At 37.1% G+C, this 288358-nt stretch overlaps 15 protein-coding genes and 3 long non-coding RNA genes across 29 annotated transcripts; 13 read left to right on the forward strand and 5 right to left on the reverse strand.

Annotated features, from left to right (window-relative positions):
• The first annotated feature begins 11198 nt into the window (after window positions 1–11198).
• LOC126368668 (uncharacterized) lies at window positions 11199–22274 on the forward strand. Of its 4 annotated transcripts, XM_050012772.1 has the most exons (6): window positions 11372–11526; window positions 11944–12061; window positions 13070–13175; window positions 19112–19272; window positions 20991–21230; window positions 21740–22274. In XM_050012772.1, the coding sequence occupies exons 3-6, from the start codon at window positions 13070–13072 to the stop codon at window positions 21896–21898; spliced, it is 666 nt and encodes a 221-aa protein (XP_049868729.1). In that variant the 5' UTR covers window positions 11372–11526; window positions 11944–12061; the 3' UTR covers window positions 21899–22274. The 4 variants fall into 4 exon arrangements, with proteins under 4 accessions (XP_049868747.1, XP_049868721.1, XP_049868729.1 ...); XM_050012790.1 differs by lacking the exons at window positions 11372–11526; window positions 11944–12061 and adding an exon at window positions 11199–11332 and having other exon boundaries at window positions 13045–13175; XM_050012764.1 differs by lacking the exons at window positions 11372–11526; window positions 11944–12061 and adding an exon at window positions 11251–11361.
• On the reverse strand, window positions 22263–32483 carry LOC126367204 (polycomb group protein Psc-like). Its single transcript, XM_050010631.1, has 9 exons — window positions 28962–32483; window positions 28391–28418; window positions 28133–28310; window positions 27896–27977; window positions 27631–27802; window positions 27220–27386; window positions 26546–26841; window positions 25848–26166; window positions 22263–25581 (listed from the first exon to the last, which is right to left on the reverse strand). Exons 1-9 carry the CDS (start codon window positions 32252–32254, stop codon window positions 25359–25361), a joined length of 4758 nt encoding a protein of 1585 aa, XP_049866588.1. The 5' UTR covers window positions 32255–32483; the 3' UTR covers window positions 22263–25358.
• A 1153-nt stretch (window positions 32484–33636) lies between these two features.
• LOC126368691 (uncharacterized) lies at window positions 33637–35465 on the forward strand. Its single transcript, XR_007566626.1, has 3 exons — window positions 33637–33796; window positions 33901–33970; window positions 35385–35465. It is a non-coding gene; the product is annotated as an uncharacterized LOC126368691 (long non-coding RNA).
• Window positions 35466–40032: 4567 nt separating this feature from the next.
• On the forward strand, window positions 40033–44565 carry LOC126367807 (uncharacterized). Its single transcript, XM_050011600.1, has 3 exons — window positions 40033–40260; window positions 43511–43710; window positions 44360–44565. The coding sequence occupies exons 1-3, from the start codon at window positions 40150–40152 to the stop codon at window positions 44469–44471; spliced, it is 423 nt and encodes a 140-aa protein (XP_049867557.1). The 5' UTR covers window positions 40033–40149; the 3' UTR covers window positions 44472–44565.
• LOC126367892 (uncharacterized) lies at window positions 40285–42390 on the forward strand. Its single transcript, XR_007566520.1, has 2 exons — window positions 40285–40732; window positions 42229–42390. It is a non-coding gene; the product is annotated as an uncharacterized LOC126367892 (long non-coding RNA).
• Window positions 44566–45268: 703 nt separating the features above from the next.
• LOC126368561 (dnaJ homolog subfamily C member 7) lies at window positions 45269–60742 on the reverse strand. Of its 3 annotated transcripts, none has more exons than XM_050012618.1 (8): window positions 60620–60742; window positions 57989–58239; window positions 56019–56217; window positions 54484–54622; window positions 49493–49610; window positions 48532–48949; window positions 47379–47557; window positions 45269–46804 (listed from the first exon to the last, which is right to left on the reverse strand). In XM_050012618.1, the coding sequence occupies exons 2-8, from the start codon at window positions 58167–58169 to the stop codon at window positions 46692–46694; spliced, it is 1347 nt and encodes a 448-aa protein (XP_049868575.1). In that variant the 5' UTR covers window positions 58170–58239; window positions 60620–60742; the 3' UTR covers window positions 45269–46691. The 3 variants fall into 3 exon arrangements, with proteins under 3 accessions (XP_049868575.1, XP_049868567.1, XP_049868558.1); XM_050012610.1 differs by lacking the exon at window positions 60620–60742 and adding an exon at window positions 59234–59252; XM_050012601.1 differs by lacking the exon at window positions 60620–60742 and adding an exon at window positions 58744–58909.
• On the forward strand, window positions 59284–63275 carry LOC126368592 (dolichyldiphosphatase 1-like). The gene is made up of 5 exons (XM_050012662.1): window positions 59284–59513; window positions 59661–59761; window positions 59854–60032; window positions 60260–60487; window positions 60622–63275. The coding sequence occupies exons 1-5, from the start codon at window positions 59420–59422 to the stop codon at window positions 60752–60754; spliced, it is 735 nt and encodes a 244-aa protein (XP_049868619.1). The 5' UTR covers window positions 59284–59419; the 3' UTR covers window positions 60755–63275.
• Window positions 63276–63481: 206 nt separating this feature from the next.
• Window positions 63482–66812, reverse strand: LOC126368575 (uncharacterized). 3 transcript variants are annotated; one of them, XM_050012642.1, is made up of 7 exons: window positions 66304–66812; window positions 65753–65908; window positions 65337–65537; window positions 65055–65124; window positions 64338–64480; window positions 63698–63728; window positions 63482–63626 (listed from the first exon to the last, which is right to left on the reverse strand). In XM_050012642.1, the coding sequence occupies exons 1-7, from the start codon at window positions 66376–66378 to the stop codon at window positions 63547–63549; spliced, it is 756 nt and encodes a 251-aa protein (XP_049868599.1). In that variant the 5' UTR covers window positions 66379–66812; the 3' UTR covers window positions 63482–63546. The 3 variants fall into 3 exon arrangements, with proteins under 3 accessions (XP_049868599.1, XP_049868607.1, XP_049868590.1); XM_050012650.1 differs by having other exon boundaries at window positions 63482–63611; window positions 65741–65908; XM_050012633.1 differs by having other exon boundaries at window positions 65741–65908.
• Window positions 66813–68137: 1325 nt separating this feature from the next.
• LOC126368288 (protein Dr1) lies at window positions 68138–69723 on the reverse strand. The gene is made up of 3 exons (XM_050012187.1): window positions 69373–69723; window positions 68917–69080; window positions 68138–68725 (listed from the first exon to the last, which is right to left on the reverse strand). The coding sequence occupies exons 1-3, from the start codon at window positions 69611–69613 to the stop codon at window positions 68579–68581; spliced, it is 552 nt and encodes a 183-aa protein (XP_049868144.1). The 5' UTR covers window positions 69614–69723; the 3' UTR covers window positions 68138–68578.
• Window positions 69724–69914: 191 nt separating this feature from the next.
• Window positions 69915–70929, forward strand: LOC126368279 (coiled-coil domain-containing protein 25). The gene is made up of 4 exons (XM_050012178.1): window positions 69915–70120; window positions 70193–70284; window positions 70359–70505; window positions 70587–70929. The coding sequence occupies exons 1-4, from the start codon at window positions 70048–70050 to the stop codon at window positions 70896–70898; spliced, it is 624 nt and encodes a 207-aa protein (XP_049868135.1). The 5' UTR covers window positions 69915–70047; the 3' UTR covers window positions 70899–70929.
• A 30-nt stretch (window positions 70930–70959) lies between these two features.
• On the reverse strand, window positions 70960–73535 carry LOC126368254 (queuine tRNA-ribosyltransferase catalytic subunit). Of its 2 annotated transcripts, none has more exons than XM_050012152.1 (7): window positions 73358–73535; window positions 73127–73270; window positions 72728–73025; window positions 72394–72637; window positions 72138–72306; window positions 71564–71758; window positions 70960–71130 (listed from the first exon to the last, which is right to left on the reverse strand). In XM_050012152.1, exons 2-7 carry the CDS (start codon window positions 73256–73258, stop codon window positions 70975–70977), a joined length of 1194 nt encoding a protein of 397 aa, XP_049868109.1. In that variant the 5' UTR covers window positions 73259–73270; window positions 73358–73535; the 3' UTR covers window positions 70960–70974. The 2 variants fall into 2 exon arrangements, with proteins under 2 accessions (XP_049868109.1, XP_049868115.1); XM_050012158.1 differs by having other exon boundaries at window positions 73409–73527.
• Window positions 73536–73944: 409 nt separating this feature from the next.
• Window positions 73945–99314, forward strand: LOC126368224 (uncharacterized). Of its 3 annotated transcripts, none has more exons than XM_050012139.1 (32): window positions 73945–74167; window positions 77233–77469; window positions 77583–80269; window positions 80388–80576; window positions 80856–80978; window positions 81052–81192; window positions 81273–81389; window positions 81477–81617; window positions 81707–81898; window positions 81998–82210; window positions 82293–82433; window positions 82532–82753; window positions 83003–83140; window positions 83309–83509; window positions 83598–83741; window positions 84621–84779; window positions 85411–85594; window positions 86016–86125; window positions 86888–87034; window positions 87849–88045; window positions 88788–88830; window positions 88908–89121; window positions 89444–89525; window positions 90022–90197; window positions 90476–90671; window positions 91069–91269; window positions 91364–91463; window positions 91543–91699; window positions 92090–92278; window positions 93166–93329; window positions 95253–95387; window positions 97323–99314. In XM_050012139.1, exons 2-32 carry the CDS (start codon window positions 77292–77294, stop codon window positions 97476–97478), a joined length of 7437 nt encoding a protein of 2478 aa, XP_049868096.1. In that variant the 5' UTR covers window positions 73945–74167; window positions 77233–77291; the 3' UTR covers window positions 97479–99314. The 3 variants fall into 3 exon arrangements, with proteins under 3 accessions (XP_049868096.1, XP_049868102.1, XP_049868088.1); XM_050012131.1 differs by having other exon boundaries at window positions 73946–74167; window positions 77255–77469; XM_050012145.1 differs by lacking the exons at window positions 81477–81617; window positions 81707–81898; window positions 81998–82210 and having other exon boundaries at window positions 77255–77469.
• On the forward strand, window positions 74372–76802 carry LOC126368248 (uncharacterized). Its single transcript, XM_050012147.1, has 2 exons — window positions 74372–74663; window positions 75401–76802. Exons 1-2 carry the CDS (start codon window positions 74477–74479, stop codon window positions 76672–76674), a joined length of 1461 nt encoding a protein of 486 aa, XP_049868104.1. The 5' UTR covers window positions 74372–74476; the 3' UTR covers window positions 76675–76802.
• A 1358-nt stretch (window positions 99315–100672) lies between the features above and the next one.
• Window positions 100673–139280, forward strand: LOC126368268 (cAMP-dependent protein kinase catalytic subunit 3). The gene is made up of 7 exons (XM_050012167.1): window positions 100673–101112; window positions 120508–120676; window positions 122157–122266; window positions 128066–128311; window positions 130277–130458; window positions 136471–136548; window positions 137102–139280. Exons 1-7 carry the CDS (start codon window positions 100935–100937, stop codon window positions 137225–137227), a joined length of 1089 nt encoding a protein of 362 aa, XP_049868124.1. The 5' UTR covers window positions 100673–100934; the 3' UTR covers window positions 137228–139280.
• Window positions 102008–103321, forward strand: LOC126368297 (uncharacterized). The gene is made up of 2 exons (XR_007566575.1): window positions 102008–102611; window positions 102757–103321. It is a non-coding gene; the product is annotated as an uncharacterized LOC126368297 (long non-coding RNA).
• Window positions 139281–141494: 2214 nt separating the features above from the next.
• Window positions 141495–150067, forward strand: LOC126371312 (uncharacterized). Its single transcript, XM_050016620.1, has 14 exons — window positions 141495–141704; window positions 142189–142345; window positions 142873–142999; window positions 143258–143389; window positions 143658–143768; window positions 144067–144172; window positions 145492–145633; window positions 147053–147195; window positions 147442–147598; window positions 147880–148009; window positions 148482–148613; window positions 149046–149156; window positions 149414–149519; window positions 149884–150067. Exons 1-14 carry the CDS (start codon window positions 141563–141565, stop codon window positions 150033–150035), a joined length of 1848 nt encoding a protein of 615 aa, XP_049872577.1. The 5' UTR covers window positions 141495–141562; the 3' UTR covers window positions 150036–150067.
• A 612-nt stretch (window positions 150068–150679) lies between these two features.
• On the forward strand, window positions 150680–169161 carry LOC126367214 (uncharacterized). The gene is made up of 15 exons (XM_050010643.1): window positions 150680–150852; window positions 151799–151941; window positions 153090–153249; window positions 154290–154416; window positions 156382–156513; window positions 156865–156975; window positions 157372–157474; window positions 159698–159854; window positions 162182–162198; window positions 164991–165164; window positions 165537–165696; window positions 166628–166799; window positions 167584–167784; window positions 168391–168496; window positions 168824–169161. The coding sequence occupies exons 1-15, from the start codon at window positions 150788–150790 to the stop codon at window positions 168973–168975; spliced, it is 1980 nt and encodes a 659-aa protein (XP_049866600.1). The 5' UTR covers window positions 150680–150787; the 3' UTR covers window positions 168976–169161.
• A 153-nt stretch (window positions 169162–169314) lies between these two features.
• LOC126368898 (FYVE, RhoGEF and PH domain-containing protein 3-like) lies at window positions 169315–203598 on the forward strand. 2 transcript variants are annotated; one of them, XM_050013133.1, is made up of 9 exons: window positions 169315–170607; window positions 180573–180822; window positions 182685–182771; window positions 183961–184278; window positions 185196–185336; window positions 191653–191866; window positions 201124–201210; window positions 202601–202653; window positions 202977–203598. In XM_050013133.1, exons 1-8 carry the CDS (start codon window positions 169487–169489, stop codon window positions 202639–202641), a joined length of 2259 nt encoding a protein of 752 aa, XP_049869090.1. In that variant the 5' UTR covers window positions 169315–169486; the 3' UTR covers window positions 202642–202653; window positions 202977–203598. The 2 variants fall into 2 exon arrangements, with proteins under 2 accessions (XP_049869090.1, XP_049869081.1); XM_050013124.1 differs by lacking the exon at window positions 202601–202653 and having other exon boundaries at window positions 169318–170607.
• The last annotated feature ends 84760 nt before the right edge of the window (window positions 203599–288358 follow it).

Below are 288358 nucleotides of genomic sequence, written 5' to 3' on the forward strand. Positions count from 1 at the left end.
GTTGACACTCGGAACTTGAAATTGGTTTATTAATACGGGCCTTAGTTATATCCACTTTTATCCTTTGATATCCCAATTATACCTTTGCCTGCTCCTTCTTGGGGCAAATTTAACAAAAATAAACGTGTTTGAAAACCTACTTGATGGTGCATGCCGCGCAGCGCTCAGATTAAATTTTCCGCCTCTCTGGCATCGTATCCAGTGAGGTGCCGTTCCCGGGACTGTTCCCACTTTGGGAATGTTCCCGGCAGTAAAATGACGCAAAAGTTTGTGCAAAAAGAGCCTCACTAACTTAGGCAGATAAGACCAAAATACAAGAAAGCTCAATTTGAATAAGAAGCCAGTGTCCTTACGATAACGGCACATCACTGATCGTATTTTGGCAATATGTACCGCCTGGGCGCCCTCATAAATGAATGAGTTATTATTTTACCTATAGCTGTACAACCCATTAATTGATTGTAGTAGTACTCCGTTATAATACTTATTACCAAGGTGGTGCCTCGGTAATTTACAAGGAAATGTAGTTATAATTAAGAAAACCATAGTCTTCAACAACAGCCGTTTTAAACCGAAATAAATGATTGATTTCGGTTTTAAACGTTCTTTTTTTCGTTTAAATGGTTTTAAACCGGCATTACATCTATATACTAGACATATTTGAACCCCTCGAAAATGATATTTGATTTGAACAAAGAACAAACACCAAGTGAACTACAACGTTACGATAGGGTTGTAATGTTGTGAATACTTTTGATTACTCGCTAACTTTCTAAGTACATAGATACTTATTCAACGACTTGCCGTTGTTATTATTATTTTTAGTAACCAGTATTCGTTTATCTTACTTATATTGTAGCGTAGGTAGCTATCCCAATACGGAGGTCCTTGATCGATTCCCGAATATAAAATAATTTTATATTTCGGAATTAACATTAAGCTGATAGTCCCGGGCAGTCCCGGCTACTAATTACTTGTTGATGGTTCAATAATAATCCTGATTTTTGAGTTCTTCGACCCTACAGCCCACACGAAAGAGCAAGCTGGTAAATGGTGGAAGGTTCTTTTTTCTCCAAAAAGATAATGGTATGCTCGCTACATTAAACTTGATCATCATGTTATTATTATTTCTTGCTTGAATTTATGCGAAAGAATTGGCGAAGGAATCTATTCCATTGTTACTTGTGTGAGTTTTCACACGAAACACGGTTGCAACACTACTTAAATGGAAGGTTGCAAATGGCATGGCAAATCTTCATACATAATTTTGCTTTGCACTTATCCTCTCTCACAAGACGCTGCGAAATTATTAGGTAGATAGGTCAGTGAGATTTGATTTTAGTCAACAGTATAAGTAATCAAATATGGTATCAATTTATCAGGACAACTTGCACACTGGATTACAGCCAAGATTGGTTATTGTGGCCCTGCTCACCCCATTAAAGATTACAGCTTTACAGGTGTTAGTTTAAAAGTACTTAGGTGGCGCAAAGGTTCTTACCTACAACCTGCATAATACAAGGGCTGTATTGATTACCAAATAGCAGTGCAATGTGAACCTTGTAAAGTTCCCGCGCTTAGCGATGTCATCACGATTCGACCCCCTATAAGCCATCGGCAACGGGTCATTATATTTTGTGACTATGGCCTCACTTTTTTTTGGTTTTTGGCACTCACCTGGTACAAAATTTAAGACAACAGGCATGACCGTGCCAAATTGGGCGCGAAGCTCAGCTCAGAGTAGATTGTCGTCAACGCTGCCGGGTCGGTCCTGAAATGTTTGTTGTCGCGAGCTGATTGGCCGCCTCTATGGCTAGACTTTAAAGTACCTATTCGGGTCGTCAGGATCGTATATTCCTTCAGGCGCCAATAATTTTCCGAATCGTCCAACGGTTGGGAGACGTAGATCAATGTGCAGATTTTTATTGCGAAGGGATCATCGTTTTCGCATGAAACAAATATGGCGTCAACGGGAAATGTCTCGTGGTCCACATCTTCTACAAAACAAACGTAATACTTTTGAAGTACCTACCAAAACCAATACTACCGTTTGTTACACAACTTCCTATTCAGTCTTAACCACACCTTGCGAATTTCTTCGGTCACGGATCTTTGTACTCAAACATTTGCTATGTCGTATACGGCGCATTTAACGTCCGGCCGCGGCGTCGCAGAGTGAATATTTATGACAGGTGTGTGTGAAAGTTTGCCCCGAGCGTCTCGCGAGTCGCAGCCAGCGCTACAATCGAGTACCACGCATCGCGAACCTCCTTCTTCTTGTATGGATTTTTCGACATCTTTGCAATCAACATTTTCGGACTTTCCGCCGGCACCATAACATTATTTGCGCGACTCGAAAGCGATAGTCGTTATGAAAGTGTTTGTTCTACACGTAATTTATACAGGTACAACAATAAAGTTGACCTACAATAAAACGTTATCTAACATATTCATGACCTCAAAGGTTACTGTAGGATTCAGTCGATGGGTATTTGATGCTTATCCCACTAAGGGGTTCTACGTTGACGGTTCGAAAGGAGAATGGTAAAGCTCACTAGATCTACCCTTTCACTTATCGCAGTAATTGCCTAGATTAAGTATATTCCTTATACCTATCCTTAGTCTAGTGTTCCGTCGAGTAGTTCCTACTTATGTACGATATCCAATACAAAATAAAGCAATGACTTCACATACCTTTATAGGCAAGTATAGGCAATAACAATAAGTAACTAATAACATATTATAACTGAACCGCTTTAGAGTCTTAAGATTCATATCACGAAAATTTAAAATATTTCTTACATAATAATGAAAGTAAGTTACTTTCATGCATGATGGTTATTGCGATTTATGATTCTATATCTCGAAGTCGTCTGTCGGTACGATGAAGATGGGGGCCTACTAGTTCTTGCTTACCTATTACTGACTGCTGTTTGTCTTTTCATATTATGATATTACACTCTAAATAATGCATTTGTTGTGCAAAAACTTTTTGAAATTTCAAAAACATGACGTAAACCGTAACAAGTAGGTACCTAGTAATTTAATCACTAACGTAAGTATTTTTTTTTTATTAGGTATAATGAATATTTTAATTTGCTGTGGGATGGCTTATGACTTTATCAATTAGTATTCATAGCGTTGTGAAACAAGTTGCACAAAAGATTTTGAGTCCATGTTTATGCGTTTTTAGATGCAGCTATGCAGCTTTTGCAAAACTTTGGCATACTTAATGCAGTGAACGTCACCTCGCGGTGCCGGGGGTCAAGTTATGGAATACTCGTTCCTTTTTATTCGAATTGTAAGTTGCTTGTGTAACCAACAACTGCCATTCGAAATGGTTCTTTTTTGAAAAATCTTCGACTATTCGTCTTGATATTTATTGGTGTAACTTTAGGCACGAAGGCAAATAAAAATAAAAATATGACCGTGCCCCTGATTGTGCTTTGTTATGAACTAGGTAGGTACAATATTAGCATCTATTAGTTTCGTAACTTTTAAGCTGAAGTCTATAGCAGTGAACCCAACGGAGTGCAACCAGTGAAGTTATTGTAGTTTTTTATCTTTCCCTGGGTGTCAAAGGGTCTACGACACTTCCTTCTATCTAAGTAGATGTATGTAACTGTTGAAGAATTCACTTATAATGCATCCCTTTCTAATTAGTTTTATATGACAGGTATAGAGATATGCGACTGGACAAAAAATATTTGAAACTATTAGTATCTATCGATTATAATTCCAAATAGAAAATTAGGTAAATCGATAAAATCTGACTCGGTTGCGATGTGACCCCGCAGATCTTCTCAAGTCGAGACGAGCGTGCATTACACCATCGCACCGGGTCCTCCTGGAATGTATATCGTCATTATGCCGACGCGGATTACAATTTCATTGAATATTTTTATGAATATGCGGTTTAATTGTGGCGCATTTCGTATAAACATAAATATTAAAAAGTCGTTTAATGCGAAATCATGGTTTGGTGCAATAGGCAAAGTGTTGGTATACTTGGTATGCGTCTCATTTAGGCGAGGGGTCGGTAGTTCGGTACCATCTAATAACCTCCATAAACGAAGATTGAGCAAGAGTCACCGACGAGCGACGCCAACCTCGATGTATCTACACTTCTAGTAGAGACCGCAGACCCTCTCGATAATAACATTGCAATTATATTCAAATAACTCGTAAACCTCTCACATCTCACACAACGTGTATATTTTGGTGTTGCGAAACCGATGCGTTACATCTTTTACACTTTATTCTAGACTGTTCCATCTAGTTTCAAGGTCTGTAGTTATAGTTATAATAAATAACTGAGATATGTGGGTTTACGATGTCTGTTGTGGATTGTCCCGCAATACCTAGGTATCAACCAACGCTGAAAAGATCCGCTCAGTTAGGCTGGTTGGTCGCGCACAAAAGGTCGCGGGTTCACCTCTCGGCTTCTCTGTTTAGTTAGCTACCTTCAGGCATGTCTGTTGCTTGGGTATGACACAGGGAAACCTAACGTAGCTAAATTGTACGTAGCGCATTCGTGTAAGCTGTCTCTCCATACATGTTACATACTTAGACTGTAGGTACAAGTAACTAACGTCTGGTTGTTTAATATTTATCCTCTAGATGGGTTCTCATATATCCTTTGGAATTTGACTTGTTATTATAATAACAAGAATAGTCAATCTATTACGTGTCGTGCTATCTAAACTATCTTGCACCTATTTATTATCCAGGGGATGTTGCGTGAAGTCGATAGGGATAACATTTGATTGTCTAATGTGTCTAATTCCGGCGTCGGTTTAATGACGATACATAGATCGAAAGAATTCGCATGAAGAGGAGGACCCGGTGGTGTAATAAATAGTTAACACGCTCGTCCTGGCTTGACAAGAGCTGCGGGTTGAATTGTTTTCGATTTAATTGTCTCTTTGTGAACATTGTCTAAATTAAAAATATCCCAAGTAGCAAACAAGAATTGTGATTAAGTCATATATGTCTAAACTTTAGCTAAAGTGAGATTTATCCAAATCAAATAGGACTTATTAGGACTTCATAAATTCTTTTCCTTCTTTAATACTATATAGTTTTCAACAAATCCTACTTTAGATAATTTAGAATACACAAAACCAAGTTAAGTATTCTCAAAACTATTTAGTCTTATCTCAGCCTACTGTTAAGTCTAAAAGTATATTTTTACTTTACTCAGATTATTTGAAGGCTCACTTAATACTAAATTGATTTACTGAAGTATCAGTTTAGTCTTGTAAAGTAAAAAATGAATTGCCTAGATATACTTAAGGCAATTTTAATACTAAGCTTTGAGATTAGATTAGTTAAGATTATTTGTTGCTCTTATACAAGACTGTTTTATTCGTTTTTGACTACAATAAGTAAAACATAAGAAAAGTCTATTCACTGGACGATAAAATCGAAATAGAAGCAAGCAGAAAGATGGACGAAGTTCAAAAAATAAAAAGATTTGGTGGTTTTCGAATGCAGAAAATTAAATACAGAAAATTAACCTGTGATAATGCACATCCTACTGTTTTTGTAAGCGATGCGATATCTTCTTCATTGCTATCAATTTTTTCTATCGATTAGTATAACACAATCATTTAATTTTGGCAAAAAAATCGTAAGTTCCTGTTTTTCAATTCCGAACCAGCGTGTGGCGGCCCAGGTACCTACGTCTCGCACAAATCTTCTCAAAAATGATTAAACTAGTCTAACCTAGTCTAAGCGCACGGCAACACTACACCATGAAAAATCGAGTTTTATATTAAAAACCTGCTAAGTTCAAATTTAAAAGTAGGTACCTATTAGTCTAATAATAAATAAATACTTTTCTTTCTTCTTTCATTCTTTCTTTTAATAATTTTAAAAATGTACCTATTTTTAACAAAGTTTCATTGAAATCATAAACATATCTATTTTAAGTTTTGTATATGGTAAAATGCATTTAAAGTGGGCATTAGATTCGCTTCCAATATTTTTTTAGCTTGATAAAGTCATCGGGAACTTGGTCGCCATTTTTAACAATAATGTTTTTGGTGGAATTAGAAACTACCGTGCACACGCACGTCGTTAATCAAATTGCAAGGGTTCTTCGTGTATACAATATTCAACGGATACTCGTTAATTTTTACAAAAATCACATTGTATCCGTTGGCAATTAGAAGCGCGGTGATGGTACCAACTTTGCGTCAGCGAACCATGTACCTATGAGAATGTATGCGCGGTGACTCGTTAGCAAATTGAGTTTGTTTGTAACTAAAAAACTTTGCTAACGATAATATTGAACTTGGCTCTCATTTCACATTTATGTTTTTGATTGGATATCATTACTTTTTGTAGGTAAGTACATATCCTCGTAACGCGTGGGTCCTTTTAAAAGGACAAATTCAAAACTAAAAGTCGACTTTATAAAAATAAAACATTTGAATACCTATTAAACTTGTTTAAGATTCACGTTAAGTTAAAAAAAATATATGCCAGTAAAATGGCTGAGAATTGTGTTGTATCATGGGCGAAAAGCTGACAACCTATCACCGCTAAACACATGTTCCAACTTGCTTACCTACCCTCATAGTACTTGTCGAATGTGGCATCAAGTGGTTCCATGATCACTTAGTGCTCTGCCTACCCCGATAGGGCATATAGGCGTGATATGTTATGTTAAGTTAATCTACATACCTACCACAAAAAGACCGGCTGTCATGAGTTTTGATTACTTACTGATTCTTACATCTATAGTTAGGTACAGGCACTAATTAGGTATTTATGTTAAGCGTTCATAATAGAATCTAATTATTTAAAAGTTGCTAGTTTTTTTTTCCTTTGTATTCATCTAATTACCTATCTGCATACCAAATTTTAACTTTCTAGGTCATCTGCAACTGGGTTAGAGTTTTGATCTATAGGTCAGTCAGTCAATGATAAAAATGAGGATTTTTGGATATTAATATCTAAATAACCGTTTGAGATAAGCTTATGAAATTTAGAACACATATGTATGTTGCAAGTCTCAATATATGAGCCAAATTTGATACGTTTATGTGATATAGTTTTTGATTTATGAGGGGGTCAAAAGTGGCTCCAGATGGTTCGTGTAATATTACACACGGTGCGGCTCGCCAGCCAGTTCTATTTCTTGAACTTGGCTTGACACGCTACCGCGTGTCTAGATACTTTTCTTTCTTCTTTCATTTCATTATTTCTTTTAATAATTTTAAAAATGTACCTATTTTTAACTAAGCTTTATTCACAATCATAAATATATTTTAAGTTTTGTGTATGGTTAAATGCATTTAAAGTGAGCATTAGATTCGATTCCAATATGTTTTTAGCTTGATAAAAGTCATCGGGAATTTGGCCGCCTTTATTAACAATAATGTTTTTGGTGGGATTAGAAACTACCGCGCACACACACGACGTTAATCAAATTGCAAGGGTTCTTCGTATATACAATATTCAACGGACACTCGTAAATTTTTACAATAATCACATTGTTTCCGTTGGCAATTAGAAGCGCGGTGATCGTACCTACTTTGCGTCAGCGAACCATGTAGGTAACCTATGAGAATGTATGCGCGGAGACTCATTAGCAAATTGAGTTTATGTTTGTTAGTTCCATTTCTGATAAATATTAAACAATTAAGTAAATCACATTCCTATCCAAGTAAGAACTTAGCATAACAATATTGTTTATCTTCCACGAGTCGAAAAACTTACCTCTTAAACAAACATACTTTCCATACGTTTTAAAAGCTCGTTCGATTTTAATTGTTACTTGTTACATAGCTAATTCTGGCACAAAATAAACAAACATGATTTTACGACATTACTTCACTAAATCAAAATAGAGGATAACTTTAGATATAAGAGTTTTAAGTAGGAATTCACTAAATACTTTTTGTCTTAAGTGGGTATACTCCTAGACAATTGAAGTAAAATTTATCTTAACTAGTACTTGATGAAGTGCAACTTGACTTTACTTTTACTAAACTGATTCTTACGAAATCAATTGTTTCTAAAGTCTTACTTCATTTAGAAAAATATTACTTAACGCCATTTTGCACTTACGGGACGAAAACAAGTAATTTTTTTGACAATATTATCGTCAAAAACTGAAGTAAATTAATATAATATTTCTGTTGTAGTAACAATTACTGCGTTCAGCTGTCACATATTAATAGAAAATGAATTTATCTGTACCATATGTCACCATTTTTTTTATTTGCTGAATAATCAATACAAATTTTATTATTATTTTTCTGGTATATTCAAGGCCCTTCTGTTTTTTAACACTTTCTATCGATTTTACACGAGAAACAATCATGCGTTTATAATTTCCTGTATGTGAAACGGCGGAATAACCTTTTGTTAAAATAACAACTAGTATTTTAGTAGCCATTTTCTTACAGACTTCATTTCTTGTGTTAATGTAAATGTTCGCCATTATATTCTAAAATAAAGACGCGTGAAGTAAAAATCGTTTTAAGTATGACCTGAAGTTTTACTTCGTTAAGTTACAATTGACTCAGTGCAATTCAATCCTATAGTCTTAACTAAGTATTGTAGATATCTTCAAGTATACATTCTTGGTATTAAGTGATACTACAGGAATTCTAAGTTTAGAATACGCAAGAACATTGTCTAAAGTAGGGTTTAAGTCTGACTTAGCGTTGTCTTAAGTCTGTCTTGTATAAGAGTTAAAGTATGTGCCCACTTTTACTAAACTGTATCTTCAAGATATCTTGAGGGATATCTTGGAGACATATAAGACTTATCCAAGACAAGGGCTTGATTTAGTCTACTTGCCTTCAAGATATCTACAATTCTCTTTTAAGACAATCGGTTGCTACTTGGGATGTATTTATTTATTTGCTCATGAACCCGAAAGATATTAAAATTTGAGTATACTAGTATACAAGCTCGAAAGCTCAGTGAGTTGTGGGTACTTTGTTCTTCTTACGACGGATGTACCTCTGCCTACCCCATTGGGATATAGTCGTGAGCTTATGTAGTATACAATAATCTCATATTTTGCCACAGTTACCCATAATTATTAATTACTTAATCTACTAAGTATTCAAAGTTTATATTAATCCTTGTCTGGTCAACAAAACAAAAAATCTTACTTACGTAGTGTATAGTAAGTGAAGATTTATATGCTGGATATTAACAGTAAAACAGCATCTGTTTCTATCATAAGAAATTCATTTTGTTTTGTGTTTCAAACTGAACCTACACATCATAAACCTACTTACACCGATGAAATGTATCATACCTTCTTGCTTTTTTCATTTTCTAAGATGACTGATGTACTTACTGCTTACTGAAACTGTCTCTCTCTCTATTTAAGAGCTGCTCTCTTGTCGGTGGGGTAACCGCCATTCCTCTCTTCTTCCCGCCAAAACCTTCACCTCCCGATACGACACGACCTGCACCTTCTCTTTTATTTGTTTTTGTTTATTTGTTACTGAAACTGTACCTACGTAAATTGACCATTTCACTTTCCACCATAATTCACTGTGTCGTATGGTGAAAATGTTGGCGTTGACTCTTTACTACTCCTACTTTTCTACATGTTATGTCGTCTTCTAATTACCTAACGCAATGGAATGTTAACGTAATTGAATACCCGTCCGAAAATAAGATATCTACTTAAGCTTAATTTAAAATAAATAACGAATACACTTTCACCTGTGTCCACGGTTATCCATGAAGGAAAAGGTTATGAATTTACGATAAAATAAGACCTGGACTTGTTACATAGAGATGTTTTGTAGGCTGGTGTACAGTAAAAGTTATGGAGGTACCAGACCCGTACTTTAGACGTTGCGTCAATCTCCGTAAACAACAGCCAGGATACTATAGATTTCGATCAGGATCGAATATTATAGAAGTTTTGTCTGGGCAAGTAGTTAATGCCATCTAAGGCAAACCTACAATAAGTCACGCAAAAACATAAGTATTGAGCCACCTAATGATTTTGCGACTAACAGGTAGATAATAAAAGACACAAATCAAATTTTACCGTTCAACATTTAGTATTAGGTATAACCAAGATTTGGACAGATCTACTAATTCAGATTGCCGGGCAAAACCAAATTATTCAAATCAAATATGTATATTGTAATGAATGCTGTAAAAATATATCGTAACATGCAACGAACGTAGGTATTACCACCCGCGTCCTTACATTCACAGTCAGTGCGAAATTGAACTCTGCATCCGTCCGAGATCACTGCATCCTCGGTTTCAAAATATAAATAATTTCTAAGGTCAAATTATGAAACTGTTGCTAAATTCATAAATTGTTTGTTATTTGTGTTACGCTCAATCAACACAAAGCGACATTGACCACTGAAAGATATTACGACGTTTTTCCAATGAAAAGTGTGCAATTGTATAGTATGAGTATACATCGCAATTGCTTTTATCTACTGTGTCTCATTGGTAAACTACAAATAGATTACTTATAATTGAGACTATTTTATCGTTATGCTGCTGGTTCTTCAGCTCTATCACACCACACATTATTATTAAGTACTCATTTTAAGTTCAATAAGGTAGTTAGCGATACGTTAATTTACTGATGATGATCCGTGCTTCGGAAGGCAAGTTAAGCTGTTGGTCCCGGTTACTACTTACTGATGGAAGTGAGTAGTCGTTACGAGCCATGTCAGGGGCCTTTGGCGGTCCAATAGTGACTCTGATGGACCCTGACACCAGTGTTGATGGGGTTGGTAATCCACCTCACAATCCACACGATAGAAGAATTTACTAGAACATGTTCATTATAGTAATACAGATTATTTACAAGTATAAATGTATAAGGAAAAATGACAGAAATAGTAACAAACAGTATTAGTTGTATATTGATTGTATCTGTTATCTTATGACAGCCATAACGATTACATTTATTACGTATATTTGCAATTATGTACTTTAGTAACCTATGTATTAAATACACAAAACCGATGACTTGTACTTTCGAAAACAAGTAGATATTATATCATAAACTATCAACAATAGGCGGCACGAATTTAATTACAGAATTATTATTTAATAAAAATCGTGATTGATTGATTGTACAGGGTGTTACGTAAGCTCATATTTTGTGTCCGGCGCGACCTCTGAAGGTCTCAGGGTACCGGTGAAGAGGAGCGGCGCAGCGGGCGGGTCTTCTCTGGTATTGGAAGTGAAAGTGAATGAATGGCGGAGGCTTAATTAGAGAGGAGGCCTGGGCCTGTGCCAGTCCCTCCGTCGCCGTCGCGCTCCACACCCGCGCCCGCGCACATCGCATCACGCGCAACTCTCGCACGCAAGCGTATCACCGACTCCCGCCAACACACAGAGGTACGCGCTGCACTCACTGATGCACCTCACACACATAAGTGAATTGCGGACAAATAAATAACAAAAGTTCGGGAAAAAAGAGTGCAATTTTATTTATTTATTCAACAAGCTTTTTCATTGCCCATAAAAGGTTTTCGTGATCTCGTGTTGGAATTAATAGTTAAGGTACTAGTATCTAAAAAAATACTGATTGTGAAGTGCCCATTCAGGTATTAAAATATTAGACAGATTAGAGAATTAATTACCAAAGTTTGTTAACTTTTCGAACACTTGCTTATAAAATAAGCATCTCCATATAACGGTGCCAGTGACGATATCCGCTAAGTTTTTATACCGGTCTCATTAAGACCTACTGGCGATTATTCTTGCTATGGTTTAGTTAGTGGTCGTTGCGTTCAAGCAAGCATCGTGACGAACGACGCAGCTTTCTGTTACCATAAAATGCGTCCCAAATCGACGATTTCTCGCGTTGAGCACCTTTTCACGCAAACATTTAAACTCGCAACAAGGAGGTCAGCGAGGCAGGTTTTGCTTTCACAAATACAACAAAATAAATTCATCTCACGTATCGATTGTCCTCAGGCACTCGTGGTCTGCATAAATAAAAGAAAGCGAACTTGATACGGACACCTGCCCAGGCGATACTGACTTTCGTCAGAATCTACGTCGCCAAAGCACAAATAGTGGACTTTCATTCGCGGTATGGTAGAAATGTCTTAATTCCCTTTAACAATAATCCGGTTTCACGTCCGGCAAAGTGGTAGGTACCTACATAGTTCGAATTCTCATAGCTATGGGAAACACGGATGACGTCAGATTTGAAACGACGACCATCCTCGCTCTCTCCGAGCCACACCTTTGAGATGCGACTTTACTTTATTTGTTTAAAATAACGAAATAGTAACGAACGAATTCAAAGACATTATGAAACCAATATAATAATATGACATAAGTAATATATATTTAAGTCATGTCTCATTCACACTTTCTGAAATGATTTTGTGATAGGTAAGTAGTTAGGAAAATCTATCGAAGACGAATAGGTACTGGAAAATGAAAATCGAATGACGAAATTGTTTATATAACATATAGTTTAATTCTAGATATATCAATGTAGAGAGTTTAAGTGTAGATAGGTTTTTTCCGGAGATGAAACAGATAATGAATGTTCAACCTTTAACCTTAGTTGTTTAGAGTCTTGTTTTGTTTATGGTAAACCGCAATATCAAACTAAGCTTGCTATGTTATTTATCATTAAATATGTCGACAAGAAAATAACACCTCCTGGGCGTACCTAATCCTTGATTTGCGGTCCTATATAATATTAATAAAAGATAAACAGACACAACTTACCCTAAAGTTAACAGAAGATAACTTGCAGCTACTCTACATATTGAAGTCGTATAAGATGAATATGACAGGTAATTTTGCCGGTCTATCGCCCAGTACCTATAATCAGGCGACCATTTTGGACAGGATATAATATTTTCATAAAATCGGATCAAAACAATAACAAAATTAAATAACGTGTACGAATAAACCATAAAAATTCTTCCTAAATATTGACCCAGACCAGATTTCTGTCTTTCAAAAAGAGAACACGAGTGGCCACCAAGAAAAAAACTCGACAGAGGAAGCAGAATAAAAAAGCCTTTATCGTCCATGCAGATTACGTATTGTAAGTTTGACTATTGTATTTTCCGTGCAGATGAGCCGGCATACCTGCCTGGCAGCTGCGGCCTTGCTCGCCGTGCTGTGCGTGGTAGACGCCCAGCGCCGTCTCGCCCTTCCCGACCCCAGGAGTTGCGCTAACAGTACGTATTTTATTAATAACTAACGGCCCATCCCGGCTTCGCACGAGTGGATATTTATTTTTTAACAGTAAATTTTAGTAGGGTAAATCTGCCCTATCTTTTTCTAGTAATAAATATAGCCTATGTTACTCACGCATAATGTAGCATTGTAAAGGTCAAATCATTTTTGATATCGGTCCAGTAGTTTTTGAGTTTATTCCATACAAACAAAAATACAAATCTTCCCTCTGTGTGATATTAGTATCGACAATAATAAAAAGATTTATTTCGGACATAATCCATAAAGATTAGTAACACAAGTTAACGACTATATTCCCATTGGGAGATTCCAAGGTACATCCATCGCAAGATGAACAAGTACCCACGTTTCATCGGGCTTTCTGTTAGATCAACATGATAGGTTAGTAACAAAAGTTTTAAATCTAGTGTTAGTAGGTACAATAGATAACCTACCAAAACTAATTACTCTACTTAAGTGTTTTTCAAAGTGTTGGTCGCCGCTGAGGAGGGATCGCAAGGCCTCTATAGAGGTCACTGGGGTTCCGCAGACTCAGTAAAAAATAAAACGACAAACATGTCAATAAAGGGACATCTCTAAATTAACACAAATCAACACGAATAAAATAAACATTTAGATAGAGTCACATTCCCATTAATGTTAAGTTAAGTTTACGCCTGTTTTCCGCACATTAAATAACGTCTCGTACCTATCGATCACAGAAATAAGAATTATTTATTTAATTTAATTATCATAGATAAACTAGCTGGTCGCGTCTTCGATCATGAATATCATGATCGAAGGGTCGCGTCAAAAAAAAAGTTGAAAAACGGTAGTCTACTTCATACCATGGGTAAAGGTTTACTTTACTTTACTTTACTTTACTTTACCTACATGCTATATTAACATAATTATCTATACTATACATCAATTCCTACATACGCCTATCTGTGCGCACGAAAGTTCAGAAGCCGAATTATCTTCTTACGAATATGAAACAATAAATGTACGTTAACGTAAACGGAAGAAAAAAAGTTCTATTCAAAAAAGTTTAATGTTCGCTGTAGCAGTAACATACTTAGAGTCCGCGCAACGCGATATATGTATTAAGAGTACTTACTTATTGTTTTAATTATCGCGATGATGCATGCTACGACTAGTTATTTCCCAATTACGTCAATTGTTCAGGAATCAAGGCACCAGTAATAAATACAATTCTAATGTGTGAGAAGTTCACAGGCCGCGGTACGTTGGAATAAGTAAACATCTGAACTTATGAATTGATTTAGATACGCTAACGAAATAAGTTTGCAGCATCAAAATTAATCTCCACAGTGATTTTAACCGGCTTCAAAAAAGAAGGAGGTTATTAACATAATATTTTTGTCTCTCTCTCCTTGGCATTTATTATTCCCATCTGATGGTGGGGTCTGCCTTCTTCGTACTTCTCTTCCACTTCGCTCTATCGGACGTGTCGTTCTCGGAGACATTGCACATACACAGGTCCTTTTTGACCACATCCGCCCATCTTGTTTTTGGCCGTCCTCTTGGTCTAAGCCCTGGTATGTTTAGATTGGCTGTAACGTTACCCACATAATCTGGAGGTCTTCTTTTTACGTGCCCAAACCAACGGAGCCTGCTCTCTTGTAGCTTTTCGGAGATGTCGCGTACGCCGAGACTGCCGCGCACGTATTCGTTACGGATTTTGTCGAGCATCGTCACTCCGCACATCCACCTAAGCATTTTCATCTCAGCGACTTGAATGGTCTGGACTTGGCGCTGCGTTACTGCCCACGTTTCACTACCAAACGTCAAGACTGGCCTGATCATGCTCTTGTACACTAAGCCTTTGAGCTTAACGGGCATACGTTTGTCACAGGTTACACCAGTTACTTCCCGCCATTTAAGCCAGGCTGCCGCTATCCGATGCTGTATGTTTGTGTCCAGGTTGCCAGACGAGTGTAACATGGTGCCCAAGTATTTATATTCGTCACACCTGGTGACTTGTTGTTCGTCAATAATGAGAGGGTTGTTGATGGAAGATGGGTCATTATACACCATGTACTGGGTTTTTGAAACACTCAGTAATAGGCCACCTGTCTGCAACTGGCGTTTCCATTCTCCTAAAGCATGGTCAATTTCGCCTCGGGATGTCGCACATATCGCTACATCATCAGCATAGATGAATGTCCAAGGTACCAGAGACTGTGCATTCTCAGTAAGAGCATCCATCACCAAGCAAAATAGGTATGGGCTCAGAACAGAGCCTTGGTGTACTCCTTCTGTGACTGCTATCGGTTTAGTCTGACCAACTGTTGTCCTGATCACTGAAGTAACGTCCCTGTACATGTCGGCTATAATATCAACGTACCTTTCTGGGATATTCTTTTTGCGAAGACTCCACCAGATTGTCTGTCGAGGAACGCGATCAAATGCCTTTTCCATATCAAGGAACGCAACGTATAGCGGCTTATTCTTAGCTCTAAACTCCTGGACAATCATAACATAATATTTTTGTAATTATACAAAAAATATACAAAATTTATTTATTAATTAATTATACAAAGGAAAAAAGCACTGGTCTCCGCACTTGAAAATATTTACAAAATTGCAATTTGGTTAAAAAAAAACAATGACTAGATTTCTTTTTTAAATTTAATGTCATTTTAGGTAGCTTTGGCCAGTACTTCAACTTAGTTAGGTATCTACTATAAAATAAAACCTCTTTGTATATAAGTGACTGACTGACTTATTCATTCTACCATATAATATTAAAAGTAAGTTATCTGGGACGTGCTAACGTAGTGAATTATATTCTCCTAGGATGTGGTAATAAAAATTTGATATAAGATGCGTTTGAAATGAAACGCAATAGAGCAATCAGGTAACTAAATGGTACCGTATGTAAAAGTTCAACAGTTGGGGTCACAAATTAAGAAACTGGTATGCAATCAACTAACCGTAAAAGTCTGTAATTTTCGTAATAATAAATAATACCGACTTAGGTCATAGGTCGCATTAGATGCCGGTATGAGGCAAGCAACGAATCTTAATACTTCTGGATACTTCAGTCACATGACTGGGTAACTAGTGGCTCACCTTGTCGACTAATAGCCTCAATCACATGACCTGATGACCCTAAGCTTTATACAGTCTCAAGTAAATCGAGCCATCTTCGTTGAACCGGCATGTTTGGAGGTTAAAACGAGGACGCATGACTAATATTAGATACTATTTCCAGAAATATCGATCAAACATTATAGCTATCGGTATGTCGCAGTATTGGTAAGACGAGACATTTTACAATAAGGTCGTTTTACAAATCGCCGTTATTATGTTTATACTGTAATTGAACGGCGTTACAAAATATCTGATATGTAACACCGGTTTTGTAGTCTAGACGGCAGATTGCAATGTAATAACATTCACCGGATGTGTCTAGTAAATGTTCGTAGTTTGTAGTAGTATGGTATTAGAAAGATGTTTAAGTAAAGTAACTATGGCTGCTAATTATTACTTAGCTAAACCCAACAGCGATAGCCGCCATGTAATGTATTTTAATTCCGTGTATTGTTACAAATTTTCGTACCACTTTAAAAACTTATCGTCAGAAAACCCTTAAACGTAGGTTGGTGTGTATAGGTAGAGGTCTCATACTTTAGTTAGAGTACACAAACAAAAAACGGTCCTAGTTTACGCAGTGTTACCGAACCTTCCGCATCATATTTTTACGATAACCTGGGAAATAGGTAATCTGAATTGAATGCTTTCGCAATAACCCGTATACTAGGCGTGCCATGCGATGTCACGTATCATGTGGGAGCGTTGCCGAACACAATCAATCCACATTCAACCAAGGTACTCGACACAAAGCAAACAAAAAGATTCTTTGTTGCAAAAACCTACTCCACTGAATAATTCCGTCTGTTGCTCCAAAACGGATCCGACTCCTACATAACAATTTAGGCGAAATATTGAAATAGAAATTACCTAGTTCACTATGTCACATCTGCTGCAGCAAAAGCGGACAGGTGTAAAAGTCACAATTAATAAAAAAATGTAGTAGGTAAGTCAACAATGCTAACGAGGAAACACTGGGGCGGGGTTTTTGTGTGATTTTGTCTACATTGTTATGTATACTCCACAACTTTCTCTTGAGAATTGAGATGTTTACGACGTTCCCGGCTCTTTAGTTTTCCTATCAATGCCGCAAAGGTACCGCGGTACCGATACAACGTCACATCACTTATGCAATTTATGCCGCACTTACATAGATAACCTACCTACCATGTCTATTCAAAAAAATAAGAATTATTCGATTCACGATCGCTCAGTCACTATTACGTAAAGTGACATTTTTAAACTTAACGGAAGATTAGCCAATGTTTCCGGTAGGTAATGGTTTTTGAAAGATGTGCAAATAGCCAAATGCGTCATGCGATACGGTGGAGATGAGTCGGAGAGAGGTTTACAACAGGCGCTTTCTATAGACAGTTACGAAAGACGCTCCATTGAACAACCTGACGATAGGCCGTTTTGATTGCACGCCATTTCACGGACGATAATGTCCCGTATTAGAGCGAGAGCTTTATTACCGCGTGATTGAACCATTGTATGTGAGCTCATTGATTGAATAATTTGCTAGGGCGTTTAATCAATGCTAAATACGTAACTTCACGACTCTTTTTTTCAAAGACATCGCCACGAGCGATTAACCCCGAGAATAGAATCTGTATCTTTCAATACTGACCTACAATTACCGCACTAGACATTCAATCGCTAACTTCAAACCACACACACTTTATCCTACAATATTTAAAATTAGCTTCATTAAAACGACAGCAAGACAGACTCGGTTCTATATTGCAATTCCTAAAATGTATGTGTGTGTTCTTATTTTTTTATTATCAGAATGTTTTTAGATCTGAGTATAGATTGTCTTAAAGATTCTTTACTCTAATTTAATTACTCTTTACTTATTACTTTAGTCTAAAGTCTTCCATCCTAACTATCGCACGTTTGCAGTCCTAATTTGCCATAAGTACATAACATGACATAATCTCAAAACTATATCTCAATTGGGGAAGTCAGAGGTACATCTATCGCAAGATTGACTACCCACCCTCATACCATAAGTACCTACCTATTCCTATTTTTTATTCCTAATGTTTTAATTATGATAGTAAATATGAAAACTAAATAAATTCAGGTTTACCCAAAGCTATGCTATCTATCAGCATTCGCGCCATTTTTAATAGGGTACAAAATAGTGTAAGATTGTAAAAAATTTGTAGCCAATTTTGATAATTACTGATCTTCCTAATGCTCGTGAGAATTAGCACAAATGTGTGTGAAAACTGTGACAAGGCGTTCAGATAAACACTATTTCGAAATATGACTACCTAAGTCTGTCGTCACCGGGTTTCAATATGCTTTTGTACAAAGTGCTTAGCGGTTTGTACTTTACACGAGCGATGTCGCAACGAATCCTCCATACGTGTTGTTCTTCCACCGCTTCTCCCACAAGTAGATACTAAACAACACGTAAATAAGTCGCAACATCCTCTTTGCAAATGCGACGAGTGGGCTAGACCACTCTATCAACATACGGTAATACATAATTTGTCAACAAGTGTCAATAATGAAAGTAAGCGTTACATAATATTGATTGCTTTAACAAGTCAAACGTAACTACAATAAACAAGTTTCACTTCACATTCCTATCAACATAAATATTGGTACGTACGAAAGTGTTTATGGTTTCCATACGGGTTATAGTGAAAGAACACGACGCTACGACGTGATATTGGCAAGATAATTGGAACTGAACAACTTTTTGTACTTTTAGTCATCAAACAAACGATAAAATCTTCGACAACAGCAATGATAGATAATTGTATCTTATATTGTTCTTAAAGGGTTAATTATTTTTGTGCAGGAGTCCGTCATTCGACGTACCGCGACGCCCGAGGAGTTCTTCACTCGTACTTCTTCAGTTGGGAGCATGCGCCTACTCGTAACCTGGAGGTGGATTGGCTTGACGCGAGGAACATCTGCCGACGACACTGTATGGACGCCGTTTCCTTGGAGACGCCTCAGGTGAGCTTATTTGCTGATTCAAGTTATACGTACATCTTGTACCATTGATATGTTACAATACATGTAGATTTCATTGTATTACACGAATTTAATATCCTCATGTGCAACTCCTATTGTATTGCGCTCCTTTGACCGTGAACGTACAAAAACATTGCTTCTAAGATTTGTAACTTCGATAGAGACGCTTGGTAGGTACCTATGAATCTGTAACAGCATCTCCGTAACGGCAAACCTTGAAAATGTAGTGATTAATATTGTACTAGACTAGATAAACATACACTCATGAACGCAATCTTGTCGAAGATTTATCACGCAACAGGGTCAATCGTGATGATGCGTTCACTTTCAGTATCGTAGATATACCTATAAGTAACGACCAGTGTAGCAATTTTGAGTTTACATTTTGCAACATCTTGTAAGGACAAATTGGATTGCTGTAAAAAAGATGTGCTTCATTCAACAGTGTCTAGAGGAACAATAAACCATTCCATTATAACTTGATGATCATCTCACGAATATTAAACCAGTCTTTGATTATTGTTGGCTATTGGGAAAACCACGTTAAGTACCTACACTCCGGATTTAACCAACTCTTCATTGGACGGAACGCAAGAACAAAATCATGTTTTTTGTGAACTACAAATGAACGTTCTAGAAATCCTTAATGGCAAAGTCGTCAGTAGCGTTACATCTTTATAATTGTCTGTCATAACTATTGTTAGTTCACGTCCGGGTAAACAACTTAGGGAAATAAGCAAGTTTTCTATAAATGCTTCCTAGCGTCGCGGTCGCGGAATGTCAACGAACGCAGCTCTTCTATTGTTACTGTGAACTGCTACTCGCAGAAGCACTGCGTTATATCCGGGATCGCGTGATGATCGATGCAAATAGCATTCACCGAGTGGAATTATTAGACGTACATCAATTATGCATTAGGATAGAAGATTGTTTCGGTTTGTAGAGCATTGAAGTCGCGTGAAAGGGGTGCAATGGCCGACGGTGCTATGTGGCTGCATGGGGCCGGGCCAGTGGCGCGTGGCACACATTCCTCCGTGTTGCCCACTTCTTGCCGGACGCACGCCGGAGGTGCACTTCCCGTCAATCGCTGACAACCTAACACTACCATACTAGTTATGGAGTTTTTATAAGCCCTAATTGTACGCACCGTAGGAAATACCTAGATAAACATCCAAACAAGTACCACAGAAATATCGAGACTGTTTGAAATAACGGAAACGATACACCTATATTTCATTTTAATGTTATTCATTTATGGACAGTTTGCATAGAAGGAAAATTTATGGTGTGGCTATTTAGCTTAAGTACCTACTTACTAATAAAAATACCTGCTATTCTAGGAGTTGATGTTATTCTTAAAGATCATGTTGTGTAGTAGGCGTTTATAAAATGTGTCTGAGTCGACGACCGCGACCATGACACTGATATTTCCTTGTACGGTAGGCCGGCGACGCGTATCTTCACGGTATAGCGGGACACCAGATCAGCATTACGATAGCACACATAACGTTACGCTTGCAACGCTTGACCGCTTTTGTTACCTACTTAAGTAAGTTACGCACGGAAAGATCATTTGAAAACTCGACAAAAAGACAACTAATGCCAAAAAATGAACTACTTAAATCAATTTATTTTTGCGTTCGAATTCCCACTCTTCCGTAAATTATTTGTTTTTAGTTAAAAATTATGTGTATTTGTAGGAAAACGAGTTCATAAAGCAGAGGATAGCTCGCGGAAACGTGCGCTACATCTGGACGTCGGGCCGCAAGTGCAACTTCGCGGGCTGCGACCGTCCGGACCTGCAGCCGCCGAACGTCAACGGCTGGTTCTGGTCAGGCTCCGGCGCCAAGATCGGACCCACCACGCAGCGCAACACCGGCGACTGGTCCTACACCGGCGGCTACGGACAACCCCAGCCTGACAACCGTGAAGCCGCTCAGGTAATACTCGTAATCTTCATTATACTAGTACACAAGTTGTATACATAAGTTGGTAGGTACATTAACTGCATGGTGACAGAATGGTCACCTATAACAACAGTCAAGAGAAATGTAATCCCTCTGTCGTCGGTTTTTGCGACATTTGAAGCAGTAACGTTACTTTCTAGCTCATGCAATATTTCATTCTTTATGCATTAGCAAAAACATTCCAAAATATATTTGATTTACATAACGCCATGTTATTCAATTCTAATTATTTTGGCAACTTTCTTGCAAATTATTTTTGAATAATTATTTCAATTTACGTCATCACAATTAAAATTATTCAAAAACTTTTTTGTATATTTTATGTACCATAACTTGTAATTTCCAAACAATTTGCATAATATAGTAATGCCATAGACATTGAAAGTTGTCCCTCGCGGAAAATTGCAGTAATCAAGTTCAACGACTCTCGTGGGAATCAAGAGGAAATTGCGGTGTTATTTGAATATAATTTTGGTTGCCAGGGCAACGACGAGTCGTGCCTGTCCATCCTGAACAACTTCTACAACGACGGCATCAAGTGGCACGACGTGGCGTGTCACCACGTGAAGCCGTTCGTGTGCGAGGACAGCGACGAGCTGCTCAACTTCGTGCGCTCGCGCAACCCCGGCCTGCGCCTATGAGCCCTCTCCGCGCCTCACCCCGCACACTCGCCTTCTAGTTGTTTAGATGGCTGGCATTGTACAAAACCAAGTGGCTATCTATTTAAGTTATTTATTAATGTAACAAATTATTATTATCCACTTTTGGTACTTAGAATTTCTCTATTTAATTTCTATTCGCGAAAATGTAACGTGAAGTATTATTAACTTTATCTTGTAGAATAAATTAATCCTGAAGCGTCACTACTGTAAATTACTGTAAACAACAATTATCAAAAATTTAAGGTCAGTCATCCTTTCAATCACTGAACTGAGTATTTTTTTTGTAAAAAGCCTTGTTTGCACAGAATAGGATTAACTTATAAGTATTAGAATAATAAAAAAATACATTTATAAAGTGTTTTTGATTTTAATGTGAATTGTAAAACGAAGTCTTAACTATGTTTTCTGCTTAAATTATAGTTACGACTTTCTCGAGTCGTTTACTTGTTACAAAACAAAACACAAAAACCCACAATTGAAGGTTCGTTCTTACACAATTTACAAAAAAGATATAAACAGTCAAACAATAAAAAGTAATCCCAAAACATGAAAATGAACTTTCTCAAATATACAATTCTAAAATAGTCATAAATAGTTATAAATCCATAATAATGACTACTAACGTACTACGTTACGTTATTCTAAATTAAAATAACGTAACTCACTCATTAGTGAGCCTCTCAACTACTCATAAACGCAAAGTATAGGTCAATTACAAGGATTATTCAATTTATTACATTACATAATATAATAAACTTACTTCACGACTTATTACAGTTAATAACATACAAATTTAAATATCCTACTACTTGTGAGTCGGTAAGACCGGCTGAGTTTAATAAATTGATACAAAAGGTCAGGGCGAAAATACTTACGCAATCGATTTTTAAGGTATTTATTTAGTTGTGACTCTCGGTGCCGCGCTGACGCAAACATCACATTCATAAACATCCTAGTCTCACAACAGTCTCAAGCAGAAGAGAAAAGGAGCATTCTATTTCCGCAACTTCCTACATCGTTAAGTATTTTCTTCATAGTCAAGAATGTGAATTGTGATATATAACAAATCGATCGATCCAATTATAGAGGATAACGGCCCCGATTCCTGAAACACCTCCTAATTTTAAGTTATACCCGTCATTTTCTTATCCGCCGGAAAGGAAAGGGATGGATGATTGACAACTGTTCATTTTAAAGTGAATTAATAACCCGGGTGAATAAAATAGTCATCTCGCTGATATGCATCCCGTTTGACGTGTGCTGTCATCTTAATTCCAAAATAAAATTTTGGACGGGATTTTTAAAGGACCATGACCGTCACTGTTTGAGACACGTCCCCCCTTCCAACAAATACTTTATGTGGTTTTATTAGTATTTGTAAAAAGATAACCAATAAGATAAGATATTGAACTTCAAATTCTATGCGGTTAAGAAATAAAAAAAAGATTTATCGAAAATCGAAATTGGTTTAAATAATGATGTACCAGGCGGTTTCCAAAATCGTGCTTAATTAAAAACCCGAATACCGGCTAAAACCCGCGTATTTCGAGAAAGTCGCCATAAAACAAAAATATTAACTCGCTAAGACGCTTCGAATATGTCAGGAATCTCTTGATTGAAGGGGACGTTTTGACTCATCGTCCTTTCTGCCTAAAATTGACGTGTGTTCCATAAATTGTATGCCTGTCGAATACCTGTCCCTTTCCTTTTTGGCGGATAGGAAAATGACAGGTACAAACTAAAATAGGTAGAATTAGTGTAACGTTTATCGATTATAACAATTTTATCGATTTAAATCGCTTCACCGCGCCCCATAGATGTGCGCTGACCCTAGAATTACGGTGAATGGGAGAAAGTAAAAAACGATTAATAATTGATTTAAACGCCGCCTGCCATAACGTCGATTAGTTTTATAGAGGACGCTTATAATCGTTTAAAAGTTCAGGCTATATTAGGCTCAAACTATTTTATTTCCTTAATTAGCTACGATTATAATGTTAAATATTTATAGTTAATTATCAGTCTTAATAACAGTCATATAATACTTCAACAACTTCCAGATATACATAATACAATGATTGTAATAGTCTAACATGTTAGTTCACACATACATGTATACTGAAGATACATACCATTTCCAGTATCTATAGGCAAACTTTATAAGACTAATAAGTAGATAAAAACTTGTTTATTCTTACACTACACTTACATATAACAACAGTTCATCACTAAAACATTAACACAATATCGAAAAACGAAACCAACACATTATTTAAGCTAAACTAACTTTGGCTTTTGCCTCAAAATTGTTAAAAACTGGCTAATAATTAGAAATATTCACTACTTAAATGTAAAAGCACAACAAATAAGGCAATATTTACTAGAAAGCATATCGAATTCCCACTTTTTGAAAGAAAATGTAGTGATTGTTAACATTGTAAAGTCCAGATTTCCAGACATAATAATTAAACAATGTGGTTTGGATAATAAAAAGACACTGGGCCTTAAGACTTTACTAAATAAAATGTTAATAGAAACACATTGCTGCATCCCAAGACTGCGTCATAGGGGTTAAAAAAAATCTGGCTACCTTATAACTTCGAGTGACTATATGTTAACGCTTAAAATCTTGAGTCGAAAATATGAATTAATTTAGGCGAAGCAGGCTATTTGTACAGACCTTCTTAATTACTATTTGTACTCTACTGTTAAAGTGGGAGAAACATCATCAATTACTATTAATACTAACTACGATAAGGGATCCACAATATAGACACATGCTTTAACCTGAACAAAGAGTGATTGAGTGTATATTTATTTGCCACCCACTACAATTAGAGCCATGAAATCAGGCGATTCTGTTATCTAGATGGATATCTGGATTCTGGTGTCTCGATTAGCCACATACGAGTAATGTGCGCAGTCTCATTTTTGGTCATATTCATATCTATCACCGTCGCCGACGTTTCTACAATAAAATTCCACGACAGAGGCCGTACCGTGAGCGTTGCGGGTCAGGAGCGCTAATTTGTACGAAAATAGCGCCGCGAAGACTCTTAAGTGAAGTTTTGAACGTGTCTATAGAAATTCGAACGTTAAATATATTTCCGTTCCCGGTACCGCCTCTGTGTGCATTAAGCTGAAGCGGACTATCCCACGGCGGCGTAATCCGATTTTAGGGTAAGGTTGCCAGTATTAGACCACTTGTAAAAAATATTTATAACGTCATAATTAATTATTCACAACACATTTTGACGTATTGTAATAAGTACATATAGACTGTTATTTTGTATTCTGTACTCGAATCATCAATACGTCAAATTGGGTCGATACCGCACGAGTTAAGTCGCATAGACGTCGAAAATTAAATTTATGACTTAACACCTCTGTGAATCCCTCAAACGAGACGTTACTTAGCTGCTTTTAAGTGGGTTACCTTCTAGGAGTTTCCAAGACAGCGCACGTCGGCGAGTATAGAGGAGAGCAGCGGTTTATCAGTGAGCGCGGCGGCCAGCTCGGCCTCGTCCCACTGCAGGCGCAGGCGCCGGCCGCGCGCGCCGCCGCTGCCGCCGCAGCGCACGGCGCCGCGCGCCTCCAGCAACGAGCAAGCGCTCGCCATCTCGCCCAAGTCCAGCGGCGCTATATTACGCGCTAGAGCCACTCTGTAAACAATCAAAATTATACTTGACATAAAGATCTTAGTAACATAAGCTTAAGTTTGTTTCCTCTTGCTGATATAGGCTTCGACAAAGTGATCAGTGATAATTAAGAAAATAATACTAGGCTAGTATTTTACTTTGTAAATTGTGGAAGTATGATACGATATTATAAGATGCAAAAGACTACATAATTACGACTAGATCACTCTATTTTTTTCTTGTATAATTTGCATTAAAGAATACTAGTATTTATTGAATTAGTTAATCACCTTTTATAAACGTCATGAAGTTTCCCTAAAACAATATCTTTGTTCTTCCCTTTAGTGAGCATTAACATTACGGTACAGAGTATCAGTTTCTGTTGCATCGGAAACCCTTCATCGACATCGGTCTCGATCTTGCTCGAGCCACCATACACGTCATTCAGTACTTCTAACACCTGCTTCAGTTCCACGGTGACAGTAGAGTCTTTCATAATAGAGTCCACGGATTGATTCTCAGCAAACTTGCTTCGTTTAGCCAGCTCTATCACGCGCCGTCCGATGTCTAGAGCGCGCCGCATGTCACCGGAGACGGCTGCTATTTTCGCTGTAAAATTATAATTTATTAAACATTGATTTTCGAAGTGTAAATGCTGTCTTTATAAATCTGGCGCCACTTGGTACATGTATGTATGATACGATTAAAAACTGGAGCGTTAAAAAAGCCACATCGAAGCAAATCATCTAAAAAAGTCATATTGCTTTTTAACATTTGTTGGCATTGCGCACTTTTGTATGCGCAAATGTTCTATCGCAATATTGCTTTTAAGATGAATTGCTCCAATGTGCCCTCTGAACTGTACAGCGATAGGTGGGCAAGCTCTCGTCTAAAATACATTAATCTTGTTAGAAACAATGCAATCCTATAATCGAAACTTCGACAAAAAATCATACAATAAACTACGTCAAGAGGATACGAGACGTACCTGCAAGCATCTGCAAAGCGATCGGCGAAAACACGTTGGTCTTATCTTCAGAAGCCAGCACCCTTGTGAAAATGTTGATGATCTGCTCTTTTGTATAGGGCGCGAAGTGTAATGTCTGAGGTCGGAGGGAGCAACGCGCTTGAAGTCTCGGCAAAGTCCTCTCTGTGAGGTCTAGGGCATTAGCCACTCCAATGAGGACGACGCGGGACCCCGTTAGTGCGGGCCACTCGAATATCGAGTAGAGGACCGACTGCCTCTTACTGTCTAACTGGTCGATTTCATCTAGTACCAGCAAACTGCAAAGTAGGTATAGCTATAATCATTTGGAATTATTATTTTGACGTTTGGTTTGAATATGGGTGGGGTTAATGTGTAACAAACACACTTTGAAAATGTCTATGTCTCTGTAAAGAAACCGCTTCGATTCAATTCAATACAAAATCTCTTTATTACACTTAATCATATTAAAAATACATTAGGTATTATAGATTCATCTCCTGGAATGACTCCTCTTCAGAACAATCACTTTAGTAACATACATATTGAATTTAATCATACCCATTAAAACATTCAATTAACTTTTACATGGTCAACTAGGTAATTTATAGCTAATATCGTAGATACTACAAAATGAGTTAGAAAGTCGAGTGAAAGGCAATGTGGATAATACTCACATCATTTTATGTTTCTTATTTAAATGCTTTTCGATCGCGCTAAGGCACGCTTTTTCCGTGCTTCCTGATGTTTGCAGTTGCAACTCTTTACAAATCCTGTTGTAAATGCTGGCCGCCGATTTCATCATAGTGCAATTCACGTACACTTGTTTGTAGCCTTCTTGGAACTGGAATAGATGAAATAACACAATCAAATATCAAATCAAATATTAAGATTTAAGCGCAAGATAGTGCGCAAGACTAGTTCTTGAATTAGGACGCAGGCACACCACACGTTTTACACAAACAATTGCAAGCCATACGATGTGTGTACGATATGTGTCTGACATGTGATACACATACATAAATGGGCTTATAGGGGGGTCAAATGTTATTACATTACGGGTGTTATGTATATGTATAAATCTTTACCTTAGGTAACTGCAGTATATAGGATAAACTTGCAGTTTTTCCTGTTCCTGGCTGACCAGAAATGTACAATGATGCAGATTCTTCTTTCTCAAGATGTTCAGTCAAAAAATTCTCCAACCATTCGATTTCCTTTTCTCTGCTTGTCAGAGGCTTCGGACTGTTACTTGATTCACTGTAATATAGATTTACGCAGTTCTCGATATAAATCGATATAAAATAAGTTACTTAAGAAATGTACTTATGTAAAAAGTTAAGAAAATCTTACCATTTTTCAGTTTTTTCTTCTTTTGATACACTATCGGTATCCCTTTTTAGTTTCCTTGATATTTTCGGTGTAGAACACGTATCTGTAATTAATGATTGGAAAAGGGCTATTAGATAGTTTCCCTTGGCAAACTAGGAATTTTGAATAACCGCCACTAATAACTCTTCAGTGACAATCTCTGATAAGTAGGCAAGCTTATAAATATGAAGCATTATGTCCGAATTTATTTCTGCTTACCATCGTCAAATATCTGCTTATCTTTGCCTTCATTTATGGGCCTCTTTAGTTTGTTTGTCTTCGAGAGCCCTCCAATATTCAGAATATCATGATTTTCAATATCTAATTTACACTGTTTAGTATTCAAATAAGTCTTCTTCCGAGATTTGAAAGGAATTGTCCCCTGAACTGCAGACATCTGTAATAAAAAGTTATATTTAAATGATAAACAGTATAAATTTGAAACAATGGAATTCGGTAGTAAAAATGTATAGGTACCTGTATCGCAGTTAGGCTTGTATTCATACTGTTTAGGTATCAAAAGGAAAACATTATCATAGGAGGCAATCCAAGTATATTCAAAAATTACACACTATTTATACATGTACTCATCACTCTCGACTTAACATTATAAAACCAAATACAATGAGATTAAAATACTTATACAATTTACACATATGAAATAGGTTTACTCAAAATTCATGAATAATTAACAGGTATTTTTAAAACTTATAACTTAATTATAGAATTAGGTAAGTAATAAGATTCTTATAATCATAACATAATATTAATACCAGCAAGACAAACAAAAATGTAATAAGCACATCAAAATAAAATAGTAGTTAGGTACTTCAAAGTACAACCAATAGTTAGACCATCCTTGTGATACAAAAATATCCTTTCAGCTAAAACTTCTATATTTACTTCTATTATTTATGTACAATCTCAGCAACTTATACAATAAAAAAACACATTATAATAATGATTGAGAGTGCATTTTACAAGCTTTTCAGATTTTGTTTCCCCATTAACAATTATTTTTATAATCAAATCATGATAACACTAAAGCTATTGCTTATCCTTATTGAAATCGTTTTGAGCTTGATGAGCTATATTAGACATTGTCATAAATTGTCTCTGTGCTTTTATCCAAGCACTCATTTCCATTTGCCTCAGCAATGCATGATGAGTATTCATAAGTTGAAAATCAGCAAGAGTAGGGTTCGGTTTTATTGTGGGCGTTATAGGTTGACGTATTCCAGTTATTTTGTTTGCTTGCGGTATTGGTTTCATGGGTTTAAGTCCAGATTTTGATGGGCCCGGGGAAGCTTTAGGTGACTCGCTTTTAGGTGCAACATTAGGAAGTTGGGTACTTGATATTTGACTCGATTGATTTGCATTACTTTCTTGATTATTTGTATGCTTTTCTTCTGCAATAACTAACTTTGGAGAAGAGCTTGGTGAACGCGTTTGTGACCTGGGTGCAGGCTGTGCTGTGGTTGGAGAGCTGTGAGAAGGCATTTGATAACTTGGCGATAATATTTGTGGATTAGGATTAGTTGACGTTTTCATTTGGTTAGCTTTGTTCGACAATTCCTGTCTTAAGCTACTAGCTATCATTCCAATTGTATTAACTTTATCCTGTTTCAAATGTGCTATGTTGGCCATAGAAGGAAGTCGCATAGGAGTACTAGTAGGTATTGGTCTGTTAGATATACTAGAAAATGATTGAGACATGGCTGGTGGCAATCCTTTCGATGGTAAATTTTGCTTTTTAGCCAAATTAGCTATGGATTGCATTGTTTCAAAAGCTTTAGTTTGATGTGGTGTTAACTGACTTTGAATATTAGTTGGAGTAGATAAATCTAGAGCTGTACTAGGTTTATTTTCCAAAGTGGGTATAATGCCACTTGAAGGTTTGTTGTTAGGACTATTAAGCTTAGTTGCAGCATTAAATGTTTTTGGATTAGCTGGCACCAGTTTAGGGACCTGTGCCTTATTCTTAGGTAATTTTGATTTTTTATCAGACTGCATTGATTGCAATTGTTGCTCAAAAGTTTGTTGAAAAGTGATTGGTGATGAATAGTTACCACTTTGTTTTCCTAATTTAGTGTCAGCAATTGGTTTCAGATTTGGAATAGGTCCTTTTGCAGAAGATTCAGATGTTTTGTTAGGTGGCTTGCTTTGAGAAGTAGTATCAGTTTTATTACAAGTGTTAGATTTAGTCTCAGAACTTCCCTCAGGTTTACTGTTTTGTTTTTTAGCTTCAGCATCTGGCAATTTTAAGATTTCTATATAATTATGAACAGGTGGACTTGGCACTTTATGGGCAGAAGCATTATTAGCACCAGCTAGATTTTTGTTAACTGCATTCTTTTTGGGGTCAGTAGAAATCTCACCAGGATTTCGAGGATCCTGCTTTTGATCAGTCAGTGTGATGGATAGAGAAGAAGGTATATTGATTTTACATGAATCAAATAATGATTTTAAAGGATCACCCGTAGTTGGAACTGGGCTACTAACTCCACCAAGAGAAGTTTTCACTTGAGATAATATTTTACTCCTATCTATTGTTGGATCACTATTATTAGCTAAAAGGTCCATCCTTACTTTGTTTATTGGCTGACCTTTACTTAGGGCAGGTTGAGGAAGGGGAATACTTGGTTTTAAGTCAGGTATTTTTTTAGGTACAGGTTTTGGCACATCCACAGCTCTTGGAATAGATGGATGTGCTTCAGGTTTAGGTAATTGAAGTTTCAGTGGAGAAACTGTCTTAGGTGTTGTTGGTGGTTGCATAATATGTGCATCAGTATTAATTTTACGCTTTGGTGATGAAATGGTTTGAGGTACTGTAGGTTTCTTGGCCCCTGGGCTTTCTGGTAATGGAGATTGTTTTAGGTTTGTTGGATGCTGCTTAACTTCTTTATTTGAACCTGATGAACCAGAAGAACTCTTATTATTAGAAGGTGCATGTAGGCTTTTTGACGAGTTATCAGATTCTTTTACTTTTCCTTGACTTTCCATACTTTTGCTTGATTGATTACAAAGAGACATATTTCCAGTAGTATATGAATCAGGCAATTTAGTTTTTTCTAGTTCAATTTTTAACTTTTTCATTTCAGGAACATTAGATGGTGTAGGACCTTTTCTTTTTAAGGTGTCATCTATTTTTGGAGAATGAGTTTGATTTTTAGATGAAGTCTCAGGAGCGGTAGGCACACTTTCAGTTTTAGTTGGTGAAGTTTTTGAAGGTGTGGAATTGCTTTTAGCCGTTAGTTCAAAAGAATTTAAAAATTGAGATTTTTCAACTTCATCATCATTCTTTTTTGGTGATGGACAGTTTCTGTTTAGGGTGCTGGTATCTTGCGAGTTTAATAATTTGCTTTGCTGTACAGATTTTTCACTTTTCTTTGATGAATCACTGATTTGTTTCGAACTATTATCTTCAGGCATTGGACTATCTGTTCCAGATGAAGCTTCAGATCCTTGGTCATTCAAATTTGGTGCAGGACTGCTGACGTTTGTATCTTCTGTTGAAGCTGGGCTAGATTTTCTGTCTCTAAAATGGGAACCTTTCCTATTTATATCAAATAGTCTATTACGAATAGCTATGTAATCAATTATTTGATAGAAAAATCGCATTGGTTCATTTCTCTTCCAGTTATAAATGTAGGCAATATCCATCAAAGTATAATAATCTGGCAGTGGTACTCTCTTGTATAGTATATCAATTGCAAACTGACTGCTGTCAATATCGAATTTCATACTAAGAAATTTCTTCAAATGACTGATATTAACAACTGCAGGACATTGCAAAAACCTTCTAGTGGTTGTTGAAGCTGGTTGTGGTTCATTACTGTCAGAAGATTTACTAGAAATACTATCTGTATCTGTAGCATCTGCATATTCCAAAGAAAATGAAATAACATCCTCAGGACTGAAAATAATTCTCTCAGTATCTTCACCCCTTTGTTCTGGGGTGGCAGAAGCAGCTGGCCCAGGCCTGGATGCATAAAATGTCTGGCGTCGTTCCATTTCTTTTTGGAAAAGCCCAGGTACAAGTTTATAAACAATGTCCTGAAGAGCTTTGTCCAATTTAATATTAGGTTTGGCAGAATTTATCATCATTTCACAAACCGGACAGTAACTCTTGACCTGCAAATGCTTGATAATGCAACTTCTGCAGAAAGAATGTAAACATTCTACGATTGTTGTCGCATCTATGTAGTATCCATGACACAAAAAGCAAGTGATGTGTTCATTAACTTCTCCCAACAATGTTCTTTGCGGCACTACGGCACTATTGTTCTGTTCTGCCATTTTCACGACTTTCTTATCCGATAATTTATTAGACGTAACCATTTTTGTAGCAGCATGCCCAGCGTCACTGAAAACTGTATGTGATGGCTGGCACCAGCATCACGATTGTAGCATTGCACATGTTTTTTGACACGAACTATTGAACTTTAATGAGATACATAATAATACTTGCCGAATAACGAAAGTTTTAAATTAAAACACAAACAATCAATAATATTGCGATGTTTTACCGCAACAAAAGATGACGGTCGTCGACGTGAAGAGATTTTACATTTACCATGTTGGTAACACTGCGATCACTTGATGATTTGATTGAAATTATGTATTAATTTGAGTACAATTAATAAAGAATCACGAAATACAATAATGTACGGATATTGACTTACCTTTCAGTAACAATTTCAACAGATAGCGATTAAAAAACACACGTTACTAAATAAAATATCACTATATTACACAAAAATTTTGGCGCCAAGTCGGGAAAGTGTTGACAGCCTTTTTTTTAACTCTACATATTATAGTGATGTGATGCTTTAGTTACATTTAAACGGTTTTTGTTTATTGAAAAAATTACGCCAACCAGTGTCATACAAAACACGCCACTAAAAAAGATCGTCACGACGATTATAAACACGTTAGATAACGATTTCCACAAGGGATCAATTTCAAATATTTATTTATAAATCTCAACAGGCACCGTGCATTACTACTATATATTTTACTACTACATGATATTGATTGTAATGATACGATAGTTCCGACCGATACGATGCTTAACACGTTCGTCGTCTGCGCTACTTTTTGTTAGAGTAGTAATTTGAAGCATGTGATAATTTAATATTAATGCAGGCCTAATCTAATTTAATTTAATCTACACTTAATTAAAAGTAATGCTTTATCTACGACTTAACGACTAACCCAAATGGTAGCATACGGCATCTGCTGTCCGTTAATACGATTTTAAATTTCGCACTATTCCGATCCGAGTCCGTCAAATGATAGATCCAAAGAGGCCGTAGAACTATTTGTATGGTAGCTTCCGCTAGTTTGCGCACTACAACTATCATATTCATCCGGTGTCTCATATTCTACTGTACTCTACTGTCCGTCATTATCGGAATCGGATCGGATAAGAATCCGGTGTTGTGCGAAAAAAAAACGCCCCTAAGGATAATGAATTGTAAAATTCATCCAGCCCTATCATTATCAAGGTCATTATGTTATCGTTATGTTGTTGAACCTGAAAAGTGTTACCAATATTTGGCATACTATTAAAAAGTAATACAAATTTTAAGAGTACCACAACACCGCTCTTTCAAGCATAATAGTAATGCTGAAGCTTTTGAATGGTGGTCTTGTATATTTTTTTTATATTAGCTGATGGCAACATTTTATTTTATTTTTTTTAGACTATGTTCATTTGACAAATACGATTTGTCAATAATTTCTTTCTTTTGGACGAGGACTTGCAAGGCAGTCCAGTCCGCCGCATTCTATCGTGGAATTATAAATTAATCCTGCGTGATAATACTCCTTTCGAAGTAGATTATTTAATTCTTCTACTTCTTCAACATGAGAGCTAAGGTATTTCTTGTTCAGCATTAATCTTTTCAAAATTTTCGGTGTTTGTGATCTGCAATCCGAAATGTGCCGCATTTCGCTATTCTAAATTATGGTGTTTGTTACAGTGGCGTAAGAAGCGCATGCGAAGGCTAAAGCGTAAAAGGAGGAAGATGCGTGCGAGGTCCAAATAAAATGGTAAGCATAAACTCAACTTTTGTCTTGGCGGCGGCATGGGTTTTATACTGGGTGCTTACTGCCACTTGTGATCAAACTGTTCCAAACAAGTAAAATTATGTATGTGCCTTCAGTGATAGGAATTAGGAAGTTTGCATTGTGTAAATCCTAACCTCAAAAACGTGTGCTATATAGTAGGTAAGCCCGAAAAATATAGATTCAAATGCATTAATTATTGGCATAATATTATAACTTCGTATATAGGTATGTATATACTTATGTTAGTGTAAACATTAACATGGATAGATTTTTCAAAGTTGTGTAAAATCATCTAAGTAATGTGAATTTTAATAGCCAGAGTCAAATGTGCATGTACAACATTGATCCACTTCATATATAAGTCAATCATAATAGGTACACATGTGGACTTTTTGTTAGGATTTCTACTTCAATTGGTATTGCGACCTTGTTTATTGGTTAATGAATGACAGTTCATTAGTAAAGACCATCAAATTTGGCCCCAGGTCGGTGTTCCTTCCTAAGCAAATTGTGTTTCTGAAGGACCATGTGGAATTTGCATGGTGTAATGTACCCCATGCCTCTATAACCTAGCTGCACTGACAGCGTTTGTGTTAAAATGAAATTGTAGGTCAGAATAGTTCCCTCTGAGGCAGTCGTTTATCTCCACATGAGATTAATGTAAAGAATTGGAGGGAAGATAAAAGAGCTATCTCCACCCTGAAGATGTTCTTCATACATCCTAAGGACTAAAAATAGCTAACATACCTATTTATTATTAACAATTTTGATTTACTAAGATAAACCTAATTGATATTCAGTTACTACCCTAGGATTCATTAGCTTCCTGGGGCCTGTTTAATAAAACTTACAATTGTAAATTACAATGACAATTTGATGTACATTGCGGAGTGTGTGATCACAAATATTTTGCAGTTTCATATTAGCTACGTAATGAACACCAAATTGTCATTGTAATTCACAATTGTAAGTTTTATCAAACAGGCCCCTGGTGATACTTGCTGCCAGTATTTTGTGTATATTAGAATGGCAGGGTAATCAGCATTAAACACCTAATAATGGATCTAATCCACCTTACTCTACTTATAAAGTAATTTTACCTCTTTGAATTCAGAGATATTGCAAAAAGAAAGTGAGCAGCCATACAAACTGGGGGTTTAACAGGCCACATCAAATCAATTCATCTGAAAAAGCAATTTTGCTATTTGACGTGTTTGCCTTGTGCGCTTACCACATGCGCAAATGTCCAATACAATGTTACTTTTTAGATGAATTTATTTAGTTTTTTTTTTTTATTTAGTCTGCTAACATGTAATCAGTCCCTCGACAATAAGCAGTTACACATGTTGTTTTGCCAATGGTTTTATAGTTATTAACGAAACATTTGTCTTTACAGGTACACCTTCGGAGTAGAAGAATATTATAATATTTTAAGCTTCTGACTGGTGTGCCCAATAAAAAAAAATAAAAAATCCAATTTTGTTTTATTGAAAACCTTAATTTAACGGTGAAATAATACTAATCCGTGTGATGCTTCGTCGCCACGCCACGCGCGCAATTTTAGAATAAATAATACACAAAATATGTTCGTAAATTGTTCGTTATTTGTTCTATATTGAAAAAAAATGTACTATAGTAGATTAAGAAATAATACATAAAATATGTGGCGTTGCGACGAAGCCTACTTTCTGCCCACGCCACACTTAATGAGATTTAATAAGGTCTTCTATGGTTCCAAATACATCATTAAATAAATGTACTGTTATTGTTCGTTGCATTAAACTTATAATTCTAGGAAATAAATAGACAGAACAAGAAATAATTAAAAATTAGGAGTGGTAACTTTCGATGTATAAGTTCACTAGCAATACGCACAATGAACGTTTGCATTGAGAGAAACATCAGGCGTTATTGGTCAGATTCCATATAAATTAAATAAATTAATGTACTGTTATTGTTAGTTTTATTAAACATACAGTTTCAAGAAATATAGAGAAATAATTAAAAATAAGGAAAGGATAAAAAAAGGGCGTTTATCTATTTATATAGTAAATCATATTTTGTTCTCTGCACATCACACAAACAATTAAATTATGTGTACATCCTTTGATCTTAAGGCTAACCAAAGTAACGAGTAAAAGTAAATAATTCTGAAGATTTTTTACACATAGGGAATTAAACCTATAAAAAATTAACAATTTTTATTTTTATTTACGTATTATTAGTAAAAAATTAGTATAATAAAAAAATTATAGTAAAATTAGTAGTAGTAATTAGTAGAAAATAGTTTGTGACGGAAACTAACTGAATAAACGCCTGATGTTTCTCTCAATGCAAACGTTCATTGTGCGTATTGCTAGTGAACTTATACATCGAAAGTTACCACTCCTTATTTTTATTTTTTAATTATTTCTTGTTCTGTCTATTTATTTCCTAGAATTATAAGTTTAATGCAACGAACAATAACAGTACATTTATTTAATGATGTATTTGGAACCATAGAAGACCTTATTAAATCTCATTAAGTGTGGCGTGGGCAGAAAGTAGGCTTCGTCGCAACGCCACATATTTTATTTATTATTTCTTAATCTACTATAGTACATTTTTTTTCAATATAGAACAAATAACGAACAATTTACGAACATATTTTGTGTATTATTTATTCTAAAATTGCGCGCGTGGCGTGGCGACGAAGCATCACATACTAATCCGGCATATCGCCTGTTTACTCAAGTCGGCGTGTGAAGCGGCCGCCGCACCTCTTGCTGTACAGCTACGATTATTATTATGCTCATTTCATAGTAACAAGCCCTAGTTGTGATTGCGCGATACCAAAGAAGCAATGAATGACGTGGGACGTTTCATAATATTGATCGTTTTCCAGTATAATATACCTATTTCCCACAGAGGCCCTCTGATGAGGGTCCGAGGTATGATGTAAAAAACAAAAATGTGCCCACCCACCCGGCGCGACGTCGAAGGAATCGCCAGTAACAAAAAGCCGGACAACAATCCTAACACATAGTTTTTAGTATTATTTGTTTTTTTTATTAATTTAGCTGGTAACGTGTGGGTGTCACGTTTATACACCTCTTGCCTATACTTTCGGGATGCACACGTGATACTGAAGGCTAGCACACGCATTTTGTGTGGGAACCACCACTAGTCGGTTCAACGCCTCTTCTAATATGTACTACTGCAAACAGATAAGTATAAGAATTATAATAAAATCAAAAAGGTAAAAATATTCAGTTGTTTTATTTCTCTACAAATTACAGTAGTACAATTTAACAGCTTGACTATATTAATATTAACTAAAAGTATTTTTAGTGTAATATTCTGCAGTATACGAGGCCTCCCCCGCCGACCACCGACTTGGTACAATATTGATCAGTGTATATTTTATGCACATACCTAGTGTTAGTTTAGAGGTAACTGAACAAAATTAAAAGTACCTAATATTATAAATCAGCCGTTGGTCCCGGCTATTAGCCGTAAAAACACATCCACCAACCCGCAGTGGAGCAGCATACTTGGTTGATTGAGAATTTGAAAAAAAAAATCGGATTCTCGGATAAGGCATTAAAAGTATTTTGGCCAAAATATGAAAATAATAATATAATCTACCTTCGCTTAGTAGCGCCTGAGCATATTGCTGTAGCAATTTCGAGTGTACATATTTTAGCTCGTTTCATCCTAAGGCTAAAAGGACAATTGATCGATACTTTACTTCCATGATATCTTGAGGTGCGGAGTTTTAAAAACTTGACGGAACAAATCGGGCACTAATTTTTGGCCGATGGATATTTCGCACTTATGATTATATCGACGAGACATCAGGATCGCTGGTCACCCTTATATGTTATATTTCTTCTAAAATAAGATAGAACTAATTGACTACTTATGGGAACTAAAAGGAAGCAATTGGGCAGCAATTATTGGTCATAATTTCAACGATAAATATGTCTAGTGACCGGCCATTCTGACGCTGACTGGATATTTTATGTTATTTCAGACCATTCCCATAAAAAAAAGTTAAATTACACAACCAATACAATTACCAGAACAAGACACGTACAAACACAAGATAATTTAAAAGGTAGGTATACAATATGTAGAAATGTAATATGAATACAATTTCAATAACAGGGAGCGGAGTTACCGAGTTAGATAAGTGCAGTGTGAACACACCGTAAGCGAGACGGCCGCGCAGTACCTAATTGTATCGAGATTCGAGATTGTAAGGATCGGCGCCGTGGCGCGTCGGCCGGTCCGTCGATGCATTGTATGAACGCACTACGCGTTACCGGTGCGCACATTCGTGTGGACAGCGCATGGACAGCGCGACACAGTTGGCGTGTTGGTAGCACATTCGTTGGTACAACTTTCGTGATAGGTTCGCGTGTGCATAGCGCACGCCTCGAGGTTCCAAATGCTCATATTTGTCATATGGGTCTAGCAGCTAATGTGTTAAGATATTGCATACAAAAGTATTTTTTGACAAATAGCCGATCATACTAAGGCTTTTTTAGCTTTCCTGTGATAATGAGGGATCTCCTTCATTGATAGTTGATATTTGTATTTTATTCCTGCAGTTTATATTATGCACAAGACGACCTTTTTAATATACTAACGCGGAGTTCCGTGCGTCGTTAAGTTTGCGGACGAGTGGAGCGTAATGTATAAACTATTTGCTCATACTCGTATGGCGCGTGTTTCGTGCTGACTTGGCCATTCCAACTTCTTTCTTCTGTTCCGTGGTTGTTGACGATCAACTAGTGGTACCTTAACTAGTGGTAACTAATGGTAACGACCTCCGTGGTCCAGTGGTTGAGCGCTGGGTTCACGATCCGGAGGTCCCGGGTTCGATTCCCGGTGGGGACATATTACAAAAAACACTTTGTGGTCCCTAGTTTGGTTAGGACATTACTGGCTGATCACCACATTGTCCGAAAGTAAGATGATCCGTGCTTCGGAAGGCACGTTAAGCCGTTGGTCCCGGTTACTACTTACTGATGTAAGTAAGTAGTCGTTACATGAGCCATGTCGGGGCCTTTGGCGGCTCAATAGTAACCCTGACACCAGGGTTGATGAGGGTGATACTCCACCTCACAACCCACACGATAGAAGAAGAACTAGTGGTACAGTGACACACAAAATGCGTACGTTCGCCTCATATTGGCTCGATCCCCGGTACGAAACTTTAACTTGCACCAATGAGTTATTCACTAACGCAGTTGGTTCGACTATTACAGGCGGTACACTGACAATAAATACCGTACGGGTTGCGGTAAACATAACCGTTTAAAAACTGCTACTTAACAAAAAAGCTCGGTGGAGCACGGTGACTTAGTTCATCTTAATGCCACGGATCTGCCTCTGACTGCCCCAATGAGGGATTTTCCAGGCTACGTTCCTCAAAGGCAATATAGATGGCGCTGTACAATACAATATACATATAACGTAATCCAAATATAGGTAAGTAACAATTATTTTATTACTTATGCTTATTCTAGAAAGAAAGAAAGAAACGTTTATTATAACCACACCACACCACCACACCACAGTAACTAAGTTTCGCAACAACTCATAAGCGAATTTTAAACCAATGAGGTCGTTCTCGCAGCGGAGTGTTGCTGGAATGAACATTATTTGCACGAAATCTGTAGGAGAAATTATTTTGCCGCGTCGCCATATGTGATATTAAAATTCATACAAACGCGTGCAAAAACGCTTTTCGGTGAACGCTCAGTACATTGTCATACGTTTGTTGGTGGCCCGCTTTGACGCCCCGAAAGCGGCCTTAAGCGCATGTTTCGATCGGACGCCTTCGACGAAAATTGTGAAAGAAAAGGTTTAATCTAGGGACTGAGTTTCAAAACTTTTCTTTCACAACTTTGCAAACAAAACCTTTGAAGCATAGAGCAACACGGACTTCATTGCTTTGAAGTGATGGATGAGCGATGTCACAGTTTGAAGTGAGCGTGACCAACTTTTTAAATGATGCAGCCATAAACTTTAAAAAGTGCAGTGACTAAGTTCTATTTTCAAAATCGATTTGTTGTCATTTTAAATTGCTTACAAAATGTTTATAATTTTTTTACTCAAATAATATCCCCCGGTAAATAGTTGGGATTCTGTGAAATTTAATTAGTAAAAATATGGGTCGCATGACGGGTATAAAATGGGATAAAGCGCAGTTATGTCGACCGAATCATAATATAATTTCGTCAGACTTTCCTAAGTATAATCCGCAACCGTGGAAATTTATGGTAAGTGGGTGCCCATTGGTATAATATAGTGCTGCAAAGGACTTTAGGCTTTTAGCCCTAAATTTCAGCCTACCGAGTCCTTTTTGGGACTAGACCAGTAAAATAGGGCTTTAAAAGCTTCGTCATTTTAAAAAACTTTTAGCCATTTTTAAAGTAGTAGGCTTTAAAAAAGCCTATAGCCTTTTTAATGTAGTAGGCTTTTAAAAAGCCTATAGCTTTTTTTAAAGTAGTAGGCTTTTTGGGACTGGAGTCTTTATTATCATTTTTTAGTAAAAGCCTTTTTACCGATTTCAAAAAAGGGAGTTATCAATTCGATACGTATGTATATAATATTATTGGAGCTACATAAAATTCACACATGATATTGGCCTTAAAAATCGGTTGTTTTCGCCACGTTTTACAAATATTGAGGGACTGTCTGAAATTGTGTATCACTGGTAGTAGTCCCTTAGTAAAAAATATTAAATAAAAAGTAATTAAATATAAACTTCTAAAAACCACTTAAAATTTTGAAATAATATATTATTTTACTTCAATATTAATACTTATGTACTCATAAAAAGAAATCAAAATTGGTTAGGGGCCTAGAATTTTTTTTGAGGTCGGAGCCAGCAAAAAGCATTACCTATGATTAAATTATCTATAATTACTTTTTATTTAAGCCTCTTACTCAGTCATTTAATTTTTTAATGCAGTCACTTATGTCTGTCTGTGTGCGCGATTTTTCGTGCGCTTATTTCTTCTGAACCACTGAACGAATTTTAATGCGGTTTTCACTGTCATTTAGGAAATATGATATGTTTGTATTTATTAAAGAAAATAAAGAAAAATAGAAAAAACTAATACAGTTTTTTTTTAATGAAACAACAAACTTGTTAAAATTACTAGTATTTATTTTAATAGGTTGAGTAAAAAAAAACAACTGAAATGGTCGTGAGCATCAGAATGACTGCCCAAAATGACTGATCAGCTTTAAAATATTACTAACATCCAATACCTTTTAGCTACTATTTAATACCTTTGTATAGATATTTTCTACCTAATTAATAAATAAGAAAATTTATTTAAAAAATGGCCAGTCATTCTGATGTCTGAATGACCACCCACATTTAGAATCTCCACAAAAAGGCTCCGAAATGTAATTTCACCTATACACAAATTTAGTACCTATTCAGTACCTACCTAAACAAATATTTTTTTTAGATTTTTAAAACTAGAAATAAAAAAATATGAGCAAAAAATGTTTTAACGAAAATGTTAATTGTTTATTGTTTACAACTCAATTATGTACATAATACAAATTATAAAAAAGGAACAAATGCAATAAAAGATTAATATGTTCCTTTTTTATAATTTGTATTATGTGCATAATTGAGTTGTAAACAATAAACAATTAACATTTTCGTTAAAACATTTTTTGCTCATATTTTTTTATTTCTTGTTTTAAAAATCTAAAATAAATATTTGTTTAGGTAGGTACTGAATAGGTACTAAATTTGTGTATAGGCGAAATTACATTTCGGAGCCTTTTTGTGGAGATTCTAAATGTGGGTGGTCATTCAGACATCAGAATGACTGGCCATTTTTTAAATAAATTTTCTTATTTATTAATTAGGTAGAAAATATCTATACAAAGGTATTAAATAGTAGCTAAAAGGTATTGGATGTTAGTAATATTTTAAAGCTGATCAGTCATTTTGGGCAGTCATTCTGATGCTCACGAAATGGTCTAAAATAATACGTATATTTTAATTATGCTGGGAGAAGACAAAAGAATCGAATGTTTCGCACAACTTCTTGTTGAAGAGTATAAGTATGTCACTCCATGTATGCGTACTCGGTCTTTCGTCAAAATTTTGAATTTTTTGAACACCTTAAAAACTTGCCATACTGAAGAAATAGAAGTGTCAGAAACCGAGAAAATCTAACCTGTCGATAGTACCTACATTAAACGGCGGTAAATGGAAGAAATTATCATTAATCTAACGAGAATTTATGATTATTGTGATTTATAATACCCGAATTAATCCTAACTAAAAGAATACAATTAAGTACCTTAGTAAGTTTAGAACTTAGTTGATTTTAATCTATCATTATCAATGTAAAATAAAAACTAATTGTTATGATCAAGTATATTTTCATTTAAGTACCTAATATACCTAATAGTCTATTACTATACTGTTACCACAGAGTACTATATAATACTGGCGTAAGTAATTTGTATGGGGCTGACGGGACGTGCTGTTACGTATTACTATAATTATTAGACTATTTCCATACTAATTGATAGTAAGAAGTTATTTTCAATATTCATAGTTAGTTAGCTAGTTGTGCATCTAACAATAAATCAATTTTTCACAGTGTTTGTGTAGGTATATATGTTTTTAAAGTTTGTTGTACCCACCCACACTTTTACTTTTTTTTACTTGAGAAAGGGACTGTATTGTATAGCCTAAATAACCTTAAGGTCTAAGAGCTTCATAGGCTTTTTGAGCGTCTTATTTTATTAAATTAGTCTTAAACAAGGTTAGGCCTTTTTAAGGCCTTTAGGTTTATAACCAATAGGCTTGAATAGGCTTAACCCTAGCCTAGCCGAAAGTACTAAATGGCTTTATAGGTTTTTAGCCTACTAAGCTTTTTATTTAACAGTCTAGTCTTAAAATAAGGGCTAAAAGCCTAAAGTTCTTTGCAGCACTAGTATAATATCTAGTTGTATATCAATGCAACTACCAGTTATTGTTACTTCGTCGATGCCCGAGATGAAAAGCAGCTTAACAAATCCCTAACAGAGATTATGGAACAGCGTGGACTTAGGTTATATCACGCACCAACTTTTATCCCTGGAAAGTATTACGGTAGGCAGCTAGCTTTCAAAATATCCTACGTAACAGCCATTAGCACTACGTACTCGCTTTCGCTAGCGAAACATACAAAACATAATAGTACGTAGTGCTAATGTACATAAGTACCTATAGCCTATGTATGAGCTACATTATTGTAGTTTCATTAAAATCTATTCAGTACTATTTGCGTTAATTAGTAACAAACATTCACTCAATCTCCACAAACATTTGCGTTTAAAATATTGGTAGGATTTTATGAAGGTAAGGATTATCCATATTTTCACAACATAATATAAGCTCATGACTATATCCCAATTGGGGTAGTCAGGTACATTCATCGCAAGATGAACTAAGTACTCAAACCTCACCAAGCTTTCTGTTAGACCAATGTGATCCATATTTTACAGGAAGGTAAAGCACGAATAGAACACGTATTATCTTACGAGTACCAGAGAATGTGGTTGGAAGAACGGGAATTATGGAAAAAACGCATGTATCCTGAAAACACAATTGTAAACGTGGATGTTGTCAAACGATACGTTCTCACTTTTAAAACTAACCACCAACCGCCGAAACCAGAAAAAAAGAAACCATTTAAAATGAAGAAGTAAGTTATTTGTATATCATAGGAAAAACGCCCGTAATCCCTATAGGGAATATAGTTGAGATCGCGATTCGCAACGTGGTTTCTGCGTGAAGATTGCTGCCTGTACCACAGATTACGTAAATAATTATTACGTGATTTATACTCGCAACGATCACCAACGGATCCTTTTTTATTATAAACCAAAATTAAAAATCGGTACCGATTGGGGGACACCTCCTAAGGCGAATGTCTAGCGTTTCGCAACTTTACACACAGTGTCGAGCGCGCTTAGGAATGAGAGTTAATCATCATCTCCCTAGCATTATCCCGTTTTCACAGGGTCCGCTTACCTAACCTGAAGATTTGACAGGTCCGGTTTTTTACAGAAGCGACTGCCTGTCTGACTTTCGAACCCACGAAGGGAAAACCAGCCCAATACAGGTTAGGTGACATACTTCAGAAAATACATTGCTCGAGAATGTGAGGAATCACGATGTTTTCCTTCACCGTTGGGCACATGACGATAATCATTTATGATCCAAACATGAATTCTAAAACAAATTCGACAATCATTGGTTTAGGCCTGTGCTGGGCTCAAAGTGAGAGGCAAGCGTTCTACCAACTGGGCTACCACGGCTCGGAATGAGAGTTAATATTCATTTTATTTCAGGTTTCAGGGAATAGAAAGTAGGACCAAAAACAGACGACCTACAGGTGACAAAGCCATGGGATTTTTAAAAAAGGAAAAGGATGGTAAAGCGCAAAAACAAAAAACCGCATAATACTCCAAAGTAGCAACATATCACGTAATTGTACGATCTTTTGTCTAAATATTTACTATAATAATTATTATAATACAGATATACATTATAATCAGTTTTATTTTCATTTCATTTACTTCCTTATTAAATCCTTCCGTGTAATTAATTTAAACCAGGGCCGAAAATAATAAAATTTGTATAATTCACTGTCGAAGTACTAGATGGATAAAAATGTATAGTATTTTCACATACTTCAGGCTCTGTTTAATTTTGGCGTTTTTGGATTTCTAGTTTATCCCCAAATCCCCTGGTAGTTGCGGCTTCCGAGTACATTCCGCTTAGGGACGGTACTGAAAAGTATCGGCGTCCGAAGGACGTAATATACGATCCCGACGACCCGATTACTCTAGCCATAGAGGCAGCCAATCAGCTCGCGACACCAAACACTTCAGGTCCCCGATACCGACCCCGCCGGCGTGGTCGACGATTTCCCTCATTCAGCGCTTATCGCTATCGACCCACTAGGGTCGATTAATTCTTTCAATTATTTTTCCTCTCAGACGACGCCCTGAGCCGAGGTTCGCGCCCAACTGGGCACCCTCAGGCCTGTTGTCTTAAATGTTGTACCGGGTGAGAGCCTTCAGCGCTCCCCATTTGTCCGGCCAAGTAGTTAATGCCATCTGCGGCAAATCTACAATAAGTCACAAAAAAGAAAAAAAAAGGATTTCTAGTTCGATGATCGAACTAATGAATCGAACTAGTGAGAACAAAGGCGATTAACCTGGCATACAACAATAAGGTAAATTGAAAGACTTCGATATTGTGGAAGTTTTATTCTAAATTAAGTTTAACCAAACAGCAACATGATGATTAATTACACTATTGTTATTTAGTTGGCAATTGTTGGATTCTTTAGTTTCAGTTCTTATTGTAAAGTTAATGGCTCCCCGACGCGGCCACCAGGAGTATTATTTAGTAGAACTTGTGTATTACATACACTGTTCTTTGGTGACTTGTATGAAAGCCATTGCAGTGTTGCAAAGTTATGAAGATACCTCACGTATACCCCTCCCTGCACGTGTACACTGTTCTCAGTGGAAACAATAAAGAGGTGGATAGCCGACAAGACGAAATAATCCTATTTCCACTGTTTCTTATAGAAAGAATCGTTGAGTTCTTCACGTTCCCCGTAGCGGCAGTTTTAGCGAGTCCTAAGATGATATTAATAAACTAATCTCAGCTTCGAGATCACCCTAAGTCGCTGTTTTTATATAAGAACTGTCACTTTGACTGATCTTAAGGGCAGTGTCGAAGCTGAGATTAGTTTATTAATACCACCCTTAAATGTGTGTTGCCTGTCTTCTCTCTGGCTTACACATACAACAACGCTTAATTAGAATAAAGTACGCTTAATGGCCCCGTAAACAAAATGTGTTAATATCTGGCAGGTATACAATCATAATATATGTTAAGGTATAAATATATTCGTATTAATCAGTGTACATAACACAGATTGTTCTATTGTTCTCAACTGACTCAATTATTAATATGAGGTATGCCTCACAATATTCTCCAGCCCTCAAATATTATGCTATAATTTCTAGCTGTTAGTAATACTTTGTACAAATATTACGGTGCTTACTTACAATATTTGTTGATGTTCAGGCAGTTTCAATTATCTTAGCTTTGCAACTTATTTGTGTCCCTAATATAAAATACAAGCATGTATAAGGAGTTGCATATCAGTAACAATATAATTATTTATAATATACACAAATAATCTAAACAATACATTAAAAACTCCGTAAGAGAAGTGTAGAGGAATAATGTGAAAAAAAAAGTTACTTAACCAAATCAGTCAACATTAATCACAAAAATATGTTTTATATGAAAACATTACCTGAATAGCGGCTCGGCAATATTTATACGACGCGTCAGAAACGTTAGCGCGACTTCGTAGTCACTGTGTGGTCGACGTCATTGTTTTTAACAGCATTATAATATAATAAACTTTCCAATTATGTAATACGTTTTCAGATATATTTCATCTTAAATATTTTTAAGGACGTGGTCACAAAACAATATCGAAGGGATTTACGGTTGTTTAAGCTGTCACAAACCTATTCAAAATATTTTTGGAATGAATTTTTTGTTTCTTTAGACAACACTACGTTCTAATTTTTGTATAAGTATGTTTTATAATTTTCGATAAACCGAGTGTAGAACATGTTAGTGGGGTCATTAACCGAACTGGAAGCTGAACGCTGTCCCGGGGAATCCGCCGCCGGAATGGAAATCGAAGTGCTGGCCGCCGCGATTGAAGAAGGTCTGGAACACCACGTTCGGGTCGATGTCTGCGAATAATAAGTACGTACTTATTAACACACATACAAACTTAAAGTCGGTTGCGGGCTCAAGGCTACTATTTACTTAAGTATGTATCCGTTACATGAGCCATGTTAGGGGCCTTTGGTGGCTCAACAGGAACCCTGACACTAGGGTTGATGAGGTCAATCCACTCGCGTGTAGGCCTATCTACTTCGATCTGTTAGTCGCATTATTTGTACTCGTGGTTTCGCTTTCCCCCCTCCCCAAGAATGTGTGTCAAGAGATGTGCAGGAATTGACCAATCACAGCGACGGAGAGAGCGAGTGTACCGGCTTTGGGGCTTTATTTTTGATTCGATCGCCTTTAACTCACGTGCGGGAATATAGTATACCCATCTCATTGCAAATGACAAGTTGTGATATGCTAATGGGTATATTACAACATTCCAATCGCGCGCCTTCATCTCACGTTTTGAAAATATATATTTTCGCGCGCGATTCAAAAATAAGGCTCATGTTCTGTACCGCTCTGCTTGAATGGAAACCCTCGCCGTTCGCCGTCAGCCTACATGCAGGATATATCACAGTCGCGGGCACTAACCAGCCATGCCAGAGCCGTCGTCGTCGAGGTCCTGGCCGTGGTCATACCGCGCCCGCTTCTTAGGGTCGCTGAGCACGCCGTAGGCCTCCCCGACTTCCTTGAAGCGGCGCTCCTGCTCGCGCCGCTCGCTGTCCGGCGCGCCCGCGTGCCGGTCCGGGTGGTGCACCAGCGCGCGCTTCCTGCAACACACATATTATGCTCATGCTAGCTGTCCGCCCGCAACTTCATCCGCGAAATTTCATGAGTCAGTCACCTTTCGCTTTGATATAATATAGATTATAAAAAAGCACACGACTATTTTAAGTAGCCTAACAGAGGTAGAGCACGGACCATCGGATTATTTCTATAATTCCGATAATTCGATTTAAAAATATCGGAAATGCGATATTTTTTTGCATAAAAATATCACATCGCAACGCAGAAATCTAAAAAAGTGAAATTTATATCAAAGGAATCAGGATGAATTACTTTATCATTTTCAAAACATGCTTGAATGCAGGACGCCCTTATCTGGTTATGATAAAATGTTTATTTGCTTTGGTTCTAACCTCTGTTCTGAAGGTCGTTTTAAATATATAATGGCCCCGATTCCTGCAGACACCTCTTAATTTTATTTTCAGTTATACCTATCACTTTCTTATCCGCCGAAAAGGAAAGGGACAGATGATTGTCTACATGTTAATTTTAAAACGAGTGAATAACCCAGGCGAATAAAATAGGCATCTCGCTGGTATGCAATCCGTTTGACGTGCTGTCTACTTAACCCTGTCGAGTTATTAGCCGATGTAAAATTATTAGACGGTTGTTTTAGATTACTGCTTAAAATTGACGTGTGTTGCGTAAATTTTATGCCTGTCGATTACCTGTCCCTTTCTTTTTTAGCGGATAAGAAAATGACTGTCATTCTGCTGGAATTAGCACCAATTTCTACTACCTAATTAATTATGGCTACTGTTTACATAACCAAGATACATTTAGCCATGTCAGGGGGCTTTCCCTAGTTCCATACTCGCAATTTGCGAGGATCTTTCCCAACAAGATTGGGTCGCTGTAGTCGAAACCGGCTGGACCATATCACTATCATCACTATAATAACCCCGACACAAGCGTCGTGAGCTAACCGCTACCCACATGACAGAATCACAGTACAAACCTGTAAGCTTTCTTAATATCATCTTCAGACGCAGTTTTTTCGATTCCCAGAATCTTATAGTAGTCTTTGCGTTTGGATTTCTTAAGGGCTATTTTGGCTTCGTGCAGTAATTGCTTGTTTTCTTTGCTTTTGTCGATCTTGTATAGTCTTTCGTAGTCTTTGACGGCCTCTTCGTGCTCTCCGAGTTCGGCGTAACACCTGGCGCGTCTGAGGAGGGCCTTGACGTAGTTCTCGTCGAGTTCTAAGGCGGCAGAGCATGCTTCTGCGGCTTCTTTGATCTGATTGAGCTTGGAGCAGACGGTAGCCTTATTGAAGTAGAGTTTAGCGTTGACAGCCTTGTTGCCTTTGTCGATGGTCAGAGCCTCGTTGTAGAGGTTCAGAGCTTGCTGCCACCGGCCCATTTTGAATGCCTCATTCCCTGTCAACAAGATTGTAGGTCAGTTTAACCACATGTGAATTGTTATTTTGTTGGTGAATGAGTTAGTAGAATACTAACAGACAATTTAAATTGTGCCAAGTTTCTTGCGTAATTTCTTCTCAATGCCATAAAACCATTTATCATTAATTAATTTAGATTTCTGTATTTATAAAGTATTTTTTCTCAACATTTTAGTATTATTGTAAATAAACTGAATTTAGTATTTTATATATTTATAAAAAGAACTAAACTAAACATAGCTTTATTATAAATTTTCTATTGGTATATATAGCTAAGCTATATCTGTAGGTATCATATTTCTGGCGCTTGGCACAGGCCTCCCGTTATCAACTGAAGGAATTTATTACAGCGTACTGTCATTCTACATCCCATCGCGGGCTGGTGGCAGTAATACCATAGAATAAAGAACAATACTACATATAGAACAGTAACTCTCCGCCCTACACCAATTCGTATCGAGCACCTACCTCACCCCCTCTGAGTCTTACTTTAGTCAGTAGTGTGGTAATACGTGAATCTCACCTTCTTCCTTCTTCTGTTTGAGTAGTTTCGCTCTTTTGTATGTCTCCATCGCTTTTTTGTGGTCTGGGGCGAGACGTAGCACTTGTTGGAAGTGTTTGAAAGCCTGTTCATCTTTATCCTGGAACCAAAATAATAACGGTAACAGTTCTTCTATGTTGGTCTGGTTGCGAACAAAAACAGACTGCGTTCAGGTGCGGGCATGTTGTAAAATCGGAAAAATAATTTCTAAAAGATATTATTCGGGTGACTATATCTGTCTTTGTATAAAACGTGATTAAAAGTTGTCTTCTGATTACTTGTAGCTTTGCCCAACCCATTATGCTTGTTTTGTATATTATGTTTTATTTAAACACTAACTTGTAGAAGCTATTCTTTCATGTAGAAGTTATTCTGTCAAAACCTTGTACATACTTGGATGGCGCTCCGCGTCAATAAGAGTTTTCTAGAGTAAAAGTGTATAACCTCACGAGATTTTGTGTATAAAGTGTAGAACTAATCGAAGTGCAAGTGTACTAGTGTTATCCCAGTGTTACGCGTGCGAAATTCGATAAAATCTCAAAATCTGCGCAGTGCTCAGCTAAACTTTTAATTAACTACCCACAAAAATATTCATTATTATTTCTATTCCTTTCCACCCACCCTCTTTTCTCTGAACCTATCATTGTCACTATGACAAACGTCAGTCAAGTGACACCTCCTGTGTTGCCATAATAACCAAATTCCTACCAAAAGGATAAAAATGAGTGAAACATCGGCAAATAGCGAAGGAAACTGTCAAAAAGTTTACACACAACAAATTTTTCATCCTAGTTTCTTTGAAAAGAAAACAAATCCTCAGCTACTAGATAATCTTCCAACCGAGACAAACGCCAGTCAGTTAGCCTCGAACGATGTTGTAATAAGTAGCGACGATGAAGAAAAGCAACCACCTCCATGGCAACGACCACTCAGTAAGAAACGCAAAATGGGAGCAAACTCTTCTCCAGTCTCACCGTCTACTCAACCGAATGTGACTCAAACGTCTAATCGCTTTGATGGGCTACTCCTGGATCAAGATGAAAACACCCTGCTAAAACCCACTAGCAAACCTCCTCCAATTATTCTATACGGTATTGAAGACGTCAATGAACTGTCTAAGTGCCTAGAAACAGTCACAGACAAGAATAGCTTCAAGCTAAGGATCGTGAATAAAAATCTTCTTCGAATTCTTATAAATTCCACTGAGGAATACAAAAAAGTTATCTGCCTGATCAGAGAGAAAGGCCTTATTGGACACACCTTCACGAGAAAGGATTCTAAATGCTATAGAATAGTAATTAAAAACCTTCACTACACTACCCCACACTCAGCTATCATAGAAGAGATTGAAGCTTCAGGCAACAAAGTACGTGGCGAGGTAATAAACGCCCGTTACGGACCCAATAAAACTCCCACTTCCACGTTCTTCGTCAACCTAGAACCTAGCACAAATAACAAGGCAGTAAAGAATATAAAATACATATTTCACCAAGCAATTAAAATCGAAGACGCTCATAAGTCTAGGACAATAGTTCAATGTCAACGTTGTCAACAATATGGTCACTCAAAAAATAATTGCATGAGACCATATAGGTGTGTTAAGTGCGGTGAAGAACACAAAACTTCTGATTGTGCCAAGAAGGATCGGAACACCCCTGCAAAATGCGCTCTCTGTGGCTGTGACCACCCGGCTAACTACAAGGGCTGCGAAGTGTACAAACAAATCACCAATAGAAAGTCTATCAGTCGCTCTCAACAAAGGAATAACCCTACTGCTAGTGCAAAACTTAATACCTACTCTGAGACCCAAGATCTCATTAACAAAAATAAAAACAACAACAATTTGCAAATCAACCAAAACGAACCTCCTAAGAAACTGAATAAGTCCTATTCTGACGCACTCTCAGGCAAACAAGAACCTCCGAACGACAACCAAAACCAATCCCAACAGAAATTAAATATTACCAACTTGCAAGATGTCCTCATACAACAAAGTCAAAAAATAGACCTCTTAATCCAACAAATAGGTACCCTTTTGGGACTTATAACAACTCTCGTCAGTAAACTAGTAAAATGACTACTCTACGTATTGCTGCGTGGAACATCAACGGACTTACCCCCAATATACTGGAACTTGAATCAGTTATAATTAACAACAATTTGGACATTGTACTTATATCAGAATCACATGTTACCAAGGCGAACTGCGTCCGTATCACTGGATTCTGTGTCTATCTCACTCCTCACCCAGATGGAACAGCGCATGCTGGCTCTGCAATAATAATCAAGAAAAACATTAAACATCATCTCTTGGAATCATACATAACTGATCACATCCAAGCTACAACAGTTAGAGTGGAGGAACGAGCCGCTGCTTTTAATGTCTCAGCTGTTTACTGCCCGCCAAAGCACAAAATAACTGAGTCTGCTTTCTCGGATTTCTTTGATACACTCGGCAACCGCTTCGTAGCAGGAGGCGACTGGAACGCGAAGAATACATACTGGGGATCACGTATCACTACAACAAGAGGCCGAGCTCTGAAATCTTGTATGGAAAAAAATCGTTTACTACCTATATCATCTGGCAGTCCCACCTACTGGCCAACAGATCCAGAAAGAAAACCAGATTTAGTCGACTTTTTTGTAACAAAACATATCTGCCACATGTACACGTCCATCGAGCCAAGCCTAGATGGCTCATCAGACCACACACCCGTCATCTTGTGCATTTCATCATCAATCATTTATCGTTCTCCCATTCGCGAGAGCTTATACAACAAAAGAACAGACTGGCCATCCTTTCGTGACTATCTCGACAAACATCTCAACCTAAACATTTCTCTAAAATCTGAGCCTGAAATAGATGACGCCTGCGTTTGCCTAACTAATCTTATTCAAATCGCATTGTGGACTAATACTCCAATATATAACGCATCTAACCCATCCAAATCCAATGTACCCTCAGAAGTTAGAAGAAAAATATCAGAAAAAAGAAGACTAAGAAGAAACTGGCAGCAAAGTCACCACCCTGACGACAAAACAGCTCTTAACCGCGCCATAAAGGAATTGAAGGAATTGCTTCAAGAAACCGCAAATGAAACAGCAAAAGCCCATATTAATCAGTTGTCACTGAACGGAAATGGCAAATATTCACTGTGGAAGGCCACAAAATCCGAAAAATGTCCACAGCAATCATTCCCTCCGCTTAAAGTTGGTTCAACCTATGCTAGAACTGACTCTGAAAAATCAGAGGCCTTTGCCACCCACCTGGCATCGGTCTTCAAGCCAAATGCAACTGAGGGCGATAACTCGGACGTTGAAATAGACGATGTGCTTGCTCAAGATCTTCAGCTATGTCTGCCCCTTAAACCAGTCTCACCAAAAGAGCTAGCTGGGATAATATCTGAAATGAAAACCAATAAGGCGCCAGGGTTCGACCTTATAACTCCCACGGTACTAAAAGAACTCTCCAGGAAATGTCTTGTTTTTATTGCTACTCTCCTCAATGCCACGCTTAGAGTGGGATACTACCCAGCGCTCTGGAAAGTATCGGAGATTATCATGATCCATAAAGATGGAAAACCAGTTCACGAAACTGCTTCATATCGGCCTATTAGTCTTACACCTGTACTATCAAAGCTGTGGGAAAAAGTGTTCGTGTTGAGACTGAAAGTACTCATGGAAGACTCTCCGATCATCCCAAACCACCAGTTTGGATTTAGGCAGCGGCATTCTACTATAGAACAGGTTCACCGTGTCTATCAGAAAATTCGACAATGCTTTGAGAAGAAAGAGTACTGCTCAGCTGCATTCCTGGATGTACAACAGGCTTTCGATCGTGTTTGGCACAAGGGTCTGTTGTACAAGATAAGGACTCTTTTACCTCATTCAGTGTTTCCCATATTGAAATCATATTTGATGAACCGCATATTTTATGTGAGACAGGGAGATGCAACATCACGACTCCATAAATGCCTCGCAGGGGTGCCCCAAGGATCAGTCCTAGGGCCTCTACTCTACAACATTTTCACATGTGACTTACCGCAGTCTCCTCGGGTAACCATTGCAACATTCGCCGACGACGCGGCATTTCTCTGCACCGACCCAGACAAAAGCACAGCTTCCTATTACCTCCAAAACCAACTGAATGCCACCGCCGCTTGGTTGAAAAAATGGAAAATTAAAGCTAGTGCTTCTAAGTCACACCACATAACATTCGCTCTCCGCAGAGGTGACTGTCCACTAGTGAAGTTAGGCCACGAACCACTCCCTCGGACAAACTGCGTAAAATACTTGGGATTCCACCTCGACCGACGGCTGACCTGGAGTGAACATATCACTCATAAAAGAAACACCATTAACAACCGTTTCCGGAACTTGCTTTGGCTGCTTGGCAGACAGTCAACCTTGTCGCTTCGCAACAAAGTCATGATTTACTGTGCTATCCTAAAACCTATCTGGTTGTACGGTATAGAAATTTGGTCAACTGCTAGCAAAAGCAACATTCAACGCATCCAACGTGTACAAAATAACATATTTAAAACAATTTGCAATTCACCCTGGTTCACCAGAATGGATGAATTGCACAGCTACCTAGAAATGCCTACTGTCGCTGAAGAAGCACAGCAGCGTAAAGCAGTACACAAGGAACACTTGGTCCACCATCCTAATCCTTTAGCCAACTCCCTCCTATCCTCCTGGGACATAAAAAGACTGAAACGTGCGAATGTACTTACAGACTAATGGACAATGCAGTGCTGGCTGTATAGTTCAAAACAGTGAAAATAACAGAACAAATCTGATAATAGTCTAGCGACTGATGGCAGATAACATGGGAAAAAAAAAAAAAAAAAAAAAAAAAAAAAAAAAAAAAAAAAAAAAAAACTTGTAGAAGCTAACAATCAAATACTTATTACACCGGAAAGTGTCTAAAATGTATCTGTTTGTGTGTATTGTCAAGTGTAAATACCAACCTCGAAATAAAGGCACAGGCCGCGCACGTAGATAGCTTCCGCATCGAAGCTGTCGAACCTCAACGAGTCGTTGGCTATTTCTTGAGCCTCCTGGCAACGACCGAGCATCGCGAGACATTCCGCCTTTGTCAGTTTCGCCCTGAAATAATTAATCACTGATAAATTGACACATCTCTCAAAGTAAAGAAAACATATAACTGCTTCTGTACATAATTCCGGCTTGCCACCGGTTGCGCACAAAGATGTTGCCAACATGGCCACGTGAGTGTGCCGGCATTTCAGTTTCTGCGGCACGCGCCGGCGGCACGTACTCCCGGCAAAGACCGACGGTCCGTGCCACCGGCGTGGTGTGTAGGAACTTTACTGGTAATGCGTGCTTATCTTCTTAGTATGTCGTAACTAAGCTATACTCTTCAACAAAGGATGAATTATGTCGGTATGAGCGAAAGGCTGGAAACTTGTCCCCATACTGTTTATCATATCGATATTAAAATTGTAATACTATGCGTGGCTGCAGGTAATCCTGCAGCGGCTTATGTTTCTACCTACGCCGATAGCTTATGTTTCTGCCGACACGTGAAGCGTGTTTGTCGGTCTGTCAAATTCGTCAACCATACAAATGCGGAAGGTCTAACCATGAACTCACAACAATAGGCAGTAACGTTATTTACGACTAGACAGAATTATCTGGGTCTATGTCAATTCTACTTGTACTAGCAGCTGTTTTGTCACAGACCACCCATACGGAACAAATAGCCGAATTGTCATGTGTTTAATAATGTCTATCAATAACGTCTATAATACATATTTAAAAACCATCGTATAGAGTCCCACAATGGTCTGAGAACAACTAGTCTGATATCATAGTAAAAAAAAACGAAATTAGGTATAAGAACGTTAGGAAAGACGTGATCCCTTAATTAATTTTAAAACAATGTTATATAATATTTACATAAGGGGATTTTTAAGATGTCTAATTCTTAGAAACTAAATTTTAATTTGCATTAGTGTAGGTAAGGTATGTATCTTAGGGCAGTATCCAAACGTAGTAAAATGGAGTATGTATAGATTATTTAATGCAAGGCAATTGTTGATGCAATGCATGTCATTCTATATAATTAACAATGGCATCTGAATACAATAAACACTATAAGAAACACTTGCAACTTTCATAATTGTAAATATAATTAACCAATACTATTCTTCTGATTGAAATTATTCAACCAAAAAATATTAAGTAAAAATGTTAGGATCTTTACAAAACCAATTTAAATTCACATTAGCAAATACTCCAATTTAAATAATTCAATTCAATCTAGTACATATTTATGACACAACTAGGCCGCTATGGCCTTGACTACAAAATAATGTAAATTGTGATTTTTACTTACTATTTTATACATCAAGTTCAGGGAATTAAATTATTATGCTCGCAGGATTTACGATCAAAAACATCCTTCAGGAAATTGTCTTCTACACTTTATTTAAATGCTTATGTTATTCATCCTTGTTTAGTAGTAATTTTGAATACTAACTTGGTACAAGAGGGGCTGTAGTCGAGGCAGCGGTCCATGCAGAAGACGACGCGGCGGTAGTCGCCGGCGTCCATGGCTCGCTGCGCGTCTTCGTGTAGTCGCCGTAGGGATTCAAGCGCGCGGCGCTCGCTCGCTGCGCACTCTGCGCCGCCCAGTTCGGCCGCGCGCCGCGCTGCCTGCTCCCCGCCCGACAGGTCGCCTGCAACACACGTACACATACTATATAGGATATACAAGCCACTTGATAGCCTTGTTACAGACTCATAATAGCATAGTTCTAAGACCGCGTATTGATCGACAGCGGGCAGCGAAGCGGTGGCGGCAGCGCCTATGATATGAGCGTGCGCGTAGTGGTGCGCGTGCTGCCGCAGCACCCTACGTGCCCGCTGTTACCCAGTGTAAGCCTAAGTCTACAAGCAGCTTCAAAATTAACAATTATCATCCACTTAGAAACCACCTATACAAAATTAATGAAGGCTTGCCATGACACAGCCTATTATAATTTATACAATTTTGTAATTTAACTTAACATCATACACCAAAATAATTACCTATCATAAAGTGCTAACCACAAGAGATAAGAGGCAGGTTGATTCATGTTCCTATGTGCAATACCTATATTGAGTTTCACAAAAGAATCAGTAATGTCTAAATAGCTCTTTAGACATACCTACTACTTATCTGAGTAAACCACTACTGTATACAAGTATGTATACAATACTCTTGCCAACAGAATGTTATGGAACATCAGTGTTGAGATCATGATAACTTAGGAATTACTCAGAATACAATTGAGTTACTTTTGCTGCATAAATTTTACAGAACCTTGAGTGCAAGTATGGTTAGGTATAAGTAAATGAAGTTGAATGTATAATAAAGTTCCACCTACACATCAATATCATCAATTTTACAACTTAGGTAGGTAGGTTCTTAACAAGTTTATAGAAGATAAGTACATAATATAATGTTGTTTTGCCAATAATCAATTAGGTTTGCTAGAGAAAAAAGTTAGAATACCTAGTTCTAAAACCATTTCTAGATTTCGTCTTAATTAGCTTAATTTCTCTATTTTTAGCTCTCAAATCAGCCAGATGGTGTTTATTTTAGCAATAATCGTGTATTTATTGGACCTTCATGTTACATCTAAAAGTAGTCTGTTTAACCAAATTGTTGTTGCCAAACTCTGTTTATAATAAAAAAAATATATAATCTGTGGTCATGTGGTAAGACTGGTAAGGTGTCCCATGAGTGCAGTTAATAAACTTAATGAAATAACTTAAATAGTAATGGAGATCACTAACCCTTATCTTGATTATTAAAAGCATAAACTATACAAAAATGTATGTAAATGTGGTGAAAAAATAACAAAATGTTATTGGTATCTATCTTATTGAGCCTGAGTAATCGTATATCTTAGGGACTGCCCGTAGTTTGGGCCCATTACCCTAATAAAATGTCAAAATGAAAATTTTATTATAAGTTGAAAAAATTAATAACTGAAAATGCATGAAAAGCAAAAATATTTAAGTTAGATTTATATAATAGCATATCATTTAAAAATATATAAAAAATACTTTCATAAATACCTTACATACCCAATTATGAAATATTGTTCATATTGGCTTAACATTATAAAAGATTAGGAAGTATTGGAGATAAGGGAAGTAAGGTCATAAGCTTAAGACCTACTATGACCTAGAGTCACATTTTAATCTTTCAAATTGATTAGATTCACTGCTGGACAAAGGCATCATCCATTTCTTCACTCCAATGCAGAATATAGAACTGTAAATACTTGAGTGACCAAATTTCTATAATTATACCCTTTCTCCATTTTAAAGCCAATTAATTTTATTTAAATTAGATTGTACATTAGAAAGTTACCATATTTGCATAACTGGATCTTCAAGTGCTAGTAATAAATGTTTACTAAATCTAGCCAATAGAGCAGGTAGTTTATAAACATTTACCTAAAGCAATGCAGCATTTCGCCATTCGGATGTATCCCTTAGTAAATGTGGGATCCAATGCCACAGATTTTTGAGCATCTTCTAAAGCTTTCTTGTACATGCCCAACATCATGTAGCAAGCAGACCTGTTTCCATAGTATGCAGCATTCTCAGGACATAGTTTGATAGCCTCATCATACATAGCCAATGCACCTTTATAATTTTTGAATTTGTACAAGTGATTGCCACTTTCCTTTTTCTCTTCAGCAAGTCTGAAAAAAGCACATGTTTTCATTATTTCATTATTGTATAGCCTTTGCATTATATAAATTGAGTTTATTTATATCTATGTTATGGACTGAAATAACAAAATAAAAAAATACCAACAGAGAAAATGTAGAGCATACATTTGTTTGGTTCCAAAGTTTATTCAGGTGCAAGGTGCTCATACCACAGTAATAACCATTATATCTAATATATGTAATTAGTACTTCACGCCTACGCACTGAACTGCATTGATTGCTACTAAATAAGTCACCGACTCCTACCCACTCTCTCACCATAATAATAGCAGTGTGGTTGTCGTACTCCAACTAGGTCAAATGTCAAGGTACTCTTTTTCTAAAGAGTTCTAAAATGTATCGCAATATTATTAGGTTATTTGATCAGAATCGTTTCCGTGGTCAAACAGCTTTTAAATTTTTATTCAGATTTCAATGAGTTTCGAAAAAAACAGATTATCGTGATCATATAAAATGAGACATAACTACTTTTACCTTTCAGGGCTTTTTGGTACTAGATCATCGATTGTTAGATCCAAATCCACCACGTCTGACTCTGCCATTTTTTGGTACTGTATTTAATCAGGAAATTTTTATTTTGTAATAAAATGTCCTCTATTTTGACGACGGATTCACAAAAGAACGATTACTACCAACCATAGAGCACACACATGCTGCTAGTGTCCGATCAAGGAACATAAAACCTATATTTTACCGAAAATAATATCATTTCAAATCGCATATCAAATCGATTATAACTCAAAATTATTGGTTACGTTCTATGGTTTAGAAATCGGATACATACATACAACACTATACTTTATGTTATGTGACACCATTGTTTGGCTGATATTTACAGCAATTGCAGTGATGTTTCTTTTTACTGTTTATTTTCATTGATATTTCGATATTATTATTGTACATTGACCTTTTATGTTGATTATTGTTTGACTTAAAATCATAAAGATTTTGCTTTCATACTTACCATGTATCCGAATCCAACTACGTGACGTCATTTGACATTAGACTGGTCATTTGTCAATTTTTTGTAGTCGTCGGCGGGGAGTTATTGCGATTTGTTTTAGACAAATAATGAATTAAAGAATAAAAAAATATCAGTTTTATTTGTAATGTGATAAAAATACGTAGTTTTTATTTAGATGAATTGAAAATGGAGGATTCAATTACTCCATTGAGCGAAGCTTTGGATGATAACGATGTCGAGTGGCAACCACTCGCTCTCACTTTGGTTGAGTACCCAAAAGGTATTTACTTTGCATAACATTTGTCCGTTTATTATTGGTTACAGCTATAAAATGGATATTTAACGCCTAGAACTAAGTTCTATACACTTTGAGATGATTATTATTATTATATTATTGGTATCAACAGAGCAATGTGTTTATTTTCAGGCGATTGGATTGGTAAATTTTTTGCATTTATAAGTTTATCGCCTTTTGGGATCGGCGCCGGATTTGTTGCGTTGATATTGTTTCGACGAGATTTGCATACTGTGAGTAATAACTATGTGTATCTGTTACCAAGTTTACAACATTTGTTTGCCAGTGACATTAACTTTAATGTTACTATGTTTTAATGTTTCAGATAGCATTTTTCTGCGGGACCCTAGTCAATGAGCTGTTGAACATAATATTGAAACATATTATTTGTGAAGCAAGGCCGCTTGCTAGAGGACATTTGTATAACGAGTATGGAATGCCATCGTCACATGCTCAATTTGTGTGGTTCTTTAGCTTTTATGTTTTGTATTTTGTACTTATTCGGTAAGTGAGCATGATTATTATATTTGCGTTTAAGAGACACTGTGACTAAGTGCACATATTTTATTTGTGATATAATATTAGTCATTATATTCTTTCCATCTAGATTCAAAATTTTATTTTAATGTATCATTATAGAACATTGAAAAGCTCTTAGTTCTATACAGTGCACCTGTCACTTACTTGTAAATAATTATAAATTATATAATAACTCTCCTTATAAATTGCAGGTTGCATCACATAAACAATAACAGTATCATATCACAAGTGTGGAGGATCATCATAGTTGGTGGTTGCATGCTCCTGGCACTACTAGTGAGCATTGGCAGGGTGTACCTACATTACCACACCACCTGGCAGGTTGTTGTGGGAGCCATTGTGGGCATTCTGTTTGCTACAGGATGGTTTGCAGTTGTCCATAGAGTTTTCACACCACTGTTCCCTCAGTTGGTCTCCATGTAAGTATAGAAGTGATTTCTAAATCCTCAAAGTTGATTATATCTTTAAACTAATGTAAGTGCACACTCATTGAATAGTACCGGTCAATTTTGATAACATTTTGTTACAGTAACATATTTATTTTGCATTACAGAAAATTATGTGAAATGCTGATGATAAGAGACACGACATTGATTCCAAATGTGCTGTGGTTCGAGTACACGACGTCGCGGCAGGAGGCTCGTGCTCGCGGGCGCAAGATGGCGGCGTGCAAGCCGGCGCAATGACGGTGCGCCTGCCTCGTGAGCCGCGACCCGCGACGCCGGCCGCGCGCGTGACGCTACGTTGCCGCCGCGGCCATCGCGCTGGTCGGCGGCCTACTGCTCACACAGTTCGGGGACGACTCGCTCCTCTCGTTCTGAGACTATTCCTATCTACACTATAAATCGCGACAATTTTCTCAGTGTTTCCTTGGTGACAGTTCCGTTCACGGTGTAAGCATTTATCAGAACCGATCGCCTCGTAAAGATTCGAGAAGTTGTCGTGAGCTATAATAGTCACGACCCATGTCGTGTATCACATTCTGTTGTATCTATCGCAATAATTATCTTTGTAAGCGACTCGATACTCTAATAGTATTAGCGTTGTTTTTATGGATTAATAGATTCTAGGAATGGAATTTTTAAAGATGTTTGTATGAGAAAACAACTAGAAATAAAGTTGAATTAAAAAACCATTGTGTCAAAGTAACTTTCATGGTTTCGGCGGTTGTGTTGTAACAAATTTATAGGGTATTAATGTGAAATGTATAAAGCAGATTGTTTGCTATGAAGCAGCAAAATATTAAACAGTTTCATTCTTACAAAGAGAAAGTTAAATTGAAAAAGTCTGACTGGGATGGGATTTTAACCCACTTATATAATGCATATTTTTGATTAAATCTTCATGTTTTTAAATGTTTGTATCAAGTATAAATTGTTAATTAAAACCATTCAACTTAATTTCGCTTCACATGTGATGGTTCTCTTATTTAAGATTTATTGTGATGATTATAGATAATTTAAAAGACAATGCTATTTTCTCCCAATGATATGCCTCAATGAAATTTCTATATATTGTAATGTTTTCAGTATCTAAAACTGAAATTTGATGTTAAATGTATGTGTATAGTGTAGCAGGTCGGCGTAATTTATTATGAATCAGATTTTGTATTATGCATGTTGTGCTTGTTTAGTGTGTAAAACTAGTTTCTCATCTCATAATCCTCTTCTGTGGTAAAGTTCGCAAACAATCGCGACACACGATTATTACAATGGAAAATTAAGGGTGCTGGCACACTAATAAACTATTGATATTTCGATTGATATTTATCGAAAGACATCAGGTGATGAGATTCAATTAGACCTTTCTTGGTGGCTTTTATAGGGCAGCTTCTATTCATACAGTACTAATAAAGTTTTATATAAATCATGTCATTGCACATATGCGATATTCATTTCACAGAACACACTTCACCTAGTAACCGCGTAAAATGATCGTCATTCTTATTTCTCATACGATAAGTATCTAATCACAGTGTGTGCTTCCAATTAAAGTATTTGCTAATTCTATCGATATTTCAATCATTATCATTACACACTATCGTAGCTAGTTCGATTAAATCTAGCTGTTTTTGTGCTCTAGTCAATATGACTGTGTACATCGCGCCCCGTATTTATGTAATTGAAAATATACTAGTTAATAAAAATAGTACACGCAATGCCTTTAAACATATGCCTCAAAACAAATCTGTACATAGCATCATGATCACTTACTTAGTTTTTAAAAGAGATATCGAATGATATTGGGACATTCAATATTCAAATGCTGCCGGACGGCTTTTGACGGATTTAGAACTGTAACAGGAGTGTGGTTTTTGGTAAATACCAGTAAGCATGTCGTTAAAGGAAAAGAAGGTTTGGTTCCAAATGTGGAAGCTTGAAATATAATAATTGAAATAAGGTTTGTTTAAGTGCACTTTACAATATTGTGCAATAATTCATGTGGTCATGATGCGATGTATAAGTGTGGGAATGTAAGTATGCTCACTAGTATCGGTATCATACATTAAGCAACATACCCACCTTGTTAACATTTGTAATTATCCGCTAAAGAGTTTAATAGTTCGATTCGCTAAATGTACATGTTGTGTCGTTAACTTATAAAAAAACTAATTAAAATTTATATTTTTACTTTTTTAGAAATTGAGACATTTTTTAATAGAGGAAGATATACCTATTTAGAAGATTTGATCGATATATACTTAGTTGATAAGTAATGTATTTGATAGATTTAGGTATCAAACAAAAAAATACATAAGGCATGTATTTTGTAAGCATAATAAGTCTTGTCGCGAGAAATAAGATTTGTGTATATTTCGTACTATTCAAAGGTATATGACCGATGTTTTATATTTTAGAACGTCGTAAAAAATATACGGGCAATAAAAATCCGACATAATATTTGTCGACTTTTATGAAATAGGCCCCAGATCAGTTAACAGACAGACTATAGTCGAATATGCAAATGACGATTTTCTATAGGTTTTAGAATTTAGTGCTCAATGATCCAGATATTCGTGTTTTTCCTAAACAACAAAAAATGCTTGATTTATTAAACTATTTATCTATCTTTGTTAACACGCACATGCAATAACCTCATGACATTGTGTATTGTTAAATTCTCAAAATGTAAATGTGCTGATCATATTATGATATTTTTCAGTCGAAGTCGAGAGTATTTTAAAGTATACCAAAAATTATCACAAAATGAGTTGTTTTTTTTATCTCACAAGTTACTTTTTCTCCTTGAATTTTCTAATCTGTGATATAGCCACATCATTCGAGATTAGCTCCTATGGGTCGAGACTTTTCCAGCTATACAACTCATCATACGCCTTACATCTTAACACAGACTGTGGATATTTTGTTGTAAATCTTACTGATTATATTGTAATTGAAAATATAACACAGATATAATGATGGAAATAATTTATTATAACAAACTTCATTATTTAAGATTTGCAAGATAATTTGCATCCTCAGTTTTTAGTTTTCCATGCTTTGATAGTGTCGACAGGTTTCTCCGAATTGAGATGTTTTTCGTCTAAAATATATAAATCTTTGTTTAATTAGATGTTACAATACAGTCGTAATATATGATAATAGGTAAGCATTAATGTATCAACTTACTCGTCGCAACTTGATTGCCATTATGTATTGCCTGAAAGGTAAAAAACAATTCAACATTTCTAGAAAAAAAATAAAAAGTTACACAACACTTATTACCATAAATTGCTTCTATGCTGGACTGGGAGTGCATAAATAACATAAAATTCTACATTTTGCGTTTTACATAGTCTCATCATCTTACTATACGATTCACGAATCGCTATCTTTGTATCAAAAGTAGCTTGGAGTTCCTTTCTGATTAGTTGTGGTTGTGCACATCTCAGGCGAATTACACGACTAAGATTACCGATTCGACTTCTTATCGTGTAGGTTGTGTGGTGGAAAACCAACCTCATCAACCCTGGTGTCAGGGTTATTATTGAGTCGCCATAGGCCCCTGACATGACTCATGTAACGACTACGTACTTACATCAGTAAGTAGTAACTGGGACCAACGGCTTAACGTGCCTTCCGAAGCACGGATCATCTTACTTTCGGAAAATCAGGTGATCACCCTGTAATGTCCTAGCCAAACTAGGGATCACAAGGTGATTTTTGTGACATTTCCCCACCGGGATTCGAACCCGGGACCTCCGGATCGTGAGCACAACGCTCAACCACTGGACCACGGAGGCCGTTACCGATTTTACGGTATACATACATTATGGGAAGAATTTTCTCTGGTAGTTGAAGAACCTTTGCCCAACGGTGGCTCGCGGGCTACGAACAGTTTTTTTCGTCTTCTTATCTTCCTTGCATCGTCCTCTACGTTTTCACCGTCAGCTGTGTAATCACTAGAAGAAGCTGTTCAAAATACGTATCAGTTGGTATCTTAAGTATTATACTTACTGGGTATTAATGATTAGTGAAAGTTTTGAGGGATGATTCAGACCATGATTCCAAGTTAATATCAAGTGGAATTTTCCGTCGCAAAAGTATGGAATATAAAATTATTTAAGAAAACGCTAAAATTAACACGATTTTTCCGACAGGAAATTTCACTTGATATCCACTCAGAATCATGGTCCGACTCATTCCCATGAGTGACTGAGAGGGTCTCTCAGTATTCGTTACAGTGTCATTAACACCCAATACGTACTTCTATGGCTTCCTGGCGTAGTGTAAGTGACATCGTAACGTAACGAATACTGAGGGGAATGATTGAGATCATTATCCCGAGTTAATAAAGAGGAGTGGAATTTTCCATCGCAAAAGTATAGAATTGAAAAAAAAATAGAAAGTCTTGAATTTTGCGACGGAAAATTCCGTCGGAATCATGGTCTGAATCATCCCCATAAGTATTCGTTACGATGTCACTAACGTTACAGTATATTTTACCTAGTAATATGTATGTATCATGTTATAATTATTTACGTACTGCTATCAAAGAAACTAGAATCAAGTGAGCAGTGTGAGTTGCTGGTTTCAGCTAGACTTTCCAACCATTGCTGTAAAAAAATATTCCATTGTCCATTATAACTATAAATTTACGTATTTGAGTATACAGGGTGTTAGTGACATCGTCACTTCATCATGAATTTTGCGGCGGAAAAATCAACTTGATATTAACTTAGAATCATCCCCCTCAGTACCTATTCGTTACGATATGTCACTAACACCCTGTATATTTGTAAACAAGTTCATATACTTAAAAGTGTACCTTGTCTCGAGGAATTAGCCTGTTAGCTCTTTTCATGAAAGTGAAATTTGCCTTTTCCCCTAAGTCTACTAAGTGCCGAGTTACTTCCGTAGTTGACATGGCCTTTGTCAGCATTCCTTCGAGTGTCTGTGGGTCCCTTTCTAGCAGGCCAGGGAACATGATAGCCAAGGGTTTCATTTGTGGTCCGTCTTCACATTCTACCTAAATGGGCAATGTAGTTATCACGGGGCATAGAAACTAGGGTATGTACTTGTAACAAAATGGAGTGACTACTTAGTGTAGAGTGTTGATGAACCGAACATTGCATTCGGAAGAACGTTACATACCTAAGCAAATATTCTAGATAACAGACCATTAGGATTTATAAAAGGAGATAGCTGTATATTTTTATAGAAATGTTTTACAAGTTGTAGAACCGCTTCGTCGTCGCCAACTACGTTCGAGCTCGATGGCGTCGGGGCGTCTGGGAATGGGCTTTGTAATATGTCTACCCACTCGGAGTCTTTGGCCTGCAGGGGGCAGACCTGCTCCGGACACTCACTCCTGCCATCATCTCTATGGTTTAGTGGTTTCTGCATAACAAACAACGCAATTTAGCAGAATGTGGTTCTTAATTTGCGCATCCACTTGTGCGGAATCGGAATGGATGCGCGAGCTTTAGTGATATTTTACTTTATAAAAGCATTTCAATATGTTTCATTCGGGGAAACGCGACTATCATTCCAGACATGTCGAAGACGTCGAATAGAGGATCTTATCCGGTATAGCACGTAAGTTATATACCTACTATTGCGATGGCCTGGAAATATGTCCCTATGGTGTAAATATCATGCTAAACTCATAGGACATCAATAACAAAAGTAGTTTCAAGTTCGTAAATTGCTGTGTAAGGCACTCTATTAGGGATTATAGGCGTGAGTTTATGAGCACTAATGTTTATTAATATTATGAAGTATATATAATTTACAGGCGGGTCCGGGTTCGTTGTCGCTTGGGTTTTCTGCTTAGGTCTTTTATATTTCTTGTGTGGGTTGTTGTTCATATTGCAAATAACATTTTGAAAGTCATTTTGATTACTATTAAAAATGATAAAATGGCATTATTAAATGCAATGTATGCACTATCTACATTGACAACGAAATGTCAAACACTATAATCATGGATTAGGCATTGCATTCACTTATATGGGTCAAATAAAAACTTCATACAGGCAGGTCTCGTGGTTATTTTTGACGCAAAATTTTAACTGCCATCTCTTAACAAGATCCAGAATTAATAACTCGAACTATGTATTATACATACCATGATTCTGACTTAATCACAAGTAGAATTTCCTGTCGGAAAATTCATAAAAATTTAAGTGTTTTTTTTTATTATTTTTCGTTCCATACTTTTGCGACGAAACATTCGACTTGAAATCAACTTAGAATCATGGTCTGATTCATCCCTCAAAGTTTTCGTTACGATGTCACTAACACCCTGTACCCTGTACTTACATGTATGTACGTATAAGTAATACAGGCTGTTAGTGACATCGTAACGAAAATTTTGGGGGATGATTCAGAGTTGATATGAAGTGGAATTTTCTGTCGCAAAAGTATGGTACGGAAAATAATTAAATATTCAGTAAATTTTTTTTTACAGGAAAATCCACTTTATAGTGTACCTATACTTACTATATACCGGGAAAAAACATGAAAATACATCTGCCATTTTGACTCTCAATATATCGATTGCGTTATAACTTTCCCCTAAAGGAGATACAGACTTAAAGCATAGGTACTGAATAGTACAGATTAGGTACAATTCTTTGGGATTTTACTAATTACTCAACAATGTGTGTATGTCGGAGAAAGAGCGAGAAAATGAAATACACCCGCCTATTTGACTGTCAAGATGGCGGGGGTACCTTGAATGTCTTATAACTTTCCTCGGAATGAGGTAGGTACTAATGTTTAAAGCATAGGTACTGAATAGTACAGTAGGTACAATAGGCTAGTTTCCAACTAGTCAAATCAGTTACTTTTTCCTAAACGTCAAAACACGAAATTACTATGGAATTTGTATGAAAACTGTGACGTCTACTACTGTGACGTCATAGAAAAACGTGATAAAATGTCGGACTTATTCTTACGTTTTTCTTGATTAAAATTCATAAAAAAGTTAAATAGAAAAAACGAAATGTTTTTCGTTAGTTTAAGATCTGTCTTTTTTTAGCAATGAGAATTTCATAATTTATCTTGAACCTAGTACACGACCCATTTCGATATAACCGCCATTTTGACTCATTCAAAATGTGTATGTGAAATCACAGACATTTCAATGTATGTGAGGTCATAGAGCAACTCTGTGTAAACTTTGATAGTGTATTTCAGGATTATTGAATGGTGTGGACAGAACTAGCTGGTCAATTAATTGCGTCCGCCACATCACTCCCCCCCCATCAGACCGGTTGCATTCAATGGTACAGCATTAATGATTCATATGGAATTTTATACAAAAATTATATAATATAATATCATCTATTTTATTAATTATAATTTACTAGCTTTTGCCCGCGACTTCGTTCGCGTGGAAGGATTTTTCCCGCTAATTCCCGTTCCCGTGGGAATTTCGGGAATTCCTTTCTTAGTGCACCTCTACGGTACCTAAGCTTCCCTTCCAAATTTCAAGTGCCTATGTTTAGCCGTTTAGCCTGTGCGTTGATATGTCAGTCAGTCAGTTTCTCCTTTTATATATTTAGAAGATAAACAGAACTAGTAGCTAGTAGTAGTAAGTAAAGAAAATACATTGTGTCATAATCACTTTGGTTTTTAAGTTTTATTGTGATATTTATATGTTGGTACATCATTTTACTGAGGAATATAGTTCCTTCAATTAATGGAAAAAATATGTTATTTACATGAATGATACTGCCAATCTTATACAGTTAGTAGATTTTATAGTTTATGTATTACTACATCATAGTTTGATGTCCATTGATTGCAAGTGGCAAATGTGTCCATAAATTATTCAGTTTAAAATATTTGAAACTTAAATATTTTCTTTGCTTAAAAATATGTCCACTACTAAACAGCAAACTGAGGAATTTTGAAGAAGTTTTCAGATCCTAAGGGCTACAGCACATCACACAATGCAATTTGTGAAAATTCAATAATTCTTTTTTTAATATAATAATTAAGATGCAAATTGAAGCTGCATCATGCTTGGTGTGCTTTAGCCTTTGTGGTTGGGTGTAAAATCTATGAGTAATCATCATCTTCTTCATCTTCAGTCTTAAGTCCCATGGTTGGTGGGACATATGGTTGTGGTGTTCCTTCAGCATTAAGTCCTTGCTGCTGAAGAAGTAACCATTGCTGTTGTTCTTGTTTCGCTTGCTCCTCACGAGCCTGAAAGTAGAAAATAAGATAATCAATTTATAGTTTAAGAACTATTTCCTTTCTTTCTTATATGAAGATGTTACATTCAAAACAAATAGATATGGATTTATTTAACTGTTTCATTAATTTTCATAAAGCCCCGGAGTTGGAATTAGGCTCAAAAAGCAAATTTTTGCAAAATCAAATGTATTGTATCTTACCTTGGCGAACAATTCTTGTTGTTGCCTTAACAGTTCTTCCTCTGGTATGCCAAGATTCTCAAGTCGTGTACTCTGCCTTCTTCTTTTAGCTGCTACTGCCTTGCAATCTTTGAGAACAGCCTCTGCTTCTATAGTGTAGTCACCAAATCCTAGTCTGACCAGAGCTGTATGAAAAGCATGTTATTTTGTAAGACTGAGATGACTAGGAGAAATTAATAGAAGCGGAACGCATGTTGAGAGCTAAGGGTAAGAGGGTAATATGTCGTTTATATTATATCACAATCTGATTTGAAGTTTACTTACACAAAACCAAAGTCTAGGTGTACAAATTGCACAACGAAAGATACGACGCATTTTGGCTTGCAATCTTGCATTGAGTAGATGCGATGCAACTGAGTTGCAAATTAAAATTAATAATTACTATTTAGATATATACGTTACACCCTGTATACTTACCAGTGAGGACGTGCTCAGCATTAATGGTCTTTTTGCAGCTCTGGTTGCACACTTCATTAGCTTCAGAACTGAGCAGGTGAATGAATTCCGTACAACAATTTAAGATTAACTCCCTGGATTCAAATGCGACGCGAACAGACGGTACCAATTCTTTTATCATTTTATTAATGCTGGCTCTCGGAAGAGTTAATTCATCTTCCTCTGAAGGCGGAGGGCACAGTTCTCTCTCTGGGCTTCCCATACTTATGAAATTTTTTAATTTATTTTTACAAAAATAAACAACACGATCACGATCGAGAAAATGAACGTACAGCGAGGTTGATTATATCAATTTGTCAGAAACAAAGGTCAGAAATGACAGACGTCACCGTCAGCTAAGCTGACTCAGCTTAGAACAGCAATAGACCAGCCTTATCCGTAGTTCTGGACGGTGAATGGGTGTCTTCCTTTATTTATCGATGTCTTCTGTATCGATGTCTCTACGGTATCGATATTAAAATCTGGCCCAAGGACTTGGTTCCAGGCCATAATCCTTTAAAAAAGAAAAAAAAAATGATTTGACGTTTCCATTTTTTAGGTTATAATTGGAGGATTTGAGAAAAACTTGGTAAAAAAGGCTATAATAAAACTACTTGGGACTCCAATATTTTAGGAACTAAGATTTAGTTATAAACAATGGTGTTCTACTTTACAAGCAATGTCGTCTCTCCACCTGTTACATTATTTATGGGAGCAGATAAACATGAGAGTGTGTAATTCACTTTAATTTTTTCAGTTAGTCTTTATTGAACTATTCGCATAAAAATAGTATTATTTACAGACGAAGACCTAATTAAATGGGGCTGGCCGGAGGATGTTTGGTTTCATGTTGACAAGGTTTCATCAGCTCACGTCTACTTACGTCTGGCACCCGTAAGTTTAATCTTCAACTTTTTAAATTATAAAGTTTACCTTCTGTTTCCTAACCGAATTGAATTATTTCACAGGGACAAACTATAGAAGATATACCTAATTCAGTTCTGGATGATGCATGCCAACTTGTAAAGGCCAACTCTATTATGGGCAATAAAATGAATGACATTGATATTGTTTACACTATGTGGGCAAATTTGAAAAAGACGCCAGCTATGGAGGTAAGCATTTAATTTTCTTTTATTTACAGAAATGTATGTTCTGTCAGTAACTGTTAAGACTAATCACATTGTTTTACTTAGGTTGGTCAAGTAGCATTCCACAAAGACAAAGATGTAAGAAAAGTGAGAGTAGCTAAAAGATGCAATGACATCATAAACAGGTTGAACAAAACCAAGAAAGAAGCATTTCCAGATCTGAGAATAGAAAGAGAAACACGGGATCGCCTAGAGCGAGAAGATAAAAAGAAGCTCTTAAGAGACAAGAAGGAAAAAGAAAAAGAAGAAGAAAAACGGAAGAAAGAGGAAGCAGAACTACGAAGCTATTCCACTCTAATGAAATCTGAGAACATGACTACCAATTATGATGGAAATGATTCTGATGACTTCATGTGAAAGGAACTTAATAAAGTTCCTTTAACAAATATGTTTGCTTTTTATTTTGCTAAGTTATTTATCAATAAAAAAAGAATCACTTTTTATATATGTTTATTCCAACTGAATTTAATGAATTTACAACCCAATTAGGGTAATTCCCATCAGGGTAGAGGTCGTTTACAAACTTGTGAACAAACTGAGGGAATGTTCCTTTTTCAATATTTTCTCTCATTGTCCTCATAAGGCGCATCTGTAATGAATAAAACACACATTTAATATTGTCAATAATGACTTGATATCATAACAAAACAAACAGCCTATATGTATGTTCCACTACTGGGCACAGGCCTAATTAACCTGAGGGGGGTTGGTAGGTGTTTTTTTATGGGTAATAGCCGGGACCAACAGTGTAACGTGTCTTCCAAAACATGGAATCATCTTACATTTTCGGACAATCAGGTGATTCAAGCTTGCAATATCCTTACCAAACAAAAGACAGTCTCCAAAGATGTCCCCATCGGGATCGAACCCAAACCTTCAGATCCATGAGCCGCAAGCTTGTTAACCATTAGACCACAAAGGCTGTCAATATTATGTCTATAAAAAGCAACAAATGAAAACTGGGTGCCATACAACCATAAAGTTGAAGTTGAACAAATGAAAGTGTGAAAGTCAAAACACACCTGGAAAGCAATGTTGTGGACAGATATCAAATGGCAAGCGACAGTCTCAACTGTCACAATGCAGTGTAAGTAAGATCTAGTGTAGTTTTTGCAGGTAGAACATGAACAGTCTCTGTCAATGGGATTCAAATCTGTTTCATATTTCTGTTGCTTCAAGTTTAGCTGACCTGTGTTGATTAATGCACATCCAAATCTCTGAAACAATTTATTTTATTATTGCACAAAGTTACTTTAGCTTCATATGGATATATTTGACAGTCTATCCAATTATTTAATAATTGGATTTAATTTACATAATTTTATAACACATTCACTGCTTCTTTATTTTTTATTGATTAAGCAAATACATATTATTATATATGCATTGATAAGGTCCCATTTTATTTTATTTTCTTCGGGTAACTTACAGCATTAATAATTATTAATAGTAACTGAATAATATATATCTTGCTGCATATATATATCTATTTGAGTTGTTAACTTATCCATTTATAAATTTATTTATAATCAAAGAATTAGAATGTTTTACTACTGGAATTTCCTTAATAATGTCACATTTTGTCATCATACATACAGCTGTTCTTGTGGGAAATACACAGTCAAACATGTCTACTCCCAGGGCAACACAAACAACTAAGTCAATGGCTAGTCCAACACCCATTAAGTATCTTGGTCTATTGTTGTCTAGGATTCCTGTGCCAAGTTTCACCATAGGCCAGAAGTCATCCTTTGCTTCTCCTCCACTGAAGAACAAAAAATAGATAAATTCAAATTTATTTTAGGCAGATTCAACCAAATTATTAAATTTATTTAAAAAATGACTATTTTACCTCAATCCTCCGATAGCAAATCCATTTACTTCTTTAGTCATGTGTTCTCTCGCACTCTGTGTTCTCAAATCTGAATTAAGCAAGCCTTGAACTATAGGAAAAATGCTTTGTTCTGTGGGTTTCCGGTGAGCCCTCAAACATCTGTCCAGCCACCGGCTAGTTCTTTCAGTTGCTTCTTTAATTCGGTCATAGTCTTGGAATGTAGTTTGTACTACATCATCTAATTGCATTATGATGTCTGCACCTAAAATATGTTTCACAACATAAATAGTAAAAATTGGATACAAAAACCTCTATTTTTATCAGAATTTACTTTTCATATTAAATTACATACCAATACAATTTTGAATCTCAATAGATTTTTCTGGAGTCAACATTATCTCTGAATCATCATAGGGAGATCTGAATTTGACACCTTCCTCAGTGATTTCTGCTAACTTCAATAAAGACACCATTTGGAAGCCACCAGAGTCTGTTAAGAGTGCTCGATTCCATCCCATGAACTTGTGGAGGCCCCCAGCCTTCTTCAGTACCTCAGTGCCAGGTCGGTTGCCTAAATGATATGTGTTCCCTAATATTATTTCACAGTCTAAACTTTCCAGCTGGTCTGGCAGCAGTCCTTTCATTGTACCCTGGCAAACAAATAGATTGGTACACAGGTAAGGGTAAAAATGGAAAACATTTGTAGAAAACTCGTTGAAAATATAACGTTTATAGAGAGACTGAAATTCACCTGCGTTCCTACCGGCATAAACACAGGGGTTCTAACCTCGTAATGAGGTAACTTCATTATCCCAGCCCGAGCCCTCGACGTTTTACATTCTGCTTGTACACTAAATGATAATGCTGCTGACTTAAATCCCATTGTCACTTTTGGCTGTAAAAATGCAAACGTTCATGATGTGAAAACTATATAAAATCTGAAAGAATAATGATGTACAATAAATACTATGACTGTACTAACTTTGTACCCAGCTACGGTTATATTTCAAAAAGTATTGTAATTTATGCTTAATTTTGTAATAATCTAAAAATACTTTTTTTTAATGCTAATATTTATTAATCAAATTCAATAATAATCAAATTACTAGGTAACTATAACTTTGAACTATAACTATCCAACCAAGATTTTCACGAATTTCTAACTAAAGCTGTCAAACTTTTTTTTTTAAGTATAGGTACATAAGTAGAGTTGCCGCACAATTCGGTTACATCGGTTTTTCTTATTTTTAGAACGGATTTTTTTTATTTCCGATTTGGCGTTTGGCGATATTTGAACAAAGGTCCTCGTATTTGAAGTATTCCGATCCGAATCATAAAATAAAAACAACGTGAAAACAAAAAAGTCAAAGACGGATACGGATAGGTTTCCGTTTGTTATTCTTTGTTCTCCTCTAGTAATTTAAGTAAAAAATTTGTAAAAAATAAATAAAATAATCGATCTGCCATGTAGGATGTAGAGCACATGGATAGGCAAAGTCAATAACAAATCTCGCCAGTCTTAAAAAAAAAATGCGGTTATTAGCAGCTAACTTCACTTCAATGCAATGTCAATTGATTTGATAACTTGATTGAGTGAAAATGTCTAACCTATAATTTTACTGTTGTGCTTCAAGAAATCTTAGAATTTGTGAAGATTACTTCAAAATCTCGGATTTATATTGTGCGGTTTGATGTTTATTTAGTTAGCTTCAACGCAACTTATGTACTTTCTTCGATTTTAATTTAGCTTACAACTCAGTTCGATGATGGCGCAATCATGAAATTAAAGCACGTAAGTATTTTGAGTTCTAAGATTCTTTTTGCTTGGTTTACACTAGAAATTTACTCAATTATATTTTTTTTTACAATATTTTCGTCAAGTTGTAAAAGGTATCAAAATTATAGACAATTGCGCGATGTCCGTTTTGGCTCGTTTGACTCGCACGCTATTGCTGTCTTTACTCACACACGGGCGTACCGTATACAAAAAAAAAAAATGAATCAGTCTGGTTTTGCTCTTCCGCTGCTACGACGCTCACGACGCTGTTTGTTTCCAAATTCCTAACCCAACTTTTAAGTGCCGTGTTGATACGTGGTCATTATGACGACTTCTGGAAAACGAGGCAAGGTTCTTCGAAGTGATGCACGTGATATTGTTTATAACGTCATCAAATACTTCCAAGAAGAAAAAAATTTGGAACGGTATCATCCGTTTCAATACGCAAACGCTCGCGCCGCCATGGCCACGGGTTTATCTGTTAGCACTATTGTGAAAATAAAAAAAGAAGGTATGTAATATATTTTTCGTATTTAACAAGGGTATGTCATTAGTAACCCGCGGCATGATTTTGTACACAAGTATAGACATTAAATAGTTTTTGTGAAGAAATCTATAATTTACGAGAAATAATAAAATAACCTCAATATTACACGATTGATGTTATTTTTTTTTAAATTCGTCCAGTTAGTGTGGAGCAGGCTAAGATCATACCTAATTCATAAAATAAGACCATGTTGCCTAGATTGAAACGAAAGAAGTCCCGCGGCATATTGTGGAACTAAATTTGACATTTCTTATTTCTTTGCAATAGAGTTCTTTTTCGTGTCTCAAGATGGCCGCCTTTGACGTGCAACGACCTCATCCACGGGACTTCTTTTGTGGCGCGGAGTTCTAGTTTATCGCTAGTTCTTTGTTTTTCTTTTTAAGTTATTTTCGCCTAGCTTTTAGCATGCAAAAGCTCATAGCCCATATAGGCTATCTTCTGTAAAAAACAACTAATGGGAAATATTTTCATTCCATTTTTGAACTAAATCTTTCTTTTGGAAACGAAAATTAAGTTTTAATCTTATAATAAGATTTATAAGTATGTATAATACAAATTATTTCTTTTATAAAAATAAGGAATAAAATATGCTTATAAATAGGTACTTCTTAGATATTCTCGATATGTTACGGCTAATATCCGATGATAACTGCAATGTTCAATGTTTTTATTAATGCTGAGAATTATTTTTGTTTTTTAAGGTCAACTTGCTGAGGAGAAGAAGACAAGAATTCGGACACCCAGCAAAGGGAGACGTGGTCTACATAATACTAGAGTCCCCATTGACAATTTTGATATCTGTGCCATCGGAAATATTGTTAATTCTATTTACGATGTGCGTAAAGAAGTACCCACGTTAAATAAAATATTGGCATCCGCAAAAAAAGACTTAAATTTCAAAGGATCTAAAACAACTTTGAGGCGGATTTTAAAAAATAAACTTGGCTATCGGTTCAAAAAATGCCGTCAAAACAGATCGATTCTTATAGAAAAAGACAATATTAAAGCTTGGCGAGCCCGCTATTTGCGACGCATTAGAGAAAATGATGCATTAGGACCCGATAAAAAACCTGTGATATATATGGATGAAACATGGATTCACGCCCACTATACAGTAAGCAAATGCTGGCAAAGTTCGAGGGATAAGGGTGTTCGAAAAAATGACAGCCCTGGCCAAAGGTGGGTAATAGTTCACGCAGGAAGTGAAAATGGTTTCGTGAGTGGTGCTGGCCTGGTTTTTAAAGCGAAATGTAAAACAGGTGACTACCACGACGAAATGGATGGCCAAAATTTTCTAAAATATTTGAATGAAAAATTAATTCCAAATCTGCCTCCATCATGTATTCTAGTACTAGACAATGCTTCGTATCATTCGATGCAATTGGACAAAGCACCAACAACGGCTACTCGAAAAGATGATGTAAAAAAATTTATGAAGGAACATAATATAACCTACAGAGAGGAATGGACAAAAGCAGAGCTCCTAACAGAGTTAAAGAAACAAATGCCAGAGAAAAAGTATGTAGTGGATGAATTATTAAAATCACACGGACACGAAGTCCTAAGATTGCCCCCATATAACTGTGATTTGAACCCGATTGAGCATATCTGGAATTTGTTAAAACAAAGGGTTGCTGACAAAAATGTGGAACAGCATGAAAACAAAATTGAACAACTAACAAAAGATGCCATCTCATCAATAACAGCTGAAGACTGGAAAAAACAAATCAACCATATTAAAAGAGTAGAAGAAACGTACTGGACACGTGACGTTACGAATGAAACGGAAATAGATGATTTCATTATACGAGTGGGTATGGATAGCAGCGACGATTCATCAAGTGAAACTGATACTTCGGCGGAAGAAAGGGACAGTGAGATGTCTGGGATTGAAGAGATTGATTACGATGACCCCGGTGAAGGGACATCAACGTCTACTAAAACCGGTGATAGGCCATCAACGTCTCAAAATTAATTTGTCTATTTTGATAAATAAATAATAATGTTTCGCTCAAAGCATTGTTTTATATTTACACCTATGTATTCTACATACTTATGTATCTCTTAACAAGCTTGAAACTAATGGGTTTTCGATCCCGGAATATTAATTACCACGTGTGGTTATAACTTTATCGAACATGGTTCGAATCTTCTCTGTGTATATTTGTTTTTTTTTTTCTAATATTTTCTTATTTTGTGTTTTGTATTGTTTTATGCGAAGTTTCGCGTATGCCGGATGCTATTACATGTAGTAACTAAAATTATAAGAAATTTCATTACTATTTACTGCTCGACCAAGTTATATTTTACTGTTGCAAGGTGGCGCTTTTTGCATACACGATATGTCAACGTGCTTACTTTATTTGTTAGTTCCTCACTTCACCACTTACTGTCACAAGTTTGTTTACAAGTCCAAGAATTTATATTTACTTCTTTAACTTTAAATGTTTAATTATTATAACTGTCATTGAGATTAATTAATTAATATTCACAAAAATGTGATAGAATTTTTAAGGTTCGATTTTTTTTTCAGTGTGTGTGAAAATTCCTTTCAGTGATTTAGGGAATTATTTTCAAAATAAACTGCTCCAAATGGATTCCAAAAAGTCAGCACGCAGAAAAAGGTCTAAAACTGGTTTGAAAACAAAAACAAAAGATGGGACTGCTGAGGTATTTGTCCTACCACCAGAACTGTTACAAAAGTTGGGCATTAACTTGGGAAAAATTGACAGTAGCCAAGATTGCCCAACTATCAACTCATCTGAAAGTGGTAAATTTATATAAATTTTTTGTAATGCACTATTCAATTATATTTCTAACAATATTAATTTACTTAGTTGACATATAGTACAGATCATTCTTAAATTATTATTTTTTTTCCAGATACATCTTTGAATATTACACCAGCCACCTCCATAAATAATGATCTGCCTGATTCAACATTTGTACAGAAGGAAACATCTCAGGATACAACAATTTTAGAAACTGCAAACTTGATGAAAAAGTCTGTATTCCTTAGTCCTACATTTGCTGTAAATGGAATAAATAGCAGTCCAAGTCAGTTGGAGATATCAAATGTTCTAGAAGGAGAAAGAGTTGAAATAGCTGATTCAATTGGCAAAGTTGATGAATTAAATGTCACAAATACACATCCAAAAAATGAAATTGATAATGTCTCCTATCAGAAGCTGGAGCTTTTGTCAGTGAATTCAGATGTCAGCAACAATATCTTTGCAAATAATGCATATAATCATCAAATGAATACTCCAGATATCAAAAATGTGGTGCCTCTTCCTAATCAGGATACTCTCCAGTTAACCAACCATACTGATGATGTTACAAATATTGTAGAGAAAAAAGATAGGTTGATTTCCACAGATGAGCATATTCATCTGATTGATGAAGCATATTCATCTGATTGTAGTAACAGTAACCTGGGACTCTCTGAAAATAATTACATTCCAGACATACATTCTATAAATGACGAAATTCCTCTACAATCTTCTAATAACATAAGCATAATATCTGAAGAAATACTAAGCTCGTCACAAATTAAAGAACTTAAGAGATTGCACTCACCGAAATTATCAGATTTAATACCACTTTCAATGAATTCCTTAATTACATCTAAAAAAATTGGTGAATGTGCTGATATTTTGATAGATCTCAATAAATATGAGAATCCCACTTGCAAACTTAATAACACATCTTATCCTGAAGCTTGCGAAAGTGTGGAAAATATTATTTTATTTGATGAAAAAGGCAATGTGATTGAAACAGATACTAATAATAAAACAAATAAAAGTGATATATTAATTGAAAATATTTCCGAAGCTTTAAACCAGGAATCATTAAATAAGATTGTAGATCTCTCAAAACAGACAAATGAAAACAACATTGGGGTTTCAATAGACTTCGTGGTAACAGATATAGATATGCATTTGAAAGAAAACGAGGATATCTTAGACAAATTCGTTAATGAGATAACCTCTAACGATAACGAAATATTGGCAAAAATAGAAAAAAGCGAAGAAGATTGTATAGATAAGGCAAATACTAGTGATACACACTTGGTCACAAATGATGGAAAATTAGTTGTGTTGAATGTTGTCGAAAGTGGATTAAGCCAGTTGTTAACTCATTGTCAGCATGAAACTGATAAAGTGTATGATTACTGGAGTACAGATAATTACAAAAGTCATAAAAATGATTTTATTAATGATGAAACAAAACATAATTGTAACAAAGGAAACAAACATACTGAGTTTGTAGAGGTAAATGTGGAAAGTGATATACAAACATCTGAAACCAAAGAATGTGAGAAGGAAAATGAAAAAAATAACACAAATAAAAAATCGGAATCCATACGTGATGATATTCAAGACTTTAAAAACACACAATTTATACAGGCCGAATCAGAACCCATAAAAAATACTAATAATATAGTAGAATGTATAGGGATTACCAATAACACAAATAAAAATGCCGAATTGATATACAATGAGAGAAATGTCGAAGAGAATAAAAGCATAAAATGTATTGAAGTAGATTCGGAACCTAATAAACATACTGGTAATAATGATTATAAGGAGGTATTTAAGCAGAATAATTCTGTACAAATTGGTATTATTGGTGATGTAGATACGACTACAGACTGTGTGTTACAGAAGCCAGTCGAAGGAAATCAGACAGATATTGTTGTTGACAAAGTAAAAGAAATTGCAATGTATTTGGCTCAAGCTGCTAAAAATCATTCGGCAGAAAGGAAATTAAGAAAGAAGTCTAACGAATGTCACAAAATTGTAAACAAACAAGTGAAACAGAATGTTATTAAACCAAAATTATTTAAACAAGGAGTAGAAAAACCCGGTGGTCTGAATGATGTAACAGAAAAAGATAGAACTCCTAAAGTTTCCAAAACATACATTAACCATAAGAAATCTATAATGAATTGTGTTGCTACTACAGTAACATATTCACCACACACACACCCAGCTTCTTCATATGTGCAGGAAGCCCAAAATACACAGTTGATGTATAAAGCTGATGAAAATAATGGATCTGTCATTGCAGAAAACGACATTCAGACACCAGAATTTTGTGTATGTGAGGATTTTGGTAATTTCGCTTTTTATGATGCAGATTGTGATTATGAACACATACACTTTTGGGAACGCAAGAATATCGACTGTAACCGTGAAATGATTTTTAGCATTTACAATGATATCGACGATTTTGAAACGAGGCACAATGATACATCATGTCTAGAGCAAATAATGAAAGCAAACTCTTCTGAAGACGTACATAGTATATGTTGGCACACTTTTATGAATAGCTATGAAGATAAAAAATTCCAAAGCAAAGAAACGTCCCGCGTAATTTTCGAACAAGAAAAGAATATTATTTCACTAGATAAGTCAAGTAAAAAACCTGAGACTGACTCTTTTAATAGAAAACCAAATGATATAGAGTGCAATGTAGAGACAAATAAGGAGAGTTCGGAAAGTATATCTGATGCTGTTATCATTGATCAAGAAGTCGAATCTAATAGTTTTGAATGCGACATTGGCGTAAGTATAGGCAGTGAGTTTAAGGATAAATGCATGGTTTTAATTGTAGATAGCAGATAAGTACATTCAGGCAAAGTCCTCAAATATTGTATAGCTTATAGCATTATTCACTTCACAGAACACAAGTACATCGGTAGAGGATGAAGCCAAGTTTGAGCAAGTGTCATCAGAAATAAATAATGCGAGCAACAGTAAACAGACAATGTTGAATAAAAAATGTACTGCCTTTGTATCTAAGAAGAACAAAGAGTGCTTTACTATGAGTGAAGTGCCTGAATCTTTAAATGTGACTATTATAAAGAAAAAGGTAAGCTTAAATAAAATTAAATGTGACTTAGTTATTTTTTTTTTTTTGTTATCATAGATACAATTTAATGCTACATTTTAAATAGTTAACATCGGAAAACCCTAAAAGGGTTTGTCCCGACATTAATCCCACATATTTTATTACCAGCAAAATAGATTGAGTATAGTAGGAGAAAAAGTGGTGATTGTCCACCGCGAAATAGTTGGCACTGTAAACAGAACAGCGTAGAAAAGACAATATATTATTGTGATCTTGCATAACATAATTCTGAATTTGCAGGAGTTGATTATTACAAGTGATGATGATATATTCAATTTAAAGAATGTCGATACTGATTCTAAAGACAGAAATGCTTCTAACCAACAGACAGAAACAGAAACTAGATGCAAATTTGACGCAAAGGTAATAAACTGAAAAATAAATATTTTATTTATGTTTGTCTGGTTTACTTATAATGCTATATATTTTGTTACAGAGTCCAATTATAGAAAATAATGTAGACAGTAGAAAAGCTACTGATAGCCAGTTAAACTCTGACCAAAGTAATAATGAATCAAGTAATTTGAATACACCTAAAGAAGACGAAGATGAACCTCTTTGCAATTTGAGAACAAAGGTACGATACTATTCGTAATTTAATATTTACCTTTGTCAATGTTAAATATTTGGTGGTAAATCTTGTATGTTTTGTTACAGAAACTAGAACAGTCAGTGCAGTGTGGTGTCTGCCAAGCCGTTTTGCTAGAAAAAGAATGGGAAGATCATATCTCCAATGAACATTGTTATATCGCTTGGAAATCAGGAAGTAGCATTGTATGTGGAGATTACAGTGATTACCTTTGTACGTATTTATTTTTGAACTTATGACAAAATTATGATAAAATTTCATTAAATTTTCAGGATTTGGATGATGCAGATTTGAGGACAAAATTACAAGCAAAATTGAAGGTCACCAATGTGTTAAAATGTCCGTTTTGCGATATTGAACGCAAGTATATTAAAAAGTTCCTATCCCATGTCAAAATATGCTTACAATCTAAGGTAAATATTGAAACTCTGTCTTTTAATACCTTACTGAGCTGACAGATTTTTTAGATACGTGAATCATGGAATGATTTTAATATTTTCAGAATGATACGGAATCTTCATCACATGATGCGACAATGGAACATAGCACCAGAAATGAAACAAATACTGAATCTTCGAATGATATGGTTGTAAAATGTGCAGTATGCCAGGAGGAACTTAAACAATCTGAATGGGAAGATCACAATGCAACCAGACATCGTTACAAAGCGTGGAAAGATGGCGAAGCTCCGTTGGTAAGCAAATGAAATATCTTGATAAAGGTGTTATTTAACGAATAACACAATAGTACACTGTTCAGCATGTAGATGTAATTATTGTATGTTTGCTTACAGAAAAGAAAACGGACGTCTTACCCCAATGAACATGTAGATGTAGATGATGATGATGATGATGATGATGATGACGACGATGTTGATAATGATGAACCGCCAAATAAAAAGTCGGTGCGGTGTGGTGTTTGCCAAGCCGTTTTATCAGAGAAAAAATGGGAAAAACATATATCCAAAAAGCACTGTTATATCGCGTGGAGATCAGGAAGTAGCATTGTATGTTGACATTGTATTCATGATCTTTTATATATTCTTTAACTTTAGACAAGGTTATTTTCACATATTCTTTAATTTTCAGGATTTTGATGATCCAAATTTAAAAACAAAATTGCAAGCAAAATTGAAAGACACAGATGTATTAAAATGCCCCTTTTGCGATACTGAGCGCAAATATATCAAAAAGTTCCTATCGCATGTTCAACAATGTTTGAAAGGCAAGGTATGAATGTTACATCCGTAGCTTTGCTGGATCATAATAAGTAAACATTATTGCATGTCATTTGACCTTACGTCAATTATGTTATTAACTAATTTCAGAACCTAACGGAGTCTTCATTGAATAATGCATCAAATGACGTAACAATGGATGAAAGCATAGAAGTAGCAGAAAGTGCAGTAGATACAAATAACACCGCATCTTTGGATGATCCGACTGTAAAATGTGCAGTTTGCCAATTAGAACTTAAGGATTCTGAATGGATAGATCACATTTCAGCAACACACAATTACGTTGCATGGAAAGATGGTGAAACTCGTTTGGTAAGCAAAAACATAACATTGGATGGAATCTAGATGAAGTTAAAAGAAATGTTTTTTTTTTAAATTTCTGTCATGTAGGTTGTGAGGTCAATGACTGACCTCATCAATCCTTGTGTCTGGGTTACAATTGAGCCGCCAAAGACATAGCTCATGTAACGACTTCGATGTTTTGAATTACGCAATAAATTTTAAATTTCCAAAAATATTGTGATGTAATTAATGAAAATTGCTGAATATATTTTATTGTAGATTGTGGATGACGAGGAAGAAGTACGACAACATTTGACCGCGATATCGAGGAAGTATGGAGAGCTGAAGTGCCAAAAATGTGGTCTTTGCCGGAAATATGCTAAGTTGTACATGCAACACGTACGACAGTGTAATAAGGTAAGATATATAACTTTGCAATATTGTTCCAGTTTCTTCAATTTCAGGAAATAGCAATCCGGTAGGGCGATGACAAATGTTCATACTATAGAAAATTTACAGTTTCTTGAACTGTAATCTTCATAATATCGTATTACTTCGTTGTTGAACCGTAACTTCTGATTCTAGGATGAAAGCATATCTGACGAAGCGAGACAGTCTGGTTCTGTAGATGAAATAAAAGAAATTAAAATTGAAGAATCTTCTGAAACAAAAACATCAGAAATTAAGTGCGGAGTTTGTGAAAAAATGATTAATGGTTGTTACTGGATCGACCATATAATGAAAGATCATGCATATTTGGCATGGAAAAGTGAAGACCCGCCTTTGGTAAGTCATTTATTACCTACATCTCTGTTTATAATCATTCTCTTTTAATATTTTCCATCATGAAAATAATTTTAATGAATAATTTTAGGATGTGGACGATGAAGATAAAGTAAAACAGCATTTGTATAACATACTCAAAAAACATGGTAAATTGATTTGCAACAAATGTGGGATCGCTCGTAGATACGTGAAGCCATATTTGACACACTTTCAAAAATGTACTGGGATCACGGTAAGTTTTTTTGCACATACTGAATCACCTGAATGTTGTGGTCCTCCATTTTGACAAGTTTTTGCTAATATCTCCTGCGGGGTCAGCAAGGTTATGTTTTCGCTAGACGAATATCTCGGGTTTTGGCCAATAGCCGAACGACGATTATCTACGTAGACAACATACGCTACGCGTCTATTGGTCGAAATCCGCAGTATTTATCGCGCTCTCCCTGGAGGTAAAAGATTGTCTTCAATAATGTAACGAGCTCGTTTATACAGGATAGGACAGGGCAGCGTTTCAGCGTTATGGACAATACCACTTGATATTAACTCGGAATAAAGAGCTGAATCACCCCTCTCAGTATTTGTTACGCTATCACTTGCACCACGTACAAGTATGTACATGTAGCCATACAAGTGCGTATGAGTGTTAATGACAACGTAACAAATACTGAGGGGAATGATTCAGAACATGATTCTGAGTTGCTATCCAGTGAAATTTTCCGTCGCAAAAATGTTAAAAAATCCAAAAATTTTAATTAGTTTTCCGACACGATATTCCACTTCATATCAACTCAGAATCATGGTCTGAATCATTCCCCTCAGTATTTGTTGTGTTGTCATTACAACTCATACGCACTTGTATGGCTACATGTACATACTTGTACGTGGTGCAAGTGATATCGTAACAAATACTGAGAGGGGTGATTCAGCTCTTTATTCTGAGTTAATATCAAGTGGTATTGTCCATCGCAATAGTAAAGAATTGAAAATAATTAAAAATACAAAAAAATTACGACGGAAAATTTCACTTCGTATTAACTCAGATTTATGGTCTGCATCATCCCCCTCAGTATTCGTTACGATGTCTCTAACACCTTGTGTATTTTGTTTCTAGAATGATATCGATAAGGATGCTGATAGTCTATTAGATGTCGAAGACAATTCCAATTTGGTGAAGTGTGGAGTGTGTCAAAAGGAGGTGCCGTCACGTTATTGGATACAGCACATTCATAAAGTCCACGGGTACATGGCGTGGATTGAAGGCGAAAGTTTAGTAAGTACATTTGGATACATACATACATAAACTCACGCCTATTTCCCACCGGGGTAAGCAGAGACTATAGAATTCCATTTGCTTCGATCCTGACACACTTCTCTTGCTTCCTCCACATTCATCAATCGCTTCATACACGCACGCCGGTTCAGAGTAGATCGTATTGAACATTTTCTAAGGACATCTCCAATTTGGTCATCGTAAGTCCTTCTCGGTCTTCCTCTGCCAGCCCTACCATCAACTTCCACATTTGGATTATACTTGTACATTTGGATTATAGTAAGTAAATAAATACACTATTACAGACACTATCTGGCAGATGGCTATCAACCAGTATATCAGGTCCCTAAAGTGATGACACAAATGTCTATCACGTCTATCGGTTTCAAAAGTGCTGTTCATATACGCCAATAAGTACCCGAATATGCGGATACTGTTCACTGCTTTTTACTTAACAATATAATGTTCATTTGTATTTTAAAGAAACTTAATAGGGAAATGTGTTAATGTATTTTGATTTTAAATCTGATATGATTTTGAAATAACGTGTTAGTTTCCACTGGTATCTCCAAACTTACGGTTTTGGACGCCAAACGGGTCAAAAGTCAAAGAATATTTTAACTGTTTTCAGGATTTAAATGATCAAATGCAAGTGGAAAAGCATTTAGATAGCATTGTAAACAAAGAAGGCAGTCTCATTTGTCCAAAGTGCAAGGTAGTGCGGAGATATGCCAGTAGCTACTTGCAACATTGGAAAAATTGTGAGATGTATTTTAACGCCGACAATGACGGACAATACGTACTTACCGAAGCAAGTAAGTATCTGGTTAAATTTAGTAAAGTAATAACTTAACCTTTAAATTCGTAGGGGAAATAGGCTAGTTTCCAACTAGTCAAATCAGTTACTTTTTACTAAACGACAAAACACAAATTTGTATGCACACTGTGACGTAGAAAAACGTGATAAAATGTCGGACTTATTAATACGTTTTTCTTGATTAAAATTCATAAATAAGTTAAATAGAAAAAAGAAAATGTTTTTCGTTAGTTCTAGATCTGTCTTTATTTAGTAACCAGAATTTCATAATTTTCTTGAACACACGACCCAATTCACTTCATTCCCATTCAGGCCGATATGAAATCTCGTAATTTCTAGAGCATTAGTTACGAGAATTTTGTTTGAGAATAATCAAATTAATCAAAGAGAAAATGACAATATTCTACTTTAAATTTTAGACGAGCTCGTTTGCGGTGTGTGCTCTGAACACATGGACCCTAAAGAATGGCATCACCACAAGATGAGCAAACACTACAACGTGGCATGGGCTGTTGGGAATCCACCAGTGGTGAGTTTTGGTACTTAACCCAGGCAGTGGTAGGATTTTGTTTTGGGGCTGATGTTTTGCCATAGAATAATAATACTAAGTGTAGAAGTGACACTGCCCCGTACCGATATAAGCTTGATCTTCTTCTTCTATCGTGTGGGTTGTGAGGTGAATTACCAACCTCATCAACCCTGGTGTCAGGGTTATTATTGAGCCGCCTAAGGCCCCTGACATGGCTCATGTATAACGACTACTTACTTACATCGGTAAGTAGTAACCGGGACCAACGGCTTAATGTGCCTTCCGAAGCACGGATCATCTTACTTTTTGGACAATCAGGTGATCAGCCTGTAATGTCCTAACCAAACTAGGGATTACAAAGTGATTTTTGTGATATGTCCCCAACGGGATTCGAACCCGGGACCTCCGGATCGTGAGCCCAACGCTCAACCACTGGACCACGGAGGCCGTGCTTGATTACTGTACGTCCGATTTGCGTACCCACTTCAGCCCGTAAGACGTAAGGAGTAAGGGAGCGCGCGCAGACTGTCTTTCTCGCTCGCACGCTTGGGCTTCGGCGGCGTGGACAAAAACTTCTGTAAGAACGAGATTTTTGTATGTAGTGTTCGAGGTGTGACAGTAATAAGAAAGTAAAACAATTTAACTTTCATTTATCAAAGATAGACCCAGATGCTTTTGCCCCTAAAGATCAATGAAAATAGATTTATTAATATACCTACTTACTGTTGAAGCTTGATAATCTCTGAACGTTTTGTATTTCAGAATTTCAGAGACCCTAACGTGGTTGATTTCTTGATAAAAGAATATATGGAATGGAGTAAGAAGTTAGTGTGCAAAACTTGCGGCGTCAGCAGAGTCAGCCGTATTGGGTTCTACGCACATATTATTGTCTGCGGGAAATCGGAAGAGGTAAACTTATTTCACATCACATTATAAAATATATTTATTATTTAATTCTGCCGACACTGTAGTCCTTCTCAAACCGGACTTGCACCACTGAGTTATTCATTTATCTCAAGTGCAATTTTCACACAAAGTTGGTTCGACGATTATGGATGGCAATACGGCTCACAATTTTATTTATCTCGTTGGTCTAACAGAAAGCTCGGTGATATCTGGGTACTTAATTCATCTTGCGGTGAATGTGCCTCTGTCTACCCGAATTGGGATATAGTCATGAGCTTATGTATGTACATATTATACAAATTATAAAAAAGCATCATCATCATCATCACCAGCCCATTAACGTCCCCACTGCTGGGGCACGGGCCTTCCCTATGGATGGATAGGGAGATCGGGCCTTAAACCACCACGCGGGCCCAGTGCGGATTGGTGGTTATTAACGACTGCTAATGCAGCCGGGACCAACGACTTAACGTGCCTTCCGAAGCACGGAGGAGCTCGAGATGAAAACTTTTTTTTTTGTTCTGTGGTCACCCATCCTATGACCGGCCTTTGCGAAAGTCGCCTAACTTCAACAATCGCAGACCGAGCGCGTTAACCGTTGCGCCACCGAGCTCCTCAAACAAAAAAAAAAGCATCAATTGCCCTTTAATGGGTTTAATTCTCAATAATCCCGAGGATAACAGAGACAAGTAATATTCCATATAATATACATCCCCATGTGTTTAAGTAAGTGCGCATGCTTCGTTAGGCAGCTTCAATTAAAAAAATCTTAATCTTTCCTGCCGACTTTTTCTAAATGTGAGATTGAAATCCCCAGGAGGTGGAACTCCACAAGAACGTTTGCAGAGTTTGCGGCAAGAAGTACCTTTACATATATGAGAGTCAGCATATGACGTGGCATAGGGAGCAGGAGAAGGCAGAGATGCGCAGGCAAAAGGCATTGGAAGAGGAACAAAAAGAAGATAAAGAAAAGGTCGAGGTGTCGTCATCAGGGCCCCGTCGAGCGGCGCAGAGGTGCGTTTCTGAAATCACTATATTCCGTTAAATATATGTTATATGCTTTCATGGACGGCCTCCGTGGTCTAGTGGTCGAGCGTTGACATCACATAATAACACAAAAATCGCTTTGTTATCCCTAGTTTGGTCATTGGTAATCATCATCATTAATTTAAGAGCCACGCTCTTGTCGGTGTAATATTCTCTATTCTTGTCTATCAAAGATCAATTCTTTCATTTCCTTATAAAACACGATTGCCTTCTCTTTAATTTGTTCCATGTAAGCTCTTCTTGGTCTTTCACTTCCTTTCTTTTCTCACCTGGGCATAATGTAGACTGCTGGGCCCAGCATCAACCGGAGGGGTTATGGAGCATGCTCCACCACGCTGTCCTAGCTTGATTAATTAGGTAGCAGGATAGAAAGACTGCACTAAACCTAGTTCGATAGAGACGTCAGGAATATGTATAGAAAATTAATTATGCGCTATTTAACGGGACATGATTAGAGTGAAATATCTTTCATCTCTTGCGTACTTTTCCAAAAATGTTAAATTGTCAACAAGTCTTTGTAAATTACATTGAATAAATGATTCTGATGAAGTTATGTACTTTTAGTGCGAAAGGGACATATCTCCCGTCTTGCTATTTAGCTCTGTCCTGCTCTCATTCTAATCATGTTACGTTAAATAAGGTGGGTATAGTGCTCGACTTTATAATGAACTGAATTATAGTTTATTCTTGTATTCACTTTTGTTTTCAGAGCCAGAAATGTGATACAAAAGTACAAAATTGAAATAAGTGACGTAAGTTCAGAAAATATTCATTGTAATATATATTTTGTGTCGTTTTTAATTAAATTATTGAAAATTAACATTTACAGAGTGCCTTTACTTGTACGACTTGCCATTTTGGTGCGGATACCAAAGAGGAGTTGGAAGGTCATACGTGTGTGACATCCGATATATATAATAGTGACACTGATGAGTCCGTGAATTTGGAAAACGTGGCTAATGACGAGAGTGAAGACAGTGAAGTGGACAGCGACATATCTGAGGAAGAGTCGGCATCGGCTAAGAAACGAAATAGGAAATCAGGTGAGTGCAAGGCCTTGGGGATTAAAGAGATTGAGACGATTTGACATTTGAATTGTATTGCTGTTTAGATGAATTGCTTCGATGTGGCCCTTTTAACCCCCTTGTGAAATAAAGTGGTGGACTAAAAATCAAAATGCCGAGTTATTTTCTAGGGCTGCAACAAAACTTTAGTCGTTTTTTTCAAAAGTCTATTTAAAAATCTCACAATTCGATCATTCAAATTATAACGACCAGAGAGTAGTACATAAGTACAGCTGCTACTTTTGTTATATTGTTAGTGCCTCTATAATAAATATTCTAACTACTGTAACATCTTTTTCAGTTCCGAGGTGCTCAAATGTATCTAGGTTTAGCACTGCGCTTCCAAATGTAAACTCTTATTTAGTCAAATGTGGGGTGGAATTGTAAGTATTTTAGCTTTTTTGACTTAAGTCTCTTCTTCAGTAAAGATACCGGTACGCACCTTGAGACTTACTGTGTATAAGTGACAAGGAAGTTCGTGCTCACTTAATCCACGCTAGCTGACTGACAGGCCAATCGGCTGCTTCTTCTCCCAACTCTGGTGTTATTATTATAATTAGTGCAGTGAAAGCAGCTCAACCTCACCATCTACACATACAGTCCACTAGCCCCAGCTGACAGGGTTACTATTGAGCCGCCAAAGGCCCCTGACATGACTCATGTAACGACTACTTACTTACATCAGTAACGGCTGCTTGAAATAATTGAATTATTCTCTATAATTGCGTGTACGATATGTGCCAAAAACAACATGGTGTTTGAGACGTACTGCGCCAAAGAGTGTTTACACTCAAGATCCATACTGGTTTTTATATAGTTTACAAAATTATTGGGCTTTTAAAAACGGCTTGGTTTTCTCAAATACTTTTTGTTTTTCAGCTCCGAATTCCATTTCACAAACGAAGATTTGTTTCCGGAGTGGCAAAATATTGTTTGTGAGCAATTACCTGAGGACAAGTTATCGGATTACATACCTTCTTTAGAAGAATCCTGTCAAGTGAATGTGTCTAATTCTTGGATGACTTTTAAGCGTTTCGAGGGACGTTTTATCACAGGTACGTATTATAATGTTGAGATTTTCGTGAGTTGCAACGATTGTTTTGATTTTGAAGTAAATCTAATAAATAACACCAATAGGTGCGCAGTGCACAGAGAGACGGCACTGAGAGATTTGCGAGGTGAAAAACGAGCATTTAATACGTAACCGCATTCCTGGATTTCTATATAAACAGGTGCATTCAACTCGAACGTTACAAAATTCTACGGCCCCTCACTGCCCCTCTGTACCTTCACCTGCATTGAAAGCATTTTATTGATTTTGTGTTTTCTTTAGGTGAAAAGCAAGGCTTGTTCGTGGGTGGAAGCATCCAGTCCATATCATGGGCTCCACCATGTGATAGAAAACATGCTGGAGATCAGTATTTGGCCGTGATTGCACACCGGGAGCCTGACGTCCCAAGAATTAACCACGAAGCGGTTGTGGCTGGACCCGGCATCATTCAGATTTGGAACTTTGTGCGATTTTCAGAGTGAGTGTTACGTTGTGCTTATTATTTTTATGCTCTTACGAAGGTTTGCGTAGGTAGGTATTTTCTACTACCGTGTGTGGGTGTTGAGATCGATGACTTGCTTTACTGATCTGATCTCAGGATTATTGATATACTTGAGACCCTCAGATATGGTGATCATTCATATATAGGTTATTAGTTGTATAAAATTGATGATTCCAGTTTTGTGCTCGCAATACGCCAAAAGTACTAGATTACTTTGAGTTTAATTTTGCAGTCCTATGCGTCAGACTCTTTGTCAACATTTATCAAAGGAATCATTGCGATATTTGGCATGGAGGTTAGCCGAGGAGTACGCGTTGTAGTAGCACTAGTAGTTAGGCAAGTGACCAAAGTAATAACGTTATTTTTTTTTCAGACCAGCAAAGTTCGCCCTTGGTTTAGCCCACGATTTCGGTACAGCATGGGCTATGACCTGGTGTCCATCAGGAGCCCGGACTATGTTGAACGAATCAGTTCAAGAAAATAGTCCTCTGAGATTGGGGTTACTTGCTGTAGCGTGTTCTAATGGATCCGCTTACATTTTCTCCGTCCCATATCCTACGACAATAGTGGAGAAGTATGTTTTTTATTGTATGCTTCGTGTATGACCTGGATTCTCCCCTCTAAATAAATAATATCGTTGTAATTACAATGCGTGTTTTTTTTTTCAGAGAGAAATTATTGTACAAATTGAAACCTGTGGCAGAATTAAGACTGACAATGAGCAACGATCGGAGAAGGTATCAAGCTACCTCTATAACTTGGTCGCAGGTAAAAACGAAAATCCAAATTCAAAATAAAATCCTTCTAAAATTAAACTTTTAAATAAAGAGTTCTTGTCTTGTTGCAGCAAAAAAAACACGATACAATAATAGTTGGCTATGCAAACGGTTCGACGGCCTATTTTGATTTGAAGACGGAGTCACCGTTTTTGAAAACCAAAGAGAATGATGTTACTATTTTGTACCCGTACCATGACGTCCGGCCACACAGCACCTGCGTTGTAGGTACGTAGATCCTTGTATTCTGCAGTACTACTTTATGTATGAAGAGTAGGGAAAAGAACCAGTTACCAGTTGTAAATTTTTGAATGTATTTTCAAATCGAAGACATTCTACTTCCACTCTAGGGAGTCCAAACTATCGGTACTTGGTTTCCATAGGAGGGACCCCGCAAAAGTTTTGAGATAAACACACAAAATGTAACCTAATAAACTTTAGTTTTTTTTTGCAAAATTCAATCCAATTATCAGACAATTCGACTGAACTTTGCTGTCAATTACTTAAACCCACGTTCATCCCTGGTTTATCGAACGGTGTGTTTTCTTTGTGTGTTCCTTGTGTATGTTTTATTGTGTACAAATAAATACACGGTGGTTTATGTTTTTTGTGGAACAGGTGTGGACATGTTCCCGTGCTCGTCGGGCGACACTGCGAGCGCGGTGTGTTCGGCGTCGACGACGGGCGCGGCGCTGGTGTCGCGGCCGAGCGTGCGGCCCGCGCGCCACCACACGCACATGCCCTGCGCCGACATACGCTTCGAGCCGCACTGGCCCTCCGCTGTCTTAGTTATAGACGACACTAGCAGTAAGTTCACGGTTTTTAATTTACAATTAGAATATATATGTACATAAACTCAAGCCCGTAATCCTTAATGGTGTGGACAGAGCCACAAGTAATCAAAGACAACTTGCTTTACTGTTGGTACGAAATTTTAAGACGGTCAAGTGTTCGTCATAGGCTTCTATTAGCATCAACTCTATAAAATTAAGGTTTTTTTCGTTTAAAAGTACGCTCCCAAGTACGTCCGAAAAACTCGAGGTTATACTTTCTCCTTCGATAGTTGAAGTCTAATATACAGGACCGTAAGACCCGACGAGGTCGTGAGTGTGCGGAGACTGATACATCCACCAATATATACCCTTCAGAGTGCTGCGAACTTGATTCCACATCATAGTGAAACTTCACGTATCAAGGTGCTATTGTTCATACCAGTCACGTGTCTTGTTGATTGGCACCAGGGGGGTTAGCCAAGTTGCAAGCAAATAAATAAGTTAAAAATAGAAAAAGAAAACGTTTTTTGTCACCTTTAGATCTGTTTTTATTAGTAATTAGAATTTCATAATTTATGTGAGACCTAGGAAACTACCCAATTTTGTCAATCGACAGTGATAAAAATATATGGGATTAGCATATCACCTTATGTCAATTCCGTAAATACATCTTGCAACTTGGCCTGTATTAACAGGGCGTTAGTGACACTGTAACAAAAACTTAGAGGGATGATTCAGACCGGAATTCTGAGTTGATATCAAGTGCAATTTTCCGTTGCAAAAGTAAACCGAAAATATTTAAAAAATTCACATCAGGAAATTCCCCTTGATATGAACTCAGAATCATGAGCTGAATCATCCCTCTCGGTGATCGGCACGATGTCGCTAACACCCTGTCTGTAATGACGTGTTTGGTGGCAGCGGCGTCCATAGTGAACCAGCTGGAGTGGTGCGGCGGCGGGCGGCGGCTGGGCGGGCCGCGCGCCGTGGCGGCGTGCGCCACGTGCGCGCGCCTGGCGCTGCACGCGCCGCCGCTGCTGCGCGTGCTGCGCCCGCACCCCGAATACCCCGACTTCAAGAGACATGTACGTAGCTTCTGTTACGCAGCTCTTCTATTGAACTTTACGCAGTCTACCTTACGTTGGCAATAGTCGAATGTATGCTGTACAGGGTGTCAGTGACACCGTACCGATTACTGAAGGGGATAATTCAGCTCATGATTCTGAGTGAATTTGCATAAAAATATTAGTGTCTTTTTTATAGTCGTAAGACCGAATGTTCTTTTTAAATCCTAACCTCATGTTTAACTATTGTGTCTGGAAATCTCGGTCGTAAGAGGATGTATTATTGTCAGTTTCATACTTCACTGACATCCTGTATGTACGATAAGGTGCACACGTCCAATGAGTTTCTTGCAAAGTAAAAAAATACTGGTTGCACTTAGACCTCCTGGTTACATGTCGTTTCTGTAATAGACCAAAAACTCATACAAAAACATAAATTTTATAATTATGACAATTGACAACTAATGGTTCATAATTTCACCATTGTTTACAAATTATGCGTTGGGCTCAGTGACTGCACTTTTGCTCTTTGATTGTACTTATTTGTGTATGTATTGTTCGATATTTTCACAATTTACTAGTGTCTCACTTCCGTGTTCGCCATTGGATCATTAAAAATCATTATTCAACGAAAGAGCCCAAAATCTTAAGGGTCATGAAGTTGTCTATTACTTGCACATACAATAGGCATTGGTGCTGATTACAGTACACACCATCTAATTTTATTTTAAGTTATACCTAATATTTTCTTATCTACTGAAATCGAAAGGGACGGGTAATCGACAGGCATAAAATTTATGGAACACATGTCAATTTTAAGCAATTTTTTTTTATATTGGCTAATAACCCGACAGAATTAAGTTGACAGCGCTGGTCAAACGGGTTGAAAGTCAGATAGATGCTTATTTTATTCGCCCGTCAATCAACCGTCCCTTTCCTTTTCGGCGGATATGAAGGTGACTGGTATAACTTAAAATGAAATTAGGATGTGTTTGCAGGCATTGGGGCTGATATCCATAGATAATAAGAGAGAAATAAGAGGCAGAATTAGTCTAAACCCTGTATTTGTAAATATAAGTTTGTTTGGGGCTAGTCGCTAATTTAAGCTCCATATTCACGTGTACATAACCAGCTGGTGATTGTAACCGCATAATGGTAAGGTCTCTAAGAATGTAAATGACGTACGAATACTAAATATAGTCTAGAGTATTTGAAATATTCCTTTGTATAAGAACTTAGGCCACAGTCCTTGTAAAGAGTATATGGACCTTTCCTGCCTTTGTATTCGGGCTCACATTTTTTACTGCTATACATTATGTTTTAAATGTTCGTAGTATACCAATAAGGTTTCGGAAATAATTACATTATTTTATCCATAGAGTGAGAAACAGTGTGATAAGAGAGAGGGTGTTAAAAATGGTATAGTGACTAAGAAGGAAATGTTAAGTTGGTTTGGAGACGTAGAGCGGATGAAGGATAAATATTATTACAAAAGCGGTATATAAGGCGAAGGTTGTTGGTAGGACTGGCAGAGGAAAGCCTAGAATAACAAATTGGAGTTGTCCTTAGAAAAGGTTTAGTTCAACCAGAGTTGATCGGTTCAGAAACCAGCGTGCATGTATGAAGCGATTGATGAATGCGGAGAAAGAGAAGTGTGAATGTGATGTATTTACTTTCTTTATTATATGCAGAGAATTAAAAAAAAAGTGTGTATAACTGTAATCAAATTCCATAGTCTCTGCTTACCCCGGTAGAAAATAGACGTGAGTTTACGCATGTATGTATGTATTTGGTGTGTTTAAGAGCAAAGTCTCCTGGATGCAAGTCCATCACCGGTCTACGACCTTCTAAAACTTTTCTGACATAACGTTAAAGGGACATTTTGGGAACGGGACATTATGGACCTCAACGAATATCCACTTACCAACATTCTATGTCCAACAGTCATTGGCGATTCTTCAAATGACTCCACTCGGAAAGAAACGGAAGCTTCAAAACGACGAACTGCAGACAAAGGTGGAACCAATAACATACGAAGATTCAATCAAGAAGTACGGGATCGAACTGAGTACAGATTCAGTAAGTACACTTAGTTTTATAACTTCACTCGTACAGTCATGAGCAATATAATGTATCCACTTTAGGACTCTGTCGCACTAACATATTTGACATTTAGTGAGACTTACAGTTCAATTTGTCACAAAAGTTAATGTGACATGGTGCCAAAGTGTATCATATTAATGCTCGTGACCGTACACAGACGGTCCATGGGTAATACATTTTGTGGCATCATAATCCATGCGATTTTGTAGTTGTAATCTGTAGCGAATGGCTTAGGCCTTGAGATTTATGATAGGGTAGGTTAACCTACTCATAAAAGATAAGCAGTCAGATTATACACGTGTCAAAATGTGTTTCTGCTCTCTGCAGAGCAGCAAGAAAGGAAAGTTACTCAACGGTTACCCACACAAAAAATAACCGCGCCGTAAGGTTACTTCACTTGACTTGAGGTGACTTCACTTTGTTGGTCATCACTCTCCATCTATGGATAATAATGTCGCTAGTAAATCATAAGATTGATTGGTTGTTAAAACCCATAACGACTAATGAATGGATTTTTGCATTTAATCTTATTACTTTTTGGAGGTTATCATCACAATCGTAGACAATTCAAGCAGTAGGCTGAATATTGAATTTCAAGCAGTCTATTTATTTTTGATTACGTAGATTCCCATGTTCGTACTATGTACCCCACAGTATGAAGATAAGATAACACATAAGTAAACAAAAGGTTACGTCACTACAAAATGATATGCAAATATTGTCTAAAAATAAATTATTTACGTAAGTCCTCAATCAAGTGCCGCGTATTTTCGTAAAACATACAGATCCATTAGATACGGAAGTTTAAAAATGTTCTTAACACATTTTCCTGTCAAATTTTTAATTATAACGTATTTATTTTTGGAAATTTTGATCCATTCATTTTAGAAAACAAAATGAGCATTTCAGAAATGAAAACCATCAAAGATTAAATAATTGAAATGGCGGATTTCACTTATGACTTTAGTTTATTAATTTTATAATTATTTCGTTACCAAACACAACCTCATCATCACTAATTTAAGAGCCACACGCTTGTCGGTGTACCTTCTCCATTCTTGTCTATCAAAGGCCAATTCTTTAACTTTGTTATAAAACACGACGTTCACCTTCTCTTTAATCTGTTCCATGTAAGCTCTTCTTGGTCTTCCCCTTCCTCTTTTTCCTTGTAGCCCTTCTATGATGTTTTTAATAAATTCGTCGTGTCCATAATCCTGTCAAAGCAATTGTTTACCAATTACCAGCCATAAGGTCACCTATTGTGCAGCACCTTTATTACCATTACGTTAGTCTTCATACCATTGTCCAGGTGCGCAAGACAGGGCATTGTATTGCGCTCGACCAAACCATTGCATAACATCCTTTGGGATGTTAAGAAAAAGTTCCATAGGACGTGACGTAACGTTAAAATTTGCGTCTTTCACCTGTATCGATGATACAACCTGTCGCTAATATTACAATGTCATGAAGATCGTATCACTGTTATGTATTATTGAAACGTGTGAACAATTCGCAAATTAATGTTTAACATTGATTATACATGGAAATTAGATGATTGAAAAAGTAAATCCTGTTTGGATCATTGTGTGTGAACTGTAAGATTTAGTAGTGGTAGTTTCCGCTCATAGTGTTGGGCGATCGACCTGCCATGAATAATCAACGCACTATTTCGAATTCAATTATATTAAAGAGTATATTTTGTAAAGATGCACTTTGTGAGGAAAGTAAAGATCAACAAGCATAAAATGTGAATATTAGGTGAGGTGAATGACGCATTAGACAGTTTAATAATGCAGCAGCAGGACTTATTAGAGAAATTTCTAATTAAAATTCCGCCAGAACATCTAGCGTTACCACATTAGAACTTGTCCTTGCGTCACATGTTACGTAATAGTTTCGTTTTTCTGACAGAAAACCATCAACGGAACGAGAAAGACTCGCGAGCAGTTTCCTGACAGATTCCCGTTGGCAGATGTAACCTCCATGGCGTTCTGCCCCGCGGCCGCTTATCATAACAGATTGGCAGTCGCCACACACGGCGGTATAATATTCTTACTAATTGTATGATATTGTCGTCTACTTCAAGTAACACTTGTACGTACATTACTGGATATTTTTTATAATATTCGTATATTCGAAAATTGTATTAACTTATAATATATCTAACGAACATTTGACTTCGTAAATGATGAAAATATATTCACTTATTAAAGTTTGATTTTAAAAGGCTGTATTTGTGGCGCAGTCAGTGTAATTATTATGTAAAACTGAAACTCGAATTTTGTGCAATATGAAATACATTATTTTAACCGTGTCAGGAATGTAATTCTGCTACGGTTACGAGACGTACTTGTGTACCGGAATGCAGTTTGCGTATATCAATGTTGTTGAAATTGTGAATAGATTTCTTTGTGTTTGTCTTGGTTATTAATTACCGTAGATACTTTTTCTTATTTGATGGAAAGAAAATAAGAGCTGTGAACACGCACATATCTAACAGGAGAGTGTATGTACATTTAGGCAGTCCGATCTCATGAAATATGACACTGCCTTCGAGGAAAGTACATTGATCTAATAAGAGTAGAAAGTGGTGAAAAAAGGTTTTTTTTTTATAGAGCTGGCTTTATTTATTTTAACCTATTTTAATGGCCAAGAAATATATTTTAAATCCACACAGATTTATATTTGTCCGAAATTTCCAATTTACTCCTCTTTATTTGCGTGGCATCGCTATAATTTGTAAAATATATAATTGATTAATATATTTTAAATGAGATTTGGTGAACATTTTTCAAATTTTCCTTTAATCACATTAGAAGGCTGTAACTTATTATATGAATAATAACATAATGTCTAAGGTTACCTAGGTGCAAAGTCGGTGTAAAAAGAGGCTATAACATGTTTTATTAAATCGTGAAAGTGAATATATATTTTATATGGATACACTATATATTCTATTTATCTATATGGAAAGTTTGATTGAATAGAACTATCTGCCTAAGTGCACTGAAGTAGCGTGTTTATTTAGTTTGTGATAAAACTAACAATGTTTTTCAAAAATCTTTCTGTCTCCATATCTACTTTCATTGCTTGTATTGTATCATATGCACCAGTGTGCCTCTTGTGTTCGAAACAAAAAAAAAAAACTGTGTACTACTATATTTCATTATATTATTGAATTTTCCGGTAGTTGTGCTAGTTAGGTATCAGTAATAGCTCCACCAATTTTCAAAGTTGATAATAAATGGGCTTGAATAGCTTGTTTACCGGAAGCAATGATATGCAATAAATCGGAGACGCCTTTTAAACAAATATTAATCATGCCTTAGCCTTATGGTTATCAATAATCGTATAAGCATATAGGGCGTCTTTACACTTTTATAAAAGGTAATAATTATGATGGATGAGTATATGAAAGTAAAGACGTATAAAAATGAGATACCTAGTATTGTGTAGTAGATATTTCTATTTATTGCAGAAAACCGAAAATCATGTGTACTTTCACACAATTTGTGTACATATTTTGTACAGTGTTATTTATTAGTTGTAGTTACTCTTTCCCACGTGTTTATTTTTAAATTCTTGCCATTTCTGTTATAAATAAGATTGTTTATATTGTCGAAGATTGTGTTAAGTGAAATGTTCTTAAGTTAAACGATGGTTACATTCAAAACTAATAACTTTTGCTTTGACTTAGAGATACTTAAAGAAAAGGTTATTATTTAGTTTTAAAACTACTATTTGTATATTATTGTATTATAGATTTATAGACCTAGTTGTCTCTTTTATTTATTTAAAGAACAGTATATCGGATTTCACAGTGATATTATATTATTTAACTTTCTTGTATATCTCGTTGATTGTGATAATAAGCTTGTTATCAAATACATTTTTTAAAGTGAACTGTTTAATTTATTTTTAAATCTTCTTTTTCTATCGTGTGGGTTGTGAGGTGGATTACCAACCCCATCATTAGCCCATTAACGTACCCACTGCTGGGGCACGGGCCTTCCCTATGGATGGAGGGAGATCGGGCCTTAAACCATCACGCGGGCCTAGTACGGATTGATGGTTATAAACGACTAGTAATGCAGTCGGGACAAACGGCTTAACGTGCCTTCCGAAGCACGAAGGAGCTCGAGATGAAAACTTTTTTTTGTGGTCACCCATCCTACGACCGGCCTTTGCGAAAGTTACATAACTTCAACAATCGCAGACCGAGTGCGTTTACCGCTGCGCCACCGAGCTCCTCGATTACCAAGCCCATCGACCCTGATATCAGGGTTTATTGAGCCGCCATAAGCCCCTGATATGATTTATGTAACGAATACGTACTTGCATCAGTAAGTAGTAACCGGGACCAACGGCTTAACGTGCCTTCCGAGGCACGGATTATCTTTCTTTCGAACAATCAGGTGATCAGCTTGTAATGTCCTAACCAAACTAGGGATCACAAAGTGATATTTGTGATTTGTCCCCACCGAGATTCGAAACCGGGACCTCCGGATCATGAGCACAACTTTCAACCACTGGACCACGGAGGCCGTTGTTTTTATTCCAAACCAGGGTTTCTTATTTTTATATATTTTTAAATAAGAAACCCCGGTGAGATTTCTGTTACAGATTAGAAGTAATTATTCTTGTCCCATTGTTGTGTCTGTGATTTTGTCATAGACTTTTCGGCTGTTTACGGATGATTTACACAGTATTCTATTTTGAGGCAACTGAAAATAATAGGTGTAAAGTTGACTTAGTGATTTACGGGTTGCACCGTGACCGTCAAGTGAAATAGTTCATAGAGAGGCTTTAGGGAACTTCATACTTTTATATCATTATACTTTCTAACTGAGGAGCTCGGTGGCACAGCGGTAAACGCGTTCGGTCTGCGATTGTTGAAGTTAAGCAACTTTCGCAAAAGCCGGTCATAGGATGGGTGACCACAAAAATGTTTTCATCTCGAGCTCCTTCGTGCTTCAGAAGGCACGTTAAGCAGTTGGTCCCGACTGCATTAGCAGTCGTTAATAACCATCAATCCGCACTGGGCCCTCATGATGATTTAAGGCCCGATCTCCCTATCTATCCGTAGGGAAGGCCCGTGCCTCGGCAGTGGGGACGTTTATGGGCTGATGATGATGACTTTCTAACTAAAAGTAAATCCCAATTTTTATAATATGGAGTTTATCACCGACGTATTCCTAGAGCGAGTATACAGTGAGTTTGGCATCTCCGTGGTAGCTCTATGGCGCGCTGTATTCGTCGTAGTGAGATTGAAACCGCGGCGAAGAGAGAACGCGTTGTCGATCTGTGCACCGCTCGCGCGATCACGCTCGAATATAATATAAATTCGATTTATTTAATAAAAAACTCATTATATTTCAAATAAAAATAATAAACAATCTTAAATAAAAAAAAATATTTGTAAGAATTATTATTATTTCAGTCTGTAAATTTCTTTTGCGAAATAAACATTTGAATTATGAACTCGAAAATTTTTGGTTAAGAATTATTTTTGTGGATTTTACGATGATGATGGCTAGTGCAAAGTTGGTGAGGGATTGCAGCTCGGAGCTGAGCTCAGACGTGAGGTCCCTGTCGGTGGCGTCTTCCACAGAGGAGCAGGAGTCTACCACCTCTGAGTCAGAGTACACTGAAGAAGAGAAAGAGTATGAATTGGACGACCTTCAAATCCTTAAAACTATTGGTAAGTCTTATTTATTTTTTCGTTATCAAGTTTTGCAATACCTGGAGACTAACATTATTTACGTTGTAAGGACTCTTATCGTTCGTTCACTGTTTCTTCGGGATATCGACTGCAATGATTCAAGAGCAATAAGATTGCATTACAAATCTACGTATGGCTTCAGAAAGTGTGAAGAATCGAGTTTTACTTTTTTCATAAGTAGCTATTATTTCTCTTGCAGCAACAGTTGGAAAATAGCTCAAAGCAATAAATCAAACAATCTAAACCGAATTCTGAATCATCTGTTAACGTGTTACTGGTATAGAAAAGTGGTGTTTTAAAACATATAAAAATATAATTTTGTCATCCCTGCCCACACGAGATCTGCGTTAGTACAAAAATTTTTCGTCATCCTGGACAGTTGATAATAAAAGACGTTACTACGGATTCATAGGAAAAACAATTTTATATGATAGTTTGAGTAGTAATTGTACTCAAGTGGGCCAAATAGAACGTCGTAGGTAAAAGAAGAGTTACTATTAGTTATGTAGAACTGATCAATCAAAATCTCCAGAAGACGTTATGTTTGTATTACTGCGCTGTGTTTCATTAAATGCGAATTACCACTTCTTTGAGTTAGAATTCATGTAAAACATAGTTGGCGAGAAATGGGTGTAAGTATATAATGTACGTATCCCTGATGCTATGTTATATTATTTCTCGTACCACTTCTTTGGTTTGGCTGTTATGGCACATATTATGAAATTACAGTTTTATTACATCGGGTACTTTTATAGGTACTTTTTGTATGAATTTTGTGTGATACTTTTTATTACTTTTTGCACAAAACAGAACAGTGTGCAATCTACTAGCACAAAAACTCATTAAGTATATTTCCTTCACGGCACATAAAATGTTAATCAAATGTCGGCACGTCGTGCAGCCGCTTTTCAATAAAGTCATAAATCTCTAAAGTTATCTCGGTGAAATGGCTAATGTTTATGGTCGCTATATTCGAGAAAGTAAGCCTGAGGACCCTTTTCATTCGGTGACCTCACACTGTCATCGGAAGCTCTTCGCCTAGGTAATCCACAATCTTGATAGACGTTGATGGATGGCGTCAAGTGTGGATATGCGAAGTAAGCGTCGAAAACTTCGATGAATTGTGAATTTTGATTGATTGCTAAGTGTGCGCAGCCTAGCAACAAGCTTATTCACGCTCTACACTACATACGTGGATACCTACACTCTCGTTTATAACCACCCTAAATCTCTATTGGGGTAGACAGAGCTGATGTAGGGGAGATGTAGGCAATGGGAGTCAGTAGGCAATGGTGATCACCTCAAAATAACAAAAACCGAACGCGACCGACCGATTCAAACATAAGTACACGCTAGCATGACGTCACACCCGTGCGCGAGCGGCGACTGGCTCAGCTCGGCCGACGCGTTGGCGAGTAATGGGTGTTTGAAGATTTCGTGCCATTTACATCTAATTTTTCGAGTTAAGAAATACGAAGGTAAGTTACAAAATAACAAATATTTATTTCTGTACTTGTAATGTGTAATAGTCGTAGCATTTTAGCATGCAATTCAACAGCCATATTGTTATTATTACCTATAATTTCTCGCCAATTTTTTTTTTTCGTTTTATTGCCTATGTAGGTAATCGGAGTCGGGTGATCCCAATTACCTATATGAAGACGCCCTAGTTGAAAAAGAAAATAAAAGAAAAGCCAAAGCTGTGAAAAACGAAGGAAAAAGAACAGGAAAGAAAATCAAGCCACAGAAGGGTAGTCGTGACAAGGTTAAGAAGAAAATTCTGTCGGACTCCAATGGTACTTCGACGTCAGACGTGAACACGGATGTGTTATGCCAGGAAAATGACGATGCAGAAGATGCAAGCAGCTTGTGTCTTGTATGTGGTGAATTCGGCCGCAACAATGAAACATGGTACCGGTGCACTTCTTGTGGGCTCTGGCCTCATGCCGACTGTTCTGGGTGGAATACTGCGCACAATTATGTTTGCGATATGTGTTGATCACCATTGCCCACATACTGATCACCATTGCCAACCCAAGTTGACAATCGGGATCAAAGTTATTTTTTTTTTAAAATGCTATTGTACCAAAACTAATAAACCAAAGTAATTAAAGTTGATCTCAATCGATAGTTAGTAGAGTAAAGTTTATAATAAAAACAGAGTAATAAATAGTTGATTCATAGATTAGCTTTTTTTTTCATTTTCGCTTAAGTGATCCCCATTACCTACATTTACCCTACCACAATACTAAAACTCATTGAGGACAAAAGAAGTTCCATAGGGGCATTATTGCTAAACAGATTTTAGGGTGAAAGAATCAAATGAAATATCCTTTATTGCACACAAACAAAACATACTTATAAACATTTATTAAACAGTACAAATGGGCGGCCTTGTTGCTCTGAAGCAATTTCTTCCAGACGTCCACTACCAGGAAACGGCCATAAAAATCTTGGACGCGGGACGGTGCAACAATAGCGGTTAATATAATAACTCCAGTTAATATTTATACAAATATTCTACACATAATAATACGTAATACGTACATAATAAGAAGCTGTAAGTAACTCAAAATAATCATCGGGAATCTTATAGGTTACCAATTCAAAAATGATCATAGATACCAAAAATGTTTTATCATGTTGCTTGAGATGATTAGCATCATCGTCATACTCAATTTAAGAGCCACGCTCTTGTCGGTGTAGCATTTTCCATTCTTGTCTATCAAAGGCCAGTTCTTTGATTTCTTTATAAGACACGACGTTTGCCTTCTCTTTAATCTCTTCCATGTAAGCTCTTCTTGGTCTTCCCCTTCCTTTCCTTCATGCTCTCTTCCCTTATAAGTATGATGTTTTTAATAAATTCGTCTTTTCCAATCATCTTGCCTTTTCAATCAATCAATCAATAATACTTTATTGCACAACAACGTATACAAAGGACATAAACATACGAATAAAACATAAGCATAATAGGCGGCCTTATTGCTAAACAGCAATTTCTGCCAGGCAACCTTAGGGTGAAAGAAGATTATTCATCATTCTCCTTTTCTATTCTAGGTAACAGTCTCATCTCCTTTTTCTAGCGCTTCCTCATTAGTAATCCTTTCGGTCCAACTTATTCTTCTCATCCTGATAATAGCAAGGTATATACAGGGTGTTAGTGACATCGTAACGAATACTTAGGGGGATGATTCAGACCATGATTCTGAGTTAATATCAGGTGGAATTTTTCGTCGCAAAATTCATGATTTTTTTTTTAGTTTTTTTAAATTATTTTCAATTCTATACTTTTGCGATGGAAAATTCCATTTGATATTCAGAATAATCAACTGAATCATCCCCCTCAGTATTCGTTACGATGTCACTTACACCCCGCACAAGTACATACGGTAGCCATACAAGTAGGTATAGGTGTTAGTGACACCGTAACGAATACTGAGGGGGATGGTTCAGACCATGATTCTGAGTTGATATCAAGTGGAATTTTCAGTCTGAATATTCATTTTTTAAATTATTTTCAGTTCCATACTTTTGCGATGGAAAATTCCACTTGATATCATCTCAGAATCATGGCCTCAATCACCCCTCAAAATTTTTGTTACGATGTCACTAACACCCTGTATTATATCAAATCTTGATTTTCCTCCCTGACCAATAAGATCATGCTTGGAACTTGCGAGGAATAGGTATGGTAGCAATCTGTAGAATCTGATGCTATCTTTCAAATTAATTCAGTTCTACATTGCGCTCTATTTTCAGCATTACGCGACGTTATTCTTGAAGGACGTGTAAAAACTCCAAACCAACAATGGGACGTAATCAAGGCCAGTAATATAGAATATCACATATTATGTTCAGTTGACGACAAAGTTGAACATGCGAACTTGTCAACGGGAATCTTGGTAGATATTTTGGGAACGGAGAAGTTTGGAGGTGACAGTTAGGTACAGGCATTGTTAATTTGGTATTTCGATATCGTTCAACAGGTGCCTGATATGATATCTCATTACGAAGGTTGTACGCGATGCAAGTATGATAGTCGCGGCCTCTCGACCCATTTTGCAGCGGGAAAATGGGCCAAGGGCGATCGAGCCATCGGTCTGACCTACTAGGAGCGAACAGGTCGCCCCGTGACATTTACTTCTTCACTCATTCTGGCTGAATTTGCATAACATCAAAATAATACTTAAAATATGAATTCCACTAAAGAACAACTTTTGAAACTTTGAATACTTAATCTTCATGTCACATGGAGTGTTAATTAAAAATAATTAATGGTTTGAATATGAAGTACGTAAACTGTAGGTACGTTTTTTTTTGAGTTTTCAAACTTGTGAAAGCGGAAAGTAAGATTAAGTAGGTACTTGTTTTTCATTACAAAGCTAATTAGTAATTAACTAGTACGTCTGTTAGGTTTAGCAAGCAATGTATATTTATAAATGAATTAATAAAAACGTTTTTATCTAATTTGAAAGGACATTGTAAGGTAAATATTGGCTGGTAAGCTAATAATTACTGATTTTCCATTAAAATTGGCTGGTAAGGGTAAGCTAATAATTTCGTATTTTCCATTAAATTACGATCATTAAGAGGCTGTTAAGTACCTACCGTTAATGCACAAGTTTTGTGTTCCTATTAAGTTTACGGATTTTTAATATAGACAGCCTTATAAGCAGAAAAACTTATTCGAATAGCAATAGTGGATTTTCATTTATCAAAAAAATGTTCTTATTTCAAACTTGTTATTAAAGAAGCCTTTAGAATTTAAAGGAACCGTGCATACTGTAATGTAGAATAACTCACGAGTGTGTTGGTGACAATAGCGTCGGTGAAACAGAGCACAAAATGTGTCGACTAAGTATGGGGATCTAGTTCGTTGGTTTCATCCTAGGCGCTCTACTTACAGCGCTAACGACCGCAGCTCGCCGCGTTCGGACCGCTCGAACTGGGCTAAGATATTGACTCCAAATAATGCTCGTGCACGAGTTCTCGCAGAAATTCAAACGTATCAATGAATGCCAAAGAAGTATTGGTGTTTACGCACGCGATCGTTTGTGTATTGTCACGCGCGATTACCGCAAGATATGTGGGTCAGTGTGTCGCGCGCACTTTGTAAATAGTAGAAGGTAATGAGTAGGACGTTATAATATTTTATCGCTATCGCGTGCTGTACTCCATTATGCTATTCTATTATCTGTTTTCCATATCGGCAAATTCGCGACGATGCGTGAGGCTGAATCTTGAAACATCGATAGAACGCAATGTCGCTGTGGGTTTCCTCTTTGCCGCGTAGTTGGAGGAAACGGGAAAAGTAAATAAAACAATATCCAAGCCTGTATTACCGATGGAAGACTATCTTATGTTATTGCCTGGGGGCAATGAAATGAAAGATATTACTTTGTAAGTTACGCCGACCAGAAGAATAGGTACAGTTGAGCGATTGCTAGTAGAGATATTTCGTAGACGAAGAAATTGTGTACAAATATCAGAAATCTAAAAGACGAGTCGTTAGGAGATAAAAGGGTAACTGTTCAGTTACCTTAGATGCTTACGAAATTTGAGAAGCGCGCGGTTCTCATAGTTCACGCACACATGAGAGAGGACAATGGAACTAGATAGGCAGAAATTAAGAATGGAAAGTTGAGGAGGAACAATGCGGTTGCCGGCGACTGGCACCCGGCGGCCGGGAACCGGTCGCACTCCGCACCACAGCGACAAAGTGTCGAAAACAGATCTTTTTACGAGCTTTTGTCTTCCGACAATACTCTTTATGTCACTGTAGAAAACATATTCCGTGGAGGTAGATACATATCTTTTGGCGCGTGATACGAGAACGATACATCATTCTGTGTGACATGCGTGATAGCTAAACAAAAGTACCGATTGTCTGCGATTTGTTTTTTTTTTCTATTAGTCACTTACGCTTCATTTGAAAGTAGGTAAAATGTAATGTTATCTACGAAGTTATACAGATTCCATAACAGACCCTCATGGCTACGTAGCGTTGCATCGCCCTTGGCCGTCTTCCACTTATTTACCTACCTGTCGTTATTATAACTAATATTAACTTCTTGCTTACCAATGCGGGCTCGAGGGTCGGATAAACACGGGTTTTCCACAAGATTTCAGTGTCATTTGAGACGTAATAATATCGACGCAGCGATAAGCGTTCCGTTTCATAACAAGAATTGAATTAAGCCTTGTAAAATTGTTTTTAACATTATTGTGATTCTTTATAGGGTCACGTTCGGAATATATATTGTAAAATATTTTAACGAGTTTATTTAATTAAATGTTGATCTTATTTTATTATAAAAGGTTTCAAGGGTTTAAACATATTGTAGACGGTATATGCATTGTTAGCACCTAGTCAACAGTCTGTGCTGGTGACGCGGATGGCTTTACGTAACGTCCTCAGCTGCGCCGGCGCACGCTTCCACGCGATTTACGAGATTCAATACTACTTTCTCTGACACAAGCGCAATACAGCCGTGACATTGTGTGGTACGGCTTATCGGCTATAGCATATACCTACTTATAAACAATTAACAAGTCCGCTATTGATTTATTAGGTTCTTTTTTATGGAAGATTTAAGATATGTGCTTACCTAATGCTTATTTGATCACAATATCACGTGGCTTGTTTTCAGCTGGATTATACTGTAGGCAAACGTTCCGTTTTCATGTTGCAAGTTCTATAATTCCATTATGTTTTCTTATTAGCGACGGTTCTGTTTGTCAATATACAATCAGAAGAGTACTTTTAAAAGTATCTCAATATCCTGTCCTACTTTTTGTTTGCAAAGACGTTTTCATTTCTGGGCTGGAACATAAACAAAGTTAGAAAGTAACACAATGTTTAGCTTTATTAAATAACTGTAATATCTGAGACTTAGGCAGGATTACCTAAAATAACTTAAGCGGAAAAAATAATACCTTGGAAAGGGGGCAACGTACACAGACAACATAATGACATAAAGACGTTGATTAAACCACCAATAGATATCTAGTAACTAATCATATTTATGTTTCATTGGTTGATCAAAGGAGCGAGACGTTTGTTTCGTTACGCAACGCGTCGTAATCGGTTGAAGAAGATTTTAGGTAGACTCAGGAAGTATCGATAGACGTGAAAAGTGAAATGTTGTGCGTCAACAAACTCGAAAGCAGAGATGCGTATGCGCAAGGCGAGACAAGTATTTATTGGCGGAAACTTGACTCGATGTGGACAGATTTCACAACAACGTATTCCTGTGACTGGCAACGTTTAACATGCCTCGCTGCTCTCCAACTGAGATCGTTACACGCATATCTAGAAACTGCTTGTATTGCACTTGCAAGGCAGTAAACATTTACATAAACAAACACGTAGAACAGGGATGAACGTTCCTTAACATTGTAATTTTTAAAACGACTTTACAGATATTTTCATAATAGATTCGAGCTATAAAATTATCCAATAATATGAGAATAACTTTTTTTACGAGAAATGCCCTAATATTCTATTTAACAAACGTAAATAAACAGAAATAATTGATACACATAATGTAAACGAAACGAAATTCGCTCTTCCGGCGAAGGCATGGCGAGTGGCGACCTACATAGCCGCGACGCGTCGCTCCCACGCTTCTGAGAAGCGCACTTTTTGTCAATTATTTTAAGCTTCGAATGCACCATAAAAAATCATAAAATGACTCGTCAATTTGCTCGTAAAATGTTATTTGGACTCTCGTTACCTACTCTGTAAATTATTTTGATCGCGTTAATTTCAATGAGTGTCTAGGCCTCGTGCGTGAGTCGTGCGTACGTTTGTATCGTTGTTTCAAAGATTATCCTGTCCATGATTATGTTTCATATTTACTTTTGTTCATTGATATAAATCTTGTTCCGTTTGACGTAACTACTGAAGCGTAATGGGTTTAAATGAGCTTATGTATTTATAAACATTAGACGTTTGAGCAAAATATAATGCGAGTATGATGAACATATCGACAGTTCGATGATGTTTTCCTTGGAGCGGCTTAGGCTGGAATTGACTTATGATCTTCCGCCCGCGCCGCGCCCGCGCCGCGCCCGCGCCTGTGATACGTCAATAGATCACGTCAATAGATGTTGAAGATAAAAAGCTTTGATAAGTCGACTGTGTAAATCTGCGAAAATAAATATCATGCCATCGTTCCAGCTCCAGCGAGATACGTCCGCGTCCGCGTTACAAACATCGGGTTAAATATTAAAATAAATAATTTTATTAATTTTTACAATTTTAAATTCAACAAACATTCTAAATTCAAAAATATTGTCAATTTCTTCATACTTTGTGTAATGTGGTGATATATTGTAAAATTAATGTTTGAAATTTTCAACCTGACGTTGCATTGTTGTTGCTGTATCGTGCTATCTATTAACTTCCTTATTAATAGACGTATACGTCATAGAGCCATTCGATAAGACGCAAAGTTGTCAATCGAGATTATCTAGGATAGGCGTGGATATAGATTGTTTGAGTGAGGGAACCGATATATTTAACTTTGTTATGAAAGATTAGACTATCGCCGTTGCCAACACGTGTATGTGGAGGATGGAAATAATACAATATCCAGAATTTTGCACCCTTATACCTACGTCAACCTTCCAATGGTGAACCACGTTATAAATAACGATCTACGTGAACTTTTTGCGGGTTTTTTAATCATAAAACTTTGTTGGGAGGCTAATTTGGGTTATTATAAGCCTAATTTAGGATGTGATTACGAACTTTTGAAGGCACCCCTTACATTTAGGTTTTCAGGCCGTCTGTATCAACTTTCCTACATTTCTGTGTGAAGGCACAGAAGGCACTTCCAGGAACATTTAAGCCTTGCCCCGCGCGAGATGTCCGAGAATGTATCCCACATGCAAATTTATCGCAGGGACTAGTGAGCAATGAATGTTTAATGAGGTTTGGCGGAAAATTAAGGTGCTTTGTATGCAAAGGGGAGCACTTTGTGATTTTCGATGGACTTTGATTGCGGTGTAATCGTTCATGTTCATGGTAGGTACGTGATACTGAGAAGCGAACGTTTTTTGTCTCGCTTGTCTCGCGCTCTCTCGGAAGCGTCTTGGAGGTAAACGCCGGAATCGGATGTACTTACCTCCTTCCTCCGACTTCGTTTGTACCTGTTGTAATGAACAAGCTGTTGTCTCATTACGGCATGCATCTATCCAAAAAGGAGTTCGTTTAAAATTACTCGTTTATGAGATTAATAAAAAACATCAAAGTCCACGTGTTAACAGTAAAAGATAAATAAATGATTTATCATGCTACCGAGTTTTATTGGCATAAATCTGATATATTATATATATACATAGTTGTTTTTTTCAATTTTCTTTATTGTAAACAGGAAGTAAGGACTGTATCGATTTAAAAAGACCGATAATATCACGTGCTTATTTCCTTGGCAGGTTGTAAAAAATGTTGTGACATATTGCACTTATAAAGCACCTATAGTCGTTGCACTATTGCACGCGATAGAAAACTTGCCTGAATTTCATAAACCTTCACCCCAGTCACGAACCAAGTTCATTTCCGTGTGAAAAACACTTTAAACACGTAAGAAAGCTTTTTAACGAGAATCTGATGTGGGTTTGTATAAATATTATGCAGTGACTCATGCTAAGATTGGAAGTTACCTCGAAGACTTTGACTTGGGAAATTGTTTTAGTTTTGTAAATAACGTAATAAGAACTACTTATTCACAGATCTCTCGTAATCAAGTAAAAGGAGCGTACTTCACGCTGCTTTTTTGCGGTGTCTTATCGGTCCATTGTTCAGAGGTTTTCCGTCGTCCGGCCGTCCAATGGCTAAGTTAATTCAGTCCAAGTTAATTTTCTATCGGCACGACGCAATACAATATGTGGTTGTGACTTGTAATTGTGTAAAGTATACACTATCTGTTATTCATTGTAGAACAAACAAGTGCGGAAGTTCACTAGAACTTCAGAACAATACTGTTTTTATAATGCTCATTGATACTTTACGCAATCGCTCCGATATTCGGGATTCTGATGCAACGCAAAGTTGACCAAGCAGCGACATTCAATTGTTTTATATAAACCGTAACTAAGTAGGTACAGAGTACTCCATTTAAACTGTTGTAGAGTTCAACATTCTTTACATAACTACCTACACAAACGCCTATAACTCGTTCTGATTCTAGTCGAATTCGCTCTAAGTATTCTAACGGGGAAATCCACAAACCTCAAGAATATAATTTGCGGGCAATTTTTTGCTTTCTATCGCAAGAGAAATGTTATTTATCATGCTATTATTTATAAGTTATCATCTCCCTTATCCCGTTCTCCACAGGGTTTGTGGAAAAGTTTTGAAGGTATGACAGGTCTGGCTTTTCACAGAAGCGACTGCCTGTCTGACCTGCCAATCCGAAGAGAAAACCAATCCATCTTCTTCTCTCGTGATGGTTGAGAGGTGGATTACCAACCTCATCAACCCTGGCGTCAGGGTTACAATTGAGCCGCCATAGGCCCCTGACATGACTCCTTACTTACATCAGTAAGTAGTAACCGGGACCAATGGCTTAACGTGCCTTGCGAAACACGGATCATCTTACTTTTGGTCAAAAAAGTGATCAGCCTGTAATGTCCTAACCAAACTAGGGACAACATATAACCATTGTACGTAAGTTATCAGATCGAAATAATATTAATTATTACGTCAGATAAAGTTGACTTTTATGTCGCCTGGAAACAACAAAATGATGTACAACTTGGAACGTTTAAATTCCAGCCAACCATTTCAATAAGTTCAGTTCAGAAGTTATATTCAATCAATTGTTCGGATATTCCGGATTCTTGCAACGCAAAGTCGACCAGGCGGCGACATTCAATTGTTTTACTTAAATCGTAACTATGTGGCACTCCATTTAAACTGCTGTAGAGTTCAATATTCTTTACATAACTATTACACAAATTGATAGATAGGGGAGTTGATGGCTCGTGTAATGCGTGTAACTTTTACAAAATATCTACAGACCTCATAAATCTGTTTTGTGTTCTCCACGTGTAAATAAACGGGTAAGTACAAAAAGCTATTAGCTTTAGACGAAAGCTTACAAATGTATGTTACAAGTCTCATAACACTGCAATTTTGCCATCTTCGTCATAATAATATTTTCTCGCTCGAAACCAGTAAACGGCATTTTAACAGCAGAATTATTTGCAATATTAAGACATCGTGATTGAAATGTTTTTTTTTTAAAGGCTTTATAAAGTAATATTAACCCGGTAAAGTATACTTACTTACTATGAAAACACTTCTAGGTTCATTGTGTTTTGATTGATCGATAAGTAATGCGTATTTGTGCCAGAGGCTTTTACCGTATGAGCCGAAAGTGATGGGATCTTATCTAATAATTTTTACTACAAGTACAGGTTATTGTGTTTACAGACCGGTTTATTAAGTAAGTGGGCCCGCAGGCGCAGCAAAGCACTACATTTGCGCCTGCGCCGCTATTATGTCATGCAATGGAAATTTAATTGCAACCAGTTTTATCAGATAGATTACAGTGTCCTTCGTCCACAGCATTGGTCAGTGTCGCAAGTTTTAATAGAACGCTTTGTTTACTGAACTGTTAACGGTATTAGAAAAACCTGTCCTCAGATCACCTCTAAAAGCAAAACCACTCAATCAATATGAGTCATTCTTAACACATGAATAGAAAAAGAAACTGTAATATTGACAAAAGTAATTTGTGTAAGTATGTTGGTTAACTTTGTTCAAGACTGCAAAGTGTAACAACTGTACAATATCTTAGTAGAGCACTTCAAATTCTACTTTACATAATCTAATAAAAAGTAGGAATATAGTTAGCAAAAGAAATGTAAATAGATTATGAAAGTTTTATTTAAAAATAAAAGAGGACTGAAAAAACAATCTTGTTGTATCTTATCTAATTTAGCTTGAACAACTTGTAGGTCAGCGAAGTCGAAGTTCTTTGTTTTGCTCACGGCTGCAGTGAGTGGCGCGGTGGAGGGTACTTGTAGCCTTGCAAGACACCACCGCTCTATTCTTTGCCAGTTCTGATTAAAACTCCACCAATTATGCCTAGCTTTGCACAACGCGATCAAGTGTGAAGAATCTTTTCCACAACATTGATTAGTTCGTTTTATTTTTGGCAGATAATTCATTGTGACGCGAGCACTTTGAAGACACTCCAGTCTTTTGTCCAAGTTCTTTGAAGGCTTCCCACGTAAAACTGACTGCGTCATATCGTAGACTCAGTGAATATTAGTGCTATAGATTTTTATGATGTTCGTAAGAATAATGTCTAGCCGGGAGTTCATTCATATTTCAAGCGGCTGTGCCGACGCGCTCTATTGGAATTGTTCCAAAGATCACAACTTTGAATCCCATCCTTGACTCGAGGAGGTCGGTTACATGCTGTGTTAACATTGGCTGTAACATTAGAAACATTTTAAGGAGTAACTCGAGTACATGTGTCAGACAATGAGTCCGTGAATAATGATAAAGTGATACAAGGGGCGGCCGAGTTGACAGACAGCTGACACGTATTAAAATTACAGCCGGTGCCCGCGTCGGTAACGAGTATTTGCACAACCATCCTGTTAGGGCAGTATTATCTGTTTACTTGTTTGCTCTGTATTGTATCCGACCACGCACTATACAAGTCGAAACAAAAGTGTCAGCAAGTATTTTGTGTTGTTGAAAATTTCAACAACGCAAAATTATCTATGTAAAAAGTATATCTACTAATCCGGTTTGATATTTCACGACTTCCGAAAGTTACGATTTTAAATAAATCACTGGCTCATGAAAAATCTTTTAATAAATTGCTCGCATTAATCTTGAACTTGGTTTTTATGTCGCGGCTTATATCACCTTCACTCGAAGGTTGTCATCGGATATTCACAGGATGTTGCGATGAATGCTTTATGTGATCCGAATGTGAAGATGAATATTGCTAAAAGCTTTTTAGCCTCAAAATAATTGTGTAAGTGTCAGTTTCTTGTCGGGTAGACGGCAGGGACAGCTGTGTTCTGACGTCATTCTGGAAAAAACACCTTGTTTTGTATTCAGATGATTTATTTGCTATTGGAAACGAGGGATAGGTATTTGAAAGACGTTATACTGCGTAGGGGTCATTCCTAATTAAAATACAGTTGTTAAGTCACCGTTTCTTGACTTCAGAAAGCATTAATAGCTTTCTCTATCCGTATTATTCAGCTCTATATTAGTAGGTGAGTATGGGAAATGTCCCGTACTCAAACGCCTACGTAATCTTACCATTCATATACATCAAACTTTGATTTCCGTGAAACAGAAATAGATTAAAATTACAAAACTGTAGCTTAAATAACATAATGGTAATTAGCATATACCTACAAAACGAATAAGAAAATAACATGTAAGTACTTATAAGTATCAGTTTAAATTTTTATTACGGACAACAATTATAATCTTGCAAAAATATGTTTATAGCAGTCAGTCAATCATTTCTTTACCAAAACAAGTGTCTGAGTGTTGTAGTAAGTATTGTCAAATTATTAGATACTTGATAATGTCGATTTTATTTCTTTTACTTGTCTTTCTATGTTACGTGTATCTTGTTGTATTTGCCACTTTTATATTAAGTACATCAATTATGAAATGTTGTTTTGAGTTAGATTGTTCTAAAATAATATTTTGTTTAAATTAACCCATATTACATCATCTCTCTTTAAGAAACAGAAAAGTACATAATCAGAGTGCAATTACTTTCTAATAAGTACACGATTATTGACTTTACTCGATTATTATTTATTGACTTTATTACCGACTTTAAAAAAGGAGGAGGTTCTCAATTCGACCATATATATATTTTTTTTATGTTTGTTCGGGGATAACTTCGTCGTGTATGAACCGATTTTGATAATTCTTTTTTTACTACCGGGTGAGAGCCTTCAGCGTTCCCCATTTGTCCGGCCAAGTAGTTAATGCCATCTGCGGCAAATCTACAATAAGTCACGTCAAAAAAAAATGACTTTACTCCTCCTAACATTTGACCTAACATTTGCTTATAATGGACTGTAATTTGAGTGAATATTAGCATAATTTGAGTTTATATATACGAGTTCGTGTGAACGGTGAGAGCGATTTGGCAATGTAGTAGTCGTTTGCTCTTGTTATGTAGGTTTACCTTTCGTTTATTTGGAGCAAGGATCTCTCAGAATACGCTTTATTGACAGTAAACCTGCCCAAGATTCGTGACCGACCAACAAACGACTTCTATATATATAATTCCCGTCTTGTAACAGTCAAGATGCGCTCATACTTCTTAATCGAACGCTACTAAACACGAATGTTGCGTACATTACACTGTACGAGTTTGAAATACGAGTGATAAAGAGCGTAAAATTAAAATAACACAACGAGACGTCGTATGTTTACGTCGTAATTTGTTTGATCTTCTCAGCTTGGCTTAAAAATATAGACTTTAGGGTTTTCCTTAATCGTTTTGCGTCAGCACTTTTCTTGTTGACCCAGTAAAATTAGTCTTAGCACCCTGTCAATGCCGGTGAGTGAACGTATCCAATTGTGCAGTTAGGTGCAGTGAATCATTCAATTACCTCTCTTGTATTATGTGTTATAATTAATGTCGGCGTTTATTATGCTGGATCGATTGTATGTTTTCAGTGTCAGTAAATAATGGAACAATTGTAATGTAATTCGGGCGTGATATTGATATAGCAGGGTGAGGTTATCGCGGCCGAATGCGCCCGCGCCGCGCGCCATCTGCGTGAACAAGGCCAAGCCTTTTTTACCGTCTAAAGTCTGTCTGTCTATCATCTGTGACTGCGTGATCAATTAATATTAATTTTGTTTACTTTTTTGTTACAAATTAATAAGTAATTAGGATTTAGGTACTTAATGCTCTCTAGTTGTATCTTTGTGCTGTATATATGTTTAATTATCCGTACATATTTCTTTTCTATTACATTGGTCTAAAAGTGACTTTAACTATATAGTGTTGTCGCGCTTCCGTTACTCGCACTATGGTGATGTCGAACCTATGTTGTAAGACCACTTTTTTGATATTATTTATATTTAGTGCCACCTGTTCGAATTGGCTCTTTAATTTGAGAAAATTGAGTTTATAATATGAAAACTAAATGTAATTTTCGGACACGAACATCATAGATGGGAGCAAGTTTTTTAATGAAAGTGCCTATTCATAAGTGTGAGTATGCATAATGACGATCAATTTGTTAATTAATATTTAAAAGTATATTTACTTTTAAACACTTTTACGCCACATTAACAGGTAGTTTGTTCTATGTGATACCGGATTAAGTAGTTCCGCTTTCGTTTTCTTGACTATTTGAACGAATCAACGAATAACGATGACTGTGGTTATTTTTATCTCGATGCAGTTGTTTATTGTGCCATTTATTTAGTTATTTTTCCATTGGATCGCTATCGGCCCGTCAGCGGAGCGTCCGCAAACAAGCATCTTTGGTATTTTTCCGGACTTTCTACGTTCTGTTTTAGTTAGGTACCTTATTTGACAATTTTGTCTATTTTTGTTCCTGTTTATGAGCATTTCGCATGATTATCATATAAATAACAAAAACTATAGGCTAAACTATACTATAGTTATAGATAGTAAATACAATAAAATATACGAGTCCGTGCTTCAGAAGACACGTCAAGCCGTTGATTTCGGTTACTACTTACTGATGTAAGTTGGTAGTCGTTACATGAGCCATGTCGCCTGTGGGGCCTTTGGCGGCTCAATAGTAACCCTGACATCAGGGCTGATGGGGTTAGTAATTCACCTCACAGCCCACACGATAGAATAAGAGAAGAATAGCATATATTTAGATACTTTAAATTATTATATCAATGATAGAGACTATGGTCAAGTCCACTTGATTCGATTTCATTCAATTACCTAGGTAAGAGATCTTTGTAAAAAATAGCGTCTCAAAAACATTTCTAAATTTAAATCCTCAAATAATGTTATATTAAATTCTAACTAAGTGCTGTAATTTGAAAACAGAAGGTAATAATATAATACGTTATTTTGTTCCATAATTTAAATAAACATGTATACTTACCTACCTATAAATATAATATTAATTAGTGGTGAAAAAATTATGAATATTCTGTAATAATAATACAACAAAAACGCGGTATAATTAACACAACATTAAATCGGCCAAGATATACAATTACTTACTGCTTTTTATTGGCAAAGATTGCATTTTTTTGATAAATAGTTTCGGTATATTATTCATCTAACGAATGAGGACTTTCTCATAATAAATGGAGCATAACGGAACATCAGCGATATTTTAAAGTCGCACACGTAATAACTGGATGGTAGTGATGACGTCAGGCTAGACGTAGACAAACACGTTGTGCGTTATTGCCGAGTGAAAGTGGACAAACTAGTGTTGGCTCTAGAACACACGCGCCCTTCACTAATCGGCGAACTTATAGGTGATCGCTGGACTTATATGTTTACGTAAACGACAATATTCATAAATTCAATAACTTATTGTATAACGTTTTCACACGCGTCATAGATGAGATGAAGATAGAGACGCAACAAATGAGCCATTGTGACCAAAGAAATGGTGTTGTTATTCGCAGCGCAGCGCGTAACAAAATTAGGAGCCGTGTTCGATATTTACGATGGGAAAGAAACACCTATTGTCGAAGAATAAAGACTAAAGTACCGAAAAATGTTCTCACGAGTAATTTGATTGAGGAAACTCACCGACGGACAAGTTGTGTACAAAACAGTAACAGTCACATTTTGCATACAATTGGAGTCAGGAAGGCTAATGTCGGTGCCTCTGAATACATTACAACAGGAACAATTGCTGCCAAGTTCCGACTTCGGCTAAAAGGGCTCATCAAAAATACAAATCGTTTTGTTTTAGGTTAGTTGTTCGTGCCCGAAAGCTAATTTTTCTTCCTCGAACTGACATTTCGCAATATCCACACGATAGTCACTACAAAATAAACGAAAATAAATCAATAGATAAGTACCTATATACAAATAAAATATTTTTAACTTTTTATGGATTGAATCATATTTTTAAATAGAATGTAGATAAGCCTACGATAATAATCAGAAAATGGTAAAACCTATTTTAAAAGCCATTTTTATTATAGCGAAAAATGACCAATCATGAGTGGGTATCTTTTTGCAGTCAGTGCCTCTTGTAGAGATTAGATATAAATTGTCTTTGGCAAAAATCATACATGCGTAAGCTATATTAAACCTGTTTACTTGTATTGGATTACTTTACTTTATATCCCACTGCAGCATCGAAAATATTTTTATAGTAAAGTATAAAGGAGTATAATATTGGAATTTGGGACAGCTCTGGCAATTCTCACTGATGTTCAGGCGTTTTTAAATAAACATGTCCTTTGAGCTGATGAAGTCTTAATAGAAAATGTTCACACCTGCTGGAATCTGGCTATCGGAGGCTTGCGCAAGAGATCACAAATAAAGCTTGAAACTTTTGCCTTGCGCAACCCTTCAGCCCTGAGAGTACGTCACGGACATCTCGAACTAACAAGTGTTACGTAAATTTTAAACTCGGCTAATATTAACGATATTAGGTCGGCTGGCCTTCTTGCCTAAATAGTTACATCGAAAATATCCACAATGAGGACGCTCCATTTTGTTGATCTAATTATACATATAATATATTACCATTCAATTGTTACGTGATCTTGTTTAAACCCACATCGAAGATACACGCGCCAAACAGGTTAAACGATTAGTTGATCTGAATCCGGGATCGTAAAAAATCCAATGCATAAGAACAAACAGATGGCAGAGGGATGATAGTTATATGTTGTGACTACAATGTGATGATTACAATCATATTGCGCCTATAGAGGGGTAGCCAGGAGACCGTGTGCAAAGGCGTTTCAAAGATAAATATCAAGGATTTTCTAAATTAGTGTTGAAAATAAAAATAAAGTTTGTGGAGACGGCGAGGAGTCGCTGTAGTGGTGACTCAGAGGTTTCAAGGTGGTGCTGATAAATCATTGCTACTCCCGCCTACGGCACGATCTACTCATCATCCTAAACTATTGAAAAATTATGACGCCAACAAAATAATATAGGAAATATAACGTACTTATGTAGTTTTTAAACATTTTAATTTAAATCAAACGATTTGTGGTTTTCGATCCGTTTCGCGGTTGGGTTTTTGTAACTCACCAACCCTCAAGAGTAGTGTTTTAGATTACTTAATCTATATCCTCTTTGACTGATGAGTTTTATACGTATGTACTCGTATGTAGGTTATTATTTGTATAACTGTTACTTTCCTAGAATTGAATTCATAAAAATATCAAATACTAAATCGAAATGAAAATAGGCTAATCGGACTTATGTCATAAAACTATCTAGGACCCGTTTTGTTGTCAGCAAATACATACTCCCATTATGTGTATTGATATTGTTGTGAATTACCATACATTGTCATTCAGTGCCTATAAAATCTAGACGGAATTTATTGTCCAATTTCTTTTCGGTACCAAGTATATAAAGTAGCAATGAATGGTTGGTACACAAGCGAGTGAGTCATTCGATATTGGAGATAGACAAAATCCGCGGATTCTCATTTGGAACTGTTTGCGTGTAAGCAATTTATTTTTTGCGTGTTTGCTTACATTTCGCCGTGTTTCGATCATCCAAGTTCACAGAATTAAGTTCATCGATAAATTTTGTTTTTAAATTATTGAGTTACGTTTTCCTTATATTTTTTTTTCTAAATTTTCTTTTCTTTAAAATTCACGCTCTTCGTCTTGCCTTTTTTCCAAACTAGAGCGCTTTAGGGTGTAATTTATACCCATAGTAATTACCGTTTAGGTTAATTTTGTAAATTGCCTACGATGACGCCACGGTTTAGTGCCACGTGCTATCGTTTTTATTTTCAAAGGTCGCGGATTGCTTTTTTAATTTTCCCGTGGGCATAATATTTCGCTTATTACTAATCGAATTAACATCCTATACATTAGGAAGTAATGTAAGAAATCTTGCGTGTTCGTTAAGCTTTTCCTTTCCATTAATACGTAGTACCGCAGCGTGGCGCAGTATGCCTCCAGGAGGCTCGCCTGTACCTCTTTATACGGTGTTTATTTTATGTAAATTGGTTACAGTTGCAAACGAATTTACCTTTAACACGTGCAGTGAATGAGGCAGAGTGCGTAGTATGTTTGAGTCGAGGCCTTTAAAAATGCAATCACAAGCCCCGAGTCGTCTAATAATAAAATGACACGTAGAGTTCGAGTGCCGACGAATGAAATGAATGAAAATGTGATTAATGTTATTCGATTTGTTTCAGGTACGGGAACATTCGGGCGGGTTTGTCTGTGTCGGGACAAAGCCGCTGACGAATACTTGGCGATGAAAATCCTCTCCATGGCCGACGTCATCCGTTTAAAACAAGTCGATCACGTCATGAACGAGAAGAATATTCTAGCCGAGATCAATCATCCCTTCATAGTTAATTTGTAAGTATTTCACTCAGTATTTTTTCACGCCGCTTTGATGATAGAGGCGTGAGCCAAAATTCTGCCTATATATTCACTCTCATAATTAAAGCTTTTACTAGGTAGAGGTGGTTCACCTCAGGTTACATCCTACCATTACACTAGAGAGAAGTCACCTAAACTCTTAACAGAGTGATATCACCAAACCATATAATTAACATAGTTGTAAGCCAGTGTATTAAAAATATTCATGGCACATGTAGAGGGCCTTATATTTCGCCCACCTGGGGTCCACCTATTTTCCAGCTTTGTAGAGGTCAAAAAACCAGAGTCCATAACTCCTGCGTGTAGGAGGATTAGTCACAGCTTTTAACTTACCTACGGATGGGCTCTGCCCAGTTGCATCTCTCGTCAAAACGACACTTGGTTTGAAATATATCTTCCAAAAAGTAATTAATTTTAGTGGCATCAAAACAACTATTTATATAGAAACAGTGTTGAGTGTTGACGTTTAATTAAAAGTGCAGGCGCATACGACAGACGTCAATTAGGAGAGATACTAAGTGGGCTTCGCGCCAAAATTATGCTGCGTTGCGTGGAAAGTACCTATGATATGGAATATGTCCTATTTCTATTTGTTTGCTACGATATTTCACTGTAAGAGATGATTTTCTAAATTATACACGAGTTACTTGAAGCATTTCAAAGTTAGCCCGTCGTTAAACTGGTACCAGCAATGTTTAGATTGGCAATCTTCGTAATAGATAATTTTACTCTATTTTGTGTGGTGACAGTAGTATCTGCTGCAACTTGAGGATAACCTTCAAATATTGTTTTCGTTTCTGATCCGCGACATCCGCGTGTTGCTAGAGGATGTCCTGCCAAAACCATTTCTTGGCGTTCTATCTCCTTTGCTTCCGTACCAGACGGTGTAGTACGTATCTTGGCGCCAGTGTGAGATACCCAACGTGGCGCGCATGGCTGCGCACTCGTCACCTGCGTTACACTTGGCAACTTGTCACTCACTGTCTCTTGTGGCGAATTATTGCCCATCACCATAATTATTCGCTTGTTCATAATTTATAGTACACGATACTTAATTAAGAGCCAAGTTTATTATTTACTGAACTATTAAAAACCCATTGTGCCTTCCACGTGATACAGCACATCAGCGTCATCAGCATATTATTATGCAGTTTCAGGAAACAGCTATACTTACAACACATTTTTAATTTTCCAGTGTTATTGGTAATTTTTCCGCACAACTATAAAACAATCTGCATGCGAATTTAGAATCACCTTGTCGGTCACCTTGCATAACTTTCTAACGAATGTGTTGCTGATAGCTTTTGTCAACACTAGGCATTTTTCACCTTCGGTAGAAACAAGTGAATATTGAATATAGATTTCTGTTAAGAAGCCTATTGCTACGTTTTCTGTCCGTGGATGTGACAGTTCTCTTGTTGTTTTCATGAATAATAAATGGCGTGTGTATTTCCAGACGGTGGTGGACGCATGACGACTCGTGTATCTACATGTTGTTCGACTACGTGTGCGGCGGGGAGCTGTTCTCCTACTTGAGGAATGCTGGCAGGTTCAGCAATAGCATTGGTAAGTGCACCATTTATTTTATTCCCACTAATTTCACTAACGAGATTCGACTATCGAAACTCGAGATTTTCTCTTCGAGATTCTTTCTTTTTTCGATTTTTCACTACTGTTAATTAATTAGAATCAGTTGTCGCGGTGCTTTGATACTCGTCCAGAAACATCTTAGACACTTAAGATGACAAGTAACTCCTATAAAAATGAGAAAGGGGAGAAATGAAAGATGATTGTATCGAATTTACTTTGGATGGAAGCACAAACTTTAGTATTTGTTTGAAGTAAATAAATAAAACTGAGTGTAATAAATAAATAAGCGCTGGAGTGTTGCCAGAGAGCATCACTGATCACGTTAGGTGGTGGCACGCGATCCGTGCGCAAGAGCAGCATCCAACGGCGGTCTCCAGTCCACTATTACATTTTTTGTCACGAAAAAATCTTCATCGCACGTGTATTGTTGAATGTTGATTGATAAAAGACTACGTTTAAGCTGTAGCTTCCAACATTTTTTTTCAAGTTTTCTGTTCGGTTAGCAAGCATGTAAAATAAAATCTGTAGTTGTAAATGCAGATAAAAGTGCCTAATGTTGTCTTTGGATATTGACATGGGCGTTTTTGTTAAGTAAGTAATATTTTTGTAGCATGATTCCATATGGTTTATGTCAGCTGGATTTTTCTTGGACGCTCCGATCCAATGTCGTGCCAATTTTAGTGCGACTTATCCCGAGATCTACTATCCACTTTAGATAAGACTAGGACATATTTGCCCACTTGGTGAGCCAAGCTACGGCTTTGGATTATAAATTAATTAACATCTACCTACTATCGTCGCTACGTAAACGGAGTCTAATTATATTATATTACATTACTATAAATATCGGGATAAGCTAATTTTAAAGGTGTTTAATATAATTTTGTAACAAATTACGCTTAAGCAAATATTTGGCTAGAGTAGCACACGTTAATTACTATTACCTATGCCATCATTAACAGCAGACATTGCAGACTTAATTAAGTGTTGCGGTTATGCAACGAGTCGTGGAACGAAATGAAACATGAAATGCGTGTAACATATGAGCTGTATGGAAAAATAAACATCATTAATCTGTACATGCGTACATATTTGTGGAGAAAGGACGAACTTATGTGCGCAGAAATAGGCGGCAGTGACGCGGGCGGGGCTCGGCTGTTAGCTGTAAGTACTTACATGTATGAGTGTGGATGTTGTGATTTCCACAAAACTCGGGATCGTGAAGTACGTCCCGGGTGGTTGTGGCTCGGGTGGTAATAAAACGCTCGTACGGTCCGCGTCGTTGCTCCCAGACAACATGACGCCCGCGATGCCGGTTCGAACGCTTCGTTTCGCGTATTGTCTACTCTATAATTACACCCGCACATGCTGCGTTTTATAATATAAACGTTTAAAACATTCTTTGAAATAAATAGGTACTTGCTATAGCAACCCATTTTCTTTTTTGCCTCATCAGTTGATGTGCACTTATATCTTGCAATCTTTGTTCATGTTTCTAATTTTGTTAATTATTATTATCATGTAGATTATTTCGCGTTTGTGTTTTATAGCTGTTGGCACAGAAGATATTTTCGGAGGTGACATAACCGTGTTTTTATTTAGAGTACAATTAGGTATTTATTTTTTAGTTAAGTGTGTAGTGTTCTTTATAATAATGTAGAGCAACGTCCTTATAAATTGTAACGTGTCTTGGTTTATTTGGATGTCCTTCTTAGGCATTGTCGTTAGGCCGATGATATCACTGGCTGAGAACCAGTCAGATTCGTTTCCGCGTGGCTTTTCGCCCACATACGCCATTGTTTATGTCTTCCTCGACTATAAACTTGATTTCTTCTCATTTTACATAAAGCCTAATTCTCACAGCTTTCTAATGACTTTCAGTGTTGATCGCATTAGATAAACTCTATGGTTATCTAATTCGTGGCAAGCAAATTAAAAAAAATAAGTAAAATTATATTAGTTATATTGGGACGGGGTCGTCCAGGCCCTCGTACTCGTATCACATTGTACACTGAGTCCTCACAGCGCTCATGCAGCACTCTCTTTCTGGAGTAGCGTTGTTTTTCGTCTTCTTGATTTCCTTTTTCTTTTGTTGTAACGTCCTGTCAACTATGACGTCTTTCTGTCGAATTCCTGATTTGAATTTGAAATCGACGCTTGGAATACTGTTTATGGCCACAGTAAAAATCTAAGTTTAATATTGACTGTGATGTAGCGCTGCTCTCTGACACATAATATAAAATAGTAGGTTGGTTATTGTAAAATATATAAATATTCCAAAGATTAAGACATTTCGGATTTATTTTTATTGCTATTTCATATTTGTTGACGGCTCCAATGATACAAAGTTACGAGGAGTCAACACGTAGTTGGCATCCGCATCGCACTAACAATGGGAAGGAAGCTAAATATGTCATTTGTGTGAAATCAGCTGGATTTTCTGGAAGAGCCGGATAAATCTGATATTTGGCAGTGTTAGACTGTCAAGGATTTACTGTGACGTAGGGGAAGAGTTTCCTCTGAACTCGTCAAACACTAATAATACCGCGAAGACACGTTCGTTCCCATCCAACGCCGGCAATTGGCATTGACTTTACGAACGCAAAAATAAACGTGGTTTCTTTCGCCCGTACTACACGGTTTGGTAGAGTATTTTCGTTCACATTTGAAAGGATTACGCAATGTATGTAAATCTTGCCGGTTAATATGCTTATTTGTGTTTCAGTCCACAGCTGTTGTCTTACAAACATAAGTTTGTCCCGCATTCGTACTAAAAGGAAGTACTTACCAGTACAAAGTAAGAGAACACTCGTAAAAAGGATTTGCTCCACCGCATTGAGTTTTGTCGAGTTACCGATGTTTACGACGTCGTATCAAAGACGGAACAGATATAGACTGGTCGTAAATTTCTAGTACCCATTACTTTCCATAGACTGTTTCTATTCAATTTCTGTTAATGTCAATATTAATACATACACTCATAAATAGCTAGAAATAAAAAAAAATACAAAGTAGTTTTCGTTGTTGTTGTTTGTCACCCTAGTTTGACGTGTTAATAAACGTGTTATCTAGGAGCTTCATGCATGGGTTGTTCTCCTCAGAGTAATCAGATTATAAATAAAATATAATCTCGACTTTGTGATAAAAAAATACAAATCTTTAAAAATATAGTTATTTTCACGTGGTTACCAGAATTTGTGCCCGGTCAATCCTCCAAGCCTCGCCTGTTACACAGGACTGCGACGCGTGGGTGTATATATTATACATCTCTGCCTACCCCTTCAGGGATACGGGCATGATGATGTGATGTGTTGTGTTATTTTCTTTCTTTTTTCAGATCCTATACTAATTAAATACCTACAGTTTACAAAACCATTTAAAATCAGTGACGTAGTTTGATCCAAAAACAGCCCTAAATTCGGAATGGTTACTTTTTTAAATTATTTAAATAGTTCGTGTGATCGTAATTCACTACAGTTATAACCCGACCAAGAGAAACTACCTAGACAGGATATCTAAGGATTAAAAACATGATATTTGCATAAATGCATATTCTCTTTGTCTCATAAATTCGGTTTGTCGCCTGTTAACTATAAAACTATCAAAGATTTTTACGCAAACGCATTCCTGGGAGCGCAACGTTCAGAGTTTTGATGATATAGGCATTTAGCACTCACGCATTATGAATACTTTACTGAAATATTATTTTCTAATATTGGTGTTATTGATTTTATCAATATCTTTGAAGGGGTAATCTTTTCTAAACGGCTCGGTTGTGTAATTCCTATAATAGTTAATGTAACTCTCGAACCTTGTAGGGGACACATTCTGTTCACTCCACTCAAAGCAGCAACTTCAACCCCAGAAGTTCACAATACACCACTGACATTAACAATATTACGTAGATATAAATAACACCGTGGTAGCTCAGTTGGTAGAACGCTTGCCTCTCACTTTGAGGTCGCAGTTTCCAATTCAGCACAGGCCTAAACCAATGATTGTCGAATTTGTTTTCGAATTCATGTTTGGATCATAAATTATTATCATGTGTTCAGCGGTGAAGGAAAACATCGGGAGGAAAACCACATTCCCGAGAAATGCATTCTCGGAGGTATGTGACGTAACCTGTATTGGGCTGGTTTTTCCATCGCGGGCTGGAAGGTCAGACAGGCAGTCGCTTCTGTAAAAAACCGGACCTGTCAAATCTTCAGGTTAGGTAAGCGAACCCTGTGAAAACGGGATAATGCTAGGGAGATGATGATGATGACGTAGATATAAATGTGTCGAGATGATATATGTAGTTAGGTAAGTAACCTCTTTTTTAAAGTCGGTTTTATATAAGTAAGGACATATTACCATCATGTAAATAATATACTATAAAAGAAAATGCGGTTCCTAGAAGGAACAGGCGTAGATCATCTCAGAATCAGAATCATTTATTCAACGTAATTATCATGGATAAACTTGTTGAAGGTCAATGTAACATTTTTGAATTTACGTCATTTCGCAAGGTATTATGGCTGAGGAGAAGAAATGACAAGAAACTGCAACAGCAACACATCTTTTAAAAACAAATGAGGATATACATTACAAGTTATTTAATAACTAGAGGAACACACAATACCAGACATTTTTATCATTTAGGTAGTCATTAATCTTTTAATAAGCTTTTTTACATAAAGTAAGCTTCACATGAGCTTTAAATTTATTTTCTGACAAATTTAAAATATTATCTGGTATTTTATTGTAAAAACGTATACATAACCCCAAAAAAGATGAATTTAATTTACTTAATCTAGAATTTTGAATAGCAATTTTATTTTTATTTCTTGTATTGTAAGTATGCCTTTCACAGTTTCTCGGAAGGAGAGATACATTTTTACGTACATACATAATGTTTTCATATATATATTGTACTCATTATACATGCATATAGGTTGTCGATGTTTATATAACGCCCTTGTTCTAATGTTGTCTATAATACAAACAAAGCTGTTTTATTTATTCATGAAGTATTAATTTATAGTGGATGAATTACGTAGGTATCTAATTTCATTTGCCAAGTGAAATATTTGTATATTAATGTTAGAAAAGAAAGCGCCTTGAGACGTGGTGGCTAGTAACATGATTTATAAATACACTTTAATAAGCTTTAGTCAGTCGAAATTTATATAAGTACGAATAAAAACTAGCAGCTGTTTTAAAAGAACTTGTTTTATCGGTGTCTAAAATATCGAACTGAACGTATTCTATAGCATAATAATTCGTTTTATACGTTTTCTTTCTCATTGGGGAAACATATTTCAAGATGTCTCATCATCATCCTGATTACCCATTCCTATTAAAATCGCTGTTATTATAATATGAAAAAGGTTAGGTTAGGTTAGGAGGCCTAGAAATTCCAGTATATGCATGGCCCAAATAATGTCTATTTATTGAATGATACGGTTCATATAAAATTCACAGTATAAGTTTTAAGCAACTAAAGCCCACTGCCGCCGCTGTTTAGGCAACCGACAGTATTTCTATTGTTATTTTAATTTGCCGTTAATATTGTGTTTTGTATATTTATATTGTTTAAGGTTTACGTGGTTATTATCATAATTAAAACACACAATTCCGTGTTCTTACCGCGTTAAAACCAGGGATACGAGACTCTCTATATTTCAACATTGTTGCAAGTGCCATGAGTCTCATTGCCCTGATTTTATCGCGGTAATTATGTGTTTTAATTATTTATATTGCATTTAAACTAAAGTTTTCATTTGTCCACAGGTAACTTCTATGCATCAGAAATAGTATCAGCTCTAGAATACCTTCATGCAAGAAACATAGTATACAGAGACTTGAAGCCAGAGAACCTTCTACTGGCGAAGGACGGACACCTGAAGATCACAGACTTTGGGTTCGCGAAGAAACTGACGGATCGAACCTGGACCCTCTGCGGGACCCCGGAGTACTTAGCCCCTGAAATTATCCAGAGCAAAGGACATAATAAAGCTGTCGATTGGTGGGCTTTAGGTAGGTGGAAAATGAACATTTTGTTCAAATCATTTTTGCTATTTAATATACTTGTAGCTTATGATTGAAATTCCTTTATTCAGCGCTTATCGCTATCGACCCGTTAGGGTCGATTCATTCTTTCAAATATTCTTCCTCTCAGACTTCGCCCTGAGCCGAGGTTCGCGCCCAACTGGCTTGTTGTCTTAAATTTTGTACCGGGTGAGAGCCCTCAGTGCTCCCCATTTATCCGGCCAAGTAGTTAATGCCAGCCGCGGCAAATCTACAAAAAGTCACATCAAAAAGAAAAAAAAATAGTTATTTCATTTATTTAAGATAATTAAATTGCCCATACAACACCTTGTGCACAGATTTTGTAAACAGGATAGGGTATGCTGGTATGCAACCCAATCATATCAGTAACCAGTTACCTATTTGATACTGCTAGGTTTTATCTTTATCAATATTCAAAACTATTCCGCAAAATGAGAAAGTAAATACATATTATAATTAAGTTAATTTAGCTGACGTTATAGCCATAGGAACTCTCATAAAAGTAGTCAACAGATTAGTATTCAATAGTATTCATTAGACTAGATTTCTAAGGCATAAATTCAAGATCTAGATTTTTTTTGAATTATTCATGCACTTTTGCATTAGATAATTTATTGACGTACCTAACGACTAGATAAGTATATGAAAGTATATTTTTTTAAGTGTAAAGGAATATCAGCGTAAAATATCGATATACGGCAAACAGGTATTTTGTTTGAATAAGTCACTTTCAACTTTAAATACTATAGCTGCTGCTACTCAGCTGAACAGGTTATCAGTCGCATAGTCATTCATTTTAATTTCACACTATTACTATTGGAGTTTAAAAATATGTTTAAATAAACATCGCGACTACCAGTGGAATGTATAATTAATGATTATTAAAGTGTAGGTAATAAAAAGAAAGTTCAGTTTAGTATCTTTGCCGATTTATTTCGCCTTTTTTTGTAAAATGGCTTGGCTTGACCAGAAAGCAATATTTCATTGGATCAAAGCGGACCTGTCGTACAGAATTTATTTGCTATTGTTTCGGACGCCAAGTCTTTATCGGCGGAAATAGATATTTAAGCATAAATTTCGTTAGGATTTATAGTCCAGACATAAAAGTCGATTGGACGTGGTCTGCCCGCTGACGGTTTAACTACACCGGGGCGGTTTGTTCGCCGTAAACGATGCATGTTTTCACTGTAAATACTGGTTTTATAGAGCATCGGAATATCTCTTTTGATACAATTTTAGGTTTTTATACGAACCTGTTTCCGTTCATCACTCGCTGTTATCACTCGGCATATTGTTTAAATTATGTTTATTAACATAGTAGGTATACCCGTCAGCGGCGTCTGCGACGCTTTAATGCCCTGTTTACATTTAAATTATTTAGTGTTCTGATGATATATTTTCCTGTCCTGTCTGGGAATGGCCACTCAGTGCCAATTTATATATAAGCCAGAATATAATTTGTGGCGTCGTGTTTGTGTCTATAATTTAATACCGCGTGCCCTTTTTTCAAATATAAAACAAACAATGTGCAACCATTTTTATAAACCGGGTTGGCTAAACTGAAAATTGTATTTTAAAAAGCAGCCGCGTTTCTGACATCTCCTCGTTTCCAAAGTAAACAAAGGATGAAAAGAAAAACAATGTAACACTTTTATCTGTAGTTTCATTTCACTTTGAAATTATCCATTAGTAAATATGACCCCGGTTGAAGAGATAAACTGTTCTTATTACAATATATTTAATACGTATACTTACGCCCGAGATCCCTGTTAGGTAAAACACATACGGTCACCATAACACATAACATAGAACTTTCTCTTATTTGAAGTCAGTTAATGGTGATCTGCTAGCTACCCGCCCTTTGCCTATGATGAGTCCATCACATTACAAAACTAGAATTTGACTTCACAATTCCATTCTATTGATTTTCAGGAGTGCTGATCTACGAGATGCTAGTGGGCTATCCCCCGTTCTATGATGACAACCCGTTTGGAATATACGAGAAGATCCTCAACGGGCGCGTGGAATGGCCACGACATCTGGACCCAGTGGCCAAAGACATCATCAAGAAACTTCTCGTCCAAGACAGGACCAAGCGACTGGGAAATATGAAGGTATGTTTAAAATATGTGTTTAATATATGCTCCACACCCCCTCCGGTTGATTGAGGGGAGGCCTGTGCCCAGCAGTGGGACGTAAATAGGCAGTTTATGTATGTATGTTTAAAATATATTTTTTTGCAGCATAAATGACCTTCAAAATATTACACGGGTTGACTGCAAGATAAAAAGTTACATCACATCACACTACTAATAAAATGCGGGTTTGGTAATACTGTCCTATCATTCAGCACGTTAACCAAACCCGAAAAAAATAGTGAATAGATAAACAGGAAAACAAAATAATTCTTGGAGATACTCAGAGGACAAACGTAATTAAGTTCAATATGGGGTCAACTCAATTAACGTGCTGCATTGCCTAACATATGTGCCTACATCACAAGAGCAGATTAAATTCATTTACTAAAGAGCAGTGGGATTTTCATGTCTCATTAAAACATGTGTTGTGTCTGTCCTGATGATGTTTAGGACAGATTGAATTTGACAAAATAAATAAATACCGTTCCATTCCCTACAAGAATATGAACGTAACCTAAAACCTAACCTTAATCTCGTAAGGCTTGGATTTTCAGACAATAGTTAAACAATGGGATTTAGGCCTTACGACTTTAAGAATTAATTGCACCTTTGTTTGTTTATTCTTTAATAAAAAAATAATATAAATCAAGTATGGTGTTAAAAGTATTGGGAGCATTTTGCAGTCGTTTGCGCTCGGCACTTTCCCTCAAGGAAAATTATATAAACCGTAATACTTATTTAAAAAAAAACCCGGTCAACGGACTTTATTTTTACAATATTTTCTCCAAAATGTCCAGATTTTTGTAAACAATATTGTAACTCACAATTACTAAAGCGCACGGCGAAGGATTGAAAGAAAGGTAGTTATCGTTAAATTGTCACTACTTCCATATAATCTCACTGAAGAATCGCTTTTCTACAAGCCCACAAGAAATATTGTTATTATTTCAGAGGAAATCACAAAATGATTGATATTATAAGTGGACGGAGTGATGCGTTTATTTATCTCATATTAACGCAGTCATCTTAAAATTGAGGTTCGTGTAAACGATACACGAGTGATGATGCAAACGCACACACTCACTTAATTCTTTTGATGTACGATATATCGCAATCATTACTTATGTTGTTAAAAGCATAAACCCATTTTATTTTGAGAGAAGTTTTGTTTAGGGCGATGTTAAAAGTGGAGTTTGTTTATTAAATAGTGCTGAAATAACCGAGCGGTTTCTAGTTGTGGAGACACGAGATGTTTACACTACAATGGGAAATACGCCAGCCTTGCGCTTGACCTGCCAGTTGGTACTAAATATGAGGTCATTTACAATTATGATTTGTTTCTGAAAAAATATAGTAAATTTCACAAAACTGAGGATTCGTAATCTTGTTGGTATGAAGCATGTGTTTTCTTTGCAAAAATGCTTACAGTGGGTAGTAGTGACGTGTATACTTGCATAATCGACAGTGTGTTTAACCATTACTTTTTGCCGGGGTGTCTTGAACGATTAAGTTAACAAAATACCTAGATTACTAGTCAGAAAACTTGCTATAATAGTACAAGAAAAACGTAAAATAAGCTTGGTTTTTGAGTTACACAAATATAAACGGATCCGGAACTGTGCATAAAGAATGCAGTTGCATTTTTTAAATTTATTAGAGAAAGCCGCTTAATTTTGCTTAAAACTCATAAATTCTACAATTTATACAGTAAGTATCTACTTTTTTCTAGACTGCTGAACTTTGACATATTATGTGCAACGTTAGAGTCGAGTGAAAGTAGCACCGATCTCATTTTAAGCGATCGACTTCTTAATATTTCTTGTAAGTTTCAACGTATAAAGCTTCTACCGAGACGAGTTTAATTCGAGTTTGGTACAAAAAACAAATTTATATCCCTCTTGATGTTGGCCGCTCTCCAGTCGTTTCCGTAAATAACTTCTAATCTAAAACTTGTCAACTTGTATGCAAGACTTTTAATTTAATTTACTCAGTGTAAACTACCGGGGAAACATTGTATAGTTTCCAAAGAAACATTTCATATGAGTTTATTTACCATGACAATGTTCAGCAACATTTTTGTAGCATTTTGATGCCTATGTTTTTATTGTATGTACTAAATTCAAGGATTCTCATTTTCACACTTGTTAGCGGACTAAAGAAAGCGTAAAACGTAATTTTTGAGGACTATTTCCATATCTTACACATTGTAAAATCTGTAAAGAAATGCGCACAAACGTAAGAGCAAGCAGGTGGCACATTATAAATAAATATGTATTCAAGATGTTGCATAACATGAGTTTGTCTGCACGTATAGGTAAATAATTGTCCCAGTTCTGGTCAGAGCATATAACGAACGATACAAAATATACTTTACGAGAAGCTGGCTACAATCCAGTCTCATAAAATGAAATATTGCGCTTAATGTCCAGAAATTATGTTCCACTGTTGACAATAACATATCACATGTGTATTGTACTTCTGTTTTCGAGAATTGTATATTGATATTATTCCGTAGTTCATTATCATTAACAGTTCGCCCATAAGATATAGCTTGCGTGATTATATGAGGTGTGTGTAAGAGTTACGATACGCGCCATGTATAACATTCTCCGCGGCTTGATTACGAAGTCAAACAAAAACAACATTAATCTCTGGCAATCATTTGGCTTCGTGTTATCGTGTCGCATATCTTTTTTTGGTCGAGCGTCAATTTTATTTATCCACTGTCTTCTTATTTGCGTTCTCGACATTGTTTCTTTATAAACCAGAAGTGCCATGTTAATTAGTTCAGAATATGGTTCGGTCTGGTTCATTAGAAATGCGAGAGGCCAAATACGGATAGCCTCTGTATGTTATATGGTAGTGTGGGAAAGAACTCGCGATTCTTGCACATTTCGCACGAGATGTATTTTTAAACGGCTGCAGTTTCCAGTCTGGTGTTTTCTCCGAGCTTTTTACTGTCGCGGAGATGTTTAGAAAGCTATCAGTCAGCGTCCAGCGGCGACATCAAACGTCTGTCCGCGGCTGACTAATGTCGCGCCGCAAATATCCGAAGTATACCCTGCTCCCACCTCCCGGCTCGCCGCAGCCGCCATGCCACCATCACCACCGACCAGAATAACTGGCCACTTAGAAAACTAGGTGCCGGTGAGACGCGGTGACTTGCACAACCAGACAACTCATTACCGATCGGACATGTTAATTTGTTCGCAGTACGATGTTGACACATTTCTCCCCGTAACTTTTCTCTGAGGCTGCTGTATAAGTTAAACATACTTTATTATTAATTTATTTTATGGATGAACGCACTTAAACTACTTAACATAATATTCCTCACCAGGATTATTCGCTAAAATGAATTAGAAAATGACACCGGGGTGCGGGCTGGCCTCCGAGTCATTACAGCCCTAGACGGTTACGCCGCGTATCCCCAAGGACCGGGATATGAAATTACAGTGCGGCTCCTAGGCGTCGCTGTGGAATAATAAATTAGGCCCCGAGCCGCCGCACATTGGGTCGAAAGTGCTATTACAGGGACTTACGATTCAACTTTCGTTTATCACATATTTGATTATGCCAATAGATAGAGCTAATCAAACACAATAAATGTTATGTTAGGTCATTTTTTCCTAAAGTGTATACTTTGGTCAGAAAAAAACATTTTCTGTTTTTTTTGTATGAAACGTATCAAAGACCGTTAAATTTCTGCCAAGTCCATACCGATCCAGCCGCGAGACCTTATTTTCTGTAATCTTTGTCTAGTTGACTACTCAAATGCAAAATCAGCATCTGCCTAAAGTTGCAATTCTTTGAAAGAAATGGGTCAGAAAAGGACAAAAAAATCAACATTTTAAAATTCCGTTTTATGTTTTATTAATTTATTATAAGCTTAGTTCTATGTTAAATACTATACAGAAATACATTACAACACAAGTGACAAAGTTAAAATGAACAAAAAATTATTTTGAAGGTACCTACCCAGAACATTATAATTAGTGAATAACCTTTACTAATGTTTTTTCGTTGTAAAATTTCTCAAAATTAATTAACTTCTATATATCACTATTGCTCGCTATAAATTGTGACAATACATTCTTACAACTCTTAATCATTGGTTACCTACATAAGTTTTAACAAAATAATAATATAATCTTAAGAGATAAACAAAAATATACTACTTAACTTGTAAAAGACAAAAGATATTAAATACAAAAAAGTTAGCCATTATTTTAAAATGCTATTCACTTCACTATCACTAGAACTATCTTCTAAATTACTTATGTCTATAATTCTATATCAGATTCAAGCGGATAATGCAGCAAAAGCTCTCTGGCTTCGGAAGAAAGAATCATTCCCTTTTGCTTTGTCATTCGAGGTCTAAGACTCGTTATCACTGGATCAGAAGACAATAGAAGATTATGCAAAATATCTTCATTTGTCGCTGTCCTACTTATTTTTCTGGAATGGTTCTCTCTGTATTTCCGGAAGTCTTTGTTACGAGCTTCTGCTGCTTCTTCAGATAGTTTTCCTATGGGCATAACACCAAAATGTTTAATTATATCTGCTCCATGGATCAATAGCTCGATGGCATGTAATACCATGGATAAAATTCCTCATACATCTTTGCAGTGTTTTTACAGTACTGAGAAAATTTTGAATTTTATCCATTTTTGGTGCTAGGTATAGGAAAACTATCTGAAGAAGCAGCAGAAGCTCGTAACAAAGACTTCCGGAAATACAGAGAGAACCATTCCAGAAAAATAAGTAGGACAGCGACAAATGAAGACATTTTGCATAATCTTCTATTGTCTTCTGATCCAGTGATAACGAGTCTTAGACCTCGAATGACAAAGCAAAAGGGAATGATTCTTTCTTCCGAAGCCAGAGAGCTTTTGCTGCATTATCCGCTTGAATCTGATATAGAATTATAGACATAAGTAATTTAGAAGATAGTTCTAGTGATAGTGAAGTGAATAGCATTTTAAAATAATGGCTAACTTTTTTGTATTTAATATCTTTTGTCTTTTACAAGTTAAGTAGTATATTTTTGTTTATCTCTTAAGATTATATTATTATTTTGTTAAAACTTATGTAGGTAACCAATGATTAAGAGTTGTAAGAATGTATTGTCACAATTTATGGCGAGCAATAGTGATATATAGAAGTTAATTAATTTTGAGAAATTTTATAACGAAAAAACATAAGTAAAGGTTATTCACTAATTATAATGTTCTGGGTAGGTACCTTCAAAATAATTTTTTGTTCATTTTAACTTTGTCACTTGTGTTGTAATGTATTTCTGTATAGTATTTAACATAGAACTAAGCTTATAATAAATTAATAAAACATAAAACGGAATTTTAAAATGTTGATTTTTTTGTCCTTTTCTGACCCATTTCTTTCAAAGAATTGCAACTTTAGGCAGATGCTGATTTTGCATTTGAGTAGTCAACTAGACAAAGATTACAGAAAATAAGGTCTCGCGGCTGGATCGGTATGGACTTGGCAGAAATTTAACGGTCTTTGATACGTTTCATACAAAAAAAACAGAAAATGTTTTTTTCTGACCAAAGTATACACTTTAGGAAAAAATGACCTAACATAACATTTATTGTGTTTGATTAGCTCTATCTATTGGCATAATCAAATATGTGATAAACGAAAGTTGAATCGTAAGTCCCTGCAATAGCACTTTCGACCCAATGTGCGCCGCTAAGTCTAAATCTAAGAATTTACGATGGACTATAGAAGAACGTCACGTAAGCCAATAATAACAATGTTGCTCTAATTTCGGCAACCCATTTACCGTTAGCTCTATGGCGAACTATTGTTTAAACTCCCGATATTGATGTTATGACGGATAAGATTTGCTCACGCTACACTTGGGAATTTCCATGATTTTAGTACAGATTATCGACCTTTTACGTATTATGCTTTTGTTCGTCATTTGCAAGTTTGTGTTTGAATGTTTTCATTTCTTTGTTGCAGTGCGGGTCGGAGGACGTGAAGAGGCACAGATGGTTCAAGCACATAGACTGGGCTGACGTCTTTATGAAAAAGTTGCAGGTTGGTCTCTATTTAAAAACATAATCTTGTAGTTTTAACCTATATTGACAGCACGTGCAAATTCAGAAAGAGGTTAACGACGTACATCTAGGCCTCAGATTTACGTACAAAAACTAGTCTGTTGTCGGTCCATGACATGACGCACGGTTTCGTTGACGGAACTGTGCGATTACATTTGTGGATTTCTTTTACCATGACATTTTATTGCACAAGAATTAAGAATTAATAATTATCTTACAAATTATAATGTGATCAATCTCTGTCGGCCATCTTGGAAGTGCTTCTGTCTTTTTAGATCTTCAGATTTATTTATTTCATATTTAGTTGAAAGGTTGAATTTAGTTAGAAAAAGGTAACATAAATGTGATCGTCAGTTTTAAAATACCAAAGCTAATTATTATTATTATAATAGAATGTCAATAATAGAACATAATGTCAATAAAAGAATCCGATTAAAATAATAATATTAGATACAATGTGTCAGAAATCAATAAAATGCCATAATACTCATAATTATTAATATATATATATATATATATTTTTACAATTTCAGCCGCCGATCATCCCGTCAGTGTCATACGAAGGGGACACGTCCAACTTCGACGAGTACCCGGAGACTGACTGGAAGTCTGTGCGGTCCCTCGACCCTGAGGAGCTCAAACTCTTCGCCAACTTCTGATCATCCTCGCACGACACCCGCGGACAACAGTAGATAACCAATTACATAGAGAATACCTTCAAACTTCAACTTTCTAAGTTACGACAAGAAAATTAATCAAATTCCTTAGTTGAAGTATAAATAATGAGTCTTATTCTTCATCATTTATCAATGAGATTAGTCGAGAGTTATTCTTTATTACTCTTTACTACGGATTTGATTGTCTAGCATCGTGATAAAGGTCATCTCTTGGGTTGGAAGTATCCGAATATAGTTCCGATTCTCGGAGAGGCTGATTAACAAGTTCTGTCAAATATGTCATGGGAAGGAACTAATAAATGGAATGTAAAACCGCAGTATTTAGGGCCCTATCTCACTAGGACACCATGGTGGCATGGTTGTTATCAAATATATGCCGATGTATATAGTAAAGAGTACCTCGACTGGTAGCGCATTCAATTTGTTGCCGGCAATAGAATCCCGAATAATTTCCCGTTGGCGGCGCAACCATAGTGTCCTTGTGAGACGGCGCTTAGAAAATATTAACATTATCACATATTGTTCAATATCACTAATAATATGTAACTTATTAGAAAAAAACTTATTAATAAACAATGTAACATATGTCAAATGAATTCCCGTAGCAGATGTAAAAACTCGGTTTATATTTAAAGATCTTTTGTCTGGCATAAATAAAAGTGCATTTACAGAAGTTAGTTGGAAAATTATATTTGTAAGAATATTATGGTTTGAAATGCCGTCAATATGAGGCTTTCTTAGAGGATTTGTAAATAAAATATTAATATTATATTAGGTATAATGCGCATTACAATTCCAATGCTTTCTAGTGCAAAGTGTAATATATAAGTTATTTTTATTTGTAAGTATTAAGTGTACGACCGAATGAGGTCCGATGTTTGTGATTTATTATTTCTCGAATATTGGAACGACTGTTAAGACTCACTCTTTATCAAATCTTCCTACACTATCTGTAAGAATGAAACATTATGTACCTACATCCTAATAGTTCTCATAGGGCGTTTTGTTAGCGTATAAGTTTTTGAGTTAAACCTGCGTGGATAGATTGCTTTATCTCACTTAGGTACATATTTGTTCTACAATAATCGAGTGTTTTAGGTTTTAGTATGCGTTCCAGTATTTGAGCATTAGAATTTATAAGTACATCCTTTGTTTAACGGAGTAAGTATTTATTTTATGTGTGATATTGCACCGTTTTCGTGTGTTGCAAAGGTTCTGTAATCAAAATTACTTATCTGATTTTGTGGCCACTTTTTTAAAAATCCGTCCGATATTGACCCTATGTTCCCCTTCGTAGATTGTTTTATTTTCTTTATTCTTAATGAGGAAAAGAGAAGGCTGATGGGAATAAATTCGAATTTGTCGACAGAAAAATACTTGTTTGAATTGTATTCAGATTTGATGCGAAGTAAACATTTTAAAGAGGAGTTATGGAATACCTACACGTTTAAGTTCATTTGAAATTGTAAGTAGGACGAATTTTCAAAAGAATATACCTATTATACCTACTGATTGGAATATCTACTGTAAGTACGTATAAATAGCAGCATTCCAACTCGGTAAATTTTGTTGTTTTTTTCAGGGGCCTGTTTAATAAAACTTACAATTGTAAATTACAATGACAATTTGATGTACATTGCGAAGTGTGTGATCACGAATATTTTGCAGTTTCATATTAGCTACGTAATGAACATCAAATTGTCATTGTAATTTACAATTGTAAGTTTTATTAAACAGGCCCCAGCTCTGTATTTCGTTATTCCCGATTTGGAAAGCTAGCAAATGTATCTAGTTTATTAATATAATAAGGCGTATGTGTCGTTGGGCCATATTTACTTACTGTGATCTTCGTAGTCAGATTAGCTCTACATAACATCGGCGAATGTAGCTAACTTCTAAATTAAACAGTCCTAATAGTAAACTATATTAATATCACAATTAATGAAGTTACATAATATTATTAAATTATAACAGGGTTGTAAAACGTAATGATTAGAAATTAGAATTGTAAAATAAATGTGTTGTTTAAAACGAAGACAGTTTTTCATTCCCTCATGTAAATATTATATTACTTACCTTTATAGGTACAGCTATGTTATGTAACGGAAATAACAAGTATCTATCTACGTTACGATAGATATATATTGAGACGTATCGAGGCCCCTTTTGAACTAAGCTTGTAGGTAGTAAGTACCTTTTTCTGACATTGTCCCGTATTTCTGCTAACCAAAAAACGACTATGTCTATGTGGGAAATGTCATATAATTATTGTTTTAATGGGTGCAAAAGACGCACAAACGAGTCGTGAAATAGAGCAGCACCAATAAAATTAATTTGTCATAATCTCCTTGGCATTATCCCGTTTTTCACAGGGTCCGCTTACCTAACCTGATGATTTTGACAGGTCCGGATTTTTACAGAAGCGACTGCCTGTCTGACCGACCAACCCGCGAAGGAAAAACCAGCCCAGTACAGGTTACATGACATGCCGCCGAAAATGCATTTCTCGGGAAATTATTAAAATTAATTAGTACAATTTTAAAAGTCATTTAGTGGTGTTATATAAAAGAAACTGAGTGTTAAGACTAAAGTCTCTAAACAAACTCTACATCAGATTTGATTTGTAATATTTCCATAAAGTAAACACAAAGTCTGACGCACTAACATGAAAGGATCCTCGTTTATGTTTGTTTTGGATGCCAAAACCTCTGCTATGGTTTGTCTTGTAGAAAAATCTGTTTCGTTTAGTATCGAAGACGTACAGACAGTCCGTCGTCGCCTTAGACCTCACATTTTTGTAAACCACCTGTCTATAGTTTATATTCAGTGGGTAAACTGACTTCTGTTAATGTTCAGCAGATTGATTATCTAAGTTGTATATATTATAGTTTTGAATATTTTCTATGAAAGTTAAGATCTGGTTAAGTAAGCCGATCCTGTTGAAATGGGATATCGCTAGCCTGTTCCTAGCGTTATCCAGTTTTCACAGGGTCCCCTTATCTAACTTGAAGATTTGATAGGTCCGGTTTTTTACAGAAGCGACTGCCGTCTAACCTACTATGAATATCTTACCTCAGATATAATAAATAATTTATTTATTTTCGGATAAGAACCTGGACAACTACCATAAAAAATACAGAGGATTGATTGTAATTAGGATACAGAAATGCGATTTCTGGCCCTCAAAATACTTAGGAAATACATGAATCTTACAGATCAGTGAGTTTGGCAAAGTCTTAACACTATAACGCAGATCAATGTCAATAAGTGTAGGTACCTAGGTACTTTCTATAAAACATATTCTCGCAGATATGTAGCAACTGTTAACATCTAAATATATTTCTTCAAAACACGTTATATAAGAAGTAACTCAATTATATATTTAACTAGATAAAATATGAGATAAGTAAGTAATTACCTAACTACTTACTAAAATATTTACGAATTTAGACAGATCGAGAGCTTACAAAACTTATTTAAATAAGATTACGTAAAGAAATGTTTTGCCATTAGATTTGAAACCCGATAATACCCAATAAAAGGTCTACGACCTCCAGCCTGGAGCTATTATCACCTTGACTGTCTAAGATAGATATTACGTCGATCAAAAAAAAAAGTTTCGAATTTGGTGTTCTTTTTCGCTTGTGTGCTTTGTTTCTATTTCTCATTTTTTTCATATCGGATAGATTCTTATTGTAAATTTGCTTCTGAATGCATTTGAATGAGTACTGGCTTTCACATTGTGTTGACGTCTTTTCTCTAGATTTTTTATAGATGGTAATAAGGTGACCTTCTCTCGTAAGAGTTGTGAACCCACCCTAGTGTGGTTAGGAGATTGCGGGCTGATTATCCGATTGCCCGAAAGTAAAATGATTCGTGCTTCGGAACGCACGTTAAGCCGTTGCGTTGGTCCAGTTACTACTTACAGATGTAAGTAAGTAACGTGACTCGAGTCATGTCAGCGGCCTTAAGCGGCTTATAATAACCCTGCAGGGTTGATGAGGTCGGTCATGCACTTCATAACCCACACAATAAGGTAAGGTAAAGGCTTTTGTAATTTATCAGTGTTCATCGCTGCCTAATAGACATTCGTGGCACTAGTTTTATAAAGGGTAATTTTATAATACAAGCCGTTAATATCAGCATGACTCATTATATCCATCCACATTAAATAGTATTATCAGATTGCCTTATGAAGAGAGATACCTAATCAATGATAAACGTAGGAAAGTTGCAACATAGGAGGGAATCAGTAGTATAACAGAATCTGTTGGATACAAACATAATACTGTTATTAAGACAGTAAATATAATAGTAATGGCAGCGGTCCGAGAATTGTCCCCTGAGTTAGCAGAGAAAGCTAGAGTGGAGCTAAATGAAGATCCAAAAAGGTTGAAAGATGATCTGCAGCATCTTAAGGATTGGATTGCCAAGCAGCCCCATTTGAGAGCGAGGACTGGTAAGATATGTTACAATAAGTACCAACAAATACAGTTATTAAATAAAGCTGTCAGTGTGAAATGAACATTAAGAGGTAAATCCAAAGAAATGTGGTCAGATTTACACCGATAGAAACATTTTAGTTACGAAAATTATTTTTTTCATTATTCTATACGCCATAGAATGTGTTTTGTCCTATTTATATTACAATAATTACACGCTGTTACCCACGACTTCGTTCATGTAAAGCCCTACTATTAAAACTTAGAAGTTTCAAACAAACTTTGCCATCCCTTTTTACCCCCTGAAGGGTTGAATTTCCCATCTTAGTGAGCACCTACGTTCTAAAAGAAACCCCTATACAAAACATGAGACTCTTAGCATTTGTAGTAGGTTCTGAGACTTCGCGATGAATTATAATTATATGCTCATATATTAGATTACCTTCCCCTTGGTTTCAAAATTACTTATAATTACTTATTATTAAAAATGGATGGTTCAAGATGACCAGTGGCTGGTAGCGTTTCTTCGTGGTTGCAAATTCAGTCTGGAGAGAGCCAAAGAGAAGATAGATCTCTACTACTCTTGCCGAACCAACGCACCGGAGTTCTACAGGATTAAACATACCGATCCGAAGTTCAATGAAATTCTCGAGTTGGGGTAAATATATCTAGAAAACTTAGATTGACTTTTTTATTTAAGTAAATAAATCGTACCAGGAGAGAAATTGTTTATCGTCGCGTTATAGTGAAAACAACGTAAGTGCCATTTTAAAAATACATTCGGATATATTTTTTGTTGAAAAAATCTCGCAATAGACACGCTAGTTTCAATTCGGTTAAAAATTGTAGTCTCAATTTTACTCAGTATGAAATTAATTGAATGAAATCGAGGTTTTGTTGTTAAAGAATATCACGTTGGGATGTGGTTTTCAAAAAAGGCGCTTACGTCGTTTTCGGTATAAGGCGGCATTAGGTATATATTTCAGTTCTTACTGCCAAATGCTGTTGTTTTCTTCAAAGAAATTACGTATTTAAATATTTGTGTTGTGGCTCAGATTTAAATACAAAACAAAGAAATAAATAAAAGAAATAGCGTTTTTGAAGAAACATTTCGCAAGGCCCTTTTAAAATCTTTAAATCTTTATTGTTCGTATTCTAAACTTATTCTGCTTCTATAATTTTCAGGACAATGCTGATACTGCCTAAAACTATCGGAACAGATCCTGTTGTTAACATCGTATCTCCAGGGACATACGATCCTGACAAATACTCCATTGTTGACATTGTTTCTGTAGGAAATGTACTTATTAAGGTTCGTACTTGGTTGAAGTTACATGTAAGATTTCATTATTGGATAAGCCGTCACATGAGGCTTCAATTTAGTTTGCATTTTTAAGATGAAGATTTCCATGTTTGATCACTCTGATAACTAGTTTGGTAAAATTGTCGTTACCAACTCCTTGGTAGGTACTTTTCTATTGAAGACGATTGATCAGAGACCAATTTGCTTTTAATTTTAGCAACTTTATCGCGTCAGTCAAATGAGCAAGTACAATCCTAATGATTTCAGATAATGATGATGGAAAATGACAATGCAGTAGTTTCTGGGGGTCAAGCGATACTTAATTTAGAGGGCGTTACTTTTAATCATTTTTTGCAAATGACCCCCTCCGTTATGAAGAAAATGGTTGTCACGAGTCAGGTGAGATACGGAATTGTAACGTTGTCGTAGCTTATTCAATATTATGACTGAAATCAAATTCACGCTTTGTATATTTTGTCATTGTCAGTTTTTTAGCGATGTTGCACAACTTGTACTTATATTATATTAGCAACTATTTTTAATTATTTTTGTAAAGTTTTAAGATAATGAGTAGGTAATTTTAATACATCTTTTTTTGCAGATGCTTATAAATCATCTAGCTTCTTTAATTTTAGTACTTAATTTATAACAACATTAAATGTTTCAGGATGCGCAACCATTTCGCATGAAGGGAACGCATTATTTAAATACTCCTCCTGGGTTCGAGACAGTTTTCAATGCTATGAAAGCCTTAATGAATAAAAAAAATCAAAGTCGGGTGAGTTATAGAAAACACAATCAATTACGAGATGAGAAGATGTTATTCATATTATTTGATACGAACAGAAAAATGAATAAGTTGGATAAATCTGTGTCTTCTGATACTGATATACAAGTTAAGCGGTTGGACTAGCCCAAACACCTCTAGCAATCTGCACTGGAGCAGTGTGATGAAGTATGCAAATCCCTTTCCCGGTTGATTGAGAGGAGGGCCCAGCAGTGGGACATATTGGGGCTATTTATGTACATGACGTGTATCTCCTAAACTCAATGCTACAGCTAAAATATTTTCACAGTTGTATGTTCACAATCAAAACTACGAAGAAATGTATAAACACATCCCTAAGGAGATTTTGCCAGCAGAATATGGCGGTAATGGAGGAACCAGGAAAGAAGTAATAGGTAAGTACTTACCTGAAAACATATTAGTTTGATTGCAGTCATTTCACTTTAGGATACCTATCTGAATTTACTCAAATCTTTTGAGATGTTTTTACTAAGGTTCATAAACGTCGATCAACAATCGATGCTGGTGTTGAGTTGAATAAATCAGACATGGGCGGTGTCTAAAGATGCCACTGGTGTCTTATGAGACTTTTCCAAACCTTTCGAGTGCGTTTCTCATGATATATCTTGATCGCGTAATTTCGTCACTATGGAATACTCGATAATGCCATCAGTCTTTTGGATTCATACCTTAGTGTCCGCGTTCAGAGGGTTGATGTGCACGGCTCCAGATCGTCAGGATTTGACGTTAGTATAGGCGTCTCACGGGGCTCAATTCTAGTGTCATTCCTGGTTCTCAGTTTACATAAATGACCTATCTAGTCTTGAAAAACATGAAGTGGTGCTATTTGCAGATGATACTTCCTTAGTTTTTAAAGTAAAGAAACGACAATATTTTTTGACGATGTAGCGCTATTTCAGAGTTAGTAGAATTGTTTACTGTAAACAATCTGCTCATGAATGAAAATAAACAAAATTTGTTTATTTTACGCTGTCTAATGTTAGTAGGCCGCTCGAATCAAAAAGGAACTGGATCTCACGGATATTGCTGTTATTTTGGGAATTACTTTGAGTCCTCATATTGATAAATTGATCTAAGAGCTCAGCTCACTAGCATTCGCGGTAAAAAAAAAATACCCGATGCCGATGTACAAACTGTGCGATTAGTTTATTTTGCCTACTTCCACAGCCTAATGTCGTACGGCGTCTTACTGTGAGGTCATGCTGCAGAAATCAATAGCATTTTTATTTTGCAAAAGCGAACCATTCGGGCGATTTACAAATTGGGATCCAAGATGTCACTTATAAAGAAATTAGTATTTTAACTTAAGTTATTTTTTAAAGAATGACTAGGGCCCTGTGCCGAGGGTTTTCTTGTAGCTTCTTTTCCCCGGCTGTACAGGTTGTGAGAAGCTGCAGTTGTTTTAGGTGGATCAGACGTTGGTTTTGTAATATTTAAATGACGATTCAGAATGTAACTAGGTTACCTACTGAATAAATATATTTTTGAATTTGAATTGAATTATATCCATCTGATATTCTTTTATACGTCAGGTCTTCTATAGGTTTTGGTAGGATGATTATGTACTTACTTATAATCTAAGATAAGTACTTACTGATTCTATTATTTATAATGTGTCTGTTTGATTGATAAGGAGAAGTTTACAGATATGTACTCAACTACGGTGTCTTTAAAGTAGCTATCTTTATTTCAGAGTACTGGAAGAAAAAGGTGCAAGAATGGAGCTCGTGGTTGGAAGAAGACGAGAAATATGGTACTGATGAAGCGCTCCGGCCCGGCAAGCCAAGAACTGCAGAGGATATGTTCGGTGTTGAAGGCTCCTTCCGAAAACTCGACTTCGATTAACTAGACTTTACATATTTTTTTGTTATTATATTTGCACCTATAATTTAAGCGAGGAATTGGAACGAAACGCTTAAAAAGGTTACCCATACATATGCATATGAAATGGCCACTAATGACAGTGGGCCTTTGAGTGCTGAAACAATAGATATAATATATTTCATTTGCGTTTATAAATAGAGCGTTGTCATTGTCTTTACATAACAGTATAATCCTATAATCTCTCCTAGATACGTGGCTGTGTTTAGTAGGTATGCGTCATCAGTAATGTAATTAAGACACCAGGGTTGATGAGGTTGGTATTTCACTTCACAAACCACACGATAGAAAAAGATCAGTAATGTAACGGACCTACTCATATAAAACTACGTAAAATTTTAAGTTTGGAAATAGGATATAGCGGAAGCAATAATGTGTACAGTCGCATCAAAAATATGTTTCTAAAATAATAGACTAAATTCAACATTATGTTTTTAATTTAATGGTAGGCCTCTAAGGGGAATGATTTAGTTGAGCGGAATTGAACGAATTATCAAAAATCCTGAAAACAATTTGTTACAGAGTCGCTGGAATCTGGAATCCAAAGTATAATTATGCAATTAACGTAAAATATTGTGATATTAATAATGGAGTACATGACTGGCGACTGCGTCTATCTATTGATAAACAAAATGTTAATCATCATCATGACACATTATATTAGATAATCAACGCTTAAACAAAAACTATAATTAAGTGTACGGATTATACTACAGTCGGAAAAAGTAGCAACAGAAACTAAACAATTGACTCAAATTCGAGCAGGTACGTATGGGCTATATAAAATATGATCTTTATTCAAAGCACTGTATGTGTGATTTTTTTTGCCTTGAACATGTCACCGAGTCAACATTTGCCACGGTATCAATTAACAACGGATTAGCAGACCCGCCTTTATCAATTTGATAATGCATTATCACGTACTAAGTAGTAAATAATGTAATACATGTAATCGAAGTAGTTATCGATTTTAGTCTGCATAGCACACAGGTTGCCCAATATTTAACGTGTGATAGACAAATTTCAGGTGAGTAAAACCTAATAGAAGTGAACTTAATAAAACAAGTATTTTTTATAGTGTAAGATGTTTTGATATTAAGTACCTAAATGTATACGGATATATAATATATCACATATACGTGTTTAGTGGCTCTGTATAATCCTAAATACAATACATCAGTTGATATTCAGCATCCGTTATGTCACTTCACCATCCCCGCATCTACTTTACATGGATCCTGGCAAGTTTGCAAAATTAAACAGTCACTAAAATATACTGATATATTAGATATAGAAGGTATCTTCATACATATGACACAATTTTTTTTTCTATAAAGCTAGACTAGTGCAAATAATTTGAATAATTTCAGAATGCCAGTGTCCGTTCGTCCATTATGTCCTGAGTTAGCTGAAAAGGCGAGGGTGGAACTGAATGAGGATCCGAAAAAACTAGAAGATGGCATACAGATTTTGAAGGATTGGATTGCGAAGCAACCGCATCTGAGGGCTCGGACAGGTAGGAACTATTGTTGGCACAGCAATCGACCAGAGTAGATAAGAACAATTTCTGTCTTGTGGGACATGACATTGACTGACTATTGAAAATCTGTGATCCTTTATAATGAGGAAAGTACAAAGAGAGGTAAAACTAACACTTAAACAAGAAATTGTGTTAGAGGTGAACATGGCTTTTTGAGTGAAGTTGATGCTGTTGATATTATTTTTATTTATTTTGATAATAATGTCTGCTATAATTTCAAAGATGATCAGTGGCTGGCGACATTCTTGCGAGGATGCAAGTTCAGCATTGAGCGAGCGAAGGAGAAGATTGATTTGTATTACTCTTTAAGAAGCGTTGGACAGGATTTACGCCCTCTCAAACACACTGATCCTAAATTTAAGGAGATTCTCAAGTCGGGGTATGTAATATTTATTGTTGTGCATCATGCTTACGTAGCAGTTTTAGTTACGGGTAAAAATTGGCAGATGAGGTTTAGATTCAGTTTCACACATTTCGTTGTTCTCACCTCCTTTGTCACATAATATTTTCATGTAGATGACATAAAATGTTTCTGCTTACCACCTACTTCGACGTACATTTATGGTATTTTGATTCAGATTAATTCGTTCTATGGTAATGTCCTCAAAGAGAGTATCGTGTTTGAAGTTAAAAAGTTAAGCTAATTAATTTATCTTTCAGATCAACGCTAGTGTTGCGTAAAATTGAAAAACCGGATGACCCGAGAGTGATCCTAATAAGACCTGGTCAGCATAAGCCAGGCGAATTTACTCCGGCGGATATGATGTCAGTTGGAAATGTGATGCAGCAGGTAATAATATTTGTTTTGTAAGTACTAATACTTAATTTACCAATCTGAGGTAGCTTGTTATTATGCTCCGTACTCCCTTCGATAGTTCGATCTATAAGGAGAAAAAGCCTAGAAATAGGATTTAGATTTTCTGTTTTAGCAAACGTCGCCGAGAAGTATGTCGTAACATACTATGGAATAAATAAATTGACTCTATTTTTTGTTGTAAATCCTTAAGAATGACACTTACATAAGTACAAATGTACAACATTTTTTACTGAGCGTTGTATCAGCTCTATAGAATCCTGGGTTGAACTATTTCACGCTACTCCACAAAACTATATTTTGTCAAAGATAAACTTGACCAGAATCTTACACAAGTGAAGTAAAAGTATTGCATTCAAAATCCTAAAAACTAAGAAACTCTAATGACAGTCCCGTAATACACGGTAGACGATTTCTTACAACTCATTATTTGTTTTTGTATCCTTAGATACTGTATCTGGAAGATGATAATTTCGTAGTGGCAGGTGGTGTTAATGTTATGGACTTAAGGTCTGCGAGTATGGCTCACTTTGCCCAGATGACTCCGGTACAAATGAAGAAGATGGTCGTGGCTTTTCAGGTATTTAAAGTTATTTTTATATGGTCATTGTTACTATCCTAAAACTATTCGTCCCGCAATTTTTGCTTAAAGATGAGGAGGTACCTGTCGGTTAACTTAAAACAATATTATAAATGCTATATTTGACGGGTTTTACTTAAGCAAGCAATCACCTATTTAGAACGTTTACTGGATAATTCAAACTTTATTACGTTAGTAGAGAAAATAAAGAAGTACAAAATGACAATGGAATGAAGTACTAGGGAAGCTAGAGAGATTATATACTTTTTATAATTTGAATTAAGAATTAACTCAATAATAAAAAGAAATATTTGAATTTAGAAATCAGACAGAACGTTCATTTTAGCGATGAAGAATGTCAACTTCCTTCATTAACTAGCTTGATATCGAAAGTGCAGTTACCATGTTTTGTACTATTATATTTTATTTTAGGATGCTGCACCTGTAAGGATGAAAGCCGCACACTATTTCCACGCACCTGCCGGATTTGAGACAATCTTCAATATAATCAAAAACTTCTTGAATGAGAAAAATAGAAATAGAGTAAGTGAATTAATAAATAAATCACTTAGGATTGGTCCACACCTTTTCGGCATCGTAATGTGGATGTTTATAACAGTCCTTTAGGTATTTATGTCAATTAAGAGTATCATCATCATTTCTAATTTAAGATCCATGCTCTTATCGGTGTAGCACTCTCCATGCTACTTTTTAAGGAAAAATAGGGCAGTGGTTTCCCTCTTGCCTTTGGCGGTTTGTTAATTAAGAGTATGTACAATATAAATTCGTATCATTTTTAGTTGCACGTGCATGGCAAAGATTTTGACGCTTTGTACAAACATATTTCGAAAGAGATCCTGCCTGCTGAGTACGGAGGAAATGGCGGAACTATTCAGGAAATAACAGGTACGAACATAAATATTTTTTTACGTACAACATACATACATACATACATAAACTCACGCCCGTAATCCCTAATGGGGTGGGCAGAGCCACAAGTAATCAAAGACAACTACGTACAATACATTTGTGTTTTTATAAAAAATAATTCCATTATGCAACTGAAAGAAATGTGACAAAGCAAAGGTTTTTGAAATTTTTAAACTATTTTTTGCTTTTTTTATTGCCTTCCTTTATGTTTAATAAAAAAGTATATTTTCTTTAAGTATTCTTTATTATTTATTGGTGCAATCATGTGTACAAAGGTTCTTAAATGAATTATTTAGCACTTATTAATTAATTTTTTCAAGTCTTTTTTTCATTTTTTCAGATTACTGGGTAAATAAAGTGGAAGAATACAGTGACTGGCTTGAAGAAGATAGCAAGTTCGGCACGGACGAGTCACTTCGGCCCGGCAAGCCGAGGACGGCCGAAGCCATGTTCGGTGTAGATGGCTCCTTTAGACAACTTGATTTCGATTGAAAAATTAAAATAAAATAAAATATCTTAATCTATTCCTCGTTTAAATGACTTACATGGTTACGCTTGTTTTAAGAACTTACATAAAACCGAATTCTAAAATAAGTACCTTCACAAAATATTACTAAAATTGATGGCATAACGCTCTACAGCATACACATACGCCTCTGCCTACCCCTTCAGGGAGACAGGCGTGATTCTATGTTATGTTATGTAATTGTGCTGAATTCTTTATCCATTCCTTTGGAAACACAAAACGTGATAGTGACTGCAAATTTTCACAACACTTTTAGTACCTAAAGTATTCAAAAGTAAATTAAGGGTTAGAAAGGTCAGACAGGCAGTCGCTTCTGTTAAACTCAGACCTGTCAAATCTTCAGGTTAGGCAAGCGGACCCTATGAAAACCGGATAACACTTGAGAGATCTTTTTCTACCAGAGTTGGTGTTGCAAGTAGTAAAAATGTGTAGCTTTTTAAACTACTTGCACACCCCGGACACTTCATACAACCTCGTTTTATACAGACACCCACATTGACGTTATCGTGCACGCGAATCTGTGTGTGTGACATCTGACACCATACGATTGAAAATTAAACTATGTCCGAAGGTGAGGTAAACCTAGATCAGACGCTGGTGGGGAGCGGAGAGTTGCCGTTCTATACGCAGTATTATTCCTCATTCTATGCAACTTGGTAATTGCTAGCAGTCGCAGTGTATCACATAGCTGTGCGGATAGCGATTCAGTGATAACTAAATGATAAGGACACCTACCTCATACATTATCAGTTGGTCGATACATCGGCTACTTACCAGTCACAGGTATGTACGGCTTCAATGTATCTTTTAAATGTACTCGTAATAACAAACATAACAATTAATTGTTGATAAATAGTTTGTTGTCGATTTGTTAATTGTGAGGTAAGTAAAGTACCTATGTATTCGATCATGTCGCTGGAGTGATTAGTAATATAAATATACCTAGTTCATAGTTCATATAGAACGACTCTTTAGTGAAAACTCGACTCTAAAGTCTAGACCACAGACGAAGGATAGTGTTCAGACAAAGTGATCAGTAATATCATGGCACACATTTTATTTATAGTAGGTCACTTATACTATGTTATTACTATAGAACCCTTATTAAAAATAAAGAAAATGTAACGTGAGAAGTGTGTCAGGATCGAAGCAAATGGAATTCTATAGTATCTGCTTACCCCGGTGGGAAATAGGCGTGAGTTTATGTATGTATGTGTAAAATGTAACGTAATAGTGGACTATTACATACTATAAACAAATGGACTCACAATCGCTAAGGACTAAGGAGCTTATCTAAAAAAGGCGTCCGAAGTGTAAAAATACGTTTACGTAGTATAAGTTCGTTCCGTCAAGATGTTATGGTTGTTCAAATGAAGTGCAATATCGATTGTACATTGTCGTTACACACCGTCCCTTGTGACAGAGAGTGGTTGTCAATTTGATATACGTACAGTCAGGAGAAATATCATGTACCCACTTTAGAACCCTGTCGCACTATCATATTTGACATTTAATGAGACTTGCGGTTTAATTTGTCAAAAAAGTTAATGCGACATGGTATCAAAGTGTATACATATTAGTACTCGTGACCGTACGAGGTCTATACTTTTTTTAAGTTCAGAATGCTTTTAGTATGCTATGCACTACAGTAGTGAAAACTTTTATATTTGTCAGAGTGATCATGGAGTAGGTAAACCAATACATTATTTATGATACAATTTCAGTGTAGGTGGACAATGATACGCCAACTACCGCCTGAATTGGAGAAGGTAGCGCGGGAAGAATTGAATGAGAACCCAAAACGGCTCCAGGATGATTTACAGCATCTAAAGGAGTGGATAGCGAAACAACCTCATTTGAAAGCACGAACAGGTATGTTCTTCTGTAGGTATGAAAGTGAAAGCCACACACACACACATGAGACTCAGATTCGCTAAGGAGTTTTTCTAAAAAGCATCCGAACCGTGTTGTAAATATTAAGTTATGTAGATAGTATAGTATACTGGGTGTTAGTGACATCGTAACGAATACTAAGGGGGATGATTCAGACCACGTTTCTGAGTGAAATGAAATGGAATTTTCAGTCGCAAATTCATGATTTTTTTTTTATTATTTTTATAAATATTTTCAATTATATACTTTTGCGATCGAACATTCCACTTGATATTAACTCAGAATCATGGTCTGAATCATCCCCTCAGTATTCGTTACGGTGTCACCAACACCCATACCTACTTGTATGGCTACCTGTAGGTATGTACTGGTACGGGGTGTAAGTTACATCGTAACTTGATTCTGAGTAGATATTAAGTGGAATGTCCTGTCGGAAAATTCACGAAAATTTTTGTGTTTTTTTTTTAATTATTTTCCATTCACAAAAAAAATGTGACAAGATCCGCCGCCCAAACCTTTTTACAGAGCTTGGTTGTCTATTAATAGGAGGTCTAAGCTCGTTAAACATTTTACTACTTTGAAGTAAATATTAAACTTTAACGTGAGGAAAGCGATGTTTAAATAAGAGTCTTCACTTTTAAAAACGTCGATACTGACCTATATGTTTAAGTATTATTTTACTAGTATACCCAACAGATAGTATATCCATGTAGATAAAAACACTTTTTTGTGATTTACCGATATTTACCTTTTCATGATTTTTCAATTTTTCTCTATTATTTTTTTATCATGAGATTCGTTCTATGGTACCGTCTGTAAATTAAATCGCACAAATCATAAGTAGGGGGGTTAAAATGGCCACATGGAGGCAATTCATCTAAGAATACAATATTGCTTTTTGAAATTTGTTTGCATTGCGCACTTACTTTTATATGCGCAAATGTTAAATTGCAATATTGCTTTCTTAGATGAATTGCTTCGATGTGGCTATTTTAACCCCCCTGATCATTCAGTGATTGCACCAACGAAAAAAAAAACAGATTGTTGTAGTGCCCTATGTAAATAGAATCTTGAGAATGTATTCACATTTCAAAGTAGTATTTATTCACTTACACTTTACTTCACAGATGATCAATGGCTGGTAGCCATACTTCGCGGGTGCAAGTTCAGTTTGGAGCGAGTGAAGAAAAAGTTGGATCTCTATTACACTTTGAGGACCACTGCCCCTGACATCACGCTTCGGATGAAACCCACAGATCCCAAATTTTTGGATTTCCTGAGATTAGGGTGAGCATGATTTATTTAAAATTTTGCTTCTTATGTCAGGGGCCCTTGGCGGCTCAATAATAACCCAGATACTAGGGTTGCTAAGGTTGAAAATCCAATCAACAACACGACAGAAGGCTATATATAAGTTGAAACAACTTTTATCTAATCAAAGTTATATTACATATTCGAATCCAAACTTTCTATTGTATTTACGGATATCATGCTAGAAAGTTCATAAGTGTTTATTATATATATCGAATAAAATTAAAGACAAGGAGAATCCGGTTGTGATGAGTCATTGATTAGATATTATTTTATCTTTATTTATTGGTTGTGTTTTATTGTAACTTGGAATGGGAACGATTGAAAAAACACAAAAAGTGTTCAGCTACTTAGGTACCTTCCCGCGAGCATGACGTAAAACCGATAGACGGATTGATTTTGAATGGCTCACGGTAGGTCTCCCATAATACCAGCGCCGTGCTAAGCACGTGTCACGAGAACTGGTATGGTAATAGAGGACTGGAATGGATGTGTTCGGAGCGTAGGGCCCTATTGCGGGCGAAATAGACAGTAAGACCATTAGCCGGAAGATATGTATGATGATGCCTTTCCTGTATGGTAGGGGGACGAGAAAAAAAGAAAAAAGAAAAAAGCACGTGTCACGGCATTATGCTGAGGAAGATTCTTTTTTTTTATTTTGGACGCCCTCCACAATGTGTAGTTTAGGTGATTGATATACTTATTTTTAATTATTTTTGTCTTATTGTTTTTTAAGTAAATTTAAATTTGTTAATGTGGCGTCCAATATGGAAATAAAAAATATTTTTTTTCTTTCTTTATTTTTTTTATTTGATTGTGCGACGCAAAGGAGGAGTATTAATCGAAGGATCATCATAGCCATATTGGGACTTCGTATCAAGCTACGTTACTTCAATAGCAAGCTGCATGACGCCTTCGGGTGCTTTGTGGTCCATCCACCCACATGACTTCGGTCTACTGTTTGTTACGCTGAATTGACTAACAAGTTAATTGAAATATACTATCCTCTGTTCCAGGACATGTGTTATTCTCCCAAAAGTGGACAACCTGCAACCACGCGTGGTTCTTCTTAGACCTGGGCGGTACGATCCTGCAGTTAATCATATAGCCGATGTCATGTGTGTCCTTTACTACCTGATTCAGGTACGGATGAACTAAGTACCCACGCTAACCCATCGAGTTTTCTATTAAACCAACGTGATAGGGGTGAGCCGACTATACTCTCTTTAAGGATATCTTCTCTTTAACCTTTCGATTGCCGGAACGCAGATGTCGACCAAACACAATGTAAAATATATTGTGTTTGGTATCTCAGCAGATGAGAGGTTAAGGATCACGAATGCCCGAACATCAGGGATTAGAATATTGCTTATCATTTCGGGCACATGTCCAAAATAAGGCCACTTGCCGTAAAGAGACTCGCCGTAGCGAGGGTCGCTGTTCGGAAAGTCGCTGTCAACGCTACAATTCGTCCATGCTACTATTGGCTGGTAATCTATTACTATACAATTGATTATATTTATCTCTTGAATCCACGGGTTCCGCGTCGTGAACGGTGCTAATTATATCGAGGGCTTGAAGCAATAGCCGTACGTCATTTATCCACGTAGATAGCATTCGCTGCGTCAATTATTCAGAGGCCTCGATATAACGTGGTAGGTACGCGTGTCGCCTATGCTGAAGCAAATTAGTTTTTATTTTAATAACTGGTTGTTATGTCGCGCGCGATCACTATTATAGGCGTCTGTCTAAGTATTTATGTCTTGTATGTTCGGTAGACGAACTTCCTGACGATCCGATCTCTCGGGCGGCCAATCAGCTCGCGACAACAAACACTTCAGGACCTCGATACCAACCCCGGCGGCGTGGTCGACAATTTCCCTCATTTGGCGCTTACTGCTGTCGACTCATTAGGGTCGATTAATTCTTTCAATATGATTCCCTCAGACGACGCCCGGTGCCGAGATTCGCCCTAGCTGGGCACCAGGCATGTTGTCATAAATTTTGTACCGGGTGGGAGCCCTCAGCGCTTTCTATTTGTCCGGCCAAGTAGTTAAATGCTCTGCGGCAAATCTACAATAAGTCACAAAAAAAACTGTTGTGTATTGCGTATAACCTTTATCGTAACTTGAATTGAGATTATTTTCTATTTATTCAATGACGATGCGCTCACATTATCGGTTAATGGCTTAGGTACAAACTTCACTTGGTTCGAAGAAAACAATTACGATTGTTATCTTTTATAGGTAAATAGAAATGAAAATTAATTCTAAAACATTTGTTTTTAGATACCTATTAGCACAAAATTTATACAGTTCGAATATTACATAACATAAGCTCACGACTATATCCCAATTGGGGTAGGTAGAGGTACATCCATCGCAAGATGAACTAAATAATACTCACACGCACACCTCACCGAGCTTTCTGTTAGACCCACGTGATAGGTGGTGAGCTGCATCGCCGAATGGTCAAGCCAACTATGTCTGGTATCGGAGTACGAACCAGGGACCCGTGAACCGGTGTGCGGGGTTCGTGGAGTACGAATATTATAGTATAGAGGGTGTTAGCGACATCGTAACGAAAACTTTGAGTGATGATTCAGGCCATGATTTTGAGTTGATATCAAGTGGAATTTTCCGTCGCAAAAGTATGGAATGGAAAATAATAAAAAAAACACTAAAATTGTCATGAATTTTCCGACAGGAAAATCCACTTGATATCAACTCGGAATCATGGTCTGAATTATCCCCCTCAATATTAGTTATAAGTCAAGAGTAAATATCAAGTGGAATTTTCCATCGCAATAGTATAGAATAATTAAAAAATAATAAATAAAAAAATAATTAAATATAAAAATAATTATATTAAAAACATATTATTATATTTTTTTATTAGTTATTTATTTAATTGAAAATGATTTAAAAAAGCACTAAAAATTTCATGAATTTTCTGACAGGAAAATTCACCCCCCCCCCCTCAGTATTCATTATGATGTCACTGACACCTGTATATTGTCAAGCGACATTGCTATAGAAGTTGACTGGGATATCTTGGGTATGCTTATCCAGAGTCAAAGTCAGTAATAGTAAATGTTTTTATTTTCAGATATTAGTCGTAGAAGACGATACAGCGACAGTGTTGGGCACCAAAATAGTGACAGACTATGAAGGGGTCAACATGAACCACCTGGCGCAGGCCAATCCTACCTTCATGAGGAAGATGATTGCTGTTAGCCAAGTGAGTATATTGCTTTTAGTAATTTAAAATAAGTATAAACCAATGATTGTCAAATTTATTTTCCAATTCATGTTTGAATCATAAATGATTATCACGTGCTCAGCGGTGAAAAAACCGGACGTATCAAATCTTCAGGTTAGGTAAGTGGACCCTAGGAAAAACTGGATAATTGTAGGGAGATGATGAATTTCAAATAAATATATACTTACCAGGTTTACGAATCAGAGTATTATTTTAGCATGTGTAATAAATCCTTCCTAACCCACCTGACAAGTTGTGTGTTGGGATCGTAGTAATGGAACTCCGTGGTCCCCGCACACCACACAGTAATCATAAAAATAACATTTTCAGGAATCCATGCCCCTCCGCTTGAAAGGCAGCCACCATGTTAACGTTCCATCGGGAATTGAAGTGGTTTTCACCCTCGTCAAGACATTATTAAGCCAAAAAGCGAACGAAAGAGTAAGTTATTATTTAATTAAAAGTCAGGTACTAATGAATTCTGACTATTATATACAGAGTGTTAGTGACATCGTAACGAAAACTTTGAGGGATGACTCAGTCCATAATTCTGAGTTCATATCAAGTGGAATTTTCCGTCGCAAAAGTATGGAATTGAAAATTATTAAAAAAATACTAAAATTTTCATGAATTTTCCGACAGGAAATTCCACCTGATATCAACTCTGAATCATGGTCTGAATCCTCCCCCTCAGTATTCGTTACGATGTCACTGACACCCTGTATGTACCTACCTATTTATAAATAAGTAAATAAAATTATAATATTCCAACAATATTATAGTGTGTTTGTAACATAATACGTACCTAACTTTATTAGTTTATCTGGTTTGTTTCAGTTAAAAATGCATAAAACAAATGAAGATCTCTTGAAATACATTCCGAAAGAGATAGTTCCTAAAGAATATGGCGGCACAGCCGGCTCTGTAGCTGAACTATCAGGTACCCAGTAATCATACTCTTTGTAGTACGCGTCACTAAAGAAGCCCCGTGGATATCCATGGACTTAAAATGATAAGTCATAATAATAAGGAACTTTCCAGATGAAGTTCTTTGAATATCACATAAATGTCGTTATTGAGTTTAGAATGCTGACAGTACGGCTAGCGGACCAAAGTAAAAAAAATGAATTGTTGATATTCTATATCTCTTTGGTCATAAAGTATTTGTTATTTTAGGTACTTTGAAGTTTTGAACTCTATTTACCGCTCTAAATGAAGACCTGGCTGCTACAAACTCGTGTTTCTTACTATGATTTATTTTTAAGCTATAGTTTACTGGCTGTATGGGCTATGTTCCCTTTGCCTGTCGAACGGCACAATAACAAAAAAGGCTATTGTTTATAACAATACAACTTCCAAAACTGCACAACGTCATCTATGTGATTTTTAAAGAACGTAAACTGGAAAGTCCCTCGTTCTATGCAGATACTGTGACGCCAGGTTACAACCGGCGAAAAGTCGCCAAAATGTCGGTATTCTACAGACTGCACTTCGGGGAATGTGTCCGCGATCTACACGACCTCATTCCACCATCCCCCTGTTATCTTCGGACTTTCAGACATACGGCCGGGTTCCATCCCTATTTGGTGGATATCCCAAGGGTGAGAGCCTTCAGCGTTGTCCGGCCAAGTAGTTAATGCCATCTGCGGCAAATCTACAATAAGTCACGTCAAAAAAAGATATCCCTACTATTCGCACAAAGCGCTGTTCATCGTCCTTCATTATGCGCACTGCTAGGGAGTGGAATTCTCTGCCGTCTTCTGTATTTCCGAATGCATTTAAGGCGGTTACTTTTAAGGCCAGAGTGAACAGGCACCTTCAGGGCGAGCTCGATCCATCTTAAGCCATATCAATGCCTTCGGGCAAGTCTGGGGCCAAGAGCAAACCCATCAAAAGTAAAAAAAAAACCGCAGGACTTCTTTCGTGTCGGGGACTCTAGTTATATTAGTGGTTCCTTCATTAGTAAAAGCACCAAGGTCGACATTCTAGATTTGGTTCTTAAATTTAAAAGCCACGTTCTTGTTGGTGTAGATTTCTCCATTCTTGTCTATCAAAGGCCAATTCTTTCACTTCCTTATAAGACACGACGTTCACCTTCTCTTTAATTTGTTTCATGTAAGCTCTTCTTGGTCTTCCCCTTCCTGTCTTTCCTTGTAGCTTCCCTTCTATGATGTTTTTAATAAACTGGCAGTGACTTATTAAGTGTCCAATCATTTGCCTCTTCTATTCTCAATAACTCTCAATATTTGCCTCTTTTCCCTTAGTCTTACTAGCACTTCCTCATTAGTAACCCTTTGAGTCCAACGTATTCTTTCCATCCTCCTCCAACACCACATTTTGAAGGCCTCGAGAATAGTACGTCTACTTAATTTTCAATCAATCAATCAATAATACTAAAATAATAATTAATTAATAAAAATATTTAATAATATAATAAATATATATATATATATATAATTTTTTTTTTTATATATATATTTTTATTATTAATTAATTAATTAATTTTATGTGTGTCTATGTTTAGATGTACCTTATATAATTATAACGTTCATGTCTGTATTATTTCTATTTTTGTTGGCATAAGTATGCTTATTTTGGATTAACAGCAGAAGACACACTTCTTTATAGTGTTGCAACGACATTTTTTTTTATAGCAGGTACAGACAATGTGCTTTGATTTTGAATCACATTTAATAAACTGCTCATGCTTACTGTTATGGTTATCTTTTGGACTTTGTAACATAACATGCTTTTAGCATAAACAAGAAAAGGAAATGGAATTACTTTGTTGTGGTCTGATGTTTAATACGCCGTGGTGAAATCAAATCCAATGAAATATTATTTACAGCATGAATACAGATAGAAAACTTATCCATAACATAAAAAGAGAACAAAGGGCGGTCTTATTGCGAAGTCGTGCCTTGCATTTTAAGGGCCTGTTTCCTGTCACTAACCTAACTTTATTAGGTTCACATTTCGGACGAGGCTTTGGCAACCGCCTAATGATGGAATAGCTATCCATGATATATTTGCAGAACTTAAGGAGTGTTGGCAAAAGAAAGTGGTCACAGTTTATCTCAAATCCAAAAATAAAAGAGCTAAGAGCAGAAAGATATTAACATAACTGACTTAGGTACTTAGTTATTTTTTTAAACTTTTCCAGAGTACTGGGCCCAGAAGGTATTTGAATACAAAACATGGATGGAGTATGAAGAGACCCTGGGCACAGACGAGTCTAAGAGAGTCGGGGACGCCAAGACTGCCGCAGACATGTTCGGTGTAGGAGTCCAGGGATCCTTTAGAAAACTTGATATAGATTAGTCTAATTCTTATTATTAAAACTAATTTGTTTTATGGTTGAGTTTCTTTCTTTGGAATTCTATAGTCTCTGCTTACCCCGGTGGGAAATAGGCGTGAGTTTATGTATGGATGTATGTATGTTGAGTTTCTTTTTGATAATTAAATGTCATCATGAACAATTGCATCTTGGTTTCTTTGTCCAGTCCCAAAGTTATACCTAGTCATAGATAATGCGGGGAACACCGTCAGAGGGGGAAGTCCGTACACGCTCGATTGTGACGTTCGTAAAGCCATTACTTATAGGACTTTTGTCGGTAAAGCCCAAAAATATCATTGAAGATATAAAAAAATATCCAAACTCCAGTAAGGGCATTACGACTGCTTAAAACGTGAGCGTACGGACTTCCCCCTTTGACGATCTTCACCGCATCGACTACAGTAAGTAGCTACAAAGATAAACTCATGTTTGTAATGCCCATATGTGAAAAATGTGCGTATCCTGTCTCGTACAGGGGAATCACTTTACATTAGGTGACGAAACACTGCTCGTCCTACCCACGCAATGATTATTTACGTCAAACTTAACGTGACAGTCATAATGCTCTTAACCATGCATATAACGCTATGTAGTGAGTTATTATGCACGTACTTATGTATGTAAAACCCAAGTTCAGCGGCAAATATCCATTATATGGACTGTTTATTTCGGCATTAAGGTATGACAACCTGTAGCAATGCAGTAGTTTTTTATTTACGACAACTTGTGGCTTTACTTACTGGGACTATGGCCATCCACTGATTACAAGCGTACAGACTATGTATGCATGAAATGTTTTCTTAAATTATTATGAAAAACTGGAAGAATGCATGATGCTCACTGTGAAGTCAAGTCTTACTCACTTTTGAATCCAGCACGGGTCTAAACCAATGCCTTTCGATATTATTTTCGAATTCTGTTTGGATCATAAATGATTATCACGTACTCGGCAGTGAAGGAAAACGAGTGAGGAAAACTACATTTGGAGATATGTAAAGTTCATATAGAGAACGAATCTGTGTTGGGCTGGTTTGCCCTTCGCGGGTTGAAGGTCAGACTGGCAGTCACTTGTGTATAAAACCGGACCTGTCAGATCTTCAGTGGCAGTGGAGACGGTCCTCTCCCCCCCTCCAGCCGAACCCGACACCAGCTGCCCCGGCGACGGAGCAGCTCCACCGGACCTGACACCACCGCTAGCTGACGGGCGCTCACTGGGCCTCCCCCAATGGGGAACCACCCGGTGGGCTCGACCTCGCTAGCGGCACCACGGATTGACTCACCATCGGGCTCACGGAGGGGCGACCATCGCCCGCCGTGTCCCACTCCCGTGCCACGCCCGTTTCTGCGGGCGGCGAGCGCCACCACATTAAAGGGGCTATGCCCCGAAAATGTCTCCCGAAAATGGTGAAGAAACCACACGCTTCAGATTAGGTAAATGTCTCCACACGCTTCAGATTAGGTAAGCAGACCTTCAAAAAACAGGATAACGCTGGAAAGATGATGATTATGGAAAGCTGCTTCGGCACTTTCACTTTTAAAATGTCGCGTATAAAATAAAATAAATGCTTCTTACTTGGGGAACATTACCGCCGACTCAATACATGACAATACATTGAATAGGCAGTGAATGGACGAAGCACATTGAAATACGCTATAGGATTAAATTTTCTGATAGTATTATCACCAGTTCCTGAATCAAAACACCTTGATAAATAACAAATCGAAAACAAAAGTAAACAGACAAATCATCGGCTTTACCAGATTTTTTGGCATATTGATAAGAATCGGCGTCGATTGCTTACTTATGTGTGTTGTACTTGTTGATAAACGACATCAGTTCGAAATGATTAATACACACATATAATACTGCATAGTGAGATAATATCTCTGCCCATCCTTCCGATCTTTTCCGGTGAAGTCCCTTCAAACTTAACAGATTCAAATTCCGAATTCAGAGCCATTTTTTTTAAATATAATGCCAGCTTTGCCAGAGAAAAGCAACACATTGTTCCATTGACGTAGCCTGTGTATGAAGTTAGTGTGCTCCAAAAGAAACTTGAATACATTATAAGCAAAGCCGCGAGTTTTCAGTAGTACAAATTAATGCTAGGTAGATAAGGCGATAGGAGTCTAGGTTACCCTATTAGTGACACACCGCACGCGCAGTTTGCGAGGCAACTCTAACGCCGCCGGCCGACTACCAAGCTGAGAAACTGCCGTGAACCTAACTACAAAACATATTTGATAACGTTATCAACCTTGCCTAATTTCACGCCGGTCGGCGTAACATAAAAATTGTTATATACTTAGTGATAAAAGTATAAAAGGTAAATCCTCAGTCGCTTCCTTAACCGATCATTATATGGAATACATACCTACTTTATTATCAGTTTTATGTATAAAACGTAACTAATTTCGTCCATATGTGATATAAAGATAAGGATAGCCCGTGCGCCGATATCATCATAATATGATCAAGTAGTGGATCGGTGTGGTATTAATTGAATAAAATCAATACTTTAAGTATTTGCACCGCTCTTATGTAAGTATTAATGTATTATACACACCTATTTGTATTTGGCCTTGTGTGATTGACAACTGTATTGTTAGAAGACCATTTTAAATTTGTAGCGTTATGGTACGAACTCATATACCTACTAAGGTAATAAATAAGTTGTTTATTATGCAGAGGTTAGGGTTACAGGTCTTAGGTGTTTTGTTTTTGATGTAGTTTGAAAGTATAGCCATAACAAAAAGTTACGGATCAATATTATTAGGACCCAAGCCTTTTAAAAAATAAATAATTATTTCTTTTCACACTTCACGTTTGGACAAGACGAAAAATATCATTAATACGATGGCTGCACGGCAAGCCTTTGCCTTTCCCTAAGGGGATAAATAAGATTTTAAAAAATATACGTTTTAAGAGGGTACGTAAGTACGAATTTCGGTATATCGTGTTTACAATAGTGAAATGTTTAAATAATACAATAATTTAAGTACTTCCTGTTATAAATCGATATAGAATCCTAATTGGTCGTAATCAATTATCTAATTGATACGTAGAGGAAATATACTTAGATTTCCACGTAGTATTCATTAGTCCATAGTGTAATGTTTAAAAATTTAAGATAGATGATGAAGAAGAAAGTGAAGAAATAAAATGTATGCAATAGGTTTACTGGAATTTATTAATCACTAAGAAAACCAAAGTTACACAAAAATATAAGTAGGTATTTGGAACTTTTAAATCCTAAGGGTACATTCCAGGTATTCAAGGCCACTGGTCATTCGTTAAGCATTATTAAATAATAAGAAAGGTATTATAAAAACCTCCCTAGCTCGTTTGCCCTCGGCGGCGGGAAGGAAGCCGAGCCGACTAGAAGCAGCTACCAATAAGCTGTAGCTGTAGCAGTAGCAGAACAGCTGTACAAAACACCCGTCATAGAACAGAACAGCCTTCGTAAAACAGCCGTCACAAAACACCTTCGCAAAACAGCCATCTCAAAACACCTCCTGTCGGAGGTCGAGAAGCCACGTATGCGGCCAACGTACGATGACGTCGATGCCACGACGCTGGGACAAAATGGCGGAGCAACGTGTCCACGCCACGGACACCAAAACCACACCAGAATAAAAATTTACGAAGATTTGGCGGCGCGTGCGACGGAGTTGCGGGCCACCGGTCACACGCTTATAAACCGCCCGAAATTCACACTTAAAAATCGAAGGTGTGGACACACCCGCTCGGCGGAGCGCTGTCTGGGGAATGCGGCAGCTCGCAGGCGCAGGACTATATAAGTCGCCCAATTCAACGCCTACGTCACGGACAAAGCCAGTACAACCTCAATCGTCCGTTAGATGACGCCACCGTCGCACACCCAAAATGCAACTTATTAACAAATCCAAGGACAGGAGACAGACCGAAAATTCCCAAATATAATTTTGTATTAAATATTGACACCAACATTCTTCAGCAGCTACTTGACAAAGGACTCCAAGATATAGCCTTCCGCATAATATCGGCACACGCCATCTTCCGGTTACTGGTGGAAAGTCGTCGACTGCGGAGCCCAACGATAGCAAGTCGATGCTCACGGACCTTCCATCGAACAAGGCGAGATGGCGCTGTGTTCAATACTACACAAAAAAGCTATAAAACGGATCCCCTGTAACTAATCCGGAGGCTGAAAGAAACGGCACTACAATAGATATTAATTTTTATTGCAATTGGCGAATAATAGTTCGTATTGGTTACTCATCAGATACTTCCCCTCAAGCAACGAAAACAAGAATTCAGGGTCGAATGTTTTAGTTTTTATTACCTATTACAGTTTACCTATTCAGTATTAAGTAAGTGCTGTGAGAAACAAGTGTTTCTCTGACGTTCTTAAATATTCTTGGTAACTATATGGCACACGGAGTCGTTTTTTATAAAACAAAACATGATCTCATGACTATATTATCCTAATTGGGGTTGTGTGTGTAAGAGAGAGAGAGAGAGAGAGAGAGAGATTGGGGTCTTGGGGTTGGGGTGGCTACGTCCATCGCAAAATGAACTAAGTATCGACACCAATGTGTATTCTTCTCTCATCTTTTATCTACTTCTTTCTTTTCTTTTTATGTATTTACAGTGAAAATAAAATATTAGCTTATTAATCGATTCCTAATCGTAGGACAAAATTGTCTCTATGAAGTGTGAAATACGGCGGAATATACATATTTTTGGTATGATATTATTAAGTCCTAGTACGTAATATGATACTGATACCTATATTTGGCCCTCAGCTTGCATAGGACAAATATTCTATTACATGCAGTCTATTTATGTATTGAAAATAAAAAGCGTTATGTTCATGATCGTTCGGCTTCGATTCCCGTTGACGAAATCACTTTGTGAGACCGTCCTTTGTTTGGTAAGGACATTGCAAGCTTGAATCACCTGATTGTCCGAAAAAGTAAGGTGATTCCGTGCTTCGGAGGGCATGTTAAGCCGTTGGTCGCGGCTATAAGCCGTGTAAAAAACGCAGTGGAGCAACGTGGTGGAACGTGCTCCGCACCACTGAGAAGCCAGTGTCCAGCAGATTGCTTTAATAGTATTATTTTATTTATTTTACAGAATTTAAAGGACAAGGTATAAGAGTTGACAAAATGACTATCCGGCCCCTACCTGCCTCCCTGCAGAAAAAGGCCGAGAAGGAAGTCAACGAAGATCCGAAGAGATTAGCTGCAGATTTAGTGGCTTTGAGGGAATGGCTTAGTAAACAACCACATTTAGAATCCGTTCAACCTTGTAAGTTTAGGAAAATGTTGCTTTTCTCGACACAGCGACGTCTATTGGAATTTTCCTGAACTATTTCACATTGTGTGACACTGTGGCACAGAGCCCGTTGAGTTGTTGAGTAAGCTTAGTGGTTCCTTGATAATCAGATAGATGGCGCTCTGTTGATAATAAACAAAAAGATTATATTGCTGGAAATAAAACTGGCTGGAGAATGCTACATAAATTCACTGAACGCCATATAATAAAATAATAAACTAAATACTTTTCTTTTTTAAATGGCTTTCATACAAATATTTACAAAATAACAGCCAGTTCAAAAATAACATTATTGAGTAAAATCTCTTTGTTAATAATTCACTTAAACACTTTCTGCTTTTTCAGCGGACCAATGGCTCGTAGCATTTTTACGTGGAAGCAAATTCAGTTTGGAAAGAAGCAAAGAAAAATTCGACATGTATTATACATTAAAAGCTTTAGTACCGGAATTCTTCTCTAATAGAGATCCATTGGATGAAAGAATACAGGGAATACTTAAATTAGGGTAAGATATAAGGGTCAGGAGACTCATAAAAAATGGAGACAAATGAAGATTGCTGAGTGTTATCTTATATCACTCGAACTACCTATCATCGTGTCATAGAATACATAGATGAATGGATAAAATAATTGGACACAAGATACAGAAATAAGGACAACAGATTCAGAAAAGCTTGTGCCTTATAGCTTATGTAGCAATTAAGCAGAATAAGGAATAATACTACGATCGTGTCGTAATCTGTGGGGTTTAACACTGGAAGCAAGAGTTTAACAGTAGTTTTACTAATATGTATTGTTAAGAATTGTGTCTTTTAAATCCTACGTTCATTTCTTTATTCTATGGGGCTTTGTGGACTGGGAGTGAATAGAGAATATAGAACACGTTCATCAGCTTGGTGTACCAGCTATTTTCTGAAAACCTGCTGAGGGATTGTACCCTTTCTCACGTGCTGTGTTACCATACATTTGATAATTATCTATCTCATCAATAATGTAATCAAAAACCTAATCTAACCAACCTCTATCTACGTAATTATTTATCGCATCATCACTTACCATCAGGTGATGTTGTGGTCAAATCTCAACTTCATATCAAAAGTGGCTGTAAAGTGTCTTCCTGCAACCACTAATGGCTTTGATGACCTCGATATCGACCCGGCCGGCGTGGTAGACGATTTCCCTCAACCAGCGCTTATCGTTATCGACCCACTAGGGTCGATTAATTCTTTCAAATATTTTTCCTGTCAGACGACGCCCTGAGCCGAGGTTCACGCTCAACTGGGCACCCTCAGGCATGTTGTCTTAAACGTTGTACCAGGTGAGAGCATTCAGCGCTCCCCATTTGTCCGGCCAAGTAGTTAATGTCATCTGCGGCAAATCTACAATAAGAGAAAAAAGTGGCTTTGATGCAAGTTTTATTTTTAAATATATTTCAGAGTATTTTTGCCGGTGAAGAACGTGAAGGACGCGGATTCATCTCGCGTGTGTATTGTGAGGGTGGGCGTGTTCGACCCGAGCAACTACCACCTGGCCGACCTGATCAAAGTGGCGTTTATGGTCACTGAGATTCTCATGCTGGAAGACGATAACTTCACCATCATTGGCGAGGTAACACGATTGGCCACTCGACAAGATACCTACGACAAAGCTACATACATAGAAGGGTAATACCAAGAAGAATTGACTCGGAAGAAATCAAAGGAAAGGGAAGAAATTAACCTGCGTCTTCTTGTCGTCTCGATGGCTAAAACCGAGATTCCAGACACAATAGTTAAACAATAGGGCTTTGATATTAAAAGGACATTCGGTCTTAGAGAATTAGCTTTATTTGAAGATACATAGGGTGGTATTAATAAACTAATCTCAGCTGAGACTGCCCTCAAGAACATGCTCAAGCCATCCTGTCGCTTTGACATTGAGGGCAGTCTCGAAGCTGAGATTAATTTATTAATACCACCCTTAGTAGAAAACGTTATAAGAGCATTGATTCTTAAGTTAAAATTGAAGAAGATAACTTTAGTTCTCAAGTTTGATTCCTGCCGGAATCAATATAGAAATAATGGAAACATGCAGTGTGGAATTCTATAAATAACAGAGTGGAGAGTGTCATACAAGTTTTTTAGCTCTTTTTTAGCTATTACGGTAATGGTAATTTCAGTTTTTTGCACTAAGCATCAGATACCTTCAGGATTGCTAATCCGAAAAATTGTGGCCTCATTTTGTTGCCAACTACTGGTATTGTCGTCGTTAACAGTAGCTATCAAATTATAAGTATCACTTTATTTATTTATTGCGTCATCGCACATGCTTCGAGAATACCCCCTGTGTAATCTTTATTGCAATGTAATATTTTTTGCCTGTCCATTTTATATCTACATATTCTTCCTACCAGGATGTCATAGTGGACATGCAGGGTGTAGGGGTGAACATCCTGAGCCAGTGGACCCCAGCGTTGGCCAAGAAGGTGATCACCAGCTTCGAGAAGGCTTTGCCGGTGCGGGTGAGGAGCAACCACATGCTGAACACGCCAACAGGGTTCGAAGCCGCCTATACCGTCTTCAAAGCATTTCTTGGCGAGAAGCTGAAGAAAAGAGTAAGTTCTAATGTTTTCATGATAGTAAAGTATTCAGTACGTGGGTACCTATCAATTGAACTCATAAATTTTCTTCTAGATTAAGTATTACTTGTTAAGTGAAGGATAGAAGATGGGTCTAATTCAAAATATCAACTAATATTAATATTACAGATTCAAATAATGATAGATTTGCGAAATCCAGGAGTCGTATAGATTTTTAAGAGACGAACTCTTAAAATTACGTAGTAGTTGGCTTAATTTTTGCAAAGAATATTGTTGTCATTGTCTGAGTGTAGCCCGTGGTCTAGTGGTAAGAACGTTAGGCTCACGGCCCGGGTTCGATTCCCGATGGAGACACTGTCGAAGTTACTTTGTAAGACTTTCCTTTTTATGCTTGAATCATCATTGAAAAAGTAAGATGATTCCGTGCTTCGGAGGCCACGTCAAGTAGTTGGTCCCGGCCGTCTATTAGCCGTAAAAACACCTCCACAACCCACAGTGGAGCAGCATGGTGGAGTATGGTCCATACCCCCTCCGGTTCATTGAGGCGTGTGCCCGGCACTGGGACGTATATAGGCTGTTTATGTTATGTACGTCATGTCTGAGTATGGTTTATCTTTACAGATCCAAGTGCACAATCAGAAGTACACGAGCATGCACAAGTCAATACCCAAGTCAGTATTACCCAAGGAATATGGGGGAGATGATGGCACGGTTCAAGAATTAACAGGTTGGTAACGTTGAAATACAATTACGAAAATACTAATAAACTAAAAGACAATAAACTAATTAATTATTTACTGTAAAAAGATCCAGAAACAAAGAGAAGTAAAAAGCACAACAGGTTTTTAAAAAATATTGTTACAATTCTCTTAACTAATTATATCTGTAACTAATTTCTTCATAAAATGCAGTGAGATTAATTAGCACTAGCAGATGTTAGATGTTCTTTATTTTCTAGTCTAGACTGTGTATCGTGAATCTAAAACATAAACTCAAACATAAAAGCAATAAGGTATCTAGATAATAATAATGAACCGATTTCTTTTTCCCACAGATCATTGGAGGGAAAAGGTGGAAAGTTATCGAGACTGGTTCTTGAAAGAAGAAAATTCGCGTTCCGATGAATCCAAGAGACCAGAGATGCCCAAAACTACGTCTGCTCTCTTTGGCGTTGAAGGCTCCTTTAGAAAGTTGGAAGTTGACTAGTTTTTCTTTTATTTTTATCATTTACCTACCTGTTTACTGAATATGTAAAAGTGTTTTATTTATAAATGTCGTGTGAAGATAATATTGGTGCATTACTTACTTTAAAAAGTACATACCTACTTACCCTCATTACTGACAAATAAATAAATATACTCGTCTTACCCACTAATAAAGTACCTCCCTAATTTTTGTAATATAAGGTATTGATTGCGTAAACCCATTTGTTATCCACTATCCACATACCAAATAATGTAGGTAGTCATTACGCAGCGATCATTCTCTTATCATAATCTTTACTCAGTACGAGTATTCTAGTAAAATACAATTTTGCACTCAAGTACGCTGCAATAGAGTGAAGTGAAGTAAGCGCGTGTGGTGAGGCGTGCGCGCCGCGCCAGTTGCGCGTCGGCAGTCCCGCGAGCGCGTTCCTTGTGCGCGTCCGCTGTGCGCGCTGATATGCCCTCGCCTCGGGCCGCACGCGCTTGTGCAATACTCGACTCGCCGGTTCACCATGACACACGAGGACTGCTACACACGTCTCAACGACGAACTCCACTCGTCACCCGATGGACCATCCGAAGATGAAGAAGTCCTTATTCGATCAGACAGGGCCAGCGTCAAAGAAATGATCCTCCGGTTCGAAAGAACCGCTATAAACAACTTCGGCGACTCTAGTGAATCTTTGGAAAGATTGAAGGACTTGGGTAATCTAACTAGTGCTGTTAACCCCGTACATGTGCAATTTAACCACCTTTCCCCAGTAACACGATCTCAAGATAGGAATTCAAATGTGTCTGTGAATTCTATACTCTCCAATGTTTCGGAGATTAGTTACGAATCCAGTTCTTCAGGTTTCGTTTCTGATCGAAAGTCAGATTACCCCGTGCCACACAGACCAGCTCCGCCGCCGCCTGCTCCCTTCAACGACAGCTCACCGGAAAGTAAGTCACCGCCGCCCGAGGAAGACACGATAAAGGATACTCGACGGTTTTCCTTTACAACACCTTGCTCGTCGCCGGTGGTATTGCGACGTACGAGACAGCCGCCAGTCATCAGACGGAAATCACTCGTAGGAAGTCAAGGGCACGTTGGTGAAACGCACTGGTCGTATGGCGTAAGGCAAAGTGATTTAGAAAAGTTACTGAGATTAAAGAGATCAGAAGAATCTGAACCTGAAGAAGAGCCAACCAGACAAAGATTTGGAGTTCACGAATTGCAGCAGGAAATCAGCAGCAGTGATGATTCGGATGATAGTGAAAAGTCTGGTCAGGAATATGTACTGAATAACGATGATGGTAGAACGGATACGATGTCTACCGATCATTCTACGGATACATTGATAAACGAAGAAGAAAGTGACGTAGGGGACAACTTGTCCGTCGTTTCGGGAGTGTCTGGTGATCGTAGCAATTATGACAATGTTAGCATTAAATCGGTGTCTTCGTTTGACATGGTGCCGTACCAGAAGTATGATAGCATCACGGTGTCTTCGGATGAGTTCGGTTCCGAGGTGTGCCACGCGCCTGACACTGAGTTCTTGACTGTGAGTGCAGTGAACGAGTGGTGTGTGTCAAAGTCTGTAGAACCTGTTTTGATGATACCCGTGGAATCCAAAAAGGAGAAATATCGAAGGTGAGCTCATTTCACAATTTATCTGATATACCTACACTGAAAATATTTGCGATATCGTAACTTGGCTTTGTCATACAATGATAACAGATAGTATTATCTTTTACCTTCTGAGTATGCCGATAATGTTCGTACGTCTTTGTCAATTTGGTTTGGTTGTTCTATTGCAGTATATATATTTCTATGTATATATTCGAAATTATCATACAAATCTATTTAGGTAGATTATTAAATAGGTACATGCTTATACAAGTGGTTGGTACTGGTTGTCATTTGGCAACCCATAAACGTTTTAGGTAGGTGGGCGTGGACTATGAACTGCTTTACTAAACATTATTGTTAGGTCCCAAATAATTTATAAACTGTTTCAGAAACTCGATTCGAATAGGATGGTTATTGCACACACAGCTGTTATGTTTGAGGTTTCACCTTGATGTTTATTCATATGGCATGAGACAGGTAGATAGTTAACAGTCTGCTCCCATATTTGAAGAACAGTTAAGTTTGTTGAATTAGTTATACGTGTAATAGGTGTGTATGATCCATAACATTAGCATTCGCAAATTCTACCGCAATTTCACTGGAGATGACTTCTGCTATAATAAAAAAATGCAATAACTTGTGGGTTTGACATGCCATTAGTTATTTAAAATCTATTTAAAATACATTTTTAGACCCGTTTTTTACTTTTTCATTCTAAAGAGGTATTATTTTGTTGTTATCATTTATACGTATAAGTTATGTCCTAAACAATACATTTGAATGTGTTTTTGTCCATCGAGATACATCTACGTTGCCAGCGTAGGTAGCAAGGTCATCTGTTGTGTTTATTATGTTGACAGTACTCTACAGTATTAATCAGCTGATGTAAATGGGTTCGTGTCTATACCTATGATGTCTTGGTACAGCTATTGGATGCCTTGTTTGGATGGTCATGCAATGCTATCTGGTTTCTAATGGTTGCAGTCACAACTACTACCACTGACATTCGATAGGTGAACGAATAATAAAATAAAGTTCTCTGATCATTTTCAAGTAGGTACCCACAACAAATGCACTTATTTAAAATTATTCCAGACATTTTTTATATCCGCAGATTCACGATACTTGTTGGGAGTAAGAAATATGAACACCGACAAAATAAAAATATTATGTTTTTCTGATGTATGCAGTTGAATATTTAAATCTAGCTTGTGATGTCGGTTCATGTTATAATGTTCTAGGTATAACTTGAATTGAATAGAGAATTCATTTGAATAATATCAAAATAATTTATTCCCTCCGGTTGATAAGGTATGAAATACATTGAAGTAGGTATAAGGCCTTGTTTATGTAAGTGTCGATCGATAAGACGCAATAATTTCTCCGATTGTAGACTCATCATCATCTCCGTAACGTTATCCCGGTTTTCAAGGGATTCGGTTTTTTCTAGAAGGAACTGCCAGTCTGACCTTCCAATCTCTGAAGGAAAATCCAGCCCAATGCAGTTTAAGTTAGCTTAAGTTGTCGCTTTACAGCGAAAACCTTGGCAGCGGATTTTTCAAAAATCACATTCGTATGTGATTTTTATTAATGACACCTCGCAACGGACACGCTAGTTTCAATCAAGGTAAAAAATTGTGGTTTCAACTTTTATCCGGACTGAAATTAATAATTAATAATTGCAAGAAATCGAGGTTTAGTTGAAGAAAGAATGTGTTCTCACACCAGAATGTGTTTTTTTTTTAAATGCGCTGACGTGGTATTCTTATATGACGACGATATCAACAAATATTTATTGTTCTGACAGCTGTCAAATTGATCAAACTATATTTAGCGGAGTATAAACGTGTTTTATTATTATGATGAATATTAAATAACTAAGTAATAGCAGAATAAATGCAATCTATTGGCTTTATAATATGAGTCATGTCATGGTAGAATGTAAATATCAGGTAACAAAACTCGATTACCTAACAATTAGCTAATTATTAGGGTTATATGGTATTTCTTTACAAAATAATTATTTGACGACTTTGTCTTTCTGACATTTTATTGCAAAAGACCCGATAATTACTCATTAAAAATCGATAATGAGGTTAATTACCATTACTTAAGTAAAAATCGCAGCTGCAAAGTGAATGATTCATGTCATCAATGCATTGTGTGCCAGAGGACATCAAGTGTTAATGAACTATGCCGATTATAGTGTCTAACTGTGGAGTTGTACTTACATGAATTTACTCACTATGTTGTTGTTAGGAAACCGCTGGTTAAATTGAGTTTGGAGTAAATGATGCGTAATTATACGACAGAAACCAACAATTACTTACCTTAGACTAGATTGATACACAACTATATACATACATTGCTGTAACCTCTGCTTAAAAACAGCCTATATACGTCCCACTGCTCTGAGGGGGTATGTTGCATACTCCACGACGCTGCTCCACTGCGGGTTGGTGGACGTGTTTTTACGGCTAATAGCCTTTCTCTTTCAACGGATAGGAAAATTACAGGTACTTATAACTTAAAACAAAATTGGATGGTGTGTACTGGTATCGGCACCAAAGTCAATACAAGACAGACTTGACTTGGTAAATGTCTATTAATGCCAACTTTAAAAAAGTACGGTTGCAGTCATAAGGGAAAACCTCTGAGATAACCGCAAGGCAAAAGGTGATGCGCATTGTAGGTATGTCTGTAACTGTCATTACAAGTAGAAGTTTGCATAAAAGGAAGGAAAATTTAATGCAGCCAAAATGAAAAAAAATAAATAAAATAATAAGAACGGAAAAAAATAAGCTGTATACATCCACTGTTTTTTGCTACCTAATGTTTTTGCACGAATCTTCACGGTAAAGGATACATATTTGCTTTTACGATTCTACTTGAACTATTTACTCGCTTCATTATCGCCCTAATGATAGATTTCACTCAGGATCGTTAGCGTTACTGATCGTGCAAATATTCACACCAATGAAAATGCGTACCTACCATATGTACTTGTGAAATAAATACCAATAGGTAAGCGGCAATAAAACATACACATTGTAAACACGTCCACAGAATTATGGAACAGGCAGATAGAAAAGAAAATCAGCGGTTTTTTGGGATGCGACTTAGCTGCCTCGTTTACAAAACGAAGACTAAACGTAATACCGAGTTTAAAATACAGTACGCGCCACGAAAGAAGTCCCTTGGCCGCGACTGTATCAGATTCTGCATAGAATTGTCACGACTTGTCAGTTAAGTAAGTACCTAGTTCCATTAAAATCCGCGTGGAGTACGTTTTGAACGTGTTACTTAGTATCTTTAGCTTTTGTTCCGTAATACTTACGGCGAAATATTGAAATACTTACCTCTGAATAATGCAGAAGGACCATCTATTGCATAGTTGACTATCACTATAAATATGCTGGAGGCAATAATGTTATTACTAATAAATTACGACGGGATATGATAGAATGTATGAACGTTATAATATTTTATTTTCGTTCCTGACCTCTATTAAGCCCACATCAGCTGTGCTATCCAAGTCAAATCTAGAATATGGCACGTCAAAAGTGCCAGTGACAGTACTGAGTACTAACTATCCTGCCATATACCTCCTGTTTCGTTGATATAAGGTAAGCCCGGAAAAATACTCAGATATATAAATAGCATCATAATCAATAAATATCGGACATCAAAGATGTTTCTTTTGATTTCCCCCAAATGTAGTTTAGTAGATCTCGGCGTCACGATGTATTTTAGTGTGCGCACGCGGCGATGCCAAGGTTACTTTGTTTTGTATTTATATTTCTCTGAACTAGAGGTATTTACGTGGATTCGCCAATAGCCATTTAACACTTGTTACACAATTTGATGCGGTTGGCTGTTCACATGACAAAGTATTATGCGATGTCAAAGACCTAAACAAGCGGCAAGCTATACGATGGCAGTTTTTACTATAGATTTAGCATTTTTTCGCGCTTACACGAAATCTATGGTTTTGACACACTAAAGTACAGCTATTTGCTCCTTTAATGTTGTTATTAATAAATACGATACTTGATGAACGGGACAAACGTCAAAGAAGCTATCTTAGCGTATGTGAGTTCAGGTGTAGTTTCTAGAAAACAGGATGCTGATCTGATCACTGCTTCAAAAAGTAAAGTATAAAGTATTTTACGTAAGTAAAGTATTTATCTTGGATAAATAGATGGACACTTTACGAATTGTAACTATTTTATAGCAGGTCAAGCGAGTCCGGGTTTTATATGAAACCACAAAATTCCGCGCTCGACCCGCTTAAATCCTGCTTTTTTGGCTCTATGTACAACACTGGAAAATATTCCGCTTTATAGAGTTATCGCAGACTCTTTTTATTTTTACGGAAATGACACAGAATCTTTTTATTTTTAATAATTTGAATTTTATGAGGAATTTTATTCGTCATCCCTGTGATTGGCAACTACTGCAGTCACTGCAACTACTGCAATCAAAAAATACAGGAGTGATATGTTTTTGACGTTTTTTTTTTGTTGTCGTTATTGATTTGCCTCAGATGGCTTTCACTACTTGGCTGGACAAGTAGGGGAGCACCGAGGGCTCTAGAAACAGTGTAATGTACTGCAAATTGTCTCCAATTGATAAGAGGTCTTTGCCTTGCAGTAGAATGCATCTATAAGTATGTATGCTGTAGTACTTTCACTTATATAACAGAATTATAAAATGGTTTAAGATTTCCTTACGTTTATCGTTCTTCCGACAGTTTGCGGATGCTATTATGTAGATCGAGGTTATTAGGTATTTTTTAACACACTATCTGATGCCTGATGTGAAATTTCAAATAAAAAAAATGATATCTGCTTCCTCAAGTATGGACATTTCGTAAGGGTATTATTCAGTTGTTACCTCCTTTGGTGCTGGATGACTATAAAATCGAATACACGCAAGTAGCGACCACGTGCCGGACGACGCTCAGTGGGTAGGCCCGCTACAAGGTGGACCAACGATCTGGTGGAGGTCGCGGGAAGCCGCTGGATGCGGGCAGCGCAGGACCGATCGTCGTGGAGATCCTTGGGGGAGGCCTATGCCCAGCAGTGGGCGTCGTACGGCTGATAATGATGATAATAATAGGCAAGTAGCTGTAAATAATATTCAAACATACTCACAAAGTTTTCAAATATTTACTTCCGATTGCGTATGTCACCCTGATTCATTTATTGGTAGGTACCTAACAATGCGCGATTGAATTGTTGTTTTGATACGAACCCGATAAGTTCACGTTTTCAGTATGTAATTTAATCATTACTGATTGTTCATTGTGTAATCTCGTTCCGTATACGGTCGGGGATGAATAGAAAATTAAGAATATTGCATGATAGGTATTGTCTCGGGAATGTTCTAGAATTTGACCTGAATAAAGGCATCATCCTACCCTTATTCCACTCTAGGGCACAACATGTATTCCTCTTCCATTCATTTCTGTCAGACGTCATCTCGGTATTCACACCTTTCACACATACTTATCCTTTTTTATACAATAAAAAAAAGTTTATTGTAGTATCTTTTGGTACATAGGCTTTTTTTTAAGCATAGATATGCTTGTATTAGGTGACTCCGCTCTTCCATATGACCCCGATACCGACCCCGCCGGCGTGGTCGACGATTTCCTTCATTCAGCGCTTATCGCTATCGACCCACTAGAGTCGATTAATTCTTTCAAATATTTTTCCTCTCAGACTGCCTGAGCCGAGGTTCGCGCCCAACTGGGCACCCTCAGGCCTGTTGTCTTAAACGTTGTATCGGGTGAGAGCCTTCACCGCTCCCCATTTGTCCGGCCAAGTAGTTAATGCCATCTGCGGCAAATCTACAATAAGTCACGTCAAAAAAAAAGCTCTTCCATAACAATTTTCGTAATTGTACCTTACAGTAATTGTCAAAAGAACATAAAAAAAGAAGAAAAAAAAATAGGCATGCATTTATATTAAAATTTTGAATTTTGTTTTTAGTTTTGTATTTTAATATTCCATTGGTATTATTGTGTGTGTATATGTGTTTGCGAGTGTACTGATGTGTGTATGTGCGGGTCTCTGTTGATATCAGTTTTAGTCCATTCACAGCAGTTCAGTTTATTCCGTTTTAGTTCAGTTTGGTTTTGTTATGTCCAGTTTAGTTAAGTTTGTTTCTGTCTACCACAATCCATCCACACTTTCTTGGGTCGTCTCCTACCCCTATATCCATCCACATTCATACATTCATTAATTTTTGTCCTAATTAAAGGTAATAAAAGTAAAAGGCGTTTTTCGTATTCTCATTGTGACGTGTTGCTTCTGTGTTACCGGTCAAAGAATGCCGTAAATGCAGAATTACTTATAAAATACGTAATGTCCGCGTCAATGTGTGTGAAATACAATCTACTTTCAATACAAGATTTTTGTTATTGATACAGATTTATTTGTTCAATAAAGTGTATTTGATTGATTGATTTATTCATTACGTCTATCGCACGTAATACGGGTCGATAGCATTGATAAAATATCTGAAAAAGATCTTAAAATGATTTTGTGTTGATCAAATATATGACGACATCTCAGTATGGCAAGATAAACTACTTGAGTGCATTCATCAATTAGTCCTTCTAGGCGACATTGATCTTCGACACTATCTACGAGTAGAAGATGTTATCAATACTAGTTGCTAATGCTAATTAAAAGTTTAATAAAAGTAACACACAAAATAAGTTGTATTGAACATAGCGATATATAAGTACTTATTATTTTCTATATATTTATTTTTATTAATACAAACATCACATGACATAAGCTCACGACTTTATCCGAAGTGGGGTAGTCAGAGGTACATCTATCGCAAGACGAACTAAACACCCACACTCCATCGAGCTTTCTGGTAGATCAACGTGAAAGCTATGGTGGTCTATAATGGTCGAGTTAACAGTGTTTATAAAAAACTGTAAGTACGTTTTACTTTTTTATTTTTAATTAGGTATGGGTAAAAATAAAAGTGTATATATATTCGTAAGCAAAGATTTGTAGTAATGAAATGTGTATAAGTAGGTAATAATTAAACAATCGATGAACCCGATAACACTCACGTATATGTATGAACAAGAATAAGATTGATAGAGAGGTATTGCTGTATTTTATTATTGTGTTGAAAAAAAAACTAAGGGTCATGCGCTCATTTACTTCCGACGCGGATCTCCTTCGCATTATGTCCGTTATGGATGAACGATTTAAACTAGATAGAGTCGTTGACCTTTGATTGCTTAGAATGGAAATATGCATGCCTCTTTATTATTTTCTTAAGATTTGAACTAGGCTTCATTACTATACAGTTTATTATATTTGTTTATACAAATATATGTCACCACTAATTTAAGAGCCACGCTCTTGTCGGTGTAGCATTCTCCATGCTACTTTTTTAGGGAAAAATAGGGCAGTGGTTTCTCTCTCGCCTTCCGCCCTGCAGTACTCTGTCTGACGCGAGTGGGATGGTGCCCAGAGTAGTCTTATTCAAAGCCGTACTAGGACTTCCGTTCTTCGCCTCTGAATAGTACTGACAGTTACTTCTGCCCTCTGTCCAGTTCCGGGTCACAGTCCCTGTGACTTGCCCTTTCCGTTTTGCATTACCGTACCGATGGCTCCCATCTCTGCTTCTGCAACCGTTGAGGTCTTTACCTCCAGGCAAGCCATCTCTAGGCAACGGACAAATATATGTTCTTAGTTCTTATTTAATATAAGTACATACATACATAAGCTCACGCCCGTCTTCCCCGAAGGGGTGGGCAGAACTACAAATAATCAAGAAACTATTTGCAGCCATTTTTGATACTAGTCCTAAGGTGGATAATGATAAACCGTGTGATGATAGGGGATCAGCCTATCGCTCTTACAGATGATCCATCATGTTCGACAGGACGCTGTCCCTTGGTCGCCTTTTACGACATGCACGGGAAGATACGCAGTTGAACGCATTCTATGTTTTTTCTTTACTCCCAGTCCAGCAGAGGAGTTAATTTAATTAGAGACAAAACGCTTGAGATTGCGTGGTTTGTTTACTTATTATTTATTATAGGCTTTTTTGGCATGCTGTGAACTATGTCATTCTATTTATAGAGGCTTGCAAGACTTGTCCTTCAGTTAGTCTTTCATCACCTGGTATTTGCCGTAAACAGTTTGTAGATTCATAAAATTATGCTCGGTTCTGCAATCACGCTTAATGCTTTAAAGAAATTCGTGTAGGAAGTGGAATAGTTATCACATGTTTATTTCATATCTCAGAACTTGACCTAAATATGATAATAAGGTGTCATGTTATTCATACTTTTAATTTATCATTAGTTATGTAATTGTGGATTTATATGCCTACATTAATACGTTGGTCCCGGTTACTACTTACTGATGTAAGTATGTAGTCGTTACATGAGCCATGTTAGGGGCCTTTGGCGGCTCAGTAATAACCCTGACACCAGGGTTGATGAGATTGGTATTCCACCTCACAACCCACACGATAAGAAGAAAAATACGTTTAAATTCTGACACAAGTTTTCTTCTTTTGTGTCTTTAAGAAGACATTTTAGAAGACTGTTTTTGCACTTACTTTAGAATTTGACTAGCCTAGGTGTTAAAAGAGCATTGTTCTATTTGTGTTAAATTCTGATTAGTCAGCTAGTGGTAAAACTAGCCCAAAAGATATAAGCACTAGCGAGCCAGCCGCCATGCACCGTGCCTTCTATAATAGACCATTCACAAGAGGCCAATTGGTAGAACCGACTAAGCCAATCTAACATTGACATAGTTTGAATGGTGACAAGCTAGGACAATGGAATAACTCCAAGTGCAGCGCGCAGCTTCATAGTAATCCATGCACAGCAACAAATTCTGACAGCTCATTCAGTTGGATACTGTTGCAATTTGCGTTTCTTAAGCCTTAAAATGTTGTCTACCACTGGCTGGTTAGATTGACTTGGACCCTATGGCAAAGAATAAGGAATAATACTACGTATAGAACGGCAACTCTCCGCTCTGCAGCGGCTGAGCTAGATTTACCTCACCCCCTCGGTCTTACTTTAGTCATCAATCGTATGGCGTTAGACGTCACATGCACAGATGCGCGTGTAAGATAACGTCAATGTGAGGTGTTTTGTATGAAGTGTCCGGGGTGTACTTATGTTATTGAAATTACGTGCTTCACCTTCACCTAAATCTTCACCTTATAGTGAAAACCACATAAGCGCCCTTTTGAAATATCACATTCTAATTTCATGTTCTTCAACAAAACCTAGATTTCTTTCAATAGGCTAGTTTCCAACTAGTCAAATCAGTTACTTTTTACTAAACGTCAAAATACGAAATTACTATGGAATTTGTATGAAAAAGCACACTGTGTCTGTGACGTTATAGAAAAACGTGCCAAATGTCGGGCTTATTATTTTTGATTAAAATTCATAAATAAGTTAAATAGAAAAAATAAAAAGTTTTTAATCATAATTTATCTTGAACCTAGTATACGACCCTATTAATTTCGATCCGGTTATAAATTGACCCCTCAATTTTTTTACCTGGATTGAAAATAGCTTGTCTATTGCTAAGTTTTGTTATCAAAATTCACATCAGGCGCATACGTGGTTTTCACAATCTTTTATTTCCGACTTTACAATCTTTTATTTCCGACTCGAATATGAAAATATTTAGTTACCAGTGAGCATATTGGTAACTGCACTTTAATGGGTATAACAAATGCTCACTATATCCCAATTGGGGTAGTTAGAGTTACATCCACTGCAAGATGAATTAAGTACCTACACCTCGCCCAGTTTCTGTTAGACCAACTTGGTAATCACCGTCGCGTCGTATAGCGTTGAATCGTGAATAGTCTTATCCCTGGCCACATTTAGGTACCCGTAATCTGAACCAACTGTTATTATTACTATTATACTTCACGCTTTTTAATTTATATACAAATATTTTTTGTTACAGACGACTGACTGAACGTGTGAACGAGTTGCTTCATACGGAGAACGTGTACGTAGAGAGACTGAGGCATGTCATCGAGAACTACATCCCGGAGATGAGCCGGGAGGACATCCCTCCGTCCCTCCGCGGCTGCAAGCCAGACATCTTCGCCAACATCGAGAGGATCCACCGCTTCCACGCCGACGAGTTCCTCCCTGCCATGAGGGACTGCGAGAATGATCTCAGGAAATTGGGGCAGTGCTTTAGGCGATACGTAAGTATAAATTCACATTTTCATTCCGTAACGCCAAATATGGATACTAAAGGACATCGACGTTGAATTTAGGGTCGTTTACAACACAGAAGCCTATTAATCAAAGTTTGCAAATATTTGTTTCAGTGTAGTGACTTACTGTTCAAATATTAAGACTTACTGTTCAGTATTATAGCAACGATGAATCCAAGTGCATATTTATGATACTGTAATGTTTTGCTGTTCGATGCAATGCGTGTAAGGGGCGGTGCCTAACACCGCATCGTAACTGATTATTGACACTCCTTGCCGGAAAATAATGGATTCGATGTACCTAGAAACAATAGACGATCACCCTGGTAAGGCTAACCTTTGAATAGAGCCAAGAAACAAGCGGTAATTATAAGAATTCTTTATAAAAACATCTGTGTCACGGACTGTCGGAGCGCGTGATTCTACGCTTTATTTACTATCCGCCATTATAACTGGATTAGCCTTCCCCTCGACATGATTCATGAAAAGGCGAAAGAAGGGAAATTACAAATAGTACCAAGGGTCCAAGTACACTGGTCAAGCCACTATGTTATTAGTAATGCACGATTCTTTTCAGTTCCGTCAGTTAATGCCACATTACCCTGTTCGCGGATTTAGTTTTACTCATTTCTTTTTGGTGAAAGTATTTGAATTTCACTAAATCATTTTACCAGATATTATTTAGTGTTTGCAAACCGACACAAACTTTTCCGTGCGGTTAGGTCTTAAGTTTTTGATTTATTAGTTTGTATTATACGTGAATTTTACCCAGCTTGTTGAGACACAGACTAGCGAAGATAGGGTTAGGTGGCAAGTCACCTATTTAATATCTGGCCTGTGGGCGAGTTAACACGATTTATAAATATTTGTAGTCTACTCGTCTAAATAGTTTCATGATACTGGTAGGAGTGGGCGAGTTGCCCCCTTATCCCTAAGATGAGCTATATGTTTATAGTAGGAATCGTGATAGACTTTCGTGATAGGTTTTAATCCCGCCGGTTCCCATATCACTAAATCTCAAATTGATATCACATGCACTTCATAGTTAAGGAAAATATTAGAAGCCATATACCCTAGAAAACAAATGTTTTCGATAGCATCCGATAACGGGAAGCTAACTTAATTAAGAAGCCATATACCCTAGAAAATAAATGTTTATAACGGCTAACCTAATATAACGTAAATTGTAATTGGTTTAGTTTTCCCTTCAGGTTAAAAGGTTTGGTATTTCTTTTCTAAACAACATAAGACTTGCTTGGATACACTAGTTTCTTCTTAGAGAAAATAAATATAATGGATTTTGAGGTACCTATTTCATCATCTCCCTAGCATTAACCCGTTTTTTACTGGGTCCGGTTACCTAACCTGAAGATTTGACAAGTCCGGTTTTTTACAGAAGCGACTGCCCAATACAGGTTAGGTCACATATCTTCGGAAATGCATTTCTCGGGAATGTGGGTTTCCTCACGATGTTTTCCTTAACAGCTGAAAACGTGATAATCATTTATGAACCAAACATGACTTCGAAAACAAATTCGACAATCATTGGTTTTGGCCTGTGCTGGATTGGAACCTGCGACTTCAAAGTGAGAGGCAAGCGTTCTACCAACTGGGCTACCACGGCTCCTGGGGTACCTATTTACTTATGAATAATCGGTATTTAGCACTCGAGAGAAGAAGAAGAATTTGTCATCAAAGATTGGCAATATTATATACTTATTATTATATACCTACTGAAATTGAAAGAAATGTCTATCATAAATTTATTGTGCCCTTAAATGCCCTGTTATTTTTCGTTACCCATATAAACAAGAAAAGTAATGTAGATGTAATTGAACTTGTATTTACAGGAGCAGCGGTTCAACATGTACGTTATGTACTCTAGAAATAACAAGAGAGCGACGAGGCTGGTATTTGAACACAAACAATTCTTCCAGGCAAGTACTTTTATTGCTCTTTGTTTTCCTAATATTGTTCACTTTATTTCCTATCGGTTTACCAAAGATTAAATATTAACTTTTCTTGCTATCAAGTTTAGGGGAAGTTTCTATTTCCTTCATTATGATGATGACAGTTTAATCAAGGGAAATTCCTGAAATATGTCAGCGAATATTTTAAAATAATACTGTTTTCTTTATCGCGAAATGTTCCGCTTCAATGATATTTTTGAGTGTATAAATAGCAGACGATTGTGTTCATGATAACACTTATAAACGACCTAGACATGGTTACGTACCTACTGTGATACATACGTATTGCGTCGAAATATTCTATCAGTCATACGATCTATGACTATGGTGTTTTTGTATGTTTCGAACACCTGGCAATGTGGAGTCAAGGCATTCTTGCCTTGTGCGATAAAACCCGTTCTGTGTGGTCGTGAACTGCAAGAGGCGATGTGATCGATGCATTATCGATTCGCAAGAAACTGCCGCGAGTGCGCACGCGCATTATTTCCTCATTTCAGTAAATGCGCAATGCCAAGCGCTGTTAAACAACCGCCTAACTGTTGGATCACCGTTATGCTAGCATGAACTATTCTATGATCTTCCGTTATGAATTTTAAGTGCTGCTTATTAGAATTAATTATTCATTTAATCTTTCTGCAATGATATTACCCTACTTTATAAATCAATTTATTTTTTTATGGAATCTGCAAATGCGTAGGCATTTGCTTTGAAGTAAATTTCTAACAGAAGAGTATGTTACGTTTACAATCCAGTTTGTAAAAATATCAGATTTTCCGAGATTTTAAGATTACTTACACGCACCCAGCGTGTAATGAGAAAAAATATTTTATAATATAGTATATTGGAGTGAAAGCTTATATTATTGTCTCGCGCCATTTCCTTGCTAACCAGCTTCTCAGTCTAGTTGCGATACAATTCTGCTCCAGTAATCCCGCCGCAGACTCAATCGCTATCAGATCACATATCGCCGACTTCGACCCAAATTACACATAAGCCGGTGAAAGGCAGTCAATGTTATTGATACTAATTTACAATGCTTTTAACTTGATGAGGTATCAAACGACACCGTTTATTGTTATCGATACTTATATGACTCTAGATAGCGATCCATCGCTGTTAACGACCAAGATAACCATCATGATGTTTTTGGTTCCAGGAAAAACAATTAGAGTTAGGAGACAGATTAGACCTGTCGAGTTATTTATTAGAACCAGTACAGAGGATACCACGATACAAGTTGTTCCTAGACGATTTAGTGAAAACTTATTTGAATTACGAGAACGAGAGATGCGAGTCGGACTCAAGGATATCGAAGCTCAGTGTGGACAGTGATGAGACTGGAGGCAGCAACGGAGAGTCCTCTGACAACGACGAGACACCACTAGAAAGTCTGAAGCTAGCAAAAACTATGGTCGAATGTGTATTGACAGCCGTCGATGGCATAATGGCACTAGAAAACATTCGAGACTGTCCGGTAAGTGAAACTTTCTAAACAACTTGGCGTCTAGGAAGTCATAGTAATATGTGTAATCATGAGTAAAGAAACATCTTATATTATTTACTTACACTATTACACTAGTAATTTTACAAAAACATTAAATTATGGCGATATCCTATGGAGACTATAATGTAAGAAGAAGTCAGTGAAAGCGGTTATTGAATAAGCAATTCTTATAATTTATCGGCAATACTTACTTGATGTGTTATAATCGTATTTATTGCACTGCGGGTTGGCGCATCAGCGCAGTGTGGTGGAGTATGCTCCATACCCCGTCCGATTGATTGAGGAGAGGCCTGTGCTAAGCATTGGGACGTATAAGGGCTGTTATTTATGCTATGTATTAATATTTTTGTGTTTTCTGCTTTTATTTCTAATACGATTTTTTTCCGCAAATATTTTAAATAATCCTAAATGTACCGCCGCCGCTGCGTAATTACAAATATAGACTACAAACAGCTACAAACAAATATAGAGACTGCTGTGATTGCTAATTCTGCTGTCAACAAAAACCAGGCCTGGTAAGAAGAATACAGAAGCTGATCACGTGAATTCACGTTATTTATACAAGGTCAATTAATAGATAATATTACTTCCACATCAGCTCACCACGTGCTCTTCCATTAATATATCGAGATAGTTCGTGCGAAATTACTTAATTCGCTGGCTTCCGTAGTAAATAGTATATTGATAAAGTACACATAATGCACAAGTTTGAATTCTTATGTTGTTTTCAACTTGAATAATAATTAAACCGTGAGTAATTGGAAACAACAGACTATTGTTCTCCAAATTTAAATTTTCGTTGATCCGTCGTTTAGTATTTGAATTGGTGTAACTATTTAGGTGTTTTTAAAAAGAAACGCTTGTTTACTATTTCGTTGTTGTTCCAGCCGCAACTGAACCTGCTAAACCAGGGTCGTCTGCTGCGCCAGAACGAGTTCTTCGCGATGGACCCCACGCGCCGACGCCGGCAGCTCATGAGGATATTCCTCTTCGACAAGCTCGTGCTCATCACCGTAGTCTACAAAAAGGTAAGCATTCGTTTTATTTCTTTTCGAAAGAGGCTTAAAAAAATGAGTGATGGTATGATACATAATATAATAGAGGAGCTCGGTGGCGCAGCGGTTAATGCGCTCGGTCTGCGATTGTTGAAGTTAAGCAACTTTCGCAAAGGCCGGTCATAGGATGGGTGACCACAAAAAAAGTTTTCATCTCGAGCTCCTCCGTACTTCGGAAGGCACGTTAAGCCGTTGGTCCCGGCTGCATTAGCGGTCGTTAATAACCATCAATCCGCACTGGGCCAGCGTAATGGTTTAAGGCCCGATCTCCCTATCCATCCATAGGGAAGGCCCGTGCCCCAGCAGTGGGGACGTTAATGGGCTGATGATGATGATGATGATGATGATGATACATAAGTAGTAACTGACAAAACTGACTGACTGTCATCGCACGGTTTCTTATATCTATTGTATAACGAATATCAAGAGTGACTTCGTTTTGTGTTATTGCTAACTTTTGGCTGTGCCCACGCAACGTCCAAGTTTTTAGCTGGGTCTAATAAGTATCTACAATATGTACCATTTTAAGCCTTACTTAGTATCGAAGACAAGTGTTATTGAAATAAAATATATCTGTGTCGAATTAATATACTTACCATGTCTTCTTCTTCTATCGTGTGGGTTGTGAGGTGAATTACCAACCTTATCAACCCTGGTGTCAGGGTTACTATTGAGCCGCCAAAGGCCCCTAACATGACTCATATAACGACTACGTACTTACATCAGTAAGTAATAGCCGGGACCAACGGCTTAACGTGCCTCCCGAAGCACGGATCTTTTTACTTTTTGGACAATCAGGTGATCAGCCTGTAATGTCCTAACCAAACTAGGGATCACAAAGTGATTTTTGTGACATGTCCCCACCGGGATTCGAACCCGGGACCTCCGGATCGTGAGCACAACGCTCAACCACTGGACCACGGAGGCCGTTATACCATGTAAAAAGCATACACAAATAAATTTTGCAAAATGACGTTGATTTCTTGTATATTGTGTGTGGGTGGTGTTTCCATCCAATATTCCCGTACGTATTTCATTCTGAATGCCTAAAGGTGTTATTTTGAACTTTCCGAACGTCTTCTTTCACATTTGCTTTGCAACATTCAATCTAAGTTTGCAATATTTTGCTTGTGTATGAAATAGTTTAAGACTCGCCAACTTAAACTTTGAACTTGTTATCGTGCCGCTACAGTTTTCAACTTTTGTTTATATAAATAATGCTTCAATATTACTTGCGAAGGGTGTCAATTATAAAACAAAATATTATGTATGATAAAATATGAAATGAATCATGCGGCATGATTCATTGCTTATCAATGGGCAAAAAAAAAGAATAGAATACAATGCCGCATGTCTGCGCACTGTCGGTTGATAAGGGGATGTACTATTTGTATTTACAAATATAACTTTTAATGAGTAATTGTTTATGTCGTCGACAATGACCCCTAGGAAGCAACATCTTAGACTAGTTAAATCATTGATGTAATATGTTACTATTAAACATCCAGTCTTGTTTAGGATGTCATGAACTGAATTCCTTACGAGTTTATTATGCAATAACTTGTAAGCTTGCTTTATTATGCTATAAGTAATGAAAGTCCTGGCACTTATTAAAAGCACAGTGATAATATTGTTCAGATAATGCAGATTTATTACGGAAATTGTTTATGGCTTCGTGTTGGCGACATTCGATATGTCTTTAGAAACCTATCACCCACTGGTACTAATCTAAATAAATTAAGGCAAGAGGGAAACCACCGAATCATCCCTCTCAGTATTAGTTACGATGTCACTAACACCGTGTACAGATTCAATATGCGATTATAATCTAAGCAGTTATGACATTCCAAGCTTGTGCTATCGTACTCCGACATGCATAGTTATGTATATATCTATTATAGAAACACGCGCTAGTTATCCTTATGAGAGTGAGTTGAACCACAAGTTATTAAAAGACAAATTACAGCTACTTTGGTAAGTGTTAGGATGAAAACGACGAAGCATATGGTGACAGGTAAACACCAATTGCCCATATAAATGATCCATTAAACCTATGCCATATGTTGGACTTGAAATATATATGTACTATACACCTCTGCTTACCCTATCGGGTATAAAGGCGTGATGCTATGTTGATTGTCAAGATAATAATAGTAAGTAATAGTAAAGTAATAGTAAGTAATACATTTATTTCCTCTACAAATAACATTGTTCTTATACTAGTTTACAATCATTGTATAACATGAACATTAATAATATTAAATTAAGGCAGCGTCATTAATAAAAAGAATACTTAATAGGTATGATTGTACCTATAACTTTAAGATGTAAAAAACACCTGAACCAAAATACCAGTAAGTATGTATATGAAGTCAAATCATGTGGGAGTGGGACTTAAACTATATTTGCTATAGAGATTGCGTTGGCATGAAATTAATACCATTAGAGCTGTTTATACCTCCGTTGGTACGAGTACGTGGATTGTTTGCCATGGCAGTGACCTTCCCAATGCCAGCTAGGCTAATTTACCACGCACCGATAGTTTCACCTGTTCGACATAGGAAGTACTCTAATGAGTATCACTAAATGTTATCATGTATTGTATTGTTACAATACTGAATGTTCGCGTCTTCTTTCCGTGTTGATTTTAACTTTGCTCTGATAACTTTACTTCCTCTCTTTCCTTCTAGCTTTCCTTCTATGATGTTTTCTAGTTAGAGTACCTATAACTTGTAATATGTTATTACATTGATTTAAAATATTGCATTGCTGTTGCAGTTTCTTGTCATTTCTTCCACTCAGCCATAATACCTCGCGAAATGACCTAGATTCAAAAAGTTTATCTATGATAATTACGTTGAACAAATGATTTTGATTGTGAGAGTAATTAAGTAGTATTGTTATTAGGGACGAAAAATATAACAAATATTCAATCAAATTCAAGTTCAAAATATTTATTTCGGAACAGTAAAAGTAACACACAAAATACTATCAATTATAAATTTCAAAATTGTTGTTTAATAATTACTAATTATATTATTATACCTACGTAGACAGTCGCGCGTCTTTACTATGCCGATACTTATATGTATAATAAAATAATATACTTAATTGAAATAATCTGGCTTGTTGCCAACATTATGTTACCTTGTCCAGTAACGTATGACTGTTGAAAGTAAATCAAGTGTCATTGAGTCAGCCTTCATGCGTGTGCGCAAAAGAGAAATGATTTGGTGGTACAGTACATAAAGGTTTCTATTTTACTGCTTTATTGACTCGACTGTGGATGAAAGCGGCTCTTCTGTTGTAATGTGTAATTTGAGTACCAGTAGGTTGATTAGCTGTGATTGACAAATAAATGTAATATTATATCGAAATCCATCAAACGATGGAGTTGATGTGAGAATATACATCTATAACGTTGTCTTAACGTATAAACTATTTAAGCACCTTTTTGAAGAATCACATTCTGAGGTGATTTTCTTCAACAAAAACTTCCATTTCATTCAATTCAAATTCGGGTAAAAACTGAGACAACATTTTTTTTTACCTGAATTAAGACAGCTTGTCTATTGCGAGGTTTGTTAACAAAAATGACACCCGAATGTGATTTTTCAAAAAGACGGTTATGTGGTTTTTCTATAAGGTGACGATAAGTCACTTTACTTCTATAAGCTGTAAGGTGGAAAATAAAATCTACTGAATTCATTTACCCACTACGAAATATTTAAAAAACTAATCATTTACCGAAAACGAAGGAATGCGCATAGTTTAAATAACATAAGTTTTATGAAAACTAAATTTACGATTTAAAAGTTATGTTTGCGATGCTGATATTCGCGGAAGCGTTACTCCGTCTGTGAATAAGTACTTATATTTAAAATTTCTGACTTCTATGTCGAGCGATACGGTCTTGATAGTTGGAGTATTTCATTTCACAGTGCATTTTTATTATGCTTGGTATTTCAGGTATATCTCACTAAAAGAAGTGTCAAAATGATAATAAAAGAAATATATCTATTTAAACTCTATAGCTTGTGTCCATCAACAGTTGTGAACAGGGCTCTCTTTAAAATGTATCTACTGACCAATCATTAGGTTATATCTGTATATAACCTAATGTAACGTTTAACACCCTGTGGTGTTAGTAATTTTGCGACGGAAAATTCCACCTGATATTAACTCAGAATCACGGTCTGAATCATTCCCCTCAGTATTCGTTACGATGTCACTAACAGCCTGTATATTCGAAGCTCCAATCCAAATAATACCCAAGTGGATGACAGAATCAAGAAAAAGAGGTACAATCCAATAATCCTTTATTGCACAGAAAAGAAACAAAACATAAAAAATCATCCTGCAAAAGGCGAATATAATATATTCTATGCTTAAGGTTTCCTGGAGGAAATTGTTACTTTAGCGATAATATTGTACTTCTAAGATAAGACGCATTTCCAACTCAAACTGGAGGATCATTTGTTGTGTGCAATAAAGATTCGATTTTGTTGGATTTTCATATTCGTATAATGGCCAAAATTGTTCTTCTATACAAGCAGCGTATTTGTGTGAATGCTACAGTCCAACTATTCCGAACTGAATCCTCACTATGCCCGGTACCGGTACGTTTGCCCGATCAAAGGAGGTGTTTGCACTCAGTAACTGTTTAACTCGTATAGACACAGATTGGGACTCTGGTTCGTTTTGCCAATCGCCACGGGCTCACAGCTGGAATGAATAGGTTTTAGGTTAGTGTTTCCATTTCGTAGAATACCTCATACTTTTTGGGTCATTTTGTGGTTGGACGAATTGCGAGCGATTTTTTTATGCGAGTGACAAGTAGGACTTCATAGTTAATTTATGATATATATACGCCCCAATTCCTGCAGACACCTCCTAATTTTACTTTAAGTTATACCCGTCATTTTCTTATCCACCGAAAAGGAAAAGGACGGATGATTGACAGCTCTTAATTTTAGGAAGAATGAGTAAATGAATGAATAACCCGGGTGAATCAAAAAGGTATCTCGCTGGTATGCAAACCGTTTGACGTGTGCTGTCAACTTAATTCTGTCGGGTTACCTATTAGCCAATGTAAAATTTTTATAGGGTTGTTTTAGATTTGTGCTTAAAATTGACTTGTCGATTACCCGTCCCTTTCCTTTGCGGCGGATAAGAAAATGACAGATATAACTTAAAATAAAATTAGATGGTATGTACAGGAATTAGCGCACGAATTATTATTACACGAATTTGTTATATTTAGGTAAATCAAGGTTATATGTATTATTTCAACTCAAAACACAGGATGTTATAATTATCTAGAGATACCTATTGTGATTGTTATGGTTAGATGGGATCTATGTCTACAGATTATAGTACACTTGGAAACTCGTAGATACGAATGGTTGTCAATCCAAGCGTCCCGTACCGGTATAGAATTTTGGTTGGTAACCTCTTTAGTGACAGTGTGGTAACAGATTTCTCGAGACATAAGACATAGAAAGATACGCTTGGTTTCTGACGACTTATCGCTCGCTGTACCTTCTTAATTATTTCTAATAGTATGTCTAATATTAACGGCCTATAAGGTCCAGTGGTTGAGTGCTGGGCTTATGATCCGGAGGTCCCGGATTCCAATCCCGGTGGGGACATTATCGCGGAAATCATTTTCTGAACCCTAGTTTGGTTAGGACATCACAGGCTGATCACCTGATTGTTCGAAAGAAAATGATTTATGCTTCGGAAGTCAAGTTAAGTAGTTGGGCGCGGTTACTACTTACTGATGTATTTAGGTGTCATGAGCTAACTAGATTACACTTGTCATCGTATTAAAGTTATCAAAATAAAATAAAATAAAAAGCAAAGTTAAAATCAACACGGAAAGAAGACACGAACATTCAGTAGTGTGTAATATTATATAATATTGAACGGCCTCTGTGGTTCAGTGGTTTGAGCGTTGGGCTCACGATCCGGAGGTCCCGGATTCCAATCCCGGTGGGGACATTATCGCGGAAATCACTTTGTGAACCTTAGTTTGGTTAGGACATCACAGGCTGATCACCTGATTGTCCGAAAGTAAGATGATCTATGCTTCGGAAGCCAAGTTAAGCAGTTACGCGCGGTTATTACTTACTGATGTATTTAGTCGTTTCATAAGCCATGTCAGAGGCCATTGGCGGCCCAATAATAACCCTGATACCAAGGTTGCTGAGGTTGATAATCCACTTCACAATCCACACAGTAGAAGAAAAAGATAATATGTGTAAACATTTTACTTGTTAATTTCCAGCAACTGACGGTAGAGTTCTTCATCTACAAAGACCACATTCCCGTGGACGACCTGGGCATCACGGCCAAGGAGCATGACAACCACAAGTTCACTATCTGGTATAAGAAGAGGAACCTCAAGTCCTACAAGTTGGAGACCAGAGAGCCTAACATAAGGAACTCTTGGGTCGAAGAAATCACTTCGCTACTGTGGGAGCAAGCTATGCAGAAAAAAGGTAAGATATCTTTATGCTCTTCACATACAGGATCGGTACACATACGCGGCGGAAAATTGGGTCATTGAAAACGACCTTCATGGTCCAGTGGTTGAGCGTTGGGCACACGATCCAGAGGTCCCGGGTTTGATTCCCGATAGGGATATATCACAAAAATTACTTTGTGGTCCCTAGTTTGTTTAGGATACTATTGGCTGATCACCATATTGTCCGAAAGTAAGAGGATCCGTGCTTCGGAAGGCACGTTAAGCCATTGATCCCGGTTACTACTTACTGATGTAAGTAAGTAGTCGTTACATGAGCTATATCAGGGGCCTTTGGCGGCTCGATGGGTCCTTAGTCTTCACTGACTATAAGCGGTTCGGACTGCGATGCGATTCGACTAATGCTGTTTTTGAATGGATCTTTCGCACCTCGTTGTGCTTGGAACGGTGCGAATGGAACCCGGTGACTTTTGAAATGGGTCAAAAACGTATAGATTTGACTTAAACATCCGTAAGGGCACAAATAAGCTGTACCTATAAATAGATATTCGTACTATTTTTAGGTACGTTTCAAGCGGTAAATTCTAAAATACTTTGTCGTAAGTATTTAAATAGATACGCAATCGATGCTGCCTAATAGGAAACACGAGAGCTGTCGGATGGTTGCCCTTTCACATTTGGTATTCTGACCTTTACCAGTTTGGTCTGTAAATTCAGACAGCGATTAAATTAGATTATTGTATTCATAATTGTACTATACTTGCAGGGTGTTAGTGACATCGTAACGAATACTAAGGGGGATGATTCAGACCGTGATTCTGAGTTTATATCAAGTGGAATTTCCTGTCGAATTTACAGTTCTATACTTTTGCGACGAAAAATTCCACTTGATATGAACTCATGGTCTCAGTATCAGAATTATGGTCTGAATCATCCCTTAAATTTTTCGTTACGATGTTAGTAACACCCTGTATATCATTGTAATACTAGAGTAATCCTGTAACCGTGTTTTGAGTATGGGCACGAGTGTAGAAATGTTTATAAGTAAGTTATAATCTGAAATTATATCTTATCCCGTATTCGACTCTCTTCTCTTCTTCTATCGGTATGGATTGTGAGGCGGATTGCCAACCTCATCAACCCTGGTGTTAGGCTTATTATTGAGCCGCCAAAGGCCCCTCACATGACTCATGTAACGACTACGTACTTACATCAGTAAGCAGTAACCGGGACCAACGCCTTAACGAGTCTAAAAATGTGTTAAGTTAGATGGAATATGGGACTTGTTACAGAAGTAGACCGTATCTATTTAAAGACGATACGGAGTATGGACGTGGGTCTATATCCTTGTATATAAATAGTTTATCATAAATAAATAATCATGAGTGTATTTAATTATTAATGCGCTCAGCATTATCGATTTACTCCCCCGCAACAACCTACAGAATATTTACTGGGATTTTTTCGTTCGATGAAAGAAATAAATTGTAAGTGTGTATAGAAACGATTTATATTACATTTGAAAAGAAATTCAATATGGCTTTTATCTCATCAAGCATCGGAAGGTTTTGGTAATCAAAAGTCTATTTTTATCAGAAAGTATGTCCATCTCTTCATATCCATCTAAAAACTACATAGATAGATAGTAGTTGCAAATTGTTTTATGATTACTTGTAACTCTGCCCTACCCGTTAAGGATTCTCGGATGTGAGTTTATGTATGTATTTGTACTAAACGCGACGATACACTACGTCATGCATAACATATACAATAATTAATCTGCTGCTATGTCAATTCGAGTTTGTAAGTTACACAATACAGACACCCGCATTTTGAGAGTTCCGTCGTAAACAGAATACATAAAACAGTAAAACTAACATGATTCCCTTCGTCTAACCCTGTACAGATCTAGTTCAATGATAAAGTTATACAGACTATAAAAATTGTTATGTCAGCATTTTAGGAACGCAATAAATATCAACTTATAGTTTAGGTCGATTGGTTATGGAAATTATGAGATAGTGAGAGTAGGTATGGGATATAGGTATTCTATGACGTACTTATAAAAGTCATTTTATTTTCCGATCTTCCGTTTTAAACATTTCCATAGACTTATCATTTTCGCGGGTTTCACCTATCATGCTTAATTTTTTTTTGTTTCTAAAGGTTGCCTGGAAAAGATTGTTACTTGGCAATAAAGTCGCCTAATGTACTCTCTGCTTCTCTTTTGTTTCTGTATTTTTGTAGGTTTATTTATTTTGTCAAATATAATCTTTTAGTACAGTGTAATTATACATATATGTGGTACTTACACGTAATTGTCGACGTTGTTGTATTGTATTGTATTTCAACCTTCTTTAATGTTATCAGTTTTTGCATAATGAAAATACAATTCAATATTGCGTAACGACTTGATAGGTAGGTAGATATATATACGTAGGTACCTACAACAACTGTTATTACAACCGACATGAGTTATGGCCATTGGTTATGACATTGTACTACTATTTCACTCAAATAACTCATGTTTGTTGTATGATTGAATATTTTTACTTTTTCGTGTACCTACTTCTTCTTCTCTCGTGTGGGTTGTGAGGTGGATTACCAACCTCATCAACCCTTGTGTCAGGGTTACCATTGACCTACTGGTAATGGGCAATAGCTTATAATTTAATTTCTAATAATCATCATCTTCTTCGTTAAGCCGTTGGTCCCGGTTACTACTTACTGTAGTCGTTACATGAGCCATGTCAGAGGCCTTTGGCGGTTCAATAGTAACCCTGACACCAGGGTGGATGGGGTTGGTACTCCACCTCACAACCCATACGATAGAAGAATATCATCTCCCTAGTTATCTCGTTATTCCCGGGTCCGGTATTTTTAAAAAAGCGACTGCCTGTTTGGCTTTAAAACCAGATTATACCACGTATCTCCGAAAACATGATGACTAGTCCATGTTTGGATGGACAGTTTTTTGTAAATAGTAACTTTATTTTTCATTTGTTTTCTCACTAAGTTTGTCTTCTAAAACGAAATATTCTAACACGAAATCGAAAACAAATTGGAAAATAAGCCCGTGCAGGATTTGAATTTGTGACCCCACAACGCGAGTCAAGCATTATCCCAACTAATATTATAATATTATTCTTATATTACTATTACTATAGCAGTAACTGTCGGTACTATTCAGAGCCGGAGGACAGGAGTCCTAGTACGGCTTTGAAATAGTTTACTCACGTCAGACAGAGTATTGCGGCGCGGAAGGCAAGAGGGAAACCACTGCCGTATTTTTCCCAAAAAAGTAGCATGGAGAATGCTGCACCGACAAGAGCGTGGCTCTTAAATTAGTGATGATTCTTACTATCCATTAAGTACTGGTAATTTAAGTAAATGTATGTCTGTGGTCTTCATCTGTCACACCGGTTATTGTCAAGCAGTTTTGAAAATCTGATTCAGTTTGGCAGTTGTAACGGAACACATCACTTGAAAGTAATATACTTACTTATGTACATTCTTCAATTAAAAAAAAAGCTTCCGGATTTCCCCAACCGTAATTGTTTCATAATATCCGTTCGTCATAACAATTCCCATTGAACGGTGTAAACTATAGTGTGTGACTAACAAGTTACAAAGTCTCTATCAACAAGCAGAGTATCACATAACACGTACAATACTGCCTTATGTTGCTATCATCAAGTTAATTCAAGTGCCATCTCAATATAAGGTTAATTCAGTCTTTGTAAAGGGCCTCGTTGATTCCATCTGGCACGCACGCGGGGAACTAATTCCCTCATAGTTAATGCGAACAAACTTTTTAATTGAACGTCATCTGCTCCCCAGTGTACGTGACGGGCATGGGTCGAAGAAATCATCGGAAGTGGGACTGGCAAGGCAAGAAGGCCTGAATTGTCTTAGCTCTAAATAATATATACTTACTACGTTCAATGACAACGACCCTTGGAGATCTGGACACGAATAGGAGTCCATCTAAGATTAGCCACCATTTTGGGATTTCAGAATAGAACACCGAAATTTTACACACAATAGGTGAATGCTTTACAACCATGATCAACAAATAAAAATGTATTTTATCGACAGCGGAATTATAATAATTGGGTTCAATAATACTTTTAAAAGTGTCGAAACCCCACGAAGTCGCGCATATATTGGTTAGTAATCTTATACTTGAGACTATAAATAGTGGTAATGCTCCATCCAGTATGATTGAGTACACTCCTCGCTCCTCGTGGCGGAAGGAGCGTGATGCGACGTTATCGTGGCGTGACGCGCGGGGTCGACGACTGCGTTTTTTATTGGACAGTGCACTTGCACATGCACCGCACTGCGTCTGTGGGAACGCGAACGCCAAGTTTTTGTTGCTTACATTTGTTTTGTAAACTCACCATTTGCATTATCCGCAATATAGTTCACATTCTCACACTGCCTTAAATTAAATTGTTTTGTTATATTTTAGTATCAACAACGCGCGGCTCGCATCGTTACAATGATTCCGGTGTAATATTTTCTTCCTTAAGCCCTCCGTTTTGCTCGGTTACGTTATGCATGGGCTTACGCATTTAGATTGAAAACGACTTTTCCTTTCGGAAAATTAGATAACACGAGGGAACGCTACAACGAAAGTGCGATTTGAACTCACGCTTACAATGCCTGGCGCAGATTAGTTAGACTGATAAGCACAAACTGGTGTTTAAATCTTACTGGTAACGCGTTTCTTTGTTACTTCACAGCTATTTAGCGACAATTGCCATTTCCTCAAATAGCACAATAGGCTTTTGTCTACGAAATAAATGTAAACACGTTCTCGGCTTATAACTCGTATATGTGAATCATGCGGTGACCGAGGCATTGGCATTGTGATGCGCGACATCGCGTCCTATTGCATCGACACTGTCACCTATAACCGGTCGATGAAAGACATACCTAACTTATTATCACGCTAAACAAGGCGTCACCAAACGTGTTGATAATCGAACGATAATGGCCCTCACCATTAGCTTTGGATTGTGTCTGACCATATTGATTATGTTTATAAAAAGAATTAATAACAAACAAATTATAAGCTCTGCTCATCATTTCATCACTAATTTAAGAGCCACGCTCTTGTCGGTGTAGCATTCTCCATGCTACTTTTTAGGGACAAATAGGGCAGTGGTTTCCCTCTTGCCTTTCGCTCCGCAGTACTTTGTCTGACGCAAATGTGATGGCGCCCAGAATAGTCTATTTCAATGCCGTACTAGGACTCTTGGCCTCCACCTCTGAATACTGACAAGCTCTGCTAGTTTGCTATATATTCTCAATTGCGCTAGAGGTTCATCCATCTCAAAGATAAACTGGGAGCCCACTCTTCACCTGAACTTTCTGTTAGACCAACGTGATAGGAAGCGAGTCATATAGCCGCGCGCTATCAAGCCAATTGTGCTATATTATGTTGTTTATAAATACTAATGAGGTATTATTCGATTTGGCGCTCGCTGCCCGGTTGAGAAGCAAACCGGTGACATGCAGGACCTTGACTGATTTAATAGAGTAATAGTAATTAGAGTAATTTTTGATGGCATGCACTTATTAAATAAACATATTAAAATAATAGGTATTATCTCTCTACAAGACGTTCATAATGGTTTTACAATTAAAAAAGAAAATGTTTTATATGAGTTTTTTCTAAATCCTTAAAAACAACTAACATTAGGTACTCAACGTTTTTATTTATCGATGTAACAGTTATAATTTGTGGCCCATATTGATATAAAACCACGGGATATATTAATTTGTAGAGGTGTACGTTATTTGAATGTCTTAATGAGACGATCGATTTGCTCTACCGGAGATACAGAGAACTTTCAACCCAAATATGCATGCATTATCATCTATCTAAAGTAAAATGTACTTTTATCTCAGTCGATGTACTAGTAAATACTTGTTTTTCTGAACAATCAATAGTTTTAAATTGATAACTTGACGTCGGCTACGTATTTGTATTGCTTCTATTTGTGAACATTACGACAATTCTGAGTATATACCCGGCGATATATTACCGTCTTTATTGTCGTTTCATGAATAATACTTGTTTCGTCTTTGTTTATCTTTTACAAACATGTATGTAGGTACTTATACATTTCTTCCACGACTTGCCTGAGATAAGCATTAAGAAATATACCTACTTATACTAAGTTTTTTGGCGCTGTGTTTGCCTCGTTGCATAGAACTTATATGATGTAATATCTATATTATATTAGTACGAGTAATACCTACTTTTTCAAAGACGAATATTTTTTTTATGGTATAGAGACTGATTAAATAAAAAAATAAAAAATTATTGATAATTTCAGAATTCGATAATAGTCATTACATAATATCATTCATCATTCCATATATAAAAATACTCAAAATAATAATGACATGTCCCATCCATAGTTTCATATAATAAACACACCAAGTCACATATTAATTACCTAATTAATTATTACCTTACAAAAATATTATATGTGTTAAATATTATTTCGTAAGAGAGTAGAAATTTCCTTCTTGTTTAATAAGTACTAGCTTTGAATGTAGCAGTTTAAATGTAGTATTAGTAACGGGTCTGGCCATCCTTTTAAATCTAATAAAATGTTTAATGTTTTGTTGTTTTATATAAGGTACTTAAAGGGTCATTGATGAGCTCAATAGAAAAAAAAATAATCTATCATATATATGACACTAGTTGATCTTCTGATAAACCAACGTCACGAGCCCTGCAGGCACATGATTTTAACATTGGTGCTAATTCCTGTAAATACCATCTAATTTTATTTTAAGTTATATCTGTCATTTTCTTATCCACCGAAAAGGAAAGGGACGGGTAATTGACAAGCATAAAATTTATGGAACACACGTCAATTTTAAGCACAAATCTAAACCAACCGTCTAAAAATTTTACATCAGTCAATAACCCGACACATTCATTTACTCATTCTTCCTAAAATTAAGAGCTGTGAATCATCCGTCCCTTTCCTTTTCGACGGATATGAAAATGACGGATATAACTTAAAATAAAATTAGGCGGTGTTTGCAGGAATCGGGGCCAATATCTCTTTTAAGCCTATGGATAAGACCATATTTCTAAGACGTACGAAACAATTGTCTGAATGGTAGGTATTAAAATATTTGGCGTATCGTTCATCATTGTTATATGGACTGATACATATATACGTAAACTTAAGCTTGTAATATCTAAAGCAAATGAAAAATTAATGAATGACGAATGTGGAGGAAGCAAGAGAAGTGTGTCAGGATCGAGGCAAATGGAATTATATAGTCTCTGCTTACCCCGGTGCGAAAAAGGCGTGTTATATGTATGTATGTAATATCAAATCAAATCAAATCAAATATACTTTATTGCACACAACATACAAAACAGATTCACACAGATGAAGATAGATACAGTACAATCTGGCGGCCTTATTGCTAAGCAGCAATTTCTTCCAGGCAACCAGTGGATAGGAAACATTATTACAATTTGGTGCGGGACAGTGCAACATCTAGTATAAAATAATAAATACTATAAATAAAAAAAAACAAATAAAAGTAAAATAAATAAATAAAAATAAAATAGAAATATATAAAAATAAATACATACATACATATACCCATTTAATATCTAAAGAGGTGCTTCGAGACACAAATAATCAGAAGAAAACAAGTCACTTTTATTATACATACATACATAAACTCACGCATATTGCCCATCGGGGTAAGCAGAGACTATGGAATTCCATTTGCTTCGATCGTGTCACACTTCTCTTGCTGCCTCCACATTTACCACTTTTATTATGAAGTTCTGAAATGGATATGAAGTGCCTTAAAGTGACTAGTGATCAGTAATGGTCCATCGTATTATGTCCAGTGTGGTTTATCTTTATATCAATTCGTTGAAATCGCTTGTAAACGATTATAATAGTGTAACAGTCAGTTCGATGTAAAGGTTGTTCAGTGTATTCTTGGAAATATATCAGTTATCGGCTGCTTTTATCAGATTATCAGGCTCCATTTAGTCAGGTGCGGCCTTCGAATATATTAGCTACTTACTACCAAGGTTCATACCTGTGGTAATTACGCCGTAGATTTTTTGTGGGTTGTGAGGTGGATTTAAAATTTTCAGTAATCCTGGTGTCAAGGTTATTGAGCCGGCAAAGGCCCCAATAAACGCGCTCAAACGTCGTACTCTTTGTTACTTAATTCATAATTAAAATGCCACAATAAATCCTTTACAAGCATGTAAGTAGGTATACATTTCTTCCACGACTTGCCTGAGATAAGCAATAAGAAATATATCTACTTGTACTAAGTTGTTTTGGCGCTGTGACGAGCCTCCTTGCATAGAACACATGATATAATATGTACATGTACATCATGTATGATATAATAAGACAAAAAGAAAAATGTGATTGATATTTTATCATCTTAGAGTGGCTTTTATTTCTAAATTAGCATTTTATAATTTATGTTTGACCTATTCAAATACCCTATTCGTAGACTAAGTAATTTAACGATGTAGTACATACTACTTATTACATATTTGATTGCAATAATTAGGTATGAAGATTGAAAAGGAACGAGTGGCCGCTTACTATGGGTCTCGTGAGGAGGCTCGGTGTCGCTCAGCGGGCAATGGAGAGAGCTATGCTCGGTATTTCCCTGCTCGATCGAATCAGAAATGAGGAGATCCGCAGGAGAACTAAAGTCACCGACATAGCTCGAAGAATTGCAAAGCTGAAGTGGCAGTGGGCAGGACACATAGCGACGAGAACCGATGGCCGTTGGGGCGGAAAGGTTCTGGAGTGGCGACCACGTGTCGGACGACGCTCAGTGGGTAGGCCCGCTACAAGGTGGACCGACGATCTGGTGAAGGTCGCGGGAAGCCGCTGGATGCGGGCAGCGCAGGACCGATCGTCGTGGAGATCCTTGGGGGAGGCCTATGCCCAGCAGTGGGCGTCATACGGCTGATGATGATGGGAATCCAAATACAATTTGAGACAGGAAGATTTCTCATGAGATAAACATGTTTTGTTGTTATAAATAACAAAGATGCTCACATCCATTTTAGATGTATTTAAACGATATGTTATCAAAATTTGTTGGAGTTGAAGTAAAGATAAACGTAGATTTGGTACACCTGCTTATAACAATTCAGGGTATGTCATGAAGAAGGGATATGACGTAGATTGTTTTTTTTGGTTTTAAATTAATATTAAATGTAATTTCTTATTTCAGAACTACTGCTACAGGAGCGAAAGAAAAGGATTTCAATGGTGTCCATGAACAGCCAGGAGTCCGGAGATGATAGAAATGATGACAAATGTAAGTAAATATAATAAATATACAACAGAATGATGATGTATGGTCACGGAGCCTCTACGACTCCGAAATGTAGGTTTTAGGTTAGTATTTTAGGTTAAATATCAGCTAAAAGAAAAAAAAGATGAAAGATGTTTGATGAATAATGGCTGATGGAAGAACAGCCGAACTACTTAAAGGTTAACCTGATCGAAATCAAACTAACAACAAGAGTATACTCTATTGGTAGGAGTACGGTCACTGGTACTAACATGTATACATTTTGATACCATGTCACATTAACTTTTGTGACAAATTGAAATGTAAATCTCATTAAATGTCAAATAAGTTAGTGCGACAGGGTTTTAAAGTGGGTACATGATAATGCTCATGACTGTACATTCTATTTGTAAATAGCGGCGCTACCTACCAATGGAAATAGGAATCTACCCACAAACAGTAAAGGGACCAAGGTAGATTATTCAGAAGACGCGCTCTGCTTTGCGAGCTCTATGGAATTTATTATTCATATTTCTTGTTACGGCATGTAATCCTATTTACGTTGCATTGAAAGGCGAAATCTGCCAGGACTGCAACTCGGTCTATTGTAAACATGCCCCCAGAGGTTAAACGGCTACATGACGAAATTCCAGTCCAAGTTCAAACAATAGAAATGTTTAGCAAACATCTGTATTGTCTCATAACAAAAAGTATCAATTGTTTAAAAGTAAAGATTTTGATGCTACCAAATTTTCTCATAACACTTACCTATTGGGATTGGCAGCAGACTCAGATGTTTAAAGGTTTCGATCATTCTCCACAGCATTTTGCCTTTTAAGATTCCTTTTTTGAATATTACAATCGCTAACAGCCCATTTTCAATCTAACCCAAACCATTCGTTAATAGTAACCCTGACACCAGAGTTGATGGGGTCAGTCATTGACGTCACAACCCATACGAAGAACAAGATGTACATTTGCTCGTTGTCAGATGACTTCCGTGGTTCAGTGGTTGAGCGTTGGGCTCACGATCCGGGGGTCCCTGGTTCGAATCCCGGTGGGGACATATCCCAAAAATCACTTTGTGATCCCTAGTTTGGTTAGGACATTACAGACTGATCACCTGATCATCCAAAAAGTAAGATGATCCGTGCTTTGGAAGGCACGTTAAGCCGTTGGTCCAGGTTACTACTTACTGATGTAAGTAGTCGTTACATGAGCCATATCACGGGCCTTTGGCGGCTCAATAATAACCCTGACACCAGGGTTGATGAGGTTGGTAATTTACCTCACAACTTGAATACTTCACAGGTAAATTGAAACTAGTTTCTGTTTAGTGTATTGATTACCTCACCTTCGTTACATTTCCGTGCACATTCTTCAGTAAATGCAGTCCAAATCTTCTTGCCCTCAGGTCCGTTAGATGGTTTCGTTTGCGTGAAGTTACACCAATGAATTGTTAAGTGGGTCAGTACTTTAGGCAATCTTCCAAATTATTTTAATAAGTACATACTTACTTTTAGCGTTCGTTTTTCTTACCTTTGCTTTTTGTGGGTTCTTTCCTTTGTGCTCGTCCTTGTATTGTAGATTTTTATTTTTCACACAGTGTGGATTCTTCCTGGTTTTATTTTTGAAGAAGTGTTTCATTTTGAATTTAGGTATTTCTTATTATTTATGGACTATGTTTGGTATTGGGTCTTTTAACACTAATATAGTCGTTTGGAAAAAACGGGGTTTCACATGTCTTATTTACAACTTATGATAATATGTAATGTTTTCTTTGGTTATAGACAATTCCCTCCGAGGAGTGCCAGGCGAGGTCCGGAGGGCGGGAGACAAGAAAAGTCGGAGAACTACTTGGTACTGCGAGTGAAGTTTCCTACTTACCCTATCCACTCGGAAGTATTACTAAATACATAATAAGATACATGCTAAAATAACTTCATGTAGCGTTTATGTTAACGAATTGTACAGGTATTCGTAATTAAGATGCGAACGTGAGATGTGACGCATTTCCAAAGATATTTTACGTGTCGGAACGATATTAACTATTTTAAATTTCAAAGAAAGTATTGCCAAACAAATAGTATTCTTATCATTCTAAACTTTAGGATTTGTATCCAATGTATAGAGACGCCGAGCGAAACTCCAATAAGGCTATAAATAAAATACAGCTGAAATATCGCAATAGAAATTTTACGATATTTTTGAGGAATGTGATAAAATGCTATTTGAATACTATGTTATTTTATTATTGCAATATCAGTCATTATTTTATGAAATGTATATTATAAAAGGAAGCTTTTGTAAATAAGTATTATTGTATCAATAAGAGACGAGTGCTCGCTGTAGACTAAACCATGTAAATAACCGTCATTGAAATAAATCATGAATATTATATACTTATATTTATATCGTTTGTATATTATTATTCATGTACCATTTATTACAAGCTACAAAGCAACAGAGGAAGGGGAAGACCAAGAAGAGCTTACATTGAACAGTTTAAAGAGAAGGCGAACGTCGTGTCTTATAAGGAAGTGAAACAATAAGGGACTTTCCAATCGGCGTTCCCTAAAACACGATAGATGGCGTTGTTAAGTTTTTTCTTCGTTTAAACTTCTAATTTCATGGATAACAGGCATATGCATCTTTTATTTTTGTTTTTGGGTATTATGATGACCCTTTTTATTACAGCTATCCTGCTCAAAATAAAGAGAAGCAATATATGTAGCAACATCATTCTATACATAATGTGACCCAAATATCAAGCGACAATTAGTTTTATATTATGCTTCTGCCATTACATTACATTTTTGAATAATTATGTACCCCAGCAATGAGAAAATAGGTAATTATTACGTTAAAAGTGAACAGCGCCATCTATCGTGTGTTTGGGGAACGTCGATTGGAAAATCCCTCATTGGCCTTAGATAGACAAGAATGGAGAATGTTACACCGACAAGAGCGTGGCTCTTAAATTAGTGATGACCATTTAATATGGCACCCCCTCATGTTATATACCTTTCGGTGTATAATTAATGATCTAATGATCAGTGAACGTTAGTACGTAATATATTTCCGGTTACCGACCTTAAAAGGTACATAACTAAATATAGTTTTACCTATGACATTTTGAAGTTATTTTTGTGATATGATTTTCGACTTCTATAAAAGTATTTACGATTTAAAAAAGAAAAAAAATATCTCCTTCTAAAGACGGATAAATCTCAGTTTCCGCTACCCCCGATGATAGATCGATTTTCAAAAGTCAGATTAATTATTAGTTGTTTAAATAGTTTTTTTAATAAAAATACTGCTAAAAGGAAAGTCAATACTTTTTGCTCTTAACCTTTACCGCTGATTCGCGGATATGATGGCAACATTCAATCCTCAAAGGTTAATCGTTCCCTTCAAGGGCTTCTTGCTCGGTATAGATTCAAAGAATGTGTACTAAAACAGTTTATTGAAACTTTAAGGGATAGGTATTATTTCTTTCAATGAACAGCCTCTGCGATTTAGTGGTTAGAGCGTTAGGCTCACGATCTGGAGGTACGGGTTCGATTCCCGATGGGGACATTGTCGAAATCACTTTGTAAGACTGTCCTTTCTTTGGTAAGGACTTTTCAGGCGTGAATCACTTAATTGTCTGAAAAATAAGATGATTTCTTGCATTGGAGGGCACGTTAAGCCGTTGGTCCCGGCTATTAGCCGTAAAAACGCGTTCACCAACCCGCAGTGGTACAGCGTGGTGGAGTTGATTGAGGGGAGGCCTGTGCCTGGCAGTGGGACGCATATAGCCTGTTTAATTTTATATTTTCTTTCAATATATAATATTTAAGGAATTTATCTCGAAGGAAAAAATGCAAACAATTATAAGTTACTAACGTAAATTATTAATAAAAGCAATATTAAAAACGAGTTATTATAATTTCAAATTACCTTGCCAAACAATCATAATATTTCCCGAAGTGATCCAGGTTATATTTAACTTTAATTTTGTATTTATACAGCAAAAAATCCTTTACATATGCTCCAACGTAATAAGTTCAGGTAGGTACGGTATTTTAAATAAATCGAAACTGGAATAGTTGGAGAATCGTTCGGGAAAGTTGGGAGCTGAGACAATCGGGATAGTGGGCGGGACGGCTGCAGGCAAACGATGATGCGCCAGTGCATTTGCCGTTTGTATAGGATTCCTTTCACCTGTCTGAACCGTTCTGGGACAATTTTGTCTTATTTCTCAACTGTATACGAAAATATTATGTCGCTGTTCCTGATGCGTGTTCAGTTTTCTTCACGGAACGATTTGTTTCGATTTGACATTTTCGACGCAATTTCGATCATGAAATAAAAATTGATTTTGTAAATGGGTTTTTTTTAGTCTTCATCTATATAATATGCAATTAGATATCTCAGTTTTTTAATAAGTAGAATATCCATTAGATCGAAGATTAATAATATCGAGTGAATACGAAAAGAAATAACATCCACAAATTAAAAGTTATTTTTAAAGAAGAGAAATGGATAATCACTTCGCTTTCATCTTCGGTTTTTAATTAAACACGGGGTCGAAAGAAATAGTGAACTGAAAACTCCTTAGCAGTAAATTATCTTGATCTACTTTACTCAGATTCAACGATTAAGTTAAAAACTAAAGCAGTGAAAAGTTTCCTTGAAATCCGCAATGCGAAAAATTATTACTATGGCGGGGTCGGCCGGATTATTCGACCTGGGCTGAAATTTTATTACCTTCGCGTTTTCGAACAATGCATTAATAGTGTATCAGCCTTACAGCCTTGTTGCCTGCTGCCTTCTTTACGGGCATGAAACACGGCGTGGAATACAATTAAACTTTTTAATATTTTAACACTGGCAAATTACGTTTCCGACGAAGAAGTCGGCATTATTAAACGCAAAACGAGATTGTTGTACTGCATCGTGTTTTATTTAGTCGGGAGTTTGGGAGCAATGAGGGAAAGTTTATGTTTAATTTGATCTTAGCGTCAATAAAAGTGCGAGTTATATAAGTCTACGTTTGTAATATTTTGAAAGTACATAACATAAACAGCCTGTATAGTTGTATACGTCCCACTGCTGAGTACAGGCCTCCCTTCAATCAACCGGAAAGGGTATGGAGCATACTCCACCACGCTGTACCAATGCGGGTTGGTGGAGGTGTTCTTACGGCTAATAGACGGGACGAACGGCTTAACGTGCCTTCCGAAGCACGGAATTATTTTACTTTTTCGGACAATCAAGTAATTCAAGCCTGAAAAGAACTTACCAAACAAAGGACAGTCTCACGAAGTGATTTCGACTATGTCGAAATCGGGAATCTAACCCGGACCTCCAGATCGTGAGCCTAACGCTCTAACCACTAGTCCACGGAGGCTGTGTGTGTATTTTGAAAGTAAGTAAATAAAAAAAAGAAAAGAAGTATCATGAATCTAGCATGGAACTACACCTTTCATATTTATACTGCAACCTTTGAAAGTTGTATTGTAACTTTGGCAGTATGAAACAGAGTTCTGAAACTTTCTACACTTTTCGAACTATAAAAAAGTAAGTAAGTATATAGTCGGAGAGAAGAGAGGAACAAAGAACTAAGTGCAATGCAAACACGTGAAATTCTCCCTAAAAGCCCATTCAAATTTCATTGCCTGTATATTCCCTCTTCTCGTGAATTATTCAATTAGACCTTCGTACGGAGCCGGCGATGTAATTTGAAAAACTGTACAAGAGAGAAGAGTGAGATGCGCATTTTCGAAATACAAAAATGAAATGACATTCACGTGGCTTTTGGAGTAAATGGAGAAAAAGTGAAGTGAGTGTGGTTTTGTGTGTCACCAGTTATTTCTTAAATGGTAAGCGCCAGTTCGTCCCCGGTACCGGACTTCATTTTTTTTTACGTGACTTATTGTAGATTTGCCGCAGATGGCATTAATACGCGAAGGAAGGACTTACAACAAAAAAATAATCCACGATTGAATGTTGTCCGACATAGTGCTCACTACCAGGGAGTTAAACTATATAATAAACTGCCAATGGGCCTAAAAACGATTACGAAGTTCAATGAATTTAAGACCAAGTTGAGATGCCTTTTGCTTAATAAGCGCTATTATACCATTGATGAATATTTGAATGATAAATAAACGATGCATGCGATTTGCGTCTTCTTGTTATAACTTTTAAATTATCGGCACTTTTAGTCGCTTACTTTTCGTATTTTCTTGTAGTTTTTAATCAGTGCTGTTGATATCATGTAGCCATAATGAAATTAGGTAATAATTTTTGTCATTAATTTTATTCACATAGTACGCTTTTGTGACTTTATTAACTTTATTTGATTGCTTTTATTATTATTTACTGTTCTCGTTCATATTATTTTATTACGGATATATTGTTATTATTTTTTTTGTATAGTTTTCGACACAATGTAAAAATTGTTCAGAAATAAATAAACTTGAAACTTGAAACTACTTGGCCGGAAAAATGGGGAGCGCTGAAGGCTCTCACTCGGTACAACGTTTAAGATAACAGGCCTGAGGGTGCCCAGTTGGTACCGGTTGGGTTATTATTACTATCTAAGAGCACAATTTTCCTAGTTGTTTCGATCATTATAGTCGGCTATTTGGCACACCCTTAGTTGGTCAAACAGGAAGGAATAAATGATGACCTTTTTTATTATACTCAGGCACAATTTCATCTTCCACCCGTTGTTATTCTGATCAAAATAAAGAGAAACAATATAGGTAGCAACATATTTTTTATAATGTTTCTGCTATTACATTGTATTTTGCAATAATGAGAAAATAGGTAATTATCACGTTAAAGCTGTATAACACCATCTATGTTGTTTTTAGGGAACGTGGCTGTACAAATTCATATTATTTATTTATTTATAAAGTACAACCACATCACATATATTAAAACATTTTACATTTATAAGGTTACGGCATTGTGACTAATATATATGACAATTACGGCGTACATAACTTAAAAATATTCAATTATTTATTATTATTTTATTCAATTCTTATTATTTTTTTGCACTGAATTTTACATGCTTTTTATTATTATTATTCACTTAAATCTAATAATTAGTCGACGTCAGCGATATTGACACCTTTCTCGTCAAGCCGTTCTAGGACGTAGGCCTCCTCTATGCTTTTCCAAATGTGGCGATCTTTGGCCGCTCTTCTCCAGCTTTTTGGGATGTTGTCTTCCCATCTTTTGTTTTGTCTTCCCGTACGACGTTTCCCGGGGGTACCAGTCGATTATTTGGGTTGTCCATTTTCCTTTCGAGCTTTTTACCATCTGGCCCGTCCATAACTAGTATATAATAAGAGATAATTCTTATTTGTATTTTGTATGTAGCCAACACCAGTTAGGTGGAAAGCTCAAAATGACGTCTCAGCGAATGGGGAGGTTTACGGCGCTATTTCTCGGAGCCCGACTTGTTTCGACGCGAGTTCTTTGGCGGCATCTTTAACACTCCCTTGAGGGTTCATTTATATATTCTCAACACGGAGGCGGCAATAAAACTGCGTTATCCTGGTCATTATTTAGTCATCGCCCGGCCTCTCCGCCTGAAGGAAAATAAAATGCAACCGAATGACTTTCGTGTATAACCAGTTGCAGTTTTATTCAGGCGTAAATGAAGAAGTTATTGTCGTGTGTGTTGGATTTATAGCTTGGAGTACTTAAGGGAATTGCTCCATATTTCAAGGGTAATTTGTATTATGCCTACATACTAGAGTGTAGTTCTACAAAAATGTCTAAGAAAAGTAAGTTTGGCCAGAAGGCCAGAAGACTGTACCTAATTGCGTGACGTAGGGACGGGTCACGTACATAGCTTCCAGACTGGACCCTCGGTCAAACTGCCACAAAAAGATCCTTCCCGTAAAGAGGTCCGATCTACGTACCTATATGCTTACTATGTATGATGCTACATTGTAGATTCTAACCCCTGTTATTTAGGTTTAAGCAATTACTGTTATTTGTGTCATCAAGTAAAATACTAAATCCGTCAGGAAGGACAAATCCCGAGTGTTGTCATTAATTAGAGCTATTTTTCTCGTTTGCGGCAATTAAGGAGAATGTGGGAGTTGTTAATGTCATCGAGAAACGTTAGTTAGGGGTGGTCAGGCCGGGTTACGAGCTAGCCATTTTATGAGGCGGCTCCGGGCGACGCCGCTAAATCTCCTTATTTATCCCGGAGAACATAAACCGTAGTCTCAGCAAAAATTAATTGGCTCCCACGCTATTTCTTGTCACACAATAATTTGCTGGTTTATTGTTTCGGATGTTGTTTTGCCGTTGATATTGCCCTCGTTTCCGTGGGTCAGCAATTTGCTCATTTGTTCTCATAAACTTCCTCTCACTATTCAAGGCACTACACTTGTGTTTTTGTCTGTATTTTATCTTTCGAAACAAAAACTGAACTAACTTTAAGAACGAGCTGTCTAGGATATATAAAAATACGCTTCACAGCATGTTTCATAGCAGACTGCTTTTTATTTTATGGGGGTACCAAATTTGGCATGTTGCTGAAACGACGGATCATAACCGTTGGACGCAGCAAGTGTTTGCAATCCTATACGAAAACCGGCATTATTTTGTTTCTTAGTAGCTTAGGAATCTTGTTCTTTGTAGCTGTAGACTTTATTTACTATTTAGACAGAAGGTCTGGATTCGCTTATGAGGTTATATTGTTGAAGCAGTATCCATCAGAGGTGGTCTTTGTTCAAGCGAGTCAATTTTATTCTTGTCTGGTCACTATAAAGCGTGTTTTCACCTGAAACTTCAGCAATGTTGTTTAGTTTATGGTTACCAATAAACCGTTAGTTCTACTGATGTAATCAACAAAAATAGAAATCTAGATTTGGTTTTTAACACAATTTACTAAGACAACCCTTGTTACCTACTGTACTTGCTACTTATTGCTTAGGTAAGTACCTATTTTTCGGGTAGACGTAAAAAAGACCAGTTAGACATTCGGATGTCGTATAGTAGCGCGCGCGCATACTGTTTGAATTTTTATTACTTTTAAAAATAACTATAAATGCTAATTCAGTGCTGTGGTAGTGTGATCAATATAGTGATGTTCGTTTAACCTGGATTGTCTACTTATCTGACTTATTTGAGGACAAGAAGTTCCAGATACCTACCTCCATCAATAAATTCTAAGTAAGTGACAACATGTATTATAAATGATTTTTTATTAAACGGTTTTCGGACTTTGTAAGGTAAATATTTTAGTTTAATGTATTAAATGGACGATATTATAATTTAATCAAATATACCACTATAAAAACAAAATAACCCCGAATACACGAGTGTTAGACCATCCGAATTCAGCAATAGGGGAAAAATTGAACAAGTTCATAAGGCGAACGATTTTAGATTTCTGCCAGGGTAGCGTTGAAAACAAAGAGAACGGAGTACAAACAAACGAAAAAGCTTAGTTTAGTTGTATCGAGCTAACACTTGTGCTTACATGACACGTCTCGTATGGCGCTGAGAACAATGAGTGTGGAACGAAGATCACACATGTGGCTCCAGCACTGCCAGCAATAGAATAGATGAGATTGGAGCACATCCAGGACCACGCACCTGCTTGCAGCTTTGTTACTTTACGATACATTTCATTAAAATTCAAACAAAGTCTTTCACTCGAACTGCCCAAGTAAAGTTACAAGCATCTTATCGTTTGATCAGACTTTCAGGTGAAGTTTTCTCTAGTCAAATTTCGGCAGAACACGGCACAATTTTTTTATGTATTAGGCCGTAAACTTCAAGTATAGTTTTACGGGCCACGGAGATGTTTTGAAAGTGCGTTGCGGGTCTAAGAGGGACTTCAGTTTGGCAAACAAGGCGGCAGTTACCGGCGAAGGTATGTTTTACAGCTGCGGCTGAGAGCTAAATTACAAGAGGCGGGTCAGTTAGTCAGGTGCCGTTGTTTAGACACCATATCACAGGCTGCAGTGATCCATTGCGATGGCCGCGTAATCCCGGCTAGAGGCTTTGTCTCACGTCCAGCTTACTTTTATTACCGTGCCTGCATCGCGAAATAAAACAAAATTGGCGGGAATTTATGGGCCACAGCCCCACCGTGGCTAGTGGGGTGGAAAGTTTTCAATTTGAAACGAATAACTTGTTTGTCTCGTGTAATAAGGAGGGTTTTGTAGCGGGTAATAAGGGGCCGCAACGGCTATATGGGCTTCCTTAAAACTACTTTCCCGGTTTTATTACCTAAGTGCTGTGGGTGGATGTAACTCTGTCGCGGAGGTGTGGGTTTGTGAAGGTGTCACCATGTTTGCGCCCATGCTTTTGAGCTCATATTTTACGACTGACTGTTCAGAAAACAACGTTGAGTAAGTTGCGCTCGTTACGTTTGCGAAGCATTAAAAATGTTTGGTAGTGTTCAAACGAATTGTTTTCAAGAAAAAAGTCAGTTGGAAGGTGATTGCGCAGGGAAATAAAACAAACAAAAGTTGTTGGAAGTTCCAATTGTGCAAATCGTGCGGTGCAATCTGCCGCGAACTCTCCGAGGAGTATTAAACTGCACATGTTGTTTCGTTGAAAAGGGACTTTCAGCTCAATCGATAGAACTTCTTACATTTCGTAGTATGTGCCTGTTCATTGGCTGTTTCTTTAGGTCTCTTGCTCGTGGGTTTATTGCAGAGTTACCATTGTATGTCGTTGCAAGCAATACTCTCGGGGAGCCTGGATAATTCCCGGTCACGACGTTTACAACAGCATAACGTTTCTTGAGGTAGCAAATTGAATGTTAAAACGCATTTCCTGCCCCTAACTGAATAAGTTATGAGGTCAGAGTTATTGGTAATGAAACTTGAATGACTTCGGGTGTTTGTACTCTGTATATACGGGGTTCAAAGTCAAAGGTTTGTTCAGGGGGAATATCGAACTTATAGTTAAGGAATTAAAAGTCGTTTGTTTATATACTGTATGCTGTTTTAATTTTTCCGCCGGTTTATCCTGATTCTTAACCCGAGACTGTATGGGGGTAATCTTCTCAGTACACGCACCTCTGTACTGGTTTATATGGCAGAGTAAGTGCCACTTCTGACACGCTTGCAAGATTACTTTGGTAAGAACTAACTCAGTTGTTTATTCAGAATACGTCTATCACATACTTATTATAGACGACGTAGTCTATGGGTCGACATTTAGGTATTTTAAGTAGAATCTTTATAATTTTCTTTATTATTTATGAAAAAACAACAATGACTTTCTTAAAAAGGATTTCTTTCTTCTCGGAGAGAGTGTTGTGTTGAAGAAATAAAAAATATTTATTTAATGTATAAAAATATAGTGTCATAAGTCGTACCTCGTCGTACTCGAGAACAATAGTCACAAGTCAAACAAACCAAGATAAATAAAACGGAGTAGCAACTCTCAAAACTTGGTGAAGAATGCCGTTACACAGTTAGTTCCGATCTAGAACTTTATATTTTTCGATTGGCCGTGTTACTAACTTGGTAAAACGTAGTTAGAGTAGTTCACACGACGGTATTCTACTGAAACTCAATTGTACAAGTTATTTTGCATTGTGCCCCTCGTGTTTGAACACTCAATGCATTTGTTTGGCGACAATTGAGATAAGTCAGTGCACTCGCAGCGGGGGAACTTGAAGCGACTTGAAATAACGTCGGGGTATTGACGGGTACAATAATATACCTTCCGACACGTTACTTGCTGAGTGCAACCTTTCAAAAGCGTTCTATTCAAAATATAACACATAATATAATATAAGCCATAACATAAACTCACGCCTATTTCCCACTGGGGTAAGCACAGACTATAGAATTCCATTTGCTTCAATCCTGACACACTTCTCTTGCTTCCTCCACATTCATCAATCGCTTCATACACGCACGCCGGTTCAGAGTAGATCGTATTAAACCTTTTCTAAGGACATCTCCAATTTGGTCAATGTAAGTCTTCCTCTGCCATCAACTTTAGTTTCATATACCGCTTTTGCAATTCTATTATCATTCATCCGCTCTATGTGTCCAAACCAACCTAACATTCCCTTCTCAATCTTAGTCACTATATCGTCTTTTACACCACACCTCTGTCTTATCACACTGTTTCTCACTCTATCACTCAACTTCACACCGCAGATGCTACGCAAAGACCTCATTTCTACGGCATTAATCCTACTTTCATGCTTCTTCTGCCATACCCAATATTCACTATAATATTCAATATGAGCCACTATGGACAATTATAAACGGCAAAACGGCTCGTCGATCTAACAGAAAATTCGGTAAGGCATGAATACTTAGTTCATCTTGTGATGTATGAACCTCTGAACTATATCCCATTTGGGGTAGTCAGAGGATCCATCGCAAGATGAACTAAGTACCCAAACCTCACCGAGCTTTCTGTTAGACGCATCGCCGTCTATAATGGTCGAGTCAACTATGTTAGTGAAAACTGCATTTTAAAAAAATAGTATCTCATTGGTACAACTCCGGTACCGGGGTGCGAATTGGCGGTACTCTTCGTTTGAGAAGCAAGCCACAGGACTGCAGTGACTAAAATATATTGAAAATATGTACAATATTAGTCCAATTTTTAACATTGCCACGAAATCTAAGTATATGATTAATAAACAGTAGGACGCATGTAGGATCCAAACATGAATTCAAATTCTTGTCTAAGTATCAAAAACTCATTACAACATGAAATCTTTACGCGCGGAATTATTCTATTTACGCCGCGAGGCTACGGATAATTAAATTGCCGACATTATAATACCCTGATCTAGAATAATGTCTTAAATCAATGTAAAGCATTAGCAATGTGGGTGGTAGTGAAACAGACAGTTGTTGTCTTGAAGACAGTGTTCTTGCGTCATTTGAGCGTCTCAGCCGGCGATTATCAAAGCAATCAGCCGCTCTGCAAACTGTTACCAGGCGGGGTTCACGACGCCACGACACGTTCTGTTGTCGATAAAAATATTAAGTACGTCCCATTATTGACCGGTTATCAACACAATCCACACGAATGAAGATTGAGAACAAACACAGAAACAAGCTTTTTTTTGACGTAACTTATTGTTGATTTGCCGCAGATGGCATTAACTACTTGGCCGGACAAATGGGGAGCGCTGACGGCTCACACTCGGTACAAAATTAAAGATAACAAGCCTGAGGGTGCCCAATTGGGCATTAAGGATTAAAGTACGCATGTCGCCTCACGTGGTTGTGTGAAACGGCTGCACCAAGACATTTCTAGTTAGACAGCTCATTGATTTACTCGCCGTTCATTGCGTAGTAGCACAAACGCTAGTTCTGATTGCGTGATACCAAAGAAGCAATGAATGATGTGGCAAGTTTTATATAACATGCTCGTTTTGTGCATACTTCGGTCCCATCGGCTTTGCTCCCGCGGCATGTCTGAATAATAAGAAATCTGTGGTAACAAATCTCATGACGCAAATTACATTTTGATTCTTTGTGACGTGTCATAACACGTCACAAAGAATTGCTATCTCTCAGCATACTGAGAGATAGCTGTTGTTATATATGGGACGGGAAAACATAAAACACCGATCGCTTGACGATAAAGGCTTTTTGCGTGTGGGCAACAGAAGAACATGGTGGAGAGGTTAGCCAGGGAGAATAAAAAAGAAAAAATATCAAAATGAAGTGACGCATAGGCGCGGCGAGCGCCATCTAGCGCTAAAAGTCGGTTGCCTGCACCAAATATGTTGCCGCTTTATTGTAAATTATCATATTGAACACATTTAATTCGTATCGCTAACAGCTGTGACATAACATTACACCTCGGCTCTATCAACACAAATCTATCTATAGTATCTTGGCTTTTTATTACAGGGTGAAAGCCCTAAAACTCTGTCCATATGAAAATTCGCGTTAAGATGTTGCGCAGGCCCTGAAAGCACTCTACAAAAGTACATTCTCAGGGTAAGATTAGAGTAGTTTTGAATTATGTGTCAGACTTTCATGTAATATAGGGGTTTATACAATTGATTCTACACTGGAGTTCGTGGATTTTAAACAACATTTATATCTCTAAAAGACTTTTAGGGCACGTAAATTCGAACACCAGTTTTACTACTCGTCACAGAATTTTACTAGGTTATAAATGTAAGTACTTATTTATCCCAATGGCCACATATTTGGTTTATGTAAGGCACGTTTCGGCCATTATGGGCAACCATTGGTTCTCAGTTACCGATAATGGCTGTAGGCTAATTAACCGTTCAACGGAGTCCGCCAATATGAAAATTTAAGGCCCAGGCGAGTTGGGCCCTAAAATTAATTGCTAAGTACTAAATTACCTAAAGGGTCAAACTCGTTGAGTTGTTTAGGAAACTAAGTTTGCTCGGCGTTAATATTGTGTTTCTAGATATTTGGCGGTGTATTAACCTTAACTATTAATTAGTAAAGTTGACTTAAAATTTAAGTGAAAATTTAGTTTTTTGTCCGTTTACGAGTTCATTCTTATTCCTTTGAAAATAATTTTGTTTTCGTAATAACATTAAACAATTTGGTTTCTGAAATCCAATGTGACAATGTCGATTTTTTAATAAGTAGGTAGTAAAGGTATTAAAATACCTAGGGCCCAGAAAACAATATATTATTAAAGGACAGTTTGACTGTGATTACAGGTTATTTAATAACTAATTCAAATTCGTCAAAAATAATAACGCTTATCGATATTCAACATTTGGTAGCGACGACATCACTAGAGCAATTGACGAGTGTTTGCACAAGTTTGGGCGGCAAAGCCACTGGGCGGGCGGAAGTGGTCGAGGGCTGTTCCCAGTTTAACTGTTGCGCCACTTGATTGTCGCCGGCGACCGTCTTCAAGTCGCCTAGTTATAGTTGCTTGTTTCGCCGCACTTGACACGCGTTCCTGTCACCAATTATTAAACTTGGCTAATGATGTACACCCGAATTCACCAGCCTCATTAAGCCACTGAATACACTCAATCTAAGCAACAGCAAACACAATAAACTTTAATTTACATTTGTCTTCAATATATTAAACAGGCGCGAATGGAATTCCAAATACAAACCAACATTTTACTGCTGAAAGAAAATAAGATAACTTTGAAGAATTTCACGCAACAAAAGAGGGGAGACATTAGAAGATTAGGGAGTAAGTGGCGAAAATCGGAACAGTAAAAGTGATTTACATTTAAGTGAGAGCGTCCAGGAATATATACTTCGAATTACTGAAGCAATTCGGTGCTTAATTCGTGGGCCAGCCAAGAAAGATGGGCAGCGCCTCGTGCCCCGCGCCCGGTTTAATTACAAACGCAGGTTTATTCACTCTAATTTCGGGGACTTTGCATTCCTCGCGCGAACCGCGGAAGGGTCAGACACAGACACTCCCAGCACAAGAAAATGACATTCGTTATTCTATTACGCCATCAAAAGAAGCGCTTGTAATTAGTTTAGCACCAGGAACCTCCTGGAGGTAATCTGAGCCACCACGTGGGCAGCTTCTTCATGCGTTACTTGATTACTTACCTCGAATGTTTGTTTTATAATTACGTAACGAAGTTCCAAGAGAAACAATTTAATCTGAAATCGTTTACAGTGTCTGCGCGTGTCAGAATGACTAGCTTTATCCAGATCCTTTGATAGCTCTTGTTGAGGGTAACAATTCAAACGTTCCCATTCATTAATGTAGACATAACGGAACCCTAATGCGCTTTTAGCAAATCATTTAATGAAGCATCAAGTTGTAGTTGTTTTATTTGTTGGCTGGAGTAAATTTTTAGGTCATTCCCAGTTTCCTAATGTGTCTGGGTTTTCGCGTCGCTGCGTTGCGCGACGTGGCTCGGCGTGGCGTGGCGTGTCGTTATGAGCGGCTTGCCGGCGGCTCGGGATGGCTCGGGTCGGCCATCCAGCTTCCAAACGGGCGAAGTTTTCTCCTCCCGGTCGTTACGAGGCGCGAATTGCCCGCGTTACAATTACAGCGCGGCCCGCCATATTTATGCCCGCGGTAACCAAATTGCCCGATATTATTCCATCCCATTGAGTGCGAAAAGCGCAAATTAAACCGATTTTATATTGGACGATTTTCCCCGGGAGCGGGGGCGAGATATGTTCGTTGTTAGATAAGGAGCCGGGAAGATTGCGTTATGAAATAAGAAAGGAATTGCACATTCTAAAGAGTTGCGTTACCAGTTCACCCGCCTTCGGACGCTCTCGGATAAATATTTTAACTTTGAATCTGTTTATGTAAGACTTTGATTGCGTTTGCGAACAATTTTGTAAGCGGGAATTGAACAATGTAATAAGACGGCTGATTAAAATATAACTTTGTAAAACGACTTGAGATGAGAGTTTTCTGTACTTAACATATTATATTTTATGCGAGTTACTCTTGTAAATATTTACTATGCAACATACTAACTACTATGGCATGATTATTTTATCGGGATGTGGAATTCGAATTTTCGTAATTAGTCCAATATGATTATTGTTTAATACTTCGCTCAAACTATGGATAAAAAACAATGTCACTTTGAGCGCTTATTGCTCAGTGTACTGCGAAAGTAACGTAGTTTATTTTAAAACATTTTAAATGAAATCATTTTCGAAGGGTAGGTGCGAACCTCGAGGCGGTGAACAAACCGCGAAACACTACTAAAATTTTACAGCTGAGTTGCTCCCCAACCTTCGCATAAGCGAACTGTTACAAGAAAATGGAAAAGCAACGAAAAGATATATCTCTGAGGGGCCCAGATATTTGGGAAACTATATAGCGTAATGAAAGCGAACGAGGGCGGCCCGGCGCTAACAACTAATTGGCTATTCCGAAAACTCATTTGAACACAAAATGGATTCTGTATTTAAATTTCAAGATTCCGTAAAACAACGCCGAAAGTTAAACGCATAAGGCATTTTGGTTACCGTGGATTTGCATTTCTTTTAAAATAATAAGGTGGTAAATTTGTACCCTACGACGATTGGAAGCGTCGCGAAGATAGGTTGTATTATTTAGTAGTAGGCGGTGCACGGATGTAACATGAGATCAAGTCTGTATCGAGCCGCGTCCGATGTCATCATTATTCAGCAGGACGGGCGGTACATTCGTGCTGCTTCTGGGAAATCCGACGTCTGGCTCGGCTAATGACGGCTGCGTTCTGAATACTGAGCATCCACCTCCTTGCTACCCTCGCAGCCAATCTAACTACACACGAAACTCCGTATCGCTACTCATGACGTATATTAGAAACTTTGCCAAGATAGTGGAGCCGAAAGTTAAATATAAATCAAATAGTACACTTTCTCTGAATTGTGTTTTCTTTAGTTCAGCGTGCGTTTGTTCGAGCTCGCGACATATTGTCTGAGAAGTACTGAGAACTCCGCCGACGCCTCTCCAATAAATAAGCAGGTCACATATTGAACGGGGTGGAGGGGGAATACAATTGTAACTTTCCTGCCCCCAGCTTACGAGAAGGCAAAAGTTTAAAAAATACAAGCTTCCTTGCCCTGGAGTGGCGAGCACGCACCGGCGGCGGCGCACGTAGCGGCCCGTCGTCGCCCGCCGCCGCCGCCGCCGCTAACACACACGCACGCGCTGGTTTGACAGGTAATAACTGTATTCGCATCTGTCCATACGTGACCCTGTGGAATTCCAAACTGCAATGAAACACGGAATACAGTCCATTCGAAACAAATAGAAAAGAAAAGTCAGCGCAACCTACGAAACTTAGTATGCGTCTACCATTGCCGATGTCCATTCTCCGTAACGTTAGTCAGAATAAGAATGAGAATCCATTAAAATCCCACAGATTTTAGTGCATAATAAACAGCCACTCTTTCAGGAGACCTTACTTAACGTTATTCCTTCTGAATTTTAACTTTTGTCTTTGACAATTTTCGCGGTGATGCTTTTCGGCTTACAAAGTGAAAAGATTAGGGAAGGCCGGTAAGTATTGAAGCTGACAAAAAACGCGGTGGTGTCAAGTGATCGATCAGGAGTAGAAGTTTTTAATCTTGTCGAGACTGCCAAACTTAGGGTCGACAAGTTCTGAGCGTTATTTAAGACGAGGCTGCACAACAGACAATTAGTATGCAGAGAGGCCGCGCAACATTTTTTCACATTATGCTAAGTCTCGAAGAAAAACAGTAGGAAGCAAAGGGGACGGGGGAGGGGTACTCTAGCGATTCCCAATAATTCATTAGAGCGGCCGTCGTCATGGGGTACGAATTAAAATTAATGATTCGCCGAGAACAAGCCGCTTTCGAAGGATCCCGGCGCATTATCTAGTCACTTTTTATCCGAGGAGATAATTTAAATGTGCCACCTAACAGGTGTCGAGACGACTTTTCTCCGTTAAGGCTTTATGGGACTTTTAAAGTTTATGCCGCGGCAGGACTATTTATTTTGTTTTGTGTGGATTTAGATAACAAAACGTTGGCATTTAGTTAATCGCGTTTTGTTTTTATTGCGTTAGACGCAAGAGCGGAGTGAAAAAGTTTGAATTATGTTCTCTTGAGTAGAGAGACATACGCGTTTACAATATATAAATGATGGGTATATAAACGGAAGGGTAATTTGTTAGTAATATGTGTTGATCCGCGCGGGATTCGGCGATATTGTCGTGGTGATGAGAATTCGGGCGGCGTGGCGGCGCGGGCGGCGGCGCGTTTCAGTTTCTCGTCACGCGCCCGCCTCAAATAAGGCTTACCATGGTATCTATGTTTATAAATTCACAAACATTATTACGCTAACTGCAATGTATACGAGAATACTGTTGTGAATAACTTTAACTTACACTGTAGTTGTATGTAGGGACTATATACTATTAACTCTATGTACACGTTGTAGGGCGAGGAAAGTCAACGCTTTTTTTTTTTGACGTGACTTATTGTAGATTTGCCGCAGATGGCATTAACTACTTGGCCGGACAAATGGGGAGCGCTGAAGGCTCTCACCCGGTACAACGTTTAAGACAACAGGCCTGAGGGTGCCCAGTTGGGCGCGAACCTCGGCTCAGGGCGTCGTCTGAAAGGAAAAATATTTGAAAGAATTAATCGACCCTAGTGGGTCGATAGCGATAAGCGCTGAATGAGGGAAATCGTCGACCACGCCGGCGGGGTCGGTATCGGGGACCTGAAGTGTTCGCGAGCTGATTGGCTGCCTCTATGGCTAGAGTAATCGGGTCGTCGGGATCGTATATTACGTCCTTCGGACGCCGATACTTTTCAGTACCGTCCCTAAGCGGAATGTACTCGGAAGCCGCAACTACCAGGGGATTTGGGTGGTGCGGAGCAGAATCGAAAAAACGTTTGGAAGCTAATTTGAGCCATTGGGCAATGGTTGGCAGACCTAGGTCAATGTGCAGATTTTCATTGCGAAGGAACCACGGAGCTCCCGTGGCTTTCCGCATGAAACGATTGAAAGTCAACGCAACCTACGAAACTTAGTATGCGTAATAAAGGTAATTACATATAACGACTCGAAAACCGAAGGAAAAGTATCTTGTCATTTCTTCTCCTCAGCCATAACACCTTGCGAAATGACGTAAATTTTAAGATGTTACATTGACCTTCAACAAGTTTATCCATGATAATTACGTTGAATAAATGATTCTGATTTCTGAGTACCGATTAAACGATCGACAGATCGATAACCGTTTGACGAAGTACTGATCTTACTAATACTGTTAATGAAATCAGGAATGTATTGGCAATTTAAGTAGAGACTTTACAGGTTCCACGTAATGTGAAAATCTTTTCTGGAGCTTTCCCGCGTCGCGAGACGAGAGTATGTGTCATTTTTTTCCGAGCTCACTAAATGATCGAAGTCTCCGCCTAATTTGAGAGCACGTCAACGAACAGCCAATATTTTATCACATTTTCCAGTCTTCCGCGGCAACGACGTGGAATAATGTTCGAAAATCCTGTGAACTAACAATATGTCAGTTAAATGTCTTGACGGTAAAACATACGCACGCAGCAGCCGTGTTTGTTGGGGAAATATATTTACTTGGGCGAAAAAAGGGATGATAACGTGACTTGCGGCTAATCGGGTGACATCTCAACTTTGTTGTTCTTATTGGTGGTGTGTTCATAAGCCGAGCGGCCGGGTCGCGCGCCGGCAGCATCCTAAGCAGTCGCCGCCGCCGCCCGCGACTCCGCCAAACAAATTGACGACAATATGTGTTGGCAGTTCCCTGTCACCCTCGCGTGTTATTAGTGGTGCCACACGCCAGCGGCGTGAACGCTACTATATTTACACTTATAATAAATAATACTTCTCATCAAAAATCTAACTACCATTTTGCAGATAAAGCAGAAGCAAAAAAGTAATATATTCTATGCTTATAAGAAAAGGCCCATTTCATAAATAAGTTTGACTCCAGTTTCTAGAGTCGGCATAATCCACAACAATCTAGGAGGATGTAATTTCCTGAAAAGTTAGGCAAATACGATGAGCCAGACAGCGATGACTCAGCTAGAATAGTCTAGCAAATTGGCAAAGATACTTGGAAAGCTAATATACTAGATGAGAAAGGATTTTGTAGGAAAACAATGCCTTGAAAGGTTTCATATTTTTTTTATAAAAAACTTGCGTGCGTTTTGGGATATAATTAGGTCTAATCTAGATTGTCACCATGATTTTTCTAGGTAGGACACTTATTACTCTCAAATCCAATATAATATAAAAATGTGATAGAAATCTTTTATATAAAAAAAGATATTTTACTCGTCTGCTTCTTCACATAGGAATGCGGCGCGGCGGTTGGAACGCATGTTTGTAAAGGTGGTTCCCTCGCAGACGGACCAAACGGACATCTTTTTTCGTTTTAATTGGCCGCCAGTCGTTAGGCCGCCCGGATATAGAGGCACGTGCGGCCTGTGTGTATCAAGTTGATTACTCAAAGTAAGAGTGTCATATTTTTGTTTTCGGGCTGACAGCGGTCGTCGCTGCGTGTGGGGGCTTCCTAATGACTATCACGTTGGATATTACCCAATTATTCTGATAGAATCCTATTAAAAGTTGGTTGACGTAGTATCTTATTACAGACAATACATTAGAAATAGTATTAAATATATTCTTATTAAGTAGATACTTAAAATTACATTGTAGCTTCGTCTGTGTTCCAACTTCAAGCGATAAAAGAATCTTCATTAAACTTCCATCCAAGTCAAGAATAAAAGCCCTAGTAGATATTTCCATAAAATTTTAATAACCTTCGTTCTAATATCTTTGTAATAAATAGGAATAAAGTTTAAGGCTTTGAAAAAATATATGTGCGTGACTCGGCTGGCGCCGTGAGGTCGCCTCGCCGTACAATTGTATAGTCCTAGAACCGCCGACTATTATACGTAGACCTTTTGAAAAACATAACGTTCGTCTTCATTGCCCGATTTACTAAGTAAAGAGAACGGCGAGGGAGGTCCTGGTTCACTGGTGGCTGTACAAAGTGGCTAATATGAGCAGAGCACGCGTATGGAAATTACAGTGGAATCAATCACGAACCGCCCAAACATGCCCACCAGATAGCACAAACAATGCTTTCCTTCTTTATGGCTTTCCATGAAGATATTTATCTTGGGTTACCTACTTTTTCTATTTTCATCCGTCTCATCTTAATCGTTCCTTTTGGGAGAGTTAGTTGTAAGTATTTCCTAACCTACCTACTGGAAAATACGTTTATTTTTCAAAAAAAGAAAATAAATTTATTTTTCAGTAGGTAGGTGTTTTTTAAATAATGTGACTTATCGCAGATTACTCTTTGACTGTACTCAAAACTTACTATAACAAATCGATATAGTTCAGAGCTACCGAACAGTCAAATATTATGTACAATAAAGTCCTACGGTTCATAAAAGCAATATTATTTGTCAGCGTCGGTACGATAGCTGAATAAACAAAAAAAAAAAGATCACCAGAACATTTCCATATTAGATCTAAACAAGACAATACTGTAGTTTACACGTGTAACTGTATAAGGCGAAGTAAATGGCGTCTATAAATATGACATTCCGTATATAAAAATAAGTATTTACATAAAACAGGCGTGGGTACGTGACCGTAATGTTTTTCTTATGGTAATCCCGAGTCATATTGAACACACATAAAATCAGATAATAAAATACACATCAGAAAATTCAAAATCACTTACGTTTCAGTGACGGCTGGTGGTGTCCTAGCATGCCAATAAAAATGTAAATCCCGCCAATAAAATTTTGCTTTTGAAGTGTCGGATGTAGCGATCTCGCTTTGATGTGGTCTCGTGATAATCAGCGGTCCTTTTGTCAGTCCACTGCATTGAATCCTGATCCCGATTGCCATCGTAGGCATATAATTTTTATTTTATCATGACTTGTAGTATGTTCTTGTATACATATTTTATGTACTTTTATGAACTGGGTTTCGTTCGGCTTATTTATTTAAGTAGATTATGAAATTATGAAGATATGGAATTGTACAATTTGTGAATACTTAAATAAGTTTAATTTTATTAACGACCTCTATGGTCCAGTGGTTGAGCGTTGGGCTCACGATTCGGAGGTCCCGGGTTCGATTTCCGGTGGGGACATACCACAAAAAATACTTTGTGGTCCCTAGTTTGGTTAGGACAGTACTGGCTGATTATCAGATTGACCGAAAGTAAGATGATCGATGCTTCGGAAGGCACGTTAAGCCGTTGGTCCCGGTTACTACTTACTGATGTAAGTAAGTAGTCGTTACGTGAGCCATGTCAGGGGCCTTTGGCGGCTCAATAGTAACCCTGACACCAGGGTTGATGAGGTTGGTACTCCACCTCACACTATAGAAAAAGTTTATATTAAAAAGATTATAAAAATAGGACAATGTTATTTATTTATTATATTCAAGATGATTCAACAAGATTCTTTAGAATGATACATGTGGTACGTAATTTTAAGATGGTCTGCTAATACTTTTTTTTCTACAAGTCGGCGTGTTTATAACGAAGGAAATACAGGGCTTTAGTGACATCGTAACGAATTCTGAGGGAGATGATTCAGGTCATGATTATGAGTTAATATTAAATGTTAGATTATTGATATTTTTAAAAATATTTTCAATTCTATACTTTTGCGATGGCAAATTCCACTTGATATTAACTCAGAATCATTCCCCTCAGTATCGTTACAATGTACGCCGTATAAATGCGTACAGGAAGCCTTACGTATGGGTGTCAGTGACACCGTAGCGAATACTGAGGGAGATGAATCAGACCATGATTCTGATTTGATATCAAGTGGAATTTCCCATCGCAAAAGTATAGAATTGAAAATAATTTGAAAATGAATGCAAGTTTTTGTGTTTTTTTTTCATTATTTTCAAAACCATGCTTTTGCGACTGACAATTCTGCTTGATATCAACTCAGAATCGTGCAATGGTCTGAATCACCTATAAATGTTTTCGTTACGATGTCACTAACAACAATTATTTTATTGAAGGCAAGTATACAGGGTTTTACCCTCAGTAAAATAATTATGAATTAAACGATACGCTGTTATCAAAATAGTCTGTTGATGAAAAGTCGAAAGAATATTATTTTTATTATTAATGTATTTCATTAATACTGTTATGAATTCAGTATTTTCCACATTTGTGACCTATAAACTTATGCATGGAATAATACAGTGGATGTTCAGGGGTGGAAGAATTTCAATATGTATAATGTTATGCAGGTTGATTCTTTGAGGCCGGGTAGGACGCAGAGCATTTGAATAAACCGATATTGAGGAGCCGAGCAAAATATTGTCCGGAGGTCGCTGTTTAGCCGAACCCCGGAAAATATGTATGTTTTGCCTTCGAGAGGCGCACCATTATTAGATTCGAGGAGGAAGCGCTGTAACGTGCCTCGTGGAATGCCTCCGAACTCCGCGGTAAATAATTGACTGGAACGTTGTACCTATTTTGCGGTTAGAATGTGAGTCGACGTTATTGACGGAAGATAAAATGAATTTCACCTAAGTACTTTATTTTAAATCGGTGACACTTATTGCGCTTTGGTGAGCACAGGCCTGCCCTCAACCGGAGTGTGTCTAATAATTGGCTTGGTTTTCCCTTCGCGGGTTGGAAGGTCAGACAGGCAGTTGCTTCTGTAAAAAATCAGACCTGTCAACCTGCCCTTGACTGTGAAAATCGATGATGACTTTTTACTTAATACTTACTCGTAAACTATTTGGAAAAGTAATATAATTTTGTATGTGAGTCAGATCTAGATCATCTTTGATGTCAACATCAGCTGATTGCTTACCAGCCTAGAAGAAGACGAATGTTTCTTGTACAGTCTGAGCGGTATATAAATATTAACATAAACATGCGTGCGCTTTGCTGAGCACAGGCCTGTCTTCGACCGGAGAGGGTCTGGAGCATATTCCACAACACTGCTGCACTGACGGTTGGTGGAGGTCTTTGGGCTAGTAGGAACCAACGGCTTAATGTGTCTTCCGAAGCTGTAAAATGACAAATGTCGACAAACGAACAATAAAGTTACTATTTACAAAAAAAAAAAAACTGTCCATCCAAACGTGGACTAGAGTTCGGAGTTGAGTTCGGAGTTACGTGATAACCTGAAATTGGCCTGGTCTTTCCCTTCGGGTTTTAAAAGCAAAAAAGCAGTCGCTTCTGTAAAAATATCGTAGCCGGGAATAACGAGATAACTAGGGACATGAACTTCTCTCGTGTGGGTTGTGAGGTGGATTATCGACCTCATCAACCCTGGTGTCAGAGTTACTATTGAGCCGCCAAAGGCCACTGACATGATTCATAATGTAATTATAATATTTTAAGATAAAAAGAAATAGCATACCATTCAATACCATCAAATGTCAGAAGCAGTTGTTACCTCATCAAGTCTCACGAGCTATCGAGCAGTATTTCACGATCACGAGCAACTCCGGGGCGATGTAATCCCTGATTACCGTCTCACTCAGCAGATCGCACCCTGCCCACCATTACATTGCTGTACCGGCACTTACATTAGCAGCGCCAGATGAAAGATAAACATTTGACGTGAGGACGGCGAATCCGTATTCTCGTCACACGGCCGGGTTAATTCAATAGCTGATTGGATTTGGGGCACGCTGATCTAGGGGCGTTTTACACTGTACGATTAGTTTGTCGAATGAATATGGCTGCGAAGTTCATTTTAATATCGCAAGGAAAGGAGATCGGTCTGTCTGTTACCATTTCTCGCCTAGTAATGGATATACAGAGTGTTAGTGACATCGTAACGAAAACTTAGAAGGTTGATTCAGACCAAGATTCTCAGTTGATATCAAGTGGAGTTTCTTGTCGCAAAAGCATGGAAATAAAAAAAAAAAACAAAGAAAATCATGAATTTTCCGACAGGAAATTCCACTTGATATCAACTCAGAATCATGGTCTGAATCATCCTCCTCAGTATTCGTTACGGTGTCCCTAACACCCATACCTACTTGTATGACTACCTGTATGTACTTAGACGGGGTGTTTTTATTACTTACGGTCGAATTTAAAGTACTTGTCAGAGACGTTTTACGAAAGTATTTCTCTCTATGTACAGTAAGTGATTACGAGTAGGCTAGTAATGCATTACGGTGTGCATAATTATCCTAACACTTTGTAACATTTCATTAAGGTGTGCGTCAAATCGAAAATACGTACCTACTACAAATTGTAATTTTCAAAATGGTATCTAGAAAGAAAGGAGAAACATTTATTTCCATGTTGCCTAGGCGAATATATCGCGATCAAATCCAGAATGCTTTGAAGAAAGTCCAGGTTAAGAGTACTCTAAGCCGGCGAGCTTGTATTTAAAGTATTTGATGAGAGTGGAGGAAGCGAAGATGGTGTGTCAGGATTGTAGTAAATGGAATGTCGTAGTCTGTACCTCCTCCAACGGGTTATAGGCGTAATATTATGAAGTTCTTATGTAAAATTTAATCTTGCGTTGTTATAATATCATTATCACTAATTTATGAGCAGCCAATCAGCTCGCGACACCAAAGACTTCAGGACCCCGATACCGACCCCGCCGGCGTGGTCGACGACTTCCCTCAATCAGCGCTTATCGCTATCGATCCACTAGGGTCGATTAATTTTTTCAAATATTTTTTCCTCTCAGACTACGCCCTGAGCCGAGGTTCGCGCCCCACTGGGCACCCCCAGGCCTGTTGTCTTAAACGTTGAACCGGGTGAGAGCCTTCAGCGCTTCCCATTTGTCCGGCCAAGTAGTTAATGCCACCCGCGGCAAATCTACAATAAGTCACGTCAAAAAAAAACTAATTTAAGAGCCACGCTCTTGTCGGTGTAGCATTCTCCGTTCTTGTCTATCAAAGACCAATTCCTTCACCTCCTTATAAGACACGACGTTCGCCTTCATCTGTTATAATATACTTAATATATATTACAAACGTGCTCGCGGTAAGTGGCTTGCAATAGGCATGCTCGAGTATCATAACCCGCATGATACGCAAACAACTTTCCAGTTCCTTGTTTGCACCAGACAGCTCACGGAGCGAAGCTTTAAAAAAAAAAAAAATCGTACAGTGTAAAACATTCACAACACTTCCTCGCGCTTTTATATTCCATCTTGTGTTGACAGTGCATTGTGTGGCCTCTGTTTATAGAGCTGATTTGTTTGCAGCTCTGCCCACTGCGAGGGTAACGCCTGTAATTGAGATGGGAAATGCGTGACTGTTTTGAATTATTGCTCCACTTCAATTATGCGGGCTCCTTCGCTTTCCCTAGAATCGTATTGGCACGCGACACACATGTTGTGTGTTTAAAGAAATTATTCCTGGATTTGAAGCTTACATTGAGCTACGCGTCGATACTCTTACCTTTTTGTCTTTATTTGCTCGAGATGCTATCCGTTTGTATTATATTTGCATTTCGTACCCCCTACGTGGTGTATACGAAAAAGTAACCCCTATTTTTATTATGCTGCATACTGTGACCAATCTAAACAACAGCGTAGTTGACGAAAATAAAAGAAAAAAGTAAATGTATATTTCAATTCCAACAGATACCTCCGTCCGTGAGTGACCTTGTGTTGGTACAAATGTGCGGGCGGTTTTACGACAGCCCCTTTTCTCGTTTGCGTCGGGAAAGGTAAATTTTGAGAGACTCTATTGGACATTGTAAGTTATTGCACCATTGAAGAGGTTATTCCTATGTATTTTCGGTAGGAGACGCTCTAGGTATACGAACGTACATAACCAAGGCTTCGAGACTTGAAGTAGGTTTTAAGTTGACTTACTGTTAATCTATTATAACTACACTATATTAAATCAGCTGCGTAGGCGAAGGGTACTAGCCACGTGGGACTAGCCCCTTCCATCAGCGGCGTCTTGACACATATTTTACGATGGAAATGTGCCCTTGCGCATCTGCTTCCCTTTCTTATTAAACCTACTTAAATCCTGGCATATTACTCTCGGAAGCACCATAAGGTATATACGCTAAGTGGCTATGACACGTTTGCGTGGCAGGGGGCGACGCCACCGCAGAAAGCGGTGCGGTGTAAAAAAATCCCCTAATCTAGTAAACAGGGGCCAAATGACTCACTTCACCGCGGGGGCGCCATGTATTCGGGGGACTTAATCTTTACGGGATAAAGTAAAAGGAGACATGACCCAGGTGCCAGACTCCAGCGCGCGTAAATTGCGACCCTTTGTCTTTTTGTAACGTTACCCACGAGCCGGGCTTTCTTGTTAATTATGAAATTGGGACTAATTTAAATAATATTAATTTGCACATGTTCTGGATACTCTCGCAGTCTGTTGTGGTTTGTCGTCTAATACCGGTAAGCTGCTTTGCACGACATTGTGTAAGCGTATCAAAGAAGGTAATTTGTGTTGTTGCTTATCGAGAGCTTATTAGGTAAATTAGTTTTACAAAATACAAATAAAAATGCAATGTCAAGTAGCAATATCCATCTACCTGGCATCAGAGTAGTAAAAAATGTCGCAAAGGCGGAGACCTATTAAATACAAAGCTCTGTAAATCTCGGATAACATTTACAGCGTTACCGGAACGGTTTTTCATGTTTAAAACAGAGTATTAGATAGGTGCTGGGCATCCCGGGCCAGTCGGTACGTGCGGCGTAATCGGCCGGCGCGGACCTCACTGAAACACGGAAAACCATTCAGACAACCCCCTCCCCCACACCCACACCCACCACTTTTACGATGAATCTTCGTTTCTCCGCATCAAGAAGTAATTTTAGTGTTCCTTTGCCGATTCAATGATAGCACTCGGCCTGATTGGTTAAGCCCCTCTTTGATTTAATTTCGGGTTAAGTTGCTCTGCGGTTGGGCCCACTGGGATTTGGATACGTTACTGCGGACTCGAGCTATATCTGTAACGGTTATGTTAATGTATTGGTGTGAGGGACTCTATCTAGGCTGAACAGGACGGTTTCATTTGCTAGGCAAGATAGATATAGATACATTAGATATAGATACATCTATAACTAAAGACAAGAATACAGCCTAGAACTTTCATAACAAAAATAAATTCCGAAAGACGTCAGAGCAGAAAATCTGTAGTCGTAGAAATTCATACAAGTTTCTTGTATAAACAGAGACCCACGCAGTGTTATTTACAGGGAGATGGCTCGCATGGCGCGTCAGCTCACAGGCTTGACGGCGTCCGCGGCTAGTCGTCATGAATACGTAATACAAGGGCAGGACGCGAATTCTTTCGTTTATTATTCAATCATTCGTTCGGAGTCGGCTTTAATTTCATGGCGGCTGGGCACGGTGCCCCGAGCGTCCCCAGCGAGGTAGCACGGAGACGGCTTCAAGCAAAAAATGTATAGAAGTATCACATGATAAATTATTGTCTGTCAGAATTTACCTTTGAACCGTTTTAAGACAGTAATTAAACAGAAACTTTGTAAAAAAGGTATAGAAGATACGGATGCATGGGATTAACTGTCTGGGAACTGATATTAGGCAGCCAAATTACCCGTGGCCCGTACTTTATTTATTTTCCTATTCATGGGATAGAAAATTAAAATAGATATGTAGTTCTGTTTAGTGTGATAATGGGAATATTTGTTTGACGTGAGGGTGTAGATTTGTCTCGGATGGTATTCCGTATCTAGTCAGAACTTTTTCTCCATAAAAGAGTGATAAAGAAACTTGATAGGTAATCCTGGAGTGTGATTTGTGGATGAGAAGTCGTCACAGGCACGTGTGTGGGATTTGGCTTCAGTTTCACGTGGTATCACGGAAGCGTCCCGCCCGTTGAGTGGTTAAGTAAACACTTCGGTGACATAAAAAGGGTTTTAAACACTTCATAGGTTAAAAGGACGTGAGGTGTAATGTGTCGAATTATGTTTGAGTAACGTTTACGACAAAAGTAGTGTAATAGTAGTGTAGTGGCGATGCAGTAATTAGCTATTTTTATAAAATTTCACCTATGGACGCTAAAAGTAGAAAACGGCTTTGTTGACATAAGAAATAGGTTCATGTTTAAGTATTAGATTACTTGGGTAAGTACTATATAATCATGTGATGGGAGGAAATACTGAACATCCCAGTATTCCTACAAATGTGTGAAGATAATGTTATCTATAGAGAAAGAAAATTTTGTTATTTTCTCGATAGAAGCCGTTTCCATACTAGTCGAGCCGTCACCGCCGAGTGCTGCGAAAAAGACAATTCTTATTCTAAAAGGCGAAGCTGGTGAGGATGTGGAGCGAGTGCGTGCCGGTTTTGATTGAAACCACCGCCGCCGCCACACCGCCGGCCCACGCCGAATTGAAAACGCAAATTTAGTGACACATCTATTAACGGAAATGTAAAGAAGGCACAACCAGAAAATGGGATCGGTACACCGAGACACTCTTTTGTTGTTTCTGTACTGTACGGTCACGAGCATATCCTTGTCGTCGTAAAACAGTTGTTGATCGCCTTGTAATTATCAAATATATTTCGCCGCGCCGGCCGCCACCTTTCCGACACGTGCTGAATGTCTGCGCCCTCTTCTTTAGATGAGCCCCCAAAATTGTGGGATCGTCGGGCGAGAATTAAACACGTTAGCACCTTTAACACTTTTTTTATTTTTTTCTTCTTAACAAGCACGCAGACATTACACTTTTTTTAATTGAAAATATTAACGATTAACGCAGATCAAAAAATAACACCCTTCCACCTCGACTCTCACCCAACGTCTCTTTTCAAAAATCAGTCAGTCATCTCAATCCGTTCACACCGTTCATTTCACTCCGTTCATTTCAAGTCACTCATCCGTCTTTTCTTTATTCGTCTTCGTTCAGAAATCAACATTCAGCCTCTTACTTATCCCACATTAATATGCATTACTTTGGTACCATGTCACATTAACTTTTTTGACAAATTGAACTGTAAGTCTCACTAAATGTCAAATATGTTAGTGCGACAGAGTCCTACATTATATTGTAAGTGGGTACATTATATTGCTCATGACTGTACGTACTCGTTCGTCTGAACTCCATTGGCTAACCTGATTTCAGTTGGATTAGAAAAATTGTATGCGACTTTAAAATGCAAAGCTTAGTCTCTATTTTCTTAATTGCTTTAAAATAACAAAGATTAGATTGCGTAAGAGTCTTCGGCTAATAATTAATTTATGTTCGGAAAAGAGACTATTCGTTCACAAGTTTTATGACTTGGAAGGTAGATACGAATTTAAAATGAAAGGTAAACTCTAGCCTAAGATGGCTGCTTACATTTTATAATACAAGTTGTTCACATATTAAGACGCGGCGAAGTATAAAGCATAAGCCGTTACACATGCAGATATTTTTTCCATTTGTCATTGTGTTCCGTTCACAAGAATCGTAGAGCTCGAAGCGTTCTTAGCACATTCTTTCATTGTTACTCTACCACTGTATGTATTTTTCCTTCAAACCCACTGGAACAAAGTAAATAAGCCTGAAGATATTGCGCTGCAAATATCTTTTGTGAGAGTGTATGTAGTTTAAAGGAGAAAAGATATGAGTGTGGGAATGTATATGCTTACGGAGAAGGGTGTAGCCCCGGTCTATCTCGTGAAATCATTTTTACAACTATCAAAGGGAGTATAACATTAAAATTCAGGAGACGACCGGCGACCTTGTACTGAGTCCCTACATGCCTCCGAATAAGGGTCCCGTGTGAAAGTGTACTTTTTAAATAAAACATGTAGGAAAACATCCCATAAAGCGTATGTAGATTCGTTCTTGTGACTCTTTTTAGATGGAAAGCCGAGTGTAAATTTTTAAAGTTTCCCTTATTGCTTTTTTGATGGTTTTCACATATTCTTTGTAGTGCTGTTCCGGAGGTCGAAACAATGGTGTTATAGCAAGTAAAATAAACGGGCCACCTATTGGTGCTAATCGCGCGCGAAATAAGTGCACTGTCCGCCCGCCCGCTCGTACCGCTCGCCATAGTTTTTGTTGTTAATTTGTTATGACGCTGATATAATTTTACAATATCCTTTATTTTATAGTTAAAACCTTCTTTAGTGGAATAATTAAATGACTAATCAGAGAGAAGTGTTTATTTGAAGGACGGCTATAGTGTATTAATTTTAATGGGATTAATTTGCATTTAATTGTTATTAATTTGAAAAGAATATGGAAAGACGATTTTGACGCATGAAAGGAGATTAGCTAGACGAAGGATAAGCCACTGTGGAAGAGGAGAGGGGAGCCCTTTGCCCAGCAAAAAAAAATGTTTCTTCCCAAAAAATAATTAAGTATTTGTAAACATTTGATATGATATTATTATGTATCAAAAACTTTTAAGAACTGAAGAAAATTATAGACGTATTTACCATACAGGCAATTTAATAATAATTTAACTTAAGTATAAAAAAAATTGCCGAAAAATGTTCCTACATGCCATAGATAGGTATCTTCAAGGTTGAAGGCGGTCTCACCGGCACAGTGTAGCGTGCGCCGCATTCGCACACGATTCAAATAAAAAAGTCCGCCATCACTCAAGTATGCGTCGCCATTCACTGGCTTGCCTGGAAATTTGCTCCCTTAGTCCGAAGGATTCATATGGATAAGATATACTAAAAAAAAGAATATTTCTCTTTGGGATAGGCAGACTGTTTAATCTTTATCAATATGTTCACCAGTTTAGGCAGGCAGGGTACGTTAACCATTTTTTATTTATAAACCAACATCTTATCTAACGCTTATCAACCTGAAGATTTGACAGGTCTTGCCTGTCTAACCTTCTAACCAACCCAATACAGGTTAGGTCACATACCTCCGAAAATGCATTTCTCGGGAATATGGGTTTCATCACGATGTTTTTCTTATAAACCATCATGGCTAATATGACATCTGGGGCTCTCGTTAAGACGAGCTTATCTTTTTCGGAAAAATATTTATGTAAGTATTTACAATTAATTATATTTGTTGTATTTTTTGATACTATCAAGACTCGACTTTCTTATTACATAACATGACATACATATTGCATCACACCTGTATTCCCGAAGGGGCAGGCAGAGATGCATAGTGTAGACACTCACTCGTCCTCGCCAGCCATGTTTAAGTCTCGTGTAATAAACGGCGAGGCCATTGCACCGGGCAAGAATCCTCGAAACCACGTCACAAAGTCAAATTCAGTGGTTTAAAGCCTGCACCGGGATTCGAGCTCGGTGACGCTAATTCAAAAAAATCAAAAATATTTATTATTCAAAATTGGCTTACAAAGTTAGCACTTTTTGAACGTCAAAAATTAAATTGCATATTATGTAACTAGCTGTAAAACTACTGCCACATCGGAATCGGTAACGCTGAGGGAAAGACGTGGCCAGAAAACTTCCCAGCACAGGGCTCTAGTCCTACTGTTTAATGTTTTCCTTTCTTTTTTTTTTAAATTATAAACTTAAATACAATGGTATTCCAATTGCAGTCGGTGGAAGGAAAGTGAAAAATAAAGAGTTTATGTGTACGATTGTACGATTTGCTATGAAATATAGGTAACTTCTAGAAATTGAGGTCGCATCCATCCAAGTCCAACAGCTTAGAGGCGTTAGGAGCGAGATGTGACCCCGGGTTCTACACGGTCCTTGCAAATGGACAGGAAAAAGACGCGAGAGGAATGCGTGGGTACTTTTAATTTAATATCGACTGACACCGAATTGGAATCGAAAGTTCTAAGGACGTGCTCTGTTGGCTAATCTGAACCGGCTGTTTCTTGTTTTAATATGTATAGCCAGTATTCAAGCCACTTATTTATAAATATGAGCTATTAACGCCCATGTCTGTGCGTTTCGGTGATTGTGAGCTGAATTATGAAACGTTTTATATAATAGTATTTATCTGACGATCAAGATTTAGAATGTCGTGAAAAGTATTTTTTTTATTTGTGATTCATAGTATGAAAAAATATACTTATTGAGCAAACAGATTACATAGTATAAGAGTAGAGGGAAGCCAAAATGAAGACGGGCACAATAGGCGACCTTATTGATAAATCAGCAACTTCTTCTAGGCAACCTCATATAGTATCACACTAATTAACTTCATTGTTATTTTCAGAAATAATTCATGGTTGTATTCACTATCGGGTGGGCAGAGCTACTAGTCACCAAAGGAGAGCTGGGGTAAGCAAAAGTAAATTAATTGAATAATCTTTGCCTTTTTATTTTATAAGAAGAAAACATAATAATATACTACGAGTAAAACCACAGAATTCATACAGTATTACATTTAAATCGTAAAACCATCAGCACTTTAAACCTCATTCCGTCTACAACTCATGTAGCAATTTGCTACGGCGGCGTAGCGCGCTACGAATAAACACAATAAAATAAAAACTATATAAATATAGTGGTGCACTACACTACCATATTACTTGTCTTCGAAGCGCGGAAATCGGAACGCGCGTGATTTCGCGCAGTTACACGAAGTGCAGCGTGCTCTTATTGTAGACGAGATTGACGGCAGTTCATAACATAACTAGGCAGCCATGACAGGGCTGTAGTTTGTACAAATTGTACCGCAAAATGTTCTGTCATTTCTGTTTACCTGCAATGTACTGGTAATATAAAGAGACGGACTGTTTGTTAGCTTTTGACTTTCGGATTATGGTAGTTTGTCGTGGGTCTTCAGACCGGTATATATTTTAGGTGAAATTACTTATCTTTATTTCAAGCTTTCTACCCGCGACTTCTTTCGTGTAAGCTTTGATTGCGTATACGCAATACATAATAGTCTAAATAGACCGCTGAAAAGTACCATATGTACAAATAGTGCTTGATCAATCTACATATTAAATTTCATTCCAATCCGATCAGCTATTTAATCGTGAAAGTGGATAAGTGAAACATAAAAACAGTTTCACGTTTATTATCGCTAATATGAATGACGTAATAAAATCTCAATCAAAATGTTGACGTCATTCGCAGCGTCGTGCGCTCCACGAAGGTTGTTCTCTCCAAGACAGTTTTTCGGAAAATAACGTACGCATTTAAAACAATAAAAACGTTCACGTCTGCCGGCGCTGAGTGAATTTTCGCAGAACGTCGGGAAGTCGTGACGTGTGGATAAAGCTTTACATGGATGCGGTATTTTTATACAGCTTATTTACTTTAGCTATGTTTAAGTTTTATTTTTCACTTTTGAAAACTTAGAAATGGTACTGTAATATGTAGGAAGGGTGCATTGACCAGCGTGCGAGGTCTTAGATTAGACTTAGTTATATTTACTGTGACTTAGTTGAGAAAACGATTCCCAGTCGAAAGTGGATTTTGGGCTATTTATATTTGTAAAAGGAAGTTCCTTAAATTTGAGATTACTTTTTATATCCAGCTTACGACATCGTATCAACAGTGGCTGCAAGTTATCTTTGATTACTATTGTGGCTCTGCCCACTCCATTAAGGATTACGGACGTGCGTTTATGTATGTATGTATGTGTGTGTTTTAAAATACAATATCAACATTGCAACTTTAATGTTTATTAACTGTAAGAAAACATGAGAAATTTGGAATTAAACCTTGTCGTTTAAAACACTGACAGACTGTAATTCAATGAAGAAATAAAATATAGCAAGTGAAGCTTAAGTGATTGTCGCAAATTAAAACAATTACGAGCACCTGGCAGCTACTTAGATTCCTGTCTCCGCTGGCCGGTGTCAGTGGGGCAAATTTCATTTGGCCCCCGGCGGGAACTTCCCCTCAACTCGCGAACACGTGTTAACATCGCTCGTCTTTGAAAAACTGGATAAGGACCTTATTTATATGGGGTCAGCGTACGAAGCGACAAAAGAACATGATGATATTACTGTTAGCCCGCCCCGCTAATGTTATGTACATAATGCTATTTACGAGTTACCAGTTCTTTTTATGCCTAAAATGCGGACGGAATGTAATAAAAGTTGGCACCGCTCAGCCCGGTCACGTATGAGCTAGCCTGTTTCGTAAAACATTCAGAAATCTTTAACGTTTATGTTAATGACTTGGATAGCAGTTTCTGGAGCGCAAGGTGTTACGATCTCCCGCGAATTTTTTATGAGCAACTTTTATTTATCGGAAATAGAATCTTTTGAGATAAATTATTTTAGTTGGGAAACAAACTGTTACTTTATATTTGATTTATTTTATTTACCCGCCGGCTTGGTTTTCTCCTCACACGTACTAAACGATATTTGGCGATCCCTAAGACGAGTCGTTTGTCACGTACGTGACGTAGCGGACAAAATGGAAACTCCACTATGTTGCCGAAACGAACAAATAAATACGTAACTGTTCTGTGAAAAGTCGATAACATGTTTAATGTTTTATCCCCAACCGTAAAACCATTAGGAAACTATAGCTGGTTTCCTTAGAGCTTTAATATTTCTCTCTTGGAATAAGTCTTATTGAAAGACGACAATGTAGTTGTTGTTCCATTTCGCAGTATTTTATTGTGATGTTATTGTATTTTACTTTCTTGTTGCGCGATTTTTGTTAAGACAAGAGTTTTTATAAGCAATTGTAATAAATAAACTTGGTAGCTGTATAGCACTAAATGGTTCAGTTTCTTTATTTGTACTATACTTCGATTTGTTAATGATTCTCCTAAACACTAAAGCTATCTTTATTTACATGCAACATACCCAATATAGACACGTACTAAAATAAAACAAAATCAGTAGTTCACCTTTCGACAGTAGCACTTGATGACCGCCATTCGAAATCGATTACCGAGTCACCCGTAAACATTTCCGAGTCACAATACTGTCATAGGTATTCATAGGTACTCATAGCGGCGTATGGTATAACCGATACTAGACGGCGTAATACGGGCCCGGTGGGTGTTTGCGCAGAGATTAATGATGTGATACCCGCAGCTATGGCGCAGGCACTCGACAAAAGAGGCTCTTACTTACTCTTTGCCTGCTGAAAGTCTCACGATGAAAACACCCGACATGGGGTTAATGTTTTGACGGAGAATAGAGTGCGGAAGTTACGGCACGGATTCAACCGTTTTCTTTGCAGTTTTTTTCGGTAGGTCAAAGATCTTTGATAACGTAAATGTGTACTCACAAAGTTCAGTGCTGTTGTAAGGGATGAAAAGACAAATTACGAGACTGAACTATAGAGGCCAGACTAGTTGAATTTTGCTAGCGTCGTTTAAAATGCAAAGGTATTAATTACTTACGCTCGTGATTGAGGAGTATTGAAGCAACAAGTCATTTGACTGAAAACAACTAAAAGCCATTTGATACTTACAGGCAATGTATTTTTCAGTGCAAATCTACTGACTTTTACGAATATTTCCGGAAATACTCATGGAAAAGTGATTTATACTAAATACCAACCAATAAAATCGCATTACCAAAGAGTATAAAAGAAAAGAAAAACATTCGTCAAACCGATCCAATTTTCTACCTGTTTGACAATAATTTTGTAATGATATAAACTTGTCACACACAGCACACTCGGAATGGGGAAAAATGTGAAACGTAATCGGAAAATAAATCATAGGTAAATGAGATTATGTGTCATACGACGAACCCATTTAGAACGGAGTACATCAATGGGAATAATAAATTATTTGTATACTTATTGATGATGTATTGGGAAATTGCTCAAAATGTTATTATTCATTTACGTAATATACGTATACATATCTAGAAATTGTGTTAACTTTGTTACTTTCAATATAATTATAATGATAATAAATAATAAAATGTTTATTTGACCAAAAATTACAAGTTACAGAATTTCTTACATACTTACTTGACATTTTGACATTACAAAAGATACACTCTGCCTCTATCTTATCGTATCTTAGGAAGCAGTGTTCGGCCCAGGTAGTCATGTTGTAGGTAAGGTGCAAAATGTAACCAGAAATACCAGGGTGTGTGTGTGTGTGTGTGTGTGTGTGTGTGAGTGTGTGTGTGCGTGCGTGCGTGCGTGCGTGCGATCGTGCGTGCGTGCGTGCGTGCGTGCGTGCGTGCGTGCGTGCGTGCGTGCGTGTGTGCGTAACAGATACAATATGTCAGAGACAATATGTTAGTAAATGTTAGACAAGCAGAAAAAAATAAAAGAACTCCCGCTCAAAACTTACAGTAATTGTTATCATATTAGCTAATACTGTTCCACTACTGGGCAAAGGCCTCAAAATTAAAAAATGTTGAATTCATAACTTAGTCAGAGATGCAACGAATCAATATAATTCTCTCAGACTTATGATAATAAGAAATTTATGTCAAAAAATGCACGAATTAATTTCTTATTAACATGATTTATGTACCTCGTAACTTATTCTACATATATTATCTCTCCCAACGATTTTTTCATGATTAAGAAAAATTGACATCTTATTATGAATTTTCATTGATTGATGGACCTTTAGTAAAAACTGGATTAAAATTTTTGTTTTTTAATAAGCTCTTGGGAAGCTTCCTTAAGATTTTGTTTTTTTTTTTAATTTTATCCGTGAGGTTCGTGATAAATATTTACTCAGCTTATGACAGAAAGCTGAAGGTAAATATAGATTGGCTTTTTTGTTTTTCTTTTCTCAGTCGAGTCATTTTCCAGGAGTTTGAAAATTGATGAATTTGTAGATTTTGACCTGCTGTTACCGAATTTCAACTTAGTAACTGGTATATTTGCTGATTGCGCTGATATATTTGAACAATGTTACCGAAAAACAGGTTTTTTTGACAATGACCTACCAACAAAACTACCTATGATCGGACTATCTATATAATTATGAACTTTCTTGTTTATACTGTAACTATTTATATGCTTTACATGATAATCATAAAAACATAACATAAACAGTCTATATACGCTCTACTGCTGGGAAAAGGCCTCACCTCAATCAACCGGAGGGGGTATGGAGCATACTCCACAACGCTGCTCCACTGCAACAGCCTCCGTGGTCTAGTGGTTAGAGCGTTGGGCTCACGATATGGAAGTCCGGGTTCGATTCCCGATGGAGACATTGTCGAAATCACTTTGTGAGACTGTCCTTTGTTTGGTTCATTGCAGGCTTGAATCACCTGATTTTTTTAAAGACAAGCTATGTAAGTAGCAACATAATTCTATACATAATGTGATCCAAATATCAAGAAACAATTATTTTTATATATGCTTCTGCAATTACGTTATATTTTGGAATAATTATGTACACGAGTAATAAGAAAAATTGGTAATTATCACGTTTAAGCTGTACAACACCGTCTATATTGATTTTGGTGAACATAGCCTGGAAAGTCTCTCATTCAGCTTAGTGCTTCTAGCGGTTGCCGAGTCTAGATTTTCAATATACGGCTGTTGGTTACATCATAAATCTTGCTAGAGGCAGCGACAACCTGCATGCCCCGCCTCGCTGTTTAATCAAATTGTAGTTTTGTGTACATATATGTATAATAAACTATTATACAATACATACACTTTCTTACTCGTCGTCCTCCGCGTAACAGTTGCTGGGATCTAGTGGTTGAGCGTTCCCACCATCCGGGGGTCTCGGGTTCAGATCCAGCTGGTGACATATCACAAAAATCACTTTGTGTGCCGGTTTGGTAAGAAAGATGATGCGTGCCTCGAAAGCCACGTTAAGCCGTTGGTCCCAGTTACTACTTACTGATGTAAGAACGTAGTCGTTACAGTGTCAAGTCAAAGGCATTTGGTGGCTCCCTGTAATTACCCTGACACCAGGGTTCAAGAGGTTGCTAGTCCACCTCATAACCCACACGCTAGAAGATGCTCGTCGTCCTTATTGAGGTTAGCTGTGTCATGTAAGTAATCAGAAGACACCTTGCAGCTATTCTTGAGTGGAAAACTTTTATGGTAGCAATCCTTTCAGATTATTGTTTTAATAAATCATACAAAGCGTACAATGCTGAAGAATTTTGGTCTGCTTTTAGACTTTTCGAATTCTCTATGTTTTTCCTGTTTAAGAGTATTATTACTTAGCAGTTTATCGGCCATACGGGTCACCACCTATCATGTTTGTCTTAAAGAAAGCTTAGTAAGGCGTGGGTCATCATCATCAATAAGAGCCACGCTCTTGTCGGTGCAGCATTTTCCATGATACTTTTTTAGAGAAAAATAGGGCAACGGTTTCCCTCTTGCCTTCCGCCCAAAGGCGTGGGTAGTTAATATTGCGATAGATGTACTGCTAACTACCCCAATCGGGATATGGTTATGAGCTATGTATGTACTGTATAAATCTGTCAGTTAAAAATCATCTCCCTACCATTATTTCGTTCTTCACGGGGTCCGCTTATCTAACCTGTAGAATTGACAGGTCCGATTTTTTACAGAACCGACTGCCTGTCTGAACATCCAGCCCGCGAAGGAAAAATCAGCCCAATACAGGTTAGGTCACATACCTCCGAAAATGCATTTCTCGGGAATGTGATAATCATTTATGATTTAAATATAAATTCAAAAACAAATTCAAGAACCGTTGGTTTAAGGCTGTGCTGGTTTCAATCCTGCGACCTCAAAGTGAGAGGCAAGCGTTTTACCAACTGGGCTGCCACGGCTGCCAGTCCAAAATGTATTTTATAAATAGGTAAAGTATTTCTACTTGATGTTGCATCATAAATCTTACCGGAGTCTGCGACAACCTGCATGCCCGGGCCCGCCTCCCTGTTTAATCAAATTGTAGGTTTGGCTTAATTTGACTTGCTTTGTACGGTGTTTTTGTGCTATTTGGCTCTGCCATTTGGTAATTACACGTGAAATAGAGAACGAGAAACAGTTAGTGCTTAGATGTAGTACCTATTTAGAAATTATATATATACTATAACCGTCTATGTATAGCCGTGGTAGCCCAGTTGGTTGAACGCTTGCCTCTCACTTTGAGGTCGCAGGTTCGAATCCAGCACAGGCCTAAATCAATGATCACGTGCTCAGCGGTGAAGGAAAACATCGTGAGGAAACCCACATTCTCGAGAAATGCATTTTCGGAGATATGTAACCTAACCTGTATTGCGCTGGTTTTACCTTCATGGGTTGGAAGGTCAGATAGGCAGTCGCTTCTGTAAAAAACCGGACCTGTCAAATCTTCAGGTTAGGTAAGCGCACCCTGGGAAAAACGAGATAATGCTAGGGAGATGATGATGGGTTGGCAGGTCAGACAGGCAGTCGCTTCTGTAAAAAGCCGGACCTGTCAAATCTTCAGGTTAGGTAAGCGGGGTTTTGGGGGAGGCCTATGGCCAGCAGTGGGTGTCGTACGGCTGATAATGATGATGATGAGGTAAACGGACCATATGAAAAACGGGATAATGCTAGGGAGAAGATGATGATACTAAAAAGGCTTATGCCCACTACACCGTATCATACGAGGACTGTGTCAGGCACGGACCGGCGCGAGCCGCTACTACTATGCCCACTGCAACGGAGCAACCCCGTTCTCTTCGCGTATGTACCGGGAATTCTGGCCGGTCCGTGCATGGCACGCTATTTATTATAAAGTTAGTGATTATTTAGAAATTATGAATGCATGGGATTAGCTGTATGAGAACTGATATTAGGCAGCTAAATTACTCAATTGTATAAAAATATTTTATGTTTTTTTTTAAAGAACGTCTAGGGCCCCGTGCCGAGGTTTTTCTTGCAGCTTCTTTTCCCCGGCTATACAGGTTGTGAGAAGCTGCAGTAGTTTTAGGTGGATGAGACGTTCGTTATGTAAAAATTGACGATTCAAAGTGTAACTATGTTACCTACTGAATAAAGATACTTATTTTTGAATTTGAATATGGTGTTGGTCGGTCACTGAACGGTCTAGTGTCCGTCGTGCCATAGAAATTCATACAAAGAATATTTTTTGCCTGTGCCGGGACGGATACGGTCCTGGCATGAAACGATGCATGGCAAGAACCTTTACTAGTCTGTTGTTCTACTATTCGATTCAGGAAGCGTTGTCTATCACTTGTCACGCTAAGAAAAGACAGCTTGTCACATACTTTGCTCCACACGTACATGCTAAAGTTTAGACACGTACAATGCGTTTTCCAGTATTTTATTAAGCACGTGTGTTTCACTATAGCTTAATTTTGGTTTTCCGTTTGATTGGTTGTCTATATTTCAGTAAACGTTATAATAACTATAACTTTTTCGGTCCCCGTGCGAACGCAACAATTAATACTTGAATATTATTTACACTGTTTCTTAACTTCCTAGATGATCAGTCTGTAACATCATATGTTTTCATTTGCGAATATCTTTAAATGGCTTTGTTTTCAATTGAATTTGTACGCATTCATTATATAGCTATAGTTGTTAGTACTCTGAATTAATAAGTTTTATGTCTGTGCATTATGTCTGCTTGTTAAAATTAAGTTCTGTGCAATAAAGTGTAATTGATTTGATTTGAATAAGTGCATTATTTATCGTGCACTGTCAACGATTCTAATTTCAAACGAGCCGGCGAAGTAAATCCAAGTGCAATAATTGAGCGAGTACCGTCAATGTTTAATCTGGGAGCGGCGCACCCGCCGTTTATCAATCCACGCAAAAAACAACATATTTCAATATCCGCTGATTAATATCCGCTGCCTGCTAGCCAGTCGAGGCAAACATGAAATTTATGTACTGGCACTGCCAGTTTATTTCGTTTTGCTTTTTAAATTACGAGTGTTTCGCGACAATCGGGCGACGCGACGCGTCGTGCCCATCTGTTGCTGCCGTAATTAACATTAGCACTTCTTTTTGTCAACGTCACTGCTCCTTTACACATAACAGACTTTATGCAAATATTAATTACTCCTTCTAGAATAACGGCAATAATTTCTTATCACACACTCATTATTTGAACACGCCACCAATTCGGCGCAAAATGTTGTTATAATACTATACTGGCTCCCACCCGCGTAACCATATTAGCATAAAGACATAATTGATGGGTAAACTAATTTAATGTTACACAGCAATTATGCTAAGACGCTCATGGTTTACAACGCCATAAAATGTACTTCCGGTGCCCGAAACTGCAGCGGAAGTAATAAGCAGTGCAATACTCGCGGCCATAAATTAGAATAAGCAGTTTTAGTGAAGAGGGTGCCGCAGCTTCCGTCTGATACCACCCGCTCGGTAAACTTCCAAACTAAATATAACAAATGTATCACATTTGCTAGATTAAAAATTTAAAAGACAACTTAGTGATTGTAAACCAAAAAATCTCAGTGGAACCGTAAGTAGCGCTGGAAATTTGAAAACATAAACAATGCCACAACAACGATGGCAAGAGTCGTAAAAATTGAACTCGCGAGAAACTTAACAGGAAACTTTTATTAAAATAACAACATTAAGCCGTTAATTTGTTTGTAAAACTGCGCAGACGGTAAAAATTACTTATTCAGAGCGTGGAGACCGCGAGAGCGGGCGGCCGGCGGCGGCGCGGGCGGCGGCCGGCGGCTTCTTGGCAAGTGTCGCGCCGCTTTTATATAATTCAACGCGCTCTGACTCCGCACTCCACACAACCCAACCACCCTGAACATTTCTGGAACAAAACACGGAATATGCTCAACCATGCATTGTATTACACAAGCACGGACCTCCCGTACAAAGTATTTCCAAACTTATGTCGAGGTTAACGAGGACGTTTACTTACTTTGCTCTAGATAGAACTGAACAAGTAGATACAGTTAACTACTACACAAGTATTACTATTATACAGTCACCGAATCCTCTATCTACATTGGGAAACCAATTATAAGCTAGCCTTTAGCGTACAAAGCTTCTCCTTTATACCATTACCCCAGTCTATTCTCAGTCTGTGTCTAACTTCCCTCACTCGCTGAAAGCTATATTCAGATTCACCTCAGATTTGGAGCATGAATTCTATTTTTATACATACAAGACTGACGTATTGGTAAATGATTTTTATTTTAGATACCACGTAACATAAGTTCATGACTATATTCCCAATTGGGGTATGCAGAGGTACATTCATCGCATGATTAATAATTCTCACGACACTTTTTTCTTTTTAATCATCACCAGCCCATTAACGTCCCCACTGCTGGGGCACGGGCCTTCCCTATGGATGAATAGGGAGATCGGGCCTTAAACCACCACGCGGGCCCAGTGCGGATTGGTGGTTATTAACGACTGCTAATGCAGCTGGGACCAACGGCTTAACGTGCCTTCCGAAGCACGGAGGAACTCGAGATGAAAACTTTTTTTTGTGGTTTTTCTTTTTAATAAATGGCCTTATTTAAGTACTAATAAAAGATTTTTTTAATTACAATTGACAGGAAATTTCTTGAACAATATCATAACACGACTCATCACGACAGGAACTAATAAAGTTTTCTTCAGAAAAACCAATTGCTAGGGGGCGCTCGCGTCAATGTGCTAACAAATGAAATTAATGCATTCCTCTGGAGAAATAAAATGTCATTAGTTTTACCCGATGAGGTCGTCCGATGGAGAGGATCGACCTATACCGCAGCGGTTATTTTGTACGCGGTTCCGCAGATTAGGTTTTCATTTCAATATACTTGAATTACTTCTTTGCTAGTCTGCGAGTAAAGAAAAACCGTGGGGTGCGACCCGCTGCTTATCACGCTAGGTAAAAATAGACAAAAGATTACGTCATCCTTGACATGGTCGCCCAACTGGGCACCCTCAGGCCTGTTGTCTTAAACGTCGGTACAACGTTGTGAGAGTCTTCAGCGCTCCCCATTTGTCCGGCCAAGTAGTTAATGCCATCTGCGGCAATAAGTTACGTCAAAAAAAAAAGAAAAACTTGACATGGTCGACATCAACCTGTATAGGCTGATGAGATGAGCTAGTAGGTAACTGTGAACGTATACTTACTCCGTAACGATTCTTATTATTAGTCACATATGCATATAAAAATTCACGCCCGTAATCCGTAATGGTGAGGGCAGAGCCACAAGTAACCGAAGACGACTTGCAGCCGCTGTTGATACGAAGTCTTAAGATGGATATGATGAATCTTACGATGACAATTAGAAAGGACACAGTCTCTAGGTCGGAAAGACAAGCAGTTGACCGTGTATTAGTCAAAATATTACTAAATCATAATTTACCTAGCATTATCCCGTTTTTCACAGTGTCCGCTTACCTAACTTGAAGATTTGACAGGTCCGGTTTTTTTACAGAAGCGCCTGTGAGACCTTCCAAAAAAAAACCTAAATATAAAATAATAATCAAACTTACAGCCCACTAAGCCAAAAAGACTTCATTTTCCATACTCAATCCAGTTTACAATAACGAGGGTCAATTCTACTGGGCAATACTCAATACAATACAATAAAATACATAAAATTGACTTGAACGATAATGTAACGTTTAAGTATGCTATGTAAATTACAACTTGAGCCGAATGTAGACGGTTATGGAGGAAAAAAAACAGTTTACATAGGACGGCTTATACGCGAGTAAGTTGAGAAACAAATAAACTGCGACTTCTTACAAAATGTGCCGTTCGATATGAAAATGATTTTGTTTTGAATTAACTTACATAATGTATTTACATATACAGGGTGTTAGTGACATCTTAACGAATACTGAGGTGGATGATTCAGACCATGATTCTGAATTAATATCAAGAAAATTGAATTTTCCGTTGCAAAATTCATGAGGTTCTTTTATTAAATAAAAATCAGATCCAAATAAAATTAAATAACATATAACAAGGTTCCTAAATTGACTTACCTGGTAATCGAACCCGGAAACTCTGGTTTGGTCATTAAGTTGTGGGTACGTTGACACTGACTTAGGAAAAATTTGTACTTTTTTATTCGACCTTTTCGAATCTGTTTAAATACTAGCAGGCCAAAAGTCGCTCCTCTTAGAATAGAAAGTTTATTCATCATATCGTATATACTTAATATTACACTGAGGCCCAGTTATGTCTTATTTTATCTAAATCCTATTTTGTGTCCCGCGCATAAATCCCGGCACATACTGCGTGAACATTTTTTTATTTTCCCCCAAACGTGCCAAGAACTGTAAATGCGAATATGCTCGCCCTTCTTGTTTAAAAATATAACACTATAATGTTGTATTTTCTAACAGTTATAGAATGGCATATAGCCAAAGAGATTATGTTACAGAGTGTAAGCGAGGCTCTAGATAAGAGAAGTGTCAATATTGTGAACCTATAGTGTAAGTATTTAGATGAAGATAGAATTTTTCTTGCTGGCAGTACCTATAATAGTTCAGCCCTCGCGGTATCGACTTCTTCGACCAATAGGTATACGACGTCTATCTACGGAGATAGCATTCGCTGCGTCTATTGGTCGAAACCCTCGATATAAATCTCGCGGCACGGTTGTTATGCCGCGAAGGCTGGAAATATTATAATCAACGTACTGGCTGAGAAAAAATAATACCAGGGATGACCAGGGCTGATTCCAGTTCATTTTATACTCTCGTCATGTATAAATAAGGAATACTTACCTAATGTTTATTTATTATTTTTATCGGATCATTAATTCACAGGTGGAGAAAAGAACGTTGATTAAATGCTAATTTTGCCATTACTAAATTGAACTGCAGCGATGTGAGTCAACAGTCTGATTTGGAAATATGTCACAATAAAGATGTACTTAATATAAAATTATTTTTCTTTCATGTACACTTCTTTGTCTCATTCGGTGTATCATAACCTACGTTTTCTTATTTTATGTACAACTATTCACGAACTAGTAGCAAATTGTTGAGAGTAAGAACTTCGCAGAGCGAATACAAACTATTTTTGTAGACGCAGCATTTTCTCGAGATAAAAGTGGGAGACACTTTTTAGGAAGCAAGCCATAGTGCTTTTTGAAAAACGTGTTTCGCGTTGTAGAACACGGGGTAGATTGTGAAATTGGCCCATTGCCACTGCAGTAAAAGTGGAAATAAATCGAGCGCGACGCATTTGCTGGATGACCCAGATCAAACGTAACAGTCTGCTAGTCCCTGCTCTGGACAACTCGCGTCTAAATCGCGCACCGAGCGACTAATGGACTTATTGACTTTACCTCGCCTATTCTGATTTATTGCTTCCGAATAGGTGAAAATCTGCATACTCCTGTGCCTCGATTCTCGATTGTATTGATTTTAAAATCATAAAATAAGCAACATTTTGTATATTGTAGAGATCCCGAATTGAATATTTCGACCAATTACATCTTGGGTAATGTTTTATATAAGTAAACGATTTCTATTCTATATGCAAGTTAAGTTCCTTATGCGAGTATTACTTGGATTCGAAAAGTAGACAACCTTAGTTTAGATGTTATTGATTTATTATGCAGAATAAAGTAGGTATATGTTTTAGATTTTGTATTCAGCTGTTTGTATGTAGAGTATACTGCCGTGCACATACATGTGATCTCGATAAAAGATAATAACAGAAGATAGGTATTTCCACGTAGCAAAATCGATACAGTCAAGTCTCTATCAAGTTTGACTGCTAAATGGCCGCCCGAAGCAACGGTAACATATAATATTCATTGGCTAAGTACGATAGGAATTGTACAATATCGCAATCGTATGTTCAAGTCTGACATCAATTTGTAATTGAGAGCAAACCGTCTGAATGCCTTGCGATGACTAGACACGAATTCGGAATCATTTCCAACCAAACGGCAGCTTATTCATATATCACATTCCACCGACAATACAGATTACAGACTTTATTGTTTCCTAGACATCGTCTCCCTACAATGTTTTAGGCAGTCTTTACGATTGGAGGCAATTCTTCTAATCCATTAGCCCGTCTGATGTTCAACTTTTATGCGGATCCTACCACTGAATGTCTCGCGAAAATGAGTAACATCGCTCAAATTATTTTCAGTGGGGTTTTTACGATAGTCATATCTTTTTACACGCACATTGTGTGTAGATATGTGCACATAATGTTTAGGTGTACAGCAATGTTCGGGTGAAGTGTCTATAAATCGAATTCGTGCGCCGAATTGCACCGTATCCGTGGTAGGATTGGTGCTGAAATTACAGTGAATTCCTTATTCTTTGTAAGGGTTACTGTGTTGCGCGTTGTATTATTAACTGGCTCATTTGATGTTATCGATAGTACAGTGCCATTATGGTATGTTCGATCGAGAACATTGGGTAATTCCACAAATTATAGTGTAATCTCGGGTGGGTCTGTCGAGCCCGCGCCACTAAGTCTGGCCTTCGGGAACGTTGACTTCCCTTCTTCCAAATAAAGAAACTACAACATTTTTAAAAGATTTATTGTTTAAACGCCGAAAAAAGACATTTCTCGTATAAATCAAAATTCTCCGCGAATTTCCTGTCATTATTTCCCTTCGTAAATAATTTTCCCTCCGTAAATAGCGGAATACGTTCTAAATCTACCAAAACATAAGTTTACGTAATTTCCCACTTAATTAGTTTAGTATATTAGGTTTAGGCAACAATATGTGTGTCAAAACATTAGGGGAAATATTAGTACGTGATAAGCTTACTAGATGGCAGCACAATGCAGTAAGTTGAGATTTCTCACGGTTTTCCCAGTTGGTAAATATTTATTTGCTATAAAGCATTATTTGCATTTAATATACATTAACATTTCGCTGTAAAGGAAATCGTATTAAAGATTTATAAATCGAAAACATTTCAAAAAAGTAATCATTTGAATGGGGTTTGCAACGGAAGAAAAATAACGGTTGCAATTCCGTTTAAATTTATGATGGCAGTGCGTAGTTCCATAAAAATAGCAAAGCAGGCCCTGGGCCGAGGCAGTGCCGCATCCGGCGTATCCTAGCCTCCACAATAAAGTCTAGTCTAGCTTGGCTGACGTCACGATCCATATTTTACACACTTAAAGCTGTTTGTCGTGTCATACCATTATACGGCATGTATGCCCCGACTTACTGCCGACGCTTCGAATGACTCAGCTTAAATTGTTTTCGGAGTAAGAACCTCTTTATTGCACTACATCGGAACGCTTTTTCATTGCAATAGTGTAATAAAATTACGTTAGTATTAAGAATTATGTGCCTTTTCGATAAAATTTCGACAATGGCTTTATGCTTTTTGTCTTAATGGCAGCCATTTGTGTCCTTTAAATAATTTACAATGAAATATAACGGAGTAATTTTGTGAAGTAATATATTATATAAAATGTTGCAGGTTTAATAAAATTGGGTGCTTGGTGAACAACATAAAACATAAACTTACGTTCCATTGCTGGGCACAACTATGCCCATTATAAATATAAGTTTATCCTTTCAATTCGTATTTACATGTACTTACATAAAATATCCTGCGGATATGCCTCTCAAAAATTCAAAATAATAAAAAAAAAAATCTAAAATATTTATTTTTCAAAATTGGCTTACAAAGTTAGCGCTTTTTGAACGTCAAAAAATTAAATTACATTATTATGTAACTAGCTGTAAAACTACTACCACATCGGAATCTGTAACGCTGAGGGAAAGACGTCGCCAGAAAACCTCCCAGCACAGGGCCCTAGTCCTACCTGTTTCATGTTTTCCTTTCTTTTCTTTTTTTTTTGAATCCAGTTTGTATTACATAATTTATAGACTTAAATACAATGGTATTCCAATTAAATTCGGTGGAAGGAAAGTGAAAAATAAAGAGTTTATGTGACTTTATTACTCTATTTGTTAATTATTCAAAATAACCATAACCTAGACAATGTTTGGGAAATTGCTATTTTTATCTATAAGGCCGGCTTTTGTACTTCTTTCGTTATTTTGTAATTTTATTTAATTTTATTACTAGACACATTTAAAGTACAAACATATTACATTAAATATGACAATAGTATGTGTAATTGTTATTGTATTGTGTACTGCAATGAAGAGTACAGATTTTGTATTGTATTGTATGTTTGTTGTATTCTGGCAACTTATATCATCTGTCATTATGAATACTGTACTTATGGTTTAACGAAACAAATGAAAGTTAGTTCGTTATAGTGTAAAAACTTCTTAAATAAACAATAAAGTTAATTTCGCAGCATGGTACAAAGTAGCACTTAGCCTCATTCTTAGTGTTCATATATTTTACCAAGACGTTTACCTGTTAGTGTTTTATTTATCATAGTTGTGACTTATGCACTTATGAATAAGTATTGTAATTAAATATATAATGGTGATATCGATCGCAAGGATAGGTTAAAGACCCGGGGGACGCAGGCTGTGCACGCTGCGCATTTTAGCTGCGTGTATGAATTTGTTTGACAACTTGGGTCTACGTTTCTACAAGGCTACAGGAAGACCCACGCACGATTATGTATAGCGTGGCACGGTGGCTACGCACGTGCCACTGCAATCTACGGACACCGGCTTCATTGCAGGCATTTACATAGTCGTGGGTCATCTTCGTGTAGTCCAGTGGAAATGTAGACCCACGTCGACACCGTTGAGCTATGTATCTGCCTATTCGAGCCGGCCACTAAACTGCCAATAAATTGCCAAATGTATCGGAATAATAGGCCCTAAATATTTCGATTATTTATAGTCATTATAAATACAATACAATACAAAAACTCTTTATTGCACTTGAATCACATTAAAAATACATAAAAAATAAATAAATAATCATAATATATGCATTTTGTTGCTTGCAAGGTGGTTGTTATGTAAAATACTGATTATAGACTCCATATTTTTAAAGACACACATAAATAGGAAGGCTTAAAATTGTAGGTAGGTATATTTTGTATTCCAGTAAAGGACAAAATGACTATAAAACTGTGTATCTAAACGTAGACCCACGTCGACAGCGTTGAGCTATGTAACTGCCAATTCGAGCAAGCCACGCATGTATCAATGACGTCATTCAAACGTAGCCACTTCGTGCTTTGCAATGGACATAATCATAATACATTTTCTTATAAAGCGAAGCTTAATACCTCTCCAGTTGACTGAAAGGAGGCCTGTGTCTAGCAGTGAGACGTATATAGACTATTTAAGTGTATGTACTTACAATGCAAATTTGAGATGTCCTTAGAAAAGCTTTAATATGATCTACTTTGAACCGGCGTGCGTGTATGAAACGATTGATAAATGTGGAAGTTGTGTGAAGTGTGCCAGGATCGGAGCAAATGAAATTCCATAGTCTTTGCTTACCCCGATGGGAAAAAGTCGTGAGTTTATGTATGTATGTACTTACAATGTAAACTTTGGCACTGAAATGATATTGACTTGTTTGTAATATTCCCAGACACATTAAATATCGCTTCATTTTTACTCATTCTATAAAAGGCACATTATAAAGTTGAACTTTCGACATGGCTTTACAATAACGGCATCAAGGCATGGTGGAGTGAAGAATGCATTTTTAATCATCTATGCCTTTTCCTGTCACGTAGAGTCATAATTGAAAACGTGAGACGCAATTGTCAGCTATTTATGAAGGCTTTGCCAGCTAATTTCAACGTCTCACTTTGCATTTTATGAAACTCTATGGTTCCAGCAGTTGAAGTAGTAAATAATCTGCTTATTAACTTTATGGAAATGAAAACGTACTTCATAAAATATGGTTTATGAGCCATAAGCTGCCTATTTGTCTAGAATATTATTGGACTGCCGTTTTAATTTACATTCTGCCAGATTTTTAAATTACAAAGTTTTTTTTATAATGTAAAAGCGGTGGCAGTTATTTGCTTTGTTAATTACAGCCATGGCAAAAATTATCTTTATTTTTATTACAGACATTTATCTATCTACTCAGCCTATATCCACCCACTGCTGGGTACAGGCCTTCTCTCTTTCACGCCATCCTTTGCGGTCCTGTGCAAGTCTCATCTGTTGCTTTCCGGCATACCTCACAATGTCATCCGACCATCGGGCTGGTGGTCTGCCGCGATATCGCATACCATCCCTTGGCAACTATTCAGTAATAGCCTTAGTCCATCTGTCCCGTCTTGCAAAGTGTCCTGTCCATCTCCACCTAAGCCTAGCGACATAGCCTATATATTTATATTTAGTTCAAAATAAAAGCTATTCCCTATTTTGAAAGACCAAAGACGTTTGATTTTGAAGTTCTCCCTTCCGCTTGGGTTTGAATATTTTATCAAATTATTAACTGTAGTAATTCTAATTTAATACTGTGTTAGTCTTGCATAGACTTACATACTCGTCTCTACGCTACGCACGTTTCACATTAAGAATACAATGTCCTGTGCGACGAACTTCTCGTAGCATAAACTTCTAGAACTCAACTACGTAGCGGGATATTCGTAACGCGTAGTAGAACTGCTACGGTCGTAGCAACTCAATTGAGACAATGCCACGGGACAAAGCTAATGATTTTATTGTTTAAATAAAGGACCAATAGCTTCTGCCTAATAAAGTCTTCATTTTTCAATACTAAATAAATATTGTTGTGTTTATTGGGATTGTTATTTAAAAACAATTTGGCAATAACGCCATGAATTGGCAAATGTATATATATAGTCTTTCATTGCAAATAATCATAATATATGCATTTTGTTGCTTGCAAGGTGGTTGTCTTGTGAAATACTGATTATAGACTCCATATTTTTAAAGACACATACATTTAATATGAAGTCTTAAAATTGTAGGTAGGTATCTTTTGTATTCCAAAAAAGAACGAAGTGACTATAAAACTGAACACCTAATTCCGTTCTGAAACTTATCTGCCGCTTATATTGCGACATATAATAGAAGACGGCATTTCGTTACTGTCGAGCAATCTGAAGAAATGTCGGCCTAGATAGCCGAGATGTCTGGCTTAGATAACATTATTTTAGAGCGGATACGACAACATATCAAACGCTATTGTGTATATAAATACATTGTCATTCTATTCGTCAGTCATCAAGCCTTACGCAGGGAGATTACAAAAGGATTTACAATAGAAGACGTTTTCCAAGTGAACTGACGCGAATACGGAGCACGAGTCAAACATCAAATAATAAAATAATAAGAGGACGATTCAGAAATATTTGGTACAATTTTACACACTCATAAATAAGAAAAGAGTTCGTCTTTTTACCGCAAACCCGATCAGTCAGGGCTGGGGATACTAAAATTTTGAAAGTCGCAATCAACAATTTATGTCGTACTCGTACTTACAATGTCTTAAAAGTAGGGTAAACCGTGACAAAATTGAAACATGTACGATTTTTATGATGCTATTTGAAAAACATTTCAACGTCCAACAACATAAAGTTTCTTACATACTTACAAGAATAGTTTTGAGTTTGTAATATAAAATTCACATTTAATGGTTGATCTGTACACATTTGTAAACAAGGAAGCAGAATATGTGGCATTAGAGAAAAATAATTATGAAAGTTTGGCAACCCTTAGGGAAATTCTGAAAGAGTATTCGCCGTATTTTGTTAAGCATGTTTTTTCACCTTTTTTGGATACGTATCCAACGTTGGTAATAATAAGATTTGCTGCGAAATTCACGAGCGTTATAAATTAAATTAGCTTTTCAAACATTTATTATTTGATAAATTGCTGAAATATTCGATAAACATTTTTGTTATAGTATTTTAGTGAAATTCAGATTACATTCCTGAAGAGTTCACAATACTTTTATCTCACTTAATTGCTCTGAATATTTTTACGCAGTTGGAACAGAGTGCTCGTATTTTGCTGAAACAAACACACTCTGCATATACAACTTGAGGCTAAGTAACATTTACGAGAGCCAAGGAGTCGTTGAAGAAGAAGTTTACTGCAGCTTGGTTTTATGTTATGAACGTACAAACGTGTTTGGGCGTCTTATTTACGAATAATAAAAACAAGGAAAAGCAATGAATCTCTGGCCACTTCATCTCGCCGCTTTAATATTTTACGTGACCCCTAAAATTTGGGTGGAGCCTGACGGCGGGCGCACTTTTCATTAAGTTCTGATTACCCGACAAGAGTTCTCCGAGACATCATGTTGAGAAGATTCACGAGGTTTTTGGCGAAGTGCAAAAGTTTTATGTTATTATGATTACTTGCATGAGACGGGAGCTGAGGACGTGACGAGTAGACTTTCTTCGCCGGCGATACGACGACATTGCAGAGGGGCATCTTCTTTGAAGTTTTATTTTATGACTTTATACGTACATTGTATGTATAAAATAAATCATTTGATACCCACTTAAAACTCTCAATATTTTTTAATATATACTTACAATAAATAAATAATTACCAAGGACGAAAAGCAATGCGGGAATATTTTTCAATTACTCGCTTTTGGGAATGTTGCTAGCTATAAAGATAAAAAAATTCTATTTACGTTTTTATTCTCATTAAACACACACTTAATAAATTCTTCTAAAACGTTTGAATACATTATCAACTATTGTATACCCTCTGCATTACGCCGGTCTAATAATATTCAGACCATTTCACTTTTAGGGCAGACGAAAGTTTACCTTCGAAGGTCTGGGGTAATAAAAAAGTATTTCTATTAGGTAGTTTTGTATTACGGACCTACATTCCGTTCCATGCATGGTCAATGACGAAAGGAAAAGTTTCCATGTTTCTATCATCACGGGTCTGTCGTATATAAGAGATAATAGAGGAATTACAGAAGTTAGGACTAACCCTCGGGACTTGGTATTCCATCACCGTAATATTAAGGCAGAAATACAAAAAATGATGAAGTTTTCACTTGCGACTTTGTCTGGATGGGCTAGAGTTTATACTAGTAAGTAGCAGGTAAGGCTAGTGAAGTGATGGGGATGGGTACAAAAATATAAATTATCATCTCCCTGGCATAATCCCGTTTTTCACAGTTCCTGTTTTTAACGTGAAGATTTGACAGGTCCGGTTTTTTACAGAAGCGGCTGCCTGTCTGACTTTCCAATCCGCGAAGGGAAAACCAGCCCAATACAGGTTAGGTCACATACCTCCGAAAATGCATTTCTCGCGAATGTGGGTTTCCTCACGATGTTTTCCTTCACCGCTGAGTATGAGATAATCATTAACGATTCAAACATGAATTTGAAAACAAATTTGACAATCATTGGTTTAGGCTTGTGCTGGAATCGAACTTGCGGGAAATGAGAGTACAAAGATATAAATATTTCCAGTTAACCGTTCTACGTTCCTTATTCTTTGACGAGACATATATCGTTCTTAATAGCGTGAGGCAGTTTCTTATAGTTTTACGTGTTAATTATTCGGCGGTAGAATTTTACGAGCGCCAACTTATTAGAGACTTTGCTTTAGAGCTGCGGTGGGCGCGATACAGGGCATTATATTTAATTATGTCTGGTTACTCAGCTCATTAAAGTCTTAATTTTTCTTGCTCTCAGGTGAATCTTCGCAAATAAGAAGCTTTATTTTTACTTTGTAGTTAGTAGTGGGTGTTAAAACTGCGTTATATTATGTGCTCTCTACTTTATTTGCTTTTTCTGCTTACATTTTATGGCGTGAAGATTGAGGTGATCAATGAATTCTTTTTAATTCAATGACTTAACTATTCTGTAACAAAGTAGCTACCTACACTGTTGTATTCGTACAGACTTCACGAATACTTAAATTATGTTTATAACAAACAATAAAATTTTGTGGCACAATAATAGTATATATCCAACTTCAATATCTACATGAATTATACTGGTGGTCGAGACAATTCCGACGCAATATTAATATTTACCTTTGCGTCCAAACAAAGACTGCATTCATATTCACCCCACGAAAACAAGTATATAAAAATGCAAACACGAACAATTGTGTCTCAAACGAACAGCTCGACATATTTGGAGGAACGAAAGTATTTCCCGGACACAAATGTTTTCCCGGTCATATGAATTTAGATCGCTCGCTGTATTAGAGGGAAGTAAAACCATCGGGAGACAGGTAAATCGAACTATGGAATAAAGGGCGAAGGTAAAGTTGGGTGCAGTCGACCGGAATCGGGCCGGGTTGCGCAGTACACATGTTTGCAGTAACGGTACTCTCTTTAAGAGCAACCACACTAACATAAAAAATAGTGGTAGGTCGTATTTTCGCAGTACGCAGTCGTCTCAATAGAATAAAGAATACTACGTACAGAACGGCAACTCTCCTCCCGCACCAATTCGAATCGGGAATCAGCGGGAAGTAGTAAATCTTACTACTTGGGTATTACTAAATGGCCGTAAACTGCTAAGGAGTAAGGAGAGCGCGCGCGGACTATCTGTCTCTCTCGCACTTACTCGTTAGGCAGCATATGGTAAGATAGAGATTTTTGTATAGATTGTCCAGGAAGTGATATTAAAATTTATATATTATAGAGATATTGTTTTCATTGGAGTACGTTATGGTTATGGTCTTAGTGGATTCTGCAACATGCTACTTATCATAAAACATTCAAGTTTTTTATCGTCTCCGACTATGTATATAAGTAAGAAACGACTGTCAAACGCGATTTAGAACAAAATAAATTAAAAACCAATAAGTTTTGTGATGCATAAAATCTATTTTACTGGGCGATTTGCTTTTTAAAATGTGTTAAAGATGAATAAATCTGACTTGATAGCGATGCTATAAAATAAAATTTGTAGTAAAATCTTAACTGCGCACTTCACAGCATTCTAAAGGCGCAATCGGTAGTATGCTAAACATAAGTTTAATATACTGGTTTTGCTGAGTATTAGCATCTCTTTCGGTTACTAAATTATTATTAAGTCATTTTTACGATAATAAAATTACGAAAGCAGTGTATAAAGCCAAGGTTGGTGGTAGGGCTGGCAGAGGAAGACCTAGAAGGACGTACATTGACCAAATTGGAGACGTTCTTAGAAAAGGTTCAGTAAGATCTACTCTAAACCGTGCGTGTATGAAACGATTGATAAATATGGAGGAAGCAAGTGAAGTATGTCAGGATCGAAGCAAATGGAACTCCATAGTCCCTGCTTACCCCGGTGGGAAATGGCGTGAGTTTATGTATATATTAAGTGATTTATAAGTTCTTATGGCATCGCAATATTTTTACGAATCACACAGAACCGCTTATCTATTTCGGCGTACAGTCATGAGCAATGTAATGAACTTACTTTAGGACCCTGTCGCACTAACATATTTGACATTTAGTGAGACTTACAGTTAGTTCAATTTGTCAAAAAAGTTAATGTGACATGGTACCAAAGTGTATACATATTAATGCTCGTGACCGTATGCTACTCCGACATAATACCCCAGATTTTTTTATGGAGTGATAGTCCTCCGCGCTCCCTACTCGTCTGGCCACGTAGATTGTATTTACAAGAGTCCAGCCCGCAACCTGGTGCAAATATAGATAAAATAACGTTATTAACAAGTCGACTGCTTCCTTAGTTCAGTAGTTGAGCGTTGGGCTCACGACCCGAAGGTTCCAGGTTCGAATCCCAGTGGGACATATCACAAAAATTAAACATAATAGTAACCCTGACTCCAGGGTTGATTAGGTCGACCTCCGGATAGTGAGCTTAACGCTCATCCACTGGACCACGGAGGCCGTTAGCTCAATACTGATTGACCCTTTCACGTACAGAAACCATGGGTCATTGATGGTTCATAATAGGTAGTATGACACCTTGGAATTGGAACGTCATTAGACGTTCTGTCCTTGAAAGTGTTAAGTGCGATAACTAAAATAGTTATGTTACCGCGTCTCTTTATACTGTGTTGGGACTGTTCAAAGCACGCGCTACGGCACCACAACTTCTGTTCCAGCATTCATGTGAATTTACGAGAGTTACTTAAATAACAAATAGAAGAACAAACGCATTTCGTTGTACCCGTATTCCGTTTTTGTTCACTTTGACAAGGGCTAACGCTCTTTTTGAATTATTTTCCGCTCAGACCGCGTAGCATTATTGAATCTATCCGACAGCGGTTTAAGAGATTCATTTTTATTATTCAGTTGATATAAGCCTCCATGGTCTAGTGGTTAGAGCGTTAGGCTCACGATCCGGAGGTCCGGGTTCGATTCCCGATGGGGACATTGTCGAAATCACTTTGTGAGACTGTCCTTTGTTTGGTAAGGACTATTCAAGCTTGAACCACCTGATTGTCCGAAAAAGTAAGATGAGCCCGTGCTATTAGCCAATAATTACACCTCCACCAACCCGCATTGGAGAAGCGTGGTGGAGTGTGCTCCATACCCCCACCGGTTGATTGAGGTCCGGTTGCCTGTGCTCAGCAGTGGGACGTATGTTATGTTATGTTATGTTATAAGACAAGTCAGATATACCCGCGATGATGAAAAAATCCTATAGGGTTAGACAGAGCTTTGGTGTGTCATTGAGTGTAAATAACATTCGGACACATTGTTTTATGATATGGTAATTATATGGCTCACTATCCCTTTGCCTATAATACGGGAAGGAATCATAATACATACATACACTCACGCCTATTTCCCACCGGGGTAAGCAGAGAATATGCGATTCAATTTGCTTCGATCCTGATATAATCTGCCTGCAATCATAATATTGTTAAATTGATCTGTTTGGAAATCACTGAGACATCTTCTATAGTGTGGCTCAACAACCCTGGTGTCAGGGTTATTATTGAGCCGCCAAAGGCCCCTAACAATGCTTCTGTAACGACTACATACTTTGTTTTAAGTTTACGCGGTTATTATCTTAATTAAAACACATAATAACGGGTTCTTACCGCGTTTAAATGGGGATATGAGACTCCCGATATTTGGACACTGTTGCAAGTGCCATGATCACGGGATGACTGATGAGATAATCTGACCTGATGATCTAATCTGATCTGAATCTGAGAGGGTAGACAGATATGTCTGCCCGTAGAAAATTATGGATCTACCTACTCCACTCCAATCTCATCAGTCATCCCGTGATCATGGCACTTGCAACAGTGTCGAAATATCGGGAGTCTCATATCCCCATTTAAACGCGGTAAGAACCCGTTATTATGTGTTTTGACTACATACTTACATCAGTAAATAGTAACGGGAACCAACGGCTTAACGTGCCTTCCGAAGCATGGATCATTTTACTTTCGGATATTCGGGTGATCTGCCTGTAATTTCCTAACCAAACTGGGGATCACGAAGAGATTTTTGTGATATGTTCCCACCGGGATTCGAACCCGTGAGCCCTCAACTACTGGACCACGAAGGCCGTTGCATTGATGTATAATATGTTAATTTGTGTATTGGTATCAGAAATATTGTGTCCTTTCTAACGTGATAGGCAAGTGGGTCGTGTTAGTTCATTATAGATTATAGATTAAATTAGATTAGATAATAAATAATAAATAAAAGAAGTTTATTCAACCACAAATATTTTACAAAATTGCTTAAACCTAATTACGTGTAACACATTATCAGTTGTGGCCGAAAAGGAGGAGCCTCAGCATTGCTGCTGCTTTTCAGTCACCCCCTGTGTAACCAACTGAGTCGCTACACTGGACGCCGCGAGAACATTTTACCAAAACAACAAAAATAATAAAATTTTGACAGAAACATAAATATAAACCATGCTGCAATTTGGTCGACCAACTGGCGAGGAATAAACGAAAGTACTTTTCGGGGAAATCAGGTTGTCATTTCCAATTCATATTAATTTATTTCACATTTAGTTGTATAACACATTTTAGACACAATATAAAACGGTAACAACATAAATATAATCGTCGAAAATGATAACAAAAGAATGTCAACAGAGAAGATAATAAATTAAATTTATATGTCAAAAGATTATAAATCAATAGAATATAAAATTCTGATTATAAAGACAGATCTAAAAGAATCGAAAAACATTTTCTTTCATTCCATTTTCTATTTAACTTATTTATGAATTTTATTAAAAAAAATGTAATAATAAGTCCGATATTTTATGACGTCACAATATGCTTTTTCATACAAATTCCATAGTAATTTCGTGTTTTGACGTTTAGTAAAAAGTAACTGATTTGACTAGTTGGAAACTAGCCTTGTTATGGGCGATAGGTTGATTTCTTGTCACTTTATAAGTTTCATCATCCCTCTTAGACTTCGTATCAACAGTGTGTAAGTTTACATATGTATGTGTGTGTGTATGTATATATGTACCTATTGTGATGATAGGTAAGTAAAAAGAAAACCTACAAAATAAGTTTCTTGTCTTTTTTATAAAAGATTTTGTAAAAGAAAATATTTATTTTTCTCTAACTTGAAAGGGCTTTTATATATCTTGTAGTATAAAAGTGTGAGCTACGTGTAAGCGGTTTATACAGAAGCTTAACATATTGTATGTAGGTTCGATTATAAATTTCCCAGTAGAGAGCGAGTGGCCGCAAAGGCGTCTTGATGCGATTTCCGCCTCACTTTTAACATAGTTTCCTGTGTGGTACAAAACGGTATAAATCCCAGTTAAAAGCTTCTCGCACAGTCTGGCCACTACAAACGACCAGTGTACACACAATATGCTTTATATACATACTTAGATTCATGCTATCAACCCCTTTCAGGCTAGGTACAGATGCAAGTATATGCAACTTGTTAGTTAGTTAATTACTTTCAGATTTGGCGTCAAAGATTACCTATTGAATCAGGCTTCTTCTTCTTCCGTGTCGAGGACAAGGCATTTAAAATAGATACTACTAAAATTATTACAACTATGTGTTTATTTGTGGTTAGTTACTTTCGGATTTGGCATCAAAGATTACCTATTGGTTCAGTCTTCTTCTTCCGTGTCGAGGACAAGTCATTTAAAATAGACACTGGTAAAATTATACCGTCTATGTTCTCTGAATTGTGTCATTGTTGCCAACATCAAAGTCATAATATACTTTTTACTGTAATATTATTTTATTTGGCAATATTACTTAGGCCATGGACTTTGCCGACGAGGCATGTTTTCTTTTCTCTTTAACTTATGTAAATATTTTTCCTTGTTTATTTAATAGAGTCCACTTTAACGCCATTTTGAAGGAGTTTTATTTTCCGGAACTAACACTGCCTCCAACATTGGTCCTCCGAGTGTCTCCAACAGGTGTAAATCGGTTTCACGGCATGCAAATATGCAGCTACTCATGGGGAGGGCCCAAGCATAGGTGTCGCTCTACGAGAAAGCTTGCTACATCTCCCTCTTGGATCAGCGTCAGATTACCAGCTCCTGACCTATAATAACTCTATCATTTCGTCGTTGATGTCGCTAACTGATGTATCTGAATTTTATGGCGAATCTGATTCCTTTCGCTATTGTCAATAAGACACAAATTATTTTAGCAAAATATTGCAGGTACATATGTCAATTTGCAAAGTCAGTCACGATTTAAGAGAAGACTCACTTAGTCATCTGTTATGACATAGTAGAGAGAAAACACTCTTTTTCTGTCCGTCACTGGCCGTGCATTCAACGTTGCTATAGCAACGTCAACAAATAAACATAGCAATTATTTCCTAAATTTTATTCTTGCTCAACGCCAGAAACTTAATTTTTAAAACACCGCGCGAATGCTCCGGCAGAATGGTATTTAAACCGAATCAGACCTAAATTTTGGGGGAGAACAAACCCTCTAAAATGAAATTTTCTTAACATAAAGTGGCTGAGACGATATAACGACCCTGGAGCTAACTAAACTGCCTGGGATCTGCAAACCCTCATGTCTCTAAATAAATTATGAATATTTACATCCACGTTACGCTTTACTGAGACATAATTATTTTAATCTCACTCTGAGACGGCAATTTCGTTGAATTGATGTCAAAACAGTGGCCCTTTTTAGTGAACTTGGGGCGTATCCGTACTTTAGTTGCCCAAGATTTTTTACCGTACAAATTTTAGCTTTATTTATTATAGAAGAGCATCTGTAGGTATTTAAAAAGGAAATAAAAATTTAGACCATAAAATAGAGAGTTTTAATAGATTGCTTTAGTTCTTTTCACAGCTGACTTTTTAAAGTATATACACAGTTTTATAATTTTGTTAAAAAGAACTTGTGGTTCTTAAAAAGCTTTTAAAAATGGTTATGTGCTAACGTGTTTTATAGAGGTTTTATAAAACACGGAATAAAAACAGGAACATATCGTCACTGGAAAGGCAAAATTACGTAAGCGCCAAAAGGCCATTTCGAGAAAAAGCCGTTTAAAGTTTCATTTTTTCGTTTTTTTATCATAACTTTTTACCCAATTATCCAATTTAGATGATGTCAAAGTAAGGTTACATTGTTTTTTAATTTTCTATGTCCAGCAATACATATTATAACTGTTGGATTGCTATTTTAGGATATAGTGGCGCTTACGTAAAAATGACTTCAGTTTACAGTAAAGCAAATTTACTTAACCGCCATCTGGTTAAAATATTATTTGGAAGCAAAATTACTTACAGCTCTTACGACAATGCATACGAGAACGACAATATTTCTTTAAATATAATAATACTGTAATGTTAGCGGAGTAAAAGTTACTGTAACGACTTTTACACATCTGCTCTCATTATGTAAAAATTGCCTACAAAGTGATCGATTGATTATGTCAGTTCACCAAAAATTCTTTAAAGTAAGTTTTTGTAATATCTTACATGGGTAAAAAGACGTAAGAGACAAATAATTATTCTTAATACCTCTTTAAACTACTTATTACTTCAATTGATTTATAAAAATGGCTATTAAAATACTGAAGTGCCAGAAATAAAGTTTCATAAAATATAAATAATAGCGTACAACCCGTTATCTGTTTGTAAAAGTTTCTTTTTAACACTTTCAAAGACAGAACGTATACGGACGTTCCGATTCCAAGGTGCCATACTACCTATTATGAACCACCAATGACCCATGGTCTCTGTCCGTGAAAGGGTTAAACGGTTTTATTTAGCTAAACCCGTACGGGATATTTGTATCAAAATTAGATATTGCAATTTAAGTACCTTCCTGTTGTCAGATTGATCTGAAATTTGGTACGAACCTTTAATTCCGATGTCAATACAATATAATAAAATCAATAACATTATAAATCTAAGATGGCAGCCGGTACATAATGGGGGATTACATATTTTTCCACAACCCCCTCAATATGGGTATCAAAGATAGGACTACACTAGTAGAATACTGTCATTATGTCAAAATTTCAAATCCAAGATGGACGATATTACAAAATGACTGAAAGAAGGATGTTGCCCTTAATTTTGTCATTGTCATCCACCGTCTATAATATGCAGGGCAGCACAGTGGATCGCTGGGTGGGGTCGCTCCGCGAAGCCTGTGAAATCCCCAGGAGGCTTCTGAGCTTCTGGAAGGAGATAGGTTGGCTTACGTAGTCAACAATTACACGCATAATGGGCCACCTTAGAGTCTAAATGCGCAAAACAGAGCACACTAACATAACATAACATATGCAGGGCAGCACAGTTTGGGCTCAAAATTGTTTGAATTAGGACAAGCATACGTGGCTCTAAGTCGAGTCAAGTCTCTGGAAGGGTCAAGTCTTTTTAATTCCTCATTCCTTATTGTTTTTAAGAGTATTTACCACGAAGTTTAATACACTTTTCCATTCACTCGAACCAGGTATTATTTAACATTTATTCCACTCCAAAGTAGAAGTGTTCAAAATGGCTGACTTGAAAGCGTTGGCCGCTTCTTCACCGCACTGGAACCTTTGACCGCGAAGAGTTTCTTTTTTAATTTTAGGAAATGTAAAGAAATCATTGGAGCTTAGGTCAGGACTGTATGGAGGATGGTCAAGAATTTCTACGTTTTCCTGCTTCAAATAATCGTTTGACGAGCGGTGTGTGAGCTTGCGTTGTCATGGTGCAGCATCCTGCACTCCTGCGCATCATCATGCGTCGCTTTGGGTTAGATTTTCGAAGTTCGGCGATGACTTGTGGTAAACAAATTGTGGTATACCAATCTGCATTAACCGTCCTACGATCTTCAAGTGCAATTGTCGCAACATGACCGATTTTCTCCACGAAGGTAGCCACCATCTTCTTTGAAGTGCTTCGAGAGCGAACAACTTTAGTCGGCTTTGACTCGTTTTGGAAGACCCAAACTGTGGATTGTTGTTTGGAATCAGGATAATAGCATAAATCCAAGATTCGTCACCACTGATGATGTCGTACACGTGATTTGACTCTCCTCGGTTGAACCTCTGAAGAGTTTTCTTACACCATCTGACGCGGGCTACCTTATGATCGTCAGAAAATGCGGGATGCAACGGCAAACTAGTTTTCTCACACCAAGTGCCTCATTCAATATCGTTTAAATGGTTGTCCCTGAAATGCCTAATAACGCCTCTATTCTCGGTATGTCACATGACGATTTTTGAGGATTAGTTGTCTCACAGCAACGATATTATCTTCAGTGAAGGCGGATATCCACGCTCGAATTCTAAATACCAGCGTTCGATGGCTCGCAGACATGGCACTTCATCGTGGAATAGAGATTTTAACTGTTTGAAACACTGAAGTCGCAGTAGGCCTCTTCGAAAGTTATAGAAAATTTTTCTTTGTAAGATTCATTTTCGGACATGATCTGACAGATTCAAACCAACGCTGTGACTAAACAATTGCATTAATCCTAATGCTTTCAATTGTTTTGATATTCGAAATTCCAACAAATTTGAATTTAGAGTTCTCAATTCAAAATTGGCGCTAAATATGCAAACGACAGAACTAAAAAAGTATAACAAAGTCGCTTTTTCTGTCCCTATATCCCTATGTACGCTTAAATCTTTAAAATTGCGCAACGGATTTTGATGCAATTTTCTTTAGTAGATAGAGTGATTCAAGAGGAAAGTTTATAGGTATGTATAATAACATCCAATAAATAGTGTAGAAATACTGTTATTTTTGAGAATTTTAATGTGATGTCGTAAATAATTTCATTTTTCCTCAGCATTGCATCCGAGCGAAGCCGGGTCGCTAATAAATTATAAAATCAATTCTAAAATAGTTTTACTTTTAGATCTATTGTTAAAAAATAACTTCCTGGGAAACTTACTGCTAGCCCACAAACTTGCTTAATAACAGCATAAAAATGCGAAGGCAAATTTACGTACACGCCTTACTTATTCTAAATACTGTAAGTCAAAATTACTTATTCGCCATTCACTGCATAAACATGCTAAGACATTTTTTCTTATACGCCTTACTTATTTTGAAAGCTGTAAATAAAAATGACTTATACATAGTCTATTTTTTATTTTCAGTGGTCCAAAATTACTAATAAAATGATACTTTTCAAACTATAGAATGCCAAATTTACTTAAAGTTAATATGTAGTTATTATATAGGACCACAATATTACTTATACACCAGTCACGAAAAAAACACCAAAATCTTGTCGTTTAAGAAACTGGAATTGAAAAAAGTCAACTATTTTCAAATTTACGTAAGCGCCAAAAAAGTGCTCGTATCGCAATGCTACCCAGACAGATCGACGCAGAATGAAACGCTGATTCCGAATATATAAAAAACCCAAAATACCTATTTTGGCGCTTACGTAATTTTGCCTTTCCAGTGACGATATATATAATTAAAGCGTCGGCACTTAATAAAAATGCCATGAAAATTCAGTTATGAAATAATTATAATTAACTTGCCCTTGTGTCGCGCAAAAACGAGTATTTTTTTTTGTCGTCTTGTCTGCGCGGTGGCTCGGTGCGCGTAATTTACCGCTCCCAGGTGCAAGTTGTGGCTTATAAGGACATCGGGATTTTAATTAAGAACGCCTGTCATAATGCACATGAGCCTGCACAGGAAAAATACACTTTATCCTCCACCCGGGTCACTGCAATATCCCAGCTCTCATTACAAAGGAACCACCACCGAGTTGACGAAGCCACTCCCTACAATATCCCCACCCTAACAAGTCTTGATACTCGTTACTTCATAAATATGTATCCAGACAGGCGATCACAACCACCTTCGAGTTATCGACAGCTTATACCGGCACTGTACATCGAAAATTTAATTAAATATAACAAGGAAACAATATACCGCGAAGATTCCCCAGCAACAATTCGCATAATTTCACGGAAGCCGTTCATAATTAAGCGTGCTTACTTCCCGGCGCAGCGAAAGATTGAGTTCCATCAAATATGTAACAGGGTCTACCATGAAATCCTTTTTACGTCCGCCGCGGACAGTTTTACGCAGGTCCGGTCTTGTGGCGGCTTAACGGCCTTATAAATTAGTGAAACTCTATTAGCGAGATGTTCGGCCAAACGAATTTGCGTTATCGCCTCTCGGCGGGTGACGCGCGGCGCATACTAATGCCGTCACCCATGCCCAACTTGCTGCTGCTGTAATTACTTCTTTAAACGAAGCCCCTCTCCGTGGCCGGGGGAATACGATCGCCTTTGTCTGAACCAAATACCGTTTCGATAATCGAGTTACTCGCTTTTGCTGCCTCGTATTTTTGCACAATTAAGTTTCGCTCTAATTCTTTTCTCGGAAAAGAAACAACGAGGTAGTTTCTCCAGTTGCGGTCGGAATGCTGGTGCCGAGCTCGTGAGGTATGTGCGCACGAAATTGTGTGTTCTCTACGAGGTACAATCTGCTTACGTCTTTGCGGTTTTTCGGTTATAAGGGAATAAATACGAGATAATACCTATTTTGAATGTGGTTGGAGTTTGGTCAGGACGCAGTCACAGCACGCGCTGCTCTAATGGGCGGTTTCCTTTATAGGGATACTCGTTAAACAGAATAAATAAACATAAGGACGGTAGAAGCGGTTTTTTATATTTTATGGTGGGGAGGAGTCCAAATTGCCCACGTTACATTTCATGTTTTTCTGAGGCAGTAAAAGTGAAGTACTTACGACCAGGGTCCACATGTTGTTTCACCATTTTGGAACGTCGATCCTGGTGCCACGTCAGCCTCTTAAATCCATGATGTCGAGAAGTCACGAGACGAGACTGGAATAGACATACTCGTAGATTGATTACATTGTATGAGATAAAGTTTTCTTCTTTTAACTTAGTATTGATCATCAATCTTGGTAAACAGCATATATTTATTATTACTCATAAAAAATAAATTCTTTAGACACATTTTGTAACCTTGTTTAGTAACTTCATTCGCAATTTAAATATTAAAAAAAAAGTAGTTTACAAAAAGGTTCTTACAAATCTGTTAAATAAAAAGTATGAAATTCGAATTTTAAATTCAAAAATTCTAAATAACATTTTATTGCGCACAATGTTAAAATCTAACTCATGTCGGTGCACTGAGAGTCTGAGACTGTCTTTATAAGCAAAGCATACAATAAAATCGATCTCATTGTATGATAGAGATTCCATACATTTTAAATCTGTGGATTTTGCTTTGTCTATGTACATAGTATTTGATGCCTATTCAGCATATTTCTTATTCCCGGAGACCACCAGTGGATGTCGTAAAGCCAAGACGTCGTAAACTCGACCTGGGCTTAAACAGTGGTCTGTTGCCATGCGTTTAACCCTACACAGCTTATGGACTAAGTACTACGAGTAAGTATTAAGTATTGCTCGCCAGACATGGTGTCATATGTTTGCCAAAGTGCTGTTATATGTTAGGACCACTTGTGACCGTTGATGTCCTATCTTGTAACTCGATACATTTAAATATTTATACAGGGTGTTAGTGACATTGTAACGAATACTGAGGGGGATGATTGAGACCATGATTCTGAGTTGATATCAAGTGGAATTTCAGTCCCATACTTTTGCGATGGAAAATTACACTTGATATCGACTCAAAATCCTGGTATTAATCGTGGTCTGAATCATCCCTCAAAGTTTTCGTTACGATGTCACTAACACTCTGCATAATTGCATATCCATATAGTGTTCTCGATCTGAGTACAAACTAGAGCCATGTACTTGCTTTTTGCAACGAATAGTATTAATTAACAAAATAATAATAACTGTACTTACTTATAAACCGAACTATTATTACTGTATGAGGATTATTCCAGTGAAAATCCAAGATATTGTCAATCTTTTTCTTATCGTATGGGTTGTGAGGTGGTACCACCAACCCTGGTGTCAGGGTTATGATTGAGCCGCCAAAGGCCCCTGACATGGCTCATGTAACGATCACTCACTTACATCAGTAAATAGCACCGGGACCAACGGCTAACGTGCCTTCCGAAGCACGAATCATCTTACTTTCGGACAATCAGGTGATCAGCCTGTAATGTCCTAACCAAACTATACTGAGATTCGAACCCGGGGCCTCCGGATCGTGAGTCCAACGCTCAACCACTGGACCACAAAAGCCGTTATATTGGCTATGAAAGCTATGAATTATTTTTAAGTACTTTGATTTTTATTGATAGGTAAATTCTGAACACACAAAATCGCTCCTAGCATTTAACATAACAAGAAGTGGTAGGCAAAGGTGTACCCACTCACTCCTCGCCAGTTATCTTTAAGCCTATCTCCATTTACCGGCATTTAAAAACGCGTGATAATGAAATATAATGTAAGTTATAATAGTAGACTTGACGTCTTCATTTAAAAATAAGAAATATTTATTATCAATATCAACATTCATTTCGCCTTTCTAATAAACTATTTATTCAATTTTACCCCCATTTGTCTGCCTCTCCGGTTGATTGAGGGGAGGTCCGTGCCCAGCAGTGGAACATATATAGGCTGTTTACATTAAGGTATTTATATCTATTAAAGTTAAAGGTCCACCTCAGCAACTTCTGTATAAGTAAGTTTTAATAAAAGATGTCTAAGAAAAGTGCTTTTAAGTAGTTTCTTTAATACTTAACATTGGATATTTTGTCTGTCCCTACAGATTTTAACTTAAGTTTTTTACATCAATATTCAACTTAAGTATGCTTCAACCTCTGAGATTTTTGTCTTGAGATTCACGATTACCAGTTGTAGACAAAATGTCGATACTCTATGTCTCTTAGGTTGAACATGCAGAAGTATTTACTTAAATTAAAGTACTTCCAATAACTTTAGGTTCTGAAAGCGTATCCTGTGAAAAATGGAAACAATTCTAGGGAGATAAGCAATTTATCTAAAATGCAATATTGCAGTTTTGCCATTTGCAAATAACATACATGACATAAAAGTAAGTGCGCAATGTTAAGAAATATCAAATAGCAATATTGCTTTTTTAGAGGAATTGCTTTAATGTGGCTTTGTCGCCTTGTTGTTGATGACAGAGCAACTCTATAAATAACCATAGTTAACACAAAACTACTTACGAAAATATCGGTAATTGAATAAAATGGGCGTGCATTAGATGTACATTTGAGTAACAGCATTAAACAATTTCCTGTACATTTGAGAGGACTGTACATCGCCCTCCCGCGGGCCCTCTGATGACCTCCCGTCGATTTTGATGAGAGTACTTTCTTTTTATTGATGGAATTATTATTAGTAGGTACATACGTTTTTGTAACTAAATATCCTATTCACTGAATTTAATAAGGATTATATTTTGTTATGGTTACTTTGAAGGTGAATAATTTATGCAAAATTTTGTTTTCTGTTAAGTATTTTGTCTGAAATTGTCAGTACCTACGCGTATTTTATTACGTTTGAAGGAAAAACAAAATATTTCCGCTGGAGTCTTGTAGGCGTACTTAGGCGGTAATGGTATCGGAATGTAAGTTTGCAAATAACTCACGGCTGCGTGGCAACAGCCCCGCCTAAGTACTGCGGCAGTAACCTCGTTGAATACATTTCTGTCACTGTAAGGAAAATATTTTGTTTTCAAGGAAAGTGCGAGCACATCATCATTACGCTGCGTAATTTTTTCGTATGTGCCATTCCCGTGCCTGTACTTTTATGCCTTCCCTCCATAAAGACAAAAGGGACTTTGAAGTAAAATCACGTACATTTTTTGCAACTTACTTAGGAGAGATTCAGCCCCTTGCCTTCCATGTTAATATTTTCTGGGAAAACATTGCGGGGACAACGCATGGAAATTACATTTAGATATTTGCTCGCAACGCATATGTCTGTGTGGGGGTAGGGATATTATATTTTACGTGCAGGGAATGTAATAAAATGCTTAGGACATTCTTCTGGCGAACTCACTTACGGGCGCGCGTTAGGCCTAACGAAAATATAGGTAATGCCGATTGATATGTAAATGAAGGGCTTCATTTCAAAGTTTCCCGTGCCGAAATTTTATTTACACGTTCCTTTTAATAAAAGACTTTATAACTCCCGTGTATATTGATAGAAAGTTTGGGCGTACTTGATATTTATTGTCGGGTGGTGCAAGTTAGCCTCGACGGGATATCGTGTTTCGTAAAAATATTTAAAGTCTCTAATAATTCAAAATTAGTAACTGTAATGGAATTGAATCACGGTGGACCAATAAACAACGAGAACGTAAAATGAAGGAGCGTGGTACAAGTAAGTACCGAGTTTCATTTCTCTGTTGAGTAATTTGATTCTGGAATGTGTTGGTAATAGCGTCGTTAGAATAGTCGAGTGGCCAGTAGATAAGTAATAATGCAGCAGTTAAGTGGCAATCCGGTACATTTAGTTCCGAACGGCCTATTAAATACCTATATTATTTCATGAGTTTGAAACACTTTAGTCAGATTAGACCAGATTAGATTTGGCGAGCACGGGATTGAGAGGCATTAGGATATTAAATGTATTTATATGCTATGGCTAATCGTTTATAATTGTCAAACCAACAGCTTTCTTTAGCTTCTTGGTTTCCTTAACCACTCCAATGTCCTACCAACTCTTAGATCCAGACCTACAAGTGATCTTTGTCTGATATTACTTACTGAAAAATTAGCTTTATTACAATTCTCATAAAATGCAATGTAGTTCGACAGCGACAAATTGGTCGCGCCAGCTCGGGGTGCCTCGAGGTGATATATGGTAGGGAGAAGAGAGCACTTTATGATAATGTTAATAAGGCTAATTATTTAATGTTTTCAGAAAGTGCTCGCCTCTTCGCTGCTCTTGACCCTTAGTGTAATACCGTGGTGGAACAGGTGAATTATACTTACGTTACGTCCACGTCAGTTAAGTGAGGGATTGAGGGGATGCCTGTGCGCAATGGTGGGGTATATTTTGTCATTGAACCTCTTTAAGAACCACGTCATAACTCTTCAAACTTTGTCACTTCAGTAAATGCAATAATAATTTTGCCTTGCATTTGAAATAACCAACAATATAACACAGTTTTCCAGTTTATATAGGTACTCAATAAGTTTAAAATTTTCTTCAAAATACATTTAAATTTAAAAAGGGTTTATGTTTTAAAGTTATAAGTAGTTAGACTAACTAAACAAAAAATACCGAGACATAAAAAAGTTTTAAAGAATAATTTTATAGCATTTCAAAAATACACAGGCGATTAGGTATTATTATAAGTATACACTGAGTTTCTAAAGTCGTTTCCAAACATCTGTGTTCATAAAAAGCAGTTTAATCATACTTTGTAGAATTTATTTTAGTTTTAAACTCTAAGTCAATGAATGTAGCTAGAAAGTAGCGGCTGCCGTCAATTTTTAGTGGAAGAAATTTCGAGTAAGTCCTCTTGGCAGGTTATTGCGTTTTAGTGTGAACGGAACGAGCAGCCAATAATAGTCCAAATAGACGGTTTATTGCTGCTCTTGCCTGCTCCCATGGCTTTCCATATTTCTTTGCAAAAAATAGAAATTGGGAACTTTAACGACGATGCCCGCTCCAATATGGCAAAAAGACTTGCTACAGTCGTCGAGTTAAAATTCTTTTACATTATAGTGGTAAAACTAGGTACTTATGTTAGAATTTATTTTATATAATTGAAATGTATTTAAACATTATTAGTTTTATAAATAAATCAGTTCCTTTACATTTTGTTGAAATTATGAAGCATATTTTAAAATTATTTTTAGTTTTATACATTTGAAACGAATTGATAAATTAATTAAATAATTTTACTACGGGTACTGCCCCGCGCCTTATGTTCTATCAAAACATAATAAGCCCTGTATTAAAAAAAATGTATAAATTTTCATTATTACAAGAATGTGTTTATCAAAACTACACATGTAAATTACATGTTACAAGTGACAATATTTCTTTCACAATTAACATATATATTTTACAATCCCTTTTTTGATAAACATAATTTACACGTACTTGTGAGTAACTTGTAGCTTGTGAACGTGTAGACTTGTAAGTTTTGATATACACGGCATTGGTGAACGCACTACTGGGCCGATAACGATGTACCTCATTGTTTTCTTCCTGTCTAATCACTCTTCCTCAAAAGAATGAGTGAGAGAAAAGAGAGTGTGAATATGCACTACTAGGTAAGCATGTACCTTAGGCCACAAGTTCATTTACCATAAGGTATGATTGTGGTGAAACGCAAACGTAAATTACTCATCCGATTTTTTAAAAAGAACGTCAGGTCCTTTGCCGACGTTTTTCTTGCAGCTTCTTTTCCCCAGCTATAGAGGTTGTGAAAAGCTGCAGTATTTTTAGGCGGATGAGACGTTCGTTATGTAAAAATACGATTCAAACTGTTACCTACTGAAAAAGATATTTTTGAATTTAAATTTAATTAAGACTAAAATTCTTTCACCTAAATCGGTAATGAACCTTGCGGTAGTATAAATCCAAATCCTACGCAGGTGACGTCGCAGGAACGTCTAGTATCTTGTACATTCAAGAACAGTAACTTTATAAAGAACATACTACTTATACTTGAGATTACAAAGGATGGTACTAAGTGAAGTCTTGGTAAATGTAAAACCTAAACTCTGCGGCAGATTATGACAGTAACGAGCTGTTTTCGGTGAATCATTAGGCCTCCGGGGCCTAACTGCCTTCCTTAGAAGGCTTATCTGCATTAAGGACCTTCTCGCTTTTTAAAGATATTTTAAGAAATACAAAAAAGATAACTTACCTAAAATAAATAAATAACTTAAAAACCATGAAAACTGGAGACGTGGGAGGGTTTTGCTAAATTGTATATTTAGTATTAATATTTATTAAATAATTTGCAACAACATCCAAATAGATTTTGTAATAGATCAAAATACTCGTATGTCTAAAAATTTGTATGGCAAAAGCCAACTGGCGAGCTAATTTTAGACTGATGTTCATAAAATTATGATGATTGCATGGGCACAAGGCAAGAGGGAAACCACTGCCCTATTTTTTTTCCCCCAAAAGTAACATGGAGAGGAATGCTACACCGACAAGAGGCGTGGCACTTAAATTAGTAAGTGTGTGTGTTCATAAAATCATGATTTATCATAAAAAAAAATAAATAAAACAAAAAAATAAAAAAAAATAAACATGTTTATTACTCTCACCACAAAAATGTACAACTTCGTGCTGTCTTGGCTTAAAACATAAAATTTTGAAATTTTGAATTTTTTTTTAATCATGTAAGACAACTTACGGTATAAGTATACCATTGATGTATAAATGCTATATGTAGCTACGCGGGATAATATTATGTTGCATTCTCTAATCTGGATCTTTATTATTCCCTTTTATATTTATTTCTTAATCATTTTATTAATTTGCAATAAATTCCTGCTATAAATGTAGAGTCATTTATTATTGTGTTTAATCTAATATCATTGCATCTCTACAGCTTTTATAGAAGCAATAGATATTCCATTAGCAGTGAGGTAAACATGCCGAGTGTTTTATGGTCGACATTACGACATCGCGATGAATATTGCCGGTTTAAAAGCCGGTTCAGTTCAATTTTATGGCACGTTCGCTCATCTAAGCGATGTAACTCTAAACTTGTTTAGTACTGCCTCAAATGATAGTAAATACATACACCGGACTCTTCATATAAAACACCTCGTTTTACACAAACATTACACATTGACGTTATCGTACACACGCATCTGTGTGTGTGACGTCTGCCGCCCATACGATTGAAGACTAAAGTATGACCGAAGGGTGAGATAAACCTAGCTCAGCCGCTGGTGTTGAGCGAAGAGTTGCCGATCTATACGTAGTATTGTTTCTTATTCTATAGTAAATGCTTACTTGAACTCTAATGAAGAGTCGTAAAGGTTAGGTATAGTGGGAATACAACCTTTTTCTTCTCACGTTGTGTTGTGGGTTGTGAGATCAATATCTGATGCCATCAACCCTGGTGTCAGGATAAATATAGAGTCAGGAATATAATTATAAAGCGAGTTGAAGTACCTACTTAGTGGCAAGGTTTCTCTGCTTGTAGTCATACAATAGCGGCCGTTTTGATTCATACATAGAACTTGACAAACTTGCGTTAACTGTAACTCTACGTCAATCAAAAGATAGCTCTGCCTTATCCGAAAGTATTAGCTTGAGTCTACGTATTAAGTAGGTATTAGTGAGGGGGATGATTCAGACCAAGATTCTGAGTTGATATCAAGTGGAATTTCCTCTCGGAAAAGTCATGCATTTTACTGTTCTTTTTTAAATTATTTTTAGTCGTATACTTTTGCGACGGAAAATTCCATTTGATATCAACACATCATGGGCTCAATTATCCCTCAAAGTTTTCGTTACGATGTCACTAACAGCCTGTATAAGTAATATAATATCGTGCGAACTGTCACCACCACCTTATTAATATGAGAACATTGCACCACAACAAAAAGCAAACATATTTCCAACTTTATCAAATGAATATTTAGCAAACATTATTTGTTATTCCGTGCGGATACTTGCGGGGTGACGTTTTTAGAGGAATATTTTAGTGTTTTCAGGAAGTTAGGGAGTTGGTAATTAGTTTGAGGGTGGCAGGTGGGCTTGGTTCAGCAATATCATCACGTCCCATAACTTTTTCATTTGACGCGTATACGAACTTTCCCATTTCTTTTTATTAACATCCAAACGAAAATGAGAGTTGGCCTCGTGAGAACAAATACTTGTTTACGAGTATTTATTAAAGTTTTTATTGTTCACAGGACAATGGTAGAAGAAGGTGGGAGGTAAGCGTACAAAGAAGAAAATTAGAATAATATAGTAGAGGTAAGTATTGTGCGACTCAGTAATTTCAAATGATCAAGAATTAAAACTAAAACCGCGAACAAATTATAACTTAAGTAAATTAATAATTCAAATGATAAAAGCTTTTAGATCCGAATGAATAATTCTTAGAATAAAGTTACTACTTGGAATGCCAGTGCTGATGTAAAACCTAAATTGGAATGAAAGGCTAACCCCTTTCTTGAGGCGATAAATTTCTGAAGTAAAATTTTGTATTCTTGCCAGAGACCTAGTTGGCTATAGAAATTGCTTTTATTCAAATACGTTTAAAGTGTGGTTTGAAACATATTCAAAGACTGATAAAAGCCTAAAAGCTTGCGTAAAAACTTTTGATCGATTTTTGTTACCAAAAAATACTTATGGTAAATATTTGAACACTTATCTAATGAGATGTCGTGGCAGATACAATACAATACAATACAAATACACTTTATTGCACCAAAATAAAAAGAAATAGTTACAAAAAAGACTCTTAACTAAGTACATGGCAAATGGTGGCCTTATCGCTTAAAGCGATAAGCAGATTTAGTTATAAGCAAACTGATAAAGAGCTAAGATATCATCTTATCTACAGGTTGTTATTGTCAGAATCAGACGAGCAATTAAGTAATCCTTCCTCGTTTATTTTTGAGCGGAAGGCAAGAGGGATACCATTGCCCTATTTTTCCCTAAAAAAGTAGCGTGGAGAAAGCTATACCGTCAAGAGCGTGGCTCTTAAATTAATGATGACTTAGTTTATAAAATGTTAGTGAGTGTGCAGTTATTATTTTAATATTTTCATTTGGTACGAAGGTTATCTTTCTAGGTGATTATAAACAGATACAAATTTTATTACTTACTTACAGTGAAAACATGATACTTATTAATTGCGACATGGGTCCCTCTAGCTATTTTAATAACAGAATTTTTCAGTATTCCATACAAGAAATAACAATCGTTACCCTTGTTTGATCCTCATTCAGAAAAACACTTCGAATTGATATCACGTATGTACCGCTGAGTTACTTAGGATAGGATAGGGCTCAAGTCTTTGTTTTTCTTCCTACATTAATAATTTTTCCGGCCCCCGAGTTACATATAAGTTAGCAACATTACTTTCTCATACGAGGCTGTCAGGATTGAGAGAAGATTTTATTTTTTACGTGCAAAGAATGTAATGAATACGGACATAACATGCTCCATTATAATATAATACATCTACAGAGCGGGAAGGTAAATTTTCCTTCTGAAGGCTAAATTGATATGCATAAGTCAACCGCTGAAGCCGAAATTCTTGTGAAGGAAAATCGGATTTCTTTAAGAAAATCTGTGAGGTTATTAGATGTATTCTACTTACGGAATGAGGTTTATTATGTTGTAAATTTTTCGTTCAATGTTTTTAGAATTAGGGTGAATGTTCGGGTGGGTAACGTGTAACTGCGTGAACTTTGTGGGTCGAAATTGTTACTCGTACTTGATTTCACGTGGTTTTGAAATTATTCAAGTACGTAGGTACTTGTTCATAAACGAATTGGTTTTATGGCGGAAAACGGTCAGTTGAACACATGCAGCGCAGCGCTTTCATATCTTAAGTACTTCAAAATAGTAACCTAATTTGTTAGCCGTACAAATCTAACCCGGCTGGCCTAGAAGTGACCCGTAGCTGGCTGCCTCGGTGCGGCACGGCATAATAATGGTAATGGTGTAAGTTGAAGGTTCCCAGTGCAATGGCGCAATGCGCCGCGTTGACATCGGCGCCACACAGCCGCCAACACGCTACCAATTATTTACTTCCACCACTACGTTACTATTCTGAATATTCCAACTTGCATTGCTCAAGACTTCCTCAACTATTTATTAGGACATATGTGAGGAAATTAAACTGGCTTTTAGCGTTGCAGTGGACACAGGGTGTGTTAAGCTGAAGGAGACCAAAATTGTTTCGTATCGTACGCGCTGTCAGAATTTTCAGTTTTTAATTTAAATATTATCACTATCATAGAATCGAGAAGATTGATTTGAAAAATTCTAATGACGTCATCGGAATAACTTGACTCGTAATGTCTCTGGAGGGATACAATTTTTTAAATTCAAAAATCGAACTTCTCTGTTCTGTGATAGTGAAACTGATAATTCTGACAGATTCTTCTATCTGATACGTTACGAGATAAAAATGATTTGATGAGGTTTGTAGCGTATTTTACAGCGATATTCAGTTGCTGCTTCGTGACTGTCCACATATATATGTGGATTCTAGTCTTAAGTATATACTTAAGACTAGAATCGTTTATCAAAGGCAATGAAGTTCTTCGGTTAATTTAGCACTTCGGTGGTATCTTTATTCATACTTCCTATGACGCTAGACCAGAAACAATACGTATTACGTACGTAAATTCACAGAGATTAAACTTCTAAATTACATACTGTATTTTCCAGTTTCATTCCGTTCATTTCACTGCAGTTGTAAATAAAGTTATAACAGTAGAAAATATGTTACAGAGTTTTATTATGTAGGTATACTTACTTATTTTGTTTTAGTCATAAAACATTGATCGATCGCGTTATACTATGCTGTGCCACAATATTACGTCATTACTTTCCAGGGTGGATGTGGAACATTCGATGAACCCATTGTAGTATATACGTATTATCTCAATGGATAAACCATAGAGGCTCAACTTCACTCACGCACTTGCACTCTTCTACCATGACGGAATTCAAACCGCGGCAGCCATTAAACTCATAAATTAACTGACGTATTATAATATGTTACTCTCTCTCTCTCTATTTAAGACCTGCGCTCTTGTCGGTGGAGTAATCGCCACTCCTCTCTTCTTCCCGCCAAAACCTTCACCTCCCGATACGACACGACCTGCACCTTCTCTTTTATTTGTTTCATAAATGTTATCCTAGGTCTACCCCTTCCTCTCTTCCCTTCAATTTTTCCTTCTATAATGTTTGTTATAAATGAATCGTGTCGTATCAGGTGGCCAATCATATTTCCTCTCCGGTTCTCTATAGTCTTCAATATGGTTCTCTTTTCCTCAACTCTTTCCAGCACTTTTTCATTTGACACCATTTCAATATGTTACTATAATACCTACAATAAATTGGTCACTAAATTTAAAAACATGTAACTGCAGCAATAAAGTAAATAGTTCTCGTAATAACGCAGTTAACACACGTTTATCGCGGCATAACGTGCTGATAATGTCAAACAAAACAAGCCAGCAAACTCGAACATGTAGCCGCGTCACGGAAATTGAACTATGCTTGCATTTGGGTTTCCTTTTGTGAATATAACTGACCTACCTTTGCAATAAACTGGTTTAACTGCAGTGTACAATTTAATTCGATATTATTATCAATAGTTATATTACTCTCCGTCTGAACCAAAATACTCAAGAGATTAGTTACGTTTGATCGTCAAAACTCTTTCCTACACTTTCAGTATCAAATACTTCATGTTTATAAAGTTGAAATCCGATTGCGTAGTATAAAGGATCTCGTGACAAAAGCACAATAACGCGAAAATACCTGCACTATAGAGACACGGGTTTGAGAGGTAAAATCTATTGTTATTTGGTAAGCACAGCAATGGACCGAGATTTCACCCGCTTCCCTAAGGAGTAATAAAAAAGGCGATAGCTCACTGCTGCCCGGATCCAATCTGAGCAGATTGACAGGCGGGGACACAAGTAAACACGGGCCCGGTTTACACACCTACTGGCGATTCTGTTTTTATTCTATAATCAGAGAGTGGAGGGAGAGATCTTCTGATTTATGGATCGGAACCAAGTGATGTCTGGGAGATTGAAATTTTTTATTCAGTTCTTGGTTTCACTCAAATACTTATTTAAAACTGCAGTAAAATCTGAGCTGTCTTTAAAGCATAAAATTTAAAGTCACTTTAAAGTGTTTCTTTAAAAATATACCGCATCTATTCGTGATAAATTAAGGATATATTTTATAAGGAAATCTCGACAAAGTGGGAAAAAGCTGTGTCCGTGATAATGAAGTTTTCGATGCATCCATTAGTTTCACGATCGCATGGATTTAAATAGTCTATCACGCTTAAAAGTATCGAAAAAAGATTACATTTAAATAATATTACCCCAGTGATCACTTTCGCCTACGCGTGAATGGCAATTGGTCCGTGAAATCTGGCCTCTTGGGCGCTTCGTAATCAACCGAAGGAGAGCTCGGTGCCGACATAGATTCCTTTTGCAAGGAATAAAAAGATTCTTATCATGAAGTAAATGGCTGTTATAAGGGTACGGGAAAATTGCAATTTGTGATTCCAGTTCAAAATTAACTTTGGCCTAGATTTGTTCTCTTCGAAGCTACTCAGAGCAGAGTAAGCAGGATTATATTTGCCAGTTTAAGGATTAGATTTTTCAGGTCATGTTAATTCTATTAAAGTCAGAATACTTTAACTGTCTGGTGACCTCGATTTTATTTCTTTTCCTATTTTTGAGTTCCATTCGATAGTGGGTTGGCTAATAAAAATTCAACCGCTTCACCATCAAAATTCGTCAAAGTTAGGGATCACATTTATATGAATTATACAATATTACGTGTCGCATGGCGCTACCATTTTCCGTCTTTTGGGACCTCTAGAACGAGGAAACGAGTAGTTTTTCTAGCAAAAAGGATCTCACAAATCTTTCAAGAGATCCCATAGGTTGAAGTAGCCTAAGGGCGTAGCGCAGGGGACATTGGCCCGTCGTAAATATTTGATAAGACCCAGATCAGAGTGTACCTACGTATATCTAACTACATAAATATGTATACGTAACAATTGTGCGCGGAGCAGTGCATGCTAAACGGCAAATCTTAACCTAGTTTGTAGGAGTAGCTATTGATTTGGACAGTTACTACTTAGAACGTGTTGTGGTTGGAATTAAATCAAGCGAGTTAGGGAGGTGGCACCTCACAAATCTCGGCGAGTGGCCGGTTTCATAATTTCATAATCTTAATGGGCGCCTCACGGCGTAAAGTGGGAGAGTTTAGTGGAGTAAGTTGGTTTCCCCGGGGCCAACTAAACACTCAACTGACCATATCTTACATCAATAATGCTGGAGATAATGGACATCAGTTTAAATGGCTCAATGTGAGTCGAGCTTTGGTGAAAGTTGGTAATATTGTTATGATTCTGTTACCTATATTAAACACAATTGCATATAAAATCATATGGGCAATGTGGATACAACATAAAAAAATGCGAAATAAAAACATTCATACCAAAACGTTCCAAATACAAACCGTGAAACTATAAATCACAGAACAGTCAAAGCTTTATTAGCTTTCTGCCTAAACGTTGTACAAAGAGCTAAGTGCCTGCAAAAACATTTCAGAACCTGTTCTGTTCAGTGCAGTGCTCACGTACCGTTATTGAGTGGTGCTCAATCGGCAACATTAATTCAATCTACATACAATGCCCGCCAGTGCCCGCCCTGATGTGCTCTGCGAGACAGATAATCGTACAAATGACTTTTCGAACTCTGCCCCTGAGCGGGACGGCGTTATTCCACACTCACATAATTTTTAATGTATTATTCTTTTATTTAGTGTCTTTTATTCACACTGAATGCATTTTCACAGATAACAATAGACTCCGTGGTCTAGTGGTAAGAGCGTTAGGCTCACGATCTGGAGGTCCGGGTTCGATTCCCGATGGGGACATTGTCGAAATCACTTTGTGAGACTGTCCTTTGTTTGGTAAGGACTTTTCAGGCTTGAATCACCTGATTGTCCGAAAAAGTAAGTTGATTCCGTGCTTCGGAGGGCACGTTAAGCCGTTGGTCCCGGCTATTAGCCGTAAAAACACCTCCACCAACCCGCAGTGGAGCAGCGTGGCGGAGTATGCTCCATACCCTCTCCGGTTGATTGAGAGGAGGCCTGTGCCCAGCAGTGGGACGTATATAGGCTATTTATGTATATGTTACGTATGTAACCTAACCTGTATTGGGCTGGTTTTCTCTTCCCGGGTTGGAAGGTCAAACAGGCAGTCGCTTCTGACAAAAACTGGACCTGTCAAATCTTTAAGTTAGGTAAGCGGACCCTGTGAGAAAAAACGTGATTCTGTAAAAAAAAACGGGACCTGTCAAATCTTCATGTTAGGTAAGCGGACTCTGTGAAAAGGGGATAATGCTAGAAAGATGATGATGATCGTATTCATACTGAAATAGCACATCTGTCATAACATTAATACACTTATGACTTCAATTACTGCACCAAATCTTCCTAAAAGTAAATAAATAACGGTAACCAATATGATACAGTACAGTGTTAACAATGTAATCGTGACTTAAAATGATTTATTTTGCTATAGTAACATTAGTAACCATTAGGAATTCCTTTTGTTAATAGCGGTCTTTAATTGGGGAGGTACCGGGACGGTCAAAGCTAAAATTCAATCATAATCATCTCCCTAGCATTATCCCCTTTTCACAGAGTCCGCTTACCTAACATGAAGATTTGACAGGTCCCGTTTTTTTTTACAGAATCACAAAACTAAAATTCAATAAAAAAATGGAAATCTACCTTCTTTAATCAAGCAAGGTTATTAAAAAACAGACAAACTGAAAGAAAGAAAGAAAGAAAGAAAATATTTATTTCCATATTGGACGCCACATTTACAAACTTACATTACAGAAATAAAAAAAAAAAAATAGAAAAAAAAACAAAGACAAAAAGACAAATAATACAGATACAATGGAGGCGCCCAAAATAAAAAAAGGATCTCCCTCAGCATAATGCCGTGACACGTGCTTAGCACGGGCCGCGGCGCTGGTATTATGGGAGACCTATCGAACGTGAGCCACGGACACACCAAATTCAATTACGTACCTACTTATATTAAAGAAAACATACTATGATACTTACATAGATTATAATGCTTATATAAACTGCATATCCTATAACTCGATTTCAGCACATCCATTTATTTACAAAGCGAAAACACAATCATATTTTCAACCGAACATCTAGGTCACGTTATGAACAAAATGAAATTGCAGAAAGCAGTGTGGAGTGGATAACGTGTTACAAAATATTGTAATACTCTTTGCATACTGCCGTCCAGGCGGGTATACTGGGTATAGACGGTAAATGGAACGAAAACATTGGAGTTTCGTTTTCATTTATTTAATTAGTTCAGTTTAAAACACGGCGCCGGCGCGTCGCTTCTACTCCGTTGTTTCATCATACCATAATAAGTCCTCAATTTTAAAATTGTTATTGCTGTTAATTTTATGCGCGTCCTTTGTTGATTTGTTCATCAGTCGACAAAAGGGCGCTATTTATTTAAACGTATTAACGACTTTAATTTGTTAATGCTATTGTATCGGATTCTATTACTGTTGCCGCAAAATTTTGTAACTCAGGAAGGGTTGTAAATTTTATTAGCGTACGCATACAAAAGTTTCTAACGGCCTCCGTAGTCCAGTGGTCCCGGGTTCGAATCCCGGTGGGGAAATATCACAAAAATTACTTTTAATTAATAACTAATTAATAAATAATTAATAACCTGATTTTCCGAAAATAAGACGATCCGTGCTTCGGAAGGCACGTTAAGCCGTTGGTCCCGGTTACTACTTACTGATGTAAGTAAGTAGTCGTTACATGAGCCATGCCAGGGACATTTGGCGGCTCAATAGTAACCCTGACACCAGGGTTGATGAGGTTGGAAATCCACTGAGAGAAGAAGACAAAAGTTTCTTGGAATTAAATGGAACGAAATTGAGCTCTAGCTCTAGGCACTATGTAGGTAAGACTATCCAGGTTTCAGGTGGATACCTAAATTATTACACAGAATGCTACTATGTAATTTAGCATAGATACTCCAGACCAGAGAGAGTATTCTAGTGAAATTACTCTTCAACAAGTACTAAGAGACCTCCCACACTAGCGTCTTTCGTCAACGTACACGCGATGTCGAAGCCGCGGCGACGCGACGCCAGCGCTGGCTGGCTACTGAACGCCGAGCGTGTGCGGGAAAATGGATTCCAACGAAGAACTGCTGTTGATATTAATGATCCAAAAATTATGTAAACGAAAAAGGAAACATCGTCGTCAACATGTTTCCATTTTCCCGCGCACGCTCGGCGTTCGGCAGCGGGCCAACGCTGGCGTCGCGTCGCCGCGGCGTCGACGTCGCGTGTACGTTGCGTTGACGCAGGCACGACGACGACGCTTGAGAGGCGCTAGTGTGGGGGGTCACTAAGAGTAAAAACAAATGAAACTGTTTACTGAACATAACATGATAACATAGCATCACGCCCGTATCCCCGAAGGAGTAGACAGAGGTGTACAGTCATGAGCAATATAATGTACCCATTTTAGGACTCTGTCGCACTAACCTATTTGACATTTAGTGAGACTTACAGTTCAATTTGTCAAAAAAGTTAATGAGACATGGTACCAAAGTGTATAAGTACATATTAATGCTCGTGACCGTACGGTATACACTCCCACTTCTCGCCAGATATATAAAAGTCCTATGAATTAGGTATAGGGGCCGAGAGAACATAATTATAGTTATTTATTCGCAAACGACTATTTTTGCTCACTGGTTAAAATATTACGTACTGTTTCCAGTTTTTGTGAATTTATGGTTCCAATCCCATATGAGTTCTACCTGAAAGAGTTTACACCTGGTAGTAGTTAGTTGCTTTGAAGTGAACTTCACTTTTGAACGTAAAAAGTTATGGTAGCCATTTTTGTGAATTAAAATTTTATCCTGTTATAAAATAATAATTCTACATGTCATCTCTTCTAGGTTTTCGCACATAGGTAGGTACATAATACGGTATATGAATACATGAAGGATAGGTTTTTGTCTTCTAGTAATGGGTAGGTTTCCTTGCTGCATATTCCCAATATCATTCTTCTTCAATCGTGTGGGTTATTATGAGGATAACCAACCTCATCAACTCTTGTGTCAGAGTTATCATTGAACCGCCAAAGGCACCTGACATAGCTCATGTAACGACAATGTACTTACATCAGTAAGTAGTAACTGGAAGCAGCGGCTTAACGTGCCTTCCGAAGCACGTATCATCTTACTTTTGGGTATTCAGGCGATGAGCCTGTAATGTCCTAACCAAACTGGGGATCACAAAGTGATTTTAATGATTTGTCCCCACTGGGATTAGAACCCGGGACCTCAGGATGGTAGGCACAGCGCTCAACCACGGAACCATGGAAGTCGTTTTTAGTATTTGAGAAAGAAACCTGTCAGAGTTATCACTGCTACACATATTAGGTATTTTTTATTACAATACAATGTAATACAAAAAGCCTTTATTGCACTTAAAGTAATTATTAAAAAAATAAACAATTATAAACAGTTAGATAGCACAACAGGCGGCCTTTCGTCTTTTCTTTTTTTATTCGTCCGACACACTCAGAGCAACAACAAATACAACTTGCGGATTAGAGATACCTTTACCACGATAGCAACGATTGGTAAAGATTGTAATGATATGCTATCGATACTACCCGTTTATATTATTGTACCGTTATATATATATAGCTCGTTCACGACTATATCCCAATTGGGGTAGTCAGAGGCACATCCATCGCAAGATGAACTAAGCATCCACACCTCACCGAGCTTTCTATTAGACCTACGTGATAGGTGGTGAGATCGCCGTTTATAATGGTCTAGCCAACTGTGTTACTGAAAACTGTCTGGAAGATAAATTATACTGTTTTTAATATACCAAGAAGTTATTTTTTTCTGAAGCATGGAAGATAATTTAGCAATTCAAATCTGTTAATAAGGTAAGTGAGACTATGTAAAGAGGCAATGTCCCGGTGTCGAACAATTCGTCTTCAATTAGTGAGGGCGTCGATTCTTCTTATTTATTCAGAGGGTCGAGATGGAATAAGAGGAAAAAAATATTTGCACAGATAAACATCCATACGCAAGGGAGGCGAACTAAGCCAGAATGGTATCAAGGAGTGCTTGGAGCTCCAATTGTTGATTTAGTTCGGAAAGTGAACTTGAGTGTTTGCTTTGTTTTGTTACAGTAGCTCTAAATCCACCATAACAAAAAATAAAAAAAATGATTTTCTGAGCATCTAGTAGAAGTACAGTCATGAGCAATATCACGTACCCACTTTAGAACCTTGTTGCACTCTCATATTTGACATTTAATGAGACTTACGGTTTCATTTGCAAAAAAGTTAATGTGACATGGTTTCAAAGTGTATACATATTAGTACTCGTGACCGTCCATATTTATTATTTAAGTATTTATTTATTTTATTTATTTTTTTATCACATGTACTTGTAAGAGGGCGAAACAAAAAATAACAGTTTAATAAAAATAGTAAGTACACTTTTATTCCTTAGACAAGATTCTCGAGTGTATGTAATACTTTTTATTGATGAAAATATTTAAAAACTAAAACCCGACTACGGAAAATTTACACTGTAAAAAGTATGAAACAAGGAAATACGTATATTTCTCTGAATTTTTTCCCGATAGTGATATTTAGAACAAGAATAATAAATAAATAGTGAATAGTGTGTTAGGTATAAGGAAGGAGATTACTTAGTAGGCCGTAGAGTTTAGAGAGAGCCCTGAGTCCGACACTGGCAGATACCTGAATAGAGCGCTGTTCATAGTGTCATCTGGAATATTGGCTTTATTTACGTACACTAGAGTATACGCGATTTATGTGACATATATCCCGGCGATGTGTCAACTTTTCACTCGTCTATGACGCGAGCGACTGAGCTGTCCGATTTTTTTTAAACTAGTTTAATATAGGTTTGTCCAGTACCGTATGTTATGACTCTATGACGTATCTAAAAGAATAAGTCGAACGGATTGGTAGATTCAGTAAGTGGCTCCAACCTCTACGAGTAAGGACCTACCTACTTATTGTATAGAGGGTATAACTAGTTTTCTATTCGGATTGGAGTTGATAACAATCACATCTATAAAACAGAACAATTGAATTTTTAGATTAAGTAATAGGGTCTCTGAATAAAATTGAATACACAAAAGACAAGCGCTTGATCTAAACTGAATCTTGCTTTAAAATCGACTGAAAAGGCGCAAGAGATTAACCATTTTCGTTCTTCTATTTATCAGAAAACAAAGAATCCACCTTTTTCGTTTCATCAAACTAGCTACACTAAAAATGTAGTCAAGGCTTGTTCCAACTTGAAATACAATGTCTTAAGTTTATTTTGAAACTACATTACGTAATACATAGCAGTGTTGTGAAGGAAACTTTACAAAAACGTGTTGTGTGTCGGAGGCAAATGGCCATTTGAGCGCGCCCGACTTTCTACTTACTGTAAGCTGATTTTAGCTGGAATTCTAGAATATTCTTTTTGTTCAAAATTCAACATTTTACCGTGAGAGTGGATGATTCGGTTGCTGTGATGCCGTAGAAAGAGGGAGGGTTAATACGTACGCATTGCGATTAGCCGTTTCGACGTTTGTCCCGCTCATCAAGTTTCGTATTAATTAATAACAATGTTTAAGAAGGAAATAACTGTACTTTATGGGTTCATCAAGATCCGTTTTAATTCATAACTTATTGACGGAGCCAATTGCTGTACTGTATTACGTCAAAACAGCCATCATGGTGTCACGCCAGTTTAGTAATAAACAAGAAGTAAGTACTTAAATAAAATATTTCTATAAGCTTTTGCGAATAAATTTATTCGTATACTTATTTAGAATGGATTCGCTATTTGCGTTTAGATACATGTAGGCACAAAGAAGGAGATTCCTCTTTCACACAAATATAATGCATTGTGTTCTATCTATTCACTATCGTATCAGTGCATCTTAACAAAAGGAATTTATTGTAAAGATGTAACAAAGAAACTATGTAAGTTTATATCAAAGTTTATAGTTTCCTTGTACCCTAAGTAGCTTGTCTTGTATAACAAAACATAAACAGCCTATATACGTCCCACTGCTGGGAACAGGCCTCCCCTCATTCAGCCAGTGAGGCTATGGAGTATACTCCAGCTTAAGCTTGTCTTGGATACACGTGTATTTCTTTCTTGGACAATGATAAATATTAGACAGTACTGTAACTTGCAACTCACTGACACCATGTGAGACCTTCTAATGCTCCCAAATTATCCGGCCAAGTAGTTAATGCCGTTTGAGGAAAACCAGTAGGTTTGTTTATATTTCGTCTTTTCATTTCTTCAGTTTATTCTTGGATTGGCTGGCGAGGAGTGGGTGTATAATATGTTCTGCCTACCCCTTTGGGCGTGTGATTTCTAGTTCCAGGTTTTGGAGGATTGAAGGAAAAGGAGACAAGGAAGTGGTTTAACTCCACTCATGGCCCATCGTTACTTTTTCCTGCTGAGCGTGGGGTACACTTTGCCCACGGAATAGAAGAAATAGGTTTGAAGGGTAATGTGAGCGCGAAACGCGAGCCATTCTCATTTTACATTGTTTTTGTTTCGGGAGTCTCATATCCCCGTTTAAACGCGGTAAGAACCCGTTATTATGTGCTTTCATTCTCATTTTTCTCATACAAAATGCGCGATAGGACCTTTCCAACCTCTTTCTTCTATTCCGTGACCTTGCCGCTCCGTATCGGACTATACAGCCACGCAGACACCGCTCAAATCAACTTTAGTAGACGGGTAAGGCCTATGATGATGATATGTATAACTTATTGTATCATCATCATCATCATCAGCCCATTAACGTCCCCACTGCTGGGGCACAGGCCTTCCCTATGGATGGATAGGGAGATCGGGCCTTAAACCATCACGCGGGCCCAGTGCGGATTGATGGTTATTAATGACTGCTAATGCAGCCGGGACCAACGGCTTAACGTGCCTTCCAAAGCACGGAGGAGCTCGAGATGAAAACTTTTTTTTTGTGGTCACCCATCCTATGACCGGCCTTTGCGAAAGTTGCTTTACTT

Source organism: Pectinophora gossypiella, chromosome 1 (genome assembly GCF_024362695.1).
Source record: "Pectinophora gossypiella chromosome 1, ilPecGoss1.1, whole genome shotgun sequence".
NCBI lineage: Eukaryota > Metazoa > Arthropoda > Insecta > Lepidoptera > Gelechiidae > Pectinophora > Pectinophora gossypiella.

What these genes read in the sequence shown, in the direction of transcription:
- LOC126368279 (XM_050012178.1), top strand. Translation starts at nt 70,048, where the DNA reads ATGGTGTTCTACTTTACAAGCAATGTCGTCTCTCCACCTGTTACATTA. An exon ending in GGGAGCAGATAAACATGAGA is followed by an intron (nt 70,121 to 70,192) that starts GTGTGTAATTCA and finishes TATTATTTACAG; the next exon opens with ACGAAGACCTAATTAAATGG. An exon ending in AAAAGACGCCAGCTATGGAG is followed by an intron (nt 70,506 to 70,586) that starts GTAAGCATTTAA and finishes TGTTTTACTTAG; the next exon opens with GTTGGTCAAGTAGCATTCCA.
- LOC126368668 (XM_050012790.1), top strand. Translation starts at nt 11,214, where the DNA reads ATGAATGGCGGAGGCTTAATTAGAGAGGAGGCCTGGGCCTGTGCCAGT. An exon ending in CGCAACTCTCGCACGCAAGC is followed by an intron (nt 11,333 to 13,044) that starts GTATCACCGACT and finishes ACGTATTGTAAG; the next exon opens with TTTGACTATTGTATTTTCCG. An exon ending in ACAACCGTGAAGCCGCTCAG is followed by an intron (nt 21,231 to 21,739) that starts GTAATACTCGTA and finishes TTTGGTTGCCAG; the next exon opens with GGCAACGACGAGTCGTGCCT.
- LOC126368575 (XM_050012633.1), bottom strand. Translation starts at nt 66,378, where the DNA reads ATGAACAACAACCCACACAAGAAATATAAAAGACCTAAGCAGAAAACC. An exon ending in GGCTAATTCCTCGAGACAAG is followed by an intron (nt 65,125 to 65,336) that starts GTACACTTTTAA and finishes ATTTTTTTACAG; the next exon opens with CAATGGTTGGAAAGTCTAGC. An exon ending in TGGCAATCAAGTTGCGACGA is followed by an intron (nt 63,627 to 63,697) that starts GTAAGTTGATAC and finishes AATTAAACAAAG; the next exon opens with ATTTATATATTTTAGACGAA.
- LOC126367214 (XM_050010643.1), top strand. Translation starts at nt 150,788, where the DNA reads ATGATAAGGACACCTACCTCATACATTATCAGTTGGTCGATACATCGG. An exon ending in TCATTTGAAAGCACGAACAG is followed by an intron (nt 151,942 to 153,089) that starts GTATGTTCTTCT and finishes TTTACTTCACAG; the next exon opens with ATGATCAATGGCTGGTAGCC. An exon ending in GCCAAAAAGCGAACGAAAGA is followed by an intron (nt 156,976 to 157,371) that starts GTAAGTTATTAT and finishes GGTTTGTTTCAG; the next exon opens with TTAAAAATGCATAAAACAAA.
- LOC126368254 (XM_050012152.1), bottom strand. Translation starts at nt 73,258, where the DNA reads ATGGGATTTAAGTCAGCAGCATTATCATTTAGTGTACAAGCAGAATGT. An exon ending in TTATGCCGGTAGGAACGCAG is followed by an intron (nt 73,026 to 73,126) that starts GTGAATTTCAGT and finishes TTTGTTTGCCAG; the next exon opens with GGTACAATGAAAGGACTGCT. An exon ending in TGAGATTCAAAATTGTATTG is followed by an intron (nt 72,638 to 72,727) that starts GTATGTAATTTA and finishes AACATATTTTAG; the next exon opens with GTGCAGACATCATAATGCAA.
- LOC126368268 (XM_050012167.1), top strand. Translation starts at nt 100,935, where the DNA reads ATGATGATGGCTAGTGCAAAGTTGGTGAGGGATTGCAGCTCGGAGCTG. An exon ending in CATCCCTTCATAGTTAATTT is followed by an intron (nt 120,677 to 122,156) that starts GTAAGTATTTCA and finishes GTGTATTTCCAG; the next exon opens with ACGGTGGTGGACGCATGACG. An exon ending in TCTTTATGAAAAAGTTGCAG is followed by an intron (nt 136,549 to 137,101) that starts GTTGGTCTCTAT and finishes TTACAATTTCAG; the next exon opens with CCGCCGATCATCCCGTCAGT.
- LOC126371312 (XM_050016620.1), top strand. Translation starts at nt 141,563, where the DNA reads ATGGCAGCGGTCCGAGAATTGTCCCCTGAGTTAGCAGAGAAAGCTAGA. An exon ending in AAGGAGATTCTCAAGTCGGG is followed by an intron (nt 147,599 to 147,879) that starts GTATGTAATATT and finishes TTTATCTTTCAG; the next exon opens with ATCAACGCTAGTGTTGCGTA. An exon ending in AGATGGTCGTGGCTTTTCAG is followed by an intron (nt 148,614 to 149,045) that starts GTATTTAAAGTT and finishes ATTTTATTTTAG; the next exon opens with GATGCTGCACCTGTAAGGAT.
- LOC126368898 (XM_050013124.1), top strand. Translation starts at nt 169,487, where the DNA reads ATGACACACGAGGACTGCTACACACGTCTCAACGACGAACTCCACTCG. An exon ending in TCACCGTAGTCTACAAAAAG is followed by an intron (nt 185,337 to 191,652) that starts GTAAGCATTCGT and finishes GTTAATTTCCAG; the next exon opens with CAACTGACGGTAGAGTTCTT. An exon ending in TGATAGAAATGATGACAAAT is followed by an intron (nt 201,211 to 202,976) that starts GTAAGTAAATAT and finishes CTTTGGTTATAG; the next exon opens with ACAATTCCCTCCGAGGAGTG.
- LOC126368248 (XM_050012147.1), top strand. Translation starts at nt 74,477, where the DNA reads ATGACGACTTCTGGAAAACGAGGCAAGGTTCTTCGAAGTGATGCACGT. An exon ending in TGTGAAAATAAAAAAAGAAG is followed by an intron (nt 74,664 to 75,400) that starts GTATGTAATATA and finishes TTGTTTTTTAAG; the next exon opens with GTCAACTTGCTGAGGAGAAG.
- LOC126367807 (XM_050011600.1), top strand. Translation starts at nt 40,150, where the DNA reads ATGGGTCGCATGACGGGTATAAAATGGGATAAAGCGCAGTTATGTCGA. An exon ending in CGCAACCGTGGAAATTTATG is followed by an intron (nt 40,261 to 43,510) that starts GTAAGTGGGTGC and finishes CATATTTTACAG; the next exon opens with GAAGGTAAAGCACGAATAGA. An exon ending in AAACCATTTAAAATGAAGAA is followed by an intron (nt 43,711 to 44,359) that starts GTAAGTTATTTG and finishes ATTTTATTTCAG; the next exon opens with GTTTCAGGGAATAGAAAGTA.
- LOC126368592 (XM_050012662.1), top strand. Translation starts at nt 59,420, where the DNA reads ATGGAGGATTCAATTACTCCATTGAGCGAAGCTTTGGATGATAACGAT. An exon ending in TTGTATTTTGTACTTATTCG is followed by an intron (nt 60,033 to 60,259) that starts GTAAGTGAGCAT and finishes TATAAATTGCAG; the next exon opens with GTTGCATCACATAAACAATA. An exon ending in TTCCCTCAGTTGGTCTCCAT is followed by an intron (nt 60,488 to 60,621) that starts GTAAGTATAGAA and finishes TTTGCATTACAG; the next exon opens with AAAATTATGTGAAATGCTGA.
- LOC126368224 (XM_050012139.1), top strand. Translation starts at nt 77,292, where the DNA reads ATGGATTCCAAAAAGTCAGCACGCAGAAAAAGGTCTAAAACTGGTTTG. An exon ending in GGAAATCAGGAAGTAGCATT is followed by an intron (nt 81,390 to 81,476) that starts GTATGTGGAGAT and finishes TTAAATTTTCAG; the next exon opens with GATTTGGATGATGCAGATTT. An exon ending in GTCAAATGTGGGGTGGAATT is followed by an intron (nt 89,526 to 90,021) that starts GTAAGTATTTTA and finishes TTTGTTTTTCAG; the next exon opens with CTCCGAATTCCATTTCACAA.
- LOC126368561 (XM_050012601.1), bottom strand. Translation starts at nt 58,811, where the DNA reads ATGGCAGAGTCAGACGTGGTGGATTTGGATCTAACAATCGATGATCTA. An exon ending in CAAACAGAAGAAGGAAGAAG is followed by an intron (nt 48,950 to 49,492) that starts GTGAGATTCACG and finishes TCTTGTTGACAG; the next exon opens with GGAATGAGGCATTCAAAATG. An exon ending in GATATTAAGAAAGCTTACAG is followed by an intron (nt 47,558 to 48,531) that starts GTTTGTACTGTG and finishes TGTGTGTTGCAG; the next exon opens with GAAGCGCGCGCTGGTGCACC.
- LOC126368288 (XM_050012187.1), bottom strand. Translation starts at nt 69,613, where the DNA reads ATGGGAAGCCCAGAGAGAGAACTGTGCCCTCCGCCTTCAGAGGAAGAT. An exon ending in TGCTGAGCACGTCCTCACTG is followed by an intron (nt 69,081 to 69,372) that starts GTAAGTATACAG and finishes CTTTTCATACAG; the next exon opens with CTCTGGTCAGACTAGGATTT. An exon ending in AACAAGAATTGTTCGCCAAG is followed by an intron (nt 68,726 to 68,916) that starts GTAAGATACAAT and finishes TTCTACTTTCAG; the next exon opens with GCTCGTGAGGAGCAAGCGAA.
- LOC126367204 (XM_050010631.1), bottom strand. Translation starts at nt 32,254, where the DNA reads ATGGTTACGTCTAATAAATTATCGGATAAGAAAGTCGTGAAAATGGCA. An exon ending in CAAGCCTAACTGCGATACAG is followed by an intron (nt 28,311 to 28,390) that starts GTACCTATACAT and finishes TTTTTATTACAG; the next exon opens with ATGTCTGCAGTTCAGGGGAC. An exon ending in ATATACTGCAGTTACCTAAG is followed by an intron (nt 27,387 to 27,630) that starts GTAAAGATTTAT and finishes CATCTATTCCAG; the next exon opens with TTCCAAGAAGGCTACAAACA.